Source organism: Cetorhinus maximus, chromosome 3 (genome assembly GCF_964194155.1).
Source record: "Cetorhinus maximus chromosome 3, sCetMax3.hap1.1, whole genome shotgun sequence".
NCBI lineage: Eukaryota > Metazoa > Chordata > Chondrichthyes > Lamniformes > Cetorhinidae > Cetorhinus > Cetorhinus maximus.
The window spans coordinates 16,168,104-16,415,027 of record NC_135881.1 but is presented as its reverse complement, the minus strand read 5'-3'; the positions used below and the strand labels follow the sequence as shown (position 1 = coordinate 16,415,027).

The 246,924-nt window shown below is 47.6% G+C and overlaps 1 protein-coding gene across 1 annotated transcript; it reads left to right on the top strand.

Annotated features, from left to right (window-relative positions):
- Positions 1-3,627: 3,627 nt before the first annotated feature.
- Positions 3,628-179,069, top strand: scn5lab (sodium channel, voltage gated, type V-like, alpha b). Its single transcript, XM_078534703.1, has 22 exons — positions 3,628-3,709; positions 6,218-6,454; positions 16,478-16,541; positions 20,164-20,305; positions 22,011-22,235; positions 23,761-23,946; positions 26,313-26,684; positions 37,607-37,742; positions 46,569-46,807; positions 55,137-55,310; positions 61,123-61,479; positions 91,657-92,109; positions 117,683-117,809; positions 127,083-127,237; positions 131,051-131,224; positions 140,276-140,398; positions 152,108-152,383; positions 161,058-161,111; positions 162,764-162,901; positions 163,642-163,746; positions 167,180-167,450; positions 177,823-179,069. Exons 1-22 carry the CDS (start codon positions 3,628-3,630, stop codon positions 179,043-179,045), a joined length of 5,313 nt encoding a protein of 1,770 aa, XP_078390829.1. The 3' UTR covers positions 179,046-179,069.
- The last annotated feature ends 67,855 nt before the right edge of the window (positions 179,070-246,924 follow it).

The following is a 246,924-nucleotide window of genomic DNA, read 5'->3' as shown; positions in this document are numbered from 1 at the left end:
GGCTTGAGTCCCGCTCTAAGACTGGAATTTTCTGGCTCCATGGACATCATGGCGGGTGGGGGAGGGACAATATGGCAAAACAGCCAAAAATTAGCTTCACGTCGCCGTGAAACCAGTTTGCGTTCGTCCGCTCCCACCATCAACGGCAGGCTGCGTTTCCTACAACCGCACCTCAGGAACTTATTTTCAATACTTTAGCATCTGATTGTAAGCCCTGCTCGCCGGAATCATCTCCCCTGCCCCACCCCCCCCACCCCACCCACGCTATATCAGCCGGGCACGATCACAACTTGTACATAAGCGACGTGTACCTGGTGAGCTGCACTTCACTCGGGACTTCAGGGTTTGTTTGCCCACCTTGCTTCAGGCAGCACTCGCAGTCATCAGTGCCAGGCTCCACAGGCAGCACCACATCACTTTTAGGGAGGCTCAAGGGCAGGTCTCTACCTACCAGAGCAGCCACTTTTCAAAGACTGCAGGGTAAGGGCTTCCTTAGGGAAGGGGGAGAAGTGGCCTCAGGCAAGGGAAGAGGCTGCAGGGTGAGGGCTGCACTGGGGAAGGAGGGTATCCCAGGGTGTGTGTGTGGGACACATGTTGATCTGTGCAAGCAGCGCCATGATGGTGAGGGTTGAGGAGGCAGTCTCCAGGGGAGATGAGGCCAGATGGACATGTAAGGGTATGTGTGAGAGAGTGAGTGGTGATGTCCCTTGAGCTGGCAGTGAGTGAGATGCCAGTGAATGTGTGATGGGCTTGTGAGTGTGTGAGATTAGAGTGATGAGATGGCCTTACCCTGGCAGCATTGATGAGATCATTCATCCTCTTTATGCACTGGATGGCCGACTTCTTGTGTGCAGCTTTGGAACCGACCACCTCTGCCAGCGCCTCCCGAGCCGGAGCACTGACACTGACGGACCTCCTGCGGCCCGAGCAGGGGGTAGGGGGACATCACGGCGGGTGTCTAAGGCATCCAGAACGCGTGCCTGGGATGTGTGACTGAAACGGGGATCTGCTCTCTGCTTGGCTTCTGGCTTCACCGGAGCAGCCCTGGGCTGCAAGCGTTAAGAAATGTGCGCATGGCTGCAGTTTAAATCTGATGCCCCGTGTGAGGAAGCAGTGGGGTAACAACTTGGCAGGCAATTCGGAGGCCGCCCGCGAGCAGGATGGGCATGTTTCCCGTGACTGCATGAGGCGGAAATGGGACGATAAGGTGCGGGTAAAGCGATTTTTTTCCCGCCCACTACCACACTTGGTGTAAACCTGGGACCATTCTGCCCTGAGACTTGATGGCCGTGAAAGGCACAGACATAGCGCAGCCTAACAGGTTGATTGTCAACCTGCAAACCCTTCCAAGACGCCTATGGCAGGGAGTAAGAGTGGGAGAAACTCCTGGTTTAATGCAGAGTGGCATCCCTCGAGCTACAGCCTCTGGCTTCCCCTTAGCGACCTGTTCCAGCAACGGAAACGAGGTGTAAGCCTGTAACATAAAACAAAAATTGCTGGAAAAAACTCAACGGGTCTGACAGCATCCGTGGAGAGAAGGACAGAGTCAACGTTTCGAGTCCTCTGCAGAAGTTTTTTCAGAACACAGAGCATTTGTCTTCTGAAGAAGAGTCATACGGACTCGAAACGTTAATTCTGCCTCTCTCCCCACGGCTGCTGTCGGACCCGCTGAGTCTTTCCAGCAATTTTTTGTTCTCGTTTCAGATTTCCAGCATCTGCAGTATTTTGCTTTTATCCAGATGTAAGCGTGTGCCTTGCCTGCCTCATGCATCGCTAGACGATGAAGTCTTCTGAGTTGGATTGAAGAAACCGGTCAAAGTAACAATTCGGCTTAGAAGGGCTTCTAGGTCTAGCGAGCCTAGTTGAGAAAGGCAGCTCACCACCACACTCTCAAGGGCAATCGGCCGGTGGTGGGGGGGGTGGTGGTGGGGGTGGCCGGAATATGCTGATCTCGCCCACACCCTGCGAATGAATAAAAAAAAAAACGATTCATCCAGGGTAAGAAACGGAGGTTCTAATGGACAGCACACTATGTACATGCCCCATCCACATCCCATTCGCAGTCAGAAACAGGGAATGGTCAGGGAATCACTAGGCCGCTTCAGGCAAGAAATAGGACAGAACAAAAATCTAAATGAAAGGCTGGAGAGAAAAATCAGCGATTAAACTCATTTTACCGCAGGTCAGGTGTCGTAAATTGAAGCAATTTACAGGACCACAGGACCTTCCTTAGTGTACGATCTAGTGTGGGATGAAGCAATGTATTTTTCGGGCCCTGTAAGGGTTAACAGCTGCTAACTGCACGCTAAATCCTTTAATTCTGAACCTTCATTTAAGCCCTGCAATTGCAGCCACTTGCTATCAACATGGCCTGTAAAACTGAAACCAAATAATGTTAAATCCAGGAAAAGAGTCATTGACCTGATGTATCACATTTCAATAAAACAATGTTACTTTGGCTGATTTCTGCGGTTTGCTTTGATTCCATCCTGCACTCTTGTTATAAAGGATAATGAGAGGGACATATTGTATGCGGCATTACAAACACAGGAACTTTAATCATCTTCAAACACAGCATTTGATGTGGTTACCTCATCACCAGCCTCTGATCTGCTTATTACGAGCTTGCTGTATTTCAGGCTTGACTCCAAAAGCATGCTGCTTCAGGCTTTAAAGGGTTAATCCGCTGACCTTTTTGGTGGTTGGATGACCATAGGTGAAGGTGTGGTGTGGCACTGTGTGATACTGAGCTCACTGGAGCATCACCGTCCATACCAGCCTCACAGCTTAAGGACAGGCCTGGGGCAGAATTTTAAGGCCCCGTTTCGGTGGGGAGGGGGCAGTGAATTGCGGCGAGACATTCTAAACCTCATTGACGACAGCGGGAACGTAAGATCCCCCTGCCGGAAAATTCAGCCCCTGGTCTTCACATTGCCACCTTATGGTGCCATCTTATCTCATCACCTGTTCAACTGCGCCCTTGCCTTTGCCCACCCCCTTACCTCGAAAGTCTTGTGGTCTCCTCCCAGCTCCTCTGGTCTTCTGACTTCAAGAAGGCAGCTCACCACCACCTCCTCAAGGGCAATTAGGGATGGGCAATAAATGCTAGGCCTCAGCCAGCGAGGCCCACACCTCGTGAATGAATAAAAGAAACCTACCCGTCCTGCACTCCATCCATTTTGCAGGCTCTTCAGCTGTGCCCTGGTGAGGCTCTCAAACCCTTCCTCTTAAGCTACTCCGTATTTGCTTCACCGAATTCTCAGTCACCTCACAACGCTCTCAAACGGCTCGGCGTCAATCCCACCCCTTTCTCAGCCAAGTGCCTTGAATGTAAGAAAGACATAACCTGAGTGCAATGGCCAAGCTGTTGCCCATTATTGCTCCTGAGTCTGGCCGTCAGGTCATCCAATGTTGGAGTGTTAACGTGTGGGATAATGTCCCGTCTACACCGACAACCAGCCACCCACTGCCGCCCGACTGAATTTAATGCGATGAAAATCAGATCGTTTCTAAAAAATGGACACGAAATAAGCAGCACCCCACATCAGCCACCTCGGCGGTGAGGACGACAATTTAACTGAGAGGGCAGGACCATCGGGGCCCCGCTGACGTCAGGATGGGAGGCGGATGGAGCCTGAAAACACAGGCCCGGTTGCCGTGCCGTTTTTCCCAGCACCGCTCCTGGCACCAGCCATTTCGGAGGAGCCAGGTCTGTACCCGGCAAGGCTGTGCCCATCCCCACAAGGCAGGCAGTCCAGTAAGCTCGCTAAGAGACTGGTTCAAGGTCAACAATGGAGGTCAACTGGGATTCTCCAGTCTTCCCAGAGGGTAATTTAACTGCACGGAGGCAGGCACCCAGCAACAGGCCGGGGTACCCGTGCTACGGACAGGCCTGTAGGCCTTCCCTGCCTGCCTGGGTGCAGAGGCAACAAAGGTTGGCCTGAAGTGGGATCCCCCACCCCCCCACCAGCTCCTTACCCCCACAGTGCTCACCCGACTGCCTTTTCTCTATTCTAAATCATTTTTTGAAAAAGCTGGTGAGAGGGCACCTTCATGCTGAAGCAACCTCTCCGCCATTCACCCTGTACTGGAGTCTCCCAGCTTTGAGAGCCCATCTGCCTGGAAAGCTGCCTCCAATGCCGATGAAGGGGGACCCCCGCCCCGGGCAAAATCTCAGGTCGGTGACCGTTTCTCCCCGGGATTGGGTTCGGGAACTCGGGAACAGTTCTGACTCCCGTTTCCTGCCTCCCAAGCAAAGGTTCAGCCCTGAGTGTGCATTCCTAGCCATGCAGGTCCTCAGTAATCCATGTCTTTTCGGGTCAAGTTTTCAATCAGGAATCTGGATGGGGTAAGCAAAGAAAAATGGAATGTGCTGACAGATAAACCCCAGAAAATAGGTCAATAATGCTGAAAGTCAACTGACATATGTTCAAAGGATCAAAATAGACTCATTTTAAATTCTACATTGAATTCCAATATAATGTCCAGGAGTTATAGCTCACTAATGCTTGTCGCACGTAGCTAACAACCTACATTGAAGAGATTGGTAATCATGTAAATGTTTTTATTCTTTCATGTGATTTGGGCATCACTGCCTAGGCTAACATATATTGCCCATCCCGGACTGCCCTTGTCAAGGTGGTGGTGAGCTGCCTTCTTTGACTGCTGCAGTCCATGTGGTGTAGGTACACCCACAGTGCTGTTAGGGAGGCAGTCCAAGGATTTTGACCCAGCAACAGTGAAGGATCAGCGATATATTTCCAAATCAGGGTGGTGTATGGCTTGGAGGGAAACTTCCAGGTGGTGGTGTTCCCATGTATCTGCTGCCCCTGTCCTTCTAGATGGTAGAGGTCATAGATTTGGAAGGTGCTGTCGAAGGAGCCTTGGTGAGTTGCAGCAGTGCATCTTGTAGGTGGTACACACTGCCAATATGCATCGATAGTGGAGGGAGTGAGCGTTTAAGGTGGTGGATGTGACACCGATCAAGCGGATTGCCTTGTACTGGATGGTGTTGAGCTTCCTGAGCATTGTTGGAGCTGCACTCATCCAGGCAAGTGGAGGGTATTCCATCACACTCCTGACTTGTGCCTTGTAGGTGGTGGACAGGCTTTGGAGAGTCAGGAGATGAGTACTCCTCACAGGATTCCTAGCCTCTGACCTGCTCTTGTAGCCACAGCATTTATATGGCTGGTCCAGTTCAGTTTCTGGTCAATGGTAACCCTCAATATGTTGACAGTGGGGGAGTCAGTGATGGTAATACCATTGACCATCAAGGGATGATGGTTGGATTCTATCTTGCTGGAGGTGGTCATTGCCTGACACTTGTGTGGCACGAATGTTACTTGCCACTTGTCAGCCCAAGTCTGGATATTGTCCAGGTCTTGCTGCATTTGGACATGGACTGCTTCAGTATCTGAGGAGTCGCGAATGGTGCTGAACATTGTGCAATCATCAGCGAACATCCCCACTTCTGACCTTATGATGAAAGGAAGGTCATTGATGAAGCAGCTGAAGATGGTTGGGCCTTAACTCTTCCCTCTTCTCTTTAGATCCATCCTGTCCTGAATTCGCTGATCTCGATGTCTCCAATTCTTGTCATGCCCCAGCTCTATTTCTAGTGGTCCTAGCAAGGCGCTTTAAGCGTTGCATTGTGCAATTGTAAACTCTTTCTTTCCAAATGGGGTTACGTTTTGATACACTTGGCACACGAAACGAATCTTCCCTCTTTTCCTTCTTTTGAAAGAAAAGATTCTTAGAGAGAGAATCTATAAGAAGTCAGCATTTCCTACTTCAATTTGCTCTTTTTTTTGGTCAGTCTCTCCTCCCAGCATTAGCCAGGGAAAGGTGAGAATGTGGAACTCACTACCACATGAAGTGGATGAGGCGACTGGCATTGATACATTTCAGGGGAATCTATGTAAACGTATGAGGGAGAAAGGAATGGAAAGGGATGTTGATCGGGTTAGATGAAGTAGGGTGGGAGGGGGGGTGTTGAACACGGACCACTTGGGCTGAATGGCCTGTATCTGTACTCTAAATTCTATGTAAGTAAAACGAGAGTTGTTCAGTCTTATCCTTCTCAAAGTCTAAACTCTGGATGATCAAACAGTAGAAAAAAGAAACACTACAATCAGTCACCTTTAGCTGATGCCCTGATACCATGGCACTGACTGCATTCTATCTCTACCAAGCTAATCCTTTTACTATTCACTTGCAGGCCTGAAAACCATTGTGGGTGCACTGATACAGTCCGTGAAGAAGCTAGCAGACGTCATGATCCTGACTGTGTTCTGCTTAAGTGTCTTTGCACTCATTGGGCTTCAGCTCTTCATGGGGAACTTGCGTCAGAAATGTGTGCGGGATTGGCGTGTCGTTGGCGATGTCATGCTGAACGATACACAGAATTATACCTGGCCTTGGAACGTTACATTTGAAGAATTCATTAATGATAAAGGTAAGCCTCAGATCACCTAACTGATTAATGTGTACTCAAAATCCTCTGACATCTCCAGGGATATTAGAAACAGGAGGAAGTTCCACCCCCGAGATAGTTCCACCATACAATTATATCATGGTTGATGTGTACCTTGACTCCTCTTATCCGCTTTATATCCATATCCCCTGATACCCCTATCTAGTGAAAACCTATCTCACAATCCCAAGCAGGGTGCAGATCTGATGGGTAATCACTCTTGTCTCTCTGTCTCTCTCTCTCTCTCTCTGTTACAGCCATTTTTTTGATTGTCTCTATTAATCAATACTATTATGGCCCTTCCTCCCTTGTAGCTCCTATGTTGCAGACACAGTTCCTCCTTTTCTCTTCATCACACAGTGTTCTATTCTTCATTTCTTCTTCCTCAAGGCTTTGAAATGGCAGGGTACCTCAGTCTTCCCTGTCTACCACAATCCACAGGTGTTTAAAATAGTGTCACCTAATCACTAGGTCCTTATTCACTTCGGCTTTGCTTGTTCACCCAGAGAGCGGTCACCATCTGGAATGTTCTATTTGAACAGGCAGCGGAAGCTGACTTCATCAATAATTTTAAAAGAGAGCTGGATGAAAACTCGCGCGGGAGGAACTGACAGCCAAAATGTTGCTGTTGGGGTTTCAATTCTGTTCCACTCTTTGCAGCCCCGGTGATGTCTTGCACTTGGCATGACCTTAGCTGTTCAGCCAAACTCTTCAAGGAGAGGCCACGAAAAGAACAAGAATTTTTTTTTTAATTCCCCTCTCGTTCTCTCACATCCTGGAAATAAAGGTCCAACCCTCATGAACTTGCTCCTCAATTCCCAAGTTCCTCTCCGGCAGCCCATGTCAATCTGCTGCACAATGCCTTGACCAAGATGGGCCTACCAGACCTCACCCTCTGCCATTCCCCACTATCCTCCCATGTGCAGACTCGTCTCTGAGGATTCAAACCAGTGGGCTGCAGACTATCCTTGGTCACCGCCTGGGCTTATAATTTATTGTCCAGCATGACCAGCTCCAGCAATAATATTATTCCTTCTACACTGCCACGTTCTCCTATATTGTAAGGGCAACCTGGAAGGTAAGAATGATCTCAGGCACCTTTTTCCCTGAATCCCCAGGCTCCATTCCCCTGCAACCTGCAGTTTTAACTTTGATAACTAGTGCTCGAAAGTCTAATCCTTCGCTTAGCTCCTGTTGACTCAGCAAAGTTCAGTTTGTCACTCGTCTTTCCTTTTGACCTAACCTGCCTGTTGTCCTTTTTTAATGGATGATACTGTGAACTCGAAGTGATTTGTGTTGCTTGCATGGAGGAAATAATGTAAGATCCTGCACTGTTGGTGGAGTCTCACACAAAGCAGATGGGGACTTAAAACTCTCATCCTTGTTTTCTAACCCCTCCCTGGCCTTGTCCCTCTCTGTCTCTGTAACCTCCTCCAGCTCAACAGCCCCTCCGAGATCTCTGCACTCCTCCAATTCCGGCCCCTTGATTTCCCTCACTCTGCCATTCATAGCCGTACCTTCAACTACCTAGAACCTAAGCTCCACAATTCATACCCTACCACCTCCTCCTCTCTCCCTCTCCCTCCTCCTTCGAGACACTCCTTACAAACCTAACTCTAACCCAACTTTTGGTCACCCATCCTGAGATTCCCTTATGTGGCTCAGTGTCAGGTTACACTTAATAACGCTCTGGGAGATTTTACTATGTTAAAGGTGTTAAAATGTCGTATTGCAAAATCCTAAGTATCATCCCTGTGACCTTCCATCACATACGCCCAGAATACCACAGACATCAGAACCATGACCCTCACTGGCTGCATTGGTGGTGAGAGGGTTTTACAAAATTTCCCTCCAGTTGTTGAAAAAAAATTGCCACTGTTGACTCTGGAATCCCCAATTGTGTGGAGCTCCAAATCCACCCTATCCCCCACCCCAACCCCCCAACACAAATAAAACCATAGATACAGGGAGGCGTCACAAGTGCCCAATCTTACAAACAGGTGAGGCCAAATTTGGAGGCCCTGAGAATTCTCCCCAATCAATTCTTGCCTCAAATGCACAAAGGATAATTTGCCACATCCTGATTACCCTTCCCACCCCAACCCCCACCCCCAACCTGTTCCTAATGGATGCACAGCATATGGGTTAGACGCTTACTTCATCCAAATGTTGATATTACCAAAACAAACAGGATGCTTGACTGAAATTAAATTTCATATTTACAGAGGATTTGCTTGCAGCAATCACAGGGTAACTAAGCAACAATAAATGACATTTCTGCTCTGTGCTCGGCTTGCCCTCTGTACCCTTCCCCCGTTATCTTTCAAGTGCGTATGCTCGTTCCTAGCACAAGAGTCCAAGAGATCATAGTGCAAGCAAAGGCAGTTTGTCCACTGGACTGGCCTTTCCAATGGACTATCTATCGATTCCTTCACTTGCCTTCGATGTTTTCCGATTATTTAACGTTGGGTCACATATGTTCAGAAGGCCATTGATTCCGGGGGTAGTTCAGTGGAGGGTGACAAGAATGCTGTTAGGATCAGATCTCCGAACCTGAAAGGCTCACTTAAGTGAGCAATGGAGAATAGATTTCAGAGGGAAGATGTCTACGGGGTTGCCAACTATGGCTGGAGGTATTCCTGGAGACTCATGGCCTCCCACCTCCTCGCACCCTGCCCAGAAAAAAATAGGCATTCCCCACCCACCCACCCACCCTCCACATCTTCAAGGCCTGTATAAATAAGTAATAAAACTGCTCAAAGAATATGAAGATGATGCACAATCGCTCTCGTGTCTCAATGAGCTGCTCGCAGCAGCGACCTGGGGGTTAGTCCTTCATCCCTGGCCACTCCAGGAGGGTTGGCCACCCTGATGGGCCTCCTATGACAAGTGGCATCAATAGCGCAACTGCAGATATGGCACGTCTAGACGCGTGGAAAGATAAAGAGCACTGAGTGTTCAAGGGGCCGCTCAGCTCTCCCCTCAACCTGCCCCGCCCCACTGTCGAACAATCGTGGCAATGCTCGGATGCGAGGGGTAGGAGCCTTCACCCGCTACGCAAGGCTTGGCCATCTAACCGCATTACCAGCGCCTATAGAACCCGATAAAGAGTCAACTCTCGTTGGAGTGGGTCGGCGAGTGAGGGGCGGGACGAGAGAAAGCGATCGGGGGTTTAAAAAAAAGGGTGAACCAAAATTTGAAAAAGAAGCCTTGTTTACAGAAGCATTTAGCTTGTTTCTGTCTCCGCTGGAAGTTCCTTCCCATTGCCTGGGCTATTTCTGGTCACCCTCTCAACACAATAGGATCTTTGGCATCCTGTATTGACATTTCAAACGCTGTGAGAGCAAAGCATTTGCATTCCTTGCAAAGATCGGAGGACAATGCCTGCAAGTTGCCGAGGATAGGATTTTCCAACTGTAAGCAAAGGGGACATTTCATAAGCACTCACCCAGGGATTGGCTTTGACTGCTGGTGGGTGTTAAGATGTCTCCCCATGTGGATAGCCCAACCCTCCTAACCTCCCCCACCACCACGCCCAGCACCCCCAGTAAAATCAACATAGGAAGAATCATTTTCCACACCCTGCATACCCAGAAGAAGGAAATAAAAACAGGGAAACTTGAGAAATGATTGGTATTGGTCTGAACTGGTCTTGTATACCCCCAAAAATGGAACTCCAGTTCAGAGCAGTAGCGGCCATTTCCCAAGTTTTCCTGGTTCTTCCTTTCTGGCTTAGAGCTGCCTGTAACGTGCCTGAGGGGCTGAGTGGCCTACGCAGAAGGAAAAACACAGGAAAATGTGGGATGGAATAGTACCTGTAAAACTTGTCTGAACTGGTCTTGTATACTGTAAAATGGAACTCCTGTATTACTGGTGCCAGTATTACTGATTGTTACTAGCATTTGAACATGTTGAACTGTTTTTTCTTCTGGGATATCCTGTTCCTATCTTCCTATGTAAGGGGAGTAAATGCTTTTGGAAGTTGCAACTGTTTTTAAATGTCTGTCCACTCTGTCTACCTGTCTGTTATCACTGTTGAAAACAGAGTTCACAGCAATGTGTGCTCAAATTGTATGTGTGTGTGTGTGTATGTGTATGTCTGTGTGTGTGTCTGCGTCTGTGTGTGTGGGCGTGTTTGTGTGTCTGTCTGTGTGTGTGTCTGCATCTGTGTGTGTGTTTGTGTGTGTGTCTGTCTGTGTCTGTGTGTGTGTCTGCATGTCTGTGTGTGTGTCTGTGTGTCTGCGTCTGTGTGTGTGTGTTTGTGTGTGTGTCTGTGTCTGTGTGTGTGTCTGTGTGTATGTCTGCATCTGTGTGTTTGTGTGTGTGACTGTGTCTGTGTGTGTGTGTCTGTGTGTGTGTCTGCGTGTCTGTGTGTGTGTGTCTGTCTGCATACGTGTATGGGTGTGTGTCTGTGTGTGTGTGTCTGTGTGTGTGTGTGTGTCTGCGTGTCTGTGTGTGTGTGTCTGTCTGCATACGTGTATGGGTGTGTGTCTGTGTGTGTGTGTCTGTGTGTGTGTGTCAGTGTGTGTACGCGTGTATGCGTGTGTGTGTCATCTGTGTGTGTGCACACGCGTGTGTGTCTGTGTGTGTGTGTATGTGTACGTGTTTGTGTGTGTGTGAAGAAAGAAAACAAATAATTGATTTGGATCCAGTGCAATACTGTGATTAACAGCCCAACACGTAACAACAGCAAAAATGGAAATTCTAACAAGCCAACATTTGCTTCAACAAACTTCCCCGGTACAGATCGTTAAAAGGCAAATCCAATCACATCTTTTTTTTCATTTTGTAAAGAGCAGTCCATCTTGCCAAACACCATTGATTTCAGCTGAATACTTGCAGAAGAATGCAACTTTAATCAGAGTATAAAAATAAATGGACTGATCCACATGGACTGGCATCAGATGATGCCTACTCATCCATCAGTAAAACTGTATGATAAATCAAACGGATTACCGCTTGAACTTGAGCTTTATCAAAATGCTCCTAATCTGTTTCCAAAGCTGATTGTGTCTTACATGCTCCCTGTGGAAAGATATCACAATATTGTGATTATCCCAATATTGTCAAATGCTGTCAATCCCATCAGGATTTTCCTTAATAAAAGTCTTTGTGTTCAAGGGCAAAATGCTTATGGCCTTCTTAATCGGCCTCTCTTTATTGAAATGGTGGACGGAAGAATACAGGTGGCTTCTTATCAGTTCAACACACACTGAAGCCATCAAGAGTTTTTTCTTCACACACACACACTCACACACACAGACACACACAGACATACTCACGCACACACAGACACACACACTCACACATTCACACACACCCTCACATACACACACACTCACACACACACACAGAGACACACTCACAGACACACACACACACAGTCACACACAAACACCCACACACTCACACGCAGACACACACACACACAGACACACTCACAAACATACACACAGACACACACACAGACACATACACACACACACACACTCACACTCACACACACAATGACACACACTCACATGCAGACACACACACACACACAGACACACACACAGATACACAGACACACTCACACACACACAGACACACTCACTCACACACACACACTCACGCCCACACACAAACTCACACACACACTCACACACACACACACTCACATACACACACACACACATACACAAATACACACACACTTACACACACACAAACACACATGCACACTCACACACACACTCACACACACTCACATACACTCACACACACACACTCAGACACACACACACAAATACACAGACACACACTTACACATGCACAAACACATGCACACACACACACACTCACATATACTCAAACACACACACTCAGACACACATACACACACACACACACACACAATTACACACACACACAAACACACACTCGCACATTCACACACACACACAGACACACTCACACATAGACAGACACACACACACCCTCACACTCACACACCCACACACTCACACACACACTCTCAAACACACACAGTCACACACACACACACACACACAAACACACACGCACTCACACACACACAGACACACTCTCACACACACACACACTCTCGCACCCACACACAAACACAAACACACACTCACACATACACACACACAGACACACAAACACACACACAAAATCACACACAGACACTCACAAACACGCATGCTCACACACAGACAGACACATACATGCACACACTCGCACCCACACACAAACACACACACACACTCACATACATACACACACTCACACACACACTCGCATACATTCACACATGCTCACACTCAGGCACACACATAGACTCATACAGACACACACACACTCATACACAGATACACACACACACACTTACACACACAAACACACACATGCACACTCACTCACACACACACTCACATGCAGACACACTCGCACACACACACACTCACACACACACACACACACAGGCACACTCACGCAGAGACAGACACACACACACACTCAAACACACACAAACACACACACACCCTCACACTCACACACACACACGCACTTACACACAGACACACTCACACACACACATACACGCAAACTCACAAACAGACAGACAGACACACACTCTTTCACACATATGCACACATAGATACACACACACACACACATAAACATACACACACACAGACATACACAAATACACACACAGACACACATTCGCACACACACGCAAACACACACACTCACACAACCACAAACACACAGACAAACACACACACAGACACCCACACCCACACAACCTTTGTCTTAAAAGCAAAATACTGCAGATGCTGGAAATCTGAAACAAAAACAGAAAATGCTGGAAAAACTCAGCAGGTCTGACAGCATCTGTGGTGAGAGAGAGAGAGTCAGTGTTTCAGAGCTCTGAATGAAGAGTTATACGGACTCGAAACGTTAACTCTGTTTCTCTCTCCACAGATGCTGTCAGACCTGCTGAGTTTTTCCAGCATTTTCCGTTTTTGTTTGAACCTTTTTCTTACCCCAGTCTCTTTCTCTTGTTCCACCGCCCCCTGTCCCCACCTCGCCCCACCCCCCAACACTCACTGACCCACAGTTGACTCTTTATCGGGTTCTATAGGCGCTGGTAATGTGGTTAAATGGCCAAGCCTTGCGTAGCGGGTGAAGACTCCCACCCCTCGCATCCGAGCATTGCCACGATTGTTCGACAGTGTGGGAGCAGGTTGAGGGGAGAGCTGGGCGGCCCCTTGAACACTCGGCACTCTTTATCTTACCACGCGTCTAGACGTGCCACATCTGCAGTTGCGCTATTGATGCCACTCGTCATAGGAGGCCCATCAGGGTGGCCAACCCTCCTGGAGTGGCCAGGGATGAAGGACTAACCCCCAGGTCGCTGCTGCGAGCAGCTCATTGAGACACGAGAGCGATTGTGCATCATCTTCATGTTTGTTTGAACAGTTTTGTTTCCTATTATATGAAGCCACCAGGAGTATAGTTCCGGTTGACAGACAGATGAAAATTACAGGCTGGATTGTGGTCGGACAGCTCACTCCAGACCCTCTTGTAGTAACGAAGCAAGTTAGTGAAGTACCTCGAATACCTCAGGAAGCCATTGTAGTAAAGAGTGAAGTTTGCTATCATTGAATCTCTACTAGGTCAATAATGTAACCTTATGACCCCACGACCCTCCTCGCCCACAGTTTTCTCCTGTTTTTTGTAACATTGAGGGGGTTTAGATCTTCAGGCGCTTTCCAATGGAGCTCGAGACGTCGGCTGTGTTCTCACAGTTTGATCTTTGGCTGTGGGAAAACAATAGCAGGGCAGGGTCTACCGCCTATCCCTGTGGACATTTCGAGTTAACTACATGGTGTGGGTCTGGAGTCACATGCAGGCAGAGTATGGCAGGCTGCCACTCACAAAGGGCACTAGTGAACCGGTGGATTTTTTACAATGACCAGCCTGGGAACATTAGTGTTCATTTTCTAGCGCTAGCTTATCATTTCCCAGTTCACACTTGCTTCAGTGGGGTAATGAACCAGGGGCGAGCAGTCCACTACTTTCAACACTAAAGTTCTGTCTTTAACCGTAGCCAGTGAGGCTCCACAGGCAACTTTTACCTGGGGTGAGGAGGTGAGTCATTGGATTTTTTTGTCTAATGGAGCTGAATAAGAGATGGAGATTGATTACCTTTAGCGATCAGGGAGTACTCAGACAGAACTTGCCCACAGGACCGTAAATAGATGGGGCAGAGACCATGATAGGGTAGATTGTGCAAGGCCTGTGGAGGAAGCTTGATCAGGTCAATGGCCTTTTGGCATCATTGAATGGCTACAACATAGAAGGAGACCATTTGGCTCTCTGTGTTGACATTGGCTCACTGCGAGAGCAACTCAGCTAGTCCCACTCATTCCGTTATGGTTGGTGCTGGGATTTGGTATTCCAAAACGCATCATCCGGCTATAAACTCCGAGGCAATCAAGTCTGTTTCAAATCAAAGTTAATGCTGCTCAGGGAGACCCACTGTCTTGTCTATAATGAAAACTCCGCACCAATCCCATCGCTCGTGCTGATCTCATTTCGGGATGCAGTAGAATTTAAAAACAATAGGATACTAATGGGGAATGGACTATATACCAGTGGGACCGTATACGACATTCTGTCCACCATATTAGTGTTAGAGCCTCTCTTAAACCAGCAATGGGAAAGAATCATATCTGAACTCATTAAGCAACCTTGCTTTCATGTTGAAAACAGCCACTGCTGTCTCAATCTTTGTAACCTCCTCCAGCCCTACAACCCTCCCTATCTCTGTAACCTCCTCCAGCCCTACAACCCTCCCTTTCTCTGTAACCTCCTCCAGCCCTACAACCCTCCCTATCCCTGTAACCTCCTCCAGCCCTATGACCCTCCCTATCCCTGTAACCTCCTCCAGCCCTACGACCCTCCCTATCTCTGTAACCTCCTCCAGCTCCTACAACCCTCCCTGTCTCTGTAACCTCCTCCAGCACTACAACCCTCCCTATCTCTGTAACCTCCTCCAGCACTACAATCCTCCCTATCTCTGTAACCTCCTCCAGCCCTACAACCCTCCCTATCTCTGTAACCTCCTCCAGCTCCTACAACCCTCCCTATCTCTGTAACCTCGTCCAACACTACAATCCTCCCTATCCCTGTAACCTCCTCCAGCCCCTACAACCCTCCCTATCCCTGTAACCTCCTCCAGCCCTACAACCCTCCCTATCTCTGTAACCTCCTCCAGACCCTACAACCCTCCCTATCCCTGTAACCTCCTCCAGCCCTACAAACCTCCCTGTCTTTGTAACCTACTCCAGCCCTACAACCCTCCCTATCCCTGTAACCTCCTCCAGTACTACAACCCTCCCTGTCTTTGTAACCTCCTCCAGCCCTACAACCTTCCCTGTCTTTGTAACCTCCTCCAGCCCTACAACCCTCCCTATCTCTGTAACCTCCTCCAGCCCCTACAACCCTCCCTGTCTTTGTAACCATTCTTTGCAATCCCCCCACCCCGGGTTAAAATCCTACCATGGCTGATGGTGAAATTTGAATTCAATAAAAATCTGGGATTAAAAGTCTGATGATGACCACGAAACTGTTGTCGATTGTTGTAAAAACCCATCTGGTTCATTAATGTCCTTTAGGGAAGGAAATCTACCGTCCTTACCTGGTCTGGCCTACATGTGACTCCAGACCCACAACAATGTGGTTGACTCTTAAAAATGCCCTCTGAACAAGGGTAACTAGGGATTGGCAATAAATGCTGGCCTAGCCAGCGACGCCCACATCCCATGAACAAATGAGCAAAAAGTCCTACAACCTTCCATATCTTTGTAATCTCCTCAGTGCTGCAACCAAAAGTTTAAACCAAACCAAAGGTTTATTTGACATTTTTTGCTCACTAGCTAACAAGTACTATTGTAGACTAATGCTATTTTTAATTTTGTTACCATTTAGATAACTACTATTATATTGAGGGAAAAAAGGACGCCTTACTCTGTGGAAACAACACAGATGCTGGGTAAGTAGAACAATCATCTGTTTATGGACTAGATGATAAGCAAGACCATCACTGGTCCCAGTGTTCCCTTTAACATTCGATTATTGTTTCCTTTAAGAGCACAGTCCCTTTAAGTTATTTTGCGTGGCTGCAGGCCGATATCATTTACCACAGAGCGAGCACCTAGCAGGTGACTACACCACTGCTCATCCTAGTAGGAACTTTGCCCCAAAGTACACTTTTCAAAGGATACCTCTTCGGGGTTGGGGGGGGCGGGGAGAATGGAAGGGAAGGTGAGTGACAAGGTGGAAGGCCGGAGGGATGAAATGGCGAGAAAGGGGTAATGGTGCAAATTTAATTTAGACACTGAGCATAAGACGTGAAGACAGAGGTGCAAAATTCACTTTGTTCAGAATTCCAACTGAGGCCTAGTTTGTGGCTGCAGCCCTCTCACCATTTGTTATGTGTTTCTCCAGATCTCTCTCACTCACTCTCTCTCTCTCCCTCTCTCGGTAGCGCTTTTTCCTCATGAATGTGGCCTGTTTATCTGACCAGAAAAGGGCTGAGCAGGCCTCACGTGAAATAATTTTCACCAGCAGCAACCGCCTTAGCTCATGTTGCTATGGTGATGGCAGCTACCTTCATCCCTGTGACGATTATGGGCTACTTAAGCTGTCTGCAGCAAAGAAGCAAAAATAGACAAGACTCTTAGCATGGCCACCTCAGTTTGCCTTTTTGTGTTGAAAAGGACTTTCGGTTACTGGAGTTTTGATTTGTGCATTGGGGCTTTAAGGAGTCGAGATAGATAACATCTTTTCAATACCGGCTGCCCCAAATAGTTGACTCCTGCTCCGCCATTCAGTTAGAGCATAGCTGATTTGAACCTTAACCCCATGAGAAAACCTCTCAAATTGCAACAATTTCCCTTTAAAGGAAAAAGAAATTATATAGCTCCATTCACAACCACAATCCCAAAGCCCTGTCGAGCCATAAGTTACTTTTGGAGGGTCTAATACAGGCAGGAATTATACAATAAATGGCAGAACACTTAAGTGCATCAACGGCAGAGGGATCTGGGTGTACAGTCCACAGGTGGATAAGGTAGTCAGGAAGGCATATGGCATGCTTGCCTTCATCTGCAGGGGTATTGAGTATAAAAGCTGGGAAGTCATGCTGCAGCTGTATAGAACCTTGGTTAGGCCACACTTGGAATATTGCGTGCAATTCTGGTCGCCACATTACCAGAAGGATATGGAGGTGTTGGAGAGGGTGCAGAGGAGGTTTACCAGGATGCTGCCTGGTCTGGAGGTTATTAGCTATGAGGAGAGGTTGGAGAAACTCGGATTGTTCTCTCTAGAGCGACGGAGATTGAGGGGTGACTTGATAGAAGTTTACAAAATTACGAGTGGCATGGACAGAGTAGATAGTCAGAAGCTTTTTCCCAGGGTGGAAGAGTCAATTACTAGGGGACATTGATTTAAGGTGAGAGGAGAAAACTTTAGAGGAGATGTGTGGGGCAAGTTTTTTACGCAGAGGGTAGTGAGTGTCTGGAATTCGCTGCCAGAGGAGGTGGTGGAAGCAGGTACGATAGTGGTGTTTAAGGGGCAGCTTGACAAATACATGAATAGGATGGGAATAGAGGGATACGGACCCCGCAAAATGTTTTAGTTTGACGGGCAATATGATCGGCGCAGGCTTGGAGGGCCGAAGGGCCTGTTCCTGTGCTGTACTTTTCTTTGTTCTTTGTTCTTTTGAAGTGTAGTTACTGTTGTCATTCAGGAAATGTAGCAGCCAATTTTCACACAGCAAACTCACAGCAGGCTCTAACGGCACTGCGGGTGTACCAACACCACATGGACTGCAGCGGTTCAAGAAGGCAGCTCACCATCACCTTCTCAAGGGTAACTAGGGATGGGCAATAAATGCTGGCCCAGCCAGCGACGCCCACATCCCATGAACAGATAAAGATAATATTTCAACAGTTCTGATGAAAGGTGACCAATTTGAAACATTAACTCTACTTCTTTATCTGCAGATGTTGCCAGACCTACTGAGTATTTCCAGCATTCTCTGTTTTGACATCCGGAAAATTTCCTGCTCTTTTTCAAATGTGCCATGGCATGAGTTAGTATTCCCTGCACAGCAGGCAGGTCATCCGAAAGATTGAGATTCAAACCCTTTCTGCCTTAGAGGCAAGAACACTACCACCAAATTCACACTCTACATCCCTTCCTGCATCCTTTAGTCCTCTAGTTCTGATCCATTGAGCAATGGCTACAGGAGAGGGTCAGGCTGGGAATTCTTCAGCCAGTAACTCATCTCCTCACTCCCCAAAGCCTGTCCGTCATCTACAAGGCACAGGTCAGGAATGTGATGAAATACTCTCCAGTTGCCTGGATGAGTGCAGCTCCAACAACACTCAGGAAGGTTGGCACCATCCAGGACAAAGCAGCCCGCTTGATCGGCACCACATTCACAAACATTCACTCCCTCCACCATTCTCGCACAGTAGCAGCATCTACAAGATGCACCGCAGCAACTCCTCAAGGCTCCTTCAACAGCACCTTCCAAACCCATGACCACTACCATCTAGAAGGACAAGGGGCAGCAGATAGATGGGAACACCACCACCTGGAAGTTCCCCTCCAAGACACCCACCATCCTGACTTGGAAATATATCACCGTTCCTTCACTGTCGCTGGGTCAAAATCCTGGAACTCCCTTCCTAACAGCACTGTGGGTGTAAGTACACCACATGGACTGCAGCGGTTCAAGGCAGCTCACCACCATCTTCTCAAGGGCAATTAGGGCTGGGCAATAAATGCTGGCCTAGTTCATGAATGAATAAAAGAAAAATCCCACTCCCTTGTCCTAACATTGGTTCAGAGATTTCAAGTATCTTTCCCTGCCCCCCACCCCCAATCTCTCACGAACACACCTCCCTTAATTCTCTCATCGCTGACCTGCATTTTCAGTTGCCTCTCTTGAATCTTACACTTGACCAGTGTTCCCCATTGGGATTTCGAAACCTGCCAGTCGTGTGGCGATCAGGTCGCCATGTTCGCTGCACGATACAAAATATATGCAAAGAATGTGCTGAATGGTGTAACAAGCCTCAGCGGTGAAGTGGGATTTAGGACAGGACTAAAGGTGAAAGGTAGTGCACGGCACTGAGACAACAACTCAGTCAAAGAACAGCTTGTGGTGTAGCAGGCAAAATATTTCAACACTTCCTTCAATGGCAGCCCCTTTACCACATATCGTATTGGAGCAGTGCTACGGCTTTTTTAATGCTAACGATCGTTTTACCAGCAGGATTTTCTTCTTAATTTTGACGTGGGCCACAGGTTCCTGGAACCGTGTCTTCAGCTGAATGGGCCGCCCCAGAGTCCTGGTGTCCACCTGATTAAAACCTCTCCCCTGACGAACAGCATCAATTTGCCCCTTCACCGTGGCCGACTCACCACATGCGGCCGATGGCGAGCGTATCGGACAGCACGGCGCTAGAGTCCACTCCTTTGCCCCGCTTATTACCTCCTTTCACACTCGGCTTTTGTGAAATGACTTGTCTTTTCTGCTCACGGTGAGAAATAGATGGAATTTGTTTTTTTGAGTGTATGATTACTTTCCCTCTCTTTCACAGGAAGTGCCCCACGCATTTTATATGTTTGAAGGCTGGAAGGAACCCTGATTACAATTACACAAGCTTTGATAACTTTGGCTGGGCCTTCCTCTCCCTCTTTCGCCTAATGACGCAGGACTTCTGGGAGAATCTGTATCACCAGGTTAGTGGCAGCGCTACCAATCTGCGCAATAAATGCCCCAAAGCACAGCAGCCAAGACTTACGCAGCAGGACTGGTGTACGTGGCCTGATTTCCTGCTGTTTGAGGGCGTAATTTTAATCCTGCATCAGCCTACTTTCTCTACCTGCCTTACCCACCTCTTCTTCATCAGGGTGGATGGTGGGGAATGACTCACAGTTGGTTCCGTAGCTAGAACCAGGTTTGTTCAATGTGGGGCTGAGAGCGGGCCTATATTTAGAGGCTGCACCTCAACCATTTAGAAAGACAAGGGGCAGCAGACGCACGGGATCCCCCATCACCTCTGAGCTATTATCTAAGTCATTCCGACTTGGAACTCCATTCTTTCAACGTTACTGGAGCTCCCTATAACAGCACTGTGGGCGTACCCGCACCAGATGGACTGCTGCGGTTCAAGAAGGCAGCTCACCACCACCACCTTCTCAAGGGGGAATTAGGGAGGGGGAATAAACGCTGGCCTAGCCACTGACGCCCGCATTCCAAAAGGAAATGAAAATAAACCTTGTCAAAATACCCGCCCCACAGCCTCGCTTGCCCTAGAATGCTTACCAGGTTGCAACAAACCCCTCTCCAGCCAATGTCAAACTAGTGACTTTGGACTGACAGCAATAGCAGCTTGGAGTTTACCTTTTTTTTTATTCTTTCAAGTCTTCCCGTGGTTCCAGCCATTTCATTAACCGTGATGCTGAGTGAGAGCTCACTTTTCACAGCCCTCTTAAATGCTATCCTCCCCGCGCTTCCCTCTCTATAATCCTTTAAAGGATTTATAAGGCCTCCACTACTGAAATCGAGCCAAAAATATTCTCCAGCTGGCATATGAATGCTTTCCTGTCTGATGGCACGAGCTGGAAATGCCAACCAGCCTACAAAGACCTTGAGGAGACCCTTTAAGAAGAATGGCTGAATTTGGTTGAGGGATTGGACAGTAACCACTTCCACTGGGGAGAGCTCCCCTGCTCTTCAAAAAGCGCCATAGGGTCTCTCCATCCACCTGAGAGGGCAAATGGGGGCCACGATTTAACATCTCTTGTGAAAGGCGACATCTGCAACAGTGTAGCACCCCCTTCGCACTGTACTGGAATGTCAGCCTTGATTATGTGCTCGGGTCTCTGGGGTATGTGGGGCATGAACCAAATTCATTTCCTTTGAACCCTTTATTTTGCTAGTTATAAATAAACACATTGGAGGCAGGGTGAAAAGGCTGTTTTGACTGTCAATCCAACCGGGTCATTGGGAGCCTTTCTCGTTGGCACGGGAAGGTGATGAACGGGGAGCATGGATGGGTCGGGTAACTAATGGCAGGAGCATGGAGACAAGGCCATTATAGGGTTAAAACCCTGGAACTCCCTCCCTAACAGCACTGTGGGTGTACCTACACTACATGGACTGCAGCGGTTCAAGAAGGCAGCTCACCACCACCTTCTCAAGGGCAACTAGGGATGGGCAATAAATGCTGGGCCGAGCCAGCGACGCCCACATCCCGCGAATGAATTTGAAAGAAAAAGGACAATGAGCCCTTGAGGAATACACCCCAACTAGAATTGGTGACTCTGTCCAGAGACAAGCTGAAAGATTGACCTGCCCTTTCTCCTGACTCATCCCGTTGCTGTGCATTTCCGGTTTCCTAACCCTCGCCTTTCGTTTTGCTCCTTTTTTTCAAAACTGCAGATTCTGCGAACTGCCGGGAAGGCGTACATGCTCTTCTTCGTCGTCGTCATCTTCCTGGGGTCCTTCTATCTCGTCAACTTGATCCTGGCTGTTGTTGCCATGGCGTACGATGAGCAGAACCAGGCTACCATCGCAGAAAACGCACAGAAAGAGAAAGAGTTTCAGCAGATGATGGAACAGCTTCGGAAACAGCAGGAACAGGCAGAGCAGGTACTTGCTGACAAGGTACTGCATTTATATAACGCCTGGTAAAAAAATGTCCGAAGACAGGGCGCCGTCAAACAAAATTTTACATCGAACCACGTGAAGAGACATTAAAACAGGTGGCCCAGAGTTTAGTCGAGGAGGTGAAAGAGGGCGGAGGATTTAGGGAGGAAATTCCAGAGCTTTAGGGGCTCGATTGGCAAAGGCCTAGCTGGCAATGGTGGGGGCGGAGGGAAGCGGGAACGCATGGGAGGCTGCAGTGGAGGAACTCAGAAACCTCAGAGGTTTGCAGGGCTGGAGGAGCCAGGCCAGGGAGAGACTGGGACACAAGGATGAGAATTTTAAACGGGAGCTGTTGGCGTACCAGGGGAACCAAATTAGCTCAACGAACAGGGGAGGTCGGGGGGAGATGGCGGGCGAACGGGACTCAGTGTGAGTTAGCATACGACTTATGGCGTTTATGGAGAGTGGGGAGATGGGGGGGGCTGACCAGGAAAGTGTTGGGGTAGGCGGGTTCATACCTCTGACCAACAGAGGAACTTAACTCTCTGCAGTGATCTTCCAGCTTTTACATTCCCGGGTCACTCTTAGTTGGGAGTACAGTAGGAGCTGAAATGCCTTTATGTGATATGTGTTTACGTGTCCGTGTCCAGCAGCTGAGTCCTTCTAAAAATAATGGGAGCCAAGTGCCAGAGTGTCTCGGCACTGTGAGGAATGAAAGGGAGGCCTGAGCCTGTGGCAAGGAAGCAGGGGGACTGGAGGTGACACCAGCACCAGCAGCACTAGGCCAAAGGCTTGGCTTTTGCTGTGTATCCTCCCGGCAGCAGGTGCTTCAGACCAGCGGTGGCCTGTTTACCGCACTAGTGCCGCCAACTTTTATAATAACCGGGAAGCTCCTTCCCCTTGTTATCTTTTTATGTCTTTAAATTAATACGCCCAAGAGCAGGCCCATTGGGCGGGGCCTCGGCGAGGTTGGAAGCCAGTGCGAGAGAGGCGGATAATTCGAATAGAAGGGATAGAAACAGAGGGGGTAGAATTTGGATCCCACTGCGCTCGTTTTTGAGAGGTGGAATCTGTAAGAGTGACACCAAATTCCGCGGCGTTTTCCCCCAGGGTTCCAGGGCTGCCCGAAATGTGCCCAACGCCATCTTGGGCCGGGCGGCATTGCGTCTCCAAGGAAACTCACCCGCCCCGCCAGACGTCGGATTAACATCTGGCAAGAAGGGCAATAGACCACTTGAGCACAGCCTCAATAATGTTAGCCTCGCTTATACTCCCACTGTGGGCTCAGTCTCGTGGCCTTCAGACTTAGACCGATTGAGCCAAGTCAAGACAAGAAGGTGTGAAAATAAGAAAATGATCGATTGCCTTTCAGGAGTAAGAAGGTTTTGGGTGTATACCAGATGTTAATTGGAGTAGTTCCCATACCTTCAGAGTTTGGCAACGCGTCAAGGGTGCTTGACGGATGCTAACAACTAAAATGTTCCTTAAAAAAGACATTCGTGCCAATAAATGGAGCATGCTCTTTCATAAATTATTTTCACAGCAGTTGACCAGATTGGGGAACGAGACCTTGTCGAGAAGTTCCTCCGAGAGATCGCATTTAAGTGCAAGGAGCACCAGGGAAAGAAGCAACAGGGCCAGGAATGGAAAAGAGCTGGGAAAGTTAGAAGAGGGGATCGATGAGGATAAAGAGCTGAGGTCGGCGTCCGAAGAAGGCTTACCGCGGAAGGTAAGGAATCTACCCGGAGCAGGCGACGCAGTCCCACGCATGGAATGATGCCCCTGCTCTTGTTTTATGTTTTATTCCTTGTCGGCGGTAACTGCTGCCCTCCCCCCTTATTATAAAATAAAGCAAAGTACAATCCTTAGCAGAGTTAGGGCCATCCCATTCTGCAGCACATACTAAATAAAAGAGGTGCTGAGAGTCATTGGGCTGGGTTCCACCGGCCCTTTGGGGGATGGGTTGGGAAGTGGGGAGGCTGGCCAAATGGCGCACCAAGGTGTTGGGTGCCTTGTCCGACATTTGCCACATTGCCTGCAGCAAACTTGCTTCACTCCCCCTTAAACGCGTCAACGCCATTCACCTCGACCACTCGCTGTGGTAACTTATTCCACATTCTCACCGCACTTTGGGTGAAGAGGTTTCTTCTGAATTCCCCATTGGATTTCCTTGTGACGATCTGATACTGATGGCCTCTTAAGTTATCCTCCTCCCTGCAAGAGGGAACGTTCTCTTGGTATCCACTCTCTCAAAACCTTTCAGAGTTTGAAAGGCCTCCTGTCAGGTCACTCCCTGCAGCAAGCGGTGAGTCAGACTAATCCTCCTTCCTTAGAACAGGAAGGGTAGTGACCCTCCATAACAATGACAAGTTGCATTTTAAATAGCACCTTTAAGATAAAATAAAGTCTCGAGGAGCGTCACAAAGGGAGAGCATCACAAACTGATCTGTCCGAATCTGCTTTGTTTCGGAGTGATGCTGAACATCTAAGTCTGATTCTTGCACATCATCACCCACCTCGCCATTTAAAACTCCAGGAATTTCGCTTTTCGCAAATGTTTGGAAAGTGACCTCCTGTTGGACTGTTGCTTTTAATTAGAGTTAAAGTACTTGCAATTTCTGGAATGCAGGAATTAGGAAAGAGCGCCAAGCAACAGTATAAGAATAAGGAGAGCTAACTTCATATTAGATCAAAAAGATCGGTTAATGGTAAAGCTTTTAAAATTGGGAGAGCTGTCTCACAGACTAGCCAAACAACAAGCCTGACATAGTCATCCTCACGGAATCATATCTTACAGATAATGACCCAGACACCACCATCACCATCCCTGGGTATGTCCTGTCCCACCGGCAGGATAGACCCAGCAGAGGTGGTGGCACAGTGGTATAGGGTCGGGAGGGAGTTGCCCCGAGAGTCATTACATTGACTCTGAACCCCGTGAGTTCTCATGGAAACAGGTCAAACACGGGCAAGGAAACATCCTGCTGATTACCACGTACCGCCCTCCCTCAGCTGATGAATCAGTGCTCCTCCATGTTGAACATCACTTGGAGGAAGCACTGAGGGTGGCAAGGGCGCAGAATGTACCCTGGATGGGGGACTTCAATGACCATCACCAAGTGTGGCTCAGTAGCACCCCTACTGACCGAGCTGGCTGAGTCCTAAAGGACATAGCTGCTAGACTGGGTCTGAGGCAGGTGGTGAGGGAATCAACAAGAGGGAAAAACGTACTTGACCTCATCCTCACCAACCTGCCTGTCACAGATACATCTGTCCATGACAGTGTCAGTAGGAGTGACCACCACACAGTCATTGTGGAGACGAAATCCCACCTTCACATTGAGGGTACCCTCCATCGTGTTGTGTGGCACTACCACCGTGCTAAATGGGATAGATTGCGAACAGATCTAGCAACTCAAGGCTGGGCATCCATGAGGCGCTGTGGGCCATCAGCAGGAGCAGAATTGTACTCGAACACAATCTGTAACCTCATGGCCCAGCATATCTCCCACTCCACCATTACCATCAAGCCAGGGGATCAACCCTGGTTCAATAAAGAGTGCAGGAGTGCATGCCAGGAGCAGCACCAAGCATACCTAAAAATGAGATGTCAACCTAGTGAAACTATAACACAGGATTACTTACATGCCAAAGATTGGGAGCAGTATACAGGAAAGCTAAACGATTCCATAACTAATGGAGCAGGTCAAGGTTCTGCAGTCCCGGCACGTCCAGTTGTGAATGGTGGTGGACTCCCATTTAAATGGAGATGAGGAGGAATTTCTTTTCATTAATCTTTAGGATCCTCTACCCCGGAGAGCAGTGGAGGCTGGGTCATTGAATATACTCAAGGCTGAGTGGGACAGATTTTTAACCTACAAGGAACCTACAAATGGTCATGGGGGGCAGGCAAGAAAGTGAGCTTAAGGCCTCACTCAGGTCAGCCATGATCTTATTGAATGGCGGAGCAGGTACAAGAGGCCAAATGGCCAACTCCTGCTCCTATTTATTGTGTATGTTCTATATCACTGACTTTCTCGCCCATCAATCAGTTTAGTGTGCATCAGCTTTGAACAATTTGGATTCTTTCCCCAGCCTCTCATGACGCCAATACTTTCAAACCGCCATCCACTCAGACGGAGCAGCATATTCCGCTTCCGGACTCACTCCGCGGATGCTGCCATGGAGAACATGTTTTCGGATGACGAGGTCAGCGTCTTTGACGACACCGAGAGTATCCGGGAATCCTTGTGCCTCCCTCAGCTGTACAGGACCAACAGCAACCAGAGCCATGGTAGCCACCGATCGGTGCCAGGCACCGCCAATGTGCCGCTCAGTGGACGGAGGAAGTTGCACAGTGCCGTGGACCAGAACGGCGTGGTGTCCGTGGTAGGGGGACCTCCGATCTCGCCAAGCAGCCTCCTTCTCCCTCAAGTGACAGTGGGCAAGCCAATCACGGAAGACAATGTAAGAACTGACATCTCTTAAAAGCTGTTTATTGTTTAACTTGAAAGCAAGGGGATTGGATTATAAGAGTAAAGACATCTCAGTCCAATTATACATGGCCACGTGCGGAGTACTGGGTGCAGTTTTAGTCTCCTTCCCTAAGATGGACATACTTGCCTTCGAGGGAGTGCAACAAAAGGTCATTCGGCTGGTTCCTGGGATGAGAGGATGAGAAGACAGTGAATAGCTGAGACCTATACTCCCTGGAGTTTGGAAGAATGAGAGGTGACCTAACTGACAGATATAAAACTTGTAAGGGACTTGTCATGGTAGATGCTGAGAAAATGTTTCGCCTGACTGGGGAATCACTCATAGCGAGGCGACACTCATAGCAAGGCTTAGGCCATTTAAGACTGAGATGAGGAGAAATTTCTTCACTCTGAGGGTTGTGAGTCAGTGGAATTCTCAGCTGTTGAGCATATTCAAGACAACAATCAATAGACTTTTGGGCACTCCAGGAATTAAGGGATATGGGGAAAGTGTGGGAAGGTGGAATTGAGGGAGAAGATCAGCCATGATTTTGTTAATTGGTAGAGCAGCCTCAAAGGGCCAAAGAGTGTACAGAAGCTCCTAGTTCTTAAGTTTTTAGGTTTCTGGGGCTAGTTAATCACTTTGTTGAACTTATAATTTTAAGGAAATTGGGTGAGCCAAGGAAAAAGAGATGGGGAATGGTAAAGTCCTCTGGAATTTTGTGCGCAAAATCAGTTTGGGGAGAATGTAAACCGTCACAAGGTGGTAACCGGGCAGCTGGTAAACTATCCCCTCTCAGACACGTTGCCAAGTCTCGCAGACATGTCCCTGTGCCTGAGGTAGTTGCCAGGCCATTTTTTTCAGCCACGTTCCGCCCCTCCCTTTCTTTCCTGTTCTCCTGACCGGGGGTGGGGGGCACCATTCCAGGGGCAACCCACCACCCCGGTAGCTGTTATGTGACCCCGGTCGGTGAGCGTTCAACACAAAGAGGGGCAGCAGTGGTCCGGGCCTGCCTCGATCGCGAGGAGCCCCGTCAGAGTTGACGAGGAGAAGGAACAGTTTCGCTGGCAGAAGGGTCGGCGGTCAGGTTGCGCAGATTGAAAATAACTTTTTGTGCAAAAGCAAAAATGCGGGGCGGCGAGGGAAGGGGGAAGCGAGGCGTTTCGCTCGACGTCTTAAGTTGCCGAATCATTTTGACAGGCCTCCTTAACTTTTTCTTCGAAAATAAAAACCTACAACATTTCTCCATCAGCGAAATAACCTTCAAAATAAACGGACAGAGGAGGAGCAGCACTGGGGACTGGTTGTCTAGGTAATGCTGTATTGATGCTATGGAAACAGCTGCTCACTTGACAATGCCATCTGTAGAATGTTCCATTGCCTGGTACAGGTTCGGAGGTGGGGGTGGGGGGAGGGGGGAGGTGGGAGGGGGGAGGTGTGGTGAGGAGGCGGGTGCGGTGGCGTGCAGCTTTGCTGGACTGATCCGGGGGGGTCCAAAAGGCGAACACGTTGCTAAGTAATGGAAGGTTTTTTAAAAAGAGAAAAGCGAACACAGGGTCAGCTGCGAGGAGAAAGATTCTGAGAAACCGCACGGAGTTTTAAACAACGATTAAGACCAACGTACATCGGTACTCGAGAGCGGGTGGAAACCGAACAATTACGGGTGGAAATTAAAAATGGGGTCATCGGGAAGCCGGCCCAGGGCGCATCCCGAATACCGCAGGATCGGGATGAATTCCCTGTGGAACGTCAGGCCCATTGGGAGCAGGAAAAGAGCCAGTGGCAGTGTCAGGCCGAGATGATGTGCCAAGAACCTGCTCAGTACCCGCAAGCCTTTGCTCCGGGGGGGAAGCAATGGAGTCAAGTCATCGATGAAGGTTGGAGTGGCCCCAGGTGTCAAGGCTCATTTCTCCTGCCCCCACACCCCACCCCCCCAACCCCCTGCCGATCCTGGGAAGCTCAAGGGCGACATCGGCAGGCCGGAGGATCTCTGGCGCTCGGGGTGAGAAGCAGCCCAGCGCTGTGAATTCGTGGGCCTCCCCCCACCCCCCCCTCCCCACCCCTCCTATGTCCCACTTCAATAACGATACATGGAAAAGAAAGGCCTTTGTTTATTAAGTGCCTTTTAAAACCTAAGCGCGACCCAAAGTGCCCTGCAGCCCCAAAGTGCTTTCTTTCAGTGCAGTCGCTGTTGTAACGTGGGGCCGAGGGGCAGGGTTAGGCCATTTAGCCCCCTTGGGCCACCCCCATGCCCCGTCTCCATTCCCTCGGTCATGCGCAGATTAGTGCAGATCTGAGGGGCCTTACCCACCCCCCCACCCCCACCACCCCCCTCCCCCTCCAGCGGACACGCAGCCCCCACCGTTTTACCAATCATGCAGGCCGCATGTCGGCAGGCCTGTCTGGAGCTGGGGAGACTGCAGCAGAGGCAAGAAGAGGCCCTTAAGTGGTTATTAATTGGCCACTTAAGGGTCTCAAGTGGAGGTGGGGCGAGGATCTCCAGCATGGGCCGTCCCCTCCCACACCCCCCACACCCCCAAGAGCTTACAACCGGGGGAGGTGGGAAGGCATCGGGTATCGGTCCCAACGCCAACCCACCGAATTTTCAGGCCCTCCTGCCTCCTGCAGGAGCAGAGGATTCAGAGCATGGGTGTCCCTACACCACAGGGACTGCAGCGGTTCAAGAAGGCAGCTCACCACCGCCTCCTCAAGGGCAACTAGGGATGGACAATAAATGCTGGCCCTGGCCAGCGACGCCCACAACCCACAAATTAATTTTTAAAAGGCGTTTCCTAATTTCACTCCTGAAGGTTGGCTTGAATATTGAAACAACGCCCCCTAGTTCTAGGCTCACAACCAGCCGCTGGATTCTTTGTTCTATCAACTCTAGCTATTCTTTTGAATACCTTGAAAACTTCAATCCAATCACCACTTAACCTTCTACATTCTCAGGATAGGATTCTAGCTTGTGTAATCTCTCGTTGTCATTTAACCGTTCAAGTCCAAGTATCATTCCAGTAAATCTCCACTGCACCCCCTCCAATGACAAAGGTAATAGCCAAGTTCCCAGAGCAGCTCTGTGAGGGTGACCAGATACTTTGGACTTTTTGCTTTGGTGATGATGGTTTTGGCCAGAGCAGTAGATACAGAACCCTGGTGTCATTAAGATCTTTCACGTCCGCTTTGTGGGGGTGAGGGAGGGGGTGGTAAATGGAAGCCCCTCGGTTAAACATCACCGTGTCAGCCTACATTTTTGCAATCAAGTCTCATGGGGTGGGACAACCTTCTGTGTTCCAGAGGCTAGAGAGCTACCTACTAAACCACAGCTGACACCTATATGGATGCAGCAGTCATTGACAGCACATTAGCAATAAAGAGGGATAAAACCTCATCCATCATGTCGCTCATAGTCATATATGTTAGATGTTACTGCTTTTTGGTAGACTGGGTTCTTGGAATGATTTGGAACATGTATTCTCTGCTTCTATTGGCCATCTAGGGAGGTTTGTGCTGTGGTGGGGGCGGTGCCAGTGATAGCAGTTATCAAAGTATTGTTTTATGTTTATTTTTCAATAAGCTTCCTACAAAATTTATAGCAACATGCACAATGATGCCAACAAAGGAAAATTGCATTTATGTGACGCCTTTAACTTTGTGAAACGTTCCAAGGTGCTTCACAGGAGTGTTAGCAACAAAATCTAACACTGTGCCGCCCAAGGAGATAGCAGGGACAGTTGAGCAGTAGGTTTTAAGGAGGGTTTTAAACAAGAGAGAGAGAGCAAAATGGAGGGGTTTAGGGAGAGAATTCCAGAGCTTAGGGCTTAGGTAGCTGAAGGCACAGCAGCTAATGATGGGGCAAAGAAAGTGGGGGATGTGCAAGAGGTGGGAATTGGAGGAACACAGAGATCGTGGAGGGTTGTAGAGCTGGAAGAAGTTATAGAGATAGGGAGGGAGCAAGGCCAGCGAAGGGTTTGCAAACTGGATTTTAAAATCAGGAAAGAGCTACAAATGACCCTCAAAGCGATACACACACAGACACACAGACACACAAACGCACACACAGACACACACACAAACACACACACAGTGATTCACAGTTAGCTTTTGAAGAGCAGTGTATGTAGTCATTACCAGTAATAGAAATGGGAAGCTAATCTGGCTGAGGTCGTATTCATTAAGGGAGGAGTGTTGACAGGACATTGGGGGAATGTTTCCGCTGGTCCATGGGATCATTCAAAGCAAATCCAGCAGTTGCAATCCCAACAGTGCATCACTCTCTCAGAGCTGTGCAGGGGTACAGTCTAGATTATGAGCTCAAATTTTTGTGTGGAACTCAAGCTAAGTTTGAATCGATTGAACCTCTTCCTTTTTTGCATACCTAAATAAGCTTCTACGATCTGTTTTTAAGTCTGTTGCTCGTTTATCCACATATCTGTTTACTCTTTCTTCATGAATTTCTCGGTCATCCTTTGCTGAATTCTAAAACCTCCCAATCCTCAGGATCTTTCTGACAACATTATAAGCCTCTTCCTTTAATCTAGTACTGTCTTAAATTCTCCAGTTAGTCACAATGGCGCATTCTTCCCATTGGGTTTTTATTCTTTAAGGAATTTATATTCATTGTGAATTATTAGTTAACTCTTTAAACATTTGCCATCGCTTAACCGTCATCCATCCTATCTTTCAATCAAGTTTCTCAATTTTTCTTATTCAACTCACCCCTCATAGTTTGGTTTGTTCAGATTTAAGACCCTAGTTTCAAACTTAACTAAATCACTCTCAAACTCAATATGAAGTTCTAGTATGTTATGATCACTCTTCCCTGGTGACTCCTTTGCAACAGGTTATTAATTACCCAGTCTCATTGTACAATACCAGGTCTAAAATAGCCTGCTCTCTAGTTGGTTCCTTGACATGTTGACCTAGAAAACTAATTGCAATGCACTACATTAATAAAAATGTTAGGTTTAAATTAAATGACCCCACTTTAACATCTCATCTGACAGATGGCACCTTTGACAGTGCAGCACTCCTTCCATACCCTGCTGGGAGTCTGAGTTGTGCTCATGTCTCTGGAGTGAGACTGTGAATGCATGATCTTTTGACTCAGAGGGGATAATGTTACCCGCTGAGCCATAGCTGACACTGCAAGAGAGACCTCGTAAATCTAACGCATGTCAGCAATTGCCGTGGACAAGACTGTTACTGATGCAGATCCTCAGACAAGAGAAACAACAGAAACAAAAGGTTCCACGTCGGCTTTCTCAGCCTCTATCATTGCGCCACCAGTGTATGCCTCAGGATCAGCTGCAACCCTTGGCCTGCATGACTTTCGATTTCAGTCAACGACTAAAACTTGCATTTCCATAGCACCTCCAATGTAGTAAAATGTTCCAAGGCACTTCACAGGGCGTTATGAAGCAAAATTTGACACCAAGCCAGGTAAGGACATATCAGGACAAAAGCTTGGTCAAAGAGGCAGGCTTTAAGAAGCATCTGAAATGAGGAGATGGGCAATTTTGGGGAGGGAATTGCAGAGATTAGGGCCCAGGCAGTTGAAGGTATGCCCGTCAAAGGTGGAGTGATTAAAATCGGGGCTGGACAAGAAGCTCGAATCGGAAGAGTGCAGATACCACGGAAGGCTGTGGGTCAGGAGGAGCTTTATTTTAACTCATTCATGGGATGAGGGCATTGCTGGCTGGGGCATCATTTATTGCCGATCCCTAATTGCCCCTGAAAACTAAGTGGCTTGCTAGGCCATTTTGGAGGGCATTTAAGAGTCAACCGCATTGCTGTGGTGTCTGGAGTTACACGTAGGCCAGACCGGGTAAGGACGGCAAATTTCCTTCCCTAAAGGGGAATTGGTGAACCAGATGGGTTTTTACATCAATCGACAATGGTTGCATGGTCATCATTAGACTTTTAATTCCAGATCTGCGATGGTGGGAGACTGAGATAGGGAGGGGGCGAGGCCATGGAGGGAATTGAAAATAAGAATATGAATTTTAAAAGCAAAGCATTTCTGGGAGGGAGGTTGCGGGGACCAATGTATGTTAGTGGGCACAAGAGGTGATGAGTGCACAGGACTTGGCTCAAATTAGGATTGGGGCAACATAGTGTTGGATGAGTTTATGAGTTTACGGAGGGTGCGAGATGGGAGGAAGTCCGGGAGAACGTTGGAATAGACAAGCCTAGAGATGGCAAACACATGCGCCATGAACTAATTTAAGGTAGTTGCCTAAACATCTGTGTATCTGGGGTTGTAGTGGTGGGTGCAGATAAGAATGTGCAGAGACGTGAATTCTTTTTTACACAGTGAGGAATTATGTTCTGGAATGCGTTGCCTGAAATAGTGGCGGAAGAATATTCAGTAGTAACTTTCAAAAGGGAATTGGATAAATACTCCTTCAGAAGCTGGAAGTGACATAATGGATAGAACGGCCTTGTTTTGTGCTAGATGATTCTCTGATTCTATGTCCTGGGATTATCATGGATCAGAAATGTTCAAATCTTTGGAGTTCTAATCCTAATTAATTCCTTATTGAAATACCCTGCCTGCCTGTGGTAGACAAACACTCTCCCCGAGAAGCAAATCACCTCATGAACTGGATTCACCCCATCCAGCGATCCCGCTGCCGCATTCCTCTACATTGGGTGGGATTGGCAACTTGCCGCCTGGGGATTAGGACTGCAAAAAACTGCATCCCGTCCCTCCCTGTCTCTGTGTCAAGGGATTGCAGCAATAATACATAAACAAATTAAGCGGCATGAGTGTTGGAAGCATTCTGTATTCTCTGCAGGGCCTGTGGTAATGAGGGAATCCGACCTGTAATCGGTCTTATTTAGAATGTGGAAAACCCCAGAATAAAGAAGGAAAACAATCACTTGGCCAGAACACAGGCCGAGTACAATCTCAGCTGCTCCGCTGCTAATGTAACCTTCCGATGGAGCGTTTGGGGCAAGAACTCCACGAAACCCGAAAGTAATCGAGCAGAAAACCCTCCAAAATATTTATCACTTCTCATATCTTCACCATTCAGACATTTCAGCTCCTGCTGTAGCAGCGTTGGGACTGGTGTAGCCTATGGAGCATTCCCTGACTATATTTACCTCTTTAATCAGAATCAAAAATGACCAACTCCTTTTCAAGGGATAATTCATTTCATGTCGCGACAGTCTTCAGTCAAGTGGCACACATCAGAATTTCAGAGGGCGAGATGAAGGTAGCAAACAAAACACAATAAGATGCGATTATTTAAAAACATATTCTTAACTCAAAAATGCCTCCCATCGTCTTCAGGGGGTCCTTTGTGAAAACGGTATTTAAAAGCAGAGAGTTTTATTTTTGGGTTGGGGGAATAGCTCAAGTTAAGGTGAAACCCGTCTTGCGTTGCGGGTTACAACTCAGGAGGTCATAGAATGAAACAGCGCAGAAGGAGGCCATTCAGCCCACTGTCCCTGTGCTGTGCCTATTGTTGCCACCGATGTCTATTTGGCTCTGACTAATTCTATTCCCTTAGTTGTTAGTTGGTTTATAGAGTACGTGTTACCGAGCACTGGCCTATTCTTTTCTGGAACTATCCATACAAACAAGCCCAGCCACTGGTGAGATTGCTTGCTCTCTGGCTCCAGGCTGTGAAAAGGGATATTGATTCATTGCTTAAATAGCTCATTAAGAATGTCTGTGATACCAGATACAAGTAGCATTTCATCCCCGTGGGACTGACCAGTTAGACAGCACGTACATGAATTCTTTTCAGCTCGGCGCGCTTAATGGAGCAAGAGGAGATTTAGACATGGTTCTGATCTGATGCCCTGCCCGATGAATTTGGGCAGCAGTTCACTGAGTTTGACGTGATTTGCTGCTTCACGGGAGGTGGACGTTGCAGCGCTGTGCGGTGATGTATTTCAGCAGGGGAAATGCTGCTGGAGCTCGCTGGGGCTTAGCGGATAAGTGCATTTCCTGGAGTGACGCACAGTAACCAGTAGACTCCATGACCCACTGAGCCAGCTAACCTGATGTGCTGCCGAGCACGAGCTACAACTGCACTACCAAGAGGGGAGGGTAGTGTCCTCGGCCCAGCCATCTTCAGCTGCTTCATCAATGGACTTTCCTCTATCATAAGGTCAAAAGTGGAGGTATTCGCTGATGAGTGCACAATGTTCAGCACCATTTGTGACTTCTCAGATACTGAAGCAGTCCATGTCTAAATGCAGCAAGACGTAGACAATCTCCAGGCTTGGCCTGACAAGTGACAAGTAACATTCGCGCCACACAAAGTGTCAGGCAATGACCAACTCCAACAAGAGAGAATCCAACCATCGCCCCTTGATGCTCAATGGCGTTACCATCACTGAATCCCCCACTATCAACATCTTTGGGGGTTATCATTGACCAGAAACTGAACTGGACTAGCCATATAAATACTGTGGCTAAAACAGCAGGTTAGAGGCTGGAAATCCTGCGATGAGTAACTCACCTCCTGACTCCCCAAAGCCTGTCCACCATCTACAGGGCACAAATCAGGAGTGTGATGGAATACTCCCCACTTGCCTGGATGAGTGCAGCTCCCACAACACTCAAGAAGCTTCACACCATCCCAGGACAAAGCAGCCGCTTGATTGGCACCACAACCACAAACATTCACTCCCTCCACCACCGACGCACAGTAGTAGCAGTGTGTGCCATCTACAAGATGCACTGCAGGAATTCACCAAGGCTCCTTAGACAGCGCTTCCAAACCCACGACCACCACCATCTAAAAGGACAAGGACAAGGACCTGCAAGTTCCCCTCCGAGCCATCACCATCCTCACTTGGAAATATATCGCTGTTTCTGTCGCTGGGTCAATATCCTGGAACTCCCTCCCTAACAGCACTGTGGGTGTACCTACACCACATGGACTGCAGCGGTTCAAGAAGGCAGCTCACCACCACCTTCTCAAGGACTATTAAGGATGGAACATAAATGCCAGAGATGCCCACATCCCTTGAATGAATAATATTTTAAAAATCGCTCTAGTAAGCTGTAATTGAATTTGCTGTCTGCACCCTTACAGGCAGTGCATTCCAACTTGCTACAGAAAAGAATTCCTCCTTATATCTGTTGGTTTTGCCAATTGCCTTACAGCTCTGCCCTCTGGTTATCAACCCTTGATTGGTTTCCCTCTGCCACTGGAGAGTTTTTCCCCATTTACTTCATCACCACTTCATGATTTTGAGCACCTCTATTAAACCACTGCTCCAAGGAGAAGAACCCCAGCTTCTTTAATATCACCACATAACTGAGTAATTTAGTCTCTGGTACCATTCTAATGGATCTCCTCGGCCCCTCTTTTTTTTTAATATTCGTTCATGGGACGTGGCTAGGCCAGCATTTATTGCCCATCTCTAATTGCCTTCGTTCAGTGACCATTTAAGAGTCAACCACATTGCTTTGGATCTTGAGTCACATGTAGGCCAGACCAGGTAAGGGCGGCAGATTTCCTTCTCTAAAGGAACCAGATGGGTTTTTGCTACAATCGGTAATGGCATCATGGTTGTCACCATCAGACTTTTAATTCTAGATTTTTATTGAATTCAAATTTCACCATCTGCTGTAGCTGGATTCGATCATTACCTTGGGTCTCTGGAATACTAGTCCAGTGACAATACCACTGTGCCACCACCTCCTCAATAGGCCTTGTCTAAGGCTTGTCACCTTTCTTAAAGTGTGCTGCCAGGAACTGTACACAACACTCCAGCTTGGACCTAACCAGTACTTTTATAACTGTTTAGCAGAAATGTATAGCTTTTGTACTCTGTGCTTTCGTGTGCAAAGCCAAAGATAAAATATAAAAGCAAAATACTGTGGACGCTGTAAATCTGAAATAAAACCAGAAAATGCTCAACAGGTCAGGAGAGAGAAACAGGATTGAGGTTTCAAGTCTGTGACCTTTCATTAGCACTGGGAAAAGTTAGAAGCATAATAGGTTTCGAGTAAGTGAAAGATGGGAGGCAGACAAAAGAGGAGGCCTGTGATTGGGCGGAGGGCAGGAGAGGTTAAATGATCAAAGAATTGGTGGTGCAAAGGGAGTGGTAATGGGACAAGTGAAGGGACAAAAGGTGTGTCCAGGGGAGGTGTAAATGGCTGGATAGCAACTGTCCAAATGCAAAATGGAGGAAACAAGACAGAAATGAGAGAAAGACCAAACCAGCAGAGAAATACGAACCAAAATGGGAAACCAAAACTTTTGAGCCCAAGAAGGCTGCAAAGTGCCCAGTTGAAAGATGGGTTTGCGTTCAGCTTCACTGGAACACTGCAGCAGGCCAAGGACAGAAAGGTCAGAGTGGGCGCACGACAGAGAATTAAAATGACAGGCGATTGGAAGCTTGGGGACTGAATGGAGGTGCACGGCAAAGCGGTCACCCAGTCTGTGTTGAGTCTCCCTAATGTAGAGGGTCCTACATCGTGAGCGACAAATACAATAGGCTAACTTGAAAGAAATACGCGTAAATTGCTGCTTCACCAGGAAGGAATGTCTGGGGCCTTCAGACATGTAAAAGGGCAGGTGTTACATATTCTGCACTTGCATGGAGAGCTGCCATGGGAAGGAGAAGGGGTGATAGGAGTGACTGAGGAGTGGATCAGGATGTCGCGAAGGAAACATTCCCGTCGGAATGCTGAGAGTCATTGCCACATTCTTAAACCACCCAAACATTAAAAAGCCGCCACGTTGTTGAAAATGAGTGATCGATGTAGGCAATCGTTCTCCCCAATCGATGACTGAGCGAAAGGTAAATGGAATCAATGATGGAGACGTTATACCAGGGAGTCAGTTGTGTAGTATCCTTCTCCTAATGGCTTAAGCAGGGAATGTGATGCGTGGTACTGTACTCCAAGCTTGATACTGTTCTTTCTTTCTCCTGGGCAGTCATCCACGTCGGAGAACGAACTGAGTAAGAAACACTTGCTGACAGATCATCGTGCCTCCGTGGGTTACCTGGAGGAGACACATCAAAGGGAGCGGGCAGTCAGTGCAGCCAGTGTCCTTACCAACACCATGGAAGGTAAGACTCACAGTGGGGGTTAGAATCAGATCCAAATGCATTGGTTGAGGTACAGGGGGAAATAGAAGGCTGCTTTGCAAAGCGCGTTACACTTAAGTCCCCTTTCCTTATACTACATTTCCCACTGCAGAAGGCATTCGATCCCAAGTTGAATTAATAGCACCCATTCTGTGGTGCGTTTGCATTGTACTTTGTACAACATGGCCAAGCTGGTTACACCCTGTGCACCTCCTCCTACCCCCCTGGAGGTCTGTGCTACTTATGGAGAAGGACTCAATCTGTTTATTTGTTGATAATTACAAAAGCATCATCACAAATATACAGCTCCATCTGTCTCTTACACAACTCAGACTGGGAGCAAGCGGCTGATGGGAGGCACAAATATTTGGTTCAGTTTGGCAATCCTTCAAACACTATCTTAGCTCAGAAACATGCACTCAGATTGATTCAGTTCAGACTGGCTCAGTTCAGATTGACTCAAATCAGATTGACTCAGTTCAGATTGACTCAGATCAGATTGGCTCAGTTTAGATTGGCTCAGTTCAGATTGATTCAGTTCAGATTGACTCAGTTCAGACTGACTCAGATCAGATTGGCTCAGTTCAGATTGGCTCAGTTCAGATTGACTCAGTTCAGATTGGCTCAGATCAGATTGACTCAGTTCAGATTGACTCAGATCAGATTGACTCAGTTCAGATTGACTCAGTTCAGATTGACTGAGATCAGATTGACTCAGATCAGATTGGCTCAGATCAGATTGACTCAGTTCAGATTGACTCAGATCAGATTGGCTCAGTTCAGATTGACTCAGTTCAGATTGACTCAGATCAGATTGACTCAGTTCAGATTGACTCAGATCAGATTGACTCAGATCAGATTGGCTCAGTTCAGATTGACTCAGTTCAGATTGACTCAGATCAGATTGACTCAGATCAGATTGGCTCAGATCAGATTGACTCAGTTCAGATTGACTCAGATCAGACTGGCTCAGATCAGATTGACTCAGTTCAGATTGACTCAGTTCAGACTGACTCAGTTCAGATTGACTCAGTTCAGATTGACTCAGTTCAGATTGGCTCAGATCAGATTGACTCAGTTCAGACTGACTCATTTTAGATTGACTCAGATCAGATTGGCTCAATTCAGATTGATTAAGTTCAGACTGTTCAGATTGACTCAATTTAGATTGACTCAGTTCAGATTGACTCAATTCAGATTGACTCAGTTCAGATTGACTCAGTTCAGATTGATTCAGTTCAGATTGACTCAGATCAGACTGACTCAGATCAGATTGACTCAACTCAGATTGATTCAATTCAGATTGACTAAATTCAGACTGACTCAATTCAGATTGACTCAGTTCAGATTGACTCAGTTCAAATTGACTCAGTTCAGATTGACTCAATTCAGATTGACCCGGTTCAGATTGGTAACAGCGCAGATTAACTCAGTACAACTTGCCTGAATGCGGGTTAGCGTGGCTCTTTGTATGAGTTAACCTTATTGAAGATGTCATGTTCCTGCACCGGTTACAGGGCAGGTAAAGCTGAATCAGATTTACTTGTGCTCCAGTCGGAGTGCTTCACTTCCAGCTGAAATCTGTTGGTACAGACTCGATGGACCGAAGGGCCTCTCCTGCCCTGTGTGATTCTGTGAAATGACCCAGGCCCTGAGTTAATCCTCATCTGTAGCTGGAACATGCCTGTTTGGTGAGGGCGCAATTAGACTTGACTATAATCAACCCCCCTACGTGCTCAGATTGCCTTACTGGAGAGTGACTGGGTACCAGGGCATGTCTGTCACCTTTCAAACTGCACCCAGAATGAGTCACTAATATAACGTGAAAATATAAGGCAGAGAAATATGATCATGGACATAAATGGTCAAAAATGAATGATCGACAATAAACAGAAATCCATTAGATCGGTGCCTAACTTCACCCGAATTAGATGCGATTGTTTTTTTATATTAAAAAAAAAGTGTTGGTGAACTTCTCTCTTTGAGCTCTGCAGCCATCTAGCTACAGCTCTGCACTGATGCAGACCTGATTGAAGAGAAGCTGGGTGCCTTACGTGATCTTGAATGGTGTGGGAAGAGGACAAGAGCTCAGGGTGTTGTAGCCTAACACTTCAGATGATAAGTCAGTAAGGAGCAGCAATCAGCAAAGCAAACAGCTGGACTATGTTGTCACGTCAATAGAGTATAGAGCAGATTTGCTCGGGTGGGATTAATTGGGGATGTGCTGATCTCATAATGCTGATGCACGACAGCATTTATAAAATTGGCAAAGCCTTGCACGCAAAAGCAGCACACGACATTGCTGCTGCTCCGATAGATTTGGTTAATTTTCAGGTCAATGGAGTTAATGGCCTGAAAGTATTTGCCCAGCCTTTAAAGATACAGTGAGCAGCCACTTACGCTCGCTCAGACTTATCCTGGCCTCTGTATCATTCCTGAACGGTTCAACCGTCACTTAGGGGCCTGGGTGTCACGCCAACACCTCCAGGAGTTAGCAGCTCCTAAAGGATTTGCATGAAGGTTGGGAGATAACAGAGTGCAGCTATATTGGGAGCTACTGACAGAGCCTGCTCCATATGCCTCAAGTGTGGCCGTAGAATGAAAGATAGGCGACTTTCAGAGAGTGTGTGCGTGGTGCAGTAACACTGAAAGGTGCGACTGGAAAAGATGTCAGGATATCATTACTTGACACTTCATATATCAAAAGGCAATCATGGGGCTAACGGCGTGTTGGTCTTTATCTCCTATCTTGGCCTTTTTCTATCCTGAAAAATTAAATCTGGATCACCAGATCCAGAAAGCAGAAATGCAAACTGGTGAACAGGGAAATGAAGGTTGTCGCCAGGGAGCCCTTCATACAAAAGGGCTGGAATTAACTTCTAACCCACTGGGAGAAACAGTAAAAACTGGGGACTGAGAGTACTGGCCCGAACTGGTCTTGTGTTTCATTTTTAGGGTCACAAGACCAGTTCGGACCAGCGCTCTCATGTCCCAGTTTTTAACCGGGTTTTTTTCCCCATTGGGAAGCAGTGGAAAGGGGGCCCGGTGCCGGAGAATTCCTCAGGGCTCCCCGGGTTTATGCCGGAGTTCCAGCAGAAATTCCAAGGGAAGTTCACCACCTTGGGGCCACGCGGGAGTCACTCGGCTGCTGCGAGTGTAGCCTTTCTCTCTCTTAAGCTGAGGCGGACCAAACGCCCTTATCCTCAGCGAATGAACAGCGGGTGGGTCCAAGGCTCATAGCCCAAGCCACCACCCATATTGAAAAGGGTCGGCAAGAACATGACTCCTTTGCTTTTTTAAAAATCTCTGGACTGCAGGAGATGGAAAGCCGAGGGGGGGTGAGGTTGGGGAGTAGCAGCATTGAAAGTAAGAATTGAGGAGTGGGCCTTTTAACCCCTCGAGCCTGGTCCATTGCCATTTGGTGAGACCTTGGCTGATCTGCAGGCTAACTCCAACCTAACCTGCCTTTGCACTATAACCCTTAACACTTGGATAACAAGAAGCTGTCAATCTCAGCTTCAAACTTTACATTTGATCCAGCACCAATTACCCTTTGCAGAAGAGAGTTCGAAACTTCTACCGTCCTTCGAAAGTAGGGCATTCCACGGTTTAGATTTCCAACGAGAGAATGAATTAAGGGTAAGAGATGATGTTATACCGACACAATGATGCAAGGAGGAGGAAGAATGCGAGGGAGAGACTACTCAGCTTACAGTGAACAAGAGAGAGGCAATGCACAAGGGAGCAAATCTTAATTAAATCGTGAGACAGGAGAGGCAGTAACAGAGAAAGAAGTTCAAATATCATCACGCTTTGTTTGAAGGTGAAGATTTGAATGCCTCCTTTGGCCTGTGTTTTACTGCTAATGGGAGTGCTCTGTCCACAATGTTGATGTAGGTGTTGGAAAGTGCTACATGTTCGGGAAATAATCTCCAAGTGGGAGAAGTGATCCAGGGGTCAGCGCTGGGAACCTTGTCACTGCAATTTCAAAGCTCAGGAGCTCACCCCAAACCTGCAGGGGGACATTTTCACATGGGCTTCAGGCTCCCAACCTGTGACTAAATGGGGGTCCTGAGTCCCCACTTGCCAACAGTGGAACCAGCACAGGGATATTCCCGGAGCCAGTATCCTAACTGACCACTCCCAAACTCCCTGTCCATTTAAGGACCAGGTTCCACAGACCGTATGGGCTACTCCTGCTCCAATCTCTTGTGACCTCCCGTGGATGGCAGGTGGGCGGGCTTCCGATGCTGCCGGCCCAATCAGATGGCTGGCAGCTCGATCTGAGGCTTCGGCAGTCTCAACCGGAAAGGTTGACGCCGCTGAGGCAGGTTGGCGACCGAGGGGGTGCCTGAGAGGTAGGTTTAAAACAAAAGCTCAGAGGGATCAAGCAGGCAGGCCCCACCGGTGAGAAGGGAAACCCCTCCAGACACCTTGCTGGGGCCATGGGGGCTGCCATCCCTGCCCCCGGACCCATCTTTTCGGGATCGGGGCCTCCAACCCTGATGATACCCCAGACTGATGCAGTGAGGCCGCCTGCATGGTGTTAGCAGCCTCCACATGCCGCACGGGGCCACTGCATCACAGGAACAACAATAATGGGCCATCTAGATCGCCCAGAGCAGTGACCTTAAATATGGCACTTAGCTATCACTCTGCTTCAGCAAGCCGCAGGGTCTGTATTCCCTGCTCACCGCTGGGAAACGCCCCCGGCAGTGGGAATGCATTGGGAAGCCATCCGGATGCAACTCCCCACTATTTTCCTGCTACACTCTGCGCTCCACACCCCCTGCCCCTCCCGGACACCCCACCTCCAAGTCCACTGCCCCGGGACTGGGAATATTGTGCAAACAGAGTGACAAACCAGCTACAGCACAGAAATGCCGGGTTAGGGAGAATCACGTACCATTATTTTATCGTATTTTTGACCCAGAGGGCTTAAGGATGGACCAGAATTTTTGGCTTAAGCGGAAATTACTCGAAATGTAAGAAGTGTGGGCTGTAGCTTCACTGGGAGCAGGCTGGCCGCTGCCTTACAGAGTTCCAGGTTAAAGGACCAGTCTAGTGCTTGAGCACAAACATCAAACCAACACCCTGGTGTAGTACTGAGGGAGTGCAGCACTATTGGAGGTGCTGTATTACTGAGGGAGTGCAGCACTATCAGAGGTGCTGTATTACTGAGGGAGTGAAGCACTATCAGAGGTGCTGTAGTACTGAGGGAGTGCAGCACTATCAGAGGTTCTGTAGTACTGAGGGAGTGCAGCACTATCAGAGGTGCTGTAGTACTGAGGGAGTGCAGCACTATTGGAGGTGCTGTATTACTGAGGGAGTACAGCACTATCAGAGGTGCTGTATTACTGAGGGAGTACAGCACTATCAGAGGTGCTGTATTACTGAGGGAGTGCAGCACTATCATAGGTGCTGTATTACTGAGGGAGTGCAGCACTATCAGAGGTGCTGTATTACTGAGGGAGTGCAGCACTATCAGAGGTACTGTCGTACTGAGGGAGTACAGCACTATCAGAGGTGCTGTATTACTGAGGGAGTGCAGCACTATTGGAGGTGCTGCCTTTTGTATGAGATGTTAAACTGAGGGCCGCATCTGCCTACTTGGTTAAATGTAAAAGAACGCATGGCACTACTTTAAGAAGAGTAGGGGAGTTCTCTCCTGTGTCCTGACCAATAATCCTCAATCAACATCACAAAAACCAGATTCCGTGGTCATTATCGGAACTGTGTTCTGTGAGTCCTGCTGTCCTGTAATGATGGACATGCTGCACACACTCCTCCCTGAATCCTCCCTTGTGTAGAAATCACTGCTCGTCACATTGTCTCCCCCTCTAACCCATCCAAGACCTCAATGCTGTGGAACTCCTTACCTCACTCAATCTCTTCTTTCCCCTCCCTCTTCCGACTACCAGGCTTTTAAAAACCCAACCTCAACCTCCTCTAAAGACTATTTCCTACTTTCTTTCATCTCCTCTCCTACTCTTTTCCAATTGTTTGCTTCCGTGTTCCAAGGGCTAAGGGGCGATGTGGAGAGAGCAGGGCAATGGGATTTATTCTGGGCCACTGTAGTGAAGGGCAAACACAGGTACAATGGGCCCTCCTCGTGTGTTGTCACCTTTAATGGTTTGATGGCTCACAATTCTTTAAAAAATGAACACTACTCGGAAGAAATGAAAATATTACATGGCTTCCATTATCCAATGGCTTCTACACACATTGATGTGTTTTGTGTGAATGAATGGCAACAATTGGGCAGTGTTCCTGTAGTCGGGACACACTGGGAATGCACTTGAGGCTGTTCGAACATTCAATGAGATGCTAACTGATCCATATCCTAACTCCATCCATCGGCTTTGGTTTCACATCTTTGAATGCCCTTGACTAGCAATGTAATTAAGCGGGAGGAGGCTGGTGTGGAGCTTATAGACTGGCGTGGACTAGTTGGGCTGAATGGTCTGTTTGTGTGCCGCACATGCAATGTATTTCAATTAACAGAGAGAGTACTAAACAAATGTCACCAAAAACCAGCTTGGTAGTTTAATTCGCAAACACAACTCTTCTGTTTCGTGAAGCACTGCCCTTGTGGAGCTGAACGGTCAGTTGTGACCTGAAGTGAAATCGAACCCCAACTAATGTTTTGCAGTGTGTTGATATATAAACACAATAGTCATTCTAACATGGCGGTAATCGTTCCCTGCTTTCACGTTTCCTCCAGTGCCTTCTATAAGCTGAGCTATTGGTAGATAAAGACATCGACATTATGTGTATCTCACACCTCAGGAGCCAATGCAGTGAGGGTGCACAGTGGCGGTTGGTGTGCATTTTAGAGACTGCCTAGTCTCTAGCCCCAGCCGCAGAATCAACAGAAACAGTCGTGGCTGGCAAAACCTGAGAAGGTTCCCGTTCATGCTTGTCTGTAATGTCACAATGTTCCCTGTTAAACATCTGGCTAAGTGTGTAAAGTTAATGCTGTCAGATTTAAAGGGGGGTTATTTGTTTGGTTATGGGATGGGAAAAGTGTCTAGATGAGATTGGTGCTATCTTTCTGGGGGTGAGGTGGGGGTCGGTGGTGCTAGGGTTGCGGAGGACTGGGGGCACAGAGTCCGCGATTCCAGAAGGAATTTGAGCCACGGCTCCTGGATCTGTGGAGATCTTTCCATGCACAAGGAGCTGAAGTAAGCACTTTTCAGGGAAAAAATGGGAGGGGATGAAGCTTGGGTGTCAAATATAAGATAGCCACTAACAAATTGCATAATAAATTCAGGAGCGATGTCTTTACTCTGAAAGTGGTTAGAATGTGGAATTGGCTACAACTTAAAGTGGTTAAGGTGATTAGCACTTATATGTTTAAGGAGGAGTTTAAAAATGACAGGAGAGAGAAAGGAATCAGTTATGGCGATAGGGTTAGATGGAATAAGGTGAGGAGGCTTGTGTGGAGCAACACTGGCATTGACCAGTTAGACTGAATAGCCATGTTGCTGTGCTGTAACTTCCGTGAAATATGGAGGTTTAAGTAATAGCTGGTAGCCACCTTTAGACAACTTGTTTGTGGGAGAATTGGAAGCTTTTGAACCACTAGCTGTGGAAATCTTCTTTTCAAAAGAAATCAAGGCTCTCTCTCTCACCCTTTCTGCCCCCCTTTCTTTCTCTCGCTCTTTCTCTCTCCCTTTCTTCCCCCCTCTTTCTCTCACTCTCTCTTCCTTTCTCCCCCTCTCTTTCACTCCCTTTCTCTCTCCCTTTGTCTCCCTCCATCTCAAAATTCTCCCTCTCTCTCTCCCTTTCTCCCCCCTTTCTTTCACTCCCTCTCTCCTTTTCTCTCTCTCTATCTCTCCCTCTTTCTCTCTCTATCCCTCTCTCTCTCTCCCTCTGTCTGTCTCTATATCTCTCTCTATCTCTCCCAGGATTACAGAAGCTGTGTTTTCAGGAGAAGGAACAATGATTTTCTTCACAATCGAGGAGTAGGATGGCATGCTAGTGGCCCAAGGAAAAAATAACGCTGACTAAGTATAAATCAGCTCCTAGAAAATTTCCCAGATGAATAGCTCTATTAAATTAGGAATGTAGAGCCAATGTTGGCGTTCCCAATACCTGCTGGTAAGGGTATTCACTGCCTGTTGTGAAACTGTACCAGGGAAAGTAGGGAGGCCTCAGCTTTAACACCACCAAACAGCTGTTGTTGAAATGCCGGGAAACATAGAATCCTGGAAGGTACCGCACAGAGGAGGACATAGAGCCTGCACTGGCTCCTTTGTAACACAGTCCAATTAGTCCCACTTCCCTGCCCTTTCTCCATATCCCTGCAACTTTCTGCCTCTTCAAGTGTTTATCCAGTTATCTTGTACAAAAACACAGATTATCTGGTCATTGTCACATTGCTGTTATTGGGAGCGGGCTATATGCAAGTCAGCTGCTGCGTTTCCTACATTATAACCGTGGCTACATTTCAAAAGTATTTGATTAGCTAGAAAGCACTTTGAGACTCCCGGTGGTTGTGAAAAGCGCGATATAAACGCAAGTCTTTCTTTTAGCTGAGGAAAGAGTTGCCATTTTGGGTTCAGGTAGAGTCTGCCATTAGACATTCCATGGAATGGAAATCGGTGAGTATTGGCTTTAACGCTGTGCAGAATATCACACTTTGAGCTACAAGCCCTGAAGACAAGAATTTGCATTTCTGTAGCGCCTTTCACAGCCTCAGGACACCACTGTGCCTTTTAGCTACGGTAGCCATAGTGAGAGTTCAACGATTACGCTTTCATTTAACTGTATAACACCAACCCTCCTGTCTGGTCTCACTCCTAGAACTTGAAGAATCTCACTTGAAATATCCCCGCTGCTGGTACTACTTTTCCCAAACGTTTCTTATCTGGACCTGCTGCCCGTTGTGGATCAGAGTGAAGAAGATATTGAAATATATTGTGATGGATCCCTTCCTGGACCTAGCAATCACCATCTGTATCGTACTGAACACCCTCTTTATGGCACTGGAGCACCGGCCAATGTCCAAGGAATTCGATAATATGCTCTATGTGGGGAACCTGGTAGGGAGAAGAACATGTTTTACATTAAGTTGAACCCTTAAGGAATTTCCAGAATATAAATTCTGTGACTCTGTGTGTAAATTGTGTGATGCATTTTATGTGTGTGTGTGTGTGTGTGTCTGTGTGTGCGAGTGCATTGCATGTGTTTGTATGTGCCTGTGTGCATTTCTATGTCTGTACGTGTCTGTGTCTCTGTGTGTGATTATCTGTTTGTGCATGTGTCCGTGTATGCATATGTTTGTGTGTGTTGTCTGTGTATGCATGTGTTTGTGTGCTTGTGTTTGAGCATGTGTGTGTGTGTGCTTGTCTGTTTGCTTGTGCATGTGTGCGTGTTCCAGTGCATGAGTGTTCGTGTGTCTTTGTGTGCATGTGGAGGGGTGCATTGTGTACGTGTGGGTACAAACGGTGTATATATCTGTATGTTGGGTTGCATTTATGTGTATCAATACATCAGTATTTGTGTGGGTATTTATTTGTGTGTTAATGTGTGATTTTATTGATATGCACATACACCTGGGTATGTGGATATGTACATTGGTATGTATGTGTGTAGAGGTGTATCTCTCTAAATGTATTGGCGATTGGTGGGTGTTTGGGTCACTGTGTACATTTATATGTGATGTTGAGATTCATAATAGTAATAATATCCAAGAGCTAGCTCATGAGTTGGAATGGCCATCTACTCTGAGCAGCTGCTTGGTACTCTTGAGATTTGAAGCATTTAAACCCTTTGAACTGAAGAGATTGTGCGTCTGAGAGTTTCATATTCCGCATGAATGAATCTCGTACACATTCAACTCATTCAAGTGTTGGCAACTTTTCCATTTAGCCTCTTCCTTGCTCTCGGAGAACAGGGAAGCGAGAACTGGGATGGTCTTTAGCAACGGACAACTAAAAGTTGTGCTCTTTCCACAAACCTACCCCCCCCCAACCCCACCCACTTCAAATTAGCACCTTCGGACAGGAGAGAAGAAAGTTGCTTACATAGCATTGCATAGTATTTCCACCACAGAAACAGGTCCTTCAGCACAACAGGTCTATGCCAATGTTTACCCTGCACATGAACCAACTCCTACCCTTTCATCTAACTTTTTTTGTTCATTCATGGGATGGTAGCGCCATTGGCTAGGCCAGCATTTGTTGCCCATCCCCATTTGCCCTTGAGAAGGTGGTGGTGAGCTGCCTTCTTGAACCGCTGCAGTCCATGTGGTGTAGGTACACCCACAGTGCTGTTAGGGAGGGAGTTCCAGGATTTTGACCCAGCAACAGTGAAGGAACGGCAATATATTTCCAAGTCAGGGTGGTGAGTGGCTCAGAGGGGAACTTCCAGGTGGTGGTGTTCCCATCTATCTGCAGCCCTTGTCCTTCTGGACGGTAGTGGTCGTGGGTTTGGAAGGTACTGCTGAAGGAGCCTTGGCGAGTTGCTGCAGTGTATCTTGTAGGTGGTACACACTGCTGCTACTGTGCATCAGTGGTGGAGGGACTTAATGTTAAAACTAGTGGATGGGGTGCAGTTCAAGTGGGCTGCTTTGTCCTGGATGGTGTCAAGTCTCATGAGTGTTGTTGGAGCTGCACTCATCCAGGCAAGTGGAAAGTATTCCATCACACTTTAGATAGTGGGCAGGGTTTGGGGAATCAAGTGGTGAGTTCCATTACTACAGAATTCCCAACCCTTAGCTTGTTCTTGTAGTCAGAGCGTTTATATATGTTTGTCTAGCTTCCCCTTAAATGTATGTATGCTCCTCACCTCAACCACTCCTTGTGGCCAGTTCCATAGTCTAACACTATTCAGGAGCAACATTGAAATGTAGAATTTAGGAGCAGGAATAGGCCATTCAGCCCTTCGAGCCTGTTCCACCATTCGATAAGATCAAAGCTGATCTGATTGTGGTTTCAGCTCCACCTTCCTGTCTGGCCACATAGCTCTTGGCTCCCTTGTCTATCCAAAACCTGTCTAACTCAGCCTTAAAGAAGGTCAGTGGACCAGCCTCCACTGCTCTCTGGGACGCGAATTCCACAGATTAACGACCCTCTTGAGAGAAACAAGAATTCCTGAAAAGACAGTGAAGTGTGTGACTTTACCCTGCGGAGTTCACTGCTGCTGCAATAACAATAATAATAACCCTGCTCTTCCCAGCCTAGTCTGCCTGAGCTCTCATCTAGTTAAATGTCGGTCTCCTTAAAGCAGCTGCCAGGAGTGGGACACACACACTCAGCTGCTTCAGTGTGAAATGAGTGGTCTTAGCCGCTAAGCTATTGAAGCAATCTAATCTCAAGTCCTAAAATGTGTAGCATACTGAGATAAGAGTAGCAAGTTGCACCGCGTGTGATTTGACAGCGCTGTACAGGCTGTGCCTTGTCCCTTTGCTCAGCTCGGTTGCATGGTAAGCGCGCATGCAACAAACCTTTAGCTTTTCCATTCAGTTTGCTTTGAAATTTCCGATTCTCGCCCCTTGTGCATCCCTCCCCCCACCCGCACCACCACTAACCAACCCCCCCATCCCCTATTTTTCCTTTGCTCCACCATTAGTGGCCGTGCCTTTAGCTGCCTGGGTCCTTGGCTCTGGAATACTCTCCCTACACCTCAGGACTCCCCCCACACACTGTACTGGAGCCTCATTGCTCTAGATTGGGGCTTGAACCCTCACCTTGCTTTCTTGTGTGAATCCGTGTGTACATGTGTTTGTGTGAGTCTGTGTCTGTGGACCACTTGTCACCTGGGGCAGGGGAGGGAATGGATTCCCTCGTTCAAAGACACTCAGTACCTGGTCAAGAGACTGAACATCGGGAGGGGGTCGGTGGGGACGCTGAGGCCCATCCCCAGCTCTTGCTGACCTCCCTACACCTCCCCCTGCAACCCCACCCCAACGAAACCACCCCTCCCACCCATGACCACCCACATTATTACTTACTTGTAGCCTGGGTGCTCTGCGATCCTGGGACTCCCGGGGATGTCCTTCCACAGCCAGCCACAGCCTCCTCTGTGGTACTGCTCAGTGCAGGTTGGCTGCCAGCTCTTGCTACACGGGTCTTCCACCCCCAGGGTCTTTATTCCAGGTGAAGGCCCTGGCAGTGGCCTCACCACGGCCTGATTGGCTTGTGGTTCTTGATTGGTAAGGACATCAAAGGTTACGGGGAGAAGGCGGGAGAATGGGGTTGAGAAACTTATCAGCCATGATTGAATGGCGGAGCAGACTCGATGGGCCGAATGGCCTAATTTCTGCTCCTATGTCTTATGGTCTTATGGTTCAGAGGCCTTCCTGAAAAGAGGCAATGCGGGTCCCTTACCGGCTCTCCTGACGCCTCAAAAAAATTCCACCGTGTGTGTGTGTGTGCCTGTGTGTGTGTTTGTATGTCTGTGTGTGTGTGTCTGTGTGAGTGTGTGTGTGTGTCTGTGTGTATGTGTGTGAGTGTGTGGGTGTCTGTGTGGGTGTCTGTGTGTGTGTGTGTGTGTGTCTGTGTGTGTGTGTCTGTGTGTCTGTGTGTGTCTGTGTGTGTGTCTGTGTGAGTGTGTGTGTGTGTGTGAGTGTGTGTGTCTGTGTGTGTGTGTATGTCTGTGTGAGTGTGTGCGTGTGTGTCTGTGTATGTGTCTGTGTGAGTGTGTGTGTGTCTATGTGTGTGAGTGTGTGTCTGTGTGTGAGTGTGTCTGTGTGTGTGTGAGTGTATGTGCGTGTCTGTGTGTGTGTGTGTGTGTGTCTGTGTGTGTGTGCATCTGTGTGTGTGTGTTTGTCTGTGTGTGCATGTCTGTGTGTGTGTCTGTAGGTGTGTGCGTCTGTGTGTGTGTTTCTGTGTGTGTCTTCGTGTGTGTGTGTGTGAGTGTTTCTGTCTGTGTTTGTGCGTGTGTGTTTGTGTATGTTCGTTTGTGTGTGTATGTCTGTGTGTTTGTGTGTGTGCATGTGTGTGTGTATATGTGCGCCTGTGTGCTTAGACGATAAGACCATAAGCAGTAGGAGCAGAAGTAGACCATTTGGCCCATTGAGTCTCCTCTGCTATTCAGTGAGATCATGGCTGACCTGATAATCCTCAACTCCACTTTCCTGCCTTTTCCCCATAACCCTTGATTCCCTTACTGATTAAAAACCTGTCGATCTCAGTCTTGAATATACTTAAGGACCCAGCCTCTACAGCCCTCTGCGGTAAAGAATTCCACAGATTTTCTACCCTCTGAGAGAAGAAATTCCTCCTCATCTCTGTTTTAAATGGGCGACCCCTTACTCTGAGATTATGCCCTCTGGTCCTAGACTCTCCCACAAGGGGAAACGACCTCTCAGTATCTACCCTGTCAAGTCCCCTAAGAATCTTATATGTTTCAATAAGGTTGCCTCTCATTCTTCTAAACTCCAATGAGTACAGCCCCAACCTACTCAACCTCTCCTCATAAGAAAATCCCTCCATACCCAGGATCAACCTAGTGAACCTTCCCTGGACTGCCTCCAATGCCAGTATATCTTTTCTTAGATAAGGGGACCAAAACTGTTCACAATATTCTAGGTGTGGCCTAACTAGTGCCTTGTATAGTTTTAGCAAGGCTTCCCTATTTTTATACTCCATTCCCTTTGAAAAATATATTTAACATTCCATCTGCCTTCCCTATTACCTGTTGAATTTGTATGTTAGCTTTTTGTGATTCATGCACAAGGACCCCCGAATCCCTCTGTGCTGCAGCTTTCTGCAGTCTTTCTCCATTTAAATAATATTCAGCTCCTCTATTCTTCCTGCCAAAGTGCATAACCTCAAATTTTCCCACATTATATTCCATCTGCCAAGCTTTTGCCGACTCATTTAACCTGTCTATATCCCTCTGTAGGCTCTTTGTGTCATCTTCACCATTTGCCTTCCCACCTATTTTTGTGTCAACCGCAAACTTAGCCATAGTACATTCACTTCCCTCACCTAAGTCATTAATATATATTGTAAATAATTGAGGCCCCAGTACTGATCCCTGTGGCACTCCACTAGTTACAGGTTGCCATCCCAAAAATGCCCCCCTTATCCCAACTCTCTGTCTTCTATTAGTTAGCCAATCCTCTATCCATGCTAATATCCTACCCCTAACACCATGGGCTCTTATCTTATTAAGTAGCCTTATGTGCGGTACCTTATCAAACACCTTTTGGAAATCCAAATATATTACATCTACTGGTTCCCCTTTACCTATCCTGCTTGTTACCTCCTCAAAGCTATCTAATAAATTTGCTAAGCATCATTCCCCCTTCATGAAGCCATGCTGACTCTGCTTGATTATATTATGCGTTTCTAAATGCTCTGCTATTACATCCTTTATAATAGACTCTAACATTTTCCCAGTGACAGACATTAAGCTAACTGGCCTATAGTTACCTGTTTTTTGTCTCCCTCCCTTTTTGAATAAGGGTGTTACATTGGCAGTTTTCCAATCCTCTGGGACTTTTCCACAATCTAAGGATTCTTGGAAGATTACTACCAGTGCATCCATTATCTCTGTAGCTATTTCCTTAAATATCTTAGGATGCAACCCATCAGGTCCAGGGGACTTATCGGCCTTTAGCCCCATTAGTTTCCCTAGTACTTTTTCTCTAGTGATAGTTATTGTATTTATTTCCTCCCCCCCCAGTGTGTGTGTAAGAGATGGTCTGTGAGATTGCGTGTGAGTGTGTGTAGGTGAGTGTCTTTGCGTGTGTGTGTGTGTGTGTATGTGTGCATATATGTGTGTGTGTGTGTGTATGTGTGTGTGAGATTGTGTGTGTGTATCTGTGAGTGTGTGGTGTGTGTGAGATTGTGTGTGTGTATCTGTGAGTGTGTGTGTGTGAGATTGTGTGTATCTGTGAGTGTGTGGTGTGTGTGAGATTGTGTGTGTGTATCTGTGAGTGTGTGTGGTGTGTGAGAGATTGTGTGTGTGTATCTGTGAGTGTGTGAGATTGTGTGTGTGTATCTGTGTGTGTGGTGTGTGAGAGATTGTGTGTGTGTATCTGTGAGTGTGTGGTGTGTGAGAGATTGTGTGTGTGTATCTGTGAGTGTGTGTGGTGTGTGAGAGATTGTGTGTGTGTATCTGTGAGTGTGTGTGTGTGAGATTGTGTGTGTGTATCTGTGAGTGTGTGTGGTGTGTGTGAGATTGTGTGTGTGTATCTGTGAGTGTGTGTGGTGTGTGAGAGATTGTGTGTGTGTATCTGTGAGTGTGTGAGATTGTGTGTGTGTATCTGTGAGTGTGTGTGGTGTGTGAGAGATTGTGTGTGTTTATCTGTGAGTGTGTGGTGTGTGAGAGATTGTGTGTGTGTATCTGTGAGTGTGTGTGGTGTGTGAGAGATTGTGTGTGTATCTGTGAGTGTGTGTGGTGTGTGAGAGATTGTGTGTGTGTATCTGTGAGTGTGTGTGGTGTGTGTGAGATTGTGTGTGTGTATCTGTGAGTGTGTGTGGTGTGTGAGAGATTGTGTGTGTGTATCTGTGAGTGTGTGAGATTGTGTGTGTGTATCTGTGAGTGTGTGTGGTGTGTGAGAGATTGTGTGTGTGTATCTGTGAGTGTGTGGTGTGTGAGAGATTGTGTGTGTGTATCTGTGAGTGTGTGTGGTGTGTGTGAGATTGTGTGTGTGTATCTGTGAGTGTGTGTGGTGTGTGAGAGATTGTGTGTGTGTATCTGTGAGTGTGTGAGATTGTGTGTGTGTATCTGTGAGTGTGTGTGGTGTGTGAGAGATTGTGTGTGTGTATCTGTGAGTGTGTGGTGTGTGAGAGATTGTGTGTGTGTATCTGTGAGTGTGTGTGGTGTGTGAGAGATTGTGTGTGTATCTGTGAGTGTGTGGTGTGTGAGAGATTGTGTGTGTGTATCTGTGAGTGTGTGTGTGTGAGATTGTGTGTGTGTATCTGTGTGTGGTGTGTGAGAGATTGTGTGTGTGTATTTGTGAGTGTGTGTGTGTGAGAGATTGTGTGTGTGTATCTGTGAGTGTGTGTGTGTGAGATTGTGTGTGTGTATCTGTGAGTGTGTGGTATGTGAGAGATTGTGTGTGTGTATCTGTGTGTGTGTGTGAGATTGTGTGTGTGTATCTGTGAGTGTGTGGTGTGTGTGGTGTGTGTGAGATTGTGTATGTGTGTATCTGTGAGTGTGTGTGTGTGAGATTGTGTGTGTGTATCTGTGAGTGTGTGGTGTGTGAGAGATTGTGTGTGTGTATCTGTGTGTGTGTGGTGTGTGTGGTGTGTGTGAGATTGTGTGTGTGTATCTGTGAGTGTGTGGTGTGTGAGAGATTGTGTGTGTGTATCTGTGAGTGTGTGGTGTGTGAGAGATTGTGTGTGTGTATCTGTGAGTGTGTGGTGTGTGAGAGATTGTGTGTGTATCTGTGAGTGTGTGGTGTGTGAGAGATTGTGTGTGAGTGTGTGTGTGTGTGAGAGATTGTGTGTGTGTGTGTGTGGTGTGTGTGAGATTGTGTGTGTGTATCTGTGAGTGTGTGTGTGTGAGAGATTGTGTGTGTGTATCTGTGAGTGTGTGGTGTGTGAGAGATTGTGTGTGTGTATCTGTGAGTGTGTGGTGTGTGAGAGATTGTGTGTGTATCTGTGTGTGTGTGTGTGTGAGAGATTGTGTGTGAGTGTGTGTGTGTGTGAGAGATTGTGTGTGTGTGTGTGTGGTGTGTGTGAGATTGTGTGTGTGTATCTGTGAGTGTGTGTGTGTGAGAGATTGTGTGTGTGTATCTGTGAGTGTGTGGTGTGTGAGAGATTGTGTGTGTGTATCTGTGAGTGTGTGGTGTGTGAGAGATTGTGTGTGTATCTGTGTGTGTGTGTGTGTGTGAGAGATTGTGTGTGTGTATCTGTGAGTATGTGGTGTGTGTGGTGTGTGTGAGATTGTGTGTGTGTGTGTGTGTGTGTGGTGATGAAAGGTTAGCCCCTTACCTATTCACTTCAGTATACTCAGCATAATGCAGGCAGGATCAGACATGGTAAAGGAATCAATTCTCCTTGGGTTGTAAAACTGTTGATTGGCAGGGTGATCACAGCTTGAGTAGTAAATATTTAGTCTCACTGTTCTGCTTTGATTTTTTTTTGTGCTCCTTGTGTGTGGGGAAATAATTGTTGTCAATAGAAATGAGACTGCGTGAGGCTCCTTCAACTTGAAAAACAAACAGCGGGAAATTCCTCGAGCTGTGAACACCCAGAAGCAGACAGTGGCCTGCACATTGTGCATGGATGATGCCTCCTGGCCCTCGCATCTAAGAATAGTGTTAAGTCAGGCTGGGAATTGCCCCCAGGAGGGCGGGTGTGTTGGGGCGTGCAAGGTTGGAGGGGCAGGGGTGCGATGGAAGGTTGGGGGGTTGGTGGGGGGGGCGGGGTGCCAGTCGCTGCCCTGACACATGTTTCATCTTTCCCGCAGGTCTTCACCGCCATTTTCACAGCTGAGATGGTCTTAAAAATCATTGCCTTGGACCCGTACTACTACTTTCAGCAGGGCTGGAACATATTTGACAGCATCATTGTCTGCCTGAGCTTGATCGAGCTCGGCCTAGCCAGAGTGGATGGCCTGTCGGTGCTGCGCTCCTTCAGACTGGTACTGCCCTTTTCCTTCCTTTCAGTCATGTACCCGAGTGATGACATTGCTCCCAGCACCACCACCCACACCACTTACACCCAGAGTGGAGCACAGTCCCAGTCAGAAATGCTACTCCCTTGACATATCTGCACTTGGCGTACGGTGAACAGCTCTTGCCTCCATAGGTTCAGGACAGAAAGGCTTGCAAAGTCGATGCGAGATCTGAGGGGTTATCCCTTTCACGACCGATTGAACAGGCTTCTGGCTAGAAAAGAGAGAGAAGACCGACAGAGGTTTTCAATACTATGGAAGGGTCTGATAGGGTAGACATAGAGAAGATATTTCCACTTCCAGGCTAGATCAGAACTAGGGGCCATGGATATAAGAAAGTCAGGAAAAAATCCAGCCGGGAATTCAGGAGAAATGTCTCCGGCCAGAGGGTGGTTCGAATGTGGAGCTCACTATGAGTCTATGAGTACCACAGGGAGTGGTGAGTTGCTTGTTGTGCACTGTGCCTGGTTTCCATTCCTGTGAGAGATTGTGGCTAGGAGGGTTGTGAATCTTTGGAATTCTCTTTCCCAGAGATTGATGGAGGCAGCGTCAATGAGTATTTTTAAGGAAGCGATAGATAGAGTCTTGACTAACAAGGGAGTCAAAGGTTATCGGGGGGTAGATGGAATGTGGAGTTGAAGCCACAATCAGATCGGCCATGCTCTTATTGAATGACAGAGCGGGCTCGAGGGGCTCAATGGCCTACTCTTGCTCCTAATTCATATGTTCGCATGTTCAACAGGTTGCATGAACTTGGCTTGGTGTTCCTGTAAGGGCAGGAGTTTGAGGGATGGTCTAATTGGGATCTTCAAAACATTTAAAGGATTTTTTTCACGGGATGTGGGCTTCACTGGCTGGGCCAGCATTTATTGCCCATCCCTAGTTGCCCTTGAGAAGGTGGTGGTGAGCTGCCTTCTTGAACCGCTGCAGTCCATGTGGTGTAGGTACACCCACAGTGCTGTTAGGGAGGGAGTTCCAGGATTTTGACCCAGCGACAGTGAAGGAACAGCCGATACATTTCCAAGTCAGGATGGTGAGTGACTTGGAGGGCAATTGCAGATGGCGATGTTCCTATCTATCTAATCTATTCAATCCCCATTCGTGCTGCCAATTTGCAGGGCGCAGTGGAGATTGTGGGGTGAGGAGGATATAGGGTGGGCCGGGGGGGTGGGTGGTGGTGGATATGGGGTGGGCTGGCTGGGGGGGTGGGTGGTGGTAGATATGGGGTGGGCTGGTGGGGTGGGTGGGTGGGTGGGTGGTGGTGGATATGGGGTGGGATGGAACCAGGAGCTGTGGTCTCTCCAACTGTCTAACCCACCTTAAAACAAACATCACCAACAGCTCAACCTTTCCCCAGTGTTTCGGGACCCATGCTAACCAGTGTTAGTTGATTTTAATTCACAGCTGCAGTACACTTCAGAGGTCCGAAGGCACAGAGCCTAATGCATTTGTATAATATACGGATGTGTTTCCATCACCTTTTAACATTGTCTGTTATGTTTATGGAATACACCATTAAGCAGCTGTAAATAGTAACTAACATATCAATAGGTGGGTTCCCTTTGAACTTGCTCATGGTCATTGATGCAGTCACAGCATTTTAATAGAGGCATAATTTTATTTTAAAAATCATCTGCACAACCTCTCTTACAGCCTGGGCCATGAAAATCGCAGCCTAGCTAATAATTAATATTAACCCATCGTCTTCCAATGCTTGAACCGTTTAAAAAAATATGTATAATTTATTCTGGGGATATGGGCTTCGTTGGCTGGGCCAGCATTTATTGCCCAACCCTACTTGCCCTTGGGAAGGTGGTGGTGAGCTGCGTTCTTGAGCCGCTGCAGTCCATGTGGTGTAGGTACACCCACAGTGCTGTTAGGGAGGGAGTGTCAGGATTTTGACCCAATGAAGATGAAGGGCCGGTAATAAAGGTGGAAGGAGAACTGAACAAGAGTATAGGCGAGCCAAAGAGAGTGCACGAGGATTGGCTAGTGAGTAACGCAAAAGGAAACTCAAAAGACTTCTTTAAGCATATAAGTAGTGAAAAGGAAACTGAAGAAAGGCTAGGACAGATTGGGGATCAAAAAAGAGATCTTCTTATGGAGGCAAAGAGCATGGTTAATGTTGAGTTATAGAGTCGTCATGGCCCAGATCCCCAACCTAACCTTGTCGCGAAATTCTCTCAACCCTCAAGCCATTCTGGCTCACTCCGCCACATTCTCTCAAGGACCTCACCTCCCAACTAGAGGGAAGACCAGAGCTGGATGCAAAACTTTAGTTGGGGCCTAAACAGGGTGTCAACTCCATTCCTCGTATCAGTCTTCGCGAAGGAGGATGCTGCAAATCCAACAGAAAAGGCGGAGAGAGTAGAGAAATTGTCACTTCTCTAAACGTGGGCCGATAAAGGATAAGCCAGCACAGGTTCGCTAAAGGCAATAAAAGCAGAAAATCCTCGAAATATGCAGCGGGCCTGGAAGCACCTGTGGAGAGAGAAACAAGAGTTAAGCAGGCTGACTTTTCGCTACTGAGGCTCAGGAAAGTCAGGGGATTTCCCGACTTGGCAGACCGACCTCAGTTTAAAGGGCCCTGTCACACCCAGTTTTTGCTCCGAGGAGGCGGGGATGGACAAGTCGGGTCCATCAACCCCGGAAAAAGATTGTAGGTGGCCATGGGGGGCGGGTGATAACAATGATAACAATGGCAAGTGTTGAAACGCTGAGGAATGAAAACACCCATTCAGAAATCTACTTCGGGGAAAAACCTGCTGTTCCTATCACCCTACAAAAGTATCAAACCGATGGAGCCATTATTGTAATAATAGCTTTACTTACTTCGCACCTTTTAATCTTGTTCAAATAAATATATAAACACTCAGAAAAGAGATCACATAAAGAATAATATAGCCTCATAAAGATGTCAATCAAGCAAAGTGAACACTCCGCTTCAGTTTGCCCAGATGGACCCCTGCTGAGCTAATGCATTTATGAGCCTTGTAGTTCAGCCAAGCATTCATAAAGAACCCAGGTGGAGAACTAGATGTCTGGCCATCTGCTTCTGCTAACACAGTTCCCATTGGGGTCCATTGTTATAGTATGGCTCATTGGTTCTGTACATAGTGCATAATTGGTAAATGGGCATGGAGGGGACATGGAGGCCAGGGAGATGGCATGGAATGCATTATGTGGCCATGGGTAAGATGTTTTAAACACACTCTTCAAGAAGTTCCTAAATCAAGACTGTGGTTCATGACTCCTCTGAGGAGTCGTGAACCACGAGTCATTCAGAAGCTGGCCCAACTTCACGAAAATTGTGGGGGGGCGAGGAGAGCAATGGAGCCAGTCAGGTCGAGAGTTGAGGGTGTGGGCCCACTGCCCATACCCTTATTCCCTGCCAACACCAGGAATAGGTGCAGCAGTCCTGGAATCGGGCCTTGCCCACCATTTTTAAATGGCTCTGGAGCTCGTCCAACTCCGTGAAAATTCAATTCAATTTCAGGTCTCTATTTGTATGCCTAGAAAAGACTTTGGGATTTCCTTTTATATTGGCTGCCAGTCTCTTTTCATATTCCCTATTTGTTTCTCTTATTTGCTTTTGCACCTCCCCTTTGAGCCTCCAATATTCAGCCTGGTTCTCAATTGTATTTTCGACCTGACATCTGTCATAGGCATAATTTTTCACCATAGGATGGTGAGTGGCTTGGAGGGGAGCTTCCAGGTGGTGGTGTTTCCATGTACCTGCTGCCCTTGTCTTTCCAGATGGTAGTGGTTGTGTGTTTGGAAGGTGCTGTCTAAGGTGGCTTGGTGAGTCCCTGCGGTGTATCTTGCAGTTGGTACACACTGCTGCTGCTATAGTGCATTGGTGGTGGAGGGAGTGAATGTTTGTGGATGTGTTGCCAATCAAGTCACCCGCCAAGCCACTCACCATCCTGACTTGGAAATATATCGCCATTCCTTCACTGTCACTGGGTCAAAATCCTAGAACTTGCTCCCTAACAGCACTGTGGGTGTACCTACACCACATTGACTGCAGCGGTTCAAGAAGGCAGCTCACCACCACCTTCTCAAGGGCAACTAGGCATGGACAATAAATGCTGGCCTAGCCAGCGACGCCCACATCCCTTGAACGAATTAAAAAGAAATCAAGCGGGCTGCTTTGTCCTGGACGGTGTCAAGCTTCTTGAGTGTTGTGGGAGCTGCACTCATCCTGGCAAGCGGGGAGTATTCCATCACACTCCTGACTTGTGCCTTGTAGATGGTGGACAGGATTTGGGGAGTCAGGAGGTGAGTTACTCACTGCTGCATGCAGGTCTGGTCGCCATTGTTATAAAAAGGATATCGAGGTACTGGAGAAGGTGCAGAGAAGATTTACGAGGAAGGTATCTGAAATGTGTGGGCTTACGTATCAGGGAAAGATGGGTCTCTCTTGAAAAAAGAAGGCCGGGGGGTAATGTAACAGAGACCTTTAAAATTCTGGAAGGTTTTGATAAAGTGGATACAGAGAGAATGTTTCCCCTTGTGGGGAAGAGCATAACTAGAGGCCATCAATATGAGATAGTCACACAAAAAGCCAATAGGGAATTCAGAAGAAACGTCTTCACGCAAAGAGTGGTGAGAATGTGGAACTCGCTACCACAAGGAGTGATTGAAGTTATTGGTATCGATGCATTTAAGGGGAAGCTAGATAAGCATATGAGCGAGAAGGGAATAGAGGGTTACAATGGTAGATTTAAATGAGAAAAGATGGGAGGAGGCTCAAGTGGAGCATAAACGCCAGCATAGACTGGTTGGGCAGAAAGGCCTGTTTCTGCGCAGCTTATCCTACGTAACCCTATGTAACATGGCCCTTTGAGCCTGCTCTACTGTTTAAAAAGATAATGGGTAATCTTCAACCTCAGCTCTACTTCCCCGCTCAATCTCCATTAGGCTCCCATAAGCAACAACAACCCTCGTCCAATTGAATGCTCTTCATGGTTGAGTTTAGGATAGGCGATGTCAGAAGGCCATCACACCTGCTCTCACATGACCCTTATACACGTTCAAGCAGGAGGCACTGGATCGTGATCAGGGGAGAAAAGCTTAATATTCTTACCCTTAAAATCAGCTAACCCAGCACAGTTAACCATTAAACCCAGGACCTTCCAAGTCTGTAGGGCATAGAGCGGCACATTCACCATTGAAGAGTACTGCAAGGGCCATGAATTTCTCAAAACTTAAGGGGTTTAACAGGGTAGAATCATGAGAAATTATTTCCACTAGCTGGGGAATCTAGAACACAGAGGTACAGTCTCAGCATAAGGGGCCCAGCCTGTGAATCTTTTGAATTCTCTACTCCAGAGAGCTGTGGATGCTCCATTGTTGAGTATATTCAAAACAGAAGTCAATAGGTTTTTGTGTACTGAGGGAATTAAGACATATGGGGATGCTGGGGGGGAGGTGGAGTTAAGATAGACAATCAGCCAGGATCTTGTTGAACAGTGCAGCAGGCTTGAAGGGCCAAATGGCCTATTTCAGCCTCTATTCCTTAAATTCTTATATTTACCTTTGACTACCCATTGAACAGAACCTAATGTACTTATTTGCAGTTAAACACATAATCAGATTAGGAGATAATAGGCCTCAGGCCTTCAGTTGACTTGTTGACAGGTTGCATGCTTCAATTCATTGGAAAACATTCATTAAACTTTCCTTCTGCTTCGCCCATTCATTGTGTCTTAATTGTAGCTCAGTGAACCTACATTGTCTAATGCAGTCTTTTTTTAAATCCAATCTTACCTCACAGCTCAGAGTCTTCAAACTGGCAAAATCATGGCCCACCCTCAACACGCTCATTAAGATCATTGGTAATTCGATGGGTGCTTTGGGCAACTTGACCCTTGTCCTGGCCATCATTGTCTTCATCTTCGCGGTGGTTGGGATGCAACTCTTTGGCAAAAGCTACACCGACGCCGTTTGTAAGATCTCCGTCAAATGCCAGCTCCCTCGCTGGCACATGTCCGACTTCTTCCACTCTTTCCTCATCGTGTTTCGGGTCCTGTGCGGTGAGTGGATTGAAACCATGTGGGACTGTATGGAGGTGGCTGGGCAGCCCCTGTGCATCCTTGTCTTCATGCTGGTCATGGTGATTGGAAACCTAGTGGTAAGTCCTTAAGCTATATTTCTGGGTTTTACGGTAGATATTCTACTGGGGCTTTGTGTCGCCAACCGTTCCTGTAAGCAGGCCGACACCCTCAGACATATAACTTGCCTTTAAGTAAAATGGTATTGAACTTGCAGCACAAAAGCAACCCATTCAGCCCAACAGGTCTCTGTCGGTGTTTAGGTCCCACCCGAGGCTCCCCCCATTCATTTCTCCATCCTTTTAACATATTTTTCTATTCCTTTCTTCTTCACGTGCTTATCCAATTTAATGCATCTGTGCTATTTGACTCAACCACTCTCTGTGCAAGCGAGTTCCACATTCTAACCACCCTCTGAGTTAAGAAGTGTCTCAGGCATTCCCTATGTGATTTATTAGTGACTATCTTATGTTGACAGCCACTGGTTTTGCTCTTCCCCACAAGTGGAAACATCTTCTCCCAATGTCTACCCTTTCAAACCCTGTCATAAGCTTAAAGCCGTCTAACAGGCCATCCCTTAGCCTTCTCTTTTCTACAGAGAAGAATCTCAGCTGGCTCAGTCTTTCCTGATGGGTATAATCTCTCACTTATGGTAAATCTTTTTTGCACTTTCTCCAATGCCTCTACATCTTTTTTATTATATGGGAGGCCAGAACTGTGCACTAGAATCTAACCAAGGTTCACTACAAGTCTAACACAACTTTACCTGTCCAATATCGATAGTGAGGCCTTAGGCTTGAACATAGAGCCCTTAGTACTTTATACCAACTTAATGAAATAAATTACATTTCACTACACGATTCTGCTTGCTTCACTGGACTGACTTTCTATTTGATCAAGTGGATTCAGAGTCCAAATCCAAGGACAATTATGAAGAGAGATTGGTTAGGCTAGGGTTGTTTTCCTTAGAGCAGAGAAGGCTGATCGGGGACCTGATTGAGGTATACAAAATTATGAGGGGCATAGATAGGGAAGATAAAAAGAAACCTTTCCCCTTAGCGGAGGTTCAATAACCAGGGGGGCATAGATTTAAGGTAAGGGGCAGAAGGTTCAGAGGAATTTGAGGAAAGATTTTTTCACCCAGAAGGTGGTTGGAATCTGGAGCACACTGCCTGAGAGGGCAGTAGAGGCAGGAACCCTCACAACATTTAAGGAGCATTTAGATGAGCACTTGAAACACCATAGCATACAGGGCTACGGGCCAAGTGCTGGAAAATGGGATTAGAATAGATAGGTGCTTGATGGCTGGCATCGACACGATGGACCAAAGAGCCTGTTTCTGTGTTGTATAACTCTATGACTCTATATCATATAAAACTTTCTTCTACTGTATGTTGTTGCAAAACGTCAATGGAATATCAATATCTAAGTCATATCTCCAGGCCAAAGCTTGTGGTGTAACAGCTTCACAGAGAACGCTAATAGTAGAAACCACATTGGCCCAGGCTTTGCTGCAGCACGTGCCGTTAGTTAGACCTGCCCCTGCTTAGAGGTTGTTAAAACCTTTGCGTGGCGAGTTGCTGGACGTGTGGGGTGATAACATCACAGCAAGGGAATAGGGGCATCTGGAACCTGAATGAGCGAGGCAAGCGACTGTGCATCTCCTTAAACAATCAGGTTGGAGGATTGTAAAATTAATACTGCAGGGGCTGAGAAGGAATGGGTGAACTCAATGTCAAACCAGGTACAAAAAGAGAAATGAAAAAGTTGAAAGAAAGCTTGGATTAGGGGAACGATTTAAAAAGAAGAGAGATGGTAATGAAAAGTAAACACAAAATGAATTTATGATTTTACATTTTTAAAATGCTCAATAACAATGAAAATCTGCAAGAATGGAACTTGACACTAAAGTGCCATCACAACCTCAAAGCCCAAAGTGTTTTACAGCCAATGAAGTACTTTTGAAGTGGATTTGCTGTTGTAATGTAAGAATAGTTAATAGCGCAACAGTTAATTATCACTGCCAGAGAGGTTGATTGCCAGTAAATAACACTTAGCACATCATTAACAGGGTACTTACAGACTTGAACACAGGCCAAGCACTGAAGATGCTGGAAATTTGAAATAAAAACAGAAAATGCGGTGAACACTCAGCTGAGTGTTTTTGGCATCTTTCGTTTTCACTTAGACTTGAAATGACTTAATTTCTGCGTGGTGAGTTTAGACATAAACACCGCTGTTAATGCATTTCAGTGCTGAGGCAGACAGCAAGATGCAGCCTTCGCAAAGCATCACCAACAACAACTCCTGGATTTTGGAGTTTAGTCACGTATCTGCCCCACATCTGAAGTTGCTGAATCGTTTAGGCATGAAGGGTGGCATTGCCTCACTGTTATTTGGAGAGCAAAATATGAGCCAATAGTCTTAGAATTGACCAACTTTTCCATCCTTCACAAGCTCCCAAAACATTAAAGGTGTTCTTCCCTGAGGTGCTTCCCAATGGATGTTTACATGTAAGAACAGATGTTCACATGGTGAACCAGGCAGTCGAGCTAGCCTGGATCTCCTGCAGGCTGTAAATTTTCTGATCTAGCAGCACGTAGTCCCACTATAAACCTGTCATTGCCCAAGGAGTTGTCAGAGAGGAGTACAACTCATTGTTGACCCAATCCCTCCTGACTGACCTCAGACTCAGTTGTCAATCGGAGCTTAGAATCACAGAGATCTACAGCACACAAGGAGATGATTGACCCTTGACTCTGTTGTGAGCGCTCAGTGACAGCTGTCCACTTATCCCCATTCCCTCTACATTACAACAATGACTACAATTTAAAATACTTCATGGAACAGGTTGAGGCTCTTTTCTCTAGAAAGAAGAAAGCTGAGAGATGACCTGACCTGGTCTTTAAAATTATGATAGGGGCTTTTTTAAAATTCATTCTTGGGATGTGAACATCACTGGCTAGGCCAGCATTTATTGCCCATCCCTAATGGCCCTTGAGAAGAAGGTGGTGGGCCACCTTCTTGAAGCGCTGAAGTCCATGTAGTGTAGGAACACCCACATTGTGCTGTTAGGGAGGGTGTTCCAAGCCAGGATGGAGGGCAGATGTTGATGTTCTACTTGTGGGGCTAAAACTAGGAACCATAAATTTACGGAAGTCACTCAGAAATCCAATAATGCGTTCCGGAGAAACTTTTTTACCAAAGATTAGTTAGAATGTGGAACTCACTGGCACAAGAAGTAGTTGAGGCAAATATCATGGATACATTTAAGGGGAAGCTCAATAAGGACAAGAGAGAAAGGAATAGAACAATATGCTAATAGAGTTCGATAATGTAGGGCAGGAAAAGGCTCTTGTGGAGCATAAATATTGGCAAAGAGCAGTTGGACCATATAGCCTGTCTCTGTGCTATAAGTTCAACATAATGTCTGGTTCTCTAGTGTTTGGGATGTCATGAGGTGGTGAACAGGTCAATATTGAGGCTAGTTCTTTATTTTTCTTAGACCCTAAAGTGTTGACCCCTGCAGCCGCCTGCGACCTTCCCCTGCCCTTCATTTTTAGGAGAGAGAACTGTTCAGAGTCTCTTCACAGAAACGGCTGAAGAGGGTGGGATGCATAAAATGTCAGATCTCTACAAAGAGAACAACTTAATTTAATGAAAGGCGTCATATTTATTTCTACCTGTACTAATGGACTCCTGTGATGTCTCACATCAGGTGGTATGGGATTGGAGGCTAGGGGGAAATTGGACATGCAGAAATGCTTCAGCCCCTCTTTTAAAGTTATATTTTCTATTCTTATTTTTACACAATACTTTGATTGCATGTCATGAAGTTGGTGGGGACCAGGTCGACAATTATTCCTGAACCAAACATCATTCAGAATCGATCATCTGATCTGGTGGATGCAAAGATGATCGATGACTTCAAAAACAAATCGGAGGGGCAATTGATGGAAATAAACTTGCAGGGCAATGGGGGGGATAGAGCAGGAAATTGAAACTGAATGGATTATCCCATGGAAAGACAGCATAGACTTGATAGAACACACAGAATGGGCTGAATGGTCTTCTTCTGTCCCATAAATGACTCTATGGCCCTGGCCAACCATCCCGGATTTTATGGGACAATCCCTTATTTGAGGATGTTGTCCCGCGTCCTGGGTTGTTTGCTGCCAGGGCGGCCTTCGACCCTCATTTCAGATCTGTGATTCCCATTCGGTTCACCCTTGCCATGGCGTTCCTTATTTTTCTCCCTGAGAGTTGGTCACCCTGCGACGAATCTATGATCATTTATCCTGTTGCCGTTTGGGACGCCTTGCAAATTGGATACCCACATCTCAGAAGTGTCTACATTCTCTGTGAAACATTATCAGACTTCCTAAGGCCACGAAAGGGGCGATGGAAATGGAAGTTTCGGAGGTAGAGTTGGTTGAGGCAAAGGGATTTTTCCAAGGAGAACTGGAGTGTTACAGCACTACCACTGGCGGGAGGACGTTATTACAAGTTTGCCTTCCATAACAAATGGGTCATGGCAATTTAGAATGGGGGGGCGTGGCACCAAAATGTGACAAATAGGCAGGGTGTTAGTGTGGACATGTGACTTTTAGCATGGATAGAGTCGGGAAAGGGATTGTTTCCAACTGAAAGTGCTTGCCTTTTCACGTTGCGTAGGACATAGGCCCAGAATGCTGCTAATTCACTTCCCACTGGTAAACTAGAATTGCAACAGGGCAATAAATTCATGACACGACAGCATATTAAAATCGGAGTTACAATCGTTTTCATCAAACATTCCCTCCAACTAGCTAATCGTTCTGATTCATTCCAAATAAAGGGAAATCTCCAACTTGCTAACAGCAGTTGTTTAGCCAGGGAACTGAGTTCAGCTCGGTAAGTCCCTGAGGTTTAAAGGAGGCTTCGGATTCCAGTTCAGATGTCGATGGTATCGCTACCAGAGCTCGTTCTGTATCAGGGTGCGCTAATTGTGATTGAATTGTGTACAAGAGGAACATAATGAGAGAGAGTTCAGCCACCGCCGAAATGTGTGAGAAAGGGGGAAAAAAGGGACTCACTTTAATGAAACACCTTATCTCAGTAACAGCGAAGATTCATTCGTTTTAAAGTTCAGTGTGTGTAGGTGAGTGATGCGGATATTTGCACAGAGAAAAGAACGGTGAGATAAATCACCAGTTAATGTGCTTTCTTGGATGAATTGTAGGCGAGCTCCCTGCTCTTTGTGTTCCAAGATCTTTAACACCCATCGAGCCATCAGGACAGACAGATATGGCCTTAGTTTCTCTTCTCTGATGATGACTCTAGCAGCCTATATTATGTGCAATAAATTTCATTGAATTACATAGAACACACGGCAAAGAAACAGGCCATTCTGCCCAACTGGTCTGTACTAGTAATTAACTTCCTCACTTTACTAGGATTGGTAGCATAGTTTGTTTATATGGGGAATGCAGGGGCCTAGTGGTATTGTCACTGGACTGGTAATCCAGAGACCCTGGGTAATGATCTGGGGACCTGGGTTTCAATCCCACCACGGCAGATGGTGAAACCTGAGTTCAATAAAATTAAAAGTCTAATGATGACCATGGAACCATGTCGATTGTCTGGTTCGTTATTTACTGGCAATCAACCTCTCTGACTCGAACCAGACCCATCTGGTTCACTAATGTCCTTCAGGGAAGGAAATCTGCCGTCCTTACCTGGTCTGGCCTACATGTGACTCCAGACCCACAGTGATGTGGGCTGACTCTTAACTGCCCCTCTGAACAAGGGTAGTTAGGGACGGACAATAAATGCTGGCCTAGCCAGTGACGTCTGCATCCCATGGACAAATAAATGTTTAAAAAGCACAGTGGTTACATTGCTGGAACAGTAACCCCAGAGGCCTGAAGTCATGGTTGGGGGTTCAAATCCCACCATGGGCAGCTAGGATTTTAAATCTGATTGGTTAAATAAACCGAGAACAAAAAAAGCTAATGACACTAATGTCTGGCAAAACGACAGCTTGTGGCGTGGTGGTCAGCTCTGGGTTAAGCGTCTCAGGAGCCCCGCTCTGGCATGGCAGTCTGTGTCACATCTTGTCACCAACACCAAACCAACATACACACAAAGAGACTTGAAGGTGACGGACAACCATGACAGCAGTAAGGGTTTGCTGATTGATAATGCCGCAGCAGTTCTAGTACAAGCTATTTTTAGGCCAGCCATATTTTTTTTCCCCAAAAGCTTTATTTATAGGGAGAAAGTACTTTAGTCCAGCACAAACCTTGTGCTCTAGGCTGCTGAAGTGATGGCTACCATAGATAATTACTACAGTGAGAAATGTCAAACTAAATGGTTCTGTAGCCACATACGTAGCTCATGATGACAGCTGCCCTCATTATAGAGACCTATATTTAACCTCTGCACCAATCACTGTCGAGGTGTTTCAGGCAGCAAGAAATGACATTTTCAAATGGTTTTAACAAGGAGAAAATCACCACGTAGACATCAAAAAGCAAAGTGAGTGTTAGACCAGCTCAGCTGGTAGCACTCAAGTCTCTGAGTCACCTACTTGCGCATTCTTGCCTCATTCCTGGATTTAAGCATACAATCTAGGCTGACCCTCCCAGGAAAGGAGAGCAAAGCTGCATTGCTGTCCTTTGAGTGGAATATTAAACTTTTCTTTGATCTGGAATATTAAAGATCCCGGCTATATTAAAAAAAACCTGAAGAGTTTACTTGCCTCTGCTACCAGTGAGTCATTTTTTAAATTCATTCTGGGGACGTGGGCATCGTTGGCGAGACCAGCATTTATTGCCCATCCCTGATTGCCCTTGAGAAGGTGGTGGTGAGCTGCCTTCTTGACCCGCTGCAGTCCATGTGGTGTAGGTACACCCACAGTGCTGTTAGGGAGGGAGTTCCAGGATTTTCACCCAGCGACAGTGAAGGAACGGGCGATATATTTCCAAGTCAGGATGGTGTGTGACTCGGAGGGGAACTTCCAGCTGGTGGTGTCCCCTTCTACCTGCTGCCCTTGTCCTTCTAGATGGTAGTGGTCGTGGGTTTGGAAGGTGCTGTCTAAGGAGTCTTGATGAATTCCTGCAGTGCACCTTGTAGATGGTACACACTGCTGCCACTGTGGGTCGGTGGTGGAGGGAGTGAATGTTTGTGGATGTGGTGCCGATCAAGCGAGAAATGCACAGATCTACAGGAAGCTGAAGTATCAGCACTGGCTCAGCCCGTAGAACCCTCACCTCAGAAAGGTTCTAGGTTTGAGACCCACTCCAGAGACTTGAGCACAAAATCTAGGCCCAAGGGAGCGCTGCACTGTCAATCTCTCAGATAAGAAGTTAACTCGAGCCTCCCGTCTGCCTTCTCAGGTGGATATATAAGAACCTGTGGCACTATTTCAAGAAAGAGCAGGCGAACTCTTCCCTGTGGGTCTTATAGTTGTATTTATCCACAATCAACACCTTTAAAAAGGCTTATCTGATTATTATTCACATGGCTGTTTGTGGGATCTTGCTGTGCAATAATTGGCTGCCGCATTTCCTGCATTACAACTGTGACTACAAAAACCATTAATTGGCTGACAAGAGCTTTGGGATGTGGTTAGGTCTTGAAAGGCGCTATATAAATGCAAGCTCCCTATTTTATTTAAACTGGGATTTTCTCGAAGAGGAGAGTTCCCTTGTCCAACAAATCTCCGTTAACCAATAGCACAAAGTGAGTGCCTCATTTGGGCTGATAGCTAAGTAATTAATTGCTTTGAGACGTAGCAGCTGTTTTATGCAAGTGCAGATCTTTCCTTTTTTATTCTTTCACAGGATGTGGGCTTTGCTGGAAAGGCCAACATTTGTTGCCCATCCCTAATTGCCCTTGAACTAAGTGGTTTGCTAGACCGTTTCAGAGGGGCAGTTAAGAGTCAGCCACATTGCTGTGGGTCTGGAGTCACATGTAGGCCAGACCCGGTAAGGTTGGAGATTTCACTGCCTTAAAGGACATTAGTGAACCAGTTGGGTTTCTATAGCAATCAATGATAGTTTCATTGTCATCATTAGGGGAGATGGTGGTACAGTGTTAATGTCGCTGGTCTACTAATCCAGTGATCCAGGCTTTGGAGACATGGGTTCGAATCCCATCGAGGCAGCTGGTAGAATTTTAATCAATTAATAAAGCTGGAATATAAGGATAGTCTCAGCAATGGGGTTCACTAATGCCCCTTTAGGGAAGGAAATCTGTCGTCCTTACCTGGTCTGGCCTACATGTGACTCCAGACCCACAGCAATGCGGTTGACTCTTAGCTGCCTTCTGAAATGCCCTATCAAGGTCAGTTCAAGGGCAATTAGGGGCGGGCAATGAATGCTGGCCTTGCCAGTGATGCCCATATGCCATGAAAGGGTAAAAAAAAAGTTGCAAAGACTAACTTTAGAATTCCAGATTTTTTATTAATCAATTGAATTTAAAAAATAATTGAAATAAGATTCCACCAGCTGCTGTTTGACCCCTCGACCCCCATGGTATTAGCCTGGGCCTCCAGATTACTGGAGATAACACATTCTGCTATCTTAACTTTATGCCACTATCAGCACCTCCTTTAGTCTTTAACATTGCCATTAATACTCACTTTGTCCTGGGACCTTGACATCTTTGGCAAATTTCTCCTTTGCTCCAACCTTTTTTCTCATTCATTCATGGGGACGTGGGCATCGCTGACCAGGCCAGCATTTATTGCCCATTCCTAATTGCCCTTGAGAAGGTGGTGGGTGGTGAGCTGCCTTCTTGAACCGCTGCAGTCCATGTGGTGTAGGTACACCCACAGTGCTGTTAGGGAGGGAGTTCCAGGACTTTGACCCAGCGACAGTGAAGGAACGGTGATATATTTCCAAGTCAGGATGATGAGTGGCTTGGAGGGGAACTTCCAGGTGGTGGTGTTCTCATGTGTCGGCTGCACTTATTCTTCTACATGGTAGAGGTTGTGTGTTTGGAAGGTGCTGTCTAAGGGGGCTTGGTAAATTCCTGCAGTGCATCTTGTAGATGGTACACACTGCTGCCACTGTGCATGTGGAGGAAATGAATGTTTGTGGGTTGGGTGCCAATCAAGTGGGCTGCTTTGTCCTGGATGGTCTCAAGCTTCCTGAGTGTTGTGGGAGCTGCACTCATCCAGGCAAGTGGAGAATATTCCATCACACTCCTGGATATTGTCCAGGTTTTGCTGTATTTGGACATGGACTGCTTCAGTACCTGAGGAGTCGCGAATGGTGCTGAACATGGTGCAATCATCAGTGAACACCCCCACTTCTGACCTTATGATGGAAGGAAGGTCATTGATAAAGCAGCTGAAGGTGGTTGGGCCTAGGACCCTACCCTGAGGAACCCCTGCATTGCAATTAAGATGATTGTTCTCCAACCACAACCACTTTCCTTTGTGCTAGGTATAACTCCAACCAGCAGAGAGTTTTCCCCCTGATTCCCATTGACTCCAGTTTTTAGTGGGCTCCTTGATGCCACACTCAGTCAAATGCAGCTTTGATGTTAAGGGCAGTCATTCTGACCTCACCTCTAGAGTTCAGATCTATTGTCCATGTTTGAACCAAGGCTGCAATGAGGTCAGGAGCTGAGTGGCCCTGGCAGAACCCAAACTGAGCATCATTGAACAGGTTATTGCCAAGCAAGTGCACTGTTGATGGCCCCTTCCATCACTTTACTGATGATCAAGAGTAGACTGATGTGGCAGTAAATGACTAGGTTGGATTTGTCCTGCTTTTTGTGTACAGGATATTTCTGGCCAATCTTCCCAAATTGCCAGACAGCTGCCAGTATGGTAGCTGTACTGGAACAACTTGTCTGGGGGCACAGCAAGTTCTGGAGCACAAATCTTCAGTACTATTGTTGGAATATTGTCAGGGCCCACAGCCTTTGCAGTATCCAGTGAATTGAACTGGCTGAAGACTGGCGTCTGTGATGCTGGGGACCTCCAGAGGAGGCCTAGATGGATCACCCACTTCCATTTTGCTCCACCCCCCTCTTAACAGAATAAAATTCATCACATTTCTACTTCTCCCCAGCTCTGAAGAAGAGTCATACGGACTCGAAACGTTAACTCTGTTTCTCTCTCCGCAGATGCTGCCAGACCTGCTGAGTTTTTCCAGCATTTTCATTTTTATTTCAGATTTCCCAACATCTACAGTATTTTGCTTTTAAGTCTAGATTACTAGTTCAGTGATATTATCACCTCACCATTATCTGTCCCCAAAAGCCAAAGGCTTTTGCTACGGCCTAAAAACAGGACATTGTTTTTCAAAACAAAAATAAAAAAGCCTGGAAAAACTCAGCAGGTCTGACAGCGTCTGCGGAGAGGAACACAGTTAACGTTTCGAGTCCGTATGACTCTTCAACAGAACATTGTTTTTCAATGCTGATAACAAGATGGTTGGCATATAATGGGGGGCACAGTGACAGCCCCATCCTGTTGGAAAAAATAATCTTGACATAATACCTCTCTTTAGGTAGTTTTAAGTGTAACCGCAAATAATTATTTTTAAAAAATGATTGTCTGATTAATGGATTATGCATTGCAGTAAGCGACTAGAATTTTCTTGCTGATTCCCAAATAGGAATTGTGGCCTCGGGGCGGAATAGAATTCCCAAAGCTGGAACAGATCTGGCCGGGAAGCCAATGAGTGTTTCCATTGTCACTCCAGGTGATTGACAGCAACACTGAAAGAAAGTTCTCTCCCATGGGAAGGGTGTCACTGGGGTGTTGTCAGGTGCTGCTTTGGCACCTCACGTCCCAAAGCCTTGACAGCTGTGAAATGAATGGATTGTGACCAGAGGCCAGTGGATCGGACTAGGCCGAGGCAGGGACTGCAGCCTGAAACAAAGCATAAGCCGGAAGCCGGTACATGGGCTCCTTGCTGTGATGTGGGATTATTTATTAGGAGTGGATCTTACCATTTCGCCTGAAACTTTAACAAGACTTTCTGACTATAGTTTCGCCAAAAAAAAAAGCTTTTAGAGGAGGAATTTACGGTAAAATATCTAAATGTGAAAATGAAATTGTATTCACAATCATTCTAGAAACAAATGGGGCCCTTTGTTCTATGTGCTAAACGTAGAGCCAAATAGAGCAGAACGGTGCCGAGTTCAGTTCTTGATCTGTGCAGTACTGGGTTAGTCGATTCGAACGAGGGCAGCAATAGTGATACTGCAATTGGCCTTGGGTGTCCCTATCAATGAGGGAGGGAAAACGCAGCCAGTGACCTGTTCCCTGCTCAATGACCCCCTGTTGGTAAAGCCCGTGTTGTGGACACTGGGCCAGTACAGGACCTGGCCCCTAATGTGTCAACAGCTGAATAGATTGGAGGCACCGCTCCACCAGTTTCTGGGGGGCTTCTCCCAATGCAGGTGGATGCAGAGGGGCAGCATGAGGTAAGTGGGCCTTTTCGTGCTGCTGCTGTAAATGGGCTTGAGCTGCAGTGCTGCGGAGCAACTTGGAGAGTGGGTTTGGCAGGCCTTTCATTCAGCGGTCTGTTGGTACGGGTAGGCTGACACAATGCCTCCTCATTGCGGTACACATGGGAGAAACAATGGCAAAATGCCAAAGAGGGGACCCACAGAGGGATGCTGGGTAGGATGTAACCCATATACTTGAGGGATTTGAGAACATGACCATAAAATTGGAAATCCTCAAAGGAAAAGAGAACCAAACAAGTATTTTCCTTTAGGTACAGTAGTGCGTGCACTGTATCCATACTCACTGACAATATGGGCTGCATTTACATGGCGCCTTTAACAGAGACAAACACCCCAAAGTACTTCACAGGGGAGCAATCAGAAAAATAAACACTGGACTAAAGATGTCCAGACCAGTGGCCTAAAGCTTGACTAAAGTGACAGGTTTTAGACAGGGTCTTTCAGCAAGTGGAGGGAGTCGGAGAGGTGGAGGCATTTCCGGAGCTTGGGCCCTAGACAGTGAAGGGATCGCCCACCACGAGGAGAGTGGGGGAGTGGGCTGGGGGCGGTGGTAGCAATGGACAAGAAGCCAGGGTAGGAAGAACAAAGCACTTAGGAGGGAGCAGTGTGTAGCTGTAGAAAGTTAACAGAGATAGTGAGGGGGGAGGAGACCGTGAAACACAGCAAAATAATTTTAAACTGGAGGAGTTTGGGGACTGAGATCCAATTTAAGCCAGCAAAGTTTTAAAAAGACCAGTTAGTAAAATAAAAGCCCATGGGATTAAAGAGGCATTGGATTTGTGGATATGAAATGCTTAAGGGTCCTCAATGGTTGTTTTTCGGACTGGAGAGAAGTTGAATGTGGAGTCCCCTGAAGGGTTAGTGTCAAGACCTCCACTCTCTTTGATATGTAGGAGTGAGTTAGACTTGGGTATAAGTTATAAACAGTGAAGTGGACAGTGACAGACCTCAGGAGAACATAAACTGATGAAATGGGCAGACACGTGGCAGATGAAACTTCATCAGAGAATTGTCAAGTGAAACATTTTGGTAGGAAGAATAAGGAGAGGCAATATAATATAAATAGTATAATCAACTGGACAATTTTAAAGGGAGTGCAAGAACAGACAGTCCTTGGGGTGTACATACACACGTCTTTGAAGGTGGCAGGCTTTTATAAAAAGCGTACAGGATCCTTGACTTTATAAATAGAGGCATAGAGTACAGAAGCAAGGAAGTTATGCTAAGCCTTTAACACTGCTTAGGCCCCAGCTGTAGTATTGGGTTCAATTCTTGGCACTACACTTTATGAGGGATGTCAAGGCCCTGGGGAGGATGCAGAGACACTTTACTCGAATGGCACCAGGGGTAAAATACTTCAGTTAAAGAAACTGGGGGGTTGTCCTCTTCAGAGCTGAGAAGGTTAGGGGGAGATTTGATCGAGGTGTTCAAAATAAGTGATTTTTCACAGTATAAATAAAGAGGAACTGTTCCAGTAGCAGGAGGCTAGTTAATCCAAAGACACAGGTTTAAGGTGATAACCCAAGAGGCAACATGAGGAGACTTTCGTTTATCCAGTGAGTTGTTGTTAGGCCGCACTGTCTGAAAAGGTAGTGGAAGCAGATTCACAGGATGACATACAGCACAGAAACAGACCATTCGGCCCAGCCAGTCCATGCCAGTGTTTGTGCTCCACTTGGACCTCCTCCCGTCTTTCCTCATCTAAATGTACTATCATAGTTATCTATTCCCCCCCACCCCCCATCCTGTGTTTGCCTGGTTTCCCTTTAAAAGATTCAACGCCATTCACATCAACCACTCCCTGTGGTAACTAGGTCCACATTCTCACCACTCTTTGGGTAAAGAGGTTTCTCCTGAATTCCCCATTGGATTCAATAACAGCTTTCAAGAGGGAATTGGATAAATACCTGAAAGGGGAACGTTTGCAGTGATACAGGGAAAGAGAGGGCACCACTTAGCTCAGTTGACTAGACGGCTAGTGTGCGGATCAAATTAATGCCAACAGCACAGGGTTCGATCCCTGTTCTGGCTGAGGTAGACTCAGGGCCCACACTACCCATAGTAAAAAATCATGACACTTTGCTGTGCTTAGGTGAATAATTGCCAAGGACCTGCCTTGAGCAGAGTCCTCAAGGTTAAAATGATGGGGAAAAATTAGGGAGTGGGACTAATAGGCTGCTCTTAGAGCCTGCACATACATGATAGGCCAAATGGCCTCCTCCTGGACTGTACCATCCTATGATTCTAAGGGCAGTAGAGATGGGTGAGCGGGACATGTGGGAAAGATACAGGAGGGTTAGGATGAGGTGACGTTGACAGAAAATGAGGGGGGGGCAGGGAGAAATGAACTAATTGAGTGTGGAGGTGGCAAAGCAGGGCTGAGCATTTCAGCCTCAGATCGGGTGTGGCTGGGACAGAGGCAGCAGGATGTTAGAAGGTGGGAGAATGCATTGTTTGTGATGGAGAGATACTGAAACTGTGGCTGGAAAGGGGGGAATTGGAATCAGTGACGAGGAATTGGTGCCAGGGGCTGAACATGGTGGCTTTGCTTTTTACAAGTTGTTTCACTGGAGGAGATTGTGACTCATCCAGAACTGAGGAAGCAGTCTCGCAGTGTGGACGCAGTGGAGAGATCGAGAGAGGCGATGGGGTCCGGTGTGGTGTGCGCATACAGGGGAAGCTAACCTCATATCTGCAGATGATGATGCCAAGGTGCAGCATATATAGGTAAGGAAAGGGAGGGGGGCCAAGATTGGATTCTTGGCTGGTTCTGAAGGTGACTGTGCAGGGCTATGAAGGGAAGTCAAGGCTGGAGGTTGTAAGAATGGGACCAAAAGTTTGGCAGTGCCTCTGAGCAGGTTAATGGAGAAGGATGGGGTGGTTGATGATCTCAAAGGCAGCGGACAGCTCAAGGAGGGCGAGTAGGAATCATGTTCACAGTCATAAAGGATGTCACTTTGAGCCGTGGACTGGAGGGAACTGGTCAGCAGGGAAGGGGGGCAGGTTTGGGAGGTGACAACATGTTCAAAGACTTTGGAGAGGAAAGAGAGGTTGGAGGAAGGGCAGTTGTTAGTACAGATAAGAACACAGGAAATAGGAGGAGGCTATTCAGCCCATCAAGCCTGCTCCGTCATTCAACCAGGTCACGGCTGATCATCTACCTCGCCATTTCCCCCCCCCCCCACTATCCCCATATCCTTTTGATGACATGGATAGAGGACTCGAGAGGGGGGGATTTTGAGGAAAGGGGTGGCAAGAGTGGAAAGGGGAAGGGAAAGGGACAGTAGTTGAGGAGAGGAAACATTTTACAATGCTGGCTAGCAAGGGGGCCGCCAGAAAAAGAACCTGAGTGATCATCGCTTTCATCAGGATGAAGGTAAGAGAGCAGTAAATGCGTCTCAGAAACAAGATGAGCTCGGAGACGGCATGAGGTGTTAAACTGAGGCCCTGTCTGCTCTCTCAGGTGGACATAAAAGATCCCATAGCATTATTTCGAAGAAGAACCGGGGAGTTATCCCCAGTGTCCTGACCAAGATTTATCCCTCAATCAACATCATAAAAATAAACTGATTATCTGGTCATTATCACACGGCTGTCTATGGGAGCTTGCTGTGCGCAAATTTTAGGTCATGTTTTCCTACATTGCAACACTTCAGAAGCTCTTCATTGGCTATAAAGCACTTTGAGACAGCGCTTGGTTGTGACAGGCGCTGCATAAATGCAAGGCTTTTTTTTTCTTTAGGAGAGGAGATGGGAAAGAAAGAGGGAGAGAGGGAGAGACGGATTCACAGTTAGAGCACAAGGGAGGCTGGGGGAGGGGCTGCTGGGGTGGGGAGAGCAGCAAAAGCAGCTGGACAGATGGTCTCAAACGTTGTGAGGAATCCGTGAATCCCTCGAGGTTGAGGATGAGAGTGGAGGGGACAGGGGAGAAAGGTTTAGCCAAAGGTTGGCGGCACAGAACAGAAGCCAAGGGTTATCGTTCCTCTCCAGGATGACCATGGAGTAGTGGATGGCTTTGCCTGAAGAACCCTGCGCTTGAAGTGATCCAGCAGGATCTGGTGATGGACGACTAAACCAGTTGTGTTCCAGATGTGCTCAAGTAGGTACCCCTCAGGCTTCAGGGGAGGAAGATGGGCTATCGGAGTTATCGACTGTGAAGGAGGAGGTATTTTGCTGGAGTTAAGCAGACCAAGGAAGCGAGTGTCAAGATGGCCCAGAGACCACGAGAGCAGAGGGACCAGGACCTGCATTTATGTAGCACCTTTAATGTGCCGAAGCATCCCAAGGCATCACAGAGCATTATCAAACAAAATACAACACTGAGCCACATAAGGAGATATTAGGACAGGGGCCCAAAAACTTGGACAAGTAGTTACATTTTAAGAAGCATCTTAAAGGAGAGAAAGGTAGCAGGGAAGAGAGGCTTAGGGAGGGAATTCCAAAACTTTGGACTTGGGCAGCTGAAGGGATGCCGGCCACTGGTGGAGATGAGCAAGAGGCCATAATTGGAGGAACGTAGATATCTCCGAAGGTGGTCAGGTTGCAGGAGGAAGTTACAAAGATAGGGATGGGCTGAGGCCATGGAAGGATTTGAAAACGAGGGTGAGAATGTCAAAACTGAGGCGTTGCTGAACTGGGAGTCGATGTAGATCAGCAAGGGGCAGGAGTGGTGGGCAAACGGATGGTGCGCATTAGGAATTGGGTAACAGGAACTGATCACTTACAGGAACTGACCGCTAAAGATCAGTGCTCCAGACGCAGGAGTGGCTGCAAGGCATCAAAGTATCTGAAGCCATCAGCTGGTCTGACCCTTGGTTTCAATGACACATTCCAGGCCACGAGGATGTAGAAATATTTGTCCATTGATTATGGTATAATTATAATCTAAGTACAACTGCATAATGCGGATGCATGTTAATAGACTGAGCTTGTGTTGGCACAGCTGATACTCCACACAGGGGACCGTTGCGGTGTTGCTTTGCATAGTTATGCTAGCAATCCCTTGTTCCCCTCAATATATGGCACAGAAAAGCTTGGCTCAAACCCAGTGCAGCAGCTTGAATTTCGCCCAGCTCCGCTTGGACAACTTTGTGGACTGACAGTCTAACAAAACTATTTGTAAATACCGGAAACTGAGAAGTCGCAACGTTTTTTTCTATCATGTGAGCCTGTCTCCTGACCTTGATCCCTTTTGTACTTGTTTCATAGCAGAGCATGACTTTTTATTGCTGTCAGGAAGCACTCAGGGCTCCTTTTTAAACTTGATCCAACCCCGGGGACCAAAATGAAATTTCGAGTTCAGGTATGGGCCGTTTCTTTGGAAGAAGAGAAGGGCTTCGAGCCTCAGCTGGATTTTGGCTGATCTACCCACTTTGGTCCTGTAACCCTTGCCTAACAAAACTTACCAATCTCAGTTTTGAAATATTCACTTGACCCATAACAGCGTCGTGGAGAGGAAGTTCCAGATATATTTATTTTTATTCATTATTGGGATGTGGGTGTCACTGGCTAGGCCAGCATTTATTGCCCTTGCCCAGAGGGCATTTTAAGAGTCAACCACATTGCTGTGGGGTCTGCAGTCACATGTAGGCCAGACCAGGTAAGGACGGCAGATTTCCTTCCCTAAACAGACATTGGTGAACCAGATGGGTTTTTACAACAATCAGCAATGGTTTCATGGTCATCATTAGACTTTTAATTCCAGATTTTTATTGAATTCAAAGTCCACCATCTGGCATGGTGGGATTCATGCTCAGGTCCACCAGAGCATTACCCTGGGTCTCTGGATTACTAGTCCAGCAACAATACCACTACGCCATCGCCTCCCCTCACTACACTTGGTGTAAAGAAGCGCTTCCTGATATCAGCCCCTGAACAGCTATCATTTTAAGGTTGGTCCTTTGGTTCTGAATTCGTCCCCACCAGAAGAAATCGTTTCTCTCAATCAACTCCTTGAATCACCTTCATCACTCAGTTAATACTCAATTGAATATGCAACGTGCCCTGATATTTTAACCCATTTAACCCTGCTTTACATCTTTAACTTAATTCTAACTGTTAATCCCCTCCGCACTGAACACAATACCCAAAATGATGGAATCAGGGGGCGGAATTGCACCGAGGCAAGCCTCCCAGGTTCAGGGCAATGAGGGATGGGCAGCCAATGCTGGCCTTGTTAGCGATGCCCACATCCCATGAAGGAATAACGGGAAGAAGAAGCCCCGCTGACTTTGGGCGGGCAGCTATACTGCCTGCTGCGAGCGAGTAAAAATTGCGATAATCCTGGCGACTTTGGGCGGGTATGTAACCTGGGCAATTTTAACCACCTGCCTATCGGTTTCCCACCCCTCAATATTTTGACTGGTAACTTTTGGCTGGCGGGTTTTTTTTCCCGATGAGCAGCAAAGCAGCCAAGGAGAGGGAGGGTTTGACCTTGCATGGCTCGCGCTGTGTTGAACAGCACAAGACTTCTCGCAGCTTATGTAACACGCCCCCCAAATGGAAAAACCCGCAAAAAAGAGATTCACCCTAGGCTTTTGTTCCAGGCCATTGAAAAATAGCTCATTAAAAAGTTACGCCACATTTCCAATTCCATGCAATTCTGGAGAGGCAACGACGACTTGCATTTTCACGCTGTCTTTCATGTCGTAAAACATCATGAGGCCCTTCAGCCAAGCAAAATTTGACATTGAAAGTTTGGCGCTGAGCCCCAATACGGAGACATTAGACCAGGTGACCAAAAGCTCGATCACGGGCGTTGGGCTTTAAGGGGGTCGGCCTCAAAGGAGGAGAGGGAGAGGTAAAGGAGTGGAGAGGTTTGGGGAAGGAGTTTCAGAGCCCCGGGTTCCAGGTGACTGAGGGAGCGGCCGCCAATGGCGGAACGATGAAAAGGCCAGAATCAGAGGACTGGAGAGCCATCGGGAAGACTGTAGGACTGGAGGAGGTGATGAAGGATAGGGAGGCTTGAGGCCATGGAAGGATTGGAAAACAAGGATGAGGATGCGAGCTGAATTATCAGGGCAGGAAGGATAGCTGGGGTAGACTGCATAATGTTGGACATTTACAGCATTTCAGTCTGTCACTGAAAAAGGGAAGGCAGGACAATTTTTGTGTGTGTGTGTGTGTGTGTGTGTGTGTGTGTGTGTGACTGTTCATCAGGACTGACCAACTGGTGAACTTTGACTGGCTGCCCCCTCTCGACACAAGATCAGAACAGATGGAAAAGACCACTCATCCCCATTGACCTCATCCTTCCAGAATGCCAATGCCATAGGCTTCCCATTATAGCAGCAAGGATGTTTCACCAATTAATCCAGTGTCCTGGGCTGTCTGCCCTTCCTGGAATCCTGACCAATCTGTAAATCACAGCGTGGAAAAGAAATACCTCCCCACGCTCAGACCATCGCTTCCCACCCTCAGTGCTGTGCCCGCCTGTGCCGAAGTTCCACATCGTTCTTTCTCCTGGGCCCCTGGGTTACCAGCCCAGCGACATTGCCCAGTGCTGACTGAGGTGCTGTGCACTTCCTGTCTTTCCAGAGTTTTATTACATTATTTTTATTTATTGAGATTTATGAACCCACTCACTAAAACAAGGGCCTGACCAGCTGTTTGACCTTTCTTCGCTGTTCTAACTATAGGTCTCAGTTCCGTCGAATTCGCATCGCTCATTTCCCAGTCTAAACTGACCCCTGTCATTTCAGACGACAGGTTATTCCCAGTCCAGATAGCTGTTGCTTTACCGCGCCCACCAAACTATCCTTTAAAAATTGGAATATTGAAGATTTTTCATTACTTAAGCATGACTGAATGTCGCAGACAGAGCAGCGCTCAGCAAAACCATAGATGTCACAGGAGAAAATTTTTAGATTCGGGGCCTCTTAAAAGATGAGGTTGGCGCGTTAAGTCGAATCGTTGGCAGATCCCGAACTTCCTGTAAGGATACAGGATTCTCGGAGCTTATGCCTTGGGGTGAAGTTTCTTTCTTTCAGCTAAAAGGGAGGATGTTGGTGCCGGGAAGTGGAACAGCTTTGCTGTTTCTGCCCACCCAGTCCCAGCAACGGGCTCCACTGAGATTTTAGACGAGGCGTCTATCCAAGGCCCTGTTCGGTCTCTCAAGTGGGCACAAGAGGTTCCCCCAGCACCATTTAGGAGGAGAGAAGGGGAGTTCTCCCTGGTGTCCTGGTGGACGTTTACCCTTCAACCAACATCACTGAAACTGATATATACAACAGAAAGTGCTGGAAAAACTCAGCAGGTCTGGCAGCATCTGTGGAGAGAGAAACAGAGTTAACGTTTCGAATGTGTATGAATCTTCTTTAGAGTTTTGCTTTTATCACTGAGACTGATTATTATCTCACTGTTGTACATGAGGTCTTGCTATGTGCAGATTGGCTGCCACATGACCCACATTGCAACAACGATGACTTTAAAAATGCTTCATGGGTTGCTCAGTGCTTTGCGTTGTCCTGCTTCCATAGCATCACAGTATCTTTACAGTGCAGATGGAGGCCATTCAGCCCATCGAGTCTGCACTGGCTCTCGGAAAGAACATTCTACCTATTCCCACTCCCATTGCCTTATCCCCGTAACCTTGCTTTTCCGATGGCAATCCAATTCCCTCTTGAATACCCCTATCGAACCTGCCTCCGCCGTCCTCTCAGGAAGATCGTTACAGACTCCAACCACCCTCTCCGGGTGAAAATATTTTTCCTCACGTCACTTTTACTCCTTTTGCCAATTTGTTTGAATCTGTGCCCTCTAAGTTCTTGATGTTCTCTTGAGTGGGAACTGCCATGAAAGGCGCTATATAAATGCAGGATCTTTCTGTGTTGCATTTGAACATGGTAAAACATCCCAAGGTGCTTCGCAGGAGTATTCACAGAATCACAGAGTGCAGAAGAGGCCCTTCGGCCCATCGAGTCTGCACTGACACGTGAGAAACAAACAAACTTTAACGCCAAGCTGCATGAGCAGATGGGTGACTAAATGCTTGGCCAAAGAGGTAGGTTTTACGGGGAATCTTAAAGGAGGAGAGAGCGATAGCAAGACGAAGAGACTTAGGGAGTGAATTCCAGAGCTTAGGACCCAGGCAGCTGATGGCACAGCAACCCATGGTGCAGGGATTAAAATCGGGAATGCACACGAGGCCAGAATTAGAGGAATGCAGAGATCGCAGAGGATTGTAGAGCCTTGCAGGAGGCTACAGATATAGGGAGGAGTGAGGTTTGTGAAGGAGCTTGGAATCAAGAATGAGAGTTTTAAAATTGATGGGTTGCAGCACTGGGAGCCAATGAAGATCGGTGAGCACAGGGGGTGATGGATGTATCTGACCTGTTGTAAGTTGGATTGTGGACGGTAGAGTTTCGCAAGAGTTACTGGAAGTTGGAAGCTGGGACACCAGCCAAGAGAGGATTGAGACAAACAAGGCTGGAGGAGCAGAGGCTTGGCTTGGTTTGAGGGCTTCAGCAGCAGTTGAGCTGTCAGGCACAGAGTGGGAAATGTTACAGAGGTAACAGTAACTGTCAGGGATCGTGGCGATGCAGCAGACATGGTCAGAAGCTCATCTTGGGGTCAAATACAACACCAAGATTGGGGGAGGTCTGGGCAGCCCAGACAATGGCCGGGGAACGAGTGGCTAAGGAATAGAATTTCTGGTGGAGACCAAAGCGGCCCAGATTTTCACCTCTCCGCCTTTTTCTCTCTCTCTCTCTCTCTCTCCCTCACTTGCTACTCACATTCTCTCTCTCTCACACACACTCACATTCTCTCTCATGCACTCTCACTTTCTCTGTCCTTCACACACTCAGATTCTCTCTCCATCACACACACACTTTACATTCTCCCTCTCTCACAATCTCTCTCTGTCTTTCTGTCTCTCTCTCTCTCCCCTAATCACATTGCCTCTCTCACAGTCTCATATTTTCTCCCTTTCTCTCTCTCTCCCACTCTCATGCTGCCTTGAACTCTCTGTCTACCCCTCTCTGTCCTTAGTGGTTTGCTGATGCTTGTGTGGGGCGGGGGGGTGGCATGTAGCACTCCGCGGCAGTGCGCCTGTCCATTTCAGTGCACCATATAGTCAAGTTCTCATTTGACTTTGTCTTGACCTCAGAAAGGGGCGCTTTCTCCAAGCAAAAAGTGGTTGCCACTGCAGTGTAAATCACCTCAAAGTACACTGCTGCTTCCACTCAAGTATTGCGCGCATGTGGTAAAAGTGCCTCACAGCTTCTCCCCTATCCCAATCATGTTATCACTGCCCTCTCGAACAACAATGAAATTGCAGATCAACAGTTTGGAATCCCTGAGGTTTTTTTGATGAGATAATGATGCAACCTGTGCTGAAATGGTGATCAAGGGTCAGAGATAGCTTCCAGTATAAATCCTTCCCTCTGCCTCAATGTGGTTAGAAGGCATTTGATATTTTAGCAGGGTTTTGCTCGCTCTGTCCCCCCTTGCTGCCTTTGGACAGAGACTCTGCGCCTGGCTGTAAATTGCTGCCTTAATGGTTAGAGCGATATAACTCAGTTGGAAAATAATAAGTAAGGTACTAACTGGAAAAGAGACATTTGCAGTCAATAACTGATTGCATTTACCTAACGTAGTAAAATAAAATGTCCAAAGCCACAGAGGCGTTACCAAACAAAATTTGACGCTAAGCCGCATAAGGAGATATTCAAGCAGGTGACAAAAGGCTTGAACAAAGAGGCTGTTTTAAGAAGTGTTTTAAAAGAGCAGGTGGAGAGTGTAGTGCTCAATCCTTCTGTGTTTGATTATGTGAGTCTGGTAACTGATCCATGCTCACTGTGCTTGATTGGTTAAGCCTGGATGTGGACTCAGAGCAAAGTCAGAAGACATCACAGAAACTGCGAGGAGCTGAGCTTGTAAGCATGATGGAAGATATTTTGTGACTGCGAGATATTTTAAAACACCTGTAAATAAACCTGTTGCCCACTTAGAAACTAGTGTCATCCCTGCGTTTCTCTGAGATATGTAACATATACAGCAGAGAGGTTTAGGGATGGAATTCCAGGGCCTAGGGCTTAGAGAGCCAAAGGTACAGTTGCCAGTGGCCGAGCGATTAAAATCAGAGATGCACAAGAGGCCGGAATTGGAGGAGCGCAGATACCTCGGCAGGTTTTATAGCTGGAGAAGATGACTGAGGTAGGGAGGAGTGAAGCCATGGAGAGGGTTTAAAACGAGGATGAATACTTTAAGATCAAGCCGTTGCTGTTTTGTAGATCAGTGAGCACAGGGTTGATGGATGAGAGTTAGGATACCAGCAGTGGACCAGAGACAGAAACAGCGAACCTGAATTAATGCTCAGACGTTTTGTTGGGCAATGGTGTTAAAGGATGCGGAGCAAAGATAGATCAATGAAGTTGAAGTGCAGGCCAGCCACGATCTAACTGAATGGCGGAAGAGGCTCGAGGGACTGAATGGCCTCCTCCTTTCTCAATGTCCCTGTGTTCCTAGAAAAAAATGTGAGCCTTCACGAGTGGGTGGCCCACAACCCTGCACTGCTGTGTGGTAGTGAACTGGACGGCGACCCCTCCCATCCCACAAAACACCACCCCCACATTACTTAGCATTGGCTCGGGTCACCCTGTGATCTTGGGACTCCGGCGCCTGCCCTTCCAGCAGCAGCCACAGCCTCCCCTTTGGGCGCTGCTGAGCCCAAGAGCTGTTGTCTTCTGATTGGCCGTCAGCTCTTGATAGGTGAGGCTTCGGGCCCTGGGGTCTTGATTCGCGGGGAAGGCCCGACAGTGGCCTTGTCACTGCCTGATTGGCTTGTGGTTCTGTGCAGCCTCCCTGAAAAATGGCAGTGCAGGCCTCTCACCGGCTCTGTAGCCAGCAGGCGAGGCACCCCCCAATGCTTTAACAAGACTCCGCCTCATGATTCAGAGGCGAGAGTGCAACCCATTGAGCCATGGCTGACGTCTGGTCGGCACATGGATTTGTGTCAGGGAAGGACCCCTTCAAGAAGTAGCGGTAGAAGATCAGCTGTGATCTTATTGAAGGGGAAAGCAGGTTTGACAGGCCTCCGGCCTGCTTCTGTTGTTTATAAGTCTTGAATATACTCAACATCTGAGCATCCACAGTGGGGTTGAGAATTCCAAAGTTATGTTCTTCAATCCCTGGCTCGAGTCCTAAGGTTCCTTCTGTTATGGTTCCTGTGTTACCATATACTCTGTGGCTGGGTTCTCCCTCTCTACGGTTAGAGCTGAGGATGGTTGGAATCAGACACGAACCCTGTATATTCTTTTCACAAATTGCTCGAATATTCCAAAATTGCAACGCGTAATCAATCAGACTGCATTCTGCAAACATGAGTAATGCCTTGGGTGGTTTACCTTAGTCTAAAAACAAATGAAAACAGAATGAATCTCTGACCACTCACACCTACATGGCACAATCTGTTTCCGTGGCAACCAATTGATAAACTAACACGGGAAGGACATTTGATGTTTTTTTTTCATTGCCGACTTCAAATGAGCTCCTTTGTAAAACCTCAGGTTCTATTCCTCATCATTGCTGGAGAAAAATCCTGAAAGGTTGATGAATGCATATTCATGTGGAATGCTACTAATATTTCAAGTTCTCTCCTAAGTGAGAGCTGGCCTGTGTCACCCGGCACGTGTGGAGATTCTCCGGCGCACATTCTGAATCCCTTCAGCCCAGTTTCCGCTCTGCCAAAGGCGCAACGTCTAACCTCATCAGGGAAACCAGTGCCATCCGCATGATATCCTCGTATTCAAATTCCTCCGTGGACCAGCTCTGTAATCTCTGAAATATCTGCCCTCCTCCAATCCCAGCCTCTTGCTCCACCATTGCTTTTATTTGGAGCATGGGCATCACAGGCTATGCAAGCTTTTATTGCCCATCCCCAACTGCCCTTGTTCAGAAGGCTGTGGGTCTGGAGTCACTTGCAGGCCAGCCAAGGTAAGGACAGCAGATTTCCTTCCCTAAGGAACATTAGTGAGCCAGATAGGTTTTTCCCTGATAATCAGCAATGGTCATCATCAGACTTTTAATTCCAGATTTTTACTGAATGTTCACTCCCTGTCGTGGTGGGATTCAAACCCGGGTCCCCAGAGCATTACCCTGGGTCTCTGGATTACTAGTCCAGTGACAGTACCACTCACCAGGTAGCCATACCTTCAGCTGTCTGGACCCTAAGCTCTGGAATTCCCTCTCTGAACCTCTCTGCCTCTCTCGATCTCTCCTCCTCTAAAATGCTGCTCACGGCATGACACTAGGAAGTCCTGAGGAACAAAGGGACCTTGGCGTGTGTGTCCATAGATCTCTGAAGGCAGAGGAGCATGTTGGTGGGGTGGTGAAAAAAGCATATGGGACACTTGCCTTTATCAATCGAGGCATAGATTACAAAAGTAGGGAGGTCATGTTGGAGTTGTATAGAACCTCGGTGAGGCCACAGCTGGAGTACTGTGTGCAGTTCTGAATGCCACATTATAGGAAGGATGTGATTGCACTGGAGGGGGTGCAGAGGAGATTCACCAGGATGTTGCCTGGGATGAAACATTTAAGTTATGAAGAGAGGTTGGATAGACTTGGGTTGTTTTCGTTGGAGCAGAGAAGACTGAGGGGCGACCTGATCGAGGTGTACAAGATTATGAGGGACATGGACAGGGTGGATAGGGAGCAGCTGTTCCCCTTAGTTGAAGGGTCAGTCACAAGGGGGCATAAGTTCAAGGTGAGGGGCAGGAGGTTTAGGGGAGATGTGAGGAAAAACTTTTTTACCCAGAGGGTGGTGACGGTCTGGAATATGCTGCCTGGGAGGGTGGTGGAGGCGGGTTGCCTCACATCCTTTAAAACGTACCTGGATGAGCACTTGGCACGTCTTAACATTCAAGGCTATGGGCCAAGTGCTGGTAAATGAGATCAGGTAGGTAGGTCAGGTGTTTCTCACATGTCGGTGCAGACTCGATGGGCCGAAGGGCCTCTTCTGCACCGTGTGATTCTGTGACTTGTCCTAATATCCCAATGTGTGGCTCGGTGTCAAAGTTGGCTCCTGTGAAGCGCATTGGGACGTTTTGCCTAGGTTAAAGGTGCTATGTGACCACAAGGCTTTTGTTGTTTTGCTGGAGCTCATTGGATTCACGGCTATATCTTTGTGCCGAATCACCATGTCAATGGTAGCATCACAAGCATTGCAGAGATGGGAGGGGAGAGGCCATGTTGATCAAGCAGCTAGTGAAAACTGTAGGGCCGATTTTAAGTTGGGGCGCGAATCGATTGGTACAGGGGCCGGGGGGGCGGGGGGGGGTGGTTGTGGGGGAGACACCCAGTCCATCTACAGCGTGAGGCACAGGAGCTTTTGGACCTTGTTTGGGTGACTCCCACCAATGCCCAATGGGAATTCCATCATTGCTGACCAATGGGAATCAAAACTCGATGAGGGGCCCATGGAAACGAGCCCCGGCAACATATGTAGGAGTTGTGGGTGCGGGGGTGGTGCTGGTGTTGGGAGGCAAGCCCACAATTTGGGGAGAATTGGAGAAACCTAGGCCAAGTGCATCTACATGAGGCCAGGAGGAGCACTCTTCTGAGAACTTTGAGGAGACACTAGTCTGGACCTGGATCGATACTGCTGCCAGCTTTTGCTGGGCAGGTTGGAGACCCTGGGGGACGTTTCTGGGTTGAATCAGAGCTTGCTTCCTGATGATGCCATCAGAGCAGGATCTGCCTTTTAAGTTAGGCCCCTGCTCCTCTGGGACAGGCACCCTTGCCATGCCTGAGGTCAGAAGAGTAAAAATGCTGGTGGCGAGCAGCGGGTTTGGGCCCGGAACCAGTGAAGATATTAGGTGCACCATATGGGAATGAGTACCAACCAGGCCAGTTTAAACCCAGTTATCACCCTTCTAGATTCACTGTGGATTGACGCATCAGTTCACTGTTGTGTTTGTAAACTGATATCCTCCACAGAATAATAAAATAAATACTGCCATTGACAAAGCTCCTTCGCATGTCAATGTTCACTCACATGCAGATTACTTTTGATGCTCAGCTGCCATTGTTATAAGGGCAAACACGGCAGTCACTTCTCACTCGAGAAGAGCAGATGCCCCATTATCTTTTTCCCATTCATGGGATGTGGTTTTCGCTGGCCGGGCCAGCATTTATTACCCATCTCTAGCTGCCCTTGAGAAGGTGGTGGTGAGCTGCCTTCTTGAACCGCTGCAGTCCACGTGGTGTAGGTACACCCACTGTGCTGTTAGGGAGGGAGTTCCAGGATTTCGACCCAGCGACAGTGAAGGAACGGAGATATATTTCCAAGTCAGGATGGTGAGCGACTTGGAGGGGAACTTCCAGGTGGTGGTGTTCCCATCTATCTGCTGCCCTTGTCCTTCTAGATGGTAGAGGCTGCGGGTTTTGGGAGGTGTTATTGGTGGTGTTGGTCGAGGGAAGCATGTTGGTAAGGGCACCAAGAGACTCTCCATAAACTTCCCTGATGATATTTCTGTATGTCTAACGTCCTGCAAACATGGCTCATGTGTACCGCTCAGTAAAGAAGCTGAGCAAAGCCTGCAGATTGCAGACGCGCAGTCCGTCACCTCTGCCTTTCTCACAGCCTCAGTTTGTGGCTTGAGTTCACACTGGATGAGTTCACAATCGAGGCTGAGAGTCCAGGGCAAGTACAAAGGGAGTGCTGCACTGCCATGGAGGCTCAGATAAAATGTAAATCTTGTCTCCCTGCTCAGATGGACAATTGAGGAAGGCTGCAATGAAAGGATGGTGACATTTTCATTCTGAAGGAATGAAATCAAAACAGGCCAGAAGGCTTTCCTCATTCAAAGCTGTGTTGCCATGTAAACTAAGCAGACCATGGATATCCTTGACTAACGGATCAGGACAATCCAGAAGACTCTTAAAACAACATCACCGGCGCATTGATTATTCCAAACTTTCTCCAGTCCGAGCACTCACTCCCACACCCTGTTTAAATTAGTACAGACATAAATTCCCCTGATATGCAGTCTCCCGCCTGCTGCATCAGGAGTTTATTCATTGGCATTTATTTACTGAAACGTTTTGTGCGGAAATCCTTTCCCTCAGTGTTCCTCCGTTTCCTTGGTTACTGTTCAGAAGCATTAGCTTCTTTGCTGGGAGCTGACTGATTGATCAGCCTTGTGTAGATGCCTTTCACTTTCACATGACCAGATGGCAGCGGATTTCCCTCCTGGTCCACAGCTTACCTCCCACTGCCCTCATCGATCAGTGAGAATTCCGAATCGAACACCAGAGGAAGGAGGCAGCCAAAGACGAGACACTTTATAAAGCACTAATTGAAACTGAAACAAGTGATATATGGTAACTGAAGCTGTTCCCTGGGCCATTAGGGTAAGGCATGGTCACCCGTGTCCAATCAACAGTTATGGGAGTCTGTGTGCAATGAAGTGATGGACGTTTCACTCTCAATATCATCCCACTGACTGTCCAGTAAAAGACTAAAGATTTAATTGCGGTAACAGGAGCTTTTCTTCTCCCTCGTAATAATTCCCAAGATAATTACGGAGGAGGGAGCCATCCATAAAATATTACACCCCACCCCCACCCCCCCATCCCCCACTCTCCTCAATGCACCATCCCTTTGGTTTTTGAATTGATTCACCACCATTACAATCCATTCCAGGTATTCATTGCTGCTCCAGACACAAGTCTTAAATTTGCCCTTTTACGACTTTGACCCCCTCACCCGACTCATGCCATTTACCTCGAAATCACTTCCTGGATATCTGACAATTCCACTCAGTGCTCTGACCTACCCGGACACTGGCTCCAGCAACAGCTTTTACTTATATTGCGCTTTTAATATAGTCAAACTTCCCATCGTTCTTCACAGTAAGGAATGTTAGCAAATGCAATTGGACACCGACCGATATGAGGAGATATTAGGGCAGCTGACCAAAAGCTTGGGCAATGCGCTGGGTTTTAAGGAATTAATAGGAATGTCTTAAAGGAAGAAAGAGAGGCAGAGAGGTAAGGAGAGGGAGATCCAGAGATTAGGGCTCAAGCAGTTGACAGCGTGGCTGCCAATTATGGAGCGATGAAAATTGAGGACACGCAAGAGGCCAGAGTCAGGTTGGGCCCAGCCTCTGACTATCAGTAGCTTCAGCTATCACCCCCTTCACTGGCTGCTCAGGTGCGTTTGTGCTGTGTTCACCAACCTTGTGACCCTGAAGCTACTTGTGAATGCATACGCACCGCCCTCTGAGAATCACCTCCTCTTCCTCCTCCTCCTCCTCCTTGTCAGAGGTGGACTGCAGGCCCTCAGTCTCAGCCGCTGCCATTAACAGCTTCACAGCTCCTCATCCCAAGTGCGCCTGTTGCTGTTGTCGACACATGAGCTCAATGTCTCCTCACGCGTGGGTTGACCCTCTAGCCTTGCCATCTGCCCTTTGCTGGTTACCCTGTGATCCAGTCAGATCCAGGGCCACCGCCTTGTCCAGCCTCAAGGTCGAATGTCAGGAGTTCCTCCACCAGTGCCTGCTCCTTGTTATAGTGGCTCTGTTTCTCCTGCATGCAGGAGGGACCCACTGCTTTCCCAGGAAGACGAGCACTTATTCAAGTGGTAGCCCTTTGGCCCATGATAGGTGCTCCTGAAAGCCTGCCCCATACATCTGCTCTGGAGGGACATGGTGGGGCTGAGTGAAGGCAGAGAGCTGGCTGTCGCCACGATGGAGCCATGCATCATAAGGCAGCTGCTGCTAGCGCTCCCCGTTGCATGAATCACAAAAGGCTAGTATGGAGGTACAGCAGGTAATTAGGAAAGCTAATAGAATATTGTAGTTTATTGTAAGGGGAGTTGATTACATAAGTAGGGAGGTTATGCTTCAGTTGTGCAGGGCACTGGTGAGACCACATCTGGAGTACTGTGTACAGTACAGGTCTCCTTATTTAAGGAAGGATGTAAATGCGTTGGAAGCAGTTCAGAGAAGGTTTACTAGACTAATACCAGGAATGGGCGGGTTGTCTTATGAGGAAAGGTTGTACAGGTTAGGGTTGTATCCACTGGAGTTTAGAAGAGTAAGAGGTGACTTGATCGAAAACTTTAAGATCCTGAGGGGTTTTGACAGGGTGGGTGTGGAGAGGACGTTTCCTCTTGTAGGAAAATCTAGAACTAGGGGGTCACTGTTTAAAAATAATGGGTCATTCATTTAAGACAGAGATGAGGAGAAATTTTTTCTTTCAGAGTGTTGTGAGCCTTTGGAACTCTCTTCCTCAAAAGAAGGTGGAAGCAGAGTCTTTGAATATTTTTAAGGCAGAGCGAGATAGATTCTTGATTAATAAGGGGGTGAAAGGTTATCGGGGGTAGACAGGAATGTGGGGTTGAGGTTCCAATCAGATCAGCCATGATCTCATTGAATGGCGGAGCAGGCTCGAGGGGCCGAGTGGCCTACTCCTGCTCCTAATTCATATGTTTGTAATAAATCCAACAAGGAATTCAGGCAAAACATCTTTACCAGAGAATGGTGAGAATGTGGAACTCACTAGCAACTGCAAGATGTAGTTGAGCTGAATAGCGACGTGCATTTAAAGGGCAGCCGGATGAACACACGGAAGAGAGTAGAAGGATATTCAGATAGAGTGTGATGAAGGAGGGATTGGAGAAAGCTTGTAGGGAGGATACACCAGCATAGGCCAATGGTCACTGTCTATACTGTCAATCCCATATAACCTCTCCAGACATTTTCCAGCAGCAAATGCCCATGATATTTGCGAATAAGAGAAAATGCTAATAACATCCGCCCATTTTTTTTCCCCAGGTACTCAACCTCTTCCTGGCCTTACTCCTGAGTTCCTTCAGCGCAGACAACCTCAGCTCACCAGATGAGGACGGGGAGATGAACAATATCCAGGTGGCCTTTGCCAGGATCCATCGATTCATCAGTTTCATGAAGAAGGCCATTGTGGAATTCTTCCAAGGCGTCTGCAGGGAGACTGAGGCCTCTGTGGAGGGGAAAACCATGGTGGAGCTCCCGACCTACGTCTTCAATCACACGGGCACCGAGGCGGCGAAAGAGTCAGAGATCAAGGATGGGAACGGCACAGCCAGTGACATTGGGAATAATGGGATGGCAATGGGCAGGAACAATGAATCTATGGCCAAGGATCCCAAACTGACTGAGAGTGTTCCCATCGCAGTTATTGAGCCGGAGTTAGAGTTCTGCGAAGAGGAGGAACAGAGCACCTTTACGGAAGTCGCTGTTGGCGAGGAGGTAAGAAAATGGTCTTTTCTTCACTTTGACCTTTTCAGTTGGGAGGGGAAAGGTGACTTTGGGCCCATGGTTCCTGAGGGTCTTCTCCTCTTGGGGAGGGTGGTTTCTCCTCGCCTCATATAAATAAAGTGCTGAAAATCTGAAATAAAAAACCAAAAATGCTGGAAATACTCAGCAAGCCTGGCATACAAGCCTACGCAATAGGAGTAGGCCATCCTTCCCCTAGAGCCAGCTCCACCATTCCATAAGATCATGGCTGATCTGTTTGTGTTTCGAATTTCACACTCCCATCTACCCCCCCCTCCGATAACATCTGATTCCCTTATCTAACAAGAGTCCATCTACCTCTGCCTTAAAAATATTCACTGACCCTGCCTCCAGCACCTTCGGACGCAGGGAGTTCCAACGTTCCAAAGCACAACCCTCAGAGAGAAAACTCCTCCTTATCCCTGCCCTATGGACTCAAAATGTTAGCTCTGTTTCTCTCTCCACAGATGCTGCTGGGCCTGCTGAGTTTATCCAGCATTTTCTGTTTTACCTCCTCACTTCACATCTGGGTCTGTTGAAGACTAATTGTCATTTGGTAGCACAGAACTTGAGTATGGCTGAAAAAAGACATTTTGTTGAAGCTTTTCACCTTGCACTCAGCAGGACAATCGCAAGAATACCAATGTCAGGGGAAGCAACAACTTTATACTGTATGAGAAGAGAGTGGTTGGACTCTGATTGGTAGAGGTGTTGCCATGGACAATGCACCAGTTAATAGCAAAGAACAGGGTCCTGTGTATTAATATTAATTAATTAGCATTAGTAGCTTCCAGTGCATGCAGATGTGTCACACTGCAAACCCGACTGACAATCTTAAATTGGTTGTCAGCATAACTTTTAGCACACTGGGGATTATTGAGCAAGTGTTGTCCAATCGCAGAAGCATATCTAATGTTGGACACTGTTGTTTTGAGTTTTGCAAGCACGGGCTGGTTGGGTACGGTCTGAACCCTGTCTGTTGAAAACAGTGGAAGGGACATGATGTTTGATGTGATCTGCCAGTCTTTGGGATGTATGAGTCAAGCTGCCTGGTTTTTTTAAAAATTCAAACAATGCTTGGCAGTTAACTGTCAGTCACCATTAACTGGTGCATTCATCATGTCAATGCCTCTACCAATCAGAGTGCACTTGCCAACCAATCCGCACTCTCTTCTCATACAAAATAAAGTTGTTGATTCCCCTGACATTGGTACCTTGCGATTGTCCCAATGAGAGCAAAATTAAAAGCTTTTACAAAATGTAGTTTTTCAACAATACTGAAGCCTGGTTGGTCGAGATTGATTGTCTTGATTCATCAACAATTCTTCTCATCATGCCACGCAACCACCAGGATGGTAGAAAGTGAGTTAGGCCCTCAATTCTCGTTGCCTAACAATTCCTATTCCCCTATGTTTTCTCACTGCAGTTGGAATTCTGCCACTGTGTGTTGGTGGTGGAGGAATGAATGTTTAAGGTGGTGGATGGGGTGCAAATCAAGCGGGCTGCTTTGTCCTAGATGGTGTCGAGCTTCTTGAGAGTTGTTGGAGCTGCACTCATCCAGGCAAATCATCCACTCACCCAGTATTCCATCACACTCCTGACTTGCGCCTTGTAGATGGCGGACAGGCTTTGGGGAGTCAGGAGGTGAGTTATTCGCCACAGAAGGAAGTTCAGAAGGAAATCTGGAAATAGGGGCCTGGTATGAGTAAAAGTGACCACAAAGCTGTTGGATTGTCACAAAACCTCAACTGGTTCACTCATATCCTTCAGGGAAGGAAGCCTGGCATCATTACCCGAACTGGCTGGTCAATGCCTCCAGGCCCAGACTAGGTGATTTTGGAACTATGGTTCCCAAACGTTTCTCCCACTTGGTTGGGATGGGTGTGTGGGTGGGTGGGCGGCAGGTAGCTCAACTCATGTCCAACTCTGTTGCAGACCAATAGAGAATGATTGCTATGATTGGTCAAGAACACCATTATCAGTGTAAATGGTGGAAGGTGAACCAGGTGGACCTTGGTCCTTTGTTCCTCCAAGTATAAGTTGAGAAATATGTTGAGGCTGTGTTCTTGAAATAAAACGCTCTGAAAAATGCAATGGAAGTGTGGTGTGATGGTCACAGAGCTGAGTTTATGTCATAGCGGCAACTTTTGAGATGCATTTCTTAAAGTTACGTGGACAGATTGGAGAAGCTGGGAGTGTTCTCCTTGCAGAAGAGAAGGCTGAGAGGAGATTCAAAATCACGAGGGGTCTGGACAGAGTAGATAGGGAGAAACTGGTCCCATGGGTGGAAGGATTGAGAACCAGAGGGCACTGATTTAAGGCAATTGGCAAAAGAGCCAAAGGCAACATAAGGGGAAATTTTTTTATGCAGCGTGAGGTTACGATCTGGAATGCAGTGCCTGAGAATGTGGTGGAGGCAGGTTCAATCTCAGCTTTCAAAAGGGAATTGGGTAAGCATCTGAAGAGAAAAATAAATTAGAGAGCTACAGGCAAGAGGCAGGGGAGGGAGACTAGGCTGAGTTGCTCTTGGCAAGAGTTAGCATAGACACAATGGCCAAACAGCTCCCTTCCCTTCCGTGACCATTCTACAATTCTCTGACTTGTGGCTTCAGGTCTCATTAGACGAGCCAATGTAAGATGGAACACCGTACGTTATTTTCAGATCGGGCCAGGGGGCTCTGCAGTACTCATTCCTGCCCCTGCACAGACCTGCCTTCCTCCGTCTCCAGCGCTCGTACAGCTGACCTGAGCGTCCAGGAAGCAGGAAGGAGAGGAGGCTTCCCGGCTGGCTGATCTTTCTGAAACTGACAAGCAGGCCATTGACCGGGGAACAATAGTTCAGGGAAGCTCCGCCATTGCACAGCAGAGAACAGGTTGTAGTCATCAGGCAAATATTTGCGCACCTCAGCAGCTGTATTGAGACGTGCAGCTGCCTTTTGATAATGAAAGCGCCACAATAGCAGGGTCATTGTAAACGGTTGGGACACAAAGTCGTATGTTCTCTCTAGGCTGTACACTCAAACCAAATGTTTGTGTGAGTGGAGATTACTTTTTAAGGGAGATTATTATCAACTTACAGAGTATTGGAAAGTAATTGTACTTGTTAATAATTGGAAGGGACATGGTGTTATGACTGAATTATTCAACACATCATTTGGTACTCAGCTTATTGATTTACCTTAGCTTTAATGCAAAGAGCAATGTCAAATGGTCAAGGTCTCCCTCCTTGTGTTTAGGTAGGTAATTAGCCCTAGTCCACGGGGAACTGTAGGTATCTCTATTTTTTAAATTCGTTCATGGAGTGTGGGTGTCGCTGGCTAGGCCAGCATTTATTGCCCATCCCTAATTGTCCTTGAGAAGGTGGTGGTGAGCTGCCTTCTTGAACCACTGCAGTACATATGATGTAGGTACACCCACAGTGCTGTTAGGGAGGGAGTTCCAAGATTCTGACTCAGTGACAGTGAAGGAACGGCGATATATCACCTATATCAGTCAGGGTGGTGAGTGACTTGGAGGGGAACTTCCAGGTGGTGGTGTTCCCATCTGTCTGCTGCCCTTGTCCTTCTAGGTGGTAGAGGTTGTGGATTTGGAAGACACTGTTGAAGGAGCCTTGGTGAATTCCTGCACTGCATCTTGTAGATGGTACACACTACTGCTACTGTGCGTCGGCGGTGGAGAGAATGAATGTTTGTGGATGGGGTGCCAGTCAAGTGGGCTGCTTTGTCCTGGATGGTGTCAAGCTTCTTGAGTGTTGTGGGAGCTGCACTCATCCAGGCAAGTGGGGAGTGTCCCATCACACTCCTGACTTGTGCCTTGTAGATGGTGGACAGGCTTTGGGGAGTCAGGAGGTGAGTTACTCGTCGCACGCTTCCTAGCCTCTAACCTGCTCTTGTAGCCACAGTATTTATCTGGCTAGTCCAGTTCAGTTTCTGGTCAATGGTAACCCCCAGGATGTTGATAGTGGGGGATTCAGTGATGGTAATGCATTGATCGTCAAGGTGAGATGATGGCCATTGAATCTCACTGGGGCTTTCTAGCTGCAGTCATTATATTCAACCACACTTTAGAAAGGGGAGGGTACAGTGGAGATTTGCTAGAAGTGTAGCAGCGATAAATGACTTCAGTTACGTTGAGGAACTAGAGTTGTTCTCCTTCAAATAGAGGAGGTTAAGAGGAAGTTTGGGGGTGCCAGCTAGCTCAGTTGGTTACAAGGCGAGAGTGTGGTTCAGAATATTGCCAAGAGCATGGGGTTCGATTTTCCCCCTCTGGGCTGAAGGTGGACTTGCGGCCTGCCTCGTCGCCCTGGCTCCTTCGTATAACCATGGCTGAACCCACAGGTGGGCAACCCTCGAATAATTGAGAACGCTACCTGGAGACGGATGTGACCTAACTGAGATGTTTGAAATGTTGAAACGTTTTGATAGAGTAAAAAAATAAAGAGAAACTTTTCCCAGTCTCAGTAATCAGGTTTAAAGTGACAGAGGCGAAATGTTAGGCAGCGAGTTGCTGTGACCTGGAAGGCACTGCCTGAGAGGATGGTGGAAACAGACTCAATCATGACGTTCAAAATGAAATGAAATAAGCACTTGAACCGGAAAAGAGCAGGGCGCTGGGACTAACTGAATGGCTCTTTCAAAGATCCAGCACCAGCAATGGTGGGCCGGGTAGCTTCCTCCTGTGTCAAATGGTTCTATGATCCAGTAACAAAGAGCCCACCAGCGAATTCAGGAAGTGGTGCCTCAGAGCCTGCATTGTCCAAGCTGACTTGACTGGCACAGGCTCACACTGCACAGCAGGTGTGTTAGTTAAGGCATGACAGATGTTTTCATCTGCTCCACTTAACATGAATGAGAGCAAGAGCAGGTGAACGTGGACCGGCAGCTGGCAAATGACTGCTTAAGCCAGCTTCTGTTCTATGGAAAATGGTTTGTTTTCCTCGCACTGCTCTGTGCTGCGATTTTTCCGGCTGTTTAGATAAAAACGAGTTATGTAAGAAATTCTTTTCTCTCAAAAGCACCAATTTGGCTCGACCTTTTCATTACCCAGCACTGGCCAGCTTTGCACCGATACCTTTTTATTGAGTTTTGATTGGGACGTCAGCAGAAACACCGAAAAGCGTGAACAAAATAGAGACAAGAGTTCATTTTGCACCTCCCATTTTTCAGTGTCAGCTGTGGCCCAGTTGGTAGCACCCTTTGCCTTTGAAATCGCAAGGTCCTGGGTTCAAGTCTCACTCTGGGTCTTGAGCACGAGAATCAAAGCTGACGCTCCAGGGTAGTACTGTGGGAGTGCTGCGCTGTCTGAGTTGCCGGTTTTTGGATGGCCGGTTAAGCCGAGGCCCCATCTGCCTGCTCGGGTGGATGTAAAAGGTTCCATGGCGCGATTCGAAGGTGAGCAAGGGAGTTATCCCCAGTGCCCTGGTCAATTTATCCCTCGTTCAGCATCACACGAAACATTGCTGTTTGTGGGAGCTTGCTGTGCCCAAATGGCCTGCTGTGTTTCCTACATTTCAATGGTGGTTATACTTCAAAAACGACCTCTTTGGCTGTAAAGCACTTTGAGACCCCTGGTAACCATGAAAAGTACTGTATAAATGCAAGCTTTATTCCCCCTTTGAAGCGTGATGGAGAATAGGTTCACTGATATTGGACAACCCTCCCACCCCAGGTACCAATGATTTGAGCCTGAGTAAATTTGACCAATATTCCCTGGAGTTTAGAAGAATGAGAGGTGATCTCATTTTCACATTCAAGGTTCCGAAGGGACCTGGCAAGATGGACACTGAGAGGTTGTTTCCCTGGCTGGGGAATCTAGAACAGTCTCAGGATAAGGGGCCAATCACTGAGGACTGAGATGAGGAAAAATTTCTTCACTCAAAGGGGTGTGAATCTTTGTGGAATTCTCTACCCCATGAAGGCTGTGGATGCTCCATCCTTCAATCAGAAAGACAGATTTTTGATCTCAAGAGATATGGGGAAAGGGTGGGAAAGTGGATTTGAGGCAGATCAGCCATGAATGGCAGCGCAGGCTCGACTGGTCCTCTGCTCTTATTATGTTCCTCAGAGCATTTAGAGACACTCTCTTCGGCATTAGTGCTTTAATTGTGTAAGAGCAGCTGCCCCTGTAGTGAGTCAGTCTGCAAGGAGGAGTTTGTAATCTAGTTGGGAGCTGATGAATATAAAGTCATTGCAAACTCTAATTGATCTTTATCACTGCGTACTGGTTTATTAGCAATCCTAATTAGTATGTAAAAAAAGTGTGGCCTGGTGACCTGATTTCAAAGCCCTGAAGACAATGGGAGTGATAGCATTACAGGAGCACTGTTGCTTAGAAATTGTGATCATGAGATTAATATTTATAGGCTGGATATTAATATTTATCAGCCTTTTATACTCAAGGAGATACAAGCCTATGAACCTGTCTTCATAGTGTAATCCTTTTAGCCACAGTTTCATTTTGGTGTATCTGCACTCTCAGCAGATTGGAAGTTAGCAAATGTAACACCACTATTGAAGAAAGGAGGAAGAGAGAAAACAGGGAACCACAGGCTAGTTATCCTGACATCAGTCATTGGGAACACGATGGAATTTATTGTTAAGGAAGTATTAACAATGCACTTAGAAAAGCAGAGTACGATTAGGACAAGGTTTTATGAAAGGGAAATCCCTGTTTGACAAACTTATTAGGGTTTTTTCAGTATGTAACTAGTAGGGTAGATAAAGGGGAACCAGTCGATGTAGTGTACCTGGATTTCCAAAAAGCATTTGATATGGTTCCACACAAAAGGTTAATGCACAAGATAAGGACTCATGGGAGTTGGGGGTGCTATATTAGCATGGATAGAGGATTGGTTAACAGACAGGAAGCAGAGAGTGGGGATAAATGTGGCATGTTCATGTTGGCAGGCTGCGACCAGTGAAATGCCGCAATGATCAACGCTGGGGCCTCAGGTAACTACAGTCCATATTAATGACTTAGGTGAAGAGACAGAGAGTAAGGTATCGAAATCTGCTGACGGATACAAAGCTAGGTGGGAATGCAAGCTGTGAGGAGGACACAAAGAGGCTGAAAGGAGATATAGGCCGGGATTTTCTGGCCCCATCGCGGGCAAGGTGGCACCTCAGCCAGAAGCCCATCGGCCAGCCGTGGCTGAGGTGGCACCCCAGCCAGGAGCCCATCAACCAGCCATGGCTGAGGCGGCACCTCAGCCAGAAGCACATTGACCGGCCGTGGCTGAGGTGGCACCTCAGCCAGAAGCCCATCGACCGGCCGTGGCTGAGGTGGCGCCCCAGCCAGGAGCCCATTGACCGGCCGTGGCTGAGGTGGCGCCCCAGCCAGGGGCCCATCGACCTGCGGCAGGACCGGAAGATCCCGGCAGTGGGCAGGTGCGGAAAATCCCGCCCACAGACAGGCCAAGTGACAAGGTGGCAGATGGAGTATAATGTGAGAAGTGTGAGATTATTCACTTTGGTTGTCAGAATAGAAAAGTACAATATTTTTTAAAAGGCGTGAAACTCGTAAATGACAATATTCAGAGAGACTTGGTGTACACATACATAGGAACACAAAGTTAGCATGCAGCTGCAGCAAGCAGTTAGGAAAGCAAATGGCATGTTGGCCTTTATTGCAAAGGGTGTTGGAGTACAAGAATAAAGAAGTCTTGCTACAATTGTACAGGGCTTTGAAGAGACCACAACAGGGATACTGTGTGCAGTTTTGGGCTCCAGGATACATTTGCATTGGAGGCAGGTCAGCGAAGGTTCATTAGATTGGTCCCCTGGGATGGGAGGGCTGTCCTTAGGTGAGACCGAGTAAATCGGTCAATATCTCATAGAGATTAAAAGAATGAGAGGTGATCTCATTGAAACATTCAAGATTGTGAAGAGGCTCAACAGGCTAGTTACTTAGACATTTTTTCCCCTGGCTGGGCTGGGAATCTTTTGGAATTTTCTACCCCAGAGGGTTGTGGATCTCCATCTCTGAATCAAGGCTGAGATAGACAGATTTTTGGTCTTCCAGGCAATCACAGGCCACGGGGAGCGGGCAGGGAAAATGAGGTTGAAGCCCAAGATCAGCTATGATCAGGTCCAATGGTGGAGCAGGCTCGATGGGTCTGTGGTGTACTGCTGTCCCTATGTCTTATGTTCTCGTGTGCTTAGTGTGGGACATGGCCAAGACTGGAAAGGGTGAGAGAGAACACAATATAAATCAAAGAGTAGTGATTAGTCATCTCCAAGTGTGCGTTTTATAACAGTTACTTACCAGGAAAAAGAACTCACAGGAAATGCTTTTAACCTATGTGGTAGATATGGAGCTGTCCCACATAGGCGAATGGTTCTTTCACCAACACTTTCATCACACTAAGTGTCTGCCCTTTTTGAAAAAGTGAAGTACAGACTGCATCATCCAAAAGGTCAGGGGAATGAAGGATGGCAGCCTCACTACGTTCACGCACGGCAGCTCTTCCAGATGACTTTGGTGTAAAAATATCCTTTTTTTGCATTGAGCAGAATAAGCGTTCGTGGCATTCCTGAGCATCCAGCAGGGTCAGGGACCCAGGCATTCCATGGCAAGGGCTGAGCACTAGCCAAGGTTTTAGTGACGGAGCTGGGATCAAAAGTTTAAATGAGAAACAAACACAAGGCGCAGTATTTTTAGTAACATGGCCTCACACATCAGCAAATGCTCGATGTTATGTTACTGAGGCTGGTGGGCAACCGTAAAAGGGAAGGTTTGCTTCCTTTGATAACCCTGTGAAAAACAAGCACCTTGTTTGGCTCAGCCCGAAGGCTCACTTGGCAGAGGCTGGGTTTGACAATGTGACTCATTAAACAGTGTGAATGCTGTCGCCCCGGCAGCAATGAATAGTTCCAAAGCGACGCACAAAATGAAATGGGGGATCTCGGTGATAATGCGATGCCCCTCCTACCTCAGCCCTTTCCCTGGCTGCTCATCCAGGTCCCCGGTTGACTTCAGCGAGTCAGCTATCTGTGCCCGTCAGGTCAGATTAGCGCCACCCTGACCAGCAGTATTGGTTTTCCAAATGCGACGTGCCTTCCGCCTCCCTCCAACCCCGAGGGATTTCAGGACATGAACAAAAGCAGCTCAAGGTGCACCAAGCGTTCGGTACCACCACTGACATTACCCAACCTGTCTCATCTCCTGGGAGTTCCCCAAAAAAGGTACTTAAGCGAGAGATCCACAGGGTGACGATCCACAGAGCAACCTCACACCAACTGAAACCCAGAGTTACTTTGTTCATAAAATATCTGAAAGGGCATTACAAAACATTTCAAAACGGCCATCAAAAAGTACAATAATATTCAAGCTTTCTACACAGATCACGTTGCACCCTGAAGTGCTTCAGTATAGCCAAAGGAACATTACAGACATTTCAAAATGGTCATAACAGACAGTCAGACAGTGCAATGGTATTTAATTTGTCTACATAGATCATGTTGCACCCTGAGGTGCTTCAGTGCAATTGTGATACATGAAGTATCTATTGCATACATTCATTGTGAGTCATACAGCCCGAGGGGTCTATACAATTCCCAGCCCTTCGGTGCACTACGGCTGAAAGGTCTTAGACAGCGACCTTTCCCCATTGTGGCAGCTGCCCTAAGCTTTAGTGAATCCCTCAGCACGTAGTCCTGGACCTTGGAATGTACCAGTCTGCAACACTCGTTCGAGGACAATTCTTTGCACTGGAAGACCAACAAGTTTCGGGTGAACCAAAGAGCGTCTTTCACCAAGTTGATGATCTTCCAGCTGTAGTTGATGTTTGTCTTGGTGTGTGTCCCTGGGAACAGCCCGTAGAGCACAGAGTCCTGTGTCATGGAACTTCTCAGAGTGAACCTCAACAAAAACCACCGCATCTCTCTCCAGACCTTCTTTGCAAAGGCACATTCCACAAGGAGGTGAACAACAGTCTCTTCCCCACCACAGCCACCTCTAGAACAATGTGCGGAAGGGGTGAAGGAGGGACCTGACGGGGAGGGCCTTTCTCACCACCAGCCAAGGCATGTCTTGGTGCTTATTGGAAAGTTCTGGCAATGAGGCATTCTGCCAAATGACTTTGACAGTCTGCTCAGGGAACCATCCAACAGGATCTACCATCTCCTTTTCCAACAGGGCCTCTAGGACGTTACTTGCCAACCAATGTCTGATAGACTTATGGTCAAAGGTGTTTCTCTACATAAATCTTTCCACAAGTGACAGGAGGTACAGCACATGGTCTAACTACTTGGAGTGTTCCGCGGCAGCGTGGCCAGACCCATCCTTCACAACACCAGGGGCAGGTAGAACCTCAGCACGGAGTGACACTTGGTCTTTGTGTGCCAAGTGTCTACGCACAGCTTGATGCAGCCACACACAAAGGTGGCCACCAAGATGAGGGCGATGTTGGGCACATTTTTTCCCCTTTATCTAGAGGTTTGTACATTGTACATTGTGTCCCTGTGAACACGGTTCATTTTCAACCCCCAGATAAAGCGGAAGATGGCTCAGTGCAACTTGGGAGGAAGCTCAATCCTCTGTTACCCACAACCATCAATGCTCTCCACAGTTCTGTAATTCACACCTCATCCATCATCATTCCCCTTAAGTATAAACTTGGCTCAGTTGATAGTGCTTTTACCTGTGGGTTCAACACCCGCCCCCTCCAGGCATTATGCAGGTAAGCTAGGCTGATAATTCAGCCAGTGCTGTATTGGAAATGCAATTTTTCAAATGAGACATGATTGGAAGGCCCCATCCTCCTGTTGAGGTTCCAAACTATTACTCAAATGGGAGCAACAAGCTCTTCCCTCAACTAACACGAGTGAAGACCTATTAACTGACCATGCGTCTAATTTTCTGCGAGTCACATTATTATCCCTGCAGTGTTACAGCCCTACTCCCAATGTGTACGTCTCCCTCTATAGCAAGGCTCCCATATAACCTAGAATCACCCAAATCTTTAAAATGAGAGAACGTAATTGAGCTTTTTAAGATTTTGCTCCGGGCACTATTGGGTGTGTTTTCCTTGCTGAACAGTAATTATGCTAAATATAATTCCCACACAAAGGTGAGCCTGGTGCTGATTCACTCTTTGTCAATGAGTGGGATAATGATCCGGTGAAGAATGCCATTGAACGTTTTACAGTGAAGCCTAATTGGCTGCCAGCCACCTGCAAACAAATCGGATTTGTCTGCAAATGTCTTGATTTCCTAATCCTCCCACACCCTAACGCTGCAGCGCAGTTTTCATGCTTCGGGGGAGAAGGGTTTGCTTTCAAATTCTGTTTGCGTGTAAGTAAATTGTTTGCCCTCAGTGTTTCCACTCCATACCTTTGGCTGCCAAAGCCAGCCATTTTCTCTGAGGGTTCAATGGTGCTCCTTCTTGAGTACAGGAACAGGGATGTCTTACTGCAGCTGTACAGGGCCTTGGTGAGACCACACCTGGAGTGTTATGTGCAGTTTTGGTCTCCTGACCTGAGAAAGGTTACGCTTGCCATAGAGGGAGTGCAGCAAAGGTTCACCAGGCTGATTCCTGGGATGGCGGGATTGCCGTATGAGGAGAGATTTGGTCGACTGGGCCATGTATTCACTAAAGTTTAGAAGAATGAGTGGGGATCCCATTGAAACCTATAAAATTCTGACCAGGGGTGGACAGACTGGATACAGGGATGACGTTTCCCCTGGCTGGGGGAGTCGAGAACATTGGATCACAATCTCAGGATACAGTGTAGACCATTCACGACTGAGATGAGGAGAAACTTCTTCACCCAAAGGGTGGTGAACCTGTGGAATTCTCCACCCACAGGGGGCTGTGGAGGCCAAGACACCGAATATATTTAAGAAGGAAATAGATAGATTTCTAGACTCTAAAGGCATCAAGGGGTATGGAGAGAGAAAGAGAGGATGACGTTGAGATAGAGGATCAGCCATGATTATATTGAATGGTGGAGCAGGCTCGAAGGGCCGAATGGCCTACTCCTGCTCTTATTTTCCTACATTTCGATGTTTCTCCTGGTCATTGACCATCAAGAGGAAGTAAGAGATAGCCCAGGTAAGAGACTGCTCAGTTCTATCATTCCAAGGCCTCAGCAAAATTGCTGAAGCTTTCACCTACTGGTTTATGCTAGAGATGGTGAAATGGGCAGACACATGGCAAATGCAGTTTAACGCAGATAAGGTCAAAGCCATGCATTTTGGTAGGAAGAATGAGGAGAGGCAATCTAAACCAAGTGGTAAAAATTTAAAGGGGATTGAGGGAAGGAGAGACCTGGAGGTGTACGCTCACAAATCTTTGAAAGAAACAGGACAAATTGAGAAAGCTGTTTAAAAAAAACATACGGAAACCTTGTCTTTATAAAGAGGGGGTATAAAAGAATCAAGTGCAAAAGAAAGGAAATTAAGCTAAGCCTTTATAAAGCACCAGTTAGGCCCCAGTTGGAGTTATTGTGTTTAATAAGGCGTTTCCTTATTTTCAATTCCTCCAGTCCTACAACCTCCCAAGATCTCTGTGCTCCTCCAGGTCTGGTCTCTTGCACATCCCCCAATTTCCATTGCTATACCATTGGCAGCCGTGCCTTCAGCTCCCTGGGCCCTAAGCTTTGGAATTTCCTCCCTAAACCTTTCCACCTCTCGACCTCTCTCTTTTTGTTTAAGACACTTCTTAAAACCTGCCTTTCGACCAAGCTATTAGTCACCTGTCCTAATGTCCCTAACATCTCCTCTTCCGTGTCAAATTTTGTTTGAAAATGTTTCTGTGAAGCACCTTGGGATATTTTACTAGGTTAAAGGTGCTATATGAATATAAGTTTTTGTTGTTGTTAGACTGGACAATATGTTCAAACAAGAAGGAGAAAATGATCAGTGACCGTCCACACTGTCAGCAAGGGTAACATGAGAAGCACACCCCATAACAGCCTCTTACAGTGACTGATGCAGGGGACAGGTCAAAGACCACCTTAAACTTTCACTTCCTCCACCACCGACGCACAATGGCAGCAGTGTGCACCATCTACAAGGCGCACTGCAGCAACTTACCAAGGCTCCTTCGACAGCACCTTCCAAACCTGTGACCTCCAACACTTAGAAGGGGCAAGGGCAACAGACACATGGGAACACCACCGCCTGGAAGTTCCCCTCCAAGCCACACACCATCCTGACCCTGAACTATATCTCTGTCCCTTCACTCTCGCTGGGTCAAACTCTCTCCAAAACAGCAGTGTGCGAACACCTTCACTGCACAGACTGCAGTGGCTCAAGAAGGCGGCTCACCACTGCCTTCTCAAGGGCAGTTAGGGATGGGCAATAAATGCTGGCCTAGACAGCAACGCCCAAATCCCATAATAATAATAAAACACGTGTTGTGCCTGGGTCTGCCAGAGGGGCTACGGTGACATGACACAAACAACAGAGCTTCACACAGCCGATAAAGGGAAAAAATTGCAGGTGCGGAGTTTCTGTAGTGAGTTACCAGAATATTGATTGCACTGTACCTGAATTGCACCAATTACCTTCTCAGCCTGACTGAAAACTTTGAATTGGTACAAGAGGCTGATGTGTACTTGTTCATTTTCTACCAAGCGATGAAGCACAAGTGTGATTACAGCAAGGGTTTAATGTAAGAACCCCAAGGTGTTACCATGGCAATTGCATCAGAGGTGATCACTCTGTGGCTCTGCCCAGATACTTACAGTGAAGACATATCGAGACTGACACAATCTACAAAACTTAAAAGGCTTTCCTGACGATTAGATGTTTCTTAAGGCAATGGAGCAGTGCAAAATGTTTTGCTAGCGTTATATTTCCAATATTCTCACATAGTCCTAAACTTGGTCAGCCTCTTTGTAAGAATTCTTTCTGTTGCCTGCTATAACGCTCTGATGGTCATTTTGTTCTCCGCAATATTTGTTCACTCACACGGTCAAGATTGCTTGTACACAAGGCCGGATTTGCAGTGATAAAAACCTTTCAGGTTGTTAATCAAGGTACACTGACCCTCCCATTGTATAAGCCTCAATTGTGTTAACCAGCCTTTTATGTGGTGACTTGTTAAATGCTTTCTTCAAACCCTTATAGACAACATCACCTCCGTGCCCCTTCATCAAGCTTCTCTGTCACTTCATCAAAAAGTTCAATTAGATTGGTCAAGCACGATCTGCTTTTTACAAATCCATGCCAGCTATCCTTAATTAACTCGAACCTCTCCCAAGTTCCTGTTGACTTCTTCCCTGATTTCTGAAATCTTACCCTCTGTTGACATTAAGCCAACTGAGCTGCAGTTGCTCGGACTGTCCTTACACACTTTCTTGAACAACGATTTGCTATTGCCACCCCCACTCCCTTGAGCAGCCTGGGATGCAAGTCACCCGAATCAGGTGACTCAGCCACGCTAAGAGTAGCCAACTTTTCCAGTACCTCCCCCCCACCCCTCTCCATTTTCACTGCTCTCTCCTTTTCTACTCCGTTTTTGTCAAGTTCCACTTCCTTAGTAAACACCGATACGGAGAACTCATGAAGTATCCTGGCCTTGCACTGCACCTCGAAACATGTCTCACTCTCTCTGTCCCTAATAGAACCCACTCTATCATTACTATTCATATGTTGGTAGGAGATTTTTGGGTTCTCTTTTATGTTGACTGCCACCCTATTCTTATATTCTCTCTTTTCCAGTCTTATTTTCCTCTTAACTCCCCCCTCTCAACCTGTGGTATTTGACTTGGTTCTCACTTGAAGAATTCACCGGACATGCATCATACACCCTCCATTTTTGTTGCATTATAATCTCCAGCTCCCTCATCACCCGAGGAGCCAAAGTTTTGTTCTCCCTCCTTCCGTCCATGTTGGAATGTACCTACCCTGTGCCTGAAGTATGTCTTCCATAAGGAGCATGCATTGCACCTTTAAAGGTTTTCCTGTCAGTCTTTGGTTCCATTTTACCTTGGCTAGATCCCTTCTCACCCCATTGAAATTAGCCATCTTCCAATTCTAACGTTCCACTCGAGATTGTTCCTCACTGCTCCGCGTGACTGATCTAAAGTTTATGACACAAAAATTTGACACTAAGTCATGTATCAGATATTAGGACAACCTCGTCAATGAGGTAGGTTTTAAGGAGCATCTTAAAGGAAGAGAAAGAGGCTGAGAGGTGTAGGGAGGGAATTCCAGAGCTGAGGGCCTAGGCAACTGAAGGCACGGCCACCAATAGTGGAGTGATAGAAATCGGGCCCGATTTGGAAGAGCGCAGAATTCTTGAAGGACGGCAGGAGATTACAGAAATGGGAGGGATGAGACCATGGAAGGATTTGAAGTTAAGGATGAGAATTTTAAAATCGAGGCACTGCTGGACCGGAAACCAATGTAAGTCAGCGAGCTTAAAGGTGATGACTGAATGAGATTTGGAGCAAGTTAAAATAGGGGCAGCAGAGTTTATGATGAGGTCAAGTTAATGGAGGGTAGAATGTGGGAGATGGGCCACAAGGGCAAGTTAAGTCTAGATGTGACAAAGGCATGGAAATAAATTCAGCAGCAAATGAACTGAGACAGGGGTAGTAATTGACGCACTTCTTGCCTGTTTGACCAATGAAACCATTATATCCTCTTATGCATTAAGTCTGCAAACACACCTACACAAACACATATTTACTATACACACAGACACAACCACAATCACACACAGACACACAATGAATGTCATCATTATATTTACAAAGACTCACACATGTGGAAACCACAAGAAAAATACACTCACACAGATAATCAGAGACAGGAAATACACAGACACGTGGTCACAATAATGCACAGGTCACATGCAGACACACAATGTCAGAAACAGGACAACACAAAAACCCCTAAGTTACAAAGATGCAGACAGAATGAGACACAGATGCACAATTTCAGCCCTCAGAGACTCCACCTAGCCCTCTCAACATCCTGACGCGTGGGAAAGACCAACCACAAACCCAGCAGCAGGAGAATGCGGAGTTTCTCCCTGACTCCCGGGCTAACCAGCAGTCCTCGGATATAAAACTGACATTACACGCGACGTTGTTCACTCCTGGCCTGTTCTGTTCTGTTCCGAGGCCTTGGCAACCCCACTAGCCATTGCATTCCATAGAGCATTTAATCATCTGCGCCTGTACATAACAAAGAGAAGATCCAGCCACCCATTTGTTCTCTCCTTTCTAGAATACCAACCACTACCGTCTTTCATTACAGCACCTGACCGTTCCCTAAATATGTCCCCGACTGCCTCTTCAATCAGCTGTCATAGCAACAAGCTCCAGCTGCTGATTGCCCCTCTCTGTAACAAAATACTTCCTGATGTCTGCCCAGAATTTGATCTGCACAACTTTTTCCTCAGTAAATCCCACTTGGAGCCACATATTTATCCAATTGTGTTTTAAAGTATTTAATTGACGGAGCGCGAACTGCCTTTGATTACAGTCTATTTCAGTTCTCCCTCGCCACCGTGGAGAAAAATGCCCTCGCTATTGCTAGCCTCCGCATGAGGGAAGATTACTGTTCCTGTTAAATAATCACACCCAGAAGGAAAAATACAGTTCGGACCAGTACTCTTATTTCCCAGTTTTTACTGGTGTTCCATTTTAAGGTATACAAGACCAGTTCAGACCAGTACTCTTATTTCCCAGTTTTACTGCTGTTCCATTTTAAGGTATACAAGACCAGTTCGGACCAGTACTCTTATTTCTCAGTTTTACTGCTGTTCCATTTTAAGGTATACAAGACCAGTTCGGACCATTATTCTTATTTCCCAGTTTTTACTGGTGTTCCATTTTAATGTACACAAGACCAGTTCAGACCAGTACACTTATTTCCCAGTTTTTACTGGTGTTCCATTTTAAGGTATACAAGACCAGTTCGGACCAGTATTCTTATATCCCAGCTTTTACTGATTTTTCCTTCTGGGCAGCATTAATGCCTCTCAGCCTTCCATAGCTGACCTTCTATTGTGCTTTCCATCCCGTTAAAGTGTTTCAATCCTTGGAAACGACAGTATCCATAGCAGATATAGAGCTCCTGATATAGAGGAGTATCTTAGAAACGTTCACAAAGGGAAGAGGTAACTGCTGAGGAGAATAAGGGGGAAGTGCAAGGGGATTACTGGGGGTGTGGGAGAATGTAGAGTCAGAAATATGGGAGTTCTGAAAGCAAAGAGCTTTTAGGAGGGCACATGGACCATAAGAAGTGAAGGAAGGTGTTGCAAAGGGAGTGGGGAACTTGCATTAATTCCTCACGGGGTGCATTTTGAGTAATTTGCCTGAGGAATGTTGTTCAGGTAGATTGGAGTGTTTCTAAAATAAAGGTGGCATTTTCGAAACCTGGGCAGTGGACTGTAGGACCTGGGGCCACATTTTGCCAGCTGTAGCCAATTAAATGGTGGCTGATGGGGTTGTTAAGGACAGCAGCCATCCCCAAGAGCTGCTGGCCAATCAGGGAGCCAGCAGCTCACCAGCCTCAGCAGCGCCACCGGCAGCAGTGGCCAATGCTGGGACTGCACCTTGAGGAGGAGGGTGCATTGACGGCCATGCACCTTCACACCAGGTAAAAGAGGTCTGGGGGCACCTGGACCAGGCAGGCAGGCCCCAGCGAGGGGACGGGTCTGGTGCCGATGGCAGGTGCCTTTGCCAGAGATTGCCCAAAAAGGAGGATCCCAGTTCCAGAGTCCACTGAGAGACCCCCAGGGTTTACCTGGCTGTCTCCCCACATGGTGACGGGCGCATTAACCGCTGGTAGAGTGCCAGCAGAGGCAGGAAAGGCCTTTAATTGGCCACTTAAGCGGCTCAATTGGCCTCCAGACAAGTGGGCTGTCTGCTACCTTTCCCGCCACTGGCAAAATACGTGATGGCAGGCAGCTAACGGGCACACCATCCGCCGCCTTCCTTCGATATTTCGGCAGCCTTTCTGCCTCCCAGACCATCGCCAACGGCCCCAGGAAATCCTGACCAGAGAGCACGAAAGCCACTAGCTCAGCCCCAGATGGAGCACTGTATCCAATTCTGGGTGGCCCACTTTAGAAAGGATGTGAAGGCTTTGGAGAGGGTTCAGAAGACTTTCATTAGCACAGCCCCCGGGATGAGGAATTAGGCGGATCAACTGGAGAAGCTGGTGTTGTTCCTCTTAGAGCAGGGAAGGCTAAGAGGAGAATTGAGGCCATTGATAGCAGAGCCTTCAGCTGTTCCAGTCATTCTCTCTGTAATTCTCCTCTCCTCTAACCCGGCCCACCCCCACCGCTCCAATTCCCTTCTCACCTTCAAAAGGCATATTTGTTTTTAGAAAACAAGCATTTTGTTACCTCTCATGAGGCTTTTGCATGGTTTGTTTAACATTTCTTTACCCCTTTTAATCCATGCTGTTTATTCTAACTCCAGTAAAATGACTTGGGATTAAAGGGGCTATGGTCAGTACAAGGGGAAGTATCACTTGTTAATCAGTTGGTAGCACACTTGCCTTCAAGACATAAGGTCGTGGCTTCAAGTCCCATTCCAAAGATCAGAGCAGAAAATCTAGGCTGACACTCACAGTGCAGTACTGAGGGAGTGCTGTACAGCTGGAGGTGCCATCTTGCGGGTGAGATGTTAAATCAACGTCCCTATTGCTCTCTCAGGCCGCCATAAAAGATCCCATGGCACTATTTTGAAGAAGAGCAGGGTAATAATCCCCCATGTCCTGACCAATTATTTAGCCCTCAATCAACATCATTGAAGAGAACACATTGTCTGGTCACTATCACAGGGCTATCTGTGGGAGCTTGCTGAGCACTAAGTGGTTGAAAGGCAACATGGAGGGTGAGAAACTCAGGTTGGGGTTCAACATGAGGCGGAGTTCACCAAATTTACAATGACTTTGTTTTTATCTAGCATCTTTAATATAGTAAAACCTCCCAAGGCACTTCACAGGAGTGTTATCAAACAGGAATGCCCCTTTAGGGAAGGAAATCTGCCATCCTTACCTGGTCTGGCCTACATGTGACTCCAGACCCACAGCAATGTGGTTGACTCCGAGCTGCCCTCTGAAATGACCTAGCAAGCCACTCAGTTCAAGGGCAATTAGGGATGGGAAACAGGTGCTGGCCCTACCAGCGATGCCCACAGACCAAGAACAAGTATTAAAAAAGAACATTGTTACAAAGTCACATAAGGAGATTTTAAGACATGTGGGTTTTAAGGAACATCTTAAAGAAGAGGTGGAGAGGTTTAAGGAGGTAATTCTAGAGCTCATGGTCCAGGCAGCTGAAGACTTGGCCACCAAAGGGTCGGAGCTGGTGAAATAGAGACCTCGGAGTGCTGCAGGGCTGGAGGGGGAGGGGCGAGGCAATAGACAGATTCGAATACAAGGATAAGCATTTTAAAATTCAGGCATTGCCGATTTGAGAGCACAGAGGTGAACGAGGATTAGTCTGAATTAGCATACAGGTAGCAGAGCTTTGGATGATCTCAGGTTTTTTGAAGGACGCAAGGTGGGAGGACAAGAGGGCATCGGAACAGTTGGGTTAGTCTTAGCCCAAAAGGGAAGTCGGGAGCATTGAGGGAGTGGGGCTGGGGGAGGAGGTGGGGAGGGAGAAGTTTGATCCACGTGGAGGCCAGAGAGATGTAGGTGTCGACAAGAGCCAGGGAAAGTGATTGGGGCATTTGCCGCTTCAGAGCTGAAGGGAATATCGACTCCTCCAGGACTTGACGTTGGAAAGGCAGTCAGCAAAGCACATGGTCTCTCATATGATAGACAAGTGGCAAAATCCATTGTCCATGTTGCCTCCAATCAGCACTTTCCTGTAAATAGAATCAACTGAAGAAGATGAGGAGAGGGGTTAAGGGTTAATCAGTTCTGAAAGACTCTAATCACTGCACTTCTGTTCCTATTGTCCACTCATTAGGCTGTCACATCCTCAACACGCACTAATCTATTCTCCCATTCCATTAACAAATGAGATGTTGAATGTTGTCAGTAATTGATTATCTCGTTCACCCCCTTTTGGTCTGAATGGAATCCTGGCCGTTTAAGGGGAAGGGCCCCCTTCAGTGATAAGAAAGAAAGATAGACTTGCATTTATCTAGCGCCTTTCACAACGTCAAGACAACCCAAAGTTTTTATAGCCAATTAAAAAATAATCTTCCATTTGGATAGAGCCTTTCATGACCACAGGACATCTCAAAATGCTTTACAGCAGCCAATGAAGTACTTTTAAAGGGCTTCACTGCTGTAATGGAGAAGCCATTTAGCACAGAGCTTACTCCCACAAACAGCAATGTGATAATGACCAGATAATCTGGGTTTTTTTTTAGTGATGTTGGCTGAGGGTTAACTACTGGACAGAACACCAGTGAGAACTCCCCTGCTCTTCTTCAAGGTAGTGTCGGGAATCCTGAACATGTGGCTGAAGGGCAGATGGGCCTGTGGTTTAGAGGTCTCGAGACCTCTGTATTCCACTGGAGCGGCAGACTCCAATTTTGTGCTCAAGTCACTCAAGTAGGACTTAAGCTCACAGCCACGTGACTCAGAGGCAGGACACTACTAACTGAGCCACGGCTGACACAAACCTATCCCTGTTTTAGTGTCCGAGACAACTAGGGAATAAGTTGCCCGAAGGAGTGCAAAATGGATGGCGAAATCCCTGCCATTCCAACATGGGAAATGATGTCTGAGCCCAACACCTGTGGGCCCACTTTGGTTGAGGGCAAAAGAAGGAAAGACTTACATTCGTACCACACCCCTCGTGACCTGAAGACATCCCTAAGGGCTTGACGGTCAATGAGGTACTTCTTAAAGTGTAGCCACAGTGGTGATGTGGGGAAATACGGCAGCCAGTTCGCGCACAGCAAGGTCCCACAAGCAACAGCAACTCTTCTTTTCAGTAAAGTTGGCTGAGAGGTAAATAACAGGGACACTGAGGAGTCCTGTACTTCATCCAAATAGTGACATGGGATCTTCTGTTTCCACCCGAGAAGGCAGTGTGGGCCTCGGTTTAGACATCCCATCAGAAAGGCAACATCTCAACACTTCACTGTGTATTTTTTATTCATTGATAGGATGTGGGTGTCGCTGGCTGGGCCAGCATTTATTGCCCATCCCTAATTGCCCTGGAGAAGGTGGTGGTGAGCCACCTTCCTGAACCACTGTAGCCCATGTGGTGTAGGTACACCCACAGCATTATTAGGGATTTTGACCCAGTGACAGTGAAGGAATGGTGATATATTTCCAAGTCAGGACGGTGAGGAACTTGGAGGGGAACTTTCAGGTGGTGCTGTTCCCATCTATCTGCTGCCCTTGTCCTTCGAGGTGGTAGTGGTCGTGGGTTTGGAAGGTGCTGTATAAGGAGCCTTGACGAATTCCTGCAGTGCATCTTGTAGATGTTACACACTGCTGCTACTGTGCATCAGTGGTAGGGGGAATGAATGTTTAAGATGGTGGATGGGATGCCAATCAAGTGGGCTGCTGTGTCCTGGATGGTGTCAAGCTTCTTGAGTGTTGTTGGAGCTGCACTCATCCAGGCAAGTGGGAAGTATTCCACCACACTCCTGACTTGTGTCAGTCTGGAATTTTGGCTCAAGTCTCCTGGTGTGGGACCTACTAACTGAACCACGACTGGCTTTGGGCATTTTAATACCTGTGCAGTGACCTGGACTCTAATCCCCAAAATACCAACCACAGCTGGCACATTTTTGGCGAACTATTTTTCTGAAAGGATGTATTCCCTCCGGGGCTCTGTCCCCACATCAATTTGCTGATAAACCACAGCTACCCTCAAGAACTCCCACCATTGATTTTCTGTCCCTCACAGAGACCTCTAATAACCCAGCCCTACAAAACTGAAGGAGATTCCCATATCATTCTCGATTTACCGAGCCCGTTTCCTCCTTAGAAACAGTATACTCAATGGATTGTGATTTTTGCGAGCATAGGGGTCCATCCAGCTCTTGTTGGAGCTAATTTCTCCAGCTCTGAACAGGGTAGATCGCTCTTGGAGTGTTCTGTGCCTTCGAAAGGTCATTATTGCTTTGGAAAGGAGTGAAATCAATATTTCCAGCACTGAGCACGTTGAGTTTATACAGAGAAACCCTGAAGAATCGAAATGGGGAAATAAAGTTGAAAGGGTGATGGGACATGATCCAGATCTTTCGATTGTAGAGCATGGTAATCTATGAGGAGGACAGTGTAGAACTTCAAAATGACATAGACAAGTTGGTGGAGTGGGCAGATAGGTGGCAGCTGAAGTTTAATGCAGGAAGGCGTAAGGTGCTTCGTTTTGGTAGGAAGAACATGGAGAGACAATATAAAATAAGGGGTACAACTCTGAAGAGTGCACAAGAGCAGAGGGACCTGGGTGTATATGTGCATAAGTGTATATGTGCCTAAGTCAGTAAAGGTGGCAGGACAGGTGGAGAGAGCAGTCAATAAAGTGTACAGTATCCTGGGCTTTATTAATAGGGGCACAGAGCACAGGAACAAAGAGGTTATGCTCAACTTTTGTATTGGACAAGACAGCTGCTCTCCCCATTGTAGCACCAGGTTGTGAAGGGCACAGCAGATGACGATGATGTGTGACGCACTCTATGGACTGTATTGCAGGGCTCCACCTGACAGGTCCAGACACCAGAACCACATCTTCAGCATCCCGATGGTCTGCTCCACCAAAGCGTGAGACGCATCAAGGCTGCTCTGTTAGTTTGAACCATGGGGGAGACTGGTCCAAGCCGGGATGATGACATTGCAAGGAGCTGTGAGCTGCTCCATTTCCAGCTTTAGCAAGCACATTGTACAATGTGCACAGTTGTCCAATTGTTCTACAGTCCATTAAAACGTTCATTAGTTTGCAGTCTGTGCTCGAGCAGTGAAAAGCTCTGGAGCATTTGATGGAACTTTCATGCCTCTGAGTTGCTTGAGTGAGGCAGATAAGCCAGAGGCCCGACTCCAAGCACGTTAATGTAGCTGTGTCTGAACTGTCTCAGCTGTGGAGGAATGGTCACTTCATACAAGGTTTCCCTAATGCATGGCAGCTTCCCTCCCCCCCCACCTCCCGCACGTGCTTGTGCAGTACCATCAACCACAGCGCAGCCCTTACCCCACCCCCCAACTCACCTCAACCGCAGCGCAGCCCTTGTCCCACCCCCCATCTCACATCAACCACAGCGCAGCCCTTGTCTCACCCCCCATCTCACATCAACCACAGCGCAGCCCTTGTCCCACCCCCACACTGTCAGCCAGCTGGGGAAATGCGACTTGCCTGCGCCCTTGCCTGAATGAACGGCGCCTCAGCCTTGAGGTCCAACATGTGACCCTCGCAACCGCTGCGCAGCATTACCGTGCGCTCACCCCCGAGCTCCCCCCGGACTGCAGCTCACCAGGTGCACACCTTACAAATGCTGTTGTGAAACACGTCGGCTTGATTGCTCCAATGATCCAGCATTGGGTGGGTGGGGGGCTGGGTGGGGTGATTCCAGTGAGCTGGGCTTATATATATTACAATGAGGTTCCCAACGTGCCGGCCATTGACGGATGGAGTGGGCGATCGCAAACTGGTTCACAATGTCGTGAAACCAATTTTTGGCCTTGCCGCCATATTGTCCACTCACACCCGCCATGACGCCCGACACCAGGCATGGAAAATTCCACCCATCGACTACGTTCACCAGACATATTAATCAGTTGCACAGGTTCCACATGAGGTGCTTTCAGAATATCATGGGCCTCGAATGGGAGGACAAAGCGTCCAATACCGAGGCACCTCAAAGAGCAGAAACATCTGGAATTGAAGCACTCATGGTGGAGCCTGTCCAGCTCAGGTGGAATGGACATGTAGTATGTACGACTGACAATAAAACCCCTAAGGTGGTCATTAAATTAAATTTGGACACCACCTGTGAGGTAGGCTGAGATTAAGGCCCTTATGGTGAACATCAGAAAGTGTGGCATGTCCACCACAGACTGGGGGAAAAACGAACAGGAATGAACTGCCTGGGGAGCCATCTCAATTGGCGGTGTTTCCTTTTGAACAGCAAAGAATACCGGCAGCAAAGGGCAAAAGGCAAGCTAGAAAGGCTGGGTTGCCCCTACAAAATCAGGCAATTCACCCTTGCCTATGCTGTAGAAAGCCACTCACTCTGCAGACTGGCCTCACAGCCACATTAGAACGCAAAACAGACCATTCTACGCAAGAAATAGCCATTGTCAATAAGGCAGGAAAACCGACAATGAATTGTCCTTGAGTGGCCTTCCTGAACCACTGCAGTTCATATAGTGCCGGTAAACCCTCAGCACTGTTAGCGGGAGAGCTTCAGGAGTTTGTCCCAGTGACGATGAAGAAACAATGATAAATGTCCAAGGCAGGGTGGTGTATTACTTGGAGGGGAACTTGCAGATGCTGGTGCTGGCATGTGCCTGCTGCCCTTGTCTTTCAAGGTGGTGGAGGTTGTAGGTTTGGGTGGTGCTGCTAAAGAAGCCTTGGCCAGCTGCTGCAGTTAGCTTGTAGGAAAAGCCTTGCTAAAGTGTGCTGCCCATGTATCAGAGCACCTGACTTTGGCAGGCTGATGAAGAGTTGTCAGCTGTGGCTCAGTTGGTAGCACTCTAGTCTCAGAGCCAGAGTTTTTGGGTTTACGTTGCACTCTGAGCACTTGAACACAAAATCTAGGCTGATGCTCTAATGCAATATGAAGGGAGTGCTGCACTGTTGGAGGTGCCATCTTTCAAGCAAACTGAGGCCCTGTGAACCCTCTCAGGTTGACATAAGAAATCCCATGGTACTATTTTGAAGAAGCACAGGGGAGTTATCACCAGTGCCCTGGCCATTATTCACCCCTCAATCAGCAGCACTAAAAGCAGATTATCTGGTCACATTGTTGTTTTTGGGAGTTTGCTATGTACAAATTGGCTGCTGCATTTCCTACAATACAACAGGGACTAAACTTCAGAAACACATTGACTGTAAAGAGTTTCAGGATGTCCTAAGGCCATGGCAGACACTGTATAAGCGCAAGTCATATTTTTCTCTTTACATAGCCTATTCCTTGGCAGGTCCTTGTGCTCATCAGTTTGAAACCCTTCAAATGTCTGAACTACTTCCTCTTGCAGCTTGACCTTGGTAAAGACAGATGCAAAGTGTTCATTTAATACCCCAGCCATGCCACCTTTTACAACCATGGTTTCATGGCCATCGTCAGACTTTTAATTCCAGATTTTTATTGAATTCAAATGTCACCATCTGCTGTGGTGGGATTCGAACCCAGATCCCCAGACCCGGTTCTCTGGATTACTAGTCCAGTGACAATACGAAGAATGCCACCACCTCCCCATGCATCTCAATGCAAGCAAAACTTACCTGGAATTATACCACATAGTGCGTACAGCATAGGAACATCCCATTTGACCCGAAGGGTCTATGATAGTGTTACGTTCCATAATAAACAGGCTTGTTGATCAAAGTTCTCTCAGTGTTTCAGAAGAGTGTCCCAAAATGAGCCTTTAACTGAAAGGAGTATAGCTGAGTTCTTGTTGATGGATCCAGTTAGTGTGATATGTGCTTGTCTTCTCTCTTCAGAAGATGGATGACCTAACCAGTTGTTCTGAAGCGAGTACTGTGGACATGAAGAGCAAAGGGGATGACGACGAGCACATTTCAGAGCAAATGGAGGAGGCTGTGGAACCAGACGAATGCTTCACAGAAGGTAGGCGCCAACTCGGCCAAGGGAAGGGTACGGGATTGGTGAATGGATAAGTATCTTGTAAGCCCTGAATAGAATTCAGTTGGGATTCAGAAAAAAATCTTTGAGTAATGTTGCCAGTCAGGGCCTACATACCCTTAGGAATCCTTCGTATGGACGTTTTTAAGTATGTTAAAGACCCGGTGGCTACTGCCTGTGAGATGGAAGGCTACTGAGCTTCCATCAGAAGGTCATTGTGGGCCACCTCCAGCACCTCTGGGTTTTAATGGCCAGGCTACCTCACAGAACCATCTCGACACGGGCCAGGCGCTCTGGTCCAGCTGGATGTTTGGCATTAATAAGGACGCTGGCAGAGTGGCTGGCATGAAGTCCTCAGCACTTGTACGTCTTCAGGTGAACATAGGGTGCAGGATTGATGTAAGGCTTTGGGAGCCCCTGTTGAGGTTGGCAGCCCCCTAATGAAGGTTGACAGCTCCCTGAGCTTCCATGGCAGCAACATGAATGGTCATAGAAGCTGTCAGAGATGGCACAGACATGGTGGGCACCATTGTCACCTTCATGGAGCTGTCTATATTGGACTCTGTGAAAAACCCCAACATTCCTCCAATATGTCTGAGCCATTGTGCACAAAGTCGCTGGTACTTCACCTAGCATTTCCTCATGTTTGCCCTCATTGGTAGCTTGGGTCCTCGACAGTGGAGCTAGTGTAGGATCTCACCCTCTGACCAGCAGAAGCCTATGATATCCACTTGCCCCGGCCCTACATCCTGCGCAATGGCAGCCAGAGGTTCAATACATAACAACTCCTCCGCTGAAACATTAAAATGAGGCCCTGTCTCTGAGGTGGTTGTAAACAATTCCTTGGCACTATTTCAAAGCAGAACTGGACAATTTTCCTCAATGCCTTGACCAATATTTATCACTCTCAGCCAATAGCACTAAAATAGATTATCTGCTCCTTCATCTCATTTTGGAACGTTGCAGTGTATGAATTGGCTGTTGGTTCCCTGAATTACAATAATTCTTCAAAAGTATTGGCTGTAAAATGAATTCAGGCATCCTGAGGTCATTAAAGGTACTACATAAATGCAAGTTTTTTTTTAAATTTTCACTCCTCTAGCCTAGCCTTTTGTGGTACTAATGTCTGAACTGGTGCTTTCTGGGAGGAGATTTAGCGATGCTGAACCTTAGGAAAACTGGCTACATCTTTTTTCAAGTGGCAGAGGGATGTCCACAACAACAGAAAGGAAAAAAGGGGGACAAGTGTTAGCTGATGGTGTGAGGGGACAGAGAAGTAACCGTTGAACTGTAATTTGTAACCTAGAGCGAGATGGAAGTAAGAGGGGCACCAGAGGCTAAGATGTGAGGAAACCCTGCACAACGGTCTCCTCCAGCAATGCCTCCTGCCACGATTATGCTACTGCCCATACTGTGACGGCTAGCACGGTTTCCTCTTTAGGTGGGGAGAGGGTGTGCATCTGTATTTGGCCTCCTCCGCTGGCAGCCTCCTATCTCAAACTGTGTGCGCCTTTCTCCTGCCCACAAGCAAGGGGAGTGTGTGAGTGAGAGCCTTGGATGGCCAATGATACGACATCGAGCTCTTGTGTAACCCCTTCCTACATTCCGGTATAAACCCAGTGGCCCAAACAGCCGCCTTCTGTACCAACCAAGGATGTTGTGAAGGGGACATAGGGAGGTTGCAGACGGATATAGATAGGCTGAGCGAGTGGGTAAAAGATTTGGCAGATGGCACATAATGTGGGAAAACGTGAAGTTGTTCACTTTGGCAGGAAGAATAAAAAAGCGGAATGTTACATAAACGGAGAATGGCTGCAGAGTTCCGAGGTGCAGAGGGATCTGGGTGTTCTCTTGCATGAGGCACAAAAAGTTAGTATGTAGGTACAGCAAGTAATGAAGAAGGTTATTAGAATGCTATCCTTTATTACGAGAGGAATTGAACATAAAAGTAAGGATGTTATCCTTCAGTTATACAGGGCATTGGTGAGACCGCACCTCGAATACTGTGTGCAGTTTTGGTCTCCTTATTTAAGGAAGAATGTAAATGCATTGGAGGCAGTTCAGAGGAGATTTACTAGATTGATACCTGGAATGAGTGGGTTGTCTTATGAGGAAAGGTTGGACAGACTGGGCTTGTTTCCACTGGAGTTTAGAAGAGTGAGGGGTGATTTGTTCGAAGTAGGTAAGATTCTGAACGGTATTGACAAGGTGGATATCGAAAGGATGTTTCCTCCTGTGGGTGAGTCCAGAGCTAGGGGTCACTGTTTAAAAATAAGGGGTTGCCCTTTTAGGACAGAGATGAGGAGAATGTTTTTCTCTCAGAGGCTTGTGCAGCATTGAACTCTCTGCCTCAGAAGGTGGTGGAGGCGGGGTCACTGAATATTCTTAAGGCAGAGGTAGATAGATTCTTGTTAGGCAAAGGAATCAAAGGTTATCGGGGGTAGATGGGAATGTGGAATTCGAAACACAAACAGATCAGTCAGGAGGTGAGTTGTTCATTGCACAATTCCTAGCCTCTGACCTGCTCTTGTAGCCACAGTAGTGATATGGCTAATCCAGTTCAGTTTCTGGTCAATGGTAACACCCAAGGTGTTGATAGTGGGGGATTCAGCGATGGTAATGCCATTGAGTGTTAAAGGATGATGGTTAGAAATGATCATTGCCTGGCACTTGTGTGGTGTGAATGTTACTTGCCACTTGTCAGCCCAAGCCTGGACATTGTCCAGGCCTTGCAGCAGGAGAAAGCTCGTAGATGATGCTAAATCTCTCACAGCAGTTTGGTGCAAACAGTGCCAAAGTGACATTTGCTCACATGATTTTGTCAGGATGTGTCAGCCACTGAACACAGCATATTGCTGGAGGCAGCTGCTATGCCGATATTATAAATTCTATGGAACCCCAGGTAAGCTGCTATTGCTGCATTCAACAAGTGAATGAAGAGAGTGCCAGACTACATAATAACATAAGGAATAGGAGCAGGAGGATGACATTTGGCCCCTCGAGAAAAAACCCTGAGTTAATTAGAGCTTCTGTGGGTAGCAACCTCATCTTTGAGTCTGAAGGGTGTGGGTTCAAATCCCACTCTAAAGACTTGACCACAAAATCTAGGCTGAAACTCCAGTGCCGTGCGGAGGGAGTGCTGCACTCTTGAAGGTACTGTCTTTCACGTGAACCATTAATCCATTTGCCCCTTTGAGGTAGATGTAAAAAATGCTGCAGTTACTGTTTAGAACAAGAGCAGGTGGCATCTCACAGGCATCCTGGCCAATATTATTACCCTACAACACTTAAAAAAAAACCAGATGATCTGTTGGTTATCAGATTGCTGTTAGTGGGAGCTTGCTGAGAGTAAATTTGTTGCTGCATTTCCTACACTTCAAAAGCACATCATTGGCTGGAAAGCCCCTTGAGATATCCTGAGGCTGTGAAAGGCACTAAGTAAATGCAAGTTCTTTCTTTCTAACATTCAGTCACATGAGCAAGACATTTGCACATGTCTCCCTAGATCAATGCGCTCCCAGCCCTGTGCTATGTCACACAGCACATCTCTCTTCCCCATTAGCTTTCGGTTATTTCCTTCCGTCTATCCTTTTGGATTCCTGTCTGCCAAGCTTCCCTGACAAAGGAGCAACAGGTGGTCTACAGCCAAATGTCCGACCCTGATATTACCTGATTGGAAGAACTTTCACTTTCACTTGACACCTCCTCAACTTGTCAGCAAAACCAGCAAGACCCTCAAACACTGGGCTTCCCACATCAACATTACTCATCCCTATTAGACACGGACTGGAGACCTTTGTTTCTAATCTGCTGGTGCCTGACCCATATGGAGAAATCTCTCGTTGCCTAAGCAAGACTTTCCATTCACCCCTGTGCTCACCGTCAAGCAAAACCTCGATTCTAAAATTCTCATCTGTGTTTTCAAACTCCTCCATGCCTTTGCCCCTCCCCGTCTCTGTAACCCCTTCCAGCTCCAGCTCCACAACCCTCCAATATATCTGTGCTCCTCTAATCCTGCTCCCTTGAACATTCCCAATTTTAATTGCTCCACCACTGACGGCCACGCCTTTAGCTGTCTGGGCTGGAATTCCCTCTCTCAACATCTCCAGCTCTTTACCTCCCTTTTTTCCTTTAAACTCATTAATACTTAACTCTTTCACCAAATTTTTAGCCACAGGCAGCAGATACATGGGAACACCACCGCCCGCAAGTTCCTCTCCAAAGCCACTCACCATCCTGACTAGGTGGTGGTGTTCTCATGTGTCTGCTGCCCTTGTCCTTCTAGATGGTAGCGGTCGTGGGTTTGGAAGGTGCTGCCTAAGGAGCCCTGGTGAATTCCAGCAGTGCATCTTGTAGACTGTACACACTGCTGCCACTGTGCCTTGGGTGGTGGAGGGAGTGAATGTTTGTGGAAGGGCTGCCAATCCAATTGCCCGCCAAGTCACTCACCACCCTGACTTGGAAATATATCGCCGTTCCTTCACTGTCGCTGGGCCAAAATCCTGGAACGCTCTCCCTAACAGCACTGTGGGTGTACCTACACCACATGGACTGCAGCGGTTCAAGAAGGCAGCTCACCCCCACCTTCTCAAGGGCAACTAGGGATGGACAATAAATGCTGGGCCCAGCCAGCGAAGCCCACATCCCACAAACGAATAAAAAAAAATGACACAATGAGAATGGAGCTCTTGACTGATCAAAGCAATCAACCTCTGTCTGTGTTCAGCAAAACCAGGTATGAGGGGTGAGGAAAACCCCCAGTGGTGGAGAGTTTTGGAAACCATAGACCCAAAATCGCTTGCTCTTCCCAACCATGCTACACTTACCACAAGTCATCCCTCCGAATACTATTTTCTGAAAGAAATCGATCTCGCTTCCTGCTTCTGTCCAGTTAAGACACATTCTTTCTATTTCCTGGGCCACCCTTGCACCCACCCTTGTGCCAGTTGGGGCCCCTGTGGCCAGTTGTTGGCTGGCGGGGGGATTTACCTGGTGTGAGGGAAGCCTGAAAGTGAACGGGCCCAGGCGTCAGGTGGGAAGGGGGAGGTTGGGGGTGGGGGCACCTCCATCAGAAGCCCTCCTCTGACTTTGGGCACCCTCCCCTTGATGTCCAGCAGCCACTGGATCCCCCTCCCCACCCCAGCCTCTCCCCCGACACCCCAATTGCCCCCTTTGCACCCCCCGCCCCCCCCCCCCCCCTCACCCAGGCCTTCCCTTACCCTCCCAGCCCTGGGACCCCTTAACCTTACCTTGCCCTCTGGTCCCCGGGATTTAGGCTCAGGGATCGTCCCGAATGTCCTCTTCAGTCCACTGCAGCTCCTGTTGTTGCAGGGACTGGAGGGCATCCAGCCAATCCGATTGGCCGGCAGCTCTCTGAGGCGGGGCTTCCCCCCCTGAGCAAGGGGTGGAAGTCCCACCCGCGGCTTAATTGACGCTCACTCGAGTGTGAAATGGCCGTGGGGCACTCGGAGCTGGTGGGAATGTGTTGCCCACCGACTCTTTGGATTGGGAGGGGGTGGCGGTGGGGGAAGGGAAATCCCACCATCCGGATAACTCAGGGTGTAGAACCTTACAGCGCTAAAGGAGGCCATTCAGCCCCTCATGCAGCTTTGCAAGAACTATCCAATTAGCTCCATTCCCTCAGCTTTCCGCACAGCCCTGCAATCCTCTCCCCTTTAATCAGTTACCCCGATCTCTTTTGAATACTATTAAATCTGCTCCCACCACCCTTTTAAGCAGTGACCTCTGCATCTTAAAGCTCATAAAGGCTTATATTTTAAAAAATCATCCTTGTCATCTCCGACTCTTTTGCCAATTACCTTTAATCTGTTTCCTCTGCCAAATCTCCCCCTGCACAACATCTGGAGCACTGCGTGTTTACCTGGTTCGAGTGCGAGGTATAGGTGGGGCAATGTGATACTTGGTAAAATAATGTGAATTATTGTCGGACGATCAGTATTGGTACCCCACAAAGAAACCCGACCCATCCAAATCCAGCGAAGCTGAATATACAAGGAGAGCCTGAATGTTGTTGCAGATTGTGCCTGATCTGGATCGGCGGGGAGATTGAGTTGAGTTGGTGACGGTCGGATTGCAAGTAATACCAAGTAATGGTTCTGGGAAGAGTACAGTGTGTCACTTACTGTAATGCTTCTGGATGTAGGATGTAGCGCTTTTTCATTCAGAGAGGAAATGATACCTGAGCGCCCTGTTACATCACTGAAGTAATCTCACTGAAATGGCCATCAGTGTTATTGTCTAATGCCGTGCTGGATTAGGCTGCTTTTTCAAAATCAGACTGAATTAGCCTGTGTTATCTGACAAATTGAATTTTTTTTTAATCTTGTTTTGAGAGTCATTTTCCTCCAAAATGTATGGGGAAGCTGCCACTTTACTGATCCATTCATAGAAGCTGGGCATCGCTGGCAATGCCAGCGTTTATTCCCCATCCTCATATATACAACGTTAAGGTCAGCATTTATTGCCCGTCCCCATATATACAACATAAGGGCAGCTGCGAAACAAAAAGAGATTACGTTCCTTTCGCACCGTTCACAAGCTCAGCTCGTTCTAAAGGCCTGTCTCTGTAAGCTCCTCCAGTCCTACAACCCTCCCAGACCACTGCACCCCTCCAATTCTGTCCTCTGGAGCATCGCCGAGTTTAATCGCTTCCTCATTGGTGGCCGTGCCTTCAAATGTCGAGGCCCAAGCTCTGCAATTCCCTCCTTAACCCTCTCTGCCTCGGTGCCTCTCAATCCTCCTTTAAAAATGCTCCTTTAAAAATGCTCCTTCAAATGCTCCCCTCATCACCTGTCCTAATATCTCCTCATGTGGCTCAGTGTCACATTTTGGCTGACAGTCACTCCTGTGAAGCGCCTAGTGATGTGCTACAGTGTTAAAGGCGCTATATGAATGCAACTCCTTGTTGTTGCTGCCGTTCACAACCAATCAATCGCCTCTGAAGTGCAATCAATCACCTCTGAAGTGCAATCACAGCCGTAACACCTTCGCTGCGTAATATTTCTTTACTGGCTGCCCTTTGTTCTTCAAGTGCCTCAGAAGATCGATCTGGGCAAAGGTGTCCAGTACAACACCCACAGCAGACAGGCCTGCATCCTCACGCCCACCTCTAGGTAAATCGGTGCAGTGTTGAGCTTGTACCCAGGCGGGTGTATAGGCAATGTAGTCAGGCCCATCGTATTTAGTATTGGAGCAGGGTCAGCTCTGCTGGGCGAATGCCTTGAGCGAGAGCTGTCGTTAAGAGTGACACTTGTGGGACACAATGACCTTGCGTTTCCATCCACTTAACAACGGCGAGCTGCCATTATATGGCACCTTTAACATAGTCCAGACTGACCCTCTGGAGAACAGAGAGCAGCCGGTGGAATAAATATTACGCGGCGAGGATGTTACAACAGCGATTTCACTTCAGGAATAATTGATTGGTTTGCGAACAACAACTGGAAGTTGCATTCATGTAGCGCCTTTAAGGCAGTAACATATCCCAAGGTGCTTCACAGCAGGATTTCCAAAGAGAATTTGACACCCAGCCACATAAGGAGCTATGAGGACAGGTGACCAAATGTGGGGTCTGAGAGGCAGGTTTTGAGGAGAGCCTTAAAGGAGGCGAGAGAGGCGGGCAGGTTTAGGAAGGGCATTCCAGAGCTTACGGCCTCGTCTGCTGAAGGCACAGCCGCTAATGGCACAGCAAACAAAATCAGGGGTGTGCATCGGGTCAGACCTGGAGGAACGCGGAGATTTCAGAGGGTTGGGGGACTCTGGTAGGTAACAGAGACAGGGAGGGATGAAACCATGAGGGGATTTGAAAAGAAAGATGAGAATTTTTTTAAAATCCTTTCTTGGTGTGTGAGCATCACTGACACTGGCCAGCATTGGTTGCCCATCCCTAATTGCCCTTGAACAGAGTGGCTGCTAGGCCACTTCAGAGGGCAGTTAAGAGTCAGCCACATTGCTGTGGGTCTGGAGTCACATGTAGGCCAGACCAGGTAAGGATGGCAGATTTCCTTCTCTAAAGGGGCATTAGTGAACCAGGTGGGTCTTTATGACAATCAATCATAGTTTCACAGTCACCATTACTGAGACTAGCTTTCAATTCCAGATTTTATTCATTGAGTTTAAATTCCACCAGCTGCCTTGGTGGGATTTGAACCCATGTCCCCAGAGCATTAGCCTAGGCATCTGGATTAATAGCCCAGTGACATCACCTCTACACCACTGTCTCCCTTAAATTTGCATATTTGAGGCGTTGCCAGACCGCAAGCCAATGTAGGCCAGGTGGACGGGAAAGGTCAGGGCTCAGCGAGCCCAGGACTTGTCATCCTATTGGCCCTTCGGGGATTCTGTTCCTTGTGTGGATCTGGCAGGACTTTGCCTCTGTGTTATGTCACAGTTGGAGTTCTAAATGATCAGTGACAGTGCGGTTCTAGGCGCACGATCAGCCCTCAGGCACAAGGCTGCAGGTTCAAGTCCCACTCCAGAGATTGGAGCACAAAATCTTAGGCTGACGCCCCGGTGCAGCGCTGAGGGGGTGCTGCACTGTTGGAGGTGCCGTCCTCCAGACGAGACATTAGATTGAGTTCTCGGGTGTATGTAAAAGCTCCCATGGCACAGCTCCAAGGAAGAGCAGGGGAGTGGTTTGACTATTGTTTTGGCTGATATTCACCTCTCAAAGAAGGTCACTTGAAAAAAATCACACAGGGTTTTCTGGTCATTATCACATCGCTGTTTGTGAGAGTTTGCTGTGTGCAAATTGGCTGCCATGTTCCCTACATTCCAACAGTGACTACATTTCAAAAAGTATTTCATTGACTGTAAAGCACTTTGAGACACCAGGGTTGAGATTGGCCTGGGGTGGCAGTGTGTGACAGTGAATGTTACAGTATCTGCCGCCTGTTATGTACTGCCCAGTATTCAGTTATATGGAAGCCCGGGGTGAGGAACCAGTGGTCAGTGAGATACGATCACAAGGTGAATTTCTAGCCCTTCTTGAGGTTGTGAAAGGTGTAATATATAATTACAGACCCCCTTAACACCAGTCCAGCAATGTGCCAGAAGGGAAAAACAGTTCCGATCAGTATTCTTATTTCCCATTATTTGCTTATTTACTGGCGTTCCATTTTAAGGTGTGCAAGACCAGTTCGGGCCAGTATTCTTATTTCCCAGTTTTGACTGTTCTTTTCATTCTGGATAAGTGTTAGTCACTCCTGTGGGCTCCTGACCTGGTCACTCTTTCCGCAGCTTGTGTTCGCCACTTTACCTGCTGCCAGGTGGACATCGCGACCAGATACGGGAAGGTTTGGTGGAACCTGAGGAAAACGTGCTACAAGATTGTGGAACACAACTGGTTCGAGACCTTCATCATCTTCATGATTCTGCTGAGCAGTGGGGCTCTGGTGAGTTGTAACTTGCCCCTTGGTGCGACCCTGATCAACGCATGTCAGCCACACTCCACCCCTTAAAGCCACGTTGCTGAGCACCTTTGGCAGCCTCTCCGCGTTCTGTTCCTCCCCTCAGAACTCTGGCTGAACACTCTGAAAAAAGGTCAGGATCTCGCCTACTCAGCCACTCCCCAGCCCATTCCAGATAAGGTCAATGACACCACAACTGCTCCCTACCGACGTCACCTCGAATGCCTTGTCGGTGGGCGCAGCCCCTTTAAGGCTGCTATGCAGCCGCACTCATGCGTATCTTAAAGGGACCACATTTTGTTGCTGGGCCATTTATCCCCAAGCTCGAGACTGCTGGTCAGCCCATGCACCTATGCAGTTTAATGAGAACATTACACCCTCCGCAGGTTGCCCTCTAATAGCCGCAGGTTCCAGCTACACGATGCAGGTGGCCACTATTTTTATATTATTCTTTCATGGGATGTGGGAATCGCTGGCAATGGTCAGCATTTATTATGCACCCAGATCCCTCTGAATCTCAGATCACTGCAATCTCTCACCATTTAGATAATAAGCTTCTTTTTTATTCCTCCTGCCAAAATGAACAATTTCACATTTGCCCACATTACACTCCATTTGCTAGGTCTTTGCCCACTCATTTTAACCAGTATATGTCCCTCTTTAACCTCCTTATGTCCTCTTCACAATTTACTTTCCTACCTATTTTGATGTCATCAGTGACTTTAGCAACCATACCTTTGATCCCATCATCCAAGTCATTTATATAAATTATAATATGTAGAGGCCCCAGCACTGATCCCTGTGGCACACCACTCATCACATCCCGCCAACCAGAAAAGACCCATTTATACCTACTCTCTGTTTCCTGTTAGCCAGCCAATCTTCTATCCGTGTCAATATGTTTCCCCCTACACCATGAGCTTTTATTTTCCACAATAATGTTTGATGTGGCACCTTATCAAATATCTCCTGGAAACCTAAGTTCCAGTTCCACCAGGTCCCCTTCATCCACATCACATGCAACTCCTTCAAAGAACTCCAGTAAATTGGTTAAACATAACTTCCCTTTCACGAAACCATCTTGACTCTGTCTGATTGCCTTGCATTTTTCTAAGTGCCCTGCTATAAATCTTTAATGATAGCTTCTAACATTTTTCCTATGACAGATGTTAGACCAACTGGCCTGTAGTTTCCTGTGTCTGTCTCCCTCCTTTTTTGAATAAAGGAGTTACATTAGCTATTTTCCAACCTAATGGGACCTTCCCTGAATCTAGGGAATTTTGGTAAATTAAAACCAGTGCATCAACTATCTCACTAGCCACTTCTTTCAAGACCTTAGGGTGATGTCCAACTGGACCAGGAGATCAGTCAGCCTGCAGCCCCAACAATTTGCTTAATACCACTTCTCATGTGATTGTAATTTTCCCAAGTTCCTCTCTCCCTTCTATTTCCTGATTTACAGCAATTTCCGGAATGTTACTTGTGTCCTCTATAGTGAAGACTGAAGCAAACTACTTGTTTAATTCATCCGCCATCCCCCTACTTTCTATCATCAATTCCCCAGACGCAATCCCTATAGGACCAATGCTCACTTTGTTAACTCTCCTCACTCAAATATCTATAGAAAATCTTACTATCCATCTTTAAATTACTAGCTATCTTTCTCTCGTACTCTAACTTTTCTCTCCTTATTAACCTTTTTGTCATTCTTTGCTGTTCCTTATATTCTTTCCAATCTTCTGATCTGCCACTCGTCTTTGCATAATTATATGCTTTTTTAAAAATTTGATATTGTCTTTAACTTTTTTAGTTAAAGGATGGTGGGCCCTCCCCTTGGAATTTTTCTTTCTTATTGGAACGTATCATGTGCATTCTGAAATATCCCTTTAAATGTCTGCCACTGAACCTCTATTGACCTATCCCTTAACCTCATTTGCCAGTTCACTTTAGCTAGCTCCGCTTTCATGCCCTCATAATTGCCCTTATTTATGTTTAAAATACTAGTCTTGGACCCACTCGTTTCTCCCTCAAAATGAACGCAAAATTCAATCATATTATGATCGCTGCTCCCTAGAGGTGCCTTCACTATGAGGTTATCAATTAACCCTATCTCGTTGCACATACCAAGACTAGTGTAGCCTGCTCTCTCATTGGCTCCAGAATATGCTGTTCTAAAATACTATCCCTAAAACATTCTATGAACTCCTCCTCTATGCCACCATTACGCATCTGATTTTTCCAATCTATATGTAGATTAAAAACCCCATGATTAGTGCTGTAATTTTCTGACAAGCTCCCATTATCTCTTCTTTTATACTCTGTTCAATCGTGTAGCTACAATTAAGGGGCCTGTACGATACTCCCACAAGTGGCTCCTTGCCTTTATCATTTCTCATCTCAACCCAAACCGCTTCTGCATCCAGTATTCCTGAACTTAGGTCATCCCTCTCTAATGTGCTAATACCATCATTAATTAACAGACCCACCCCTCCACCTTTTCCTAACTTGCCGTCCTTCCTAAATGTCATGTACCCTTCAATATTCAGGTCCCAATCTATATCACCCTGAAGCCATGACTGTGTAATGGCTATCAGATCATACTTATCTATTTCTATTTGCGCCGTTTAGAAGAAAGTGCTCTTCGAAAGAGTCGGCCCATAACTGATGGGTCGAATGGCCTCCTTCTGTGCTGTACTAGTCTGTGATTCTCTGGAACTGAATGGTATAGAAAAGTTATACCATCTGAGCTTATTTTATTTGCAGTTTATGAATGGAGAGTTTCCTCTGGTTTACACCCAGGGAAGGCTCAGTCCCCTCAAACAAAGCTGAGGAAATAGGGGCAGTGACTGGCAATACCGGATCTCCTCCACACCCTCATTCTCTGTGGTTGATCTGAAATTTTCAGGGTTTTGGGTGGGAGGAGGTGGTGTGGGGGTGGTGGAGGAGGCGGGGGGGGGGGCAGGTGGGGGCAGCAGGGCGGGAACCAGGGGCAACACTAGTGACCCAATGCCAACAAAGCAGGAAGGGCCTTTCCTTACTGTCCGTCACTGCCTGAGCCTATAACCGAGACTGGGGCTGTCAGTAAAGATTGAACAGGATGGGACTCTTTTCTCCAGGAAAGAGAAGGATTGGGGGGTGGGGGGGGGGGGGGGGGGGGGGGGGGGGGGCGCGCGCGGGGAAGAGGGTGGAGGATCGGCGGGGGTGGGTGGGGGCTGACCTGGCAGAGGTCTTGAAAATTGTGAAGTGGTCCAGCTGGGTAGATGCAGAGAAGATGTTCCCACTTGTGGGTGATAAGCGGAGCTGGACGCCATAGATAGAAGCTAGTCACTTATAAATCCAATAAAGGACTCAGGGGAAATTTCTTTACTCAGAGAGTGGTGAGAATATGGAACCTGTTACCACAAGAGTAAGTGAGATGAACGGTGTACGTGCATCAGTGAGCAAGCTGGATAAGTTCACGAAGGAGAGGGGAGTCGGAGAATTTAGAGATGGGCTGAGTTCAAGTGAAGCAGGAGGAGGGTCATGGGGAGGATAAATGCCAGCACAGGCTAATTGGGCTGAGTGGCCTGTTTCTGTGCCGTACGTTCTATATACTGTCATTTGCGTGTGGATTCACAGGCATCGAGCAATGCTTGGGGTCCTCGGGGGTACAGAGCAACTGCAGCAGCTCTCAACCTCAGGCCACAATGTGCTGTATCGTTCACAGTGCTGATGCTCTGCTCTATCACTATCACCCTCTCTCCTCTTCCCCCACCTCCCCGCCAATTCCATCGCTGATTCCATCTCTCTGCCCTGCAGACATTTGAAGACATTCACATCGATACGAGGCCAGCGGTAAAGGTGGTGCTGGAATACCTGGACAAGGTGTTCACTTATGTGTTTGTGCTGGAAATGCTCCTCAAGTGGGTGGCCTATGGCTTCAAGAAGTATTTCACCAATGCCTGGTGTTGTCTGGACTTCCTGATTGTGGCTGTAAGTATGTGGGAGAACGGGCCCCGGCTTTGTTGGATTGCTATAACTCTTTGATTATCAAATCTACTGATTGAAATGCTGTTGTTGTTTGATGTCTGTGTTCATTAAGGTCATCTAAGACTCTTACAGATGTGTTTTCATCGAATTATATCCGTTCTATATTCGTAAACAACGAGACGTACTGTGATTTTTGGTTTTCTATTTAAAGCTATGGGTCTATACCTCGTGGTTTGGACCATGCACAGAGCATTCGTCTATAGTCTGACAGGAAAAGAAAAGTGATATAACAATAGCCTTTGGCCACGGACAAACATGTAAATTCCGAAAGCCATTCAGCACTTAAATCCATACCATCCCATTTCAGCGACGTACGCCAGTGACAAAACATTTAACTCTGGCTGATTTTATTCCAGTTCACTTCTTCTGTGACAAACTTACTTTCAATATTCTCCCCCTTTTTTGTTCTGTGAATCGGATTGTGTGTTTCCGAATGAACTTGAGCGGCCTTCCCCTCGCCGATCACTCAGAATTCCTACCAGGAATTTTCACGGCCTGCCTACCCTCTATCTCGACCTGCCGCTCTGTTGGCAGTGGCCAGTTTGTGAATCGGGAGCACCAGGTGCTGCGGCGGGGTGGGGCGGTTGTTTACCGGGCCCTCGGATCTGGGTTTTGAGGTGGGGGGTGAGGAGAGAAATGGGAGAAAAACGCCTTCTGCCAGTTCCCCGCACTGCCTCCGGCTGCTGTTCCCGGAGCCAGCTTCTGTGCCGTTACGGGCAACTCGCTCGGCGCCAGCTAAGCTTCAAAGCAAAACAACTGCCTGGTTGCCGGGAATCTGATCGACACCAGAAAGTGCTGGGACCACCCGACAGGCCCGGCAGCTTCTTCCTCAAAGCGTCGTCCCCAACTCGAAAGGTTAACTCTGCCGTTGCCCTCTCCCCAGATGCTGCCAGAAGCGCTGAGAATTTCCAGCCTTTCCCATTACGCCCAATTAAGCCTGTTAAGTGGGAAATTGGCACCAAAGGTCAAAGCGTGAACACTCTGCTGAGGGAAACATCTCCCAACGGCTTTGCAAAGTTTGTTTGAATGCAGGGCTCGACGCTGAAAGCAAATTTAAAGACTAAAGGGAAAGAAAAGACGGCAGATATTTCAAGCGTGCAAAGTGAGTGGATTCACTGGGCTCGATATTTCATTTGTGTCAAGATCCACCTCACAAGGATTGGGAGGTTGGCGTAAGACGGAAGACACGACAGCGCAAGGAAACCGAAATTCAGCAACAGTTTCCCGCCCACTTCCAAAGAAAATGGACATAAGGTGGGATAGATCTTCCCAGAGGCATCACAGACAGATAGAGGGGTTTCCAGAATAAAAACAGAAAATGCTGGAAAAGCTCAGCAGCTGTGGAGAAAAAAAACAGAGCTAACGTTTCATAGAAACATAGAAACCAGGAGCAGGAGTAGGCCATTCGGCCTCTCGAGCCTGCTCCGCCATTCATTATGATCATGGCTGATCATCCAACTCAATATCCTGCTCCCGCTTTCTCCCCATATCCTTTGATCCCTTTCGCCCCCAAGAGCTATATCTAACTCCTTCTTGAAAACATACAATGTCTTGGCCTCAACTACTTCCTGTGGTAACGAATTCCACAGGTTCACCCCTCTCTGGGCGAAGAAATTTCTCCTCCGTGTGACACTTCTTCAGATTTCCCACTTGGTGTCAATAACTTAGCTCCAGAATATTCGGAATTTGAGCTTCTCGTGACTTGAGGTTGCTTAATCATAGAATACCCGAAGACAATCATTTAGAGCCTTTCAAGGTCATCTTCCATAGTATAGTAAGGGGTGAACTGGCAAAAGAAAACCCTGTTAATCCAATGGAGTTGCTCCACCAAACAAAGGAAGTTCTAGAATTACATAGCACAGAAGGACGCCATTCAGTCCATCATGCCCGTGCTGGCCCTTTGAAGGAACTGTCCAATTAATCCCACTAGCCCCCTGCCCTTTTCCCAGAACCCTGCACATTCCTCATAGTTCCACCAATCACTGTGGCTCACATTGCTGTGAAGAAAACGCAAAATGTCAGGGGAGATGATATCATGGACCTCTTTCATAAACAAATATTTTTATAACTGAAGGGAGTGCTTTGGACAGATAGAATTTCCTTGCCTTTCCATCTCAGCGATTACATATGTCTGTACTCTCCAAATTCCATGATCCCAAGGCAACCATATGATGAGTTGGCGAGCGAGAGGGTTATATCACTGTGAACAGTGCTGAAGTGGGACTATAATTAACTCTTGATTTTAACACGCTGAGGTGTGAGGTACCGAATACAATGTGCAGATGAGTCTGATAGTTATAATGGCACTTTTTTCCTTATTAGCACAAGGACAGCTAGCTGTATCCTAAATCTCGTGATGCTGTCTGTCAGCTAATCGCAGGAGAGTTATTGCCATAAGAAGTGGGTCTCAAGTCACGTGACTGTTGGGTCAGCCTCATCTGCTACTGGATGGACTAGTAACCACTAATCTTCTGCTTCAGTTCTCCGCCCCAAGGCAGGTCCGACCCACAGCACCGTGACCTTCACCACGGGTAGGGCAAGGAGGCAGGTGCTGAGTCTACCCCAACCCGGCCGGAACAGGGAATCGATCCCCGTTCTTTTTTTGGATAAATATACTTTATTCATAAAATGTCTGAACGAATATTACCAAACAGCCATCACAAAAAGTGCAATCATATTCAACTTTTCCACATTGATCAATACAATCAATCAACATTACAGACATTTCAATGTGGTCATGACAGACAACTTCAATACCATTGCACTATCTACATAGATCATGTTGCACCCTGAGGTGCTCCAATTCAATTATGATACGTTTAGTATCCACTGCATACATCCCTTGTGAGTCAAACAGCCCGAGGGGTCTATATAATCGAACCCCATGTTGTTGGCACCAATCTGGTCCACATCATCCAGCCAACTGGGCCCCAGAGGAAACTGAGTTGCTATGGCAACGTACACTTCTACATCCATGTTGTAGTCTGGAGCTATGGGCAGTGATGATGGAGGCTCCAATTTTCTTCCCATCACATGGATGACCAGGAATCTCTCCCGCTCTTACTGCCTGCCCTTGGAGTGTGTTGCAAGAATTGATACTCATCCTGTTTGGCTGTATTATGAACGTACGTCCCTCATAAGTCCTGGAGCAGGACTTGAACCCAGACCTTCTGGCTCAGAGGCAGGGATGCTACCCATTGCGCACCACCGGACCTCACCATGTAAAAATAAAATTATTTTATTAAATTAGAAGTATAAATGTCTGCTACAGATGCCGAGCATAAGTTTGAGACAATTCTCCATCCCCCCCTCCCAACCACACCACACCCACCGCCCCACCCCCCTCCCGCCAAAGAGGCTGAAACATGCAAAGTCTAAACATCATGCCATCATTCGGGAACAACAGGAATGCCACACGGATCATCCGGACTCCATAGTCATTCAGACTGGCATTCCCATTAAACCCATTCCCCGGAATCAGGCCTGAAACACAAACCTCCAAAGATGGACCGTTTAATGGGAAAGAGCAACTCTCGACTTCTCTAAGGCCGCCTTGGGAATGGGCAATATAATGTAGCCTCTCCGGGGATATCCCCATCTCAAGAAAGATTTTCTTTAAAAAAAATACAAGGGGGGAGTCTCGCTCCTAACATTATACACAGCATCCATCAGGAGTGGGAGCTTTAACTCCCTCGGGAAGGTTTTCTCTGGCCACCACGTTAGAACAGCACCAATCGCCGGTCTGAATCTGGGCCTCTTCCATTCCACTCCGCCCTATGGTGTCTTTGCTAGCAGCCTGGGGAAAGGCTGACGTGGTTTCCAATAGCCAGGATGAATGGGACATGAGAGATGACCCCCCCAATTAGCCGAATGCTCTGTGGAAATGGTACCCCAACTGCTGTTGTGATGATTTGTTGTTGGTTGAAAGGTTAAAATGGGTTCAGGATAGTTGATAAAGGCTGCCACCACATCGCCACTGTGCCCCGACTGGAGGCTTTGTGAAGGTAAACACAAGTGTTTTACGTATTTAACATTGCTGGTAATGCATGTACTTTCCTGTGGAGGCCTGGGGAAGATTTTGACATGACTGCATGAGTGTATTGACATTTAACCTTATTGAATGGGTGAATTGACATGATTTGAACTCTGGCTTGAGTGGTTTGATTGAATTTTGGCCCCAGCCCTCCCCTTGCACATGGCTGACACCCAGCGTGTTTCAGTGGACTAGCCTCATCTCCCTGTTTCTATCATGTTCCAACTCGGCCCGTGCTCTTTTGAGTGAGTTTCCTCCTGCCCCGTCACCATTAGTAAAGCTTTCTTAAACCACACTGCTCAGCTTATTATCTTCGATTCCCAGACGGCTGCTGTTGCTTAGCTACAGGATCCAACAAACCTGTGACTAACTGTGACAACAATGGAGAGCCGGCACTCCCAGAAGACCTGTTGTTTGGCTAGCAACAACTGAGGAGGATGGACTGTCCTTCCAAACCGCAGTCTAGTGCGCCATCTAGCAGCCTAACTGAGTACATGTATAATTCACCTCATGAAGATATGTCAATTCATCCCAAATTTAGGAACCCAACCCAAATGACTTTGAAAGCACCAAAGAAAGCACTTCTATTTTACTTAAAAAGTGTCTTGCTTAAAATGATTGCTTTCTTCAATGAAGCAATAACGTTGTTGGGTTTATTTTGAGGCCTAGTTCTGACCTTGGCCTGTGCCCTGGTATAAACAGAGCAGTGAGAGGGAGACAAACCTCTCTCTCGTTTTTAGGCATGACTTTACCATACTTAAACTGGACGTGAAAAGGGACATGAAAAGACAGTGTGGCTCAGCGGGTAGCACTCTTGCCTCTGAGGCAGAAAGCTGTGGCTTTGGGCCCCGCTCCAGGGACTTGGCCACAGAATCTCGGCTAACGCTGAGGGAGAGCTACACTGTTGGAGGTGCCCCCTTTTGAATAAGACGGTAAATTGAGGCTCTTTCTCCCCCCTGTCTGGCAGATGTAAAAACATCCCAAGACACCTTGATAAAGAGGAGAGTTATCCCTGGTGTCCAGGCCAACAATTATCCCCCAAGCAACATCAATAAAAAACAGACTATCTGCTCATTAGCTCATGGCTGTTTGTGACACATTGCTGCTCACAAATTTGCAGCCATATTTCCTATCTAATTACCACAATAACTACACTCCAGAAGTAGTTAATTGGCTGTAAAGTGCCTTGGGATGTCCTGAGGCTGTGAAAGACACTTTACAAGTACAAAGTTTTCTTACTTTAAGGGAATATTCTCATCATTGGGTTCTGTATTGAGCTAGATAGCTGCCATCACAGATTGGCCTGTGTGTTGCTTACCAACCTTTTGTCAAGGGTCAGAACCACAACAATGACTTGCTCGAGCAGCCACTCCGAGGAATGGTCCCACACATCGCAGACCTGGGTAAGCATGAGTCGAGAGTTGTCCCAAACACTGTGGTCTTCGTTTCAACTCTTGAGAAGCTTTCTCACTCGTGACTTTGAACGCTGAGAGAAGTGAGCACACCCCCCTTCCCCAACGCAGCATATCCTTCCTTTCTCTTGGAGAGGAGCAAGGTGGGAGAGAACAGCGCTGAATTCCAACTCTGGTTGGTAACTGGAGGCAACAGATTAGCCAGAGGGGAGAAGGGGAGGTTAGTATATGACCTGAGGACCAATACGACATGGTGGAGCCTTGAACTGTTTGAACAATCTATTGGTGTTTTCAACCATCGGTTAAAGCTCTTAACAAAGTGAGAAACGAGCAGGCAATGTACTTCCGAAGATGAATTGGCCTGACATTAACATCCTGTTACAGGTGACCCGATATGTTTTAAAAAGCCTTCATCCTAAAGGCACAGTTAGATTCTACTCTAGTAATTAACCCAGAGCCTCTTGAGAATTGTTGAATGCTGCAATGTGACCTTTATTGTAACTCCGCATTTTCCTAACAGCTTGAAGCTACAATCCGTAGATAACCATTCAATTCCATTCCATTCAATCTGCACAGATTTCTGTTCTTTGCCTTTTGACAAAGACTCTTGGTTACGACCAGTTTGTTGCCATGAAATCTCTCAGGACCCTGAGGGCATTGAGGCCGCTGCGAGCCTTATCCAGATTTGAAGGCATGAGGGTAAGGGCGACCGTCTATGTAGCTATACGACCATATTAACAGCGATGCCTGTACAAATACTAACACTGGGTGGGGGGCACAGAATCATTCATGTCTGCACTAATGTGGTCTTTCTTTTTATCTCTGCCATTTTCGAGGGAATGTTCCCTCTCAGGAATGTTACTTCAAGCCTGCCTGAAACCAGATGGAGTCCGAACCACAGTCTGATACATGTTGTACTGTAAATGTACAAGGCCTGAAAGATCTTTTGAAAAGCCTACGCTAAATCAGACCCGACCCTATAACACGATTATAGGCATGTCTGTTATTTGCAATTCCCAGCGATCTCTCTAGAGACTGGAGAAGATTACTTGTATATCCATTCGATGGATTTGCAGCTTGGTTTATGTTGACGCAGTTCAGTTTGATTTTGATCTTGGATTGCCTGGAGTATTTTTCACTATAAATCCACTTGTCCCAGGTTTCGATGAGCTACTCGGGCCCAGGGCATCTTACTTGTACCAACATCTTTCTGAACCGCCTTAGTCACACAAGGGGGCTGGATTTTACGCTCCCAATGCTGGTGGGTTTGAAGACAGGCCTGGGGTACGGGGACGGGTGTAAAATCCAGCGAGTGGCCTTCTGGCTGCTTACCTGACCCATCTGATGTTTTACAGGGGTTGGGGTTGGAGGCGGTGGGGGTGGAGGTGTGCGGAGAGCCTGCCCACCTTCGGGCCCATTGATGCCCCTTAAGTGGCCAATTAATGGCCGCTGTGGGGCCTCACCCTGCCTCTGCCGGTCCATCACCTGCAGCCAGGGGGAGGCCCACAACATGTGAAAAGCCCGGCAGCTTTAGTTGCGTGGGATGGTGTGAGGCAAGGGGGTGGACTTCCTTTGGGAAGTCCATCGCAGGCATCCCTGATTCCCCCACTCCCAAGGCCAGCTCCCTTTTAACCCACATCCCCTGGCTTCTTGAACCCACCCGTGCCCCCAGCCCCTCTCCTCCCCTCCCCACCCCGCCTCGCCAAGGTCCCTGACCCTGCACTCCCCTACTTGACGGGACTGCCTGTCGCCCCAGCAGCGGCCACCACTCCCGGCTGCTGCTGCGGGGGCTACAGAGCTGCTGGCCATCCGATTGGCCATCCGCTCTCTAAGGCGGGACCTCCTCCTGAGATAGGTGCAGTGGTCTCGCCTTTAAAGCAATTAATGCTGCTCCCGGCATTAAATTGCGGTGGGCAGCCATTGTGGGTGAGTTGTTAGCTCCAGAGGGGGGGTGGGGAAGTCGTGGGGAGCACAGCGTCTCACAAAATCCAGCCCAAGAATTGAGTAACTGCCCATCATTCCCGTGGTGTTTGCCCATGGAACTATTCCTATTCACGGAGCAACTAAAGAGGTGCCAATCTCACCCACCGCGAGGCCAGTTATTGGCTGTTTGCTTATGAACCATCTGATCCAGAGAACTGTGCCGCATTGAGTAGAGGAGCCCATTGTCCAACTGAACCTGTTTGAAGGTTTATAAATGTTAAGGGAAGCTCACTGACACTTCTCCAGGGGAAGTAGGGGTGGGCAGTAAATGCTGGCCTAGCCAGCGACGCCCCCATCCCGCGAGAGAATAAAGCAAAGAGAATGGGCGGGGAGACCAGAGAGCAGCGAGGAGCCATTCACAGCAGTCAACTAAATAAAACCTATTTAACGGCAAACTTATTTCTGCTGTGACTCCATTTTAATGCTCCGTAGTTGGTGCGACTCCCAGAGTGAAGATTGGTGGCTGGAGGGCGCAGCCAGGGGAAGAGTTGTTGAGCAGGGTGGGGGTTCAAACAGCGGGGACCTAGGCACAGAAAACAACTAAGGCGCCGGCCGTTTTGCAGGCCCGGTTGGAGTCCGCAGCCGGACCCCAGAGTGCTTAACTCGGCCACCAGGCCAAAGAAACCCACGGGCACTTAAAGGGGATTCATGGCCGATTGCGGGACTGTCAGAGCTGGGTCTCGGCTCCACAGCTGCCATTGCTACTCAGAGCTCAGGACCCCAGATGCTCGCGGGGGGTGGGGGGGGTCGCAAACACCAGTTTGGGAACCCCAACCTAGAATTTAACCTCAGATGACAGTGCGGCTCTTCGGCTTTTCCTCGAAAGGAGGCGATCGGGCCGATTGTGCCTGTGTGTCAGCTCTTTGTGCGAACTTTCCAAACTAGGCCCGCTTGTCTCTTCTTCCCCCATAGCCTTGGGAATGCACTCCTTTACAAATATATATCTGTGCCTCCGAAGGCGGTGCAGGTGGGGGTCATTGAATATTTTCAAGGCGGGGGTAGATAGATTCTTGTTAGGCGAGGGAATCAAAGGTCATCATGTGGCATTCGAAACGCGAACGGGGCCTGCGGAGCAGGCTCGAAGGCCCTATTCCATTTGTTCGTATGTCAATTCCCCTTTGAAAGTTACTATTGAACCTACATCCAGGCAGTGCAATCCAGATTGTAACAGGTTCAAAAAAAAATCCTCCGGTCCCCCCTCTCCGTCTTTTGCCATTTATCTTAAACCTTCTGCCCAGCCCCTCCAAATTTACGCTATCCACACGATCAGAGGCTTATGGCTCTCACTCAGTTGGGACAACATGTATAGATCTTTGGTTCGGGCTTTATTGGTATCTTTATTAAACCGTGCTTTCTTTCTGCAGGCAGTCAAACCACTGACCGAGATTGAAAACAAACACTTGACCCATTTTCTCTCAGCAGGTACCAACCTAGATTTCTTTTCAGGTGGAAAGTGACCGTAGCCACAGGGTGGACCCAGCAGTTTAGGCCCACCCAGTGCCTTATCAGGCTGGCAGGAAATTTGATAATAGAATGGATTCTCGTCTTTTTGTGTTTTTTATGTAGGTCTCTGTAGTCAGCCTAACAGCTAATGCCTTGGGATACGCTGAACTAGCTCCCATAAAATCCCTTCGGACACTCAGAGCTTTGAGACCATTAAGAGCCTTATCACGATTTGAAGGGATGAGGGTAAGATGGAAAGAAAGAAGGTCGGGTGCCATGTGGTTGATGCATGGTGGGCAAAATCGCACCCCTACATTTTACTCATCCTCCGACAAAATGGATGCAATTGTATGTCAAGTAGCTTAACACTTAGCAGGTCTGGTTTGGTCATTCCTTGTCGTAACCCGTATTCTAGTAGAGGCAGGGAGTTTATGACATAAGCCTCCGTCCCTCCCTTTTCCTGTCCGTCTATTAGTTTAGGGCGGCCGTTCTGTTGCTGGGCGACGGTAATGGGCAGCCAGTAGAAAGGTGGGTGTTCATTGTGGGCTCCCGCAATTCGGTGGGCGACTTTCCGGTCTGAGATTTGGGAGCGAGGGAGGGGAGAGGTTTGAACCTGAAACCACTGAATCCCCAAGAAACACCCAGCTTAAATCCAATGTTGCCATTAGATGGCAGGTTTTGTGTTGCTGTTTGGTTTGTTTTTCTGTTGCGGCTTGTGAAGTAATAATGGGAGAGTTCAAAGCTGAATCAAGTCCGACATTTACTGGGCAGGCTCACTGAAACTTTCTATTATCACCATTTCTAAATATAGGAACTACGTCACTAATTGTCTTCTACAAAACCAGATCCTGTACACGTCAATCTCCAACTCATATTGCTCCTCAGATTGAAGCATCTTGCCTCTCTGACCCTCTCAGGAATGGCTGCTGATATTTCAAAACGTTGATGGATTAAAAAGTTTTCACACTTTGAAAGCTTCAGATCTAAATTTTTAGAAATGGCATGAGCCCCCAAATTGGGAAAGGCCCAAGAAGAGGCCTCCAACAGCTCAGCAAAGGTTATGGCCCGGTAGCTGAGACAGACAGACCAGATAAGCCCCGGGCTAGACTGTGAACAGAGCTGGATTAACTGATGTCTGTGGTAATGGTTAGCAGTGATTGTACAATTGGCCTTAGCAGCGGCAGGTTAGGCAAAGGAAGCCTCCCGGCCCTGATCATGGTCCAGCAACCACTATGACCACTTGCCTTTAATAGAATAAAACATAGAGGGAGTGCAGCGAAGGTTCACTAGGCTGATACCAGGGATGGCAGGGCTGTCGTATGAGGAGAGATTGGCTCGATTGGGCCTGTAGTCACTAGAGTTTAGAAGAATGAGAGGGGATCTGATTAAAGCGTATAAAACTCTAACAGGGCTAGACAGACTGGATGCAGGGAAGATGTTTCCCCTGGTTGGGGGGGGTCTAGAACCAGGGGTCACAGTCTCAGGATACAGGGCAGGCCATTTAGGACAGAGATGAGGAAAGATTTCTTCACTCAGAGGGTGGTGAGCCTGTGGAATTCTCTACCACAGAAGGCTGTGGAGCCTGGGTCACTGAGTATATTCAAGAAATAAATTGATGATTTTCTGGATATTAGGGGCATCAAGGGGTATGGAGAGAAAGTGGGAATATGGCGTTGAGATAGAGGATCAGCCATGATCATATTGAATGGCGGAGCAGGCTCGAAGGGCCGAATGGCCTACTCCTGCTCCTAGTTTCTAAGTTTCTATACCAAGGCACCTCACAGGAGCACTTGTCACAAATAATTGACACCAAGGCACTTAAGGAGATGTTAGGTGACCCAAAAGCTTGGTCAAGGAGGTAGGTTTTAAGGAGGGTTCAGCAATGGTGTGAAGCTACCACTCTTGGGATTATGCCTGGACACCTCTAAATCAGAATTTTCCCCACTAAACAAAACTTGACACCAAGCTACATCAGGAGACATTAGGACAAGTGGCCCAAACACTTGGTCAAAGAGGTCAGTTTTCAGAGGTCATTTCTCAGGAGCCTCTTAAAGGAAAAGAGAGAGGCAGAGAGGTTTAAGACGGGAATGCCAGAGTTTAAGGCCTAGGTAGCTGAAGGCACAGCTGCCAAATGGAGCAATGAAAATTTGGGATGAAGAAGAAACCACAATTGGAGGAAAGTAGACAACTTGGAGATTTGTACGCCTGGAGGAGCTTACAGAGATAGGGAGGGGCAAAGCCATGGAGGAACTTTAAAATGAGGGCTTTAAAATTGAGGCATTGCCAGACTTGGGACCAATGGTGCTCAGTGAGCACCAGGGTAATGGACGAATAGAATATGGGGCAGCGGAATTTTGTATGGGGTGGAGGGGAGTGAGAAATGAAATGTAGGGTGAGGGAATGGGAAGAAAGAGTTGACTAGGGAGAAAAATAGAACCATATATGTGGTCCCCTGAGTGAAATAACTGAAAGCATCTGCATTGTTCAAATACAAAATGACCAGCGCAAATCCTGGGGCCTCTGAACATGATACTGGCTTTGCTTTGACTTCAGAGTCTTACAGGAATTGCAATGGACACATGCACATACAGCATCCAAGGTTTATTAGGATGCCTACAATAAAAGTTTATAACAAATCCATGGTAAATTCAAAAATGTCTGTAGATATAATTTAAAGCTAGCTGTTGCTTATGCAGCAGAAGAAAATTATCATCCAATTAATTTACTAATAGCCCCTTATCCACAAACAATATCTAGTGTTAACTTTGGTTCTTAATAATGTTTAAGCTCAGATAATGAACATCATTGACCCTTACACTGCATTTCTTGATTCTTGCTTGCCATTGTGATGTTTGACAACGCCATTACATAACAGAATTGTGGACTGACAGATTGTTCCATGCATTCTGAGTGCAATGGGCTTCTGAAAGCTCCACCTAACTGGAGATCCCGTGACTGTATTGGAAGAGTAAGGAATTTGGCCAGTGACTTATTCCCTCAGTCCACACTCTCAAAGCAGATTGACTGACCATTTTCTCACCGCTGTTGGTGGGACTTTGCTGTGAGCACATTGGTCGCTGCATTGGCCTGTGCACCATTGTGGATAGAACTTCAAAAGTCATTCATTGACTGGGAGGCGCCTGGGAACATGCTGAGGATGTAAACGTTATCTATGCAAGTTCTACCTCCTCCACAGCTTAGAAAACATGCACTCACTTGTCCTTACCCCGGGACTAACTGGGCAGTTCAGGGGAGATCCCACTTTTCTGCCTCTGCATTTACAGAAGAGACTGTTATAGAGCGAGGCGTTCTCCTGGAGGATGATGGACAGGTAACTTCTGTATTACACGTTTACGCCATCTGACCCCTCCAAGCCACTGCAAGTAAGGATATAAATAAGAATATTCCACCACAGAGCATGCAGTGACAATGTGACTCAGAACCTATTGCGGACAAAGCTGCCAGGTCTCCAGTAACACTAACCCCTCACCCCCTCATTGGGAGGTGAGGAGGTAACATGGATGAAGCAGAGTGTTCCCTACTTTTCCTGCACTGCCGTTAGATGCTACACTCCTAAAAATCCCTCTCTTAGACCGCTTCTCCTCTTAGCACCACCCCACCCACCATTATCTAACTTTCCTCATGTCCTTTCTTCCCATTCCTAAACATATCAGAAGGTTTTTTCTATTTAACGTACTACATAAGTGCAAGAGCAGAATACTGAAATAAAAACAGAAAACACAGGAAGCACTCAGCAGGTCTGGCAGCATCTGTGGAGAGAGAAAAAAACCGAGTCGACGTTTCAGGCCTGTGACCCTCTCACCCGAACTGTTCTGATAAAAATAAAAACAAAAAGCTAAAAGCTACTGCGGATGCTGGAAATCCAAAACAAAATAAAAACAGAATTACCTGGAAAAACTCAGCAAGTCTGGCAGCATCGGCGGAGAAGAAATCAGTCAACGTTTCGAGCCCTCATGGCCCTTCAGCAGAACTGAAGCATAGTTTCAACAAGGGAGAAATATAAATTGGTTTAAGGTGGGTGGGGGGGAAGAGACACATTGAGGGTGTGGTGTGAGCAGATAATCAAAAGATGTCAGAGACAAAAGGGTCAAAGAGGTGTTGAAGGTGGCGGTCTTTGTCTGAGAAAAGTGCTAATTAAGAATGCAAGACAGGATATTCAAAGTACAGCTCTAGTGGGGGTGGGGTGGAAGGACTAAAGGTTTTAGTTTTAGATTTAAAAATAATGGAAATAGGTGGGGAAAGAAGAATCTATATAAATTATTGAAAAAAAAGGCGGGTGGGGGGGGAAAAGAAACGGGGTGGGGATGGGGGGAGGGGGGTTTAAGATCTAAAGTTGTTGAATTCAATATTCAGCCCAGAAGGCTGTAAAGTGCCTAGTCGGAAGATGAGGTGCTGTTCCTCCAGTTTGCGTTGGGCTTCACTGGAACAATGCAGCAAGCCAAGGACAGACATGTGGGCAAGAGAACAGGGTGGAGTGTTAAAATGGCAAGCGACAGGGAGGTTTGGGTCTTTTTTGCGGACAGACCGCAGGTGTTCCGCAAAACGGTCGCCCAGTTTGCATTTGGTCTCTCCAATGTAGAGGAGACCGCATTGGGAGCAAGGAATGCAGTAGACTAAGTTAGGGGAAATGCAAGTGAAATGCTGCTTCACTTGAAAGGAGTGTTTGGGCCCTTGGACGGTGAGGAGAGAGGAAGTGAAGGGGCAGGTGTTGCATCTTCTGCGTGGGCATGGGGAGGTGCCATAAGTGGGGGTTGAGGAGTAGGGGGTGTCCATCACCCCCTACTCCTCAACCCCCACTTATGGCACCTCCCCATGCCCACGCAGAAGATGCAACACCTGCCCCTTCACTTCCTCTCTCCTCACCGTCCAAGGGCCCAAACACTCCTTTCAAGTGAAGCAGCATTTCACTTGCATTTCCCCTAACTTAGTCTACTGCATTCCTTGCTCCCAATGCGGTCTCCTCTACATTGGAGAGACCAAATGCAAACTGGGCGACCGTTTTGCGGAACACCTGCGGTCTGTCCGCAAAAAAGACCCAAACCTCCCTGTCGCTTGCCATTTTAACACTCCACCCTGTTCTCTTGCCCACATGTCTGTCCTTGGCTTGCTGCATTGTTCCAGTGAAGCCCAACGCAAACTGGAGGAACAGCACCTCATCTTCCGACTAGGCACTTTACAGCCTTCTGGGCTGAATATTGAATTCAACAACTTTAGATCTTAAACCCCCCTCCCCCCATCCCCACCCCGTTTCTTTTCCCCCCCCACCCGCCTTTTTTTTCAATAATTTATATAGATTCTTCTTTCCCCACCTATTTCCATTATTTTTAAATCTAAAACTAAAACCTTTAGTCCTTCCACCCCACCCCCACTAGAGCTGTACTTTGAATATCCTGTCTTGCATTCTTAATTAGCACTTTTCTCAGACAAAGACCGCCACCTTCAACACCTCTTTGACCCTTTTGTCTCTGACATCTTTTGATTATCTGCTCACACCACACCCTCAATGTGTCTCTTCCCCCCCACCCACCTTAAACCAATTTATATTTCTCCCTTGTTGAAACTATGCTTCAGTTCTGCTGAAGGGCCATGAGGGCTCGAAACGTTGACTGATTTCTTCTCCGCCGATGCTGCCAGACTTGCTGAGTTTTTCCAGGTAATTCTGTTTTTATTTTGTTCTGATAAAAGGTCGTCGACCTGAAAGGTTAACTCTGTTCCACACATGCTGCCCGACCTGCCGAGTATTTCCAGTTTTTGTAGAAACGCAAGTTTTAGTCGGGGGCCTACGGGTGAGGCCTAGGTTGATCCTCTGGTTTTTCTCAGCCACCCTGGGCCCATTGCAGATGGCTGGAATCAAAAACACCGAGACCTGGAGAGAGCATTACTGCACCCTTTCCTGGATTCGAACCTTTTCAAAGGTATATCCAGTGCAAGCAAAGATTTAAAATGGGAGCTGAAGCCAAATTGAAACATGAAAGATATTGGGAACCATTCTGGGAACAGCTTTTATCAAAGGAGAATTAGAGGGGACCTTATTATTATTAATTTATTATGTAATTTAACTCTACAGTAGATTGGACAAGGTAGATGCGGAGTGAATGTTTCCACTTGGGGTCCACGAATACAAGATAATCACTGATAAATCCAACGGAAAAATACGGGGGAAATGTCTTTACTTAGAAAGCAATGAGAACATGGAACTCAATACCAAAGCAATGGGCGGAAACAAAACAGCTCAGACACTTCCAGGAGGAAGCAAGACGAATGCATGAGGGAAGAACGGGCTCCAAGGATAAGCTGAAAAGCAGAGTTGAGGCAGAGGATAAAGGAGGAAACCAGTGTGGAATATAAACGCCAGCGTGGACGAGTTGGGCGGAATGGCCTGCTTCTCTGCTGCAAAGCCTATGCAATTCGGTGTAACGGGAAGGGATTAACTAGCAGCCAGCATCCCTTGTACTTCCAGACTGAGGTTAATTGTGGGAGAGTGAAGTCTGGGGCCTGTAAGGGAACAAGATTGCAAATCTTAACCACTACACGCGTCCGTTTGATTATTTCCTTTGTTGAGCTTTCCTAAAAGTATGACCCCCACCAACAAACAAAAAAAAAACACATCGCACACATCGGCTCTCCAGAAATTGGGATGAGAAAGTCTTCCCTTGTGGTTTTAACTTCTTGAGATTGTCTTCCATTTTGTCAGAACAAATCCCCCTCCCTCAATAAAAAAAACGTACTCTCTGTAGCACGTGTAGCGCATGCAATATTCCAGGATATCAAGCATGCTGCATTTCTGATCAACTTACTATATACCCATTGAATGCACCAAGTGTCAGGTCATTTCTGGAATCTTGCTGAGATTCTCTTTCTCCTCGCAACGTTGTAGATAAAATTTAGTCGTTCCGTTTTGGTTTTGGACTCCAGCTTAAAATGGGCTATATAATAAGTCATCTCTTTTGTGTCCGCTGGCAGGTTCGATGATCAAAGCATTATGGGGAGCTGGCAGCCAGTTTAGTTTGGGCCCGTTTACCCGGGTTGCCAACTCTGGTTGGACACGTTCCTGGAGTTTTCCTCACACGGTCCCCCCCCACCGACCTCGGCTGCACCCCCTTCCACCCCGCACTCTCCTGCCATGGGTCATCTGACACGCCCATCTTCGCGGAGTGCCGCTTCTCCATGTCAATTAGATAACAAACAGCCTGCTGAGCGCTGGATTGGCTGATCCTAGACGGTCGGTCAAACAGCCTTTCAACCCTGTTTGCAACATACCTCTAGTGTTCAAAGAAAATAAAGAATCCCGCTTTGTTTTTCAATATCTCTGTCAATTTTTCTCCTGGATTGCCCTGGAGATTAATCTTTAACCCCTGAAGACTCCAGGACAGACCTAGAGGGTTGGCAACCCTACAGTTTACGAACAATTCTGATAACCAAACAAACATTCTGCAAAGTTTCTTTTGCATTACAACATGGGGTGGGGTTATATGGAGCACAGGCTCTGGACTGGTTTCCCAATTGGATCAGCATAAAACTCTGCACCACAGAGCCTTTAGGAATGTATCTTCAATGAACATTTGTCCTTTGTGAGGCCCTGGAGTTTATCCCGGGCTCAGAGAGGGAAGGATTGGAGTCGAATAGGACACAGATGGATTGCGTATATCTTGATGCTTTGAATCTGAGGGCCTGCTTCTGACACTGAGTCCATTCTTACCATACAGGCACTAATGGTAAAATGGTTTGTGTTGCATGTTATTGAGTGGTGCATGGATTTGTCAATGAAGCCGTATGTCTTGTTCAAGGAGAGAGAGAGAGACTCGGCACACTTCAGCTGGTAACACTGGGCCAAACAGGCTTCCCGACATTCTCTTTAATACCTTGCATGTCCACTGAATGCCAAACTACATGGTGAATGGGAATTTCGTCTGTCTACACTGATTGAGGGTTAAAGTAAATAGATGGAAAACTCAGCAGGTTCCAATGCGAACATGCAACCCTCCCCATCCTCATTTTCTTACGTTCCCTGTGCTCAAATAGCTGGACTGTTCACCACATGACCTCCAACAGTCCCACCCCACCCCTGCCCCGTACACCCACCACTGGTCTCCCAACGAACCCATTGCACTGCCTCCCCATGGCCGATGAGAAAGCAGATAGACTCTTCATCACCCAACTGGACGACTCTTGACTGTCAGTGAAACTGCATTTGCTTTTCCCACGACGGCTGACACCATTCTAACAAATCGGCCAAAGTCTTCAAAGAAAATAGTTAAAGGCTTGAATTTCTTATTGCCCTATGATTTATCGCTTGAGTGTCTTAGAAATTATCTTTAATTACTAGAGACTCTAGGCAATTTTCTGGAGAGATGGCAACTAATACCCATAAGATCCAACAGCCCTAGGAACAGGAAATCCCGTCCTATTTGCTTTTAGGAGCTGAGGGAAAAGCCTTTGGACTCAATAAGCCCATCTCCAGTCAATAAAATGTAATGCCTCTACAAGTGTCTTAATTAAAGCCCAAGTAGCCATATAGTTTGTACAGATCCTTTGAAAGATAAATGCATCCAATGTCATCTATCTCAATAATACCAGTTTTCAGTCAACAGTGAGGATTTGGTGGGCTCCACTGTTAGAAACGTTTTGAGTCCCCATCGCTGCTCAGTATAGTATTGGCCGATGAGGGCAGATTTATTTATCCAAAACGGATCTCTTGTTGGGAGACCTCACATGCCACAACTTCGAAAGAAAATTGAAATCTAATAAATCCAAAAGGGTTGCAACTTTATTGTTGTATTGAGGGCCAACTAAGCCCAAATACACGCAATTCACCTTAAAGGAGTAGTATGCCAAGAGAAATACACGCAGTTACCCCACTTCTCCCCAGGGTAGAGAAATAACCTTCACCAATCCTCTCGGGCACAACTCGCTCTACTAATTGTTGAGGAAAGCTCAAGACCTTTTTGGTCATTAATCACGCACACTGCCCTTGCTGATTCATTATGGCATGACAAGTGATATTGTGAAGAAGCCCCCATCCAGAAATGAGAGCGTTCCTACACAACCCCAGGTGCCTGGTCTTTCATCCACTTCCTTTCTGTCTTGACTATCTTGGTTCACAATGTGGTCTCAAAAAGAAATTCAACAGGCACAATCTAAACAGCGCAGTCAGCTCCATTATACCCTAACACATTGAACCCTAAAGCATCCTGGAAATCAGCAATCTTAACCATCCCGTTATTTTAGCTTCTGTGCAAACGCACAAATAAAAAGAAAGCAAAAACCAGATTAAACTAAACCCTAACCCTACATCTGCAAATATACTCAACTTGGGTCTCTGCAAACTGACATGTCAGGTACATTAAGAGGCCCAGTAGGATGTATGGTTTAGAAAGAAAGTATCTTTCTTCCCTTCCCCCAAATGAATAGTCACCTTTAAAATTAATGAGTGCTTCTGTCTGTATTTTACTGATCAGTATAATCTCCTGTAAGTTTCGCAAAGGCTCCAAGGAGATTTAGATGAAATTCTCGTCAGGTTCATTCATTGGACCTGTGAATGAGAGATTGCATGGGTTTATATAGCCAGGGGTGCAGCAAATAACAAACCATAGAGACAGGCACAGCACCGTGGGATCAATAGCAACAATTGAGCAGATGGGGGAACATATTCCCGTGATGCTTTGAAGCAAATTGTACATGCCCCACGCAAATAAAGAAAACAAGATAGTTTATTGCTATAAACTGAAAGGGCATTTCACCAGATGTAGAGGGAGGAGTGATAAATATGATCTGCCAGGTCACAAGGTACATGCACCATGTGGAACTTCAATACAGTTGATGGTGACTTTATCCACTTCCTCAGTTTACATACTTGTGCATAACTTAACAAAAAGCAAAATAAAAACACATTAACAATTATTACAGGCTCAATATAATTGTCGTCATTTCTTCATACCATATGACTAATAAATATGTTCGGTTGTCATTCCCCGAATACAAATCTGTGCATCCCAATTGTGTATTGACGCATACAGCACACCATTGATGAAAGCTGACAGTTAGCACACCTGGTACTGCATAGATCTGTACGTGTGTGTTGTGCACTAGCTGGACTGTATGGACAACACAGAAGAGGAGATGGAAATCTGCGAATGATGATGAGATGGAGTCAATGGACTGGCATCTCAGGTCAGCGCAGAAGCCATCTGGTGGTTAAAATTGTGCTGTCTGATGTTAGTAACAAACGCATTAAATGTGTTTGGTTAAATTGCGCAGGTTAATTTCTTTGCTAGGCAGTGGCAAAGGAATTATATAAGCGTGTTAACCCATCCATTACTAAGATCACACAGTGCAGTCTCAGCCCAGTGAGCAGTAGATGTTAGAAGATGGCATGCAATTTCTGTGTGATGGTGTGCGGTACATGTACCAGTGTCAGCATTTACATGAGTGTGTACTGTATGTAATATGTTATTGCCCTCACTTTTATAGTGGATTAATGTGTAATTACGCAATGGCTAGCATGTGAGAGTGTTTCTGAAAGTGGTCAGTTCTCAGCTGGGCTATGCACCTTCGAAATCCCATTCTACAAACTCATTGGAATGCTGCCTCTATGATCAAACTGTGTTCACTTTTTAATTCTTCTGGCCATTGCATCAATACAAGAAAAATTTAGATAATAGAAAATGATGTTTCTAATATGTATATATATTTTTTATGCTGGGCCAGCATTTATTGCCCATCCCTAGTTGCCCTTGAGAAGGTGGTGGTGAGCTGCCTACTTGAACCGCTGCAGCCCATGTTGCAATACTGCCATAAAGTAGTCCGGTCAAAGCCAGACATTGGAGGGGACTATCCAAAATCATCTAACTGAATAATAGGAGAAATAGATTGAAATGCCAAACCAAATACCCAGTTGACAGATGCTGATCACTCTCACACTCTCTCCATGCTTGGTTGACCTTGTTTTTTTTTTACATAAAGCTTTTAAATTGGATTTTCAAACAGTGATTGTTCTCCAGTGAAGAATCGAGGAAAAGCAATAACAAAATGTGAATGCATGTGTCTGCAATGAAATATCCTTACTGCACGTTCTTTAACAGTTAATGGGCATGTAAAATACCGGTCTGACATAGTTGTATGGTTTGGTTGCCTGAGCTGAGCTGTTATGGTCAATACACTGGTACCCATGGTTGCCTGTTCTTTATTACGTTGTACCCCTCTGCACTGGCAGACAAAACGCTTGGGGAAAGAAAATAATCAATAAAAGGTGGCTGCCTGGGCCAATGCCTTCAAAATGCAATTGCCAAACAGAAGCAATGGTGCCCTGTCCACAGGAGTTTCCTTTGGAGGCATTTCAGATATCCAGTGGAGTAAACCTCCTGTGGTATCTGCTACTGTCCTCAAGAAACAAAGGTGCCCCATTCCTGTTATTATGGGTTTGAGTACCAGTACATAAATGCCCCAGTCAGAAATTGGACATGCAACAATTTTGCATTGGTTTCATCAGTCCATGAGATGATAAGGAAAGTGAGACTCTATGGATGTCCATCTTCCAGTTACTGAGACTTGGACTATCATTTACTTCCGAGTCCCTTTCAGACAGTGAGAGCATAGTCATTTGACTATGAGTTTGAGACCCAGTGTGACCTGACACCAAGCTACATTCGAAATGCATGTTGCAATGCTGCTGGGATATAGCAGGATTCCAAGGTCTCTCTCTATCCTACAAGTCCTGTCTGCTATGAACCAGTTGCTTTGTTCCCTCTTTCTCTCTCATTCTTCACTGTTCCGGAGGGAGTAGAGAAGAGAAGCTGAGAAAATCCGAAGAAGATTCTTCCTGCTGTTCTTGTGCCAGATAACAAAGGGGTATAGTGTAATTAGGTGCAGTGCCTTTTACTGTGCACACTGTTTATCTCCAGAATCATAATCTTTTTCCCAATTAATCTGGTTTAGGTGGTGGTCAATGCACTCATCGGTGCCATCCCATCCATCATGAATGTTTTCTTCGTCTGTCTCATCTTCTGGCTCATTTTTAGCATTATGGGAGTCAACCTCTTCGCAGGCAAATTCTACAAGTGTAAGAATATGACCAGCGGAGAGGCACTGCCCATCAGCGAAGTCAACAACAAGAGCGATTGCGATTTAATAAACAATACGTACATTCGATGGCACAACGAGAAGGTCAACTTCGACAATGTTGGGACAGGGTACCTTGCCCTATTGCAGGTGGTAAGTGCCGAAAGAAAGTCTGATGATGTTAAGATACTTTCCGCCCGGTTGTCCCTCACTTCCCCCCCCTCCCCACCACTTCCCAAGGGTTTACTTGGTAACAGGCACTGTCCATGGAATCATACAACACAGAAGGGTGGCCATTTGGCCCATTGTTCCTGTTCAAAAGAGCTATCCCACTACTCCAACTCCATCAACCCCTCTCAACGGCTCTTGCCTTATGACTCTGCGTAGCAGAAAAAAAAGAATAATCAAGAACATTACGTCAAAGAGCATTCAATTACAATTTGACATATCAGTCTAACAATAGCTTTTCATAGCATTTAACAAAATGGTTGTTGGAATTTTCACTTCCAGTAGCTCACAGTATCAAATATAATTACGAAACGATGGATTTACTTCAAGACTTTTCCTAAAAGTGTATTTTATCCAGCCTCTTTACAGGAGCCTGGATTACTTTACAGAGAGCCAGTATGGACTTGGTGGGCCAAACCTTCTGTGCCATAATGACCCTATGACAGGAACCCAAACAAAAATCTAATTGTTTTAAACGAAACCTGATGATGGCAATTAGTCCCAGTCTTCTGCTCTTTCCTCATAGCCCAGCATGTGTTTTTTCTATGTTGATATAGTCTGTTCCCACCATCCTTTTGGGCAGTTCATTCCAGATCACCGCAGTCTGGTGTGAAACTGAATTGTGCAGACCAAAGGGTCAAAGTTTTAACTACCCGCCTGCAGCGAGTTAGCTAACCTCCTTGGCATTCATTGCAAGGGGATTGGAGTACAAGAATAAGGAAGATTTGCTATAATCATTCAGTGTTTTGTTTCCGCAACTGGAATAGTGTGTCTAGTTTCAATCTCCATGTTTAAGGAATGATATGCTCGTAATGGAGAAGGTACAGTGAAGGTCCAGTAGATTGGTTCCTGAGGTGAGAGGGTTGGCCTTTGATGTCAGGCTGAGTAGGCTGGACTTAATCTCTCTCGGGAGTTCAGAAGAATGAATGGTGACCTCATTAAAACATTCGTGATTCTGAAAGGGTTTGACAGGGTGGGCGCTGAGAGATTGTTTCCTCTGGCTGGGGAATCTAGAACACGGGGACACAGTCTCAGGATGAGGGGTGAATTATTTGGGACTGAGATGAGAAGATATTACTTCACTCAAAGGATTCTGGATCTTTGGAATTCTCTCAGTCCCAGGACATCACTGCAGGAGTTCCTCAGGGTAGTGTCCTCGGCCCAACCATCTTCAGCTGCTTCATCAATGATCTTCCTTCCATCCTAAGGTCAGAAGTGGGGATGTTCGCTAATGATTGCACAATGTTCAGGACCATTCGTGACTCCTCAGATACTGAAGCAGTCCATGTCCAAATGCAGCAAGACCTGGGCAATATCCAGGCTTGGGCTGACAAGTGGCAAGTAACATGCATGCCACACAAGTGCCAGGCAATGACCATTACCAACAAGAGAGAATCTAACCATCGCCCCCTTGACATTCAATGGCATTACCATCACTGAATCCCCCACTATCAACATCCTTGGGGTTACCATTGACCAGAAACTGAACTGGACTAGCCATATAAATACTGTGGCTACAAGAGCAGGTCAGAGGCTAGGAATCCTGTGACAAGTAACTCATCTCCCGACTCCCCAAAGCCTGCCCACCATCTACAAGGCATAAGTCTGGAGTGTGATGGAACATTCTCCACTTGCCTGGATGAGTGCAGCTCCCACAACACACAAGAAGTTTGACACAATCCAGGACAAAGCAGCCCGCTTTACTGGCACCACATCCACAAACATTCACTCCGTCCATCACTGACGCACAGTAGCAGCAGTGTGTACCATCTACAAGATGCACTGCAGGAACTCACCAAGGCTCCTTAGACAGCATCTTCCAAACCCATGACCACTACCATCTAGAAGGACAAGGGCAGCAGATAGGTGGGAACACCACCACCTCCAAGTTCCCCTCCAAGTCACTCACCTTCCTGACTTGGAAATATATCACCGTTCCTTCACTGTCACTGGGTCAAAATCCTGGAACTGCCTCCCTAACAGCACTGTGGGTGTACCTACACCACATGGACTGCAGCGGTTCAAGAAAGCAGCTCACCACCACCTTCTCAAGGGCAATTCGGGAAGGGCAATAAATGCTGGCCCAGCCAGCGACGCCCACATCCCATAAATGAATAAAAAAAAGCCTCAGCTCCCTGTTTCATATTAATACCCCACCTCTGAACTTGACCTATTTAGATGATGCCCATCCCTCCTCTGACAACCTGATTTGCATAAAATGATGCTGGTCACTCGGCCCACTTGGTCCCTGCTCCATGGGAGCTTCGACCCGGTTTTTGTGTCAGTGAAGCAATTAACCGCCTGGCATCGGGGCTCCCATCCCTTGAAGGGCTGAGAGGCTGCCTCCAGGAGCAGGTGGCCAGCCAGAGGGCTGGCATCTCTTCAGTCCCAGCAGTGTTACCAGGAGCGACGGTCACTGCTGGAATTGTATCCAGCCCAGAATAGCATCATGGACATGGCCCAGAGGCCATGAGAGAGGGCTTGGGGTCGCCTGGGCCGGTCAGGCACAGGTAGGCCAGACCGGGCAAGGGCGATTGGTGAGGGCAGGGGGAGAGTTTCCACGTGGCTAGCCCTTGCTGCCAGTGAGGGTGGCCCTCCGTGAGGTAACAGGCTTTACCTGGTGGCCTCCCTGCGCGACAGAAGCCTACCCACCACTGGTAGAATGGCACCGGCAGTGGGAAGAGACCCTTAATTGGCCATTTAATTGCCTCAATTGGCCTCTGGACTGGAAGACCATCCACCACTTTCCCCACCACTGAGAGAATTCCAAGGCATTGGGAAGGTGATGGGCACCTCAAACCCCAACCTCCTTCCCCTTTTTAAAATGTATTCTTTCACGGGGTGTGGGTGTCGCTGGCAAGGCCAGCATTTGTTGCTCATCTCTACATGCCCTTAAACTGAGCGTCTTGCTCGGCCATTTCAGGGGGCAGTTAAGTTTCAACCACGTTGCCGTGGGTCTGGAGTCACACGTAGGCCAGACCGGGTAAGGACGGCAGATTTCCTTTCCTCAAGGGACATTGGTGAACCAGATGGGCTTTTACAACAATTGATGCTAGTTTCGTGGTCGCTATGACTGAGACTAGCTTTCAATTCAGGATTTTTTAAATTAATTGCATTTCTTCTCCATTAATTGAATTCAAATTTCACCAGCTGCCATGGATGGGATTTGAACCCATGTTCCCCACAGCATTCGCCAGCACCTCCGGATTATTATTCCAGCGACATTTCCACAATGCCACCTTTGCCCACCCAACCTGCTCCTGAGGACCCCAGTGTATGAAGAGAGAAAGATAGAGACAGACAGACAGGGGAGCCCATTCCGAGCTTTGTAAATGACCTGTGTTGAAGTGTGACTCCAGCTTGCTGCTGTGCGTGAGCACCAGTGCGCCAGACTTACAAGCCGCTGGAGGGTGCAGACTGTCAATAGGTTTGGTATTTATCTCAGTGCATCTGCTCCAACGTGCAGAATAAAACTGTAGTAGCCTCTGAATGCAACAGAGGCATTCTGCGCAGGGAGCCTTTAACCTGTCCTTGCAGTGGGAAAGGATTGGTTGTGGGGGGGCGGGTGGTGCTCTATCAGATGGCCATTACATGGTGGGTCCCTTTAGTAGCCCGCTGTGATGATAAAATGCACAAAACTCCCTTTACAGATTGACCTGAATGTGCTTCCCCACACAACGAAATGAGCAGGCGTTGTTTAAATTTACCTTCAGAAATTTTCCATTCCCTTGTTTGTTAGTTTCTACGTTACTGGCACCTGCCACCCTCAAAGCAGCAGCTGAGGTGCAGAAATATTTGCCCAAATAGTGCAAACAAAACAAGAGTCACTTGATGCCATTTACCTGTTGCATTTGGCTCTAGGATACGGGTACGGTATTAAACTCTTTCAAAGAGGTGGCACAGGCAGAAGTGGCCTGGTCGGCACTATTGTTCTGTCTATAATACATTAACACGTATATCACAGAATTACAATTAATGCAGAACTTGAACCTGTGCATGCCTTCTACATGGGATAAAATTAGTTTGTAGGCGTCTATTATTTTCACACAATCACCCAGCCGCCTCAAGATGCTATCAGTGGAACATTTCCTGATACCAGCATCACTGAAAACTGCTACTGCATTTGATTCATTGGTTTTATGTGTCTCTGAGCAACCAACCTTCCCGTCGCACACCAGCCCTGCTGTTCCAACTCGCTGATGCACAGAACCACAGCATTAATTTGCATTTGAAAGGCTCAATCACCCAGATATAACAGGCAGTCTAAAATTAACACCGTTGAGAGATGAGCAAACAGAAGTGCTTCACTCTGATAGGATTTGCTCTCCTTGTCCTGACGCCTTTGTTTGGACACAGTACTGCAAGGCGTGCACTCCATCGCTAATCCTCACAAATCGAAATGGCCATGATTTTTAATTATTTCAGAATGTTTTGGTTTTACCTTCTATCGACTTGAGCTCATCCAAAACTCTGCTATCCATATCCTAGCTCGCGCAAAGTGCCTTTCACCCATTAACCTTGCGCTCACTTGCCTGTATTAGCTCCTGGTCTGCTAAAGACTTGATTTTTAAAATCGCAGAGATGGGCTTTAAATTCTCTCCATCGCCTCAACCCTCCGAAACTATGTAACCTCCTTCAGCCCTACAACCTTATGAGATCCTCTGCGCTCCTCCGATTCTGACCTCCTGCACGTCCCTGATTTTCATGGCGAGACCACATATGGATTACTGACTGTGTACAGTTTGATCTCACTATTGGAAAAAAGACATAATTGCCTTAGAAACAGCTCAGAGAAGGTTCACTCTACTCATTCCTGGGATGAAGGGTTTTTTGTTATGAGGAAAGGTTGAACAGGTTGTAACTTTGGTTAAAAAGGGAGCGAGGGAGAGACCGAATCATCACAGAGCAAATAATTACTGGGCAGATTACTGGAATCAATTCTGAGGGACAGGATAAAACTGTCACTTAGAAAGGCATAGACTTATCAAGCACAGTCAGCGTGGGCTTGCTAAGGGAATTTTTTTGAATGAATTTGAACGAATATTTTGGGTAAGCAACAAGGAGGATTGATAATGGTAGTGTAGTTGATGTGGTCTACATGGATTTAAGCAAAGCTTTTGACAAGGTCCCACATGGCAGACTATTTAAAAAAATAAAAGCCCATGGGATCCAGGGGAATGTAGCAAGCTGGATATAAAATTGGCTCATTGGCAGGAAAAAAAGGGTAATTGTTGACAGGTGTTTTTGAGACTGGAAGGCTGTTTCCAGTGGGGTTCCACAGGGCTTAGCACTAGGTCCCCTGTTTTTTGTGGTGTATATTAATGATTTGGACATAAATATAGGGGGAATGATCAAGAAATTTGCAGACGAGACAAAAATTGACCACGTGATTGATAGCGAGGAGGATAGCTGTAAACTGCAGGAGGATGTCAATGGACTGGTCAGGTGGCCAGGAAAATGGCAAATAGAATTCAACCCAGAAAAGTGTGTGAGGTGATGCATTTGGGGAGGTCAAACAAGGTAAAGGATTACACAATAAATGGGAGGATACTGAGTGGTGTAGAGGAAGTGAGGGACCTTGGAGTGAATGCCCACGGGATCCATGAAGGTAGCAGGACGGGCCGATAAGGTGGTTAAGAATCCTTTCCTTTATTAGCCTAGGCATAGAATATAAGAGCAGGGAGGTTATGCTGGAACTGTATAAAACATTAGTGAGGCCACAACTTGAGTACTGTGCGCAGTTCCAGTCACCTCAGAAGGGATGAAGTTGCACTAAAGAGGGTGTAGAGGAGATTTATGGCAATGTTTCCAAGACTGGAAAATTGCAGCTATGAGGAAAGATTGGATAGGTGATGGGTTGGGAGGTGGGAGACTGGGATAACTATCTGAAGGGAAAAGATTTGCAGGGGAAAAGATGGGGGAAGGGGGATTAGCTGAGTTGCTGCTCTCGGAGAGATGGCACAGATGTGACGGGCCGAATAGCCCCCCTCGTGTGCTGTTGCCATTCCATGATTCTTTGTGGCACCAACATTATGAATCATTTGAAGTGATTCCTTTTGACAGGGTGCTGCCTGAGCACAGGGGCTTCACCGGAACGAAAGCAGACATTTCTGGGTGCTGGAAATCTGAAATATGAAGAGGAAAAAAAAGGCGCCTTTAGCTTTAAGTTCCTTGGCCCACACTGTAGAGGAGCCCCGTGTGCACCAACCAGCTTTCCAACTGTTTACTAAACTGGCATTCATTTTGCTACTTACTTATAAATTATAATGCAAAACCAAAGTATTCTGTCACAATAAGAACAGACTTTAAAATCGGAACTGAACTGAGACCAGAAAATGCTGGAAATACCCAGCAGGTCAGGCAGCACCTGTGGAGAGAGAAGGGCGAATATTACAGGCCAATGGCCTTTTGTTAGAACTGGCAGAAGCAGGAGATGTGCCGCGTTTGTAAGCAAGCACGTGGTGGGGGTGGAAGGCAAGAGAGACGAAATGGTAAAAAGGATGATAGCGTGAAGCAAAAGGGATGATAATGAGAAAAGGAAGAAAACAAAAGAGGAGATAGGGAGTCGAGCAACCGGGCGGTAAATCCATCTCTCTTTACGTGAGAAAACCAACTAACTGTATCCAACGTCGCTCCTGATGATTAAATGCCTCCTAACTGAGGGTCGCTGCCAATTATGAGAATTATTCTTTTCCCCTTTTAATCAGCGGCCCCCTCCCTCTTCAACGGGCAGTATAGCCCATTTTGTTAGCCCGCTTACTGACGAGAGAGAGCGTGAAACAGCTTTCACTTTAAGCCTCGAAAAGCAAAAAGGCAGCCCTCAGGTAACCTCTGAATAGCAATTTCCGGACTTGCCTCTTTACTCGTGCATCCCTAATACCGCTTTGAGAGACATGCTGAAATGCCAAATACTAAATGGATTGTCGTAAGGCTTTTCAGTTATCAATCGGGATAAGTGGTTTTTGTGGATAAGCTGCCAAAAACCGGAGCTAATTAGAGTTCTTCTGGCTTAAACGCACGATGACTGTGTCCCAAGATTTTTGTAAGTATGGTTGTCTGTGTTGTTGCATGCACAGTGACTACACTTCAAGAAGTAATTTGTTGGCTGTTTAAGGCTGGCGTGAGGTTGTGAAAGGCACTGTATAAATACCTACAAAGTCAACCACAACACAACAACCCAGGAGGAGAAAACAGTAGAAACTGGGAAGCAATACTGGTCCGAGCTGGTCTCGTGTACCTTAAGATGGAACGCCAGTGAAAACTGGGAAATAAGAGCACTGGTCCGAACTGTTTTTTCCTTCTGGGAGTTGAGCAGCTGCGGCTGTTATTTGTCACTGCGCTTCTCCCTCATAGGGTCACCCCAGGTATTTTGCTCTTTTTTTCATCCAGGCACACTCACGTTGTTCATCAAAACCCTTTCTACCAATTTCAACATTCCCCCTTAAAAAAAAATCCCTGGAATCTGACCTCACGACAGTTTTCCTTTCATTTATCCCCTGTTGAGCAACAGTATTGGGAAAAGGGAGTGGCAAGGGACATGAAGAGAATTCCTGTTGTTCAGGGAGGGGATGAGGCAGATGCTGAGATGTTGGATCTTTAGGTTGCCGGGCAGGCACCATCGGCGGACCCGGGATCGCCCGGGCAATGAGCCACTGACTGCGATCGGCCCCCCGACCGCTGAGGTGGGGGTGTGAAGAGGACGAGCGCTGACGTCAGCGCAGGCGGTGGGGGGGCGAGCGCTGACAGAAAGCACCCTGAAGGCAGAGAGCTGCCTCAGGGAGCTGAAGACCTGAAAAGCGTTGAATAAAGTTTTAAGAAGCAGGAAAAAAATGTCCAAGCATCACTATCAGTCACCTGATACATATGCATGATAAAAATGCTCTCCACAGGTTTTTATTTTTCTTTCATTTAAATAACGTAAGCATCACCCCACCCTTGGATGAGATTGGATGAAAAATGCAAAAAGCGCCTGGCCGATTCACCCATCCGCCAGCCATAAGGTTGGATGGGCCACGTAAAATTGGAGACAATTGCACCTTTAATTACCTTCATTGGCCTTTTAATTGTCAGCGGGTACTTGCCCGACATCATCGCGCGCAATTTCACGTCCGATCGGGTCGGGCACGCGTCTGCATACCAAACGAAAAATTCTGCCCTCGCATTAGGCTGTCCACCAAGTCCTTTGCTCACCTTAACCACCACAGCTAGATCATCCTTTCATCTCCTATATTCAGGGGAACACAAACCTCATCTATGCAGCATGTCTTCATAATTTAACCCTTTTATAGCCCATGTATCATCCTGGTGAATCTACACTGCACCCATTCCATAGCCAGTATGTCCTTCCTGAGGTGTGGGGCCCAGAGTTGAATGCAATATTTCAAGCCCTCTTGAGGTGATGGCAACATTTTGTTGGAGTTTTTACTTCTTTTTTTTTGGTATTTACCTTTACTTTAGTGATTTCTGCCCTCAGACCCCTTAATCTCTCTGAGCCTCCATAGATTCTAACTTCTAAGCGTTTAGAAAATATTCTGAGCTATCTTTTCTTGGGAAATTTGAAACTGCAGCTCTTTAAATGCTTTTTTCTCTTCTTTACCAGGCAACGTTCAAGGGCTGGATGAACATAATGTATGCTGCTGTTGATTCACGGAATGTAAGAAAATAATGTCATGTCTTATTATATTCCAAGTTCAAGTTATGTAGGGGGAGCATTGGGTGTGGCTTCACTCTTGGGAATGGAGGGATGGAGGGGTCATGCCCTTCCCTTCCCAGCCCAGTACAATGCTCAATAGTTTATTGCATCAGAGAGTTTAGTAGCTTTTTTTTTGCAAAAATATACTTTATTCATAAAATATCTTCAAGAACATTCCAAACCATTTCAAAATCACCATCACAGAAGTACAATCAGGCTCAACTTTTACAAGATGTATCACGAAATGCATCAATACAATAAATGAATATTACATTCATTTGCAGATGTACAGGAGGTTTCTGTCGAGGTTCATCCCGAGCAGCGCAGTGACACAGGACTCTGTGCTCTACGGGCTGTTCCCAGGGACACACACCGAGACAAACATCAACTGCAGCTGGAGGATCATCAACTCGGTGAAAGACGCTCTTTGGTCTGCCCGAAACTTGTTGGTCTTCCAGTGTAAAGAGTTGTTCCCGACCGAGTGTTGCGGACTGGCACAATCCAAAGTCCAGGACTACGTGCTGAGGGACGCACTAAAGCTTGGGGCAGCCGCCGCAAAGGGGGAAAGGTCGCTGTCTAAGACCTTTCTGCCACACTGCACCGAGGAATTAGGAACTGTTTGGAACCCCTCGGGCTGGACAGATCAGAGAGTTTAGTAGCTTGAGCAGGAGAGCTAGGCTGCATTCCCTCAGTACTGCACTGACAATATCGGCCTTCGTAAGATCCTATTGTTCTGTCACCCACTTGTAGAACAATGTGTCCAGCAGCGACAGGCTAGGAGCGTCCGCCTGCTATGTTGCCACCCGCACAAAGAAGTTCATTTTGTTCCCTCTCCTTTTTAGGAGTAGCCGGCCAAACGCTTCTAGAATATTCCAAATCTACAAGATGCCATCATCCTTATAAGCTCATCATTTACATAAGGGGCTGACCACATCACTCGGAAGCATCTCCAAGTGTTCAGCTTCCAATCAGTTATACCGCAGTGCACTGGGTTCACCCACAGAGGGCTTTAAAGTTATGAAAGGTTTTAATAGAGCAGACAGACAAACAGAGAGAGAGAGAGGCCAGAATTTTACCAGCCCCTTGGTGATGGGTGGAGAAGGCAGCCCCTATGCAGCCGAAGGATTTTCCCCTCTGACCCTCGATCTCCTGAATTTTTCATCTTTTTTTTAGTGCTTGCCTGTCAGGGCCTCGGGGTCTCCTGCCTGCCTCAGCAGCACCCACCTTTCCTGATGGTGCTGCTGAAGCTTCCAAGCTGCCCGTCCTCTGATTGGTCTGGCAGCGTCAGGAGTTCACCCGCCATCCTTAACGGAAGAAAGAACAAAAGGGAAGTGTGAAAGACAGGGGGGGATTCAATGACAAAAGTGATGATGGTGCAAGGCAAAAGGGAGGTGGGGGGGTGGAAATGGGACATGGAAGGAGTCACAAGATGGATCTAGAGGAGATGTAAATGGCAAGAGCTGTAAAAATGAGAGCAGTGCTTATGGTCTGAAGTTGTTGAATTCCGTCTCAAGTCTCAGAGGCTGTAAAGTGCTGAATTGAAAGGTGAGGTCCTGTTCCCCGAGCTTGTGTTTAGCTTCATTGGAACAGATTCTTGACTTTTTGCTTCACAGATCGGAGAACAGCCTGACTATGAGACCAATGCGTATATGTACGTGTACTTTGTAATCTTCATCATATTCGGCTCTTTCTTCACCTTGAATCTCTTCATTGGTGTCATCATTGATAACTTCAACCAACAGAAGAAAAAGATAAGTATCAAACCGCTTCCAAAGCTCCTTTTAGTTTTAAGTTTGGGTGGCAGGACGTTCTCAGGCTTGGCAAAAAACCATCTCGCTCTTTAAAAGTCTTCAAGCACAGCTGCAGAGAGAGATGTGCACCGGTATAGCTTCAGTGTGCCTGATTTGGAGTGTTTACCCTTGTGCCTATAAGAGCACACATTGTATAGCCAAGTCCAGATTGCTTGGACACCAGTTGGCAAGACCCCAGCCCTGCTTGGAGAGGTACAAAGATTGTAGTTTTAGCTGGTTAATCTCTAGTAGTCAAACTGCACGAGGGCTGATAATCCCGCCACCATTTATTCAGCGAGGACCATACCCATCGAGTGGAGCTGGTTGCGAAGAGTGCGTAACCTCTGTGGTAGGTCCACTGCTCCGAGTCCCATTAATGAGCCAGGCTTGCAAGTTATCACAAGGTGATTATGAATGAGAGAACTCATTTGTGCCATTTTAGCTCATCATCTGACCAAGTGCCTGTTTTGTTGTGGTTCTCAGAATGTAAGTTCCCTTCCCCATACCATCGACATCAAGTAACTAAGATGTATTATACCGGTGTAACCAGCAATGCTGGGGCTACAATGTAATTTCTGATCAGCTTCATTCTTGTATGGAATGCAATATTTACCTTTGCACCACAAGTATTGGACTTGAAAATTTGTGTTTGTACTTTGGCATTACTTTAAAAAAAAATAACGGTGCCATTTTTCCTATACCTCGGAGGCCAGGACATCTTCATGACAGAGGAACAAAAGAAGTACTACAATGCTATGAAGAAACTGGGTTCAAAGAAACCTCAGAAACCTATCCCAAGACCTTTGGTAAGAATACAAGAGTAATGATGCCATAATACTAGGTTTTGCAGGTACATTTTTTAAACTATCCTATATAACAGTAGGGGGCTGAGCCAACCGCTTACTGCAGTTAAAATCGCCCCGGATTATCTCAGTACCTTTCCTACAAGTCCCCATTATTTCTTGATTTAGCAACTAGTGTAGCAACTGTTAGGGGGGGGCTGTTAACCAATTCCACCAGTGACTGTCCTGTCTCTTACTATTTCTTATCCATACCCAAATTGATTCCACAATTTGATCTTCCAAGCCAAGGTAATTTGTCACAACTGCATTGATCTCACCCTTTATTGACAGAGCTACCCCACCTCCTTTTCATTTCTTCCTATCCTTCTGAAATATCAAGTACCTTTGAACTTCCAGTTGCCAGCCTTGGTCACTTTGCACCCATCCCTTTCTAATGGCTATCACATCATACTCATTCATTTCTATGTGTAGTATCAATTCATCCATCTGGTTACGAATGCTACATGCATTCAGATAAAGAGCCTTTAATTCTGTCTTTTTATCATTTTTCCCTATTCTGACCACATTTGCTAGTGCACTCTTATGTTTGTATGCTCTGTCCCTTCCTCTCACGTTGGTGGCTATCGTCTCCCATATCGTTACCCTGTATTATTGCCCTGACCTTCCTCATTAACTTTCTAAATATCCCTTCACGTGAACCCTCCACCCACTATTTAGTTTAAAGCCCTCTCTACAACCCTAGTTGTATGACTCACCAGGACACAGGTCCCAGTATGGTTCAGGTGAAGGCCTTCCCAAGGGTGAAGCTCCATCTTTCCCCAGTACTCCCTGGATTGAAACCCATTTCTCCCACACCAATCTTTGAGCCATGCATTTAACTCTCTCATCTTATTTACCCTACACCCCAATTTGCTTTGTGGTTCTGCTTTTCAGTTTAGCCCCCTATCTGCTCTTACTCCCTCAGCAGAATCTCTTTGTTAGTCCTACTTATATCGTTGGTATCCACATGGAGCATGGCAATGGGACCCTTACCCTCCCACTCCAAGTTCCTATAAACAGCCGATAACATTAAGATGGAGAGGGGCAGTCACCCCACTTCTTTGCTGCCTGAACCTTCCATTGGCACTAGCTGTCCAATTCCCTTTTGAAAGCCATAATTGAATCTGCCGCCATCAGCCCTTCAGACATTACATTCCAGATCCTAGCCACTCACTGCCTAAAAACATGTCAATGTTGCCTCTGGTCCTTTTGCCAACCATCCTAGATCAGCGTCCTCGTCTCTCAACACTTCCCCAGTGGGAACAGCTTTTTCTCTATCTACTCTGTCTAGACCCCACATGATTTTGAACACCTCCCCAGGTGGAAAAAAAATAGTAAAAACTGGGAAATAAGAGTTCCGGTCTGAACTTTTTTTTTCCTTCTGGGTCTATCGAATCTCCTCTCAAGTGTTTCAACTCTGAGGAGAACAACCCCAGTTCCTCCAATCTATCCTCACAACACAAAGATATGAATTAGGATCAGGAGCAGGCCACTTGGCCCCTCGAGCCTGCTCCGCCATTCAATGCCGGACCTGACTGTAACCTCCCGCCTACCCCCGATAACCTTTCACCCTCTTGTTTATCAAAAATCTATCTGGCTCTGCCTTAAAAATAGTCAATAACTCTGCTTCCACTGCCTTTGAGAAAGGGGTTTCCAAAGGCTCACCACCCTCGGAAAGAAAAAAACATTTCTCCTCATCTCTGTCTTAAATGGGCAACCCCTTATTTCTAAACAGTGACCCCCTAATTCTAACTGAAGTGTCTCTTCCCCTAAAGCCATTGTAGAAATCTTTTCTGTATCCACTCTATTCCATCACATCCTTGCTGAAAGCGGAATTCCCAGAGTTGAACAAAACACTCCAGTTGAATCTGAGCCAGTGTTTTCTAAAGATTCGTCATAACATCTTTAATTTTGAACTCAAGACCTTGATTTGTATGAATCCCACGATCCTGTCGGCCTTTTCAATTACTTCCTCAACCTGCCCTGCCCAGCTTTAGAGATTTGTGCACATATTAGCCCCAGGTACCTGTGCACCTTCATCCCCTTTGGAATTGTACCCTTTATTTTATTTTGCCACTCCTCATTATCCCTACCAGAATGTGTCACTTCACATTAAATTTCATCTGCTACTAGTCCCCAACAGCTGGGGAGATGGTGACGTAGTGGTAATGTCACTCTGAATAATAATTCAGAGGCCCAGGCTAATGTTCCGGGGGCCATGGGTTCAAATCTCACCATAGCAGCTGGTGGAATTTGAATTCATTTAATAACCTAGAATTGTTATGATAATGATGACCATGAAACCATTGACAATTGTTGTAAAAACCCATCTGGTCCACTAATGGTCTGGCCTGCATGTGACTCCAAACCCACAGTGATGCGGTTGACTCTTAACTGCCCTCTGAAATGGTGCGGCAAGCACTTGGTTCAAGGGCAACTGGGGATGGGCAACCAACGCTGGCCTTGCCAGTGCTGCCCACATCCCATGAAAGAATACATTTTTAAGCATTCCAGATTCTCCGAGCTCTTTGCAGACTGAGCTCCTTCATGCTGACATCTCTGTCCTTGGCCTGCTGCATCGTTCCAGTGAAGTGCAATGTGAGCTTGAGAAATGGCATCGCATCTTTCGATCAGACACTTCACGGCCTTCCCAATTCAACCCTGAGTTCAACAATTTCAGGCCATAATCTCGGTGCCCATTTTGTTTCCTTTTCTTCACTTGTTTTGATTTTTTTTCTCTTATTTTTGCTTTCGGCCAGCCGCCCACCTGCTCTCGGCACACCTTTGGTTTCCCCGTTTCTTTTCTTGCCTCATCGCCATTTTCTTTGGCGCTGAAGGACTAACTCTTCCGTTATTCAATCTCTCCTACCTTCCACCCTATCACGGGTCATGCTTTTGGCCCAGTCCCATCCACCCCTCGCTCAAAACCTATTACATTTCTAACTCTCTCCAGTTCTGATGAAAGGCCGCAGACCTGAAACATTAACCCCGGGCAGGGTTTTCCGGGAAATGCAGCAAGCCATTCAAACGTCCATTCGCTTCGGCGGGACCGGAAGATCCCACCGGCTGGAGGGCCCGGAAAATTCCGGCCTCTGTTCCTGTCTCCACAGACGCGGCCCAGCCTGCTGAGTATCTCTGGCATTTTGATTTCAAGATTTACAGCGCCTGCAGTATTCTGATTTTTGAGCTCCCTCACCACATCGGTTTCATCCTAGGAAACCTCCTCTGTGTCGTTTCCAGAGTCTTAACATCCTTTCTATAGCGTGCTGCTCAGAATTGTACACCGTACTCCAGCTGAGGCCGATTATCAGGAGGGGAGGGGGAAGGGAAGAAATATTATCAAAACAGAATGTGACCATGCTTTATCTCTTTTTTTTTCCCCCTTCCCTCATTCTAGAATAAATTTCAAGGACTAATCTTTGACCTGGTTACAAAGCAAGCCTTTGACATTTTCATCATGATCCTGATCTGCCTCAACATGGTGACAATGATGGTGGAGACGGATGACATGGATGCATACACGAAAAGGATACTCTTCATTATCAACATGATCTTCATTGTGCTCTTCACCACCGAGTCCATTCTCAAAATTATTGCCCTGCGGCAGTACTTCTTCACAATTGGCTGGAACATTTTTGATTTTGTGGTGGTGATCCTTTCTATTATCGGTAAGTATGAATGGGGCTCCTGATTAACTATTCAGCCCTCTGGGCGAGAGATAAGAGCATGTTGTCGCTCCCTTCGTGTGTTTAGATCGGGGAACTTTCTAGGCATTCTCATAATGAGTTTTTCCGCGGGCAATGCTGTAACTAATTGAAAGGGCACATAGCTGTGAGGTCGTGGATTCAAGATGACCTGTTTTCAGGAGGAACGTTTTAAACTAATTATCCATAATTGGTGATTCCTCTTCATTATTCCTTCAAAAGCGACCTCACTCTCCTTTTCTCAGCTGAGTTACTGGCGATGGGTATACCTCGCCCTGGTTCAGTAAAGGTCACTCCTTCACCACTCCTACTCATTGTCACATATTGTACTGAGCTGCCAGCAGCATTAGCGTATGCGCTCAGTCAGAAAGTTGAGCAGAAGAGACAGCGTAGTCACAACAGAGACAAAAACCACTCAGTTCACCGGGATCTATTCCAGCTTGCAGTCTTCAGCGATGCTGAAACAATTAAAACATCCACCCTTTATCCACACTCTTAAGATTCTGTACACGAGATTAATAGCAAAAATGGGAGAGCGTGAACAGGGTGGGGACTTGGTGACATCTGGCAAAGTAGGAGTTAAGAGTGTGGATCAAATATCTACTGGAGTTCCATTTAGACACCTTCCATGGACACTTTTCATCATGTTAGTGGCCAACAGTGCACCTAGTTATGGTTACCTCCTTGACATGTAAGGAGGTAAGAGAAAGCAGAGATGAGGAAAGCTTAATTGGCCTGTCACAACCGATCTCACTTATACCTCAGCTATTTCACTAGTGCCCAGCTGGCTTGCAGGACAAATATCGTTTTTATGGCCATGGCCTTCATTTCTCATGAAGAGTCCCATTAGCCTATCTGCCACTCTCACACACTGAAGAGTCCCATTAGCCTATCTTCCACTCTCACACATTGAAGAGTCCCATTAGCCTATCTTCCACTCTCACACAATGAAGAGTCCCATTAGCCTATCTGCCACTCTCACACATTGAAGAGTCCCATTAGCCTATCTTCCACTCTCACACATTGAAGAGTCCCATTAGCCTATCTGCCACTCTCACACATTGAAGAGTCCCATTAGCCTATCTTCCACTCTCACACATTGAAGAGTCCCATTAGCCTATCTGCCACTCTCACACATTGAAGAGTCCCATTAGCCTATCTTCCACTCTCACACATTGAAGAGTCCCATTAGCCTATCTGCCACTCTCACACATTGAAGAGTCCCATTAGCCTATCTTCCACTCTCACACATTGAAGAGTCCCATTAGCCTATCTGCCACTCTCACACATTGAAGAGTCCCATTAGCCTATCTTCCACTCTCACACATTGAAGAGTCCCATTAGCCTATCTGCCACTCTCACACATTGAAGAGTCCCATTAGCCTATCTTCCACTCTCACACATTGAAGAGTCCCATTAGCCTATCTGCCACTCTCACACATTGAAGAGTCCCATTAGCCTATCTTCCACTCTCACACATTGAAGAGTCCCATTAGCCTATCTGCCACTCTCACACATTGATTTCCCTGTGCTGCATTTTCTCTTTCGATGCCCCCCTCTGTATATCCTCACATTGTTTTAATATGTAAGAACTGAAAAGTCAGTAAGTGCCTGTCTGTACACTCAACCACTTAAGGATAAAACAGACAAACAAAAAAAAATAGCTGAATAGGTAGCAAATCAGTTAAGAAGCTTTCTTCGCTGATCTGTGTTTGTGGGACATGGTCCAACACTTGATAAAACTCAAGATAAAGCTGAATAATCTGTTTCGATTTGACCTGATTCTTCAAGGACTTATGAGATCAATTTAAACCAGCAAGGGACGTAGGAACAGAGGTAGGCTGTTCTGCCTCTCTAGCGGAGACTGTAGGTCAGTTAGACCATGGTTGGCCTGAGTGTGAGGCTCACATTTATTAATGAAGCATGGGAGGCCCTTTAGATCCACTGAGCAGCCTGCCTGCCACCTTCTTGCCACAATTAATGCCCACTTAGGGTCTTAACCTGGCACTGCCATGACTTAACTAGTGACAGCAGAGGCCCATGCCAAACAGCCAGGCTTTCCTGATTAGAAGCCTGTCTAACTCAGCCTTGAATATATTCAATGACCCAGCCTCCACTGCTCTCTGTGGAAGAAAACTCCAAACACTCCAGATTCCTCCTCATCGGTGTCTTCCACGGGAGACCGCCTTATCCTGAATCTGTGTCCCCTAGTCCTAGTTTCACCCCACGAGAGGAAATATCCTCTCCGCGCCTATCCCGAGCAGATCTCCTGATGCAAGAATCCGCCCAACCTCACTAACTGGACGGTGCAACTACTTAAATGGCCCGCCTTCGGGAATATTGCTTCCATCGTCCCGCCACCACGACCCCTTCCGGGTTCCCGAACCGGAACCCGCCCGGAAGTCCGGGGTCGTGACCCCGCTCGGGATAACTCAGCCCCCGGGAATCGAACCGGATTCCTTTTCGGAATTTTACGGCTTGGTGCCACCAAAGGCCCCTCCACACGGTCGACCGTTGCCAGGGCGCTCACATTAATATTTTATTGGCCATACATGAAGACAGAACTCATCAAAAACAACTGCGTGGCCAAGGTAGCGCCTGCGCTGCTCTGGGTCGTGCACTGTTAATGGACTGGATAAGGGAAAGGGAAACGTTAGCCGGCCGAAAATTAATTGCGGCTCGATCTCTTCACGCACAAATTAATTTTTGGAAGAACAAACGAACACAGTGAACCTTCCTTTCGGATTCAGTAAAACTGAAAGGTCCCCCCCCACTCTGTGAAATATTTAGGGATTGAGGGGCACCTAAAAGTTATTACAATTGACATCAGTCAAATTCAAAAGCCCAATGGCAAAACTTCAATCATAAGTTCACAGCAAGCAGCAGCGGAGAGCGATTGAATGGTGAAGGAGCTAAACCTATTAACACCAGGGAATGAATAGTTAGCAGATAAAAGGGATTGCACAGAGGATGGGGCTTGAGAGCATTGTTTTTTTAACCATTGGGAGCGAGCCACAAATACAGACCGTTCCGATGAGATGAAGGGCTTCAACATCTGAGGACATGTAGTTTTGATGTGGTTCCCAGCACACACACACACAAAACAAAAATCATAACCGGAAGTTACTCATGAATAAAACACTTGACGTGAGGCCGGGAGTCCCTCTTCACAAAGGAATTGAGAGCGTGGCAAAAGTTGGAAAGAGCAGAACTTGGTTCGGGAGACGCCGACTTTATGTTAATTTCCCAGACCCGAGGTCGCTTTGTGTCCAGCCCAGGCTGATGAGACGAGGGCCGGGATTTTCCAGCCCCTCGAGCGGCCAGGATCCTCCGGTCCCGACGACGTGACCGGGGGTTCCAATGGCTCGCCGGCCCCACCGGGGGCGGGGGGGTGCGACCATCACTAGCACTCAAATGTAGGAAATAAGCTGAGCTTAGGCTGTTTCTCTTAACCCATGCCAATTTTAAATTTTCCACCATTGGTTTCCGGGCCTTCAGTTGCCCAGGCCCTAATCTCTGGAATTCCTTCTCCAAACCTCTCCTACTCTCGAGCTCACTTTCCTCCTCTAAGACACTCCTCAAAACCTAACTCTTTGACCAAGGTCATCTGACCTTATATTTCCTAATGTGGTTCGGTGTCATATTTTGTTTCATCATGCTCCTGTGAAGTACTTCAGGTTACCGCGGTACGTTAAAAGGGCTATATAAATGCAAGTTGTTGTTGTTCCAACCTAGGGCTCAATTTACCCAGTCCAGTGGTGATGGGTTGGGAGGCGGGAGGGCTGGAAATATGACTGGGTAGGTGTGAGGAGGGGAGCTCAATGTCTTCCCACGCCCTCCCCACCCCCACCCCCACCCCCACCCCCACCCCTCTGTGGCATATTACCAAGGCGAGAACCCCAGCAGCGCAAGGCAGCCAATCGAGCCACTTCCTGCCCCGCGGGCATGTAACCCACGTTGTTGGCAGCCTCGCAGTTCCCAGGGAGGGTGGGGGGGTGGGTGCTCCTTTATGGCTGCTCCAAGACCAATGGGTGGGTCCCCTGGCAGCAATGGCCATCTTCACAACTAAGACCTATTGCCTAAAGCTGACCCCCACCCCCACCACAATAGCCAGGGCCTGCCTGCCTGATCTCCCCGACCCCCCCTCCCCAACTCTTTGAAACAAACTTGGCCGTCCTCGGCATTGCGGTGCCTTCTCCTTCCTGCTGCAGCCTCAGCAGTGGCCACCGGTAGTCGGGGGGTGCTGCCAAGGCCGGTGAGCCGCCGGGCCCTCTGATTGGGCCCACAACCCTGGGCCTCCGTCTTCACTCGGAGTCCCCCGGGGCCCTGCTGCAGGCTCCCCTGGCCTGGGCCTCCACTTCCGGCCCAGGCAGCAGCTCGTCACAACTCACAAGAAAATTCAACCCCTCATCCTTGGTTGGCACTGAAGAGCCTGAGCCTCCTACAGAAAGGCTGGCGATGAAGTGGGATTGTCACACTTAGAACGTCTGCTCAACACTGTGCCGTTACTCTTGTCCTGACAGGAAAACTCGCTGTGCTCCAGTAAAGAACTTTACTGAAAATAACATGAGCATTCACTGATTTCCCTCAACTTAAAACACAACCATTCGTCCTTACAAGGCAAAATGTCAAGGAAATACAACTTTTTTTTTAAATCATAAAATTGTACTAGACCAAAGGTTTAGCAACATACAATATGCTTCTCTGGCTGTAATATTGACTGATAAGGTCACAAACTTGGTTCTAACCCAACCTGGAGGTTTTCCCATTTAGAGTATACAGAATGACGCATTGAGCTGAATGCCTTTGGCTCTGATGCTGACAGGCTTGGATGTGAAGAGAGAAGCCCAGGCAATACTGGGGTGTCACTCACCTTAACCCCAACCCGAACCCTAACCCAAACCCAAACCTTAACCCTAAACCTAACGCTAACCCTGACCCTAACCCTAAACCTAACGCTAACCCTAACCCTAACGCTAACCCTAACCCTAACCTTAACCCTATACCTAACGCTAACCCTAACCCTAAACCTAACGCTAACCCTAACCCTAACCCTAACCCTAAACCTAACGCTAATCCTAACCCTAACCCTAAACCCAATGCTAACCCTAACCCTAACCCTAAACCTAACCCTAAACCTAATGCTAACCCTAACCCTAACCCTAAACCTAACGCTAACCCTAACCCTAACCCTAACCCTAACCCCCAGTCACCGAGGGAACAGATCGACTGTCTGCTGAATGGAGGCTGACAGCCAATTTGCATGGTTAAGGTATGGCTATAGAGCAATATTTAAAAAGGGTCCAAGGGATAGGCCAGAAAATTATAGACCAGTCTTCGGTGGTGGGCAAATTATTGGAATCAATTCTGAGCGACAGGATAAACAGTTACTGAGAGAGGCAATGGATTGATCAGGCATGGTTATTTTTAGGGGAAGATCGTGTCTTACTAACCTAACAGAATTTTTTGAGGAAGTAACCAGGAGGATTGATGAGGGTAGTGCAGTGGATGTTGTCTACATGGATTGGAGTAAGGCATTTGACAAGGTCCCACATGACAGACTGTGAGGTCTCATGGGATACAGGGGAAGGTAGTGAGTTGGATCCAAATTTGGTTCAGTGACAGGAAACAAAGGGTAATGGTCGATGGATATTTTTGCTAGTGGAAAGCGGCTTCCAGTGGCATTCCACATGGCTTAGTGGGTCCTTGCTGGTTGGTTGAATGGGTGGAAAAGTGACAAATAGAATTCAATCCAGAAAAGTATGAGGTAATGCATTTGGGGATGGCAAACAAAGCAAGGGAATACTCAATAAACTGGAGGATATTGAGAGTGGTTGAGTAAGTGAGAGACCTTGGATTGCATGTCCACAGGTCCCTGAAGGTAGCAGGACAGGAGGACAAGGTGGTCTAGAAAGCATATGGAATGCTTTCCTACATTGGACGAGGTATTGAATACAAAAACAGGGATGTAATGCTGGAAATGTATAAAACACTGGTTAGGCCACAGCTGGAATTTTGTGTACAGTTCAGGTCGCCACATCACAGGAGAAGGTTCTGGAGAAAGTACAGAAGAGATTTATAAGAATGTTGCCAGGGCTTGAAAATTGCAGCTATGAAGAAAGATTGGATAGGCTGGGGTTGCTTTCCTTAGAACGGAGGAGACTGAGGGGAGACCTAATTGAGGTGTACAAAATTATGAGGGGCCTGGATAGGGTAGACAGGAAAGACTTGTTTCCCTTAGCTGAGCGATCTATTACCAGGGGACATAGATTTAAGGTGATTGGTTGAAATGTTAGAGGGGACATGAGGAAAACCTTTTCACCCAGAGGGTGATGGGTGTCTGGAATTCACTGCCTAAATTAGTGGTTGAGGCTGAAACGCTCAAATCATTTAAAAGATACCTGGATCTGCATCTGAAGTGCTGTAACCTGCAAGGCTACGGGTCAGGTGCTGAAAAGTGGGATTAAAATGAACAGCTGGTTTCTTTCTTTCTCTTTCTTTGGCCGGCACAGACACGATGGGCTGAATGGCCTCTTTCTGCGCCGTAACGTTTCTATGGTTCTACCAATTAGGGGCAATTTTGTGGCACTGATACCAATTCACTAGCATCAGAGTGCCCCCATACACCACACGCCCCCCCCCCCCCCCCCGCCCACCTGTGTGGGAAGGCCGTCAGATCATTGTAGGCAGCCTCCCTCTGGCAGACTGAGGGCGCCATCAGAGTTGGAGGACCAATGATGGGGGCCACAGGTAGCACCCACGGCACAGAAGATGGGTTTCCAACTGCTCCTCTCTTTATGGCTTGGTCCCCCTGAAATCTTCATAGACGTTTTAGCTTCCAAGGGCGCCTCCGTGCCCTCGAGGTCTCCAGTCTGTCTCAGCGGCGCCCACCTCTCCCAGTAAGGGTACCGAGGCTCTTGAGCTGCCAGCCCCCTGATTGGACTGGCAGGGTCAGGAGCCTGCCCGCTGTCCTTAATGGGACACTGAGAACAGAAACAGCCTCCTCGGCCACTAGGCCTAGAAATGGCCTCCTCGGCCACTAGGCCTAGAAACAGTCTCCTCGGCCACTAGGCCTAGAAACGGCCTCCTCGGCCACTAGGCCTAGAAACGGCCTCCTCGGCCACTAGGCCTAGAAACGGCCTCCTCGGCCACTAGGCCTAGAAACGGCCTCCTCGGCCACTAGGCCTAGAAACGGCCTCCTCGGCCACTAGGCCTAGAAACGGCCTCCTCGGCCACTAGGCTTAGAAACGGCCTCCTCGGCCACTAGGCCTCCTCCAGGAAGATCGCTGAGTCAGCCTGGCTGCCGGCAAGTGCAGGCTCCAGGACCCCCATTTGTTCTGAAAATCCTGCTCGTTGTGTGCTCACAGCTCACAATTCTCTCAATTGATATTAAAAATCAAAACAAAAAAACTCATTGACATTTCCCAAACTGTGTTTGCTGTTTAAATGTAAAAGCATCTGATAATTGGCTAAAGGATATTTCACGGAAGCGCACTGAGAAACAGAGTCAAGGGACAGAGAGCATTCTGCGTTAATTAACATCTCTCAAACCTGATGCTTTCACTACATGTATTGTGAAAAATATGATGGCCTCTTTACTCAGACACTGAACTCCACATCTGTGTTTGAAGTAGGTGTGTGAAACTCTTCAGAAATGTGCAGCTGAAGAAGTTAGGCCATGTAGCGTCACTCAATTCCAGTAGTTCAATCAACAGCAGGGGATATAATCTAATTAACTTCCAATGTCACCTCGTGATAAGTGACATTATTAAGGTGTTATTCAAGGAGTGATTAAAATTCTTCACCTGCCTGAGAATATATCAACGCTGCTCTTTTAGACAATGCCTCCTTTTTACTTCAAAGCCCTGAGAGCACAAAACCTCAGCCGGCACTCCAGTGCTGTACTGAGCGAGTGCTGCACTGTTGGAGGAGCTGTCTTTCGGATGAGACATTAAACCAAGACCCCCCCTATCTGCGCGCTCAAGATGGCGCTATCTCGAAGGATATGGGAGTGCTGACAGAGAACGGGAGTTACACCCCTGTTTGAAAAAAAGGGGACGTGGATAGACCTGATAACTATAGACCAATCGGCCTAACCTGATTGGTGAGACGACTACTAGGCTCCATTATCCTGGACAAATCGATAGGGAATGGAGGTAGCACAACAGGTGTTTGATATTCAGCCAACAACAACAAGTTACATTTATATAGCCCCTTTAACATAATGAGACATCCCAAGGAGCTTCGCTGGAGCATTATAAAACAAAGCCTGACACCGAGCCACATAAGGGGATATTAGGTCAGGGGGCTAAAATCTCGGTCAGAGAGGTAGGTTTTAAGGAGTGTCGTAAAGGAGGAAAGTGAGGTAGAGAGGTGGAGAAATGTATAAAGAGGGTACTCCAGAACTTGGGATCCAAGTTGAATGGGAGGAGCGATTATAATAGGCGATGCAGCCTGCCGGCCAGAATGAGAGGAGCGTAGCTATCTCAGAGGCCTGTGGGGCTGGAGGAGTATACAGGGCAAAAACACTGAGCAATTTGAAAACAAGGGTGAGAATTTTAGAATCAAGACTTTGTTTGACCGGGAGCCAATGTCAGTGAGTGAGCACAGGAATGGGACTCACTGCCAGTTAAGACACGGGAGGGAGAGTTTTGGGTGACCTCAGGGACGTTCAAAAGGCATTTGATGAAGGCTCACATAACAGACTGGGAAAAAAAAGCACAGGGTACTAAAGGGACATTGGTAATGGGAGTATGGAATTGTCCAGGAATAGGAGGCAGGCGTCCCAATCCAAGCCCTGAGGGACCTCACTGCCTATTTCTCTTCTGTCAGAAACACACCCATTCACCACTAGTCCCTTAATGCATTAATGACTCGAATTTGAGCATCAGGTGTATAATTTCAAAGCTGTTTGGTCCTAAACTTGGCAATGTATTAAATAGTGATCAGGATAGTAGCAGACTTCAGAAGGACAGACTGGTGAAATGGGCTGGCGCATGGCAAGATGCAATTTAATATTGATAAGTGAGAATTGATACACCCTAGGGGAAATAAACAAGCAGAGGCAGGATAGTCTGAATGATACCATTTTGCAAGGGGCGCAGGGATAAAGGAACCTGTATAGGGCATGAGTCAGTGCCTTGCCTGAAAGACAGCGCCCCCCGACAGTGCAGTGCTCTCTCAGAACTGCACTGGAGCGTCAGCCTAGATTTTGGGGAGAAACCTTTCCCCCTGGCAAATGGGTTGTCAACCAGAGGTCCTAGGTTTAAAAGGATTGGCAAAGGAACTTGAGGGGAGATAAGACGAAACATTTTTCACACAACTGGATGGGTTAGGTTTGGAACGCTTGCCTGAAAGAGGGGGCAGAGGCAGATGTCATCGGCGCTTTCAGAAGGCAACTGGACATGTACCAAAAGTGGACATGTTTGTAGGGTTATGGGAGAAAAAGCTGAGGTGAGATTAAATTGGACAGCTCTTTCAAATAGCCAGCACAGACATGAAGGGCTGAATGTCCTCCAATTGTGCTATAAAACTTAATGATTCCATGATGAATAGATTAAAGTATCCTTGAGCTGGAACTAGTTGTATTGTAATGACCTTGGTTCAGTGGTTACACCATCACCTCTGAGTAAAAGCTCAGGGCTTTAAACCCAACTCAGGGGTTTGAGCTAAGAATCTGGACTCTTCTACATCAGTGTCGTACTGAGGGGGTGCTGCACTGTCTTTCGAATGAGACATTGAACTGAGGCCATGCCTGCGTGTTCTATTGTAAATGATCCCATGGCGCTATTCAGAGAAGAGCAGGGAAAGTGCCCTGGCCGCCATATATAACTCTAGCAATAGACTGAGCGGTCATTTATCATATTGCTGTCTCTGGGACCTTGCTGTGCACACACGTGCTGCCATATTCGCCTACAGAATCAGTGACTACATTTGAAAGATGTGCAGCAATGGCCGGGGAGAGATGCTTGGGCCTACCTGAGGGTGTGAAATGTGTTATATCACTACAAGGTCTTCTTTTAAGTCAATGCCGTTTATGTGTAAGTAATTTGACTTTGGCTCTTGTCAGTCAAATTCTGGTACAGTACCACTGCATTAATGCCCCCTAACCCTCTCCTCCTTTCAACCACTCTCTCTTCCTTTAAGTAGCTGTTTAAAACCCGCCTCTTTGACCAAGCACATGTCTGAAAATCTCATTGCATGGCTCAATCTGCAGAATAGTCCTGTGAAGCGCCATGGGGATGCATTTAACTGCTTTAAAGGCGCTATATAAATGCAAGATGTTGTCTGTAATTTTGTGAGTTTATTTACACTAAGATTTGATTTCTCTCCCCAGGCATTGTGCTGTCAGACGCCATTGAGAAATACTTCGTGTCGCCCACACTCTTCAGGGTCATCCGGCTGGCTCGTATCGGGCGCATCCTTCGTCTCATAAGAGGGGCAAAGGGGATAAGGACACTGCTGTTTGCCCTAATGATGTCCCTTCCTGCCTTGTTCAACATTGGCCTCCTCCTGTTCCTGGTCATGTTTATCTATGCCATCTTTGGAATGGCCAACTTTGCCTACGTGAAGCAGGAGGACGGCATCGACGACATGTTCAACTTCCAGACGTTCGGCAACAGCATGATCTGCCTCTTCCAGATCACCACCTCGGCGGGCTGGGACGGCCTGCTGAGCCCCATCCTCAACACCGACAGCCCGGACTGCGAGCCGAAAGCAGGAAACCCGGGCACCAACGTGAGGGGGAACTGCGGGAACCAGACGGTGGGGATCGTCTTCTTCGTCAGCTACATCATCATCTCGTTCCTGATCGTGGTCAACATGTACATTGCCATCATCCTGGAGAACTTCAGCGTGGCGACGGAGGAGAGCTCCGAGCCCCTCAGCGAGGACGACTTTGAGATGTTCTACGAGGTGTGGGAGAAGTTTGACTCGGAGGCCACGCAGTTCATTGAGTACTCGGCGCTCTCCAGCTTCGCCGACGCCCTGAAGGAGCCGCTCCGCGTGGCTAAGCCCAACCGGGTCAAGCTCATGGCGATGGACCTGCCCATGGTGAGCGGCGACAGGATCCACTGCCTGGACATCCTCTTCGCTTTCACCAAGCGGGTGCTGGGGGAGTCCGGGGAGATGGACGCGCTCAAGCTGCAGATGGAGGAGAAGTTCATGGCCGCCAACCCCTCGAAGATCTCCTACGAGCCGATCACCACCACCCTGAGGAGGAAGCAAGAGGAGGTGTCCGTCACCATCATCCAGCGGGCGTACAGGAGACACTTGCTGCGCCGCTCTTTGAAGCAAGCCTCCTACGTCTATCGGCACCGGACCAACGACGCCAACGCTGCCCTGCCAGCGGCCCCAGAGCAAGAAGGGCTCATCGCGGCGATGATCCAAGAGCACTACTGTCCCGAGTTGGAGCGCTCAGAGACCGTGTCCTCCTTGTCATCTCCCCCGTCCTACAACACCGTCACCGGGGCCCTGAGCCAAAGCGTCCAAGTGAAAATCACTGACGGGCAAGTGGGCGCCACGAAGGGTCTCAACCAAGACAGAGAGTCCTTAGTGTAAAAAAAAAATGCTTCAAAACGTCTCCTTTGCAAAAAAAAAGAAAATGACGCGAAGTCAATCATGTTGTACCATTAGATGCAGGAGATAAGAAACTAAAATGACTTGTTTTTGCTTCAGTTCTTCAGCGGCAGTTCAGAGCTCATGACACGATTGACATTGGACATTGGTTCTGACGGCTTTGCTTCAAGCTTTATACTACAAGAGAACTGGAGGGACTGCACAAAGCTGTGGCAGTAACATTGATAATATACCAAGGCTGGGAGCAGAAAACAAGCTATGGGGTTATCACTACTCACAATTAAGCGATAGTGACTGATTGTATGCATTTATTTGAAATATCATTATAATGGTGTGTCTCTTCCTGGTTATGTATGAACTTGCATTAACAATTATCATAACTTCGGTAGCAAATGTAACACTTATTGCATATGTTATGGGTCTTTCATAAATTTACTATTATATCTGATATTTTTCTACTTAAGCATATAATTATCTGATTTTGCACCAGACGTGTGAGCCGCCTACCCCCTTGTCACCTCAGGCAACCACTGATGTCACCAACTCGATTGTATGGCTGACTCGATGTGCCGCACCACACCGCAGCTCAGGTGAACTAAGTCATTCACAGCAATACTCATTGTTGTCCACATCGAGGGCCATGAGCATTGAGGGTTGCTGAACATTAACAGCTGTAGGCCGAAGGCTCAATCGCATCCCCCCGCCTCCTGAGCGGCTCAGCCAACTGCTGCACTGACTGCGGACGGCGTCCAGCGGGTGAGTGGAGCTGGTGGGGGTGGGGGAGACGTAATAATGGCACAGACCTTATCCCACCCTCCTGAGGGAGTGGCGTCTGTTCAGAGTGAGGGGGTGAGGTGCAGCGGCAGGGGGAGAGAAAGGCAGGGGAGGGCGAATGATGCAGGAGGGAAAACGCAAGGATGGTGGGGACAGGATTCTGTCTTCCGCCCACCGACTGCTACATTTAAAAAGAGCAAACCAAAAAAGACATTTGGAAAAACCTTTGACATGTATTGCTAAGATAGCAGAGTAGTTATGCAACCGCCTTTAAGTTATTCCATAGAATGTTTCTTTCTCTCTCTGTGGATTGTAAGGAAATGATTTGCTGGGAACTGCAGACTTACTTGCTGCCTTTAGGAAATTTACATGTTCTGCATCGCAGTGAGAAGATTAAACGGTGTCAGAGGGAAAGGACTTGGTCACAACTTCTTTGTCCCACTCCTCCACGATGCTGGGGGGGAGACCCTTTCAATTGCCTCACTTATTTTCCATTTTACTCACTATCGTACGTTACCTACATTACCATATGGATGCTTACTCAGCAAGCACACACTTATGAACGGGTTCTGCTTTAAATGAGGAAAAGTGCTCAGGCAGGGTTGAACCCATCCCTTCAGCTTGTCCGTGCGGCCCAGACCATTCCTGCCTGGCCGGCTGGCTTCTGCAGGGAAATGGCAGCTTCTTGCTGCGCTGGCTGACCATCGCTTTGAAGGCCGGGACGGGGCGGAGGGTCGTTTGTATTTACCCGTCTGAAGGGATCAGGCTGCCCGTTGATCGAAGTCAATATAGGAAGAAGCAAAGAGCGTGCATTTTTTTTATAGCACCCTTCCCGTCCTCCGCATGTCCCAGAGCTCTTCACAACCAAGGGGGTGTTGCGGCTGTTGTAAGGCAGCAGCCAATCTGCGCACAGCAAGCTCCCACAAAAACAGCCAAGCAATTGGACAGGGTGTAAGCCAAGCCATTGACCTGACCCTGTCAGCTTCTTAGCAGATGGGCAAGTTTGGTTAAACGCCACCCCAACCCCACCGCGCTCTTAGAGAAAAATGTTTCTGAGGAGCCTCGGGAACATTCCCCGATGAAGCTGATCTTACCTGGGCCTTTCCCCCTTCCAACCTTGGCTAAGTTGACTACTAGGTATTTTAAGAAGGTGCTGAATGGAGGATTGCAGTTTTCCATGCGTGAAGGAGGGGCTGGAGCGAGGGCCACAAGGGACAGCACCCTCAGGCCCAGCCCTCCTCCTGACTGGGTTCACACGGAGAAAAGAAATGTTCCAGATCAATAAGCAATGTCAGTCAAATATAGAACTCATTCATTCAGAAGTAAACATTAGCCGTGACCCCAATTCTCTCCCTCCTTCCCGTTCCTGTGATTTGATTTTATTTCTTAATTGTTTGTGTTTCTGGAAACAATATTTAGAGTTTGAAAAAAATGTGTGTTCTTCAATAAAAGTGCTATGTTTGAGCTCCCCCACTGGCTGAATCTAAATCTTTATGAGCGTTGCGCTGGATCTGCTATAACTTGCTCTAAGACGCCACAGCTTCCCCCAGAAGCGATTGCTTTTTTAATTCATTCTTGGGGTGTGAGTATTGCTGGCCAGGCCAGTGTTTATTGCCCTTGAGAAGGTGGTGGTGAGCTGCACGCCACGTGGTGTAGGAACACCCACAGCGCTTTCTCTCCCCCTGTAGCATCTTGAGTGCTTGCTATTTCAGAAGCCAGTAAGAGTCAAAAGCATTGCATTAGAGCTGGGCCAGATAGACTGGAACCAAAAGTTGGCGGGAAAAACTGTAGCTGAACAATAAGACCATAAGACATAGGAGCAAAAATTAGGCCATTCAGCCCATCGAGTCTACTCTGCCATTCAATCATGGCTGATAAGTTTCTCAACCCCATTCTCCCGCCTTCTCCCCGTAACCTTTGATCCCCTTACCAATCAAGAACCTATCTATCTCGGTCTTAAATACACTCAATGACCTGGCCTCCACAGCCTTCTGTGGCAATGAATTCCATGGATTCACCACTCTCTGGCTAAAGAAGTTTCTTCTCAACTCTGTTCTAAAAGGTCTTCCCCTTACTCTGAAGCTGTGCCCTCGGGTCCTAGTCTCTCCTACTAATGGAAACATCTTCCCCACGTCCACTCTATCCAGGCCTTTCAGTATTCTGTAAGTTTCAATCAGATCCCCCCTCATCCTTCTAAACTCCATCGAGTATAGACCCAGAGTCCTCAAACAATGGGCTACCTTCAAAGAAGAAATGGTTCGGGCACAGTCAAAGTATATTCCCTCAAAAAGGAAAGGTAGAGCAAACAAATCCAGAGCTCCCTGGATGAAAATAGAGATAGAAATTAAGATAAAGAAGAAAAAGTGTGCTTATGACAGGTTTCAAGTAGAAAATACATTTGAGAACCAAGCAGAATGCAGAAGGTTCAGAGGGGAGGTGAAAAAACAAATAAGAGAAGCAGAGGGATCATGAGAAAAGGCTGGCAGCCAACATAAAGGGGAATCCCAAAGTCTTCTAACGACACACAAATAGTTTTTTTTAAATTCATTCACGGGGTGTGGGTGTCGCTGGCTGGGCCAGCATTTATTGCCCATCCCTAATTGCCCTTGAGAAGGTGGGGGTGAGCTGCCTTCTTGAACCGCTGCAGTCCATGTGGTGCAGGTACACCCACAGTGCTGTTAGGAAGGGAGTTCCAGGATTTTGACCCAGTGACAGTGAAGGAACGGCGACATATTTCCAAGTCAGCATGGTGAGTGACCTGGAGGGGAACTTCCAGGTGGTGGTGTTCCCATCTATCTGCTGCCCCTGTCCTTCCAGATGGCAGTGGTCATGGGTTTGGAAGGTGCTGTCGAAGGAGCCTTGGTAAAAGTAGTAGGGCCGATTAGGGGCCAAAAAGGGGATTTACACATGGACGAAGGGGCTATGGCTGAGGTGTTAAATGAATACTTTGCATCCATCTTTACTAAGGAGGTAGATGCTACCCAGGCCATGGTGACAAGAGGAGGAAACTCTGTCACGAGAAAGGTTCAAAATTGATTAGGGGGCGATATTGGATAAATTGTCGATACTTAAAGTTGACAAGGCACTGGGACCGGATGAGATGCATCCAAGGATAATGAAGGAAGTAAGAGTGGAAATCACAGGGGCACTGGCCATAATCTTTCAGTCTCCCTTAGACTCAGGGGAGGGGCCAGAGGACTGGAGAATTGCAAACGTTACACCTTTGTTCAAAACAGGTAACGATTAGCCCAGAAATTACAGACCAGTCAGTTTAACTTCAGTAGTGGGGAAGCTTCTAGAAACATCTCTTCGGAATAGAATTAGTAGTCACATGGAAAATTATGGGTTTATTAGGAAGAGCCAGCATGGATTTCTAAAGGGGAAATCATTGTTTAACTAACTTGCTGGAATTTTTTGAAGAGGTAACAGGGAGGCTAGATGAGGATAATGCTGTTGATGTGGTGTACATGGAATTTCAAAGGGCTTTCAATAGAGTGCCAACTCAACAGACTTGTGAGAAAATTATAGTTCATGGAATAAGAGGGACAGTAGCAATGCGGATACAAAATTGGCTGAATAATAGAAAACAGGGTAGGAATCAATGGATATTTTTCGGGCTGGAGGAAGGTTTGTAGTGGAGTTCCCCAGGGGTCGGTATTGGGATTCTTGCTTTTCCTGATATATATTAATGATCTAGATCTTGGTGTGCAGGGGACAATTTCAAAACTTGCAGATGATACGAAGCTTGTGAGTGCTGTAAGCTGTGGGGAGGGCGGTGTGGAACTTCAAGAGGACATAGGCAAGTTGGTGGAGTGGGCAGATAGGTGGCAGATGAAGTTCAATGCGGGGAAGTGTGAGGTGATGCATTTTGGTAGGAAGAACATGGACAGACAATATGAAATAAGTGGTACAATTCTTAAGGGTGTGCAGGAGCAGAGGTATATGCGTGCATTGATCATTGAAGGTGGCAGGACAGGTGGAGAGGGCAATTAATAAAGCATATAGTATCCTGGGCTTTATTAATATGGGCATAGAGTACAAGAGCAAGGAGATTATGCTGAGTTTATATAAGATACTAGTTAGACCTCATCTGGAGGTCTATTGTGTACAGTTCTGGGCGCCACACTATAGGAAGGATATGAACACATTGGAGAGAGTGCAGAAGAGGTTTACAAGAATGGTTCCAGGGATGAGAAACTTCAGCTATGAGGATGGATTGGAGAGGTTGGGACTGTTCTCCTTGGAGAGAAGAAGGTTAAGAGGATATTTGATAGAGATGTTCAAAATCATGAGGGGGCTGGATACAGTAGATAGGGAGAAACTGTTTCTGCTTTTAAAAGGATCGAGAATGAGAGAGCACAGATTTAAAGTGATTTGCAAAAGAAACAAATATGATGTGAAAAAAACTTTTTCACACAGCGAGTGGTTCAAGTCTAGAATGCACTTACTGGAAGTGTGGTGGAGGCAGGTTCAATTGAGGCATTCAAGAGGACATTGGATGATTATTTCAATAGAAACAATGTGCAAGGGGACGGGGAAAAGGCAGGAGAATGGCACTAAGTCTTAATGTTTAGTTGGAGAGCTGGTGCAGACATGATGGGCTGAATGGCCTCCTTCTGCACCATAGCAGTTCTGTGATGCACATACCTGGCAAGGACAGCAGACTTCCTCCCTGAAGGGGCATTAGTGAACCAGATGGGCTTTTTTAATGACAATTCAGTGGTTTTATGTTCGTTATTAATGAGACTAGCATTTTATTCCAGATTTATTTATTAAATTTATATTTGGATTTGAACACATATTTCTGGTGTATTAGTCTAGGCCTTAACATGACCAGTACGCTCGCAGTAATCAAAGGTAGAAATTCTTCTTGGTTGGTGAGTAGATGGATATTCAGTTCTGTTAAAGTCAATGGCACTGGACATCAGGCACAAGTAATAGAGAAAGAACTTTTATTAATAGAGTGCCTTTCATAACCTCAGAATACCCAAAGGTCCTTCAGCAAAGGAGGACCAAGGGATTGATTAAGAAGGGGAAAATAGAGTACGAGAGTAAGCTTGCGGGGAACATAAAAACTGACTGTAAAAGTTTCCATAGGTATGTGAAGAGAAAAAGATTGGTGAAGACAAATGTAGGTCCTTGCAGTCTGAAACGGGGGAATTTATAATGGGGAACAAAGAAATGGCTGACTCACTAAATACATACTTTGGTTCTGTCTTCACAAAGGAGGACACTAATAACATACCAGAAATGTTGGGGAACACAGGGTTTTGTGAGAGGGAGGAACTGAAAGAAATCAGTATTAGTAGGGAAATTGTATTGGGGAGATTGATGGGATTGAAGGCCGATAAATCCCCAGGGCCTGATAATCTATTTCCCAGAGCATTTAAGGAAGTGACCCTAGAAATAGTGGATGCATTGGTGGTCATCTTCCAAGATTCCATAGGCTCTGGAACAGTTCCTACAGATTGGAGGGTAGCTAATGTAACCCCACTATTTAAAAAAGGAAGTAGAGAGAAAACAGGGAATTATAGAGCAGTCAGCCTGACGTCGGTAGTGGGGAAAATTCTAGAGTCCATTATGAAAGATTTAATAGCTGAGCACTTGGAAAACAGTGGCAGAATCGGACAGAGTCAGCATGGATTTATGAAAGGGAAATCATGCTTGATAAATCTACTGGAATTTTTCGAGGATGTAACTAGTAGAGTTGATGAGGGGAGCCAGTGAATGTGGTTTATTTGGACTTTCAGAAGGCGTTCGACAAAATCCCACATAAGAGATTGGCGTGTAAAATTAAAGCGCATGGGATTGGGGGTAATGTATTGAGATGGATAGAAAACTGCTTGGCAGACAGGAAACAAAGAGTAGGAATAAACGGGTCTTTTTCCGAATGGCAGGCAGTGACTGGTGGGGTACCACAGGGATCGGTGCTGGGACCCCAGCTATTCACAATATATATTAATGATTTAGATGAGGGAATTAAATGTAATATCTCTAAATTTGTAGATGACACAAAGCTGGGTGGGAGGGTGAGCTGTGAGGAGGATGCAGAGATGCTTCAGTGTGATTTGGACAAGCTGAGTGAGTGAGTAAATGCATGGCAGATGCAGTATAATGTGGGTAAATGTGAGGTTATCCACTTTGGTAACAAAAGCAGGGAGGCAGATTATTATCTGAATGACTATAAATTGAGAAAGGGGAATGTGCAATGTGACCTGGGTGTCCTCATAGGCATGCAGGTACAGCAGGCGGTAAAGAAGGCAAATGGTATGTTGGCCTTCATAGCTAAAGAATTTGAGTACAGGAGCAGGGATGTCTTGCTGCAATTATACAGGGCCTTGGTGAGACCACACTTGAATATTGTGTGCAGTTTTTGTCTCCTTATCTGAGGAAGGATGTACTTGCTATAGAGGGGTTGCAGCAAAGGTTTACCCGACTGATTCCTGGGATGGCGGGACTGACATATGAGGAGAGATTGAGCCAGTTAGGATTATATTCACTGGAGTTCAGAAGAATGAGGTGGGGGGGATCTCATAGAAACCTATAAAATTCTAACAGGAAGGATGTTCCCGATGGTGGGGGAGTCCAGAACCAGGGGTCACAGTCTGAGGATATGGGGTAGACCATTTAGGACTGAGATGAGGAGAAATTTCTTCACCCAGAGAGTGGTGAGCCTGTGGAATTCGTTACCACAGAAAGTAATTGAGGCCAAAACATTGTATGTTTTCAAGAAAGAGTTAGATATAGCTCTTGGGGCGAAAGGGGTCAAAGGATATGTGGAGAAAGCGGGAGCAGGCTATTGAGTTGGATGATCAGCCACGATCATAATGAATGGCGGAGCAGGCTCGAAGGGCCCAATGGCCTACTCCTGCTCCTATTTTCTATGTTTCTATGTTTCTACAACCATGAAGTACTTTTGGAGTATAGTCAATGTTGGAATGTAGGAAACGCAGCATCCATTGTGCATACATCATGGTGGTAGACTCCTTGTTATTCAAGCATACCCAAGCTGTAATTGACTTCATTGTTCTTCTGCAGTTCCTCCCACGAGTGAAGACTTCAATGCGAGATCAGTGTAACCACAGAACTGACAGTTCATGTTGTCGTTGTTGGTGCCTGGGGAACTTCTGCAGCTGCGCCACCTCTGGCCTTGCTCTGTGCACGTCGGATGTTACACGTTTGGAGTGGATGGTCCACAATGCCAAGTTCCAGTGCTTGCCTCCACATGGGCTGGTCAGCTGCAGCGCTTTCCCAAGAGAGGTGGCTTCAATGCAGATGTTTGTAAGGACCTTTTTTAGGACGTCCTCGTATTGCCCATACTGACCACCTCGATATCATTTGCCCTGACGCAGCTCCCCACAGAATGTCTGTTTGGGGATTGTGTAGTCGCCGATGTGTAAGACATGCCCTGCACATCCAAGTTGAATTTTCTGGAAGGTGGTCTCCACACCAAGCAGCACAACAATTATCGCAACTGGCCTCAGGGCCTTTGGTTAGAGTAGTGAAAAATTAGCCCAGAGCATATTGAGGGGGCACAGTGCAGATTTAAGTGACCAAAACTATACTGAGGGTAAAAGGGTTAAACTATGAGGACAGGATACATAGACTTGAGTATGGAAGATTAATGGATGTTTAGGTGATTAACATGACCCCGTCCCAGCACAATGTGATAGAAACGTGACCCCCCCAGCACAATGTGATAAAAACGTGACCCCCCCCCAGCACAATGTGATAGAAACGTGCCCCCCCCAGCACAATGTGATAGAAACGTGACCCCCCCCAGCACAATATAATAGAAACGTGACCCCCCCAACACAATGTGATAGAAACGTGACCCCCCCTGCACAATGTGATAGAAACGTGACCCCCCCAACACAATGTGATAGAAACGTGACCCCCCCCAGCACAATGTGATAGAAACGTGACCACCCCCCCTGTACAATGTGATAGAAACGTGACCCCCCCCCCCGTACAATGTGATAGAAACGTGACCCCCCCCCCGTACAATGTGATAGAAACGTGACCCCCCCCCAGCACAATGTGATAGAAACGTGACCCCCCCGTACAATGTGATAGAAACGTGACCCCCCCCCAGCACAATGTGATAGAAACGTGACCCCCCCCAGCTCAATGTGATAGAAACGTGACCCCCCCTGTACAATGTGATAGAAACGTGACCCCCCCTGTACAATGTGATAGAAACGTGCCCCCCCAGCACAATGTGATAGAAACGTGACCCCCCCCAGCACAATGTGATAGAAACGTGCCCCCCCCAGCACAATGTGATAGAAACGTGACCCCCCCAGCACAATGTGATAGAAACGTGACCCCCCCCAGCACAATGTGATAGAAACGTGACCCCCCCTGTACAATGTGATAGAAACGTGACCCCCCCCAGCTCAATGTGATAGAAACGTGACCCCCACCCAGCTCAATGTGATAGAAACGTGACCCCCACCCCCAGCACAATGTGTTAGAAACGTGCCCCACCCCCCAGCACAATGTGATAGAAACGTGACCCCCCCCAGCACAATGTGATAGAAACGTGACCCCCACCCCCTGTACAATGTGATGGTGGGGAGCACTCAATGTGACATCACACCCTATCTGTTGTTTGTCCTGTTTACTGATCCGGGAGATCCCCTGGCGGATGCCCATCTTAAATCACAGGGTTTTACTGTTTGACAGCAACACGAGTGTTATTGCCATTTAAGGCCTGACATCAGGGCCATTGATTTACAGGGAGTGAATAAGCAAAATTCCATTTTTATTAGATGGGATTCTGAGAGTTTTCCTTTGGGCTTAACTTCTATGTCTGTCTATTATTCTATGGTGACTGTCTATGGTTGACCTTGTTTTTACATGAGCTAAATAAATACCACGGTCTTTCTAAAGAGCCTCAACAAACGGAATGAATGTACCACCAACGAAGATGGTCTACACCTCCAGAGCAAGCTTAACACGGAGTGTCCATGGTCACCGATGCTCTCCTAGGGCGTGGTACCTGAGGAGCGAGAGAGAAATAAATAAATAAATATCTTTACACACTCACTTTCCCACAGCTGTTTTTATCCAATTCAGGGCTGCGGGGAGCCAGAGGATGTCCTGTCAGGCAATGGGCACAGTACACATCGGACAGGACACCAGTCCATCACGGGGCACACACTCACACTAAAGATGCAACCTAACTGCAGCCAATCCACCTAACTGGTGTGTCTTTTGATGGTGGGAGGACACTGAAGTAGCTGATGGAAGCCCACGCGCACACAGGAAGAGTGTGCAAACTCCACCCTGACACATGAGGTCAGGATTGAACCCAGGTCACCTGGTGCTGTAAAACAGCAGAACTTAGCACTGCACCACCGTACCAGCATCACCAGCGACCCCATCACCTTCTCTTAGGTAATTTAGTTTTATCCATTAGCATGCGAGCTCAGCATGCACAGCTGGATGGGTTCGATAGCTGAGCCTGGATTTTCCACTGCTATCCTATTCCAGATCAGGGAAAAAGGAGGGAGAAACCAGAGGAAAGTTCTGCATCCCCCAACCACGCACTGACCTGTCTTTCCCATCTCTGCCTGGTCCGCATGATTCCCAATTTCTCCTCCTGCTGTCACTGATGCTGCCAATCCCAAAGGCCACCAGAGTGGATGAGTGCTATTCCCCGGAATGTGGGTAATCATTGCCCCTTCCTTCATTGGTTGGAGAGAGAGAGAGAGACACTAGTCATAGCCTCATCTGTCTCCATGCTCATTTCAAATAGTCCCCTTTGAATTCCAGCCCAAGGCCCACAATACAAAATGCGGTTTCGTTTTCCCCTGCTCCCTCCCACTTCTTGCGGTAGGACAGAGGGTGTTCCACTGCATCAGCCCCATGTCCTCAGTGGCAGCAGGTTCCCTTGGTTACGGTGGGGGGATCTCATCAGGAGTCCTCCCTGCCTCATCAGCGCTAGCCTTTTTTTGATTTAATCATTTATTTATTGTGCGTGTCGCTGGCTGGGCCAGCATTTATTGTCCATCCCTGGTTGCTCTTGAGAAGGTGGTGATGAACTGCTTTCTTGAGCCGCTGCAGTCCGTGTGATGTAGGTACACCCACAGTGCTGTTAGGAAGGGAGTTCCAGGATTTTGATCCAGTGACAGTGAAGGAACGGTGATATATTTCCAAGCCAGGATGGGGAGTGACTTGGAGGGGAACTACCAGGTGGTGGTGCTCCCATCTATCTGCTGCCCTTGTCCTTCTAGGTACTAGTGGACGTGGGTTTGGAAGGTGTTGTTGAAGGAGCCTTGGTGAGTTGCTGCAGTACATCTTGTTGATGGTACACACTGCTGTTACTGTGCGTCAGGTGGAGTGAATTTTGACAGTGGTGGATGGGGTGCCAATCGAGTGGGCTGCTCTGTCCTGGAATTGTGTCAAGCTTCTTGAGTGTTGTGGAGATGCACTCGCCCAGGTAAGTGGAGAGTATTCCATCACAGTCCTGACTTGTGCCTTGTAGATAGTGGACAGGCTTTGGGGAGTCAGGAGGTGAGTTACTCTCTGCAGAATTCCCAGCCTCCGACCTGCTCTTGTAGCCATAGTATTTATATGGCTAGTCCAGTTCAGTTTCTGGTCAATGTTTACCCTCAGGATGTTGATAGTGGGGGATTCAACGATGGTAATGCCATTGAACATCAAGGGGTGATGGTTAGATTCTCTCTTGTTGGAGATGGCCATTGCCTGGCACTTGTGCGGCGTGAATGTTATTTGCCACTTGCCAGCCCAAGCCTGGATATTGCCCAGGTCTTGCTGCATTTGGACATGGACTGCTTCAGTATCTGAGGAGTCACGAATGGTGTTGAACATTGTGCGATCATCAGCGAACATCCCTACTTCTGACCTTATGATGGAAGGAAGGTCATTGATGAAGCAGCTGAAGATAGTCGGGCAGGGGACACTACCCTGAGGAACTCCTGCAGTGATGTCCTGGAACTGAGGTGATTGACCTCCAACAACCACAACCATCTTCCTTTGTGCTAGGTATGACTCCAACCAGTGGAGAGTTTTCCCCCTGATTCCCATTGACTGCAGTTTTGCTACGGCTTCTTGATGCCACACTCGGTCAAATGCAGCCTTGGTGTAAAAGACAGTCACTCTCACCTCACCTCGGGAGTTCAGCTCTTTTGTCCTTTGGATCAAGGCTGTAATGAGGTCAGGACCTGAGTGGCCTTGGCGGAACCCAAACTGGGAATCAGTGACCAGGTAATGGCTCAGTAAGTGCCGCTTGATAGCACTGTTGATGGCCCCTTCCATCACTTTACTGATAATGGAGAGTGGACTGATGGGGCAGTAATTCGCCAGGTTGGATTTGTCCTGCTTCTTGTGTACAAGACATACCTGGGCAATTTTCCACATAGCTGTGTAGATGCCAGGGTTGTAGCTGTGCTGGGACAGCTTAGCTAAGAGCGCAACAAGTTCTGGAGCACAAGTCTTCAGTACTATTGCCAGAATATTGCAGTATCCAGTGCCTTCAGCCATTTCTTTATGTCCCACGGAGTGAATTGAATTGGCTGAAGACTGGTATCTGTGATACTGGAGACCTCCAGAGGAGGCCGAGATGGATCATCCACTCGGCACTTCTGGCTGAAGATTGTTGCGAATGCTTCAGCCTTATCTTTTGCACTGATGTGCTGGGCTCCTCCATCATTGAGGATGGGGATATTTCTGGAGCCTCCTCCTCCAGTGAGTTGTATAATTGTCCACCACCATTCATGACTGGATGTGGCAGGACTGCAGAGCTTAGATCTGATCTGTTGGTTGTGGGACTGCTTAGTCCTGTCTATCACTTGCTGCTTATGCAGTTTGGCACACAAGTAGTCCTGTGTTATAGCTTCACCAGGTTGACACCTCAGTTTTAGGTATGCCTGGTGCTGCTCCTGGCATGCCCTTCTGTACTCTTCATTGAACCAGGGTCAATTCTCCCAGCTAGATGCGGTAGAGTGGGAGATATGCCAGGCCTTGAGGTTATACATTGTGGTTGAGTACAATTCTGCTGCTGCTGATGGCCCACAGCGCCTCATGAATGCCCAGTCTTGAACTGTTAGATCTGTTTGAAATCTATTCCATCTAGTATGTTGGTAGTGCCACACAACCAGATGGAGGGTATCCTCAATGTGAAGGCAGGACTCCATTTCCACAATGACTGTGCGATGGTCACTCCTACCGATACTGTCATGGACAGACGCATCTGTGGCAGGCAGGTGGATGAGGTCAAGTAGATTTTTCCCTCTTGTTGGTTCCCTCACCACCTGCTGCAGACCCAGTCTAGCAGCTATGTCCTTTAGGACTCGGCCAGCTCAGTCAGTAGTGCTGCTACTGAGTCATACTTGGTGATGAACTTTGAAGTCCCGCACCTGGAGTACATTCTGTGTCTTTGCCACCCTCAGCACTTCCTCCAAGTGGTGTTCAAAATGGAGCAGCACTGACTCATCAGCTAAGGGACGGCATGGTAATCAGCAGGAGGTTTCCTTGCCCATGTTTGACCTGATGCCATGAGGCTTCATGGGGTCCGGAGTTGATGTTGAGGACTCCCAGGGCAACTCCCTTCTGACTGTATACTACTGTGCCGCCACCTCTGCTGGACCTGTCCTGCTGGTGGGACAGGACATACCCTGGGATGGTGATGGTGGAGCCTGGGACATTATATGTAAGGTATGATTCTGTGAGGATGATTATGTTAGGCTGTTGCATGACCAGTCTGTGAGACAGCTCTCCCAATTTTGGTACAACTCCCCCAGATGTTAGTAAGGAGGGCTTTGCAGGGTTGACAGGGCTGAGTTTTTGCAGTTGTCATTTCTAAGAGTGTACAAACAAGGAGCAGGAGTAGGCCATTCGGCCCGTCAAGCCGGCTCTGCCATTCAGTAAGATCATGGCTGATCTGACAGTAACCTCAAATCTGCATCCCACCTACCCCCTGATAACCTTTCACCCCCTTGCTTACCAGGAATCTAGCCACCTCTGCCTTAAAAATATTCAAAGACTCTTCTTCCACCGCCCTTTAAGGAAGAGAGTTCCAAAGACTCATGACCAACAGAGGGAAAATATTTCTCCTCATCTCCATTTTAAATGCACGACCCCTTATTTTTAAACATGAGAGGAGACATTCTGTCCACATCCACCCTGGCGCCTAGGCCAATGCCAGGCGGTCTGTCAGCTTTACTCCTTCCAATCTTCACAGCAATTTGATAAGATTTCAGAGGGCAGATAAGAGTCAACCACATCGCTGGGGGCCTGGAGTCACATGTAGGCCAGACCAGGTAACATCAGTAGGTTTCCTTTCTCTAAAGGCAATCATGACAATTAACAATGGTTTTGCTCTCACTTTAACTTACACTAACTTTTAATTTCAGATTTATTCATTGAATTTAAATTCCACAAGCTGCCGAGGTTGGGATTTGAACCCATATTCCCCAGAGTGTTAGCTTGGGCATTTGGATTACTAGTCCAGTGACCTCACCACTGCACCACCGTCAAGGTAAAATATACCAAACTTAAATTCCTCCAACTGCAATGGTGGGATTTGAGCTCATGTCTCGGTATGATTATTCCAGCCCTCCAAGTTACCAGTCATGCAGCAGAAGCAGAGCCTAATAATAATGATGATAACAATGTTAATAACAATAATGATAACGAGCCTAACTGACCCGTAAATGGTCATTTCAATGTGGCGGGCGGCCTGCAGATTACAGTGCCCACTCAGCCCCCATATTATGGGGATGAGTTCAGGGGTGGGTGGGAAGGAGGTAGGATGGGTGCCCACAGCGCTTTACGTGCACCCCCCACCCCCCACCCCACCCTCAACAGGAAACATGCCTGCCGGGGGCACATAAAATTCAACCCTGGGGGCAAGGGATCAAATTTGGGAAGATGTCGGTAAATCAAAGAGTAGAGAGAGTGAAAGTCAATAGAGAAATGTGGGAAATGATAAGCAGACGATGACAGGAAGGGACAGAGAGTGCAAATCTAGGAGGAAGTCAGCCGATAAGGCTAGAGGTTACAAAAATAATAAAAGGACAAAACGAAAGACTCGTAGTATTCGAAACAAAGCAGACAAACTGTTGGGGAAATAGAGATAAATAAGTACAGTCTGGTAGCCATTACAGAGACACGCTGAAGAATGACATAGATTGGCACCTGAATATTGAAGGGTCCATGACATTTAGCAAGGACAAGATGCTAGGAAAAGGTGGCTCTGTTAATTAATGATGGCATTAGCACAATAGAGAGAGGCGACCTAAGTTCAGGAAACCAGGATGTAGAAGCGGTAAGGGTTGAGATGAGAAATGATAAAGGCAAGAAGCCACTTGTGGGAGTGATGTACAAGCCCCCTAACAGTAGCCACACAGTGGAACAGAGCATAAAGGAAGAAATAATGGGAGCTTGTCAAAAAGGTACAGCGAGAATTATGGGGGATTTTAAGCTACGTACAGGCTGGAAAAATCAGATGGGCAAAGGTAGCCTAGATGAGGGGTTCATAGAATGTTTCCAGGATAGTTTCTTAGAACAGCATGTTCTGGAGCCAACCAGAGAGCAGGCTATACTACACCTGGCATTGCCTGGTATATACGAGATAGGATTAATTAATGACCTCATAGTGAAGGCAGCCCCTGGGCAGCAGTGATCATAATATGATTGAATTTTACATTCAGTTTGAGAGAGAGAAGAGTGGGTCTAAGGTGAGTATTTTAAACTTAAGTTAGGACAAATATGAGGGCATGAAGTCAGAGCTAGCTAAAGCAAACTGGCCAATGAGGTTAAGGGATAGGTCAAAAGGGATGCAATGGCAGACATTTAAGGGGATATTTCAGAATGCTCAGAATAGGTACATTCCAACGAGAAAGAAAAATTCCAAGGGGAGGACCTATCATCCATGCTTAACTAAAAATGTTAACGATAGTATCAAAGGTAAAGGAATAGCACATAATTGCACAAGGATGGGTGGCAGCTCAGAAGATTGGACAGAATATAAAAAACAGCAAAGAATGACAAAAAGATTAACAAGGAGGGAAATGTCCGAGTATGAGAGAAGCTAGCTAGAAATACAAAGACAGATAGTAAGAGTTTCTATAGATATTTAAAAAAGAAGAGTAAACAAAGTGAGTGTTGGTCCCATCGAAAGTGAGTCTGGGGAATTAATAATGGAAAATAAGAAGATGGCAGGCGAATCGAATAGGCATTTTGCATCGGTCTTCACAATAGAGGATACAAGTAACATCCCAGAAATAGCTGTAAATCAGGAAATGGAAGGGAGGGAGCAACTCAGGAAAGTTACAATCACATGGGAAGTGGTACTAAGTAAATTATTGGCACTGCAGACTGGCAAGTCCCTGGGCCCTGATGGATTTCATCCTAAGGTCTTAAAAGAAGTGGCTAGTGAGATAGTTGATGCATTCATTTTAATTTTACAAAATTCCCTAGATTCAGGGAAGGTTCCGTTAGATTAGAAAATAGTGAATGTAACTCCTTTATTCAAAAAGGGAGGGAGAAGCAAAGCAGGAAACTGCAGGCCAGTTAGCTTAACATCTGTCATAGGGAAAATGTTAGAAGCTATTATTAAATACATCATAGCTGGGCACTTAGAAAAATTCAAGGTAATCAGGCAGAGTCAATATGGTTTTGTGTAAGGGAAAACTTGTTTAACAAGTTTATTGGAGTTCTTTGAAGAAGTGACATGTGCTGTGGATAAAGGGGAACCAGTGGATGTACTGTACTTAGATTTCCATAAGTAAGGTGCCACGTCAAAGGTTATTGCAGGAAATAAAAGCTTATGGTGTAGGGGGTAACATATTGGCATGGATAGAAGATTGGCTGGCTAACAGGAAACAGGGTTGGCATAAATGGGTCAGTTTCTAGTTGGCAAGATGTAATGAGTGGAGTGCAACAGGGATCAGTGCTGGGACCTCAACTATTTGCAATTTATATAAATGACTTGGATGAAGGGATTGAATGGATGGTTGCTAAATTTGCTTTTGGCACAAAGATAGGCAGGAAAGTAAGTTGTGAAGCGGTCATAAGGAGGCTAGAAAAAGAAATTGATAGGTTAAGTGAGTGGGCAAATATCTGGCAAATGGAGTATAATGTGAGAAAATGTGAAATAGTCCATTTTAGCAGAAAGAATAAGGAAGCAGCATATCTAAATGGTGAGAGATTGCAGAGCTCTGAGATTCAGAGGGATCTGGGTGTCCTAGTGCATGAATTGCAAAAGGCTAGTATGCAAGTACAGCAAGTAATTAGGAAAGCTAACAGAATATAATTGTTTATTGTGACGAGAATTAAATACAAAAGTACAGGGCATTGGTGAGAACACATATGGAGTAAAGGAAGGATGCAAAAGCATGGGAAACAGTCCAAAGAAGGTTTACTAGACTAACACTGGAATGAGCAGGTTGTCATATGAGGAAAGGTTGGACAGGTTAGGCTTGTATCCGCTGGAGTTTGGAAGAGTAAGAGGTGACTTGATTGAAACATACAAGATCCTGAGGGGTCTTGACAGAGTGGATATTGAGATGATGTTTCCTCTTGTGGGAGAATCTAGAGCTAGGGGGTCACAGTTTAAAAATAATGGGTCGCTCATTTAAGTCAGAGATGAGGAGAAATTATTTCTCTCAGAGGTTCGTGAGACTTTGGAACTCTCTTCCTCAAAAGACGGTGAAAGCAGAGTTTTTGGATAGAATCGTCCCACATTTGCACAATGTGCGGTAGCAGGCGGGAAAGAAGCTGTTTTAGCGACCGGCCGCAATGGCGGGTTTTCACACCATATCGTCCGATTACCGCCTCATTAATTATGCGGCCACAGGAAACGCGCCATCTCGCTGGTGGGCAGACTCCAGTTTGCCCGCCTCACCGTTACACCACCACAGGGCACCATATTTAAACTGCAGCCACATGCAGGCTTCTCAATGCTGGCAGCCCAGGACTGCTCCAGGGAAGACATGGCCCCAAAAGGCAAGAAGAGTGAAGCCCCTGATTCAATAACGTGCAATCCTGGGACACCTGGATGTTATCTACTCGGACTTCCAGAAGGCCTTTGACAAGGTGCCACACTGGAGGCTGCTCAGTAAGATAAGAGCCCATGGTGTTAGAGGCAAGGTACTAGCATGGATAGAAGATTGGCTGTCTGGCAGGAGGCAGAGAGTGGGGATAAGGGAGTCCTTCTCAGGATGGCGGCTGGTGACTAGTGGAGTTCTGCAGGTGTCAGTGTTGGGACCACAACTTTTCACTTTATACATTAATGACCTAAATGAAGGAACTGAGGGCATCCTGGCTAAGTTTGCAGATGATACAAAGATAGGTGGAGGGACAGGCAGTATTGAGGAGGCAGGGAGGCTGCAGAACGATTTAGACAGGTTAGGAGAATGGGCAAAGAAGTGGCAGATGGAATACAACATGGGGAAGTGAGGTCATGCACTTTGGTAGGAAGAATAGAGGCATAGACTATTTTCTAAATGGGGAGAGAATTCAGAAATCTGGAGTGCAAAGGGACTTGGGAGTCCTAGTCTAGGATTCTCTTAAGGTTAACTTGCAGGTTGAGTCGGTAGTTAGGAAGGCAAATGCAATGTTGCCATTTATTTCGAGAGGACTAAAATATAAAAGCAGGGATGTGCTGCTGAGGCTTTATAAGGCTCTGGTCAGACCACATTTAGAATATTGTGAACAATTTTGGGCCCCGTATCTCAGGAAGGATGTGTTGGCCCTGGAGAGGGTCCAGAGGAGGTTCACGAGAACGATCCCAGGAATGAAAGACTTAATGTATGAGGAACGTTTGAGGACTCTGGGTCTATACTCGATGGAGTTTAGAAGGATGAGGGGGGATCTGATTGATACTTACAGAATACTGAAAGGCCCGGATAGAGTGGACGTGGGGAAGATGTTTCCATTAGTAGGAGAGACTAGGACCCGAGGGCACAGCCTCAGAGTAAAGGGAAGACCTTTTAGAACAGAGATGAGGAGAAACTTCTTTAGCCAGAGAGTGGTGAATCTATGGAATTCATTGCCACAAAAGGCTGTGGAGGCCAGGTCATTGAGTGTATTTAAGACCGAGATAGATAGGTTCTTGATTGGTAAGGGGATCAAAGATTACGGGGAGAAGGCGGGAGAATGGGGTTGAGATACTTATCAGCCATGACTGAATGGTGGAGCAGACTCGATGGGCCGAAAGGCCTAATTTCTGCTCAAATGTCTTATGGTCTTATGGCCTTCTGGATGCCATGGAGGCCCACCGTGATGTCCCCTGGTCGCTCTGGTCGCAGGAAGCCCATCAGTGTCACCACTCCGGCTCGGGAGAAGGTGGCAGAGGTGGTCAGTGCCAATGCTGCGCGCAAGAGGTCGGCCATCCAGTGCAGAAAACAGATAAAAGATTTCATCAGTGCTGCCGGGGTAAGGCCATCTCATCACTCTAAACTCACACATTCACAAGCCCATCGCACATTCACTGGCATCCCACTCACTGCCAGCTGAAGGGACATCACCACACTCTCAAACACATACCCTCACACCTCAATCTGGCCTCATCTCCTCTGGAGACTGTCCCCTCAACCCTCACCATCTTGAGGCCACTTGCACAGATCAACATGTGCCCCCACACACACCCTGGGATACCCTCCTTCCCTCGTACAGCCCTCATCCCGCAGCCTCTTCTCTTGCCTGAGGCCACTTCTCCCCCTTCCCCAAGCAAGACCTTACCCTGCAGCTGATGAAAAGCCATCCCCGCTTCATGGCTGGTCTGGTAGGTAGAGACCTGCCCGTGATCCTCCCAAAAAGTGATGTGGCGCTGTCTGCGTAGCCTGGTGCTGATGACTGTGAGTGCTGCCCGAAGCAAGGTGGGCAAACAAACCTCGAAGTCCCTAGTGAAGTGCAGCCCAGCAGGTACACGTCGCTTATGTTCAGTTGCGAAGCAGGTCAGCGTGATTGTGCCTGGATGATTCAGCGTGGGGGGGGTGAATGATTCCGGTGAGCAGGGCCTACAATGAGATGCTAAAATATTGGAATTAGGTTCCTGACGTGCGGCGGTGGGGAAATGCCATTGACGGGCGGAGCGGACAATCGCAAACTGGTTTGATGACGGCGTGAAGCAGATTTTTAGCCTTCTTGCAAGATTGTCGTCTCCCCCCCCACCACCCCCACCCCCACCCGCCTTGACGCCAACGCAGCTGGAAAATTCCGGCCTTTGAATATTTTTAAGGCAGAGATAGATAGGTTCTTGATAAGCAAGGTGGGGGGGTGAAAGGTCATCGGGGGGAATGTGGGGTTGAGGTTGCAATCTGACCGGCCTTGATCTGATTGAATGGCGGAGCAGGGTCGAGGGGCCAAGTGGCCTGCTCCCACTCCTAATTTGAACGCTGGTAAGCTGAGGCCAGGTGCCACGAGCGTGGTGGCTGAAAGGGACGGGGAGATTTAGGATAGGAAATCCATCCTTGCGGCCTATAGGGAGCTGCTGGATGAGCTGCTAAACAAGCTGGAGAGCCTCACCTGTCCTTCCTACATCCCCGTCCAGTCTGTTGGTGCTGTGTGTCCTTCCACACTGTCCGCTGAGCAAGCCTTTACTATTTGGCTCACAGCTGGAGCTTTCAAATCAGAGTTTACCCTCACGTGGATAGATTGTCAGCCACTGTTGATGAGGCCCACCTGTCTGGAGCTATATCGTGGCAAGTTGCTGTTGTTGAGAGTGACACGCTCATAAACCGCAGCAATAAAGATTTTATGAGAGGGGCTTTACTGAGGAGTTGTCGAACTTTCGATGGAGTCAAATAAAGGTTATGGAGCTGAAGTTCTGTAAACAGAATTGAGTGCTCGTTCAATGGTGTCAAATGTTTCTACTGTCACTTACATCTGAAGGGTCCTGTGCAGCAACGGGCTTGTAAAGTTTAGTTTACGACATTGTAAAAGATATAGTGTACCCTGGGTCGTGGCTGGCTCCAGATAAAATGCAAACCTCATTAAAAAGGGAAGCCAGGCAAGCCTGCGAGGGAAAAAGGGAGTAGAAGGATATGCTGATTGCGTTAGATTGACAAGGCACGGGAGGGGCCTCCTGATGACTATTTGAGGTCAGTGTCCTGTACCTTCGAAGAATTCCACAATTCCACAGCATTTGGTTTGGAGTGCAGCCAAATGGAATCCCTCGTGAAAACTGAGGAAACCCTGTCCGTCATTCCGGTCCTTTCTCTCTTTCTGCCCTCCCCCTTTGTGTTGTCCGCTCCTAACCAGGCGTTTCACACTTCCCTATGCGGCGAAGCCTCTTTGCCGTGTGCCAGGTCAGAGTGAGGATTGGAAATGGCAGGGTTGCCAGGTCCTTGCCCACATTAAGTTGCCTCTCCATATGACACTGCCAGTCCCGGAACAAGGCACAATGATGTGTCGGAGCCTGTTTCTGTTGAACTCTGCCCCCCCACCAGTTTGCACTCCTTGTTATTGATGCAGGATAAACCCGAGAGAGGAGTGATGAGTCTCTGCAGTACATTGCATAATGGGAGCTTGTCAAAAAGGTACAGCGAGAATTATGGGGGATTTTAAGCTACGTACAGACTGGAAAAATCGGATTGGCAAAGGTAGCCTAGATGAGGGGTTCATAGAATGTTTCCAGGATAGTTTCTTAGAACAGCATGTTCTGGAGCCAACCAGAGAGCAGGCTATACTACACCTGGCATTGCCTGGTATATACGAGATAGGATTAATTAATGACCTCATAGTGAAGGCACCCCCTAGGTAGCAGTGATCATAATATGATTGAATTTTACATTCAGTTTGAGAGAGAGAAGAGTGGGTCTAAGATGAGTATTTTAAACTTAAGTTAGGACAAATATGAGGGCATGAAGTCAGAGCTAGCTAAAGCAAACTGGCCAATGAGGTTAAGGGATAGGTCAAAAGGGATGCAATGGCAGACATTTAAGGGGATATTTCAGAATGCTCAGAATAGGTACATTCCAACGAGAAAGAAAAATTCCAAGGGGAGGACCTATCATCCATGCTTAACTAAAAATGTTAACGATAGTATCAAAGGTAAAGGAATAGCACATAATTGCACAAGGATGGGTGGCAGCTCAGAAGATTGGACAGAATATAAAAAACAGCAAAGAATGACAAAAAGATTAATAAGGAGGGAAATGTCCGAGTATGAGAGAAGCTAGCTAGAAATACAAAGACAGATAGTAAGAGTTTCTATAGATATTTAAAAAAGAAGAGTTAACAAAGTGAGTGTTGGTCCCATCGAAAGTGAGTCTGGGGAATTAATAATGGAAAATAAGAAGATGGCAGGCGAATCGAATAGGCATTTTGCATCGGTCTTCACAATAGAGGATACAAGTAACATCCCAGAAATAGCTGTAAATCAGGAAATGGAAGGGAGGGAGGAACTCAGGAAAATTACAATCACATGGGAAGTGGTACTGAGTAAATTATTGGCACTGCAGACTGACAAGTCCCTGGGCCCTGATGGATTTCATCCTAAGGTCTTAAAAGAAGTGGCTAGTGAGATAATTGATGCATTCATTTTAATTTTACAAAATTCTCTAGATTCAGGGAAGGTTCCGTTAGATTAGAAAATAGTGAATGTAACTCCTTTATTCAAAAAGGGAGGGAGAAGAAAAGCAGGAAACTACAGGCCAGTTAGCTTAACATCTGTCATAGGGAAAATGTTAGAAGCTATTATTAAATACATTATAGCTGGGCACTTGGAAAAATTCAAGGTAATCAGGCAGAGTCAATATGGTTTTGTGTAAGGGAAAACTTGTTTAACAAGTTTATTGGAGTTCTTTGAAGAAGTGACATGTGCTGTGGATTAAGGGGAACCAGTGGATGTACTGTACTTAGATTTCCATAAGTAAGGTGCCACGTCAAAGGTTATTGCAGGAAATAAAAGCTTATGGTGTAGGGGGTAACATATTGGCATGGATAGAAGATTGGCTGGCTAACAGGAAACAGAGTTGGCATAAATGGGTCAGTTTCTAGTTGGCAAGATGTAATGAGTGGAGTGCAACAGGGATCAGTGCTGGGACCTCAACTATTTGCAATTTATATAAATGACTTGGATGAAGGGATTGAATGGATGGTTGCTAAATTTGCTTTTGGCACAAAGATAGGCAGGAAAGTAAGTTGTGAAGCGGTCATAAGGAGGCTAGAAAAAGAAATTGATAGGTTATGTGAGTGGGCAAATATCTGGCAAATGGAGTATAATGTGAGAAAATGTGAAATAGTCCATTTTAGCAGAAAGAATAAGGAAGCAGCATATCTAAATGGTGAGAGATTGCAGAGCTCTGAGATTCAGAGGGATCTGGGTGTCCTAGTGCATGAATTGCAAAAGGCTAGTATGCAGGTACAGCAAGTAATTAGGAAAGCTAATAGAATATAATTGTTTATTGTGACGAGAATTAAATACAAAAGTACAGGGCATGGTGAGAACACATATGGAGTAAAGGAAGGATGCAAAAGCATGGGAATCAGTCCAGAGAAAGTTTACTGGACTAACACTGGAATGAGCGGGTTGTCATATGAGGAAAGGTTGGACAGGTTAGGCTTGTATCCACTGGAGTTTGGAAGAGTAAGAGGTGACTTGATTGAAACATACAAGATCCTGAGGGGTCTTGACAGAGTGGATATTGAGATGATATTTCCTCTTGTGGGAGAATCTAGAGCTAGGGGGTCACAGTTTAAAAATAATGGGTCGCTCATTTAAGTCAGAGATGAGGAGAAATTATTTCTCTCAGAGGTTCGTGAGACTTTGGAACTCTCTTCCTCAAAAGACGGTGAAAGCAGAGTTTTTGGATGGAATCGTCCCACATTTGCACAATGTGCGGTAGCAGGCGGGAAAGAAGCTGTTTTAGCGACCGGCCGCAATGGCGGGTTTTCGCACCATATCGTCCGATTACCGCCTCATTAATTATGCAGCCACGGGAAACATGCCATCTCGCTGGTGGGCAGCCTCCAGTTTGCCCACCTCACTGTTATACCACCGAAGGGCACCATATTTAAACTGCAGCCACATGCAGGCTTCTCAATGCTGGCAGCCCAGGACTGCTCCAGGGAAGACATGGCCCCAAAAGGCAAGAAGAGTGAAGCCCCTGATTCAATAACGTGCAATCCTGGGACACCTGGATGTTATCTACTCGGACTTCCAGAAGGCCTTTGACAAGGTGCCACACTGGAGGCTGCTCAGTAAGATAAGAGCCCATGGTGTTAGGGGCAAGGTACTAGCATGGATAGAAGATTGGCTGTCTGGCAGGAGGCAGAGAGTGGGGATAAGGGAGTCCTTCTCACGATGGCGGCCGGTGACTAGTGGAGTTCCGCAGGAGTCAGTGTTGGGACCACAACTTTTCACTTTATACATTAATGACCTAGATAAAGGAACTGAGGGCATCCTGGCTAAGTTTGCAGATGATACAAAGATAGGTGGAGGGACAGGTAGTATTGAGGAGGCAGGGAGGCTGCAGAAGGATTTGGACAGGTTAGGAGAATGGGCAAAGAAGTGGCAGATGGAATACAACATGGGGAAGTGTGAGGTCATGCACTTTGGTAGGAAGAATAGAGGCATAGACTATTTTCTAAATGGGGAGAGAATTCAGAAATCTGGAGTGCAAAGGGACTTGAGAGTCCTAGTCCAGGATTCTCTTAAGGTTAACTTGCAGGTTGAGTCGGTAGTTAGGAAGGCAATTGCAATGTTGGCATTTATTTTGAGAGGACTAGAATATAAAAGCAGGGATGTGCTGCTGAGGCTTTATAAGGCTCTGGTCAGACCACATTTAGAATATTGTGAGCAATTTTGGGCCCCGTATCTCAGGAAGGATGTGCTGGCCCTGGAGAGGATCCAGAGGAGGTTCATAAGAACGAAATCAGGAATGAAAGGCTTAACATATGAAGAACGTTTGAGGACTCTGGGTCTATATTGATGGAGTTTAGAAGGATGAGGGGGGATCTGATTGGAACTTACAGAATACTGAAAGGCCTGGATAGAGTGGACGTGGGGAAGATGTTTCCATTAGTAGGAGAGACTAGGACCCGAGGGCACAGCCTCAGAGTAAAGGGAAGACCTTTTAGAACAGAGATGAGGAGAAACTTCTTTAGCCAGAGAGTGGTGAATCTATGGAATTCATTGCCACAAAAGGCTGTGGAGGCCAGGTCATTGAGTGTATTTAAGACCGAGATAGATAGGTTCTTGACTGGTAAGGGGATCAAAGGTTACGGGGAGAAGGCGGGAGAATGGGGTTGAGAAACTTATCAGCCATGACTGAATGGTGGAGCAGACTCGATGGGCCGAATGGCCTAATTTCTGCTCCAATGTCTTATGGTCTTATGGCCTTCTGGATGCCATGGAGGCCCGCTGTGATGTCCCCTACCCCCACTCTGGTCGCAGGAAGCCCATCAGTGTCACCACTCCGGCTCGGGAGGCGGTGACAGAGGTGGTCGGTGCCAATGCTGCGCGCAAGAGGTCGGCCATCCAGTGCAGAAAACGGATAAAAGATTTCATCAGTGCTGCCAGGGTAAGGCCATCTCATCACTCTAAACTCACACACTCACAAGCCCATCGCACATTCACTGGCATCTCACTCACTGCCAGCTCAAGCGACATCACCACTCACACTCTCACACACACACCCTCACATCTCCATCTGGCCTCATCTCCTCTGGAGACTGTCCCCTCAGCCCTCACCATCTCGAGGCCACTTGCACAGATCAACATGTGCCCCCACACACACCCTGATATACCCTCCTTCCCCAGTACAGCCCTCACCCTGCAGCCTCTTCCCTTGCCTGAGGCCACTTCTCCCCCTTCCCCAAGAAAGACCTTACCCTGCAGCTGTTGAAAAGCCATCCCCGCTTCATGGCTGGTCTGGTAGGTAGCGACCTGCCTGTGAGCTCAACTAAAAGTGATGTGGCGCTGTCTGCGTAGCCTGGCGCTGATGACTGCGAGTGCTGCCCGAAGCAAGGTGGGCAAACAAACCTCGAAGTCCCTAGTAAAGTGCAGCTCAGCAGGTACACGTCGCTTATGTTCAGTTGTGAAGCAGGTCAGCGTGATTGTGCCTGGATGATTCAGCGTGGGGAGGGGTGAATGATTCCGGTGAGCAGGGCCTACAATGAGATGCTAAAATATTGGAATTAGGTTCCTGACGTGCGGCGGTGGGGAAATGCCATTGATGTTCGGAGCGGACAATCGCAAACTGGTTTGATGACGGCGTGAAGCAGATTTTTAGCCTTCTCGCCAGAATGACGTCCCACCCACCCCCACCCCCACCCGCCATGATGCCAACGCAGCCGGAAAATTCCGGCCTTTGAATATTTTTAAGGCAGGGGTAGATAGGTTCTTGATAGGCAAGGTGGGGGGTGAAAGGTCATCGGGGGGAATGTGGGGTTGAGGTTGCAATCTGACCAGCCTTGATCTGATTGAATGACGGAGCAGGGTCGAGGGGCCGAGTGGCCTGCTCCCACTCCTAATTTGAACGCTGGTAAGCTGAGGCCAGGTGCCACGAGCGTGGTGGCTGAAAGGGACGGGGAGATTTAGGATAGGAAATCCATCCTTGCGGCCTATAGGGAGCTGCTGGATGAGCTGCTAAACAAGCTGGAGAGCCTCACCTGTCCTTCCTACATCCCCGTCCAGTCTGTTGGTGCTGTGTGTCCTTCCACACTGTCCGCTGAGCAAGCCTTTACTATTTGGCTCACAGCTGGAGCTTTCAAATCAGAGTTTACCCTCACGTGGATAGATTGTCAGCCACTGTTGATGAGGCCCACCTGTCTGGAGCTATATCGTGGCAAGTTGCTGTTGTTGAGAGTGACACGCTCATAAACCGCAGCAATAAAGATTTTATGAGAGGGGCTTTACTGAGGAGTTGTCGAACTTTCGATGGAGTCAAATAAAGGTTATGGAGCTGAAGTTCTGTAAACAGAATTGAGTGCTCGTTCAATGGTGTCAAATGTTTCTACTGTCACTTACATCTGAAGGGTCCTGTGCAGCAACGGGCTTGTAAAGTTTAGTTTACGACATTGTAAAAGATATAGTGTACCCTGGGTCGTGGCTGGCTCCAGATAAAATGCAAACCTCATTAAAAAGGGAAGCCAGGCAAGCCTGCGAGGGAAAAAGGGAGTAGAAGGATATGCTGATTGCGTTAGATTGACAAGGCACGGGAGGGGCCTCCTGATGACTATTTGAGGTCAGTGTCCTGTACCTTCGAAGAATTCCACAATTCCACAGCATTTGGTTTGGAGTGCAGCCAAATGGAATCCCTCGTGAAAACTGAGGAAACCCTGTCCGTCATTCCGGTCCTTTCTCTCTTTCTGCCCTCCCCCTTTGTGTTGTCCGCTCCTAACCAGGCGTTTCACACTTCCCTATGCGGCGAAGCCTCTTTGCCGTGTGCCAGGTCAGAGTGAGGATTGGAAATGGCAGGGTTGCCAGGTCCTTGCCCACATTAAGTTGCCTCTCCATATGACACTGCCAGTCCCGGAACAAGGCACAATGATGTGTCGGAGCCTGTTTCTGTTGAACTCTGCCCCCCACTAGTTTGCACTCCTTGTTATTGATGCAGGATAAACCCGAGAGAGGAGTGATGAGTCTCTGCAGTACATTGCATAATGGGAGCTTGTCAAAAAGGTACAGCGAGAATTATGGGGGATTTTAAGCTACGTACAGACTGGAAAAATCGGATTGGCAAAGGTAGCCTAGATGAGGGGTTCATAGAATGTTTCCAGGATAGTTTCTTAGAACAGCATGTTCTGGAGCCAACCAGAGAGCAGGCTATACTACACCTGGCATTGCCTGGTATATACGAGATAGGATTAATTAATGACCTCATAGTGAAGGCAGCCCCTGGGCAGCAGTGATCATAATATGATTGAATTTTACATTCAGTTTGAGAGAGAGAAGAGTGGGTCTAAGGTGAGTATTTTAAACTTAAGTTAGGACAAATATGAGGGCATGAAGTCAGAGCTAGCTAAAGCAAACTGGCCAATGAGGTTAAGGGATAGGTCAAAAGGGATGCAATGGCAGACATTTAAGGGGATATTTCAGAATGCTCAGAATAGGTACATTCCAACGAGAAAGAAAAATTCCAAGGGGAGGACCTATCATCCATGGTTAACTAAAAATGTTAACGATAGTATCAAAGGTAAAGGAATAGCACATAATTGCACAAGGATGGGTGGCAGCTCAGAAGATTGGACAGAATATAAAAAACAGCAAAGAATGACAAAAAGATTAACAAGGAGGGAAATGTCCGAGTATGAGAGAAGCTAGCTAGAAATACAAAGACAGATAGTAAGAGTTTCTATAGATATTTAAAAAAGAAAAGAGTTAACAAAGTGAGTGTTGGTCCCATCGAAAGTGAGTCTGGGGAATTAATAATGGAAAATAAGAAGATGGCAGGCGAATCGAATAGGCATTTTGCATCGGTCTTCACAATAGAGGATACAAGTAACATCCCAGAAATAGCTGTAAATCAGGAAATGGAAGGGAGGGAGCAACTCAGGAAAGTTACAATCACATGGGAAGTGGTACTAAGTAAATTATTGGCACTGCAGACTGGCAAGTCCCTGGGCCCTGATGGATTTCATCCTAAGGTCTTAAAAGAAGTGGCTAGTGAGATAGTTGATGCATTCATTTTAATTTTACAAAATTCCCTAGATTCAGGGAAGGTTCCGTTAGATTAGAAAATAGTGAATGTAACTCCTTTATTCAAAAAGGGAGGGAGAAGCAAAGCAGGAAACTGCAGGCCAGTTAGCTTAACATCTGTCATAGGGAAAATGTTAGAAGCTATTATTAAATACATTATAGCTGGGCACTTAGAAAAATTCAAGGTAATCAGGCAGAGTCAATATGGTTTTGTGTAAGGGAAAACTTGTTTAACAAGTTTATTGGAGTTCTTTGAAGAAGTGACATGTGCTGTGGATAAAGGGGAACCAGTGGATGTACTGTACTTAGATTTCCATAAGTAAGGTGCCACGTCAAAGGTTATTGCAGGAAATAAAAGCTTATGGTGTAGGGGGTAACATATTGGCATGGATAGAAGATTGGCTGGCTAACAGGAAACAGAGTTGGCATAAATGGGTCAGTTTCTAGTTGGCAAGATGTTATGAGTGGAGTGCAACAGTGCTGGGACCTCAACTATTTGCAATTTATATAAATGACTTGGATGAAGGGATTGAATGGATGGTTGCTAAATTTGCTTTTGGCACAAAGATAGGCAGGAAAGTAAGTTGTGAAGCGGTCATAAGGAGGCTAGAAAAAGAAATTGATAGGTTATGTGAGTGGGCAAATATCTGGCAAATGGAGTATAATGTGAGAAAATGTGAAATAGTCCATTTTAGCAGAAAGAATAAGGAAGCAGCATATCTAAATGGTGAGAGATTGCAGAGCTCTGAGATTCAGAGGGATCTGGGTGTCCTAGTGCATGAATTGCAAAAGGCTAGTATGCAGGTACAGCAAGTAATTAGGAAAGCTAATAGAATATAATTGTTTATTGTGACGAGAATTAAATACAAAAGTACAGGGCATGGTGAGAACACATATGGAGTAAAGGAAGGATGCAAAAGCATGGGAATCAGTCCAGAGAAAGTTTACTGGACTAACACTGGAATGAGCGGGTTGTCATATGAGGAAAGGTTGGACAGGTTAGGCTTGTATCCACTGGAGTTTGGAAGAGTAAGAGGTGACTTGATTGAAACATACAAGATCCTGAGGGGTCTTGACAGAGTGGATATTGAGATGATGTTTCCTCTTGTGGGAGAATCTAGAGCTAGGGGGTCACAGTTTAAAAATAATGGGTCGCTCATTTAAGTCAGAGATGAGGAGAAATTATTTCTCTCAGAGGTTCGTGAGACTTTGGAACTCTCTTCCTCAAAAGACGGTGAAAGCAGAGTTTTTGGATAGAATCGTCCCACATTTGCACAATGTGCGGTAGCAGGCGGGAAAGAAGCTGTTTTAGCGACCGGCCGCAATGGCGGGTTTTCACACCATATCGTCCGATTACCGCCTCATTAATTATGCGGCCACAGGAAACGCGCCATCTCGCTGGTGGGCAGACTCCAGTTTGCCCGCCTCACCGTTACACCACCACAGGGCACCATATTTAAACTGCAGCCACATGCAGGCTTCTCAATGCTGGCAGCCCAGGACTGCTCCAGGGAAGACATGGCCCCAAAAGGCAAGAAGAGTGAAGCCCCTGATTCAATAACGTGCAATCCTGGGACACCTGGATGTTATCTACTTGGACTTCCAGAAGGCCTTTGACAAGGTGCCACACTGGAGGCTGCTCAGTAAGATAAGAGCCCATGGTGTTAGAGGCAAGGTATTAGCATGGATAGAAGATTGGCTGTCTGGCAGGAGGCAGAGAGTGGGGATAAGGGAGTCCTTCTCAGGATGGCGGCTGGTGACTAGTGGAGTTCTGCAGGTGTCAGTGTTGGGACCACAACTTTTCACTTTATACATTAATGACCTAAATGAAGGAACTGAGGGCATCCTGGCTAAGTTTACAGATGATACAAAGATAGGTGGAGGGACAGGCAGTATTGAGGAGGCAGGGAGGCTGCAGAACGATTTAGACAGGTTAGGAGAATGGGCAAAGAAGTGGCAGATGGAATACAACATGGGGAAGTGAGGTCATGCACTTTGGTAGGAAGAATAGAGGCATAGACTATTTTCTAAATGGGGAGAGAATTCAGAAATCTGGAGTGCAAAGGGACTTGGGAGTCCTAGTCTAGGATTCTCTTAAGGTTAACTTGCAGGTTGAGTCGGTAGTTAGGAAGGCAAATGCAATGTTGCCATTTATTTCGAGAGGACTAAAATATAAAAGCAGGGATGTGCTGCTGAGGCTTTATAAGGCTCTGGTCAGACCACATTTAGAATATTGTGAACAATTTGGGCCCCGTATCTCAGGAAGGATGTGTTGGCCCTGGAGAGGGTCCAGAGGAGGTTCACGAGAACGATCCCAGGAATGAAAGACTTAATGTATGAGGAACGTTTGAGGACTCTGGGTCTATACTCGATGGAGTTTAGAAGGATGAGGGGGGATCTGATTGATACTTACAGAATACTGAAAGGCCCGGATAGAGTGGACATGGGGAAGATGTTTCCATTAGTAGGAGAGACTAGGACCCGAGGGCACAGCCTCAGAGTAAAGGGAAGACCTTTTAGAACAGAGATTAGGAGAAACTTCTTTAGCCAGAGAGTGGTGAATCTATGGAATTCATTGCCACAAAAGGCTGTGGAGGCCAGGTCATTGAGTGTATTTAAGACCGAGATAGATAGGTTCTTGATTGGTAAGGGGATCAAAGGTTACGGGGAGAAGGCGGGAGAATGGGGTTGAGATACTTATCAGCCATGACTGAATGGTGGAGCAGACTCGATGGGCCGAAAGGCCTAATTTCTGCTCAAATGTCTTATGGTCTTATGGCCTTCTGGATGCCATGGAGGCCCACCGTGATGTCCCCTGGTCGCTCTGGTCGCAGGAAGCCCATCAGTGTCACCACTCCGGCTCGGGAGAAGGTGGCAGAGGTGGTCAGTGCCAATGCTGCGCGCAAGAGGTCGGCCATCCAGTGCAGAAAACAGATAAAAGATTTCATCAGTGCTGCCGGGGTAAGCCCATCTCATCACTCTAAACTCACACATTCACAAGCCCATCGCACATTCACTGGCATCTCACTCATTGCCAGCTCAAGCGACATCACCACACTCTCAAACACATACCCTCACACCTCAATCTGGCCTCATCTCCTCTGGAGACTGTCCCCTCAACCCTCACCATCTTGAGGCCACTTGCACAGATCAACATGTGCCCCCACACACACCCTGGGATACCCTCCTTCCCTCGTACAGCCCTCATCCCGCAGCCTCTTCTCTTGCCTGAGGCCACTTCTCCCCCTTCCCCAAGCAAGACCTTACCCTGCAGCTGTTGAAAAGCCATCCCCGCTTCATGGCTGGTCTGGTAGGTAGAGACCTGCCCGTGAGCCTCCCAAAAAGTGATGTGGCGCTGTCTGCGTAGCCTGGCGCTGATGACTGAGAGTGCTGCCCGAAGCAAGGTGGGCAAACAAACCTCGAAGTCCCTAGTGAAGTGCAGCCCAGCAGGTACACGTCGCTTATGTTCAGTTGTGAAGCAGGTCAGCGTGATTGTGCCTGGATGATTCAGCGTGGGGGGGGTGAATGATTCCGGTGAGCAGGGCCTACAATGAGATGCTAAAATATTGGAATTAGGTTCCTGACGTGCGGCGGTGGGGAAATGCCATTGACGGGCGGAGCGGACAATCGCAAACTGGTTTGATGACGGCGTGAAGCAGATTTTTAGCCTTCTCGCCAGATTGACGTCCCACCCACCCCCACCCCCACCCGCCTTGACGCCAACGCAGCTGGAAAATTCCGGCCTTTGAATATTTTTAAGGCAGAGGTGGATAGGTTCTTGATAAGCAAGGTGGGGGGGTGAAAGGTCATCGGGGGGAATGTGGGGTTGAGGTTGCAATCTGACCGGCCTTGATCTGATTGAATGGCGGAGCAGGGTCGAGGGGCCAAGTGGCCTGCTCCCACTCCTAAATTGAACGCTGGTAAGCTGAGGCCAGGTGCCACGAGCGTGGTGGCTGAAAGGGACGGGGAGATTTAGGATAGGAAATCCATCCTTGTGGCCTATAGGGAGCTGCTGGATGAGCTGCTAAACAAACTGGAGAGCCTCACCTGTCCTTCCTACATCCCCGTCCAGTCTGTTGGTGCTGTGTGTCCTTCCACACTGTCCGCTGAGCAAGCCTTTACTATTTGGCTCACAGCTGGAGCTTTCAAATCAGAGTTTACCCTCACGTGGATAGATTGTCAGCCACTGTTGATGAGGCCCACCTGTCTGGAGCTATATCGTGGCAAGTTGCTGTTGTTGAGAGTGACACGCTCATAAACCGCAGCAATAAAGATTTTATGAGAGGGGCTTTACTGAGGAGTTGTCGAACTTTCGATGGAGTCAAATAAAGGTTATGGAGCTGAAGGTCTGTAAACAGAATTGAGTGCTCGTTCGATGGTGTCAAATATTTCTACTGTCACTTACATCTGAAGGGTCCTGTGCAGCAACGGGCTTGTAAAGTTTAGTTTACGACATTGTAAAAGATATATTGTACCCTGGGTCGTGGCCGGCTCCAGATAAAATGCAAACCTCATTAAAAAGGGAAGCCAGGCAAACCTGCGAGGGCAAAAGGAATAGAAGGTTATGCTGATTGCGTTCGATTGACAAGGCACGGGAGGGGCCTCCTGAGGACCATTAGAGGTGAGTGACCTGTACCTTCGAAGAATTCCACAATTCCACAGCATTTGGTTTGGAGTGCAGCCAAATGGAATCCCTCGTGAAAACTGAGGAAACCCTGTCCGTCATTCCGGTCCTTTCTCTCTTTCTGCCCTCCCCCTTTGTGTTGTCCACCCCTAACCACGAGTTTCACACTTCCCTATGCGGCGAAGCCTCTTTGCCGTGTGCCAGGTCAGAGTGAGGATTGGAAATGGCAGGGTTGCCAGGTCCTTGCCCACATTAAGTTGCCTCTCCGTAATACACTGCCAGTCCCGGAACAAGGCACAATGATGTGTCGGAGCCTGTTTCTGTTTAACTCTGCCCCCCACCAGTTTGCACTCCTTGTTATTGATGCAGGATAAACCCGAGAGAGGAGTGATGAGTCTCTGCAGTACATTGTTGGCTGGTACAATAGCTGTTTACTCTCAGCATTGGCTGGGAAAGGTAAACTGGGTTCCTAACCAGAGTGTAGTTTACATCGTATAGGTGGAAAAAGTCTTTGTAACTACCAGTTAGCCCGTGTGATCTCCTGGATTGGTTTTGCTCACTTGAGGGAGGGTGGGAGAAGAATTTGCCAGTTTTCTACTGTTCCTGCCAGCTTTCATAGCCATCGTTCCTGCTGCCAGCCAATATATACCCGGATTAATGGAATTCTCATTTCACAATCTCCAATGTCCATTTACCTCACGAGATGAGGATGAATTGTTTCCTGCAGCGAGTGATAACAACCTGGAACTCACTGCCCCTGAGGGAGTGGAAGCGGAGACTATGACTGGTTTCAGAATGAAACTGCCCGGGCACTTGAAGGAAATAAACTTGCAGGGCTACGGGGATGGAATAGAGGATTGGGACCAGTTTGCGGTACAGAGACTCGATGGGCTGAATGGCTTCCTTCTGTGTCGTTGTGACTTTAAGGGCGGAATCGTCCCAGGTTTCCACTAAGTGCGGCAGCGGGCGAGAAAAGGGACATTTTACCAGCCGGCCGCAATGGCGGCTTTTCACGCCGTATCGTCCCAGACCCGCCTCATTAATCATGCCCTCCCGGGAAACAGGCCGTTTGGATGGCGGGCGGCTCCAATTCTCCTGCCACACCAGAATCTTGCCATGTCCTCATGCCGGGCGCCATATTTAAAGTCCAGCCCCACGCACACCTCTCCAGGCCAGGACTGCTGCCAAAAGGCAGGAATACTGCAGCTCCCCTGATTCAATGACACATCCCTGGAACACCTTTCGGATGCAGTGGAGGTTCGTCATGATGTCCTCTTACCCCTGCTCTGGCCACAGGAGGACTAGCAACATCACCAATCCAACATGGGAGGTGGCAACAGTGGTCAGTGCCAACGCTCTGCAAATGAGGACAGCCACCCAGTGCCGCAAGAGGATGAGTGATCTCCTCCATTCCTCCGGGGTAAGTCACTCTTTTCATCACTTTCAACTCACACACTCACAAACCCATCCACACATCCACAGGGCCCTCACTCACTGCCAGTGCAAGGGACATCACCATTCACTCTCTCACACTCAATGTCATTGTCCTCATCCCGTCCAAAGGACCACTCACCACCCACACAGGCCAGGCATACTTATCATCTGGCCCGGCAGGCAGCTGGCACACAACAGGGAGAGGTCGCTTACCGATGGAGGAATGCCTGAAATCAAGATCCTCACGGACTTTGAAAACAGAGCCATCCAGCTGTCCGGTGAGGATCGGGACCGGTCCTGTGCTGACGGTGAGGTCGGCGCTGCTCTACCAAGTGAGGATCCAGCAATGCAACATCCATCAGACAACCATGCTGTGAGTGATGTGTCCTGTTTCACAGGCCACTGCCAGGCACTAGTTATCTCCCCTTGCTTTCACAGGCACACCTGCCAAACAGCCAACAGAGTCCATGACCCAGGACCTCCAATCAAGTCCCAAAGAAACCGCAGAAGGGAATCTGCTGAAATCCCAATTGAAGTCCCGTCACAGCACTCACCCACACCCTCCACCAGCGCACAGGCACACACCTCAGTGGGATCTAGTTCTAGATTACCCTCGGGATCACAATCTGGTGAGCACATTGCACTGTCTGATCCACAGCGGGTGGAGGCAGGGACTTCCCAGGTTTCTGGCTCTTGGAGGAGCTGCTGGAGGCCAGAACGTTGTTGAGTCCGAGGCAGATGAGGAGCCTCTGGACTCGGTCATGTCACAGTTGCTGGAGCTGCAAAGACAAGCTCGGGAACATCAGGAAGGGATGTCCACTGCACTCCTCAGATTGCAAGGCACAATGGAGGAGTCCGTCTGCCTTCAGGCTGAGGTGATAGCGCCGGCATTGCAACGCACCGAGGTCAACACTGGCAGGATGGCGGCTGCCATGGAGACCTTGGCCCAGGATGGCACTCCTGCACTGCTGCACGGGATCAACTCCATCAGTGACGCCATAGTTGGCCTCCAATAGTGTTATTGCGAGAGAGGAGTGGAACAGCTCAATCTCACTCCAGCTATCCCTTCTCAAGGATTCAGCCTGGGGCCCTCGGGCACCCATTGGGAGGAGCAACAGCAGGTGCACACTCCCCCGGGCTACCCACCCCGGTGACTTCGATAGTGTCCAGCCCAACCACATCCCCTCTTCCTGTGACCCCAGCAGCTCCAGCTGCACAGGTCGAGGAGGGTGCCACTGCCACACAGCAGGACCTCAAAAGTAGACCAGGGTCCTCCAGGTCTCATCCGTCCAGAGGACACCCACCAAGGACATCACAGACAGGGAGTCACAGTCAGCAGTCTGCATCCACCTCCGCTGTGGATGTCCAGGGAGCGGCATAGTGGCAGGGTTAGGAAAGTTACTGAGAATTAATTGCACAGCCTGGACACAGGTGTTGATCACTTGTACACACTGTTCACTATTGTCAATAAACTCCCAAGAATGTCTCTCTGTCTGTGTCTCCTTGTTCTGAGGAGCAGTGTTCTTGTCACTCAGATGTGAAACCTTTCTGCACAAGATAAAAGGCAGTTGCCTCAGTCCAGTGCCTCTTCCCTGTGCTCTGTGCAGCCTTCAGACCAAAGTGATGGTCCAGCCTCACACTCCCTGGACACATTATTGATACCTGCACCTCGATGGTGCTGGTCATTGCTGCCAGAATGTAGTGGGCAGGAGTCACAGAGTTCCCTCATTCTCTCTGTGAGCTCTCAGCACCTTTAAGGTGGGGCTGGCCCCCATCACACCAGCATCTGTAACCAGTGACGCTGTGCACCAGTTCCTGAAGGGTCAGGTGCTAAAGGCTGACAAAGGATCAGGTGCATCTGAAGTTTCATGGCTGCATCTCTGAGATGGCCCTGATCACAGAGCGCAAGCGAGCTGCCCTCAGCCAGACAGGAGTCAGACATTCTCAGAGGCTATGTGAAGATCTATGGAGTGTCCTCACAGCACATCATCATCACCATCCTCCTGCAATCGAGCGGCTATTGGGGCCTCCACTGCATCTCCATGACAGGAGCATTCTCACAGAGGGTATTGGCGCTGACATAAGCCAGACTGGAGTCAAACGTTCACAGATACAATGTGAGGATCTATGGGGTCACCTCACTGCATCTCGTCATCATCCTCCACAAATCTAGCAGCTATGAGGGCCTCCTAAGCACGCCTGCCTCATCTGGCCAGTGCGAAAGCCTCATCCCCGTCATGGTCACCATCGAGGACCCTGTCACCCTCAACCCCATCCTCCTCATCAAAGGAAACATGCAGCTCCTTCATCTCCTCCTCAGCCAGCTCCTCTCCCCGTTGCAGTGCCAGGTTGTAACGGGTACAGCAGACGATGATGATGTGTGACACCCTCTGCGGACTGTATTGCAGGGCTCCACCAGACCGGTCCAGGCACTGGAACCACATCTTCAGCATCCCGATGGTCTGCTCCACCAAGTTGTGAGTTGCAGCATGAGCCTCATTATAGCGTCGCTCTGCTGCAGTCTGAGGCTGCTACACGGGTGTCATCAGCCATGGCCTCTGTGGGTAGCCCTTGTTCCCAAGGAGACAACCCTGCAGCTTCTGTAGACCCTGGAAGACGTCAGGAATCCGAGACCTACTGAGAATGTAGGAGTCGTGCACACTCCCTGGAAACCGTGCGCACACCTCCAGGATGTAAAATCGTTCAGCCACAGTCTAATAGGAAAGGAAACTGGCCCATTTATGATTCACACTATCATGGGCTGTATTCAACTGTCACACACCAGCTGCACATTCAGTGAGTGGAAGCCCTTGCGGTTGATGAAGTCCACTGGGTGTAGCGATGGAGACCTGAGCGCCACATGAGTGCAGTCAATCGCACCCTGCACCTGTGGGAAACTGAGATGAGGGCGAATCCAATGGCTCCTGCATCCTGGCTGTCCTAGTCCCGGGCGAAATGCACAAAGTTGTGGGCCAAGGGGAAGATGGCATCCGTGACCTCATGGATGCATTTGTGGGTGGAGGCTTGTGAAATCCCACAGAGGTCGCCTGTGGAGCCCTGAAAGGAGCCACTGGCATTGAAATTGAGCACCGCGATCACTTTCACAGCCACTGGCAGTGGATGCCCTTCATGTCCCCTTGACGCCAAGTCCTGCTGTAAGTGGCAGATGTGAGCGACCAGGTCCCTAGGCATGCACAGTCTTCGGTGACACTGGTTCTCAGTCATCTGCAGGAATGAAAGGCGGTGTCTTTACACCCTGGGTCTAGATGTCGATTTTTGGTGGCGTGTACGGGAGCTCCAGCCGACCCTTCTTCTAGAGGGTGCTGCTCCTCCTGGCACAGCCAGGCACTTCAGTCGCTACCTTCTCCCTCGTCTTCGCTTTCTGTTAGCCATGACACATACAGCACGGTCACCAGGCTCCATGATCCTGTCCTCCTGCAGGATGAAAGGGAGAGGGGCATGGGTTAGCATGGGTGTATTAGGAGCCTCTCCTGGTTAAGTGTGAAGGCCCCTTAACGCATCCCGGAGAGTGCTGGCCCCCACTTGGATGGCCGGAGTTTAGTGCCCTGCATGGCTGCCAGAAACCCCACCCACCTCCGCCCTATCTGTCGTATGACTCTCCTTCAGAGCTTTTCTTTTAGAATATGAGGCTTACAAAGACGAGTAGATGGAGTTAAGACACAGATCAGCCATGATCTAACTGAATGGTGGAACAGGTTTAAAGGGCTCCTCCTGTTCCTATGTCCCTAAAATCATACAGCCACAGTCTAATAGGAAAGGAAACTGGCCCATTTATGACTCACACTATCATGGGCTGTATTCAACTCCCCTGAATTACCACAGGAAAGAGGTTAATCTCTGTGAAATCTCGGCCTTAAGCTGCCAGTTGAGCAAAGCCCCGAGCTCCATTGCAGACGCGTGTTTGGGCCTAACCAGTTGCGTCCCACGGCTGACTTTTCTCTGCTTTCCCCAGGAGAGAAACCATTGGGTTCCTCAGAGCGTTTGAGCAACAACGCTTGCATTTATATAGCACCCTTAACGTAATAAAAAGTCCCAAGGTGCTTTGCAATAGTGTTACCCCATGACGCTTGACACGGAACCACATGAGGGTACAGAGGAAAAGGCAGGGCAACGGCGCTGGGTAATAATACTCATTCGGAGAGCCAGTGCCGAACGGCCTCCTCCTGTGCCTGTGTTAAAATTCTGATATTCTGCGATGAGCAGACATTAGGACAGGTGGTTCATTTTGCTCGGGAGAATGAAGGGAAGCTATATAAAATAAAGGGTCCAATTCTGAGGCTAGTGCAGAAGCAGAGGGACCTGGAGGAACACGTGCACAAATTGGAGGTGACAGGACTGGTTGCGAAAGCGGTGGACCAGTATATGGGATCCTGGGCTTCATGATTAAGGGCCTAGGGTACAAAATCAAGGCAGTTAGGTCAATCGGTATAAAACACTGGCCCGACCACCACTTGAGCATTGTGTCCATTTCTAGGCACCACACTTTAGGAATTGACGCAAAGGCTTTAGAAAGGGTGCAGGGATGAAGGAGTTCGGTTACACAGGTGGGTTAGAGAAGCCGGGGCTGAGCAGATTTGATGGTAGCACTCAAAGATCAGGAGGGGCCCGGACAGAGTAGATAGGGAGAAACTGTTCCCATTGGTAGAGAGCTCGAGATCCAGGGGGCACCAATTTAAGGTGATTAGCAAAAGAAGCAACGGTGACATGGAGGGGACATTTTCATGACGCAGTAAGTGATTAGGATCTGGAACACGCTGCCAAAGAGACTGGCGGAGGTAGATTCAACCATAGCTTTCAAAAGGGATTTGGACAATCAACCAAAGAGAAGAAAATTTGCAGCATAACAGGGAAAAGGCAAGTGGAGTGGGACCAGCTGATCTGGTCTTGCAAAGAGAGGTCATGGATACAATGGGCCGAATGGCCTCTTTGTGTGCTGTAACCATTCTTTGATTCTATGATTCTATGACTAAAAACGTGGTCAAAGAAGTAGATCTTAAGAAGCGCCTTAAAGGAGGAGCAGGAGAGGTAAAGAGAGAGAGAGAGAGAGACGGGGAGATTTAGGATAGGAAATCCATCCTTGTGGCCTATAGGGAGCTGAAGGCCTGGCTGCCAATGGTGGGGTAAGAGAAGGACAAGAGGCCAGAATTCCAGGATTGGAGGAACATGGAATTCCTGGAGAGTTAAACAGTTGAAGGAAGCTGCCAAGATCAGTCAGCTCTCTTCTCTGGAGTTCCCTTCCTGTCCTCTGAAGAAAACATTGACTTCTTTTTGGGGGTGAAGGGTCACCACCTGTTATCTTATGGGCCCATCCAGCAGGCACCTGTTCACACACACACACACACACACACACACGCGTGCACGTAAACACATACACTGGCACACACACACACGCACACACAGAAACAGATACATGCACGCATTGACATATACACAGACAAACACATGCACACACACACATACACACGCAGAAACAAACAGGCACACACACACAGAAACAGACACATATTCACACACACACATGCACACAAAAAGAAAGAGACAGACAGGCACACACACAGAAACAGACAAACAGACACACATACACACAAACACAAAGAAACAGACCCGCACGCGTCAACATATACATAGACAAACACATACACACACACACATACATACACATACACACAGAAACAAACAGACACACACACACAAAAAGAAAGAGACAGACAGACACACTCAAGCACACAAACACACACACACACAGAAACAGACACGCACGCACATAAAAAGAAACACATAGACAGACACATATACACAGCAACAGGCAAACGCACACAAGCACACCCACACAGAAATAGGCAAACACACACAAAAAAAGACAGACATACGTACACACACAAACAGAAAGAGACAGACAGGCACACACACACACACACACACACACACAGAGAAACAGACAGACACACACATGCACATACACACAGAACCAGACACACACACACACAGACAGAAACAGACAGACATGCACACATATACAGACAAAAGAAAGAGACAGGCACACACACACACACACACGCACATACACAGAAACAGACATACATGCACACACAAACAAAAAGAGATAGACAGGCGCACACACAGAAACAGATACATGCACATAGACACATGCACACACACACAGACACATGCACACACAGACACATACACACATGCACACACACACACACACACAGAAACAGACACACATGTGCACAAACAGAAACAGACAGTCTCACACACACACACAGAAGCAGACACACACACACAGAAACAGACACACATAGAAACAGGCACACACACACAGACACACACGCACACACACTCACACAGGCATACACGCACACACAAAGAAACAGACACACACACAGGTATGCACACACAGAGACACACACAGAAACAGCACACACACATGTGCACACACACACACACACACACACAGAGAAACAGACACACACACAGAAACAGACACACACAGACACACACACATGCACACAGGCACACACACACACACACAGAGAAACACACACACACACACAAAGATAAAGAGACAGACAGACATATTCACACATCGAAACAGACAAACAGGCACACACCCAGAAACAGACACACATACAAACACAGAAACAGACAGGCATAGACAGATGCACACACAAACAGAGACAGGCATTAACACACACACACACACATACACACACACAGAAACAGACACACACATGCATACAGAAACACACACAGAAACACAGACACACACATGCACACACAGAGGCAGACACACGCATACATGCACACATACACACACATGTGGACACACACAGAAGCAGACACACACACACAGAAACACAGAAACAGGCACACACACAGACACACACACACACGCAATCACAAAGGCACACACACACACACACACACACACAAATAGACACACAGAAACAGACACACACACAGACATGCACACACAGAGACATATAGAAACAGCACACACACGTGCACACACACACACACACACACACACAGACACACACGCGCACACGCACACGCACACACACTGCTCAGTAGTTCCTCTACTGCTGAGATGATGTGGTTGGTATCTGTGGAATGTGACCAGTCTGTCCAGAAAGGATTGTAACTTTAGATGGCTTTATTTCCAGTCTTTCCCAGCTGTGGTAAGGGAATGATGTTATCAGGCAAAATTTGTCACCAAGACACACATGGGGATATAACAATAGAAGCTTGGAAGAGGTAGATTTTAAGATGCGTCTTAAAGGAGAAGAGAAACGTAGAGAGTTTTAGGGAGTTAATTCCAAAATAGAAGAGGATAATCAGATCATACTTTGGTCTCAACTATTCTTCCAAATGCTTCCCCATCTGTCACCCACTCCCCAAACAATCGGGGGGGGTAATACTTACACCTATGAATTAAAAGCAAATCCCTCTCCAAAGACCTGAGCACATAATCTAGGCTGATGCTCTGGAGTCCTGGAAGTGCTGCACTGCCGGAGGCGCTGCCTTTAGGATGAAACGCTAAACCCTGTATTCTCCTCTCAGGCAGATGTGAAACATCCTGCGGTGCTATTTTGAGGAAAAGCAGGAGAGTTCTCTCCAGTGCCCTCGCCAGTATTTAATGCTCACCCAACATCACTAAAACAGATTACCTGGTAATGATCTCATTGCTGTTTGTGGGAGCTTGCTGTGTGCAAATTGGCTGCTGTGTTTCCTACATTACAACAGTGACTACACTTCAAAAAGCACTTCACTGGCTGTAAAGCGCTTTGAGACATCTGGTGGCCGTGAAGGATGCTGTAGACATTTCTCCCTTTTCAATGCAGATATGATCATTTTTGTCTATTCATTCATTGGGTGTGAGCATCATTGACAAGGCTAGCATTTATTACCCATAATTGCCACTGCAGTCCCTGTGGTGTAGGTACACCCACAGCGCTGTTAGGGAGGGAGTTCCAGGATTTTGACCCAGCGACAGTGAAGGAACGGCCGATATATTTCCAAGTCAGTGGTCGTGGGTTTGGAAGGTGCTGCGTAAGGAGCCTTGGTGAATTCCTGCAGTGCATCTTGTAGCTGGTACACACTGCAGCTACTGTGCATCGGTGGTGGAGGGAGTGAATGTTTGTGGAAGGGGTGCAAATCAAGTGGGCTGCTTTGTCCTGGATGGCGTCGAGCTTCTTGAGTCTGTAGGAACTGCACCCATCCAGGCAAGTGGGGAGTATCCCATCACACTCCTGACTTGTGCCTTGTAGATGGTGGTCAGGCTCAAGGAGGCAATTTGTTATCAAACCAGAAAAACAAACCTGCTAGGCCCCATGTGTCACATGCATTGACACTTCTGAGCAAGTGCCTGGAGGAAGTTCATCTGTCCCTTGCTCATTTCCGGAATATCAAAAGGGTCAGCAATGTTACCGGCCCACATAGAAAGGCAGCCTTCAATGGTAATCTATATTAAGCAGTGGTGGATTTACACCTCGTGCCTTGCCACTCTGAGGACATAGCAAATGTTTGGAGGACGAGGCCAAATGGCCAGCCTGCCATCTACTGGCCTGTCCTCAGATTTACCTCAACTGCTGACAGGAATCCCTTTGTCTATCAGCTACGGCTCAGTTGGAAGCAGCCTTACCTCTGACCTGGGAGGTTCTGGGTTCAAACCCTACTCCAGGGACTTGAGCACAAAAATCAAGGCTGACGCTCCAGTGTGGTGCTGAGGGAGTGCTGCACGGTCAGGAAGGCTGCTGTCTGGATGAGAAATTCAACTGAGGTCCCATCTTCCCTCTCAGGTGGACTTAAGCATCTGGTTTATGATATTAATTCCTGGGATGGAGGGGTCCTCCTCCAATGGGCCTGTATTCTCTGGAGTTTAGAAGAATTCAGCTTACAAAATCCTTACAGGGGTCAACAGGGTAGATGTAGGAAGGATGTTTCCCCCAGCTGGGTGGGGAGGGGGGAGGAGGCCTAGAACCAGGGGACACAGTCTCAGAATAAGGGGCAAATCATTTCAGACTGAGGTGAGGAGCAATTTCTTCATTCAGAGGGTGGTAAATCTTTGGGATTCTGTACCCCAGAGGGCTGGAGAGGCTCAGTGGTTGAGTATGTTCAGGACTGAGGTTGACACTTTTCTACATATTAAAAACATCAAGGGGTAAGGGGATAGTGCAGGAAAATGGTGCTGAAGGAGGAGATCAGCCGTGATCTCATTGAGTGACGGGGTGTGATCTCACTGAGTGATGGGGTGTGCTCGAAGGGCTGAATGGCCTACTCCTGTTTCTATTTCTTATGTTGTTTGACAGAAGAGCAGAGGAGTTATTCCTAGTGTCCTGGCCAATACTTAGCCCTCAATCAACATCACAAAAGAACAGATTTTCTGATCATTATTTCATTGTGGGAGCATGCAGTTTGGGAAGGGGCTGCTGTGTTCCCTACGTTACAACAGTGGCTGTGTTTCAAAATGGCTGTAAAATGCTTTATACTTCACTGGCTGTAAAATACTTTATACTTCACTGGCTGTAAAATGCTTTATACTTCACTGGCTGTAAAATACTTTATACTTCACTGGCTGTAAAATACTTTATACTTCACTGGCTGTAAAATACTTTATACTTCACTGGCTGTAAAATACTTTATACTTCACTGGCTGTAAAATGCTTTATACTTCACTGGCTGTAAAATACTTTATACTTCACTGGCTGTAAAATACTTTATACTTCACTGGCTGTAAAATACTTTATACTTCACTGGCTGTAAAATGCTTTATACTTCACTGGCTGTAAAATACTTTATACTTCACTGGCTGTAAAATACTTTATACTTCACTGGCTGTAAAATGCTTTATACTTCACTGGCTGTAAAATGCTTTATACTTCACTGGCTGTAAAATACTTTATACTTCACTGGCTGTAAAATGCTTTGGGATGTCCCCTGATTGTGATAAGGGCTATATAAATGCAAGTCTCTCTTCAGTGTCATCTTGCCCTATGATAAAGGGACTGTCTTATTGCCACATACACATGTGTTAAAGTCATGAGTGTATATGACAGTCAGGAAGACTCGTTAATATACATGTACATGATAACAAGAGAGATATGTAAATGGAAATATATCCCAAAGTGTACCAGGTACTCTTATGTATGCATATGTTAAAGGCTCCTGTAGCTGAATTATTTTATTATTCATTTACAGGGTGTGGAGATCGCTGGCTGGGCCAGCATCTAGTGCCCATCCCTAATTGCCCTTGAGAAGGTGGTGGTGAGCTGCCTTCTTGAACCGCTGCTAAGTACACCCACAGTGCTTCTTGAGTGTTGTGGGAGCTGCATTCATCCAGGCAAGTGGAGAGTATTCCATCACACTCCTGACTTATGCCTTGTGGATGGTGGACAGGCTTTGGGGAGTCAGGAGGTGGGTTACTCGATGCAGGATTCCTAGCCTCTGACCTGCTCTTGTAACCATAGTATTTATATGGCTGGTCCAGTTCAGTTTCAGTTCAGGTCAATGGTAATCTCAAGGATGTTGTTATTGGGGGATTCAGTGATGGTAATGCCATTGAACATCAAGGGGTGAAGGTTGGATTCTTTCTTGTTGGAGGTGGTCATTACCCGGAACTTGCGTGGCACGAACGTTACTTAATTAGTGAATCCGTTATTTTCTTGAGTGGCATTACATAACAATTTTACCCCCCCACCCGAGAGAACTGCAGGGGTGCAGAGTCCTCTCCCCATTAGCTATGAACCGTAATGCAAACAGCTGAGCACTTGGGGTTGGCACTGCTCTGCTCTGCATCGAATGCCACCAGTTTCACTAAAGTAAAAGCGAAGTGGTAGACCTGGCATTGGTGCTTTGTGGGGTTCAGCAGGATGACAGGTTGGCGGGAATGGAAAAGAAGTGACGGAGAGAGAGAGAGAGAGAGAAAGAGAGAGAGAGATAGAGGCAGAGAGAGAGATGTGCAGAGTGAGCTTGGGCAAAACCTGTTCTTAAATTGAGTGAAGCATAAAGGAATTTCTAGGAGCAGCTACAATGGTCGTCATATGCCTGGTTTAGTTCAGTAGAGGAGATTGCTTGCAGAAGGGATTGTCTTTTACACAGTGAGCTGTTATGATCTGGGACACCCTCTCTGAAGGGTGGTGGAAGCAGGTTCAAAGAGGAATCGGATAAATACCCGAAGGGGAGAATTTCACAGGGCTATGGGGAACGAGCAGGGGGAGTGAGACCAATGGGATAGCTCTTTCAAAGAGCCTGCACAGGACCAATGGCCCCTCTTTACTGCTCTGGACCAGTCAATGACTCCATGATGCTGGTTATAACAGTCACTTTACTGACATGTTGGTCAAGGGCTGATTAACAAAGAAACTCACAGGCAGGGACAACAAGCAATTGGGAAGTCAAATGGCATGTCGGCCTATTGCAAGGGGATTGGAGCACAAAAATAAGGGCGTCCTGCCCAATTGTACAGGGCTCTGGTGAGACCACAGCTGGAGCAATGTGTATAGTTTTGGTCTCCATGTTTCAGGCAGGATACACTTGCATTAGAGCCTGTGCAGTGAAGGTTCACTAGGCTGGTCCCTGGGACCAGAGGGTTCTCCTCTGATGAAGGGTTGAGTTCATTAGAGTTTAAAAGAATGAGAGATGATTTCTTTGAGACACTGAAGATTCTGAAGGGACTTGACGGGGTTGGGCACTGAGAGGTTGTCACCCTGGCTGGGGAATCTTAGAACATGGGGGCACCATTTCAAAATAAGGCATCAGTCATTTAGGACTGAGATGAGGAGAAATTTCTTCACTCAAAGGGTTGTGACGCTTGGGAATTCTCCATCTTTGAATATAATTAAGAATGGGATAGATAGATCTTTGGTCTCTCAGGGAATTAAGGGATATGGGGAGTGGGCGGGATAATGGAGTTGAAGTCCAAGATCGGCCATGATCATATTGAATGGCGGAGCAGGCTCGAGGGGCCAAGTGGTCTACTCCTGCTCCTGTTTCTTATGTTCTTAACGTTCTCCACATGACTGAGAATAAGGAAGTACTTTTTCAGCAAACCCTTCCCTCCTACTCCAGAGAAGGCCCAAATGGCCTCCTTCTCTAATTTCATGATCCCTATGGTTTCCTGACAGTTGTGGGTCCAACTCCAGCCATAAGTAGTTTGAAGAGTTGACATGGTTTGATATGAGCTTACGAATGACTGGCAGTAACACGATTCTGATGCTGCCAGAGTCTGTCAGAATAAAACTCAAAATGTCAACAAGGCCACAGGATTGAAAAAGTGGTCTTTCCATTTACTGTGGGACAATTCCAACAGCTCCCATCAGATAGGTCTTAGCTGGTTAAATCATGTTCCAAAATGTTTGACAGTGAACTGAGGGAGAGCATTGGGCCCAAAGTCAAGCAGATTGCGGGGGGCGGAGGGGGTAATGAATTTAATAATGGCTTTGAGGGCGGAGGGAGGCGTGAAAGGGGAGTGGGAGAATTACAGAACAGAACAGAAGGAGACCATTCAGCCCATTGTGTCTGTGCTGGCTCTCCTAAGGACCAATTCACCTAGTGCCATCCCTCCGCCCTCTTCCTGTAGCCCTGCTCATTCTTCCTTTTCAGGTAATAACCCAATTCCCTCTTGAATGCCTTGTTTGAACCTGCCTCTACCACATTCTCAGGCAGTGCATTCCAGATCCAAACTACTGTCTGCATGAAAGAGTTTCTCCTCCTATCTCCATTGCTTCATTTGCCAATTATCTTAAATCTGGGCCCTCTGGTTCTCAATCCTTCCACCAATGGGAACAGTTTTCCCCTATCTACTCTGTTCAACCCCCTCATGATTTTGAACACCTCTATCAAATCTCCCCTCAGCCTTCTCTTCCCCAAGGGGAACAGTCCGAATTTCTCCCATCCTTATACGCAACTGAAGTTCCTCATCCTTGCATCTCTTCTCGTGAATCTTTCCAGTGCCCTCTCTAATGCCTTCACATCCTTCTGACAGAGATGGGAAGATGAAATAGAGAGAGAGAGGAGAAAAGACACCAGGAGGGGAGACAGAGAGAAGGGGAGGGAGGGAGAAGGGGAGAGAGAGAAGGGGAGAGACAGGGGGGAAAAAAACAGGAGAATGAGAAGGTGAGATAGAAGGGGAGAGGATGAGGGGAGAGGAAGAGAGGGGGAGAGAGACAGAGAGACAGGAGCATGAGAGGGTGAGGGAGAAGGGAAGAGTATGAGGGGAGAGGAAGAGAGGGGGGAGAGAGAGAGAGAGACAGGAGGATGAGAGAAGGGGAGAGGAAAAGAGGGGGAGAGAGAGAGAAAGGCAGGAGAATGAGAGAGTGAGAGAGAAGGGGAGAGGATGGGGGGAGTGGGAGAGGGGGAGAGAGAGAGAAAGGAGAGAGGCAATCATCCCACTTGACAATTTCAATTTTGAATGATGGCAGTTTTCCAATCTACGCTGTCCAATTTGTTTGAAAAGAAACTGAGAATTTGTCTATAATCTTTTGGAATCTTCACTGAGGCTTTATTTGTAAAGAGGATTAGCCGACAAGTCTATTCACTTTGCATTGATGGCGAGTGACGGGATGGGGGGGATGGGGGAGAGCGGGGTCCGGGGGAGCCGGGTGGGGCAGGGGGTTGCGGGGGGGTTGGTGGTGGTGTGGGGGTGGGGGGGGGGGGCGGGGGTAGGGGGTAGGGGAAGGGACAATGCTTTCACCGGCCAGGGAGGACACCTCCGCCACACTGAAATGTCACAATGGTTTCTTCATTCAAACGGAATCATGTGAAGAGAAATCCTCTGGGATACAGAAATCCTCTGGGATACAGAAACCCTCTGGGATACAGAAATCCGCTGGGATACAGAAATCCTCTGGGATACAGAAACCCTCTGGGATACAGAAATCCGCTGGGATACAGAAACCTCTGGGATACAGAAACCCTCTGGGATACAGAAATCCTCTGGGATACAGAAACCTCTGGGATACAGAAACCCTCTGGGATACAGAAACCTCTGGGATACAGAAACCTCTGGAATACAGAAACCTCTGGGATACAGAAATCCTCTGGGATACAGAAATCCTCTGGGATACAGAAACCCTCTGGGATACAGAAATCCTCTGGAATACAGAAACCTCTGGGATACATAAACCTCTGGGATACAGAAATCCTCTGGGATACAGAAACCCTCTGGGATACAGAAGCCTCTGGGATACATAAACCTCTGGGATACAGAAATCCTCTGGGATACAGAAACCCTCTGGGATACAGAAATCCTCTGGGATACAGAAATCCTCTGGGATACAGAAATCCCTCTGGAATACAGAAACCCTCTGGGATACAGAAATCCTCTGGAATACAGAAACCTCTGGGATACAGAAACACTCTGGAATACAGAAACCTCTGGGATACAGAAACATTCTGGAATACAGAAACTCTCTGAGATACAGAAACCCTCTGGAATACAGAAACCCTCTGGAATACAGAAACCCTCTGGGATACAGAAATCCTCTGGGATACAGAAACACTCTGGGATACAGAAACCCTCTGGAATACAGAAACTCTCTGGGATACAGAAACACTCTGGAATACAGAGACCCTCTGGAATACAGAAACCCCCTGGGATACAGAAACACTCTGGGATACAGAAATCCTCTGGGATACAGAAACCTCTGGGATACAGAAACACTCTGGGATACAGAAACACTCTGGGATACAGAAACTCTCTGGGATACAGAAATCCTCTGGGATACAGAAACCCTCTGGGATACAGAAACCCTCTGGGATACAGAACCCTCTGGAACACAGAGACCCTCTGGAATACAGAAACTCTCTGGGATACAGAAACACTCTGGGATACAGAAGCCTCTGGGATACAGAAACCCTCTGGGATACAGAAACATTCTGGGATACAGAAACCCTCTGGGATACAGAAACCTTCTGGGATACAGAAACCCTCTGGGATACAGAAACCCTCTGGGAAACAGAAACCCTCTGGGATACAGAGAGTATGAGGAGAGGGTGGGGGGGTATAGGAGTCTGGTGGTCGTGGAGGATGAGAGTGAGTCAGGAGTTAGAGTGGACGGAGTGAGGAGGGCCTGCAGTTAGAGGGGGCGGAGTGAGGGGTGGTCTGGAGTTACTGTGGGCGGAGTGAGGAGGGATCTGGAGTTAGACTGAGGGGAGTGAGGAAGGGTCTGGAGTTACTGTGAGGGGAGTGAGGAGGGATCTGGAGTTAGTGGGAGGGGGTAAGAAGGGGTTTGGAGTTAGTGGGGGTAAGGAGGGATCTGGGGTTAGTGGGAGGGGTAAGAAGGGGTTTGGAGTTAGTGGGGGTAAGGAGGGATCTGGGGTTAGTGGGAGGGGTAAGAAGGGGTTTGGAGTTAGTGGGGGTAAGGAGGGATCTGGAGTTAGTGGTGGGGGGTAAGAAGGGGTTTGGAGTTAGTGGGGGTAAGGAGGGATCTGGAGTTAGTGGGGGTAAGGAGGGGTTTGGAGTTAATGGGGGTAAGGAGGGATCTGGAGTTAGTGGGGGTAAGGAGGGGTTTGGAGTTAATGGGGGTAAGGAGGGATCTGGAGTTAGTGGGGGTAAGGAGGGATCTGGAGTTAGTGGGGGGGTAAGAAGGGGTTTGGAGTTAGTGGGGGTAAGGAGGGATCTGGAGTTAGTGGGGGTAAGGGGGGATCTGGAGTTAGTGGTGGGGGGTGTAAGAAGGGGTTTGGAGTTAGTGGGGGTAAGGAGGGATCTGGAGTTAGTGGGGGTAAGGAGGGATCTGGAGTTAGTGGGGGTAAGGAGGGATCTGGAGTTAATGGGGGTAAGGAGGAATCTGGAGTTAGTGGGGGTAAGGAGGGATCTGGAGTTAGTGGGGGTAAGGAGGGATCTGGAATTAGTGGGGGTAAGGAGGGATCTGGAGTTAGTGGGGGTAAGGGGGGATCTGGAGTTAGTGGGGGGGTAAGAAGGGGTTTGGTGTTAGTGGGGGTAAGGAGGGATCTCGAGTTAGTGGGTGGTAAGGAGAAGTCTGGAGTTTGAGTAAGAGGGTTGAGGAGGGAGCAGAATGATTACCGGCCTGGTGTTAGAGGAGTGCGGGTCCTGGGATAGGGTGTGCATGGGTGAGGAGGGCATTCCCTCGAGATGAAGGCCTGATCTCATTGAATGGTGGAACAGTTTCGAGGGGCTGAATGGCCTCCTCCTGTTCCTTTGTTCCCCCACGACAGGTCCACTCTGAGAGGCATCAGCAGTTTATACAGGGTTGGTAAGGGACGTGTGCATAAGCAACGTGGGGAAAAAAGCTATAACCAGCAGCTTTGGAAACCTCAAAGCCCTCTCGCAACAAGCGATCTTACAATTTGGCTTTGGTCTGAATGAGTCACTTGCTCCCACTCCTGACATGAAGTGATCGCTGAGGGCAGGTGTGTTTTTGTTTTTCTTTCTGCACGGGTGATTCATGAGGGCCTTGTGCCTAATGATTTCATTCCAGTCAAGTTTTATTCCAGAGCTTCCCCCGCCCCTCTCCCCCACCTCCGCCCCCCACTCCCCCGCCACCTCACCTTTGCCCCCTGGCCCTCACTCCCAGTCTGATCGTCAGGGGTTACGAGAGCACTGCTGGCTGCTGTGAATGAGTCTGTCGGGGCTGCTCTCCAACCCGCGTCGCAGCCTAACCTGGATGGAGCCACATTACAACAACACGCCTCTGAATCTTTCCGGAACAGCCCCTCTTCCTCAGGCTCTGCAGGCCCCAGTATGGCGGGCGGGTCCTCATCTCACTCTTCACTACACAACTCCTGCCACATACGCACACCGAGCTCTGTCACACAAAGGGCCAATTGCACAGCTGCCTCCTGGTAATCTTCAACTTTCTGCGGTCGTGTTTGCAAATTTCAGGGGACTATCGAGCGTTGCTGGGGGGTAATAATGAAAGAAAGGGTGAGCGCGTGCAGCAGAAAGACCTTGATAGGCAAGTGGGGGTAGAGTGGCCTGATTCGGGTGCTGTCAAATTCTAAGGTAATTCTACGAGCTCGTTGTTCATTTACAATCATCCCAGGCTTACAAAAAATATCACAAAAGCTCTCAACAATCTGAATTGGTGGGGGTGGGGGGAAATGCTGCAGGCGCTAAGGGAGAAGCGTTTAGTCGTCTTGTTTCTTTGTTTCGAACCTTGCTTTGTGCGACTGTTTAGACTGAGTCAGCCTCCAGCGACGTCACTTTGCCCAGGGTGCGTTGTGCCCAGGGGAAAGGATTGGCATCTCCCATAGCAACAGGCGACAGGCAACAGGGGAGCAGCGAAGGTTTACCCGACTGATTCCTGGGATGGCGGGACTGACATATGAGGAGAGATTGAGTCGATTAGGATTATATTCGCTGGAGTTCAGAAGAATGAGGGAGGATCTCATAGAAACCTATAAAATTCTAACAGGACTAGACAGGGTAGATGCAGGAAGGATGTTTCCGATGGTGGGGGAATCCAGAACCAGGGGTCACAGTCTGAGGATACGGGGTAGACCATTTAGGACTGAGATGAGGAGAAATTTCTTCACCCAGAGAGTGGTGAGCCTGTGGAATTCGCTACCACAGAAAGTAGTTGAGACCAAAACATTGTATGTTTTCAAGAAGGAGTTAGATATAGCTCTCGGGGCGAAAGGGGTCAAAGGGTATGGGGAGAAAGCGGGAGCAGGCTATTGAGTTGGATGATCAGCCATGATCATAATGAATGGTGGAGCAGACTCGAAGGGCCGAATGGCCTACTCCTGCTCCTAGTTTCTATGTTTCTATGAACATTTTGGTGCACGTTTAGGGATGCATGGCAGGAAATGTGTTTGTGAACAAGCTAGTGAGGCCTTTGGATCATAAATTCAGACAGCACGGGACGAAGCCATTCATCCCATCGGGTCTGTGCTTTGCCTTCCCCACCTTGTAAACCTTTCCAAGTATTTATCCAACTCCCTTTTGCACATTACTATTGAATCTGCTTCCACTGCTCTTTCAGACAGTGTATGTCAGACCATAACGACTGGCTGTGTAACAAGCTTCTCATTTTGTCCCCAGTGGGAGAGTGGGTGGCCTGATTCCAATCCCAAGACCATGTCCAACATACAGATTAGGAGCAGGGGTCAGCCGTTTAGCTCCTTGAGCCTGCTGGGAAATTCGATAAGCATCAAATTAAAGAGTTCAATAATCATAGTCAGTAAAAGGTTAATGCAATTCCAGAACCCAGGCCCCAGACCCCAGGCCCCAGACCCCAGACCCCAGGCCCCAGGCCCCAGACCCCAGGCCCCAGACCCCAGGCCCCAGGCATCAACGGAGACCTCCCACCTTCCGTGAGCTGCTTCGCAGCAGAGCCGTGTCCATGAGGATCCACCCAGCGTGCGATGCACATGTTCCTCTGGGGTCCGGTAGCTGTTGGGCTCCAGTATCTACTGCCCCTCGGATGTCCACGATCTGAGCAAGGCCCTAATGGTAAGTCCCGACTTCTACACGTCAGACTTGTCCAGATGGGTTCTTGGCCGGCGTGTTTTCCCACCAGCGTAGCAGTAAATCTGGTGTCGGGGAGTGGGGGGGGATAATTCCGCTCGGGCCTTACTTTGCATCCCAGGGGCCATATTTAAACTGCAGCCGCGCGCACGCTTCTCAACGCTTGCAGCCCAGGACTGCTCCGGTGAAGACACGGCACCAAAAGCCAAGAAGGGTACATCCCCCACCCCCCACCGATTCAGTGACGTGTCCCTGGGATGCATTCTGGACATCCTGGAGGCCCACCGCAATGTCCTCTACCCCCCCCGCTCTGGCCGCAGGAGGCCCATAAGTCTCACCTCGCCAGCTCGGGACGGGGTAGTAGACGTGGTCAGTGCCAAAGCTGCACACAAGAGGTGGGCCATCCAGTGCAGAAAGAGGGGGAATGGTCTCCTCTGTGCCATCAGGGGCATGGACTGCAGCGGTTCAAGAAGGCAGCTCACCCACCACCTTCTCAAGGGGATGGGGAGTAAATGCTGGCCCAGCCAGCAAAGCCCACATCCCGTGAGTGAATAAAAAAAAGGGCTAGGCAACCATCTCATCGCTCTAAACTCACACACTCAGCACCTGTCAGAAGAGTGGGCGTGCAGAGGACATGCCTCTGATTGATGCCCCCGATTGGGGGGGCGCGCCGCCATTTTACGCGGGCGGGCCAATTAAGCCCCGCCCAGCGTGACGTCCGGCGGGAAGCGCTGTGCGCTCCCTGTGCGGGCTGGGGGGGCGGAAGAGAATCTCCAAATCCGAGAGTGCGCTCTTTCGCACATGCGCACAGAAGTTCGCACTCATCTCCCTGAGGCTAAGTGCTGCCTTAGGGAGATCGACTGTGCATTGAAAAATATTAAAAATAGAAAAAAATTCCCTGACACGTCCCCTCATGTGACACTGTCCATAACTTTTAAAACCGCTTTAATTAAATTTTTCCCGTGGATGCTTTTTCTATTGCTCGCCGGGGCTCCTGTTGGACGGGTAGGTCCAGTAATTAGTTTAACTGATCCTGTCAATGGCCTCAATTGGCCATTGACAGGTCGGTGGGCCCGCAGCTGATTTTGCTGAGCCCCCGTCTTCCTGAAAATTTAAATGGGGCGCGGTGATGTCAGGAGTTCCGCCTAAAGTCATCCCGCGTCATTTTACACGTCGCTGACCGGACAATCCTGGCCTAGGTTAAGCCGCCATGAATGTCGGGAGAACAAAATTCCAAACGAATTTCCCGCCATCGGGAAACTGACCTTTGGCCTCCCGCCAAACCTCGCTCTCCCCCCCACCCTGCCCGCCCACCAGGATTCCCACTGCTGCCTGACGTTCCGGATTGGCTGGGTAACTCAGTTGTGAAACCTTAAAACTCTTGTTTCTCTCTCTCCACAGAATCTGCCTGACCTGCTGGGCACTTCCAGCCTTTTCTCTCCCCGCGAAACCAGCGGCAATGTTAAAACAAAAGACAGAAAATGCCGGAAAGAGTCAGCAGATCTGACAGCGTCTGTGGAGAGAGAGACAGAGTTAACGTTTCGAGTCCGTATGGCTCTTCTACAGAACTGTTTGAAGTCATACAGACTCGAAACGTTAACTCTGCTTCTCTCTCTCGCCACAGATGCTGTCAGACCTGCTGAGTCTTTCCAGCATTTTCTGTTCTTGTTTCAGATTCCCAGCATCCGCAGTATTTTGCCTTTAGCGCCTGATAAACAGTCCGGGTTCTCCTTTTCTCTCAGGGATAGAGGAAGGCCAGATAAAATGACAGAGGTGTTCGATAGGATAGACATGGAGAAAACGTTTCATCGGCTTGTGGGAGGTGGGGGTGGTGGGGGGGAGTCCAAAACCAGGGGGCGGGGGTGGAGTGGTCACGAATATAAGGTTGTCGCTAGCAAATTAAATAGGGAATTTAGGGAAAATCCTTTATTCGGAGATTGGTGAAGAGGTGGAACAGGCTGGATAGGTGGTGAGGGGGGAAAGGAATGGAAGGATATGTCGACGGGTCAGGTGAAGTAAGGTGGGAGAGAGCGGTGACACCGGGATGGACCCACGGGGTCAATCGAACTGTCTCTGTGCCGTAAGTTCAACTCAGCTCAACGCAACTCCGCGCTTTCTACTTTCAGCAGCTGCGGTATTTGCTTGAGCCCCGTGTAAACAAAATTGTTTACTTGTTTGATTGCAAGAGAAGCCCCCGGGGGAGAGAGCAACACAGGGAGCACCGATGGAACTAAACTGGAGCATAACAATTCTGTTTCCATTCCAGTTCAGCAGCAGGGTAAGTAACAGGGGATTTCGCAGTTAGGGAGACTCCCTCCCTCGCTCCCTCCCTCCCTCGGGTGTCAAGTCGCCCTCTGCCCCTTCAAACAGTGGCGGCAGCTCTTTAATAAACAGACCAGCCGCTGGCTGAGCGAGAGGCAGCTTTCCACAGGCGCCCAGCTCCCTTCCCTGTAATCCCACTTCCGCAGAGCCAATTCCTGCTCTTCCTCTTTTTCGGACGGGAGCCGGGGGGTCAAATAAAACCCTCCCTGTCGCCTGGGACGGTCTCCCTTGGGCACCTTGCGCCAGCGGCCACACAAACCCAGCTGGTACAGATGGTAACCGCCCGAGGGTTGCCATGGCGACATGGCCAAGATTCAACCCACTCTGACTAGGGCGCCCCCCTGGTGCTGAGCTGTTCCCCCCCACTCCCCAGCCTGGAGCCTCATCGCTTCGCTCGGGTAGGTGAAGTTCTCCAGAGGCTCAGAGCGTGTGACTACAAGTGACACCTCCCGATAGCCCCTCTGCCCCACTCACTTTTGCAGCCTCGTTTGAATAGGGATAAATGGTCAGTAAAAACCAAACAATGAAAAGGTGGACGGCGGGTGGGTTGGGGGGAGTGGAGTTGGGGGCGTTTGGGAAGTCGGGAGGTGGGGGGGTGGGGAAGTGGGGAGTGCGGGGGGGTGGGGAGTGGGGGGGGGTGGGGAGTGGAGTGGAGGGAGGTGGAGGGGATGGGTAGGGAGTGGGGTGTTGGAGGGTTGGGGGGTTGTGGGGTGGGGAGTGGGGGGACGGAGAGTGGGTGGGGTGGGGGGTTGGGGTTGGGGAGTGGGGGGTTGGGAGTGGAGGGTGGTGGGGAGTGGAGTGGGTGGGTGGGGAGTGGGGTGGGGAGTAGAGTTGGGGGGAGGTGGTAGGACAGCCCCTGATGGAGCACTTATATAAAAATAAAAAGGGAACCTACAAAAGCAGATCGGGGCGGTGGTGGGGGGGGGGGCGCTGATGATGCGGTCCCAGCCCCCGCGGCGCTCATCGACTGCAGGAGGCCTCGCGCTTACCGGAACTCGCTTTTCTATTGTCATTCAGGCGAACTTCATCCTGACGGGTTTCCCTGCTCTGGGGCCCAGTTAAGAATCTGCAGGCTCAGGGAGTAAATCCTAACTCAGCACAAATCCCCCCCACCCCGAGAGCCGTGTCCAGCAGCGCGGCTGCATTAACACGGTTAGAAATCTTCAGCAGGGGCGCGCTAAGCAGATGTTCATCAAGTCCCAATTGACTTCCTATCCTTCCGCAGATGCTGCCTGGCCTGTTGCGTACGCCCAGCGCTGTTTTTTGTTTTTTATTTCAGGTTTCCAGGGTCTGTCCCAGTATTTCGCGCGTTTGTAGAGGTTTTAGGTCAGGTTTTGGCCCATCCTGCGTTTGAAAGGGTTCTCGACTACCCCACCCCAGGGCACAAGCAGAGGCCGCCCCCATGTCCTGGACCCCCCTCTTTGACCGTGGTTTTGGTTCCCTGTTCCTACCGCCCTTCTGGTGCGGCTCAGTGCCATATTTGAAGTGAATTTAAGGATTATTGGTCCAGGTCTGTGGATTATTAATCCTGTTGTAAATTGTGACGCTTGAGTCTGCACAGAGTGGTTGGCATTGCTGAGGACAGAGGTCCCTCTGCTGAAGGTAGACATAATTACACCTTACCATCACAAATATTCAAACATTGTCATTTCACCCTTTACAAGGTCAGACTTTCCTTTGACACAATGTTCTCCCCACGGTATCGTTAAGTGGGTCGGATTAAATGAAGTTTTTTAACCAGGCTGGAGAGGGAGTTGGTGTGGAGAGCCAACAGCAGCAAGGACCAGTTTGGCCGATGGGCCTGCTTTCTCTGCTGCTCTTCCCCTGCAAGTGGCTTGGCCCAGAGAAGCGCTTTGTGCTCGTCGCAAACGCCTCACGGACGTTTTCACTCATCCTAAAGATCTCGCGACCGACGTAAGGCGTTTCTGGAGAGCAATAATGGCTTCGCTAAACCATCAGCCGCTACCAGAAGCAGCGGAAGTTCTGTTCTCTTGGCAATTTTCTCATTCACCGCCCCACTCCGTCCTGATTTATTTTTACTGGTTCACCGCATCGCTGGCCGGGCCAGCATTTGTTGCCCATCCCTAGTTGCCCTGGTGAAGGCGGCGAGCTGCCTTCTTGAACCGCTGCAGTCCCTGTGATGCAGGGACACCCACAGTCGCTTCTGCTCCTGCCCTTGCCCAGCGCTCACAATCTAAACATCCCATAATATCCATGCTTCTCTGCACCATAGCAACCTGGATCGCGTCCATCTTTGTTCCCTTTCCTTGAGAAGCATCACCTTCAGCCAGTCCCTCCCCCAAGGTTTGGAGCCCTCGCTCTCCCAGAACCACCCTTGTTTATCTTGGGCCTCTCTCTCTCTCTCTCTCTGTCTCTCTCTCTCTTTCCAATGTCTCAGTCACCTTCTGAGAGAGGCAAACTTCAACATTCCCCTTCGTTCAAACCGCTTCCAAGAAATTTGTCTTCTTCTCCCATGCCAAACATTTCCTTCGACAACTCTTAACTCATCCGAGCCTGTCCAACCACCGGAATACTGTTCCCAAATATGGGCAAGCCTTGGTCATCGCCTTCCATGGATCATCCCATGGAACAAACACAAGGAAACAGCTCCGAGCTGATAGACAACTCTTACCCTCTCTCCCACCCTCTCCGGAACCTCCCCTGGCTGCCAAAGGCTTTATTTCCTCAATATGATAGCACCCTGGGGGGTTACCATTGACCAGAAACTGAGCTGGACTAGCCATATAAATACTGTGGCTACAAGAGCAGGTCAGAGGCTGGGAATCCTGCGGTCAGTAACTCACCTCCTGACTCCCCAAAGCCTGTCCGCCATCTACAAGGCACAAGTCAGGAGTGTGATGGGATACTCCCCCCTTTCCTGGATGAGTGCAGCTCCCACAACACTCAAGAAGCTTGACACCATTCAGGACAAAGCAGCCCGCTTGATTGGCATCCCTTCCACAAACATTCACTCCCTCCACCACCGACGCACAGTAGCAACAGTGTGTACTATCTACAAGATGCACTGCAGGAATTCACCAAGGCTCCTTAGACAGCACCTTCCAAACCCATGACCGCTACCATCTAGAAGGACAAGGGCAGCAGATACATGGGAACATCACCATCTGGAAGTTCCCCTCCGAGTCACTCACCATCCTGACTTGGAAATATATCGCTGTTCCTTCACTGTCGCTGGGTCAAAATCCTGGAACTCCCTCCCTAACAGCACTGTGGGTGTACCTACACCACATAGGCTGCAGCGGTTCAAGAAGGCAGCTCACCACCACCTTCTCAAGGGCAACTAGGGATGGGCAATAAATGCTGGCCCAGCCAGCGAAGCCCACATCCCATGAATGAATAAAAAAAAGTCACATCACCTCTGAGTTACCGCGGGAAGCGCAGCAGCCAATGTGTGCACAGCAAGCTCCCACAGCAACAACGTGGCAATGGCTGGGTATTCTGTTTTTCTCAGCGATGTCGTTTGAGGGATAAATATGGGCCAGGACACCGGAGAAAACTGCCCCTGCTCTCCAGGAGTGAAAACCAGTTCGGACCAGCACTCTTATTTCCCAGTGTTTACTGCTTTTCCCTTCTGGGTGGAGATCGTGCCAGGGGGAGGGGGTCTTTCACATTTCACCTTGGGAGCAGACAGCACCTCCGTCTAACATCTCATTTCAGTTGGGGCGGAACTGGAAGATGAACTACCCACTAAAGTAAATCAGCATTTCCGTGGATCACTATGAAGCCTGGATTGGGTACGATGGCTGGTACCCTCGGCTGTCTGAGCTCACCGGTAAGTGCCAGCATTAACAGCTGGGTGCAGAGGAATTTCTGGCTGACTTATTGTATTTCACGGCATTAAATGTTTTACGTTAAATAATCCACATTGGGCAATTCCCAGCGTGTAATGCCACAGCACCTCGGGCAGGGCCATGCCAATGACGTGTTAACTCAGTAGTGAGGAGCACACAGCTTTATCCCCATTCTCAGTCAGTGTAAGACACGTGGCGGAGGCTTGACTTACCGAAGGACCCTCCCGAGCATGTGTTAACTCACCCCATACCCAGTGATTGCCAAATACCTAATGAGGTCCTGAGGGGGATTGCCTCATTTCACTCAGTGTAAATTATTCACCCCACCCCACACCTCCCTCGCATGCCCCGGGTGCATGACTACATTGTCTCAGACAGCCAGACCACGCTTTCCCTGCACAACTTGCCACTACAAGTTGAGACTGCAAGAAAGTCTGTCTTCACACGGGATGTGTTTCACATGAGGCTTTGGTCTCTACTTATTGTGAGCCTGGGGAAAATCAAGCAGATGCCTGACTGTGAGGGGCCTGTAACATTGTTAGGGAGGGAGCCCTGTCCCTGTGTGAGGGAGGGACCTGTCCCTGTGTGAGGGAGGGCCCTGTCCCTGTGTGAGGGACCTGTCCCTGTGTGAGGGAGGGACCTGTCCCTGTGTGAGGGACCTGTCCCTGTGTGAGGGCCCTGTCCCTGTGTGAGGGAGGGACCTGTCCCTGTGTGAGGGAGGGACCTGTCCCTGTGTGAGGGCCCTGTCCCTGTGTGAGGGACCTGTCCCTGTGTGAGGGAGGGACCTGTCCCTGTGTGAGGGAGGGACCTGTCCCTGTGTGAGGGCCCTGTCCCTGTGTGAGGGAGGGTCCTGTCCCTGTGTGAGGGTCCCTGTCCCTGTGTGAGGGAGGGCCCTGTCCCTGTGTGAGGGAGGGACCTGTCCCAGTGTGAGGGACCTGTCCCTGTGTGAGGGACCTGTCCCTGTGTGAGGGACCTGTCCCTGTGTGAGGGTCCCTGTCCCTGTGTGAGGGAGGGACCTGTCCCTGTGTGAGGGCCCTGTCCCTGTGTGAGGGCCCTGTCCCTGTGTGAGGGCCCTGTCCCTGTGTGAGGGACCCTGTCCCTGTGTGAGGGCCCTGTCCCTGTGTGAGGGAGGGACCTGTCCCTGTGTGAGGGCCCTGTCCCTGTGTGAGGGCCCTGTCCCTGTGTGAGGGCCCTGTCCCTGTGTGAGGGACCCTGTCCCTGTGTGAGGGCCCTGTCCCTGTGTGAGGGCCCTGTCCCTGTGTGAGGGCCCTGTCCCTGTGTGAGGGACCCTGTCCCTGTGTGAGGGCCCTGTCCCTGTGTGAGGGACCTGTCCCTGTGTGAGGGAGGGACCTGTCCCTGTGTGAGGGCCCTGTCCCTGTGTGAGGGACCTGTCTCTGTGTGAGGGAGGGACCTGTCCCTGTGTGAGGGAGGGGCCTGGAGATGGTGGCTGATCTGTGACCCATTCCCTGTATCTGCTCTTGCCCCATAACCAGGGGTAAGTGGGAATGTGCAATTCAAAACCCAAACAGATCAGCTGTGATCTTATTGAATAGCAGAGCAGGCTCGAGGGGCCGAGTGGCCTAGTCTGCTCCTGTATCCTATGTCCGTCTGCCTTTACTCCCATACCCGATTTTACCCAATAACCGGGTGTACCTTTGGTTAACAGAAATGCACCAACCTCAGATTGAGCCAGCATCACATGCGGTTTACAGCAGAGAATTCCTAACTACCACCATAACATGTAGCCAGTTGGATTAGCAGCTCTCCAGAATAATGGCATCAACAGATATTTGAGCCACTTCCCAGGGGCTTCAGGGACAAACAGCTTCATCATCATCGTGAGCTGGGCAACTGCTTAACTGAAGCAGATCAAAGAGGCCAAATTGGCAACAACACCTTGCATTTATATAGAGCCTTTAGTGTAGTAAAACAGCCCGAGGACTGTCATTGGTCAAAATCTGACACCAAACCACATAAGTGGACATTAGAACATGTGGGCCAAAGTCTTGGCCAATGAGGTAGGTTTTAAGGAGGGGGCTAGAGGTGGAGAGATTTAAGGAGGGAATTCCAGAGCTTAAGGCCTTGGCAGCTGAAGAGACAACTGCTGACGGGGGAGTGGAGAAAATCAGGGATGCTCAAGAGGGCAGAAGCGGAGGAGCTCTCCAGGGTCGTTGGAGGGTTATAGGGCTGGAAATGTTACTGTGGGAATAGGGAAATGGCTTAAAAGGCACAAAGCCTAGCAAGGGAAAGATGGTTATGATGTCGTAGACTGCAGGTTATGGGAATCTTTGCAAGTACAAATACCTGGCTGAATTTGAAACCGAGGCATGAAAGGAGGGGTCATCATCAGTGCTATCAAGCGACATTTGCTTAGCAATAACCTGCCCAGTTTGGGTTCCGCCAGGGCCACTCAGCTCCTGACCTTATTACAGCCTTGGTTCAAACATGGACAAAAGAGCTGAACTCCCGAGGTGAGGTGAGTGTGACTGCCCTTCACATCAAGGCAGCATTTGACTGAGTGTGATATCAAGGAGTCCCAGCAAAACTGGGGTCAACGGGAATCGGGGGAAAACTCTCCCCTGGTTGGAGTCATACCTAGCACAAAGGAAGACGGTTGTGGTTGTTGGAGGTCAGTCATCTCAGCTCCAGGACATCTCTGCAGGAGTTCCTCAGGGTAGTGTCCTCGGCCCAACCATCTTCAGCTGCTTCATCAATGACCTTCCTTCCATCATAAGGTCAGAAGTGGGGATGTTCGCTGATGATTGCACAATGTTCAGCACCATTCGCGAATCCTCAGATACTGAAGCAGTCCATGTCCAAATGCAGCAAGGCCTGGACAATATCCAGGCTTGGGCTGACAAGTGGCAAGTAACATTCGCACCACACCAATGCCAGGCAATGACCATCTCCAACAAAAGAGAATCTAACCATCGCCCCTTGATGTTCAATGGCATTACCATCACTGAATCCCCCACTATCAACATCCTGGGGGTTACCATTGACCAGAAACTGAACTGGACTAGCCACATAAATACTGTGGCTACAAGAACAGGTCAGAGGTTAGGAATTCTACAGCGAGTAACTCACCTCCTGACTCCCCAAAGCCTGTCCACCATCTACAAGGCACAAGTCAGGAGTGTGATGGAATACTCCCCACTTGCCTGGATGAGTGCAGCTCCAACAACACTCAAGAAGCTGGACAACATCCAGGACAAAGCAGCCCACTTGATTTGCACCCCTTCCACAAACATTCACTCCCTCCACCACCAACGCACAGTAGCAGCAGTGTGTAACATCTACAAGATGCACTGCAGGAATTCACCAAGGTTCCTGAGACAGCACCTTCCAAATCCATGACTACTATCATCTAGAAGGACAAGGGCAGCAGATAGATGGGAACACCACCATCTAGAAGGACAAGGGCAGCAGATAAATGGGAACACCACCACCTGGAAATTCCCTTCCAAGTCACTCACCATCCTGACTTGGAAATATATTGCTGTTCCTTCACTGTCGCTGGGTCAAAATCCTGGAACTCCCTCCCTAACAGCACTGTGGGTGTACCTACACCACATGGACTGCAGCGGTTCAAGAAGGCAGCTCACCACCACCTTCTCACAGGCAACTAGTGATGGACAATAAATGCTGGCCCAGCCAGCGACATCCACATCCTGTGACTAAATAAAAAAAACTAGGACATATGGGAAAAGAGGTTAGTTTTAAGGAGTGACTACAAGAAAGGGAAAGAGGGGTAGAGAGCCATAGAGGTTTAGTTTGGCAGTTCTAAAGGTTTGGCTCTAGACAGCTGAAGGTATCCCTGGGAATGGTGGAGTGATGAACCTCGGGGGTGCGCAAGAAGCGGGAATTGAAGGGACAGAGGGTCCTCGGAGAGTTGGAGGGCCAGAGGCTGGGCTAAGCAATGCTTCGAGACTGTGTCTCGGACCAACTGTTAGAAGGTGAGCTCGCTCTCGCCCCCACTTCGAAGGCACATTTTCCACAGAAACGTTATTCTTTCATTCAGCTCTGTCAACACACTTTTCAAAAAATATTGCGTCGCAAACCTTTTACTGGAGTTTAAAGCGAGTGTGGAAGGATTGTGCAATCCTTTTGTCCGACTTTCAGAATGATGTGTTTCAAAGTGGTTTACCTTTATTGACATAGGTCCTGTAACATCAAATTAGGGGACAGTTTCCAACTGAAGGTGTGGATGGGGTGCAAATCAAGCGGGGCTGCTTTGTCCTGGACGATGTCGAGCTTCTTGAGTGTTGTGCGCGCTGCACTCATCCAGGCAAGTGGGGAGTATTCCATCACACTCCTGACTTGTACCTTGTCGATGGTGGACAGGCTTTGGGGAGACAGGAGGTGAGTTACTCTCCGCAGGATTCCCAGCCTCTGACCTGCTCTTGTAGCCACAGTATTTATACGGCTAGTCCAGTTCAGTTTCTGGTCAATGGTAACCCCCCCAGGATGTTGAAAATTTCATACCTCAATCGTCCACACCCAGGTGTATTTATTCCACAGCCCTGCCCTTTCCTACCACCCCTCTACCCTATCACCCTATCCTTTCCAACCCTACCCACCTCCCCTCTCCCCTTCCCTACGCCTTATCCAATCACACTCTACCCACCCCCTGAGCACCCCCTCCCTCAATACTACCCTACACCTGTTACTTCACAGCCCACTCTCGCCCCCACCCTCCCTCACTCCCGCGGGAATCTTACGTCAGTGATTCTCACACCGTCAGAATTTAGTTCAAAGAAACCTCTTCACAAAGCACCTGACGCCTCAAAGCGTTTTACAGCCCGTGAAGCACTTTTGAAGTGTGGCACACAAATTGGGGGTTCGTGCTGAGGTTATCATCATTGTTGAGCAATAGGTTGAGATTTGCCGAGTGTATCTACCTGAACTCGCCAGGCTTGTTTTGATGTAAAGATTGCAAGGAGTAAACAACCAGCCTCTCCCAGTCATTATGACTTGCGTACGCCCTGTTCCCACTGCAGAACTGTTAGGCAACAGCACCCTCTGCAGTCCAGCTCTAGAACTGCTCCCACCTCTCTCCTCCTGTGACCTGATTCCTTCAAACCTAACCCCTGTGACCAAGCTTTGGGCCACCTGTCCTCAAGTCACCTGCTGCGGCTCAGTGTCAGGTTGTCTTTGACAGCCCTGCTGTGAAGCGCCCTCGAGTAACTTCCCTTTCAATAAATCCATTCCCTTCCACCGCCCCATGTGGCAACGAGTTCCACGTTCTAACCACTCCCTGCGTGAAGCCTGCCTGAAGGACTCCAGGTGTTAAACATTTCAGCATGATGAACATTTTGGCTGGATGAACCTTTGTCCGTTGTCTCGGGAACTTAAAGACTTGCTCCTTCTCCGCTTGAGAGAGACAAAAAAATCCTTAAACTTCCCTCGCGATTTAAAGTTCTGGTACGGGGAATAAAACATGACCTTAACTCACCTTTCCAAAGCAATGCTGTGCTTCCTATGATTGGGGTAGCCTGAACGCCATTGGCATGTGAGGAGAGGATTTAACTGCTCGTTGAATAACTCCTGCAGATCTACGGAGAAACAACACACAAATGGAGACAGACAATGCTGGGAAAACTCAGTGGGTCTAACAGCCTCTGTGGAGAGAGAAACAGTTAACATTTCGAGTCCTACTCGAAACGTTAACTGTTTTTCTCTCCACAGATGCTGTTAGATACGGACTCGAAACGTTAACTGTTTCTCTCTCCACAGAGGCTGTTAGACCCACTGAGTTTTCCCAGCATTTTCTGTTTTTGTTTCAGATTCCCAGCATCCGCAGTATTTTGCTTTTAACCCACAAATGGATATAGGGGAGATGATTTGCCCAGCACATGTTATAATAATCCTGATAAATCCCCCAGAAGGAGCATCGTGGACCATCCCGAGCCCCAGTCCCCACTCTCTATTTGCAGGTAATTCCTGTCACTCTGCCCCAGGACCACAGTACAGTGAAGCAGCGAGGGCTGTCCTCAACCATCAGGGTCAGTGATTGGCATTGCTAACTCAGCACCCAGCTAGACAGATCAAACATACCGGTGCAGTCATCCTACATGGAATCCTTCAGGCTGACAAGGAGAGGTGGTGGACTAGTGGTATTGTGACTGGACTGGTAAAGATCTCTAGGGGACCTGGGTTCACATCCCACCAGAGCAGATGGTGCAATTTGAGTTCATTAAAAATCTGGAGTTGAAAGTCTAATAATAACCATGAAACTGATTGTTGTAAAAACCCATTTGGTTCACTAATGCCACTTTAGGGAAGGAAATTTGCTGTCCTTACCTGGTCTGGCCTACATGTGACTCCAGACCCACAGTAATGTGGTTGACTCTTAACTGACCTCTGAACAAGGGCAATAAATGCTGGCCTAGCCAGTGACTCCCATGAATGAATTTTATTTTCAAATTATTTACACTGGAAATCTTATCAATTCCCTGAACACTGGTTACCTGATAACTGTAGCCTATAGCAATGTCGTAAGTACCAGTTTGGTTGGCAGTTTTGCGTGAGTGAGAGCCTGGTTTTTGAGGCCTCCACACCCAGGGTTTCTTCCAAAGGAGCTGGGCTATAACCACAAGGTTCAACTGAGCTAAAGTTTGCGCTAAAGAGGCTGACAATTAAATTGAAATGCGAGGCATTATTGAAGCTGACCTGACCAGCATTGGGAACCAAATGGTCATCTAGTTGGGCAGGTAGATTATAGATTAGATTATAGATTAGATGAAACCATCATTAGCAAAATGGGTTATGAGTGACTACCACTCTCGAGAATCCATTATTGTGTTTCTATTAGATTTGTAGCCTTCTTCCATTTCCAAGTAGCATTTGGACCCAATCACTGTTACACATTCATGGTCACTAAGGGTTTACCAGGATGGTTCGATTCATCGCTGAGCTTCAGGAGACACATGCATCACTGAAATAATTCAGCCGATCCAAACGTTTCAGGTACTGCAGAATAGGTGATCCAGTCCTCAGTACCTCAGAGTTTAAGAAGAAAGCCAGACACCTGTGTTCCTGCACGGAGTGACAGAATGTGCCACTGTCCCAGGTCTTGAGGGAGAGTCGCCAATCCATCCAGGATTATCTTTGGGTGTCCAATTTCGTAGGGAAAATAAGGGGGGAAAAAAGCATGAATGGAGTAAACAAAATGGTGTTTTATTAATGACCGTTTTCCTCGAATAATTTTGTTTATTGATTCTAAAAGTATTGGCGATGGAAGAAATGACTGTGCTGAAAGTTATCATGTATCCCTCCAGTTGGTGAGAGAAGGCAGTGACTGAGGGAATGGGCTGTAGAATTCCAGGATAAAAGCAAAATACCGCAGAGGCAGGAAATCTGAAATAAAAACAGAAGATGCTGGAAAAGCTCAGCAGGTCCGGCAGTGTCTGTGGAGAGAGAAACCGAGTTAACATTTTGCTCTTCTTCAGAGCTAAGAAGAAGTAGATGTGCGATGGATTTTATACTGGTTAGGACTGGGTGGAGCTGGTGGAGCAAAATAGAAGGTCAGGGGAGACTTAGCCAAGATGTCATAGACACAAGACAAATGGAGTGTTAATGATAGTGTTAAAGAATAAGACAGGTGCTACTGGTGGCAGCAAGGTCAGATGGCAGAATGTGTTATTAGCAGATCAAGGGTCAGTACTCACTGAAAACAAAACATAGGAACGGGTTACAGTCGATTCTGGGGAGGTGGTGGGGGGAGGGGGGGGTGAAATTTAGGAAGAAATTTAAACATCATTTTTAAAAATGATCAAAATGGAGGAGAGAGTTCAGTGTCTGAAGTTGTTGAACTCGATGTTCAGTCCGGAAGGCTGTAAAGTGCCTAGTCGGAAGATGAGGTGCTGTTCCTCCAGTTTGCGTTGGGCTTCACTGGAACATTGCAGCAGGCCAAGGGCATTTGCAAACCCCTTTGCTCAGTCCGCAAGCATGAACCCACCGGTCCTGTCACTTGACATTTCATTTCACTGTCTTGCTCTCATGCCCATATTTCCATTCTCAGCCTGCAGCACACTTCCCATTCACTCCCAGTGTGTGAAATCACTTCCCATTCACTCCCAGTGTGTGACATCACTTCCCATTCACTCCCAGTGTGTGAAATCACTTCTCATTCACTCCCAGTGTGTGAAATCACTTCCCATTCACTCCCAGTGTGTGAAATCACTTCCCAATTACTCCTGGAGTGTAGAATTCCAGTGTTTAGAATTCTAGTGTGTGAAATCACTTCCCATTCGCTCTCAGTGTATAGAATTCCAGTGTGTGAAATCACTTCCCATTCACTCCCAGAGTGTAGAATTCCAGTGTGTGAAATCACTTCCCATTCGCTCCCAGTGTATAGAATTCCAGTGTGTGAAATCACTCCCCATTCACTCCCAGTGTATAGAATTCCAGTGTGTGAAATCACTCCCCATTCACTCCCAGTGTATAGAATTCCAGTGTGTGAAATCACTCCCCATTCACTCCCAGAGTGTAGAATTCCAGTGTGCGAAATCACTACCCATTCGCTCCCAGTGTATAGAATTCCAGTGTGTGAAATCACTTCCCATTCGCTCCCAGTGTATAGAATTCCAGTGTGTGAAATCACTCCCCATTCACTCCCAGTGTATAGAATTCCAGTGTGTGAAATCACTCCCCATTCACTCCCAGAGTGTAGAATTCCAGTGTGTGAAATCACTTCCCATTCGCTCTCAGTGTTTAGAATTCCAGTGTGTGAAATCACTTCCCATTCACTCCCAGAGTGTAGAATTCCAGTGTGTGAAATCACTTCCCATTCACTCCCAGAGTGTAGAATTCCAGTGTGT

Bases quoted from the DNA above. Each gene is read 5' to 3' on its own strand.
- scn5lab (XM_078534703.1), top strand. From the start codon at position 3,628: ATGGAGCCTGAAAACACAGGCCCGGTTGCCGTGCCGTTTTTCCCAGCA. The intron at 16,542-20,163 runs GTAAGTAGAACA...TCTCTTTCACAG, and splicing joins GGAAACAACACAGATGCTGG to GAAGTGCCCCACGCATTTTA. The intron at 117,810-127,082 runs GTAGGCGCCAAC...CTCTTTCCGCAG, and splicing joins AGACGAATGCTTCACAGAAG to CTTGTGTTCGCCACTTTACC.